Source organism: Nycticebus coucang, chromosome 1, assembly GCF_027406575.1.
Source record: "Nycticebus coucang isolate mNycCou1 chromosome 1, mNycCou1.pri, whole genome shotgun sequence".
NCBI lineage: Eukaryota > Metazoa > Chordata > Mammalia > Primates > Lorisidae > Nycticebus > Nycticebus coucang.
This window is the reverse complement of record NC_069780.1, coordinates 174,023,710-174,312,067: the sequence shown is the minus strand read 5'-3', so window position 1 is coordinate 174,312,067 and position 288,358 is coordinate 174,023,710. Positions and strand designations below refer to the sequence as shown.

The 288,358-nt window shown below is 34.3% G+C and overlaps 1 protein-coding gene and 1 pseudogene across 4 annotated transcripts; one reads left to right on the top strand and one right to left on the bottom strand.

The window, feature by feature from the left end:
* The first annotated feature begins 53,934 nt into the window (after positions 1-53,934).
* On the top strand, positions 53,935-55,103 carry LOC128589807 (homeobox protein NANOG-like; annotated as a pseudogene).
* Positions 55,104-95,188: 40,085 nt separating this feature from the next.
* On the bottom strand, positions 95,189-263,669 carry CDH9 (cadherin 9). 4 transcript variants are annotated; one of them, XM_053596494.1, is made up of 12 exons: positions 263,546-263,658; positions 213,618-213,888; positions 160,125-160,419; positions 151,605-151,724; positions 150,856-151,023; positions 148,021-148,208; positions 146,851-147,104; positions 132,413-132,549; positions 131,826-131,947; positions 127,783-127,900; positions 127,427-127,678; positions 95,189-95,255 (listed from the first exon to the last, which is right to left on the bottom strand). In XM_053596494.1, the coding sequence occupies exons 2-12, from the start codon at positions 213,837-213,839 to the stop codon at positions 95,251-95,253; spliced, it is 1,881 nt and encodes a 626-aa protein (XP_053452469.1). In that variant the 5' UTR covers positions 213,840-213,888; positions 263,546-263,658; the 3' UTR covers positions 95,189-95,250. The 4 variants fall into 4 exon arrangements, with proteins under 4 accessions (XP_053452469.1, XP_053452458.1, XP_053452463.1 ...); XM_053596483.1 differs by lacking the exon at positions 95,189-95,255 and adding an exon at positions 122,283-123,310 and having other exon boundaries at positions 263,546-263,669; XM_053596488.1 differs by lacking the exon at positions 95,189-95,255 and adding an exon at positions 122,312-123,310 and having other exon boundaries at positions 132,413-132,507.
* Between the last annotated feature and the right edge of the window lie 24,689 nt (positions 263,670-288,358).

Genomic DNA, 288,358 nt, shown 5'->3' with positions numbered 1-288,358 from the left:
TGGTGTCTCAAACTAGTATAGCTTATTAGTTTTAGGAGATTTAGAGATCTATAATACATATACAAATATAATTTCTAGATATAAAAATATAAATAGATATAATTATATACAGAGATATAGATGTCAATTGTGATGTATTTTCTGTATGAAAAATTGTCATTTAGTAAATCATAGTTCCAAGTAATGCCTTAGGTAAAAGAACTGGAAATTAAAAGCCAGACTAGTCTGTTTCACACAAAAATATACCCATTTTTTACTATACTAAATCTATTTATATTATAAATACATAACAATCTAATTTTCTATATGCTAGTAAAATATTTTGATTCATAATACATTTAAAAACAAATTCAACTATTAAAGAAAAAGGAATAATAGCAATGACTTATACTATTTTCCATTGGTGATTTGTATGTGTTATCCTGATTTCAATTTTAGGACAATCTTTCAGATAGTCACAATAACCCCCAGTAACTCCCATGTAGGTAACTGAGACACAGATAGTTTCAGTAACTCTTCTAAGGGGAAAAAAAGTGGGAACAAAAGAAGCCAGTCTAACACCCCTGAAGCTTTCTTTGGTATTATGGGTCTCTGCATATGGCCAAACTCCAAACTTGCACAGTAAAGATACAAAGTTTTTGTAGACCAACTATACCAATGAAGCTGTTAAAATGAAAAAAAAAAAAAAATCACACTACTGTAAGCACATTTTATCCCTAGTACAGCAAAACTTACACTATGGACTAAAAGTTGAACCTGCAGATTCATAAACCACTTTCTAGCCTGGTGTTTGTTTGAAAAGGAAAAAAATTGCACTTATCAGAGGACCAAAGGAGAGAACAACATATTGGAATTGGACAGATAAACACCGGGAGCTATAGACCGACACACTCAGCACTCTAATTTTCCCTTCTTATTACCAGGCACAGTGCTTACATGGCTCTTCATTTTTATCTCCATCCCTTCTTCTGCATTGGGAAAACAACACAAATACAATTATCCCCAGTGTCAATTCTACTTTTTAATATGCTAAGAGCTATTTAAACCCTGCATTTGCATTTACAGTTCATTGTAAATCCTTTTTTAAAAAATTCGCTCATCTTCCTTTACACTTGATCTTTTTAAAAGCAGCATAGCTATTTGTCTCCTTTGATTTTTTAAAATTCTGTTTTATAGATACTTCTAATCTGTCAATAATACTAAAAATAATGGCTAATGTTCATCTAGAAGTTCCCTGTACTTGACATTATGCTAAGCAATGCAGCATCTATGCAGCATATGAAGCCCATGAAGTATCACAACATGTTTTATTTCATAGACGGCACCGAGAGATTTAGTAAATTGTCTGAGGCCACCTACAGAACTGGAGAGCTGGTTCAACCCAGACCATGGGAGTAGAATCCATGATTTTTAAGCACTGTGAAAACACCCTAGTGATTTTCTTAGAATATATTGCTTCTTGTAATAATTCACTCACAGATGTCTGTATCTTTGTGGTGAATTCTTTTTCTATCATTTTGTTTGCTCAATTTTGTTGACATTGTTTTCTGCTTACTTTTGTCTGGAGAAAAATATATTTTATCAGAACTTTCTGTTTCTTTACTTATAATTCACCCCAGTTTCTTCTCCTCAGTCTTCTGTATCCAGAACCCAATGTTTTGATAAACAGTAATGAAAGATTTTTTTTGCCTTTATTGATTTCTTTACCTAAAAACTGAATAACTATACTTTCTATTGTTATTAGAAACATTTTTGTTTCAGCCTCCACCTGTGAATTCATTGTTTAACATACCTATCTTCTGGAAAGCAACGCAGTGGCATCAGATATGAAAGAAACAATTTATATATTTGAGTGGCTACGGTATTATCTCAGTATATAAAAATAACAAATAATTTATATTAAAAATATTAAAAAGTCATTTTTACCTTCAACGCAAAATGGTTTCATCTTTAATCTGTGCCCCATTATATTCTGCACATATAAATTCTGATTTAATTCTGTCATCATTATATTCCTTGAGAAAAATAAATATTTCTTATTATGTAAGGAAATTTAGAACATCTTATATAACTCACTATATCGAAATCTCAATAAGTATCTGTGGAATGAATGCGATATTAACATATATTCATCTTTAATTGAATATAAAAAATAAATTTGACTTATTACACTTCATTATTTCTTATTAATGAATTACCTTTATGTGCCTTCTAGTTTAGGAGAAAAAAAAACCTTTACTCTTAAATTTAACAAAAAAGCACCTGAATCTTATTTTTTAAATGTATTTCTAAAGATGATTGAGAGTATATTGAAAGGTTGTAGTAAAAATAGACTTGCAAACAAAAAACACTATTTCACTTTAAATAATTTAATCTTTCTATGGAATAAAAAACCTGTGTTTAAAGTTGCATGTATTAGTGACACTACTCTTACAAAGTGTAAGAGTAGTGTCACTACTAGGTGACAAGAGAAAATATTTAACTAGGTGTGTCAAGAGAAAATATATAAAATGTGTTTAGTTATCTTCATTAGACATCTATTCATGAATCCAAACTTTATTATTTTCACAATAGTTACTAAACACATGTATTGCACCTGGGGCTATTTAGATGCAGGGGACCAGCCCAGAAAGAGCAAATATTCTCATGCTTAATAGCAAACAAATATTAAGAATACAGCTGTTACATATTTATCAATGCCATGATTAATATCCTTTGAAGGTGACTTTTCTGGAATTTATATTTCAAAAATGAAGCTTGTTTCTTTTCAAGTATGCAGAATTTCTATCTTAGATGAGTAAAATAACTTTAAAAATATATATGTATGTATTATATTTTAAACTTCATTGTGACTTTAATTTCCAAAGACTAAATTATTGAAAATAATTTAAAGCAAAACTACTTATACTTTTAATGACTATGATCCCAGAAAATGCCAAGATATTACCTTTATATTCTTAACATGGAGATAATAATGTTAAATGTCTATTATTTTCTAAAACAAAAACACAGGCATGTAAATTTGTTCCAAACTGTGTATTTTGTAAGTGATAATATAGCTTAAATTCAAGAAAAAGCTATTTTTGAGATTGAATGTGAGAATTTTACAAAGCAAATTCAAAGTAGACTAGATTGCACAAGGATGCCAATTGGTTTGAGTAACATGCACTACTGCAACGACAAGTGAATAATTAGAAATGTTTTATAGCAGGCCACTTTTGAAACAACATAACAAAGAAACGAAAAGAAGAACATTTATTTAATTAATAGATTTGAAAGAATGAGAAAAAATTTGACCATAAAGGAACTAATCTCATAAATTCTTAATACTAAGAATAGGGCACATTCAAATTATTTTAATCCTATATAAAGCATTTAAAAATGAAGAATTTTTATGTTAAGCATTTGAGAGTCACATGTGGTTTTAAGGTTTTATTGTGTATCTACAGTAATCCCCTGATTACTGATTATTAACCTTTAGAGAGATGTGGGTCTGTAGTAGTACATGATCTTAATATTGTTTTGAAAGGTTTTAGGAATAGAAAATAATGACCAGTTAGTTCTACTTATTAACAAAAAATATGTTTACCACATATTCGTACCTCCAAATGAACATGGAGTAAATTGGAGAACCAATGAGATTTAACAAAAAGATTGTACCAAATACATTACTCAGACTTGAAATAGATCAGTAAGTCCATTTTGCATGTCAATTTTGTCTTACTACTCTTACGAACAAAATTTGTGATTTATAAAAACCAGGCTTCCTCTATCACTTATCCCTTAAAACTTGGCCCAACCTCAAATGGGAAAACAGCTTTTGCTCATGTTTTTGCCTGACCTACGTTAGACATTTGCAACTAAACAAAGGAACCACCACATAACACCCAGGACCTGGGAAGAGTAAATTGGCTGTTATTGGTAAATCCTTTAGTGCAGTATTAGTTAGTAATTACTTGTATAATATCTGGTGGACTTGAATTTCTACACAGAGAAATTGTAATAGAACGGATTAAAAGGAAGTATTGAATTGATTTACTGACCTTAAGAGATGTAGTTGGGAAGCCTACATTTCTAGCTTCATTTATTTAATTAATCAAAGGTCATACTACAAAGCAGCAACCCTGAACCTTGCTAAAAAGCCCATCACTCCCATCTCCTTAGTGGAAGGATGTAGAGAAATAGAGAGAGAGATTGGATAAAGATGCAATTGCTTCAACTGAGTGGTTGGGTCAAATCTTATCTCTCACACCTCCATCCAAATGAATTTTCCCCCGAGCCCGTTAATACACCTATTCAGTGTTTACAAATCCAACTATCAAACTAAGCACCGGATAATCAGCCAAGTAGGAGTGAGAGTAAGAACAGACATCAGAGTGAGATATCTAGAGCTTTAAGACATGAAAATTGGAAATTATTTTATTTATGACATCTGTGCAAATTCTGGATCAATGAAACTAAAATGGTACATATTTCAAATGGTAGTAGTTTATCATCATGTTTCTACATGTTCAGTTGAAGTGCTGCAACTAAAAACAATACCCAAAGCAATCTGCAGATGCAATGCAATCTCTTCCCAGAGGAAAAAAAAACTGCTAAAGTTCTTATGGAGAAAGAACTTTACCATACGCCTCCTTAACGGCCTTCAATAGCCTTAGCAATCTTGAGTAAAACAAGAAAGCTGGGAGCATTACACTACTGGTTTAAAAATATATTGCCAATTAATATAGTAATGAAAAGAGCAGGGCACTGGTATAAAAACAACCACATTGACCAACAGAATAAGTGAGAGCCTAGAAATAAACCCACACATCTAAGGCCAATTGATTTTCTACACAGGTGCCAAGAACACCGCAGAAAGGACAGTTTAGTCACTAAATGACACTTGGAAAACTAGATATACACATATGGAAGAATGAAAATGGACCATTACCTTGCCCTTTATATAAAAATTCAGTCAAAAGGAACTAAAGACTACATACAAAACATAAAATCACACAATTACTGGAAAAAAAGAGACAAAAGAAAAGCTCCCTGACTTTGATCTGGGCAGTAATTTCTTACATATGACCCTAAAATCAAAGGCAATGAGATAAAAAAAAAATAGATAAATGAATTTACATCAAACTGAAAACATCTTCACAGCAGATGGAACAATTAGTGGCATTAAGAAATGACCCCCATATCAGGAGTATTTGAAAATTATACATCAGGTAAAGGTTTAATATTCATAGTATAGTATATTCATATTCATACTATTCATTGTATACTATGAATATTGTATACTATGAATACATAGTTTGAGTTTGAGTAATAAAACTACTCAGTAATAATAAAATAACAACATTAAACATGGAGTAAGGCCTTGACCAAACATTTCTCAAAAGAAGACATCTAAGTGCACAGCAGATGTGAAAAATCGTCAACATCTGTAAAGTTTAGAAAATGCAAATTAAAACCACAGTAAAATCACCTTACACTTGTTAGATTGGCTGTTATGAAAAGATGAAAAAAAGTGTTGATGAGGGTGTAGGGAAAGGGGGACCTTTTTGCACAGTTGATTGTATTGTGAATAGGTACAAAAAATTTCAGGAAACAATATAGAGGTTCCTCAGAAAACTGAAAATCAAATTGCCGCATGATCCAAAAACTTCTCTTCTATGTTTATCCCAAAAGAATTAAGATCAATATGCCCAAGAGATGTCTACAATCAATGCAGCATTACTGACATTAGGCAAGATATAAAAACAACTTAAATGTTCTTTAATGAATGGATAAATTTTAATAATAAGGTATAGATACACGGTGATGTATTATGAAGCTTTAGAAACAGGAAGTTCTGTCATTGGTGACAATATTGATAAACACAAAGGACATTATGTCAAGTAAAGTAGGTCAGGCTCAGAGAGACAAGTGTCGTGTGATTTCACTTATGTGTGTAATCTAAAAAAGTACAACTCATAGAAGTAAAGAGTAGAATGGTTGTTACCAAGGGCTGGGAAGAGACACAGGAAAAGGGGAGATGTCGGGTAACAGGACATGTTACCACACACATGTCAGGCATTAATAATTATCATCACTTCCGCCTCCTGGAGCCTGGCTGGAGCTCCCCTGGAAGCCTGCATTTCAGACCTGCCGCGCTGCACGCTCTGCCATTAGGAGGCGCCACCACCGGGAGTGGGTGAGGCCACTGCGACACGTTCGTGGGCCTGGGCTCCAGCCCCTGAACAAATGCGAGAACACAGGAATGAGTTCTAGTGTTCTATTGCACAGCGTATTGACTGTAGGTAATAACAATGCATCATATAATTCAAAATAGATAAAAGGACTTTAGATATTGTCACTACAAAAAACAAATGACAAATAGTTGAGGCGATAGAGAAGTTCCTGAGTCTGATTTGATCATTCCCTAATTGCATACATGTATTGAAACATCTCGTTGTGCCCATATATACATACAATTACTATTTGTCAAATAAAAATAAAATCAAACCCACAGAGTAATCAGAAACCACACATCTAGAACGCAAGTGATCACTGTGTAAAGAGCAATGCAGGGGTGCATGATGTACCTCTGTGTGCGCATGTGCTGTCAAGGTGTGTGTGTTTCCGGGTGGTGTTTCTGAGATGCTGTTGTAATTCTAGGATATGCTGCTCAGCTTGTAAAACACACAAATGTTCCCTGCTATGAAACTACATTGTTTAGAGTGTGGGGCCACAAGAGGCTTAGGAGATATTTCCAGAAGCCAGGAATAAGTCTGTCTTCTGGGGTCATCCCTGCCCCTCTTAGATGTGAGCATGGCTCTATAGAAAGTCACATTTTCTAAGCGGTACATGTGACCCAATCTCATGCCACTCTGGACTTGGGGCATGCATTTTAGTTCAGGGCTGTATTACCAGAGATGTGCTGTTCAATTGGCCTGTGTTTCATAATGGTTATTTTCCTAGACATTAGGATAAGTCATGTTTAATTTTAAAATCTTATCTTATTCTAGATAATAAGAAGTTTGATATTCATTTCATACTAGACACTACTAAAGTCAAGTTACTACACTTTGTGTCGCCAAAGCTCAATATTTGCTGCACTCTGAAGGCTTCGGGGCTATTATGCCCCTTCTCCTTTTTAACTCTCTCATCCTTCAATCCTGAGGTTGGAAGAACCGTCCTACAGTGACTTGCCCAATAGGGCTGCACTTTCTTCCATTCTCACCTTAACCCATTTCAATTTCTCTACAGAATTGATTTATTAAACTTCCCTTAAATAACTCAACTAAAACATGAAAAGTTTCAGTAAGATTGGAATAAGTTCTGGTGTTCTATTATACAGCATAACGACTATAGTTAATAATAATGTATTGTGTATTTCAAAAGAGCTAAAAGATTTTAAATGTCACTACAAGAAGAAATAATAGATACGTCACATTTGAGATGAGAAAGAAGCTAGTGAGCCAGATTTGATCATTCTGTGATGTATACACTTGCTATAAGACCTCATTGTACCCATAAATACATACTATTATTGTTTGTAAATAAAAATAAAATAAAACTAAAAGCCCATATAAACATGATAGAGAAAAAGACTAATGGATATAATAATTATTTTCCTCGTGCGTAAAACGCAGGTATCACTTAAAAGTAAAAGCAGAAACAGAAATGTTTTTGTAGGTCTCTGAAATTTTTGAAGGAAGTTAATTATGTTCTAAAGAAAATACTTTACTTCAAATAATTCTGGTATAAACTTAGATGTAAGAGAGAGATACATGCAGACTGACACCTATATTTCGCTCTGTATATACATAGGTAGATAAATGTACATATACATATGTATGTAATTGGTGGGATTTATTGTATTCGACAATCTACAGGTAATTTTTATTTAATTTTATTTATTTATTTATTTTGAAATGTGTTTTTCTTATTGTTGGGGATTCATTGAGGATACAAAGAACCACGTTAACACTGATTGCATTTGTTAAGTAAAGTCCCTCTTATAATTGTGTCTCAGCCCCAAGAGGTGTGTCACACCCCGTGACCTCCTACCACCCTCCCTCCTTCCATTTCCCTGCACCCCCCTTTCTAACAAGCATATGAAAAAGTGCTCATTCTCACTAATTATCAGAGCAATGCCAATCAAAACCACCCTGATATATCACCTACCCCAGTGAGAATGTCCCACATCACAAAATCTCAAAACTGCAGATGGTGGCGTGGATGTAGAGCGAACACTTCTACATTAATGGTGGGATGGCAAATGAATACAGCTGGTTTGGAAGGAATTATGAAGAAGCCTCAAAGGTCTCAAACTAGGCCTCCCATTTGATCTTGCAATATATTACCAGGCATCTACCCAGAAGAAAAAAAATCATTTTCTTATAAGGACATTTGCACTAGACTGTTTATTGCAGCTTAATTTACAAAATCTGTAAAATATGGAAACTCCTAAATGCCCACCAATCCACCAATGGATTAACAAGTTGTGCTATATGTACACGGTGGAATACTATTCAGCTGTTAAAAACTGGAGACTTTCATCTTTTGTATTAAACTGGATGGAAGTGGAAGACATTATTCTTAGTAAAGCATCACAAGAATGGAGAAGCAAGACTCCTCCGTACTCAATTTTGATATGAGAACAATATATGACCTACCACACAGTGGGGGGTGGGGATACATGTAATTTTTAAAGATGAACAAACCATTTTATTTTTTAAAACTCATGTTGCTTTTTCTACAAAAGTCCTATTTCTTATTTTATAAAAGCAATATATCATTTATATCTATTGTAAGAATAATTGTCAATATCTTTAACATGCTTATGAAAATTCTGTGCTAATGACTTTTATTACTAGTTCTAATTTACGCATATGATCGTGGATCAGGTCTGAAAATCCATGCCTTTTTGCTGACACTGTTCTCTCTCTTTCTCCTTGTCTTATCTTTATTTTCCCCTGTATCCTGACTTTCCTCTGCTGTTTCCCCTTTTATGGCTTCTGCTGCAGCTTTTTTGGCTGTGCTGTTGAAGTTTCTCCTCTTCCCTACTGACCTTCCGGCTTTTTCCCTTTCTACTCTCTCCTTCTTTGTCTTTTTCCTTTTTATCTCTTCCCCTTCCTCTTCTCCCTCCTCTCTGCCTGTCCTCTTCACGTCCTCTTTTCTTTTATATATCTTATTTATGTGGTAAATAGTATTGTCTAGAATCCCAGGGTAAATCTTATGTCTTAGAATTCTGTATTACTTCAAATTGTCAGCTTGTCTTTCGAAATGATTAAATGTGGTGAGATTCAGCAAATATTGTTCCAACCTCCTGCTATTTTAAACTAGTTGTCTTGATTATTTCACCCTTTGTTCCTACATCAACATTTATCTTCATGTTCTTGAAGTTGTTCAATTGTCTAGAAATTAGAGAGGGTAATCAAGGATCTGGGATTGAATTCTTATCATCAAAGGTACACAAATTTAAAATTTCAAATAAAAACAGAAAGTCAATCTTCATTATATTTCAGAGAATCAATCTGGATTTTTATCAAAGAAAAAACTAATGTTCACCTCTAGCAAAAATTATTGAAAGCAGTTATGGTAATGGTCTCTTTATATACAGATATTTTCACCTTCTTACCATGACTTAAATACACTGTAAATATGTGTAATTTAGGCAAGTAATAGAATTAAATTTAATATACAGTACATTAGAAGCTATGTTTTAGTATCGGATGGAAAAGTAAATATTTCGTTTCGGAAAATGGCAACTACATAGTGATATTATATGTACGAATGTATGCCGTACATGTATAGGTTCATGTATGTTACTGGTTCTTTTTCTCTGGAAAACATTGCCAGACACTTGTGCAAAACTAGTAGAAGAAATATCAGTCATCGGTGTGAGGGATGAATTTACTCTCTCTCAACCGCTAAAGTCTGTGTTATTCTCTCATATGTCGAAAATGTTCTTTCACCTTAATATTCCTTAATATAAATTTCTTGTAGGTTAAAATAGATTCAAATTGTAAAAATGCATCTCATTCATGCATTAGATTCAAATTCATGCTGTTTCCAGCCTTCTTCCCAGCATGTGTAACTTGTTCAGCACCCACCCAACAACCTTACCGCCTGCCTTTCTCTTTATCCATTTCAGCAGAATTTGGGAAGCTACACCTGTGGGAACAAATCAGCTCATTATAAGTCTTCATAGATAATTTTTTATTGGAACACAGCCACACTCATCTGCTTAGTTTTTGTCTATGTTGATGCTCCAGGGGCAGAGTGAGCAGTTGCCACAGAGACAGTATGGCCCACGTGCATAAAATATTTACTATGTAGCTTTTTACAGGAAAAAAAATGCCAATCCTGGCTTTATATTATGTAAGAAAACCCAAAGCCTGGTGAAATCACAGTCTCTGGCATGTTAACTGGAAGAAACAGAGTTCTGCTGCTTATAATCATCTTTATTTAGATTTGTGAATGCAGACATTAAACAGGACCGTCAGGGCTAGAGAACGTACTACATTTTGGTGAACACTTTGCCAACTGTGATGATTACGTTCTATGTCAACTTCACTGAGACCGGAAGGTGTGGAGTGCTAGATACCTGGCCAACCACTACTCAGAATGTTTCTGCTGAGACTGTGTGTGTGTGTGTGTGTGTGTGTGTGTGTGTGTGTGTGTGTGTGTGTGTGTGTGAGAAAAAGAGAGAGAGATTAACATTTTAATTGGTAGAGCTAGTAAAACTGATTGTTCTCCCTAATGCGAGTATTCCTCATCCAACTCATTAGAGGCCTGAACAGAAGAAAAGGGCATTTTGTGATGGGATCCCTTGTTCTATTCTTGCTAACGCGTTTGAGTTCTCTGTGGTATATGTACACCATGGAATATTATGCAGCCTTAAAGAAAGATGGAGACTTTACCTCTTTCATGTTTACATAGATGGAGCTGGAACATATTCTTCTTAGTAAAGTATCTCAAGAATGGAAGAAAAAGTACCCAATGTACTCAGCCCTACTATGAAACTAATTTAGGGTTTTCACATGAAAGCTATAACCCAGTTACAACCTAAGAATAGGGGGAAGGGGGAAAGGGAGGGGAGGTGGGTAGAGGGAAGGGGATTGGTGGGATTACCCCAGCGGTGCATCTTACAAGGGTATATGTGAAACTTGGTAAATGGTCTGTGAAGCTAGTGAATGATGCCCCATGAATATATCAATGTACACAGCTATGATTTAATAAAAATAAATAAAAAAAGAAAAAAGAAAAGGGTATACTTTCCCCCAATGAGACTTTCCCCCACTAAGACTCCTGCTTAGTGGCCTTGAAGCTGGAACACTGGCTTTGTTCCTGTCTCCAGGCTTGAACTGAAACCTTGGCTCTTCTCAAGTCTTGAGCCCGCTCACATTCTGACAGGAGTTGGCCATCAGCTTTAGCTCTTTTGGGTGTTCAGCTTATTGACTTGCTCTGCAGATACTGGGCCTTGCAGCCTCCACAATCACATGAGTCAATTCTTCATAATAAATCTCTCCCCACCTCTCTGGCTACACACACACGTATACACATACACACACATATATGTATTGGTTTTGCTTTTCTGAAGAATCCTGACTAATTACTATTTACACACTGAAAACGGTACTTCAAAATTTCTCTTCTTGGTTAACTCTTCTGTATTTCTTCATTCTCCGTTGATAATTTTTTTTTGTATGTTTGATTAGAAAACAAACAAGCAAACACCCCTAAGGCCGGGAGCAGTGGCTCAGCCTATAATCCTAACATGCTAAATAAATAAACAAATAAATAAAACCTAAGATATGATCAAAATAGAACATTTCACTTATATCTACCCAACAGCCTGCAACTATGTTGTTATAAATTTATTGCCCAGGGTCAGGGAATGAAGCACAGGTGATAGAAACCCGAGGGAGAGAAAAGAAACCAAAATGGGTGCATTTTAATTAAAACAGGACATTTTATTTAACACTTGTGCTACAGTATTGTCTGCTTTAAAAACCAGATGAAGGCAGTTTCTGTCGGGATTTGCCACTTTGTCAGGTCCTTTTGTGAGGTCGGGCTTCTCCCTCCTCCTTCACCACAAAATGCCCTTCCCAGCATATCACCAGGGTTCAGAAAATTCTGACATCTACTCAAATGTATACTCTAGAAAATAACATCAACTCTTTCTGTGATAGTCCTCTTCATTTTCTAGACCCTAAATGCTTTTAGAGGAGTTATGGAATTTATCATTGTCATGACATGATCTTTTGTATTTTTCCCAGAGAATAACATGCAGTGATCACCTAGCCTTTCTTCCTCCCTGTAACTTCAATGTCTAGAATAGTGTTTAACTCACATAAGCAATCTGATAAATTAAAAATTACATTTTTTTCCCAATTAGGCTACATGTACAGTACACAAAATTCATAACGTTGATATAAATTTTGAAATTTTTTCTTAATATATTGCTATGCAATTAGCATCAGTCACAGAATAAATTGATAGTTTCCTGCCCCACTTATAAGAATCTATTGAAGAAAAATTAAATTAAAAAAATGTAACTAGAATTAACTGTTGAGTATTCTGAAAACATAAGCCAAAAACTGGAGAAGGAAAAATGAGGAAAAAAAAAAATGTGTATAGAGTTGAACAAAATACACAAGATAAATTGTATCTAAGTTGAACAATTTCATTTATAAGCTCATAATTTTAATTTATGGAAATCTTATTCTCTGAAGAAGCTTATTTGATTAAAAGTAATTTGACTTTATAGTAGGGAACAATCATCTGGAGTAATCGCATCTTTAAAAGATAAATTCTTGTATTCGAGCGTGGGTATGCCCCTGTTTGTATCGAAACACACAAATGTGTTAAGATATTTCATTCTTGAGAAAATTATTTTTTTACTTAAGGTATTTATATGCTAATTAAATCCCTAATAATTCTTCCTAAATGTCTGTTGTAGATGAAATAATGCTAATAAATTATGTTTATGCCTTTAAAAACTGAGGACAAAATGTCATCACAATGGGGGGAAACATTTCTGGAAGGATAGGGTAAGAATTTCTAAAAACCTGCTCTTTCACAAAACCAGTAAGAGCACTTGCCAAAAACAGGTCAAAGTCAACATGGTTCAAACTCAAGATTCTTTCAGATTCTTTGCAATAATCCACAGAGCTTTTAACTCAAGGAAAATGGCTAAATCTTGGTGAGAACAGCAAGCTGTGTGACATTTTAACTTGCCCTATTCTAATCTCCTCTCCCCAGCTTTGTAGTGGTCCTTAAAAGAATCCGCAGTAAACATTCAAGTGCAAGTGTTCTTTGGTAAAATGATTTTTTATTTGCCAAGAGGTGGGAGCAACCCAAATGCCAATCAACTGATAAGTAGATTAACAAACAGTGGCATACATGTACCTTGGAGTACTATTCAGCCATAATAAAAGATGGAGACTTTACATCTTTTGTGTTTACCTGGGTAGAGTTGAAACACGCTCTTCTTAGTGAAGTATCTCAAGAATGGGGGGGAAAAGTATCCAATGTACTCACTAGTTATATGAAATCAGTATAGTATAAATAATTACAAGCCCATAAGAAAGAATAAAACTCAGGTATAGTCTAGTGAGGGGGAAGGGAGGAAAGGGAGGCCACTGGTAGGACCTCACCTCATGTGCACAAAATGAGGTGCAGAGCACACCCCTCAGGGAAAGGCTCAGCTGCAACTTGAACTTTAGCTTCGAAATGTAAACGATATAACCTAAACATTTGTACCGTCATATTAATCTGAAATTAAAAAAAAAAAATCACAACTACAGTAACTGTAGAATTCAGCAGCCTGGTCCCAGGCCTCTGTAAGTCCTCCCACTGGAAGAGGAAGACCAGGTGTAGGACTTTGGAGAATCTCCTGCTTGAATGTGTAGCTTAATGTTTTCAACAAATTTGGGAGGGGGTTGTCCATTATCTCTTCCAATAGTCTTTGTGCATCTTACTTCCGCATCCTTCTTGGCGTCCCATTGCGTATCCCTCCCTACCCTCTGCTGTGTTTGACAATATCCTATGTGTCTCAGAGTCTCTATTTACTTTTCTTTAATTTTTTTTCCTGTTTCTTGGACTGGATGTTCTCAGATAAACTATATTTAAGTTTGCTTATTCATTTTTCTGCCAAATAAACCTGCTATTAATCCACTCTAGTGAATTTTCCATTTTGGTGTGCCTTATGCAGAAAGTCAAGAGTTGAAAAACACTGTAAGCCTACTATAGATCATCTCTTATAAATCTAGTTGAAAACGCACCACAAAAATTTTAGCAAACAAAATTTAACAAATCACTTTTGAAACGACAATACATTATAATCAAGTGAAATTTATATCATTAATGCAAGTTTGACTTAATTTTAAAAAGTCAATGTAAAACATTACATTAATAGATAAAGGATAAAACAATGTGATAATTTTATTGGTGCAGAAGTAGCATTTTAAAAATGCACCATCCTTAATCATTAAAACTCTCAACCATTAAATTAATAAAGAGTTGAAAAGCCAACAACAACAACAAAAAAAAAAAAAAACCCACAAAACTATCAACCAAAAAAAAAAAAAGGAAAGAAATTCTTCAGCCTGTCATAGGCAGATCAATTATACAAGAAAAATAAATAAAACACCTAGATTGGAATGAAAGACATAAAAGTATTTAGATCTGACATTTCATTTAACAATAGTTATCACAAGAATTAAAAAATATTTCAGAATTTGTAGAAAATAAACTCGACATACAAAAAAACTTATTTCTATGTACTAGCAATAAACAGTGCATAAATGTAATTAAGAAGGGATCCCCATTTACAATCCTCTGAAAAAAATAAGAAGTAAATTTACCAAAGGAAGCACAAAACTTGCAAACTAAAAGAACAGCACACTATTGAAACATACTTATATTTAACAATATCTAAATAATGGTTATACATTTTTATTTTGTGAATTGAAAGACTTACGTTGTTAAGATGACAGTATTCTAGGAATTGGCCTAAAGATTGAACAATATCTCTACCAAAAGCCAGATGGCTTTATTTTCAGAAATACACATACCAGTTCTAAAATTCATATGGCATGGCACCAAACTCAGAATATTCAGAATAATCTTGATAATAAGGAACAAAATCAAAAGGCTTACTCACACTTTCCAGTTTTAAAATTTACCACAAAATAAAGTGATCAAGACAGCATGGCACTTTGTAAATATAGACACACTCATTGACAGAATCTAATTAAAAGTTCAGAAATAAAATCTAAGAATTTTTTAAGTTAATTGTTATTAGTGACACCAAAATATTTCAACTGGGAAATAATAGCCTTTTCAAAAACTTTTGCTAAAACAATGAGATACCCAAATGCAAAAGACTTGAATTGGATCTCTTTTTTATACCATATACAAAAGGTAACTCAAAATAAATCATAAATATAAATACAGGCTAAAGCTAGAAACATTACGTAAATTTTTTAACTTTGGAGAAAGCCAAGACTTCCTAGATATGGAAAAAAGGCACAAAGGTCAAAGGAAAACATGTATATACATATTGGACATAATAAAAATGAAAAAATTATACTTCAAAGACTATTACTTGAAAATCAATATACTTCTTTAATGTAAAAAATGATTATAAATTATTTATCTGAAAAGGATCTAAAATACAAAATATATAAAAATTCTTATATTTCAGAATTTAAATTCTATATAATATAGCTTAATTTAAAATGGAAAAATAATTTGAGTTGCCATTTTTCTGGAAAAGAAACAGAAATGACCAAAAAGTATACAAAAAGATGCTCAATATTATTAGTCACCAGTAAAATACAAATTGAAACCATGATAAAGTATTAAAACCATTAGAATGACAATAATCAAAATAGACAGAGAAAAATTAGAGTCCCCTGGTTATTCTCTCACTTTAGCCTTCCTAAGTGCTAAGATTACAAGTGTGAACCAGTGCACCCAGCCACCAGTCTATTTTTAATGTTTTTGTCTTAAAATTATATACCACCAGGATATTTTTAATATGTCAAATTCTTTGAATGATCATATTTCTCTTTAAACATTAGTATTTAAGGAGTAATTAGTATTTAAATAGTAAACATGGTATTGTTTAACAACTAATACACATAAAATCAAATAAATTTTGAAGTATTTTAAATAAAATATTAAATATTTACCATCTGTTCTCTTTTTATTTTATTTTCTGTTTCTATAAATCCAAAAGCTTAGTAATTCTGTTCTTATAAATAAGAAACAATCTGTAAGTTATGAGCAAAAACAAAATCACACAAGCTTCTTTTATCTAATTTTAAATGTTCTATTAACTAACAATGGATTCGATGCTCTCTATAAATTTGTAGAAAACAAAAAATTGAAAACTACCTGACTTAAAGTGGACTTCTGCTACAGGCTGAATGTTTGTGTCCTTCTAAATTTTGTATCCTAAGCCCCAAGGTGATGGCATTAGAAGGTGGGGTGTTTGGGAGGTAATTAGGTCCTGAGATAGAACCTGCAGAAATGGGATTAGTGCCCTTCTACAAGATGCCTGAGGGAGCTTGTTAGACATTCCTATGTAAGAACACAGAGGGATGTCAATAGTTTCCAGCTGGAAGAGAGACCCTCCAGAACCTGACCATGCCGACCTAATCTTGGTATAATGTGTTCCGGAATTGTGAGAAATAAATTTGTATGGTTTAAAAGCTGCCTCATTCAGGGTATTTTGTTAAATCAGCCTGTAGAGAATCTTACGGGGTCTTAAGAATTACTTACCATCTCAACACCAATATTAATCTCAAATGACATTTTTTTTTTATTTCACAAAAAATTAGGTTGTGCAGGTGTTTTCTGTTACATGGATAGATTGTATCATGCGAAAGTTGTGGCTTTCAGTATACCCATCATTGGAATAGTGTACACTGTATGTGGTAAGTAGATTTTTATCTCTCATCCCCCTCCCCACCTCCGTCTTTCTTAGTTTTCAATGTCCATTATGCTATTTTGCAGCCATACCTATCCTTCTTTTATCTTCCATTTATAAGTGAGAACATGTAGTATTTGTCTTCCCATTCCTATGATACTTATTATGTTAGGGCAATGTTTTCCAGTTCCTTCCAACTTGCGGCAAAAGACATTATTTCATTCATTTTCATAGTTGAGTAGTACTCAATGTTGTGTGTGTGTCACACATATTCTTTATCCTTTTATCAATTGACGGTCACTTTGATTTATTCTCTATGCTTGTAATTTTAAATCATGCTGTGGTAAACACATTTGGGTACAAGTGTCGTCTTTAGAATATGACTCCTCTTCCTTTGCATAGATACTTAGTAAAAGGATTGTTAGAGCAAATGACAGTATATTTTAGTTCTTTGTGAAATCTTCATACTGTTTTCCATAGTAATTTTGTTCATTTATTCATTCCTGGTAATTGTGTTAAGCATTCTCTTTTCACTGCATATGCACCACATCCATTTTTAATTTTTAATTTTTGTTAACTTTTAGTAATATTCATTCTCACAGGAATAAGGTAGTATCTCATTGTGTTTTTAATTTGTATTACCCCAATGGTTAGTGACGCTGAACATATTTTGACATGTTTTTTGATTATTTGTCTACCTTCATTTAAAAAAAAAATGTCATATTTTTCTCACTTGTTTGATAAAGTTGTTATTGTTTTCTTGCGAATACATTTGACTTTTTTGTAGATTGTGTTTATTAGCCTTTCGTCAGTTGAATAGTTTATGAATATTTTCTTCTGTTCTGTAGGTTGTCCACTTACTCTGTTGGTTATGCCTTTCCTGTGCAGATATTTTTAGTTTAATTAAGACCCATTTATTTATTTGATTGAGGCTATTGCTGTGTTTGGCAGTCCTTTGTTTTGGTTCTTGGTATGTTCTTGGCCAAACAATGACCAAACACACAAAAAAACAAGGCACGAGCAAAACGAAGTTTACTGAGGAAGATCAAGATAGATGTATAGAACAAGAGCAAGGTACATTCACCACATAGGACAAACTGGCCCCTGTCATAACCAAGACCCCCTGGGGTCTTGTTGTATAGTGTCTGGATTGGGCCCTCCATGTGGTTCAATACTCACCATCAAACCACTTTGAAGGACAGCTAATGACATGATAAATAGTCTTAGGTTACTCTGGATCACTTTCTAGATCCTATTGTGCCTGGGCCACCTGGCCTGCCGGATGGGGAATCCCTTTGCACTCTTTTGCAGATTAGTAGGGAATGCTTTCTTCTCCCAGGTGGGGCAGTTGCTAGGAGCAGAGTCTAAGGTGGGGCAGCAACAAGACAGCATTCTGGCCCTGACAAAGTTCTGGTCCTTGTACTCCTTCCCGCCTGGGGCAGTAGCTTGAGGCAGCACCAGGAAGAGAGCCCTCATATGTCTCTCTGAGACCCAGAATCCCTGACTATCTACCTACCACGACTTTACATTAGGAGTCTTAGTCATAGATTCATAAATTCTTTGCCTAGGCCAATATGTTGAAAAGTTTTTCCTATAGGTTGTTTACTGGAATTCTGATGGTTTCAGATCTTAAGTCCTTAATCCATCTTGAATTAATTTTTGTACCCAAAGAACATATAGCTACGACAAACTAACTTTCTACAAAGCAGACAAGATTCCACACTGGGGAAATAACACCCTCTTTAAGGGAAATAGCATCCTCTTTAAGGAAATAACAATACCTCTTTTGGTTAGGTATTCTAAGTTTTTGTTTTTCTTTTGTGTATGTTTGTTTTGTTTCAAACCTAGAACACAGCACAACAAGAAAATGAAAGACTGGTGAGTGTATTTCCTTTTTTATAACAGATACATAGCAATTTTGAAAGGAAAAGTAGAAAAGGAAAAACTGTACCTTCCCAAAAGAACAATCTCATGCCATTTGGGTTAAAGAAAAGAATAAATAGATGAAGATGAAGTTATTAAAATTAACCACACCCAAGTTCCCTTGACCATATTTTGCATAACCCACTTCTCTTGTTTCAAAAGCATTCCTTTAAGAGACCTAAGGAATGGGCTAGTGTGAAAAGCATTCTGTTCACCATGGATAGGGCTACAATTTCCAATATCCCTGGTTGTCTACCCAATTAGACTCATTCTGTACACTCACTAATCTATGTTAATTCTCTGCTTTTCCCCAGACTCTAAGAATTTTGTCATGCAATGTCTCTAACTGATGAGCTGCCATTAGCAATGTCCCTCCATATATCCTCAACTGTCCTGTGAACATTTCCCTTCCTTCTGTCCTGACTGACATTTCACAGGTGCCTGAAGAAAAAATCTTGGAAAGCTTCCCAGTTGGAATGTCTTAATGTTCTCTTATATGTCACTTGTGTTAAAGGCTATATTAAACAGTGACAAATACTTTCTATCTCCTAATCATAGCTTGTGAACAATTTCTAACTATTCTGTTTAAAAGTCCAGCTCTATATAACAATTACTTATATTATATATTTATGTCTACTTGTGCTTTGTTGCTCGCTTCATGGTTTTATATTAGCAGAGCAGCATGTATGTTCTATAGCCCCTGGTACTGGGATAACTATTGTCTCAGTTTAGCATTATCAGGAGCTATGCCAGAGACTTTGCTTAAAGGCAACAAGAGCTATTGGCAGGCCCCACAATTCCAACCTCAAACATGTACTTTCTCAACTAAAATGATAAGCCAATATCTGGCTTTGCCTTTCTGGCTTGGCACAGAAATATGTCAGCTAATGGTCATAAAACTAGCTAAAATCATGGCACTGCAGCTGATGAAGCTGACCTCGCCTTCTGCGTCACTAGCACTGGGTCTGCATTTAGACATCCATCATTTGGTCCAAACTTGGTTTGTCCAAATATGCCTCAAGCCTCTTTTGACCTGAGATGCCAGAGAGATTTGCTTTCTCCTCTTAAGGTTTTTAGATATTTATACTCTGATATGATTTAAAATTCCTGATTACAATCATTCCGCTGTTAGTTTTCCCATCCAGAAGCCTTTCAACACTCAACAGCTCACAGGAAATACTGGCCTATAATTCAATACATTTATCTATCTCTATGCGTATCTATTATCTATCTCTATATACACAGATTAATAACAGAGGCTAGATGAAAGATAGATAGTAGATGTAACAGCAAAGTTTTTAGCTGCTGGAAATGTGGATAAATATTCTGCCTAAAAAGACTGCAGTCCATTGTGAGAGTCTGACATTGAGGCAGTAGTTTAGGTGTGATATGTTCAACCTGCTAATCAGATACCAAAAGTTGTTATGGAAATATATAGCATACAAATTCACTTAGTTCAAAGAATCCAGGGTTTTAAACGTAACTTATAAACTTAGACGTGAAAGATAAGCTAGGGGAAGATAAAGGGTTGGAAAAAAATGATTCTAAGAACCACATACAAAAACTTTCTGAGTTAACAGACAGCACGGTAATTATATGATCTACAAACATTTTTGTACTCTGGGAAAAGCTACTGGAAAATTAGTTTGGGCTATTTTCACGTTAAACACCTAACACAGAGGTCTAAAAATTAAGTTTGCCAACTTATCCTAGGAAAAGTGCTACATATCTCCTTAGTGATGATCATCACCACAGTCATCGTCAGGGTACTCCTTTTGGGAAGCTATGCACCACTTCTAGGGCCCAGTCCACCCTTCAAAGCAATTTTGGAGCTCTTTCCCTTGAATGACCATTGGAGCTGTCATTCTCATATGAAGTCTCACAATAAAGTTCGAGAACTTGCCACTGTGTACTTACATTGGTAGTCCTGTACAAACAACTCCGCAAGATTTTAAACCTTGGTATATCAGTGTCCACAGCTGTGTTCATGTCAGTGTGTGGCTGTGTCCTGCTGAGTGGCTTTCATTATTGTGTTGCATGTTTTTGTGTGCCATACCATGACAGCTCTAATGGTCATTCCAGAAAAACAGTTCCAAAAATTGCTCTAAAGGGTGGACTATGTGCTAGCCTTGTTGCACAGCTTCTCAAGGAGGGGACTTCAAAGGTGACTATAATGATATGCAGCAATGAGGTATGTAGCACTTTTTCTAAGATGAGTTTAAGAACTTAATTATCAGACCTCATGGAGTATATATTTATTTCATAATGTTCTTGAGAAAAAATTAAGTAGATATCAAATTCATGTTGATTTTTATGAATGACCTTCTATCTCCATGCTATTAACATATAATGAATTTTATGTATATCTCATTTTCTTTAATCTTGCTTATGGACAATGGGGGAAAATGTCTCTAATACAAAAATCATAGTTAATAATGAGACCACGTATAGCTCATTTTAATCACTAATAGCTTTTTTATCTCCAAACTATGTACTTTGGAGTTCAGAGGAATTAATATGAATCAATCATAAGACAGCATCAACATACTGGCGACAACTAGAAGCATAAGCTCTAGTGTCTATATTGTTAACTCCATTTGTTTAATCATAACTTTGAAGAATTTTATTCAATTTCTACTTGAAGATGAGCATGTAAGCATAATGTTGAGAGGAGACATTATTATAAAGTTTGAAAATTGCTACAGTTCTAACTCTAGAATAGAAAAGCAGAAAATGTAGTTAGCAAAGGGAAAATTAAACAAAAGAAACTTCTCTTGCAAAACATAGGCAAAATTCAAATGCACAAGTGCAGAGAAATAGTCCTGAGTTATCAGAAACAAGATGAATAGAGAGGAAAAAAGTTCCATCAAAACACATTTTGAAATGATACTACTTTTTTGTAAGAAATTCTACAAAATTGGCAATTAGCAACTCTTGTTTATTGTGCAACTGCAATTCTATTTTAGTCCTGTTTGGAAGAAAGCCCAAAACTGAAATTGCATAGTTAAGAGCCTTTAAAAGAAGAGGAAGATATTTTGATAACCCTGAAAAGCCATATGTTATGATTCAGATGACTGGGTTAAATGGCTTTTTATTTAAAGGGTTTATAGAAACAAAATAAATGTTCCACACAGTAACAGCCAAAGGGCACATAGGGGACATTTGTATTTAAAGAAAGGGCAGTCAGAATTATGGAACTTAATTTATATGTTTTATAATTGTCATTAAATATTTATTAAATTTTTCATATGTACATGTAACATTTGCAAAGACTATAAGAGCACTTTTAAATGAGAATACATTTCTTTTAATTGCCTGAAAGTAATTTATCTAAGGCACAGGATTAGGCTGAATAATGGTCCGTTATGCCTTCTCTTTTTTTTTTTAACCAAAGTTGTTTTTCCAAAATTTAACATCCCTGAAATCTACTAGAGTCAGGAAATAATATTAAAAGGCACAAATTTTTAATGTTTGGCTTGAGGAAAATGTTGTCTAGCTCTTACGGATTCTACAAGTTATGTGTACAACTAACCACATTCATCCCCACCCCATCTTACTCACATCACTTTTATTTTATTTTATTTTATTTTATTTTATTTTATTTTATTTTATTTTATTTTATTGTATTTTTTGCAACAGAGTCTCAAGCCCTGGGTAGAGTGCCGTGATGTTACAGCTCACAGCAACCTCAAACTCTTGGGCTTAAGTGATTCTCTTGCCTCAGCCTCCCAAGTAGCTGGGACTACAGGCGCCCACCACAATCCCCGGTTATTTTGTTGTTGTTGTTGTTGTTGTTTAGCTGGACTGGGCCGGGTTCAAAACTGCCAGAATTGGTGTATGTGGCTGGTGCCCTAACAACCGAGCCACGGGCACCACTGTATCATATTGATTTTAAGTGCTTTTCTCTTATTTAACCAACCAACCAAACAAACAAACAAAATAACCTTGGAATTTCATGTGATGTGCCTAGTATTTTTTAGTTGCACATAGATTTAATTCTCTAAATATCTAGTATAATAACTCAAATGAGAAGAATGCATATTTTGCTGATGACAATGTTATAAAAAAATAACCGTTTATACATTGCTTAAGTTGAAGTGAAAGGAATAAATAGTTTTAAAAGTGACTGCACATGTGTATGTTTAAATGACATTTTTTTTTGTAGAGACAGAGTTTCACTTTACCGCCCTCGGTAGAAGCCCATGACGCCACAGGACTCACAGAAACCTCCAGATTTTGGGCTCAGCAATTCTCCTGCCTCAGCCTCCCAAGCAGCTGGGACTACAGGCACCTGCCACAACAACCGGCTATTTTTTGGTTGAAGTTTGGCAGAGGCCAGGTTTGAACCCACTACCCTCAGTATATAGGGCCGGCGCCCTACTCACTGAACCACAGACATTTTTTGCGGGTATTCATTTGGCTTTGTTTCATGTATGTAAATAGCCACTTATCAAGTTATAGTCATAGCAGTGACTGCCACTTTAACAACATAAATTACATTTTCCTTCTTCTTTAAGTCCCATTTTTATTTCTACTGTTCTCGTTTCTTTATTTTTACAATGTAGAGTTTTAGTTTCAGATTAATAGCAATTTAGGCTTTTAGTTGAAAATCGGGAAAAATGTCAAGGATTTTCAAAAGGAAAAAATTTAAAAATGAAAAGACATCACTAATATTTATCATGGACAAGAAGATAATCAGCGGAAACTTGGGGAGACTTTCTTCAATTTAAAAAAATGAATTTGAACTGACTGAAGTGTACATAACCATGAATTTTGACAAAATGTCCTTGCCAGGACACCAAATCTTAATTAAGATACATGCAAATATCGACATGCAAATCTTTTCTTCTGCCATAAGCTAATTATCACTGCATCTGAGCATAATAATATTCTCAGTTATTAATGTAAAGGTTTTCTGTTTTTGAAATTTTTGTATACCCTAGTCTGAGATTGTCCAAAGTATTGTTTTTACTTCCCATAACCACTCCCCTCTGCCAGTCCTCTTAGACTTTGCCTTAAGCCAAGCATCAGCAAATACTCAGGTAGAAAAAGCAGGTGCAGAAAGTTGAGCTTGACGAACATAAACAAACCACCCTCCTCCCATCTCATTGCTCAAGGTCTAGATGCCCCAGCAGGTCTTACAGACCTTCAAACAGATGATTCTGTTGTTTGTTTCTATTTCAGTGACTTTTGTGGTTCTCATGAGATCAGTTTTTGACTACAAACTTCTTGATAATAGTGGAAATAAAATATCATTAAAATAAAAAATATATTTTTCAAAATTTGGAAAATAATATAAAACATGACATAATCTATATTGGAGATTCCACTCATAAAATTTCTGTCCATGTGTTGCTAACATTTTTATTTATTTTACTATTTAGTTTTTTAAAAATTCAGTATGTTTATTCAATCCTCTCCTCACACCCAGAATACATTGTTTTTCTTTCTTTTTTTTTTTTTTTTTGTAGAGACAGAGTCTTACTTTCTGGCCCTCAGTAGAGTGCCGTGGCCTCACACAGCTCACAGCAACCTCCAACTCCTGGGCTTAAGCAATTCTCTTGCCTCAGCCTCCCCAGTAGCTGGGACTACAGGCACCCGCCACAATGCCTGGCTATTTTTTGGCTGCAGTTTGGCCGGGGCCGGGTTTGAACCCGCCACCCTCGGTATATGGGGCTGGCGCCTTACCGACTGAGCCACAGGCGCCACCCAGAATACATTGTTTTTCAAATTTGTGTTTTGATAGTATTTTTCTTTTTAGTTCAAGAAAGCATAGTTTAATAATAATGATATTTGTACTACTTCATTTGCAAAGTTTTTCTTCTGGGTTTTCTGGTTATCTGTAGTTTATGGGGGCTTTGAATTATTATAGCTGCTTGGCCTTTTTAGTCACCATTATCTTCATTTTCTTTGCCTTTTTAAAATATATGTATCATTTAATCTGTAGGTTAAAATCTGTATCTCTCTATATTGTTATTCTGAGGATAGAAATATTTATCTAGTTAGTATCATTTTTATGAATTTTTGTATTTATTTTAACTTGTGATTTAAATTTTTTATGACTTGCAAGTCTGTTACTTTGTAGACCACATCTAATTTGCAGCATAATTCTTTCTAACATGTTCTAATTTCTGTAATAACTGTATCTCCTGAATTTTCTCTGTGTATGTATGTCATTGATTTTGATTACATTAAACTTTCCTTTGGTATAATTTTTTAAGTTTATCTTCTGCTTATTATTCTTATACCAAATAATATACCCACATATGGAATTTCACAGTCTTCTTCAGTGTTCCTTTGAGAGTTGGAAAAAATTCTCTCAATATTTTTAAACTGCAATAGATGCACATAATCCATACATTCTTTTCTAAAACCATTATGGCGTGTGTGTGTGTGTGTTTGTGCACAATCTGAACACTATGAGATTCATCAATAGTTGGGTAATGTGAAGTCAACCACAATCATTTAATTGTTTTAATATATTAATAAATTAATATATATTTAATATATTATGAAATAACAAAAATATTGTAAATAATCAAATTTCTATTTTGACTTATTTTAACTAGAAAATTCAACATATTTATGGGAGCAATATGGTTACTTAGCCATAAGTCTCATCATAGTTATGTTAGATAGTTCCAAATAGGAATTAAGATAAATTATTACTTAACTAAAGTTTAATTTTAATTAAATTGTATGACTATGCCTTTGATGATTAAAATTTGAAATAATAGGAACTTACATAAAATGAGAAACAGGGATTTAGAAAAATCACATCTCTTTACTACTTGATAGAATTTAAGCCTTTATAGATTCAGTATTTTAGATTACAAGAAATACAAACAGATAGCACATAATTTACCTATAGCCTGGCAACATTATTTTTAACCCGATAAATAAGACCTATTAGTGTTAAAAAATACTAGCTTAGATAAACTGAGTGTCAGTGCACAATAAATGTTTGAGGAAAATAGGGACGATCTTGGAACATCGTTGTGTTAACAGGTTACTCCCATCTCAAATGGCAACTTTACTTCTAGAAATATAAGAATCGATGCAATTTCTCAGATTTAGTGTCTGCTTACTTGCCTCTTTCATTCCCTCCTTTTGAATTCCTTCTTCATTACAGGTATGGATTCCCCTTTCATCCCTGTGACTTCTCACCCAAAGATCTTAGACCACAGACAGGTTTTGAAAACTCGAGACATGTCTTACAAATCTCACAAGTTATTGGTTTTTACACATAATGAAGATGTGTCTTTTATACATTCAACCAGTATGATTCTGTTGGGACTCGAAAACATACCTTATCGATTGTTAAAAAAAAGAAAAAGAAAGATAACAACTGTTTAATTAATTTAATATTCAGAATATAAAATTGAAACAATTCTAAAAAATAATGTAATGTTTTATCTCTTAGAGATAAAGAAACATTGTTTTGTAGAAAATATTAGTTTAAATTAATAGAAAGAACGAAAGGAAGAGGTGAGAGAATGCAAGAAGGAAGTAAAGAAAAAGAAAGAAAATAATATAAAGGGAAGGCAGGTATAAAGAAAGAAGAAAGAGAAAGGGGAAAAGAGATTGTAAAACAGAGAAATCACAACTTAAAATATACTAGTGCATTCAAAAACTTAAGAGTTAGTCTTGATCCTGTATAAAGAAGAAAGAGAAATATATATCTGCATGCAAATGTTATGAAAGATTTTTAACATGTGGGGCGCTGGTGACTCACACCTGTAATCTCAGCACTTGAGAGGCTGAGGTGGGTGGACTGCCCTGAGCTCACATGTTCGAGACCAGCCTGAGCAAGAGTGAAACCCCATCGCAAAAGCTCAGTGGGTAAGACACTGGCCACATGCACTGAACCTGCAAGTTCAAACCAGGTCTCGGCCAGCTAAAACAACAATGACAACTACAACCAAAAAAACGGCCCAGGGTTGTGGCGGGTGCATGTAGTCCCACCTACTCGGGAAGCTGAGGCAGGAGGATCACTTAAGCCCAAGAGTTTGATGTTGCCTTGAACTCTGATGCCAGAGCACTATACTGAGGGCAACAAAGTGAGACTCTGTAGCACTATAGTGAGGGTAGCAGAGACTCTGTCTCAAAAAAAAAAAATACATGTATATATATGTGTGTGTGTATCTATATCTTATTTAATATAAGCTTTGTCAATAAGGATATTCAGGAAAATATTTTATTATGTGTTAAGTGATGCATCAATGTGTTAGTATCATAAGTAAAAGTAATAGAAAGTTATCAAACCAATTGTTTAACACATTTTTAAAAAGTATTAGCATTTTTAATTTTTACTTCATAAGATTTTCATGTAAATTATTCTTTGTCATTTACCAAGTCATATATTATCATGGTGAAATATTTTGTGATTAAACATAAATCTGATATAATCAAAAATTATTTTAAATTAAAGATATATTTCAGGTAGTCTTTCTAAAGTTGTGATAAGCAGTTATCTTCCTAAAGTTTGTTTAAGTTCTTTAGGCATAATCATTTAAAATGTATATAATTGGATTCATTTCTCTATACAGAATGAGAAATAAGATGAAGTTATCAGTAGTTAAAATATGTATTATCAAATGAATTTTATAATATGCCAGAATCATTTAGAATAAGGTAGATTTATTACATACACCACACACTAAATTTAATGTCAGCGAAACATTATACTGATGTATTTATTAGCAAACAGAAATGAGTTGACTTCACATAAAATTCTATTTGAAAATCACTAAGACAGGAAGCAGGTAATGGAAGAGTCAGATATAAATTGTTATTATGGCCCATTTTTAAAATACAGTATAATTTTAAAATAGTATTTTGATTAAAATCAGTGCTTGGAAATAGATTTAATGCAAATCCTTCCATTAATCTAACACATTTATTGTTTCATATTCTATCAATTAGCCTTTAGTTCATAAACGTTGTCCTACCTAAATTATTGTGTTCCAAACCTAACGTCTTAAAATAACAACCATTTATTCAGCTTGTGGTTCTGTGGCTTGTCTATTTGCCTCTGAGAAGTTCTGGGCAGCTGTACTGGGCTTCATGGCGGCTAGGTGCTCAGTTCTTCGTCAGTATCACAATCCTCAAACAACAAGGTATCATCAGTTGATGAATAATGTTTGTTCAAGCTGAATTGCATTATGGTGGAAAGATTCCCAGTATAGCAAGCTATATCCCTGGGCAATCTCAGAGCAGGCATGTGAGGGTACCACTGCAAGATGTAGAAGCAGAGAGAGGAATGACTTGCTGCTCTATTTGCATTCTACCACACATGTGCTCTATATTATTCCAAAGTCCTCTTATGGACCTACTTACCTTCAATTTAAAGAAAAGTGTGCCCTTCTAAGAGGACCACACAGTTTGCTGCCTAAAACTTGACGCGGGTTCAAAACAATCAAAAACTATGTTGGCCACTTATATCCTCCAGTAACAGCAGTCATGTGAAGGGATATAATTATTTTATTTGAATATGAAGTGGGTACGTATTATAGGCAATATTTTAAGGACAACTATGTACTTCTCTTCCAGCTTAAGAAATAAAATATGAAAAATATCAAAGTTCTCTGTCCTGCTGAACACATTTCTCATTCATGAAGAGATATCATTATGCTGATTTTGATGTTTATTATTTATATGCATGTCTTCATAGAGATACATGATGGATACATCTTATCACATCTCTATCTATACAAACATTTCTGTTAATATTAATTGTAAAATATTCTCTGTGTATCCTTATGCATGTCTCCTTTGTCACCAAATTTAATTGTTGTTAGATTTATTTTTGTTGATAGTGTAGTCCTGGTATATTAACAACCCCTGTAGTAATGTCTTTAATTTTATAATCATATTGTACTTTATGTACTTCCCTGTGGGCTGATAATATTATGCAAATGAGTGACTAAACAATGTATATATTTCTAATTTTAAAAGCAAATGAATGATTTATATGGGTTGAATTAATTACATCTACATAACTTACATTCAACCTCTAGCTCTCCAATTGGTTTCTGAAATACCCTCCACTTCCCTGTCTCCATTCTGTTTGCTCTTATGTCTGTCTCCTATTCATACTGTTATAAGTGAAGGAAAGGGGACTAAAAGGGTTATCAAGTTCATGGACTTTACTATGTGTTAGAAAGAAATATCAAATTAAGATCACCTTTTTCTAAAGTGTGCATATATACAAAATCTTTATACTTAGTATTTGTTTAAAGTACTTGGAATATAGCGGTGTACACATACAATAACATGCATACATTTCATATGTTTTTAGTTCTCATATCTGGGAAAGATTACATTCATTTTTTTTAACATGTTGGAACTGTTGTTGTTTAATCACTTGCATTCCAATCTTAAAATAAGCTATAGTGTTAGCCGGGCATTGTGGCGGGCGCCTGTAGTCCCAGCTACTCGGGAGGCTGAGGCAAGAGAATCGCTTCAGCCCAGGAGTTGGAGGTTGCTGTGAGCTGTGTGATGCCATGGCACTCTACCAAGGGTGATAAAGTGAGACTCTGTCTCTACAAAAATAAATAAATAAATAAATAAGCTATAGTGTTTGAAATATCTAATATTCTTGTTAGTAAATTTGTAAATTATTTGTAATTTGTAATTACATTTGTAAATTATTACATTTATCCATTAAATAACTTTTTTTTTTTTTTTTTGCAGTTTTTGGCCAGGGCTGGGCTTGAACCTGCCACCTCCGGCATATGGAGTCGGCACCCTACTCCTTTGAGCCACAGGCGCCGCCTCCATTAAATAACTTTAAAGTTCTGTTTCTCCTTTCTTTCTATAAAACTCATTTATAAATCATTTTATATGTACAATAGAAAAATTAATAATTATTACATATTTTGACCCTTATAAAAACTTGAAGTTTATTTAAGCCAGAAATTATTTTCTAAGAAGGAAATTAAGATTCAGAGCTCTTAAGTTTCCAGTTTCGGTATATCATGGTGCTGGCACGAAAACACCAGTAATTGGATGCCCTAACTTTTTCCCTACCATTTGTATATCTCCCCTAAAACTCATCTATAGACATTACCTAAAACTTTGAAAAAACTACCCAAGTAAAGAAATATGTAAAATTTCTACCACTCACATGTGATTCAGTCTCTTATTTAAGAGTTTTATTAGTTTTCTTTTAAATTCTAAAAATATCTGAGCGCTTGCAGAGAGATATATTTTGGGTTTCTTGCACAATCCATAGCTTTAGTTTTTACATTTGATTTATTGATCATTTACATGGTTGCTTTATGTAATACAATATTTAAAGATTAAAATTTAAAAGAAAAAGGATACCATATTTACATAAAAGGTTGAGAAGAAGAAAGTAGAGAAAAGTGCATTATATCTTCAGGTGTCCCGTTGGAGCGATTCTATTTTTGGACAAGCAGAAATAATTTCTTTTTCACTTCACTAGGATTTTAAACCATTAGATTTTGGGTGGCCATAACTCATTACCCTAATTTCATTTTCCCTAAAAACCATATACATAAGCAAACCTCAAATGTAGATGCTTTCTTGTATATATAAAAAATAATAAAACCAAAACAATCTTTTTTTAGGATGTTTAAAATACTGAAGGAAAGCAATATAGTTGTCTAGTTAACTCAATTCTACTCCTTATCTTTAGTGAGCATTTTCAAACTGTTTCTAAGTTTATGTTTTGCACCTGCATGTAAATCACACTGTTATTCACCTGAATAGCTTCTTTTGGATCATCTCCCAGATTGGAGCCATCTATACACAAAATTGCCTTTTTGGCAGGAGAAGTTCTAAGTGAAGTAAATAGTCTTGATTGGTCGGTACATAAAACCCACAAATGTACAGTTAGGAAAGGAAGAGTCTGTACTGTAATTGTCCAAAAAGCAGGGCTTGGCAGTTATAGAATGAAGTACTTTTATTGGATCTTTCTATATAAGAAGACGACGAGATTGCAGTTTTCATTTAGTAAATGGAATAAATCCAACCCTTGTAATTTCCCATTCACTTGGAGATCTTTGTTGCCAGCTAAGAGAGTGATACGTACTCCGAATCGATTGGTATTACTGGAGCTGAGACCCAACAGGCTTTAGGAGCTACACAAGTGCTTACCGATTCTGTTTTGTATTTATATTTTTGTAAATATGATACAGTTTATTTTTATCTGGGGTAAGTGAGAGTGACTGTAGCAGGCTCCTAATGAAGACCATTCACTTATATTGCATATTGTAGTTAAGAGCAAAGGTTTAAATTGCTTGCATTCAAATATTGCTCAAAGGGTGGAATCAACATATTCAAGGACAACTTATTTGATCTTTACAGGATAAAGATTCTTCAGCCCTTATAAAAAGCATAAATTAAAGGCATGCCTAATAGGGTATGTATGCAGCAAATGAGGCAGTGAAGGAAAATAATAAATGATCTAAAATGGTTGTTTCTACTGCTGATACTGGTAACAGAAGGTTAGTATTCATATTAGTACATGTTTTATAGTCACCCAAATATTTCAAATTTAATGTCATTTTATTATATTGTACTAATCTTTATTTCGTTTTATAGTTAAAGAATTCAAGGACATGTGGAGACCTATACTTGCCAAGTAGAAGCAGCACACCCAACCAAAGACTTTTCCTATTATTTGTGATTTAGTATAATGATAAAAATCTCAGATTCAGCATTTTTTTATTTTTCAAAATAAAAAATTCTTTTATGATTTGTCATGTCTTTGTCTTATCACTATGCACACCAGTTATCCTTCTTTATTATTAATACTGTACTATCATTGTTATTAGTCTAATAGTAGGATTGAACATTTTACTGACTTTATATTATACTTTGTATGGTATAGGTCATATATTATAATATATTTAATCTTATGTATGAAGTTATTTAACTACTCTATTTTCATAAAATTATAATGGAAAGTTCATCTTTATAACTAGCAATATTTACTGTGATTATTTTCCCTTAGAGGACTGGATAAAGGTAAATACTGAATAAATTGCAGGGTCATGTGTGATATTGAAAAGAAAGAGAACTGGCTCGGCGCCTGTGGCTCAAGTGGCTAAGGCACCAGCCACATACACCTGAGCTGGTGGGTTTGAATCCAGCCTGGGCCCGCCAAACAACAATGACGGCTGCAACCAAAAAATAGCCGGCGTTGTGGTGGATGCCTATAGTCCCAGCTACTTGGGAGGCAGAGGCGGGAGAATTGCTTAAGCCTAGGAGTTGGAGGTTGCTGTGAGCTGTGATGTCACAGCACTCTACCCAGGGCGACAGCTTGGGGCTCTGTTTCAAAAAAAAAAAGAAAAGAAAAGAAAAGAAAGAGAACTCTTACAATAAAACACATATAACAACAGTAATACATAAATAATTAACATAATAATAAAATTAGATTTTATCAACCCAGAATATTTATTGGTTTCTGTAACCAGAAGAAATTCAATAGTAGCAGGAAGAAGACATGTTAACAGTAAAAAAATACTTGAAACTAATAATTTGAAAAAAATTTGGCTAAATAGTATTCTTGCCCACAGAAAACTTTGCTTACTAAAAAGTGTTTCTTTTCAATATTTTCCTGATTTAAATATGTATCCGAAATGTTCAATTTAATTACACATTCATTAATTTAATATATATTTGAAGTCACACTGTAAGTCAAACACAGTAAACACACAACTCTTGCCAATAAGAGCTTATACTTTGCTTGAGAAATTATCTGTACTCAATGAAATGTAATATATAAAATTTGATATGTGCACTAAAAAATGCAAATTTATAAAAGAATCAACTTTTATGGACCTATGAAAATGAAACAAATCACTGAAATAGAAATAAATAGTATGCAACTGATAAGAAATAAAAAAAAAAAGAACACTGAAATGCCTCAGAAAACAATGGAGTTGGCTCTGTGTCTGTAGTTTAGCAGCTATGGTGCTGGCCACAGACACTGAGGCTGACGGATTAGAACCCGGCCCCGGCCTGCCAAAAAACAATGACACCTACGACAGAAAAAAAAAAAAAAAAAATAGCAGGGTGTTGTGGCAGGCACCTGTACTCCCAGCTATTTGGGAGGCTGAGGCAAGAAAATCTCTTAAGCCCAAAAGTTTGAGGTTGCTGTAAGCTGAGATGCTACAGCACTCTACAGAGGGTGACACTGTGGGACTCTGTCTCAAAAAAAAGAAAAGAAAAGAAAAGAAAGGAAAGAAACCAACGGAGGGAATATTTCATGAAGGCATACTAAATATTCTCTAACGCCACAAAGGGAAAAGGAAAGATTCTAAATTTCTTTGATATGTCAAGGAGGTGGTAACATGATCGGACAAATCTGAATACAAACTATAGACTCATTAGTGATGGTTGTATAATGCTTGCCTTCAATTGCATCATCAATTAAATATAATAGAAATAACAGCTATGTTATTCAGTTGTTCCAATGAATACATAAAAGAACATATATTGATAGGAGCTTGTCCAAAAATGTATGTTAATTGGAAATTTTAAGACCTTTTACTTCCCTGTTCAATAATTCTCAAAGGATCTTGTCAAAGATTATGGAAGTTAAAATTACAAAAGATGTATAGATTCTGAAGATTTTGAGGTAAGAGAAAGCAATTTCATAGTGAACAGGTATGTGTCCTATTCATCTTTGAAGCCATAAGTGATCAAATAAATACAGTCCATTTTATATATTGTAGTCTTTTTAAGTCCTTCAGCCTTATGTTATAGGAAGGGACAATGAAATGTACAATTAAAACATTGGCTGTGTGCAAAAATAGAGAGGCGTACTGAATTAGCAGACCTCCAAGGAGAAAACATCGCAGCAGAGTCAGAGATTGACTTCCTGAGAAAGGAATGTTTGTACTGACATGTGACGGATGGGAAAGAGTAAACTCCAGAACAGGAGAAGACAGTGTAATTCAGTTACAGGAACAATCACAATATTGGAAGGAAGGATAACGATAAACATAAAAGAATGAGGAAAAAAGGCCAACATGATTGGAATGGAAAAATCAACAGATAAGAGAATGACACAGAGAGAAAAGCAACTGTACTAGTTTACAGATGATTCAGGACAATGTAAGTAACTTTTGATAGGGACTAAATGGTCAGGTTTGTATGTTGGAAAGTGCTCTGCGGATGGTGCCTGTGGTTCAGTGGGTAGGGCGCTGGCCCCATATACTGAGGGTTGTGAATTCAAACCCAGCCCTAGGCAAACTGCAACAAAAAAATAGCTGGGCATTGTGGGGAGCGCCTGTCATCCCAGCTATTGGGGAGTCTGAGGCAAGACGATCACCTAAGCCCAGGAGTTGGAGGTTGCTGTGAGCTGTGATAGTACAGCACTCTTCCAAGGGTGATAAAGTGAGACCCTGTCTCTAAAAAAGAGAGAAAGAAAGAAAGAAAATGCTCTGCAATTTTAAAAGCAGATTAGGCAAAGGGCAGGTGCCACAGAATGAATGGTAGTAGGTCTTTTAGAAATCCAGAGAAATGCTTTAGACAGAAATACTAATGTCTTAAAGTGTTAGGATTGACTGAATTAATGCTGACCAATATTTGCTCTTGATATTTGGGGGGAGTATTACATTTTCTTTTATAAACAGGCTTAGTCCTGTGACAAACTTTCACCCCTTAATTATGAGCAGAAGTGTCACTTAAAAATAGAAGCTACAATGGTCACATAATTTTCTTTTCTCACTGTGGGAAAATCAGCAATGTTCCAGAAAGAGATTGCTCCAACAACCTGTCTTGAATTAGGACAACATAGAGCAGGGCAACCTGAATTTATCACATAGTACATGTAAGGGTTAACCTTTTAAAGCTACTGATATTTTACAATCATTGTTAGCCAGCATAAATTATCCGGACGGACATAGTGGAAACATGGCACATAAAGATAAGTGATCCAATTTGAAGGATATTTCTCATGTAAAATGGATTAACAGCATGATGGATCGGATAATAGCTCTGTGTCAGGCAGAGGTGTGAAACCAAACTCCATCTGGTTTCACAATTGAGAAGCAGATGGATGAGATGATTGAGCTTAGGTAGAGTATCGTGGAAGACATAAATCATTGATCAGGTTTAATTCCACATTTCCATTCCTTGAGACTATTCCAGGCAGTTATCTTTATTATGCCCTCCCATGCCTAAGATGATCCAGGTAAGAAATCCTTTAACATGGCATTCCTTGAATCAGAGAGAATTTTAGACTTGGTAGGGATATATCTGAGTCCAATGAGTGAAAGCACCTTTGACTGTGAAAATGTTCTGGATAAGACCCTCTTTCCAGACCCTATAATAATGATGGAATTAAAGCTAAGGACTTTGCAGTTCCAATATACTGTAAATAGGCCACATCTTGTTGTGGCAAACTTCCTTAAGGTTTGCATATCAGTAAAAGATTTGATTTCTCCTCCCATTTTGGAAGGAGATAGGATATAGAATTCTAGGATATTGAATTCTGGGCTGCAAATCATTTTGTTTAAGTAGATTAAAGATAGATGACAATTATCTTCTGACTTGAAAAGTTTCATTCGAGAAGTCACCCTCAACATCTTGAGTGATGTTTCTTGGTAAATTCACGAGCTGAGTGTCACAAACTGAATGACAATGTTGGGCAAGATATATAATACCTGAAAGATTTCTCTTGAATGTTTTCTCCTGTTAGTACCAATTATAATTAATCACCCTGTGAGTGAGGAAAGAGTTTCTAAATAATTCAAACCTTTACCCAAGTCATTACTAGAGCCTGGTAAAATCCTCGGCAGTGCTCATCAGTGCTCATTTTATTACTTGAAATAAAATGTCTGTCCTTGTACTTTAGATAGAATTTTTCATTATTATTCACTGCTTTTATTTTCACACTTACTATGGGCACTGAAATCTACCCCTAGCTGAGGAGAGCAGCGATAGATATTGATTTTAATATCATACAGCTCAAAAAGATACAGGATCTTTGAAAATCTGGATACACTGTTTCCTGCTTCACTAAGAAGTGTGTACACATTCTTTAATTATACTGTAAATACTCATTGGGGGATGAAACCAACAGATACAACATTTTTATCTATTTTGCTTAAACTCAAGCCACAGTTAAATTATTAACTCAAAGCCTCTTAAAGTGGTTACATATGTGGTTGAGTAGTTTGAAACGAGTGCTGGAATAGACATTTGTGAAGGAGGTAGACAGGCATGTTCTTAGGAGAGTCTAACACATGAATATACCTTTTAAAATACATACATGTTTCTGTTTACCACTGAAAAGTGCTAACGAGTTGAATTTACAAGTGAAATTTCCGATTCAATGTTGAGAGATGTCTCCACTTGAGTATGTCCTGGGTCTCTTATCTTTGCACTCATCTGGGCTGTGTCATTCACTCCTAAACTGAAGGCAATTTATAATTCGAAAAGCAAAGTTTACAAACCTTAGCACAAATGTGTTGATGAGTCAGTTTTTATGTGTTCAAAATGCCTTTACTGATTATTGATAATTTTGCAAATATTCAATTGATGTATTTTACACTTTTATGATACTGTCTAAAATGTCTCTGACCTTATCTTCAACACGATGCTCCCACTTTAAACAGCCTGCCTTTCTTGCCTGCAAGCAGAGAAATCTCTAATTAGTGCAAAAATTACCCTTTAAATATTGCTTCCACTCCAGAAGAATTCTACATGCAAAACTTTCTTTTTGTACTTCAATTGCTTATTAAAACATACATGCTCAGGTAGAGAAAATGGATATGTATTTCAGGATTTTATTGGAAAACCTGCTGAAAAACATTATTTTCCCTGAGTTGGTCTAGGAATTCGCATATTTTCTAAAACACTTAATGACACTTGCACTAGACTGTTTATTGCAGCTCAATTTTCAATCTCCAAAATGTGGAAACAGCCTAAATGCCCACCAACCCAGGAATGGATTAACAAGCTGTGGTATATGTACACCATGGAATACTATTCAGTCGTTAAAAAAAAAATGGAGGGCGGCGCCTTTGGCTCAGTCGGTAAGGCGCCGGCCCCATATACTGAGGGTGGCGGGTTCAAACCCGGCCCCGGCCAAACTGCAACCAAAAAATAGCCAGGCATTGTGGCGGGCGCCTGTAGTCCCAGCTACTCGGGAGGCTGAGGCAAGAGAATCGCTTAAGCCCAGGAGTTGGAGGTTGCTGTGAGCTGTGTGAGGCCATGGCACTCTACCGAGGGCCATAAAGTGAGACTCTGTCTCTACAAAAAAAAAAAAAAAATGGAGACTTTACATCCTTCGTATTAACCTGGATGGAAGTGGAACACATTATTCTTAGTAAAGCATCACAAGAATGGAGAAGCATGTATCCAATCCTTAGTACTCAATTTTAATATGAGGACAATTAAAGACCTAGTACCTTTGGGAGGATGGGGGAAGGAGAGAGCAGAGAAAGAGAGAAAGGGGAAGATGTGGGGAAAGAAAGAGCAGAGAGAGGTAAGGAAGGAGGAGGTGGGGGTCTCGGTGTGTGATGCACCTTTTGGGGACAAGACACAATTGTAAGAGAGACTTATACCTAACAAATGCAATTGGTGTAACCTGGTTTCTTGTACCCTCAATGAATCCCCAACAAAAAAAGGCATACAATTTGAAATAATATACAAACTATTTTCTCTTTTCTCCTTCTTTTCTTTTTCAGTTGTTTCTATGGTATAAAGGAAAAATAAAAATCTCATCACCCTCCCCCCCAAATTAATAAAGCCGAAAGGTGGAACTGAGCCTGAGAACTGAGTCACACAAGCCCTGCCATTGTCTCCTCAGGGAGGCACAGAGTCCTCTCTACAGAAAAGAAAGGGCTTAGAAAATGACTAACAGGATTATTATTATTTTATTTCATTTCATTTTATTTATTAGACAGGTATGAGAGGGAGATAGGAAGCCAGTGTGGCAAGGTGGTCTTATTAGGCAGATAAACCTCAGAATAATGGCCCCAAGAAAATATTTTATTCAAATCATTAACAATGTCAGAATCTCAGCAAACCTGCTGGAGATCAGAGATCAAATAAGCAGGGTTTGGCTGCATTTAACAGAGATTCTTTACAGATGCAAATTCCCCCCCCCCCCTGTCCTCATCTAGGTAACCACAGAGCATTGTTCCTATTTGCCTGTAATCATCTTAAAATATGTCAAAAAATATATTTTGGGGTAAAACATTTCTTATTTCCTCAGCCTTAAAAAAATGCTTCAAGTTATATAGTCCCTATGAAATGAGTACGTGTCAATTATATAACCTTAGGATTGTGGCATAAATAACTCTTTAGGTGTCTATTACAAGTTTTTTTTTCTACAGAATTGAACAAAGGAAGATGTATGATCATTCCTCTGCTTACCTGATAATATCACATTGACTATTTCTTCTACCCTTAAAAATTAGGGTCTACGGAGCTGAGTCTCCCCCGGTAGTGGCCTGGGCTGTTTGCCCTTCTGGGTCAGGACATCTTACCAGTATGTGGGGCAAGAGATGGTCCCAATCTTCCACCTAGGTCCCTGTCTCTTCATTTGCCAAGATACCTCATGGCACAACTGCTTGGTAACCATTGACTGTACACAGCTAGAGATTGGGGCCAGCCTTGATGAAGGGGTCACTCTCTGGTATGGGTCCGAATGGGCTGCTTTGAGGGAGAGTAAGGAGACCTGATAGAACCAGGGATCCCAGGATCAGGCCATGCCCCACATGGGTGTGACATGACAGAGGTAGACACAGAAGTGGTGTCTTAGCTTAACACAGATGGATTTATATACAGGAACAGCCACAGGCTGCATAAAACCTCTGGTCCTAAAAAGGACCCTGTGGTATAAACATAGATCGAGACGTTTTCATTCTGTCACCAACCTGATGCTCTCACTCCACCCAGGCAAGCCAAGGAGTGCACATGTTGATGAGGGGTTAGTGCTGACAGAACCAAAGGGGAGGAAACACTAAGTGTAAGAAGGGAAAGAGGCTGTAAATGCCCCATTATGCCAGACAGTAACATGCATTGACACAGAGTTGTACTTCCCCAAAGTGAAACAAAAAGAAGAACTTGTCTTATTCGGTGAGGGGACACATCCTGAAAACCCATTGTCATACTCCTGCATAGAGCCAAAAATTCAACTGTGCAGTTTGAGACAGGGTGAGGGAGGAGGAGAGGATTTAAGCGTGAGTGCTCTGCCCCAACACTCGCTGGAAAGTGAAAAGACTGGAAGCAAGAGCATCTTCATGGAAAAATTGAGCTGGCGTACCTTGACGGGGTGATGTAAACCGTGGCACCAAAATTTCATGCTGGTGGTCTGTTCTTAGTTTGTGATGTGCTCATGGCTAGAGATTCACCAGACACAACAACAGCAAGGCAAACAAGGAAAGTCAACGAACACAGTAAACATTTGTCACAGGCAGTGAATGAACCATCTCCTGTGGATATAAGCTACTGGAGGCTGGAATTCTAGAGGACTCCAGAAAAGGCCCTGGGCCTTAGCCCACAACCCCCATCAACACACCCACTACTCTGAATGTCCAAGTTGGGGAGGAAGACTCAGAATGTTCAGCAGAGTAGATGAGAAGTTAGTCTGGGACTAGTCTAGCTAAAAATCAGCAGCTTCAAGACAAAATACTAAAAAGAGTAACAATTACCCTCAAGCTGTAGCTATCTAACCTTGGTCTGTGACTTTCCTTCATTAAAACCCTACCATAGTGACCTTTAATCTCCATCGTCTTGAGCCCTGATACCTCTCTTCCTTGAATGAAACTGCCCATTGAATTAAAACATGAGACTGGTACTTTTGTACTTTTTTATTTTGTGTATGTAAGCCCTCCCAAACCCCAATAAAAAGGCCTTGAGAATTTGGCTTAAGGTGACTTCTATCTGCCTGGCAAAGGCTGATACGGTGTCATTTGTCCACATCACAAAAAGGAAACTGTGTGTGAATTTATCGTACCTTCCCTCCCTTTGTCTGCTGGACCCCAGGAGGTCAGGTAAAATCCCTGCGTGGGGAACTCCCAGTCCTCCATGCAGAAGCTCCAGTTGTTACACTCTGTCATAACAGGAGGCCAAAATTATAGTCTGGACTCCTGTTTTTAAATTGCCTAAGGGAGGCCCTCCTCAGGATACATGGCTCAAACATCACCATCAAACCATTTTGATGGACAGTGAGAGTAACATAACCTGTGTCTTAAGGATATCCTGTGAGCCTCTCAGCGCACTTGGGGACAGGGAGCAAATCGCATAGCACATTTAAGCTAAGGACATGACAGTGAGCCTCATGTTACACTAGGTCACCTTCCAGGCCTGTTGCACTTGTGCTGCTTGGCCCATGGACTGGGGGAGTCTTCTGCATTTTTTGCAGTTGGTGCCCTAAGTTCCAACTGGCAGACTGCCAGGGCATTCCTTTCATCCTCAGATCAGGCAATTGCTTGGGGTAGCACCAAGGCAGGCTGTTCAACTTTGTTACTCTCACTATGGACCTAATAGATACATAAGATTTTGATTTTTTTAAGTGAATGAAGCATAACATACAATAAAGGCAAAATCTTAAATGTACAGACAAATGGATATTTTACTTCTCATATCTATTCATTTATATCCAGCGCTCAAAACAAGATATCAAACATTACTTACAGCCCAAGATTTTCTCAGTACCTTCACAGTTATGTTCCAAAGTCATCATATTTCTGAAGACAGGATTTCAGAATTTTGATATTAAAAATCATTGAAAAATATGCTTCTTCATTAGAGAAATAAGAAATAGGCCAATTTTTAAAACATTAATTTATCCAAACTCTGAATATTAATGTAAGACTCGAAAAAATCATAAAAGTTGGAATTTAAGAAAAGTTGATGGATATCAATACAAATTGTGAGTCCATGGCATTTAAGAAATGACCTATTCCTATCCCCCACTCTTTGGTAGCTGAGAAAAGCAGCAGGCTAGCTGCTCTTGAAGAGGATGAATTATTCTGCCCCCCCCAAAAAAAATCACTATTTTCACTTACTCAATATGAAAAGTTTTACTGTTAGTGCTTTTGGAAAAAAAAAAAAAGCCTGGATAAATTATTGAACAGTAAAACTGCCTGAGACAGTGATACCAGTTGGGACAAACAAAATCCTGCCAAAGAAAATTGAACAGAGGATTTGAGAGCTTTGCAGACCTCCAGCATTTTCCTGGGGATCAAAAAAGCAGTACCTGAGCAGAGGTATTACCATTTTCAGGACAAATGTGAAAAGGCAATAACGTCCTACCTCTGACTGAGTTTGAGGCTCTGCACCTGTAGGAAGTGAAGGTTAAGATGGAATTATAAATTCCTGGAAAATTAAAGGCATGTCCCCCCACACACAGAGAGCCATGGAGCAATGCGAGAAAGATTGACTTTCTCAAAGCTTAAGAAAATTCACACCCTGTTTTTAGCTGATCATTAAGCTAATCAGCAAAAACTTCAGACTTTAAGGAATTAGGATAAGAATGTTCCAAAAGAAGTCAACAGCAAAGTTGATAATAGCTATAACCAATGGCAGAAACTATTCCCAGAATGAAAGTTCTAATTTCCAGGGTTGCCCCATGTAGAATTTATAATATTCCATCATCAACGAGAGAAATTCCAAGACCAAAAATGAAACAGGAAATTATGGACTTGCAAAGAAAAAATAACAGCCCGTGTAATATGTTCCTGTGGCAGCTTCATTTTTTGGCTTAGTAGAAAAATAATATAAATCCACCATGATATTTATATTTTATGTACTTAGTAAATCATATTTAAAAAACTAATTGGAAGCAGAATGACAATGTATCACAAAAAGAACATCAATAAAGACATAAAAATAAAATTATTGAAATGTGTCAAAAATTTGAGTTGAAATTCTAATAACATATTTACTATAGAAATGACATATTTACTATAGAAACTCTATACTACATTTGAGGTAACAGAAAAAAGAATTTGTAGTAAGGTCATTTGACATTTTCCAGGGTAAAGAAAAGGAAAAAAAAATTGAAATGAGCATTTCCTCAGAGAATTATAGAACAATATAAAGTACACTGAGACCTGCAGTAATGGAAGTCCCAGAAGAAAAGAAGAGAGAGATAGGGACAGAAAGTACCTTTGAATAAAAAAATAGCTAAAATGTTCCTAAATAAAATAAAATAAAGTAGATCTGCATATTCAATAGCTGCTAAACAAATTCTAGAATGAATTCAAAGAGACCTGTAACTGATTACATCAAATTCAAACTGTTGAAAAAGATAAAGAGTTTGATACAAGCATTCCAAATTGCTTCCATAAATGGAAGCATAATTGCATTCCATAAATTCATTAATGTATACAGCTATCATTTAATAAAAATAAATAATAGAAAAAAAGTCTGGAAAATAGCAAGAAAAAGTGATTCTTTACATTCAAGAGATTGTCAATAAAATTTAATAGCAAACTTCTCATCAGAAACAACAAAGGTTGTAAAATGCATAGGCAACATTCACTGTACTGAAGCAGAATTTCTTTTTTTTTTAATTTTCTCTATACATATACATGTGTTCATTTGGTTTCTACTTTTTGCCTTCACAAAATTAAAAAGGCTTACACTTCAATAACAATAACAATGTTTAAGATAGGGACTAGAAACAAAAATCTCATAAAAAATGAATGAAGATAAATACATTCCGAAAAGAAATCAGATGATTGCTGCAATGAAATATTGAGCAATAATAATAATAATGCCAAAAAGTAACATTCATATTGTCAGATAAAAGTATGTCTATCATAGAATGCTTTGACTGAGGTTCAGTATGAGTCATCAGTTAACTTTTTCTTTTTTTTTAAAGTCTCAAAAAATAGACAACTAATATTTATAAATGAAAATAGAAGATAATTAAAAAAAATGATTATGCCAAATCTTATAGACAACAGAAAAAGAAGAAAAACTTCGAAATCATTCTATTTCATCTGGATATACGTGATATTAAAATTGGAAAAAAATATGTTATTATAAAGGGAAATTACAAACATATTTCACTTATAAATGAGGATACAATATCCTAAACAACATATTAACAAGTTGAATTTAAAATTATTGTTCAAATAATGTACTTTGGTCAAAATTAAATCCAACTCATGTGAGAATTAGAATTAGAATTCTCAGACTTTCAATTAAAACTATTATATGCAACAAAACTATCCATAAAAAGGAACAAGTTAAGTCATTCTTAGGTATAATATAGAACAATACAATAAATTTAAAAGTATTAACATACATCTAAAGAACACTCTTCTCTCTGAGAGCAGAATATACATAAAACATTTTCTAGGATTGGCTATACTTTAAGCTGTAAAAAAAGTCTAAATAATAAAAAGAATTAAAATCTAATCACAGAGCAATTAAAGTAGAAAAAACAGCATAAAGAGAATCTGGGAAGTTCACAAATAAAGAAATTAAAGAATAAGCTTTAAAATAAGCAATGTTTTAAGCAAAAAACACCAAGGTATATTAGAAAATTATTTTATTTCATTTTATTTTATTTTTTTAGGATTGTTTGGATGAGTGATGGTGAAACACCTCCAGTGAAGCTTACTGGTTTTACTTCTTAGGAAGCAATTTTCTACAGAATAGGCCATTTCTAAGCTTTTAAATTTCTTATTTCTGCCTGGGAGACCCTTTCCCATCAACTATGATCATCAGAATAGTGGGTGTATGTTTCTTCGAAATAGAGCTTATTGTCAGGAGATAATTGACTAGTATGTTGGCCTTGAAACTTGATCTTTGCTGTTATGTGATACTTGACACTAGGATTAGCTTCTGTCTTTGTATCTCCTTGCTCATTTTCTTAGGCCACACTTTAATTTTTATTAACTTTTCATCTCCTATATTCAGTATGTGTAGGGGTAGGATGCACATTAGGAGGGGAGACTGTGGCTTGAAGTAGAAGAGAAAGGGCAGGTTTCCTGACACCAGGACTAAGTGCTGGAGATTTTAAAATCAGAGCTTCATTATTGTCTTACCAACAACCCAGCACACTTACAGAACTTTCACTGCAAGTGGTATGTGTTTGAAGAGGCAAATTTTTCTTTTCCTGGTGTGCCATTTAGAACATTAGAATGAGAGACCAGAAGACATACTACATGGGGCAGGTTCTAGTACTTCTCAGGTAAGGACAGCTATCAAGATCCAACATACGCTTGAAGGAGTGATTGGCAGACATGTCAAAACAATTTTTATAGACATGCCTAAGAGGGAGAAACAAATATGTTACTTTGAAATCCACATGGTAATTGGTCTATAATGTAAAACATTAAAATTGATAGTTTTAAAAATACCTGCATTCCACCTGCAACTTCTATGCAATCTGTATTAATGTTGTTAACATCCTATTTTTCATTATTTAATCAATAAATCCTCATTATGCTTTGAATCCCACACTTAGTCCACATTGGAGTGAGAAGTTCTAAGAAATGAAGAGGTGGCTGCAAATTTGCAAAGAAGAAAGTAGAGATTCAGAATCGTATGAAAAGTAGATATTACATTTAGAGAATAGTAAACTGTAACAAATTATACACACATAAAAATACAAATTCAGACCGCAGGGACTGGCTGCAATAATGAGTGAAATAATCTCCCTCTATCTTATTTCTATCCATTCAGGGATTTGTAATTGGAAAGTAATCTTGCCTAAAACATTGTGTCATCCAAGGAAGCTCCAAGAAAATGATCACATCCCAAAATAGCCCACAAAGAGTTAGAACAGTTTAAGCTCACAGACATATACCGGAAAAAAAAAAATCTTACATATATTAAACCTATAAAATATCACATAACATAATATAGCATACGTAACATAAATGTCCTAAGAAAATGTATATATTTGAATTTGTTATATGGACTTTAAAATTATTTTTAAAATGTAAAACATTTCAGGCTTTGATCTAGGAATAATGTAATCCTCTTATATGTGAGGCTTGGTGATATTCATTATATAAGCATCTGAAAAATTTCTGTTTTCAAAAAATTAATTTCTAGCATCTCTGAATGAAAAGACTTTTTGAAACAGAAAATAGAAGGTTGAGAGAGAGAATACATGTGTTTGAAGAGGCTACAACCAATGTATATAATCATGGGAGGACTACTTCATTTCCCCAGCAGCTAGTACAAAAATTTCTTGAACTGTGATCTGGTATTTACTGCAAAAATATTTTGAGGATCTCCACCTCTGGAATCCGATTGCTTATTCAAAGAAAGAAGCAACTTTGAGCAACAAGTGAGATAAAAATGTAGCTTTTGAAGGATTTGCAGGCAGTTTGCCACAGTGCTTCAGGCAGGAGATAATTAAGATATCTAATGCTTATTCTTATTTGAAAGTCATTTTCTGGGGCACGCGAGGCAGACCTTCTTTGCTGAATTCTTTGCTGAAGTCTTATAAAATCATATAGTAAAATCTACACTGCTCACCAAAGTGGTCATGTGGCATTCTTTCCTGAAAAGCTAGAAAAGATTCAGCATTCAACACACAGGTGGATTTTGGATAAATTAGAGAAAGTATATTTGACCAAAAAAACAGAACTTGAGGAAACTGTGTGTGCTATTGCTCTACAAAGAAGTTACACAATTTCTCTGGTGAATGTTCAGTTCTGGTACTGGTAAACTTGTATTGCACTTGTGCGCTACCCTATGCAAGATAAACCTAAGTTAAATACTTTCTTTACTAAAATTCTGAAGTTTAATTTTGCCATATTTGCACCCAAAAATGAAAGAAAAACTCCTTTACATATAATTATTGGTCCTTCCCCACTTGCCCGACTCTCTTTAAATTGGATTCTACCAATAACTTCAAGAGACAAAAGTAAGAATTTTATTTGAAATTTCAAAAAGCAAAAACTGGCGATTAAATTCATTATGTATCTCAGATGGGTTATTACATAATAAAATGACTATTAACAAAAAGTAAATAAATGTTGACTCATTACATATAAAGATAACCAACTTTGCATGGCATTATTTGGTGTACATGGTCTCAAGTACTAATTCTCAATATTTAATGGAAGTTGTCAGGATAAAAGGCCAGCTGAAAAAGATGGTATAGTCACAGTGTGAATGTGAAATATAGAGCGTACATAATTATTTTAAAAGAATATATTCTAAGTATATGTAATAATTATCTGGGATAATTCTTTTTAAACAATGGGAATTCCAAATCATACCCAGAATCTCATATTTAAGTGACCTAGCTATCTATCTATCTATTGCTGACTGTAGCTTATATACTTTTTATTTTCTGCTGTATTTACATTTCTAATAATGATCTGAACATAGATGTAATGTTCTTAGCAAGTACCTATTTTCCATTAATTACAGTCTCATAGTTGTGATCTTACATTTTTTCTTTTTGTCCAGAAGATGCTGCTGCTGTGTCGATGCTGAGACAAGTTTGCCTACTGGCTGGATTCTGCAGTCTCACCGTCACATTCCTGGAGGACTTAAAAGGAAATTGATACATTTGTTTTCTCAATGACTTTGCTTCTCTTTCTACTCTCTGATTACGGAAATCTTTGGGAAAAGATATCATAAAATGTAAAGGGTCTTATAAGAAATCCATTTATGTTATCTGATCCAAGAGAGAAGCAAAAAAAGAAGATTGGATTAAGATGAGATCAGCCAGGGAAGATTTAAGAGAGGAAGGGTAAAGAGGGAAACTGATGTGCATTTGAAAACAGCAACAAAAAACTAAAGAAATCATTTTCACTGAAAAGCCCACATTCAACAATAAAATACACTCTAATAATGCAGAATGGCATGTTTGTGGGAAAAAGAGGAAAGAAAATTAAAATAAAGATTTGATTAGGACCGAGTGCAAACAAATCTTTTCCCTATGGTTGCTTACATATGTTAGGGTATATTAAGCTACAAATATCTTTTTTTTTTTTCAAACGCTGTTCATTTATGTGTCTCATTCTCTGTTTTCTACTATAGATTTAATTAAGTAGAAAAAAGTAGAAAGGAATTATGAAATAGTGTAGCTCTATTATTGCTTTGCAGAAGTCGAAGGGATTTTTACAGTGTATATTTGCTCTGTCTCTTGGCCTCATTGTTCATAAAATTGCTAAGATAATCGCAATGTCTCTAAGCATTGTCCATGTATGTATTTATTGATATAAACGTGCATATTTTATACATACATACACATATATATACAGATCAGTTATTTAGGTAGAGATTTAGTTGTTACATTCAGTGTTTCTGAAGGAAAATATATGCATTTTCATATTTGTATTCCTAAAGATAAGATAGGTGTTTTCAAAAGGAGCATGTGAACACCATGGATTATGAGTATTAAAAATATTTCCCTCCGTAAAAAAGTCATTTGTTTCCAGTGCAATTGAAATCAAAGTTGACCACATGCTCTCCTACCAAAAGAAGTCTCAGCAAATGCCAAATGATAAAATCAGATACATTTTCTTCCTTATCTGTGAATGCAAAAACTAAAATAACCTAATGATAATAAGTTAGCCAAAATAACATAACTTAGGAAGTAGAAGATAATTCAGAAAATTTCATATATAAAATAAGAAATTATACCCAGAAGAATGATAAATTTAGAACTGAACAAAGAGAATACTTATAGAAAGTGCTTGGAAAAGCAAGAAAATGTCTTATATGACATGTCTTGCTATGAACAGCAAGAGCAAAAAATTAAGACGCACATACAAAGAAAGCAAAAAGAAACAATGACAACCAAGTTCAGACATGACATGGATATAGAACAGATATGATATTTAATACTTCCACTTAATGAATTCTTCAGTAGAAAATGTAGACAACCAGCATGAGCAGACAAGTAATCTCAGTAGCCAGATGTAAACCATAAAATAACAAAGAAAATAATAGAAATCATAACAATGTAGGTTGATGAAGAAGGTCATGTTAGCCTCAACACAGTGGATGAAAAATTAATCATCTTAATGGAATAATTAAATTATTTAATAAGGAAATTGAAAGAATAAAACAAAACAGAATAAAGAAATCCAAAATTTTTGGTGTACTCATACTTGTAATTCTTAAAGAAGAAATGTTTGAAGACAAAATGACTGACACTTTTTTTTTAAAGAAACAACAGCAACAAACAATTGTTCTGAGAAGTTCAGGTGTGATTATGCTGGATAATTATCCAAAATACAAATAGACTTGCATACACACACACGCACATGCACACACACACATACCTTTAAGCCTCTTAGAGTCAAAGTGCTGCTGAGTAATACTATGAGTAAATCTTCAAGACAGCCAGAGCAAAAGGCAGTTCACTTTCAGAGAAACAAGGATAACAAATATAGCACTGAACAGCAATAGTGTGAAAAAGACAATAGTGTGAAATCTCTAATGGGCTAAAGAAACAAATGTCTATCATTATCAAATCAATACTTGTGAAAGTATCATTCCAAATCACAAAAATATAAAAGGACTTACTGGGACAAATCCTGACGATTTCTTCATCTATCTGTTGATAACAGAACTAAACCAATATAGTCAGAAACTTGGATCTACATTAAAAACATGAAGAAAATTACTTGTGGAGTGAATGACATTTAATTCTTTAAAACAAAAACAGTAACAATATGCCTATGCACTTAAACACATGTAACAATATGTTTATATACAATTAAAACATACACCAGTTAAAATATGGAATGGGAAATATATTAGACTATAAGGTTCATAAACTACATATGGTAACATAATATTATATTAACATACTCTCTCATTACTCACAAATATTATATTACAAACCCTAGGAATAACTAGGGTTATTCTGTACTGTAAGGATCAAACAAATAAGAAACCTATGTAAATATTATGAAAATAAGATAAAGGAGATAAAATATTCTCAAAACTATAAAATGCCAAATTAAAACCATAGAAGACTGAAAAATTGGAAAAAGACACAAATGGAACAAATGGAATATTGATAGGAAGATGATAGATTTTTATCTATAATCAGTTTAAATGTGAATGATTTAAACACAATTGTTAAAGGCAATTTTGTTAAGCACAAATGTTAAATTGGATAAAGAAAGGCAGAAATATTCCAAAACATTTGTAAAATACAAGGATATACACCAATTAAAAGAAAAACAGATAAAGAAATGTACCATATAAAGACTAACTCTAATGAAAGCTATGCAGGCCATAGTAATTTCAGACAAGACAGATTTCCAAACAAGGTCACTTATAAGAGACAAAGAACGGCATTGAGTAATCATAAAGAAAACAGTTTTCTAAGAAGGTATTACAATGGTGAATGAATGTGTATTTAACAACAGAGTCTCAAAGTATAAGAGAGTAAAACTGGTAGATCTTCTAGGACTGATGCAGACATCCACAGTTACAGTTTAAAAATATCACTCCTCTCTCAGTAATGGACAGATAGGCCAGCAGAAAATAAGCAAAATTTTATATGGTCTGAAAAACTAACTCAACGTAATGATAGTTTAGGACACTCTAACCAATATAACCAGAACAGAATACACATTCCTCTCAAGTGGACATCGATGGTTCATAAAGATAGATAACCATTGAGTCCTTTAAATCAATATTAATACAAATATACAAATTAATATTCTAAAGACTGTACTTTAAAACAAAAGCAAAATTAGGAATCAATAACAAAATAAATCTTTACATCACTAAATATGTAGAAATTAAACATACTTCTAACCAGCACAAAGATACAACAGGAAGTCTCAAAAAATTAAAATTTCATATACTCAATATATACTGATAACAAAAGATGAATACAAGTCACATTTGAGCTTCTTATAATTGCAGGAGTCAAACATGGTGTATTACAATTTAATACAGATTTTTGTTTTTAATATGTGTGTACTTTTTTGGCAAATTCTCTGTGTGTGTTACAAGTAAGTGAAAAATACAAAAATAAAATATCTAAATTTGTGATCTAAAGCAGTACCTTGTGAAAAAAGAATTAAATACTCTTTGCTGTCACCTAAAGAAGCAAGAGGAAAAAAGAGCCAAAAAAAAAAAAAAAAATCTCACCAAGTCAACAAAGAAAGAGAGATAAGACAAAATTATCTTGATTGATAAATGGCCCTCACAGAGGTCCATGTTTTAATATCTGGAATTTTTGAACACAACTTTATATGGGAACAGAGTCTTGGCTGATATGATTAGGTTAGGAGTTTTGTTTCTTTTTTTGTAGAGACAGAGTCTCACTTTATGGCCCTCGGTAGAGTGCCGTGGCATCACACAGCTCACAGCAGCCTCCAACTCCTGGGCTTAAGCGATTCTCCTGCCTCAGCCTCCCGAGTAGCTGGGACTACAGGCGCCCGCCACAACGCCCAGCTATTTTTTTTTTGGTTGCAGTTCAGCCAGGGCTGGGTTTGAACCCGCCACCCTCGGTATATGGGGCCGGCGCCTTACTGACTGAGCCACAGGCGCCACCCTAGGAGTCTTTTTTTTTTTTTTTTTTTTTTTTTGCCGTTTTTGGCCAGGGCTGGATTTGAACCTGCCACCTCCGGCATATGGGGCCAGGGCCCTATCCCTTTGAGCCAAAGGCGCTGCCCCAGGTTAGGAGTCTTGACATGAGAAGTATCCTGGAATATAATGTTGGTCCCTAAATGCAATCTCTGTGACGTTATAACGGGGACATTTGACACAGACTGGAGAGAAACAAACATGGTGACCATGGGAGTGTCAAGAAACAGCGGAGGCATGTGAGTAGCCACCAGAAGGTGGGAGAAGTATGAAATGAATGCTCCTGGAGGAACGCTGCTACACAGATATTAATCTCAAAGATATTAATTTCAAAGTTCTGGCCGCTGGAACCCTAAGAAAATTACTTTTCTGTATTTTTTTTTTTTTAATTGTTGGGGATTCATTGAGGGTACAATAAGCCAGTTACACTGATTGCAATTGTTAGGTAAAGTCCCTCTTGCAATCATGTCTTGCCCCCATAAAGTGTGACACACACTAAGGCCCCACCCCCCTCCCTCCATCCCTCTTTCTGCTTCCCCCCCCATAACCTTAATTGTCATTAATTGTCCTCATATACATCCTTCGTATTAATCTGGATGGAAGTGGAAGACATTATTCTTAGTAAAGCATTACTTTTCTGTTTTTTTATTTTATTTTATTTTTTTTCTTTTGGCCGGGGCTGGGTTTGAACCCGCCACCTCCGGCATATGGGACCGGTGCCCTACTCCTTGAGCCACAGGTGCCACCCAACTTTTGTGTTTTATAAATGACCAAGTTTGTGGTAACTTATGAAAGCAACCAGAGGAAACTCATCCCTTATCACGATCAGAACTAAACAGAGAAGAGGACTATGGCACCCACAGACATTAAGAGAATAAGAAGGCGGTACTGGAAACCACCCACCAATTTGTTTCTCTTATCCTGGGAACTGTCTATAAATTCAATCACTTAGAAGGGTCTTCTAATCAAACTTCATTAGTAAACATAGATAAATATAAAGGTAAAGCTGTAGAAGATACAATGTAGATACAAGATATGTGTAGAACTATATACAACTGATAGTAGGGGCTGAAATCTGGAACAGAAAAAACATTAGTGGAAAAATTATAGGATTGCAATATAATTAATATAATGTTTATTATTAAATAATGGACTAATGTGGACAGTGCCTCTGGCTCAAGGAGTAGGGCGCAGGCCCCATATACCAAAGGTGGTTCAAACCTGCCCCAGCCAAAGACTGCCAAAAAAAAAAAAAAGACTGTAAATAGTGGACTAATTTTTATTTTTTAGTTTAGACAGATATTCCATGGATAAATGATTCTATCCTTAAGGGAAGCTGAGTGAAGGATGTATGGTAGCTTTCTGGATCACCTGATTTTTCTATCAATCTATAGTTATTTCAAAAGGCAGTTTATAAAACCATAAGGGTTGTTTTTTCATTCACAAAGGGTCAGTACATTTACAATGATTTCAACACAAAGGTGGTCAGACTATTTGGAACTACTGTCTGTTTTTGAAAGAGTACCATACAGCTCATCTTTAACTCTTTACAATATGTTGTTGATAAACTTTGGTTTCTATATTTAAATATTGTAAATATTCTATTACTTATAGTTCTTATTTTTATAAAATAAACCACCTTGGTACTAAAAAATACAATAATTGATAATCTATGATATTTTGAATAGTTTATTTCATCCCCCAAACAACATAAGTAGTTTGCATAAGTAATCAAAAATAGTTTGAATCTATTTGGATTTAAATGGAAAGTTAATAAGAATCAGATACAATTATTCTTCTTTGGAATAAATTTAACCTATGTTACTATAAATATTTCCATACAAATATTTATTAAATATGTATTTGTATACATAATTTTCCAATGGAGAAAATTACCTCCATAATTAAGAAGTTCTCCAGTATGCTGTGAGAAAGAAGCATTCATATAGTACTCAGAATTTTCAATTTGATGTAAGTTACAAGTACATCAAACAATACATCAAAGTATTACATGTAATGATTACAGCTCAGTAGCTTGAAAAAGGATAAGGCTATGTGATGACTGTATCTTAGGGATAGTCAAAACATGAATATCATTTTATATCTAAGAACTAATCCACAATACTATAATGCTTTTAGAGTTCCTTCTTAGAGTCTTCTGATAACTCATTTTCAGCCTGTTTTCTGTTCCAGGGAACTTCAAAGCATGGCTTCAAAGATTCTGCTGAATTGTCCCTCTGTTCAAATGGATGAGTTTCTATATTGTCCTTGTCTGGTTGATCTTTGCCATTTTTAGATAATAAAACAACAGAGGAAAGGAAGAAAATAAAGCTAAGTAATATAAAGTCAGAAAGTTAAATAGTCTGTGAGTCATTTATTACCACTGTTCATGTGCTAACGATTATTTCTAAGCTACAATTGCAATTACATTTGATGAAGTGATTTCATAGACTAATGTAAAATGTAATGTTTTTATAATTTTATATGAAAATATTTAAAACTATAATCATAACATGAGTAATGATACCTTATATGAAATATTATCACATTACATCCTTGAAACTCATGTGAAAAATGAAAATAATGTAAACTAGTTGTATTTATCCCCATATTAATCTGAAATTTTAAAAAGGTAGTTAAGCATCCATAGATACATTTTAATGTATATTTTAGTAAAGCTTTTACATACATCATCTCATTGAATCTTTATAATAGTCCAGGGAAGTGAATGGTTTTATTTTACAGAGGAGAAAAGTGACAAAATTATCTGGAGAATAGAAAATTCTATTTTTTTTTTTTTTTGCAAATAAGCATGTCAAGTGTGTGGTTAAGATGCTGTATAATGCCATAAAACTTTTAGTATCTTTTGTATTGATAGTCTTTTATTTTGAAAAATAACTATTCCATTAAAGTATCAGAAATATATGTACATATAGATTTATGAACATATATATGTATGTACATATACGTATACACAAATGAAGTTCAATTTAGAAAACAAATCCTAGAAAATAACACAATAAGAAGAGTATTTTAAAGACATATTTTAAAATTATGATATTAGATAAAAGCTGCATGTTCCTTCTAACATTTAAAAATATAGCTTGGATTGAAATTGTGGTGGTAGAAACAAAGAGTAGATTTCCACTGAGGTTCATATTGTAACAACAAAAAGGAAGAAGGAAAGATATGAAAATTATCTCCTTTTTGTTCTTCTTCTTGTGTGTGTTAGTTGCTAGAAGATCTTGCCATATCATGAAATTGAAACTGAAAACAAAGGAGGTATGACTGAGTTTGGGGAGGAAATAAGGAGAATTTCATATGAAGTATATTCCATTGAGATAGTTAACAGACATTCAATTGAAATATTAAAGAGTCATTTTGAGTTTTGAATAATCTGGAACTCAAAAATTGTATTCTGCAAAAAGCAAATTAAAGGTCATTTAGGATTTTTGCTGGATTGAGCTGGTTGCCTTCTGCTGTTGTGGAGAGGACGCTCTTCCTCCAGGCCCTTGGATCTTTTTCTGTAGATTCTATTTAGGTATTTTAAGTGTTAGCCTTTTTTTTTTTTTTCCTTTTTACAGTTCAGCTCTTGAATTTTTTCCCTTCTTAATAATATGAGTGTGGATCCTGCGTGTCCCCAAAGGCTGCCTTGCCCTGAAGCATCTGATTCTAGGGATTCTTCTTCAATGCCTGTGATTTGTGGGCCTGAAGAAAATTATCCATCCTTGCAAATGTCTTCTACAGAGATGCCCTTCACAGAGACTGCCTCTCCTCTTCCTACTTCTATGGATCTGCTGGCTCAGGACAGCCCTGACTCTTCCACTAGTCCCAAAGTAAAACAGCCCACTTCTGTAGAGAAGAGTATAGTGAAGAAGGAAGGTAAGGTCCAGGTCAAGAAACAGAAGACCAGAACCATGTTCTCTACCACCCAGCTGTGTATACTCAATGACAGATTTCAGAGGCAGAAATACCTCAGCCTCCAACAGATGCAAGAACTTTCCAACATCCTCAACCTCAGCTATAAACAGGTTAAAACCTGGTTCCAGAACTAGCGAATGAAATCTAAGAGATGGCAGAAAAACAACTGGCTAAAGAACACCAACAGTATGACTCAGGCTCAGAAGGCCTCAGCACCCTTGGAATACCCAAGCTTCTACTCTTCCTATCACCAGGCGTGCCTGATGAACACATCCGGAAACCTTCCAGTGTGGAGCAACCAGACCTGGAGCAACCCTAACTGGGGTAACCAAACCTGGAGCAGCCAGTCTTGGAGTAACCATTCCTGGAACAGTCAGACCTGGTGCACCCAAGCCTGGAATAGTCAGGCCTGGAGCAATCCCTTCTTTAACTGTGGGGAGGAGCCTTTACAGTCCTGCCTGCAGGTCCAGCAAAATTTTCTTGCCAGTGATTTGGAAATTGCCTTGGAAGCTGCTGGAGAAAGTCATAATGTAATTCATCAAACCACTAAGTATTTTAGCTCCCCCCAAACCATGGATTCATTCCTAAATTACTCAATGAATATGCAGCCTGAGGATGTGTGAAGATGGGTGTATTACTCAGTCTTAGTGTGAGCAGTGGCTAAATCCTTTCCTCTCAGGGTTTTTCTATTTTATTTTCAGTCTTTTTTTTTTTTTTTTTTTTTGAGACAATTTTACTGTCACCCTGGCTAGGGTGCCATGGTGTTATAGTTAACAGCAACCTCAAACTCTTGGGCTCAAGCAGTCCTTTTACCTCAGCCTCCCAAGTAGCTGGGACTACTAGCGATCACCACGATGCCTGGCGAGTTTTTCTATTTTTAGTAGAGATGGAGTCTTGATTTTGCTCAGGCTTTTCTCAAACTCCTAAGCTCAAGCAATCTACCAATACACCTCAGACTCCCAAAGTGCTAGAATTACAGGGATGCTTGAGCCCCGGTGCCTGGCTAATTTTTTATTTTTTTATTTTGGAGAAACTATTCTGCCTCTGCTCTGGCTCTCAGTGTACCTATTGCAAGACTGGAGTCTAATCAGAGGTTTCAATAACCTTGGCTGCTATGGACAACACGATAGAAGATGTCTCTGGTTGTAGATAAAGTAGTTATAGTAACTAGTTTGGATAGCTTTAGAAAGTAAAAAAATACAAAGATGTGTGAAGGATTATTTCCACTTTCTGGGATTGGGAGGTCTTTTTTTTTTTTTTCTCACAAGTGAATACTTAAAAGGCAAGGATATTTTTTATTTTTATTTCCAATTAATTGTAATTGTCTGTGGTTAGAGTTGAATGCTTCGGGGATGGACAAAACCAAAAGGTAAATTATATAACCATTAGGTCATATCATTTACACATGAAAGGTTAAAGGCAGAGTTGTAGATGTGTCCTACACTCTGGGAATTTGCCATATATCCCATGCGTTGTACCTGTTGGGTAGGAAGCTACTGAATCCTTTCTCCGTCCCTTTTTGAATTTGAGATTTTCTCTTATGTGGGTCTGTGATTCTTAATCTTCTTGTTTCAAATTGGTATTGAGTACATGTGAGGATTGTTTTTCCATTCTTGTGATACTTAGGAAAATGTTCTCCAAATCCATCCAAGTTGTTGAAAAAGGTACAAAATCTCCATCTATTTTTATGGCTGAATAGTATTCCATGGTATACATACACCACAATTTATTAATCCATGTGTTGAAGGGCACATGGATTGTTTTATTTCTGTATCTTTGCTTTGTAAATTATGCTGCTATAAACATTTGAGTACAAATGTCCTTCCTTAGGGTAAAAAGTCTTGGGTAGAAAGCTGGTAGTGGGATTTCAGGTTCAAATGATAGGTTTACTTTTCCTTTTTGGGGGCAAGCATGAAACAAATTTTATTGAGGAAGAGAAAGGTAGATTTATAGAGAGTAAGAGCAAGAAATGTTTGCCATGGACACCGAATTGGCCTCCACTGCCAGGGAAGTGGGCAAAGAGGCCCACTTTTACTTTGAGGAATAGAAGGATTTCCTTATTAAAATCCTCAACTGTCCAGGTGAACTGTTAGCTAGAATGCACTTCATGGATTTCCTCTGCCCCCTTTTGCTCTGTTTTACTACAACCCTTGATTTGTTCATTCTCTACTGTTTTGTAGAAAGATGTGTTGTTTGGCTGCATTGTGTATCAGTAGCTGTTTGCACAGTCTAAGTACAAATAAATAAAATCCATTTTTCCTGTAAAAAAAAAAAAAAAAAGGTCATTTAGAAAGAACGAGTTCTCCAAGGATGAATACAGTAAAAAAAAATATCTTACGACTAAGTCTGGAGCTGTTCCAGGAGCCGACTTTTGAAAGAAGACAACTAGACAACTAGAAGTAATGGAATCTATCAACTTGAGAAGCAGCAGCAGCACGGGAGACTATTGTAGAAACAGAGGAATAATTATGTTGCAAGAATGAGGTCAAATTGAGTAAGGTGTGAGAATGGAAAATGGAGAGACAGAACAGCTATCGATCTAGGAAAGTGAAGATTCCCATGAAATGGCAAAAAGGTTAATTGACTGATTAGAGTTGATTACTTGAGGAAATAAAGCCATGCTTTTGGAAGGGGGAGGGGCACACAATGAGTTGCACACTGGTGGGGCAGGTGAAACAATTGTATTCAATACAATATGGACTGGTCAGGTATGTTCCAGTAATGCAACTTTGTGGATAATCATTAAAAACCTTGAAAATGTAAGCCATTTTTAGTGTTAGGGTATATTGTTTTAAGATGTGAGTTAAAATCCATTTGGATGTGAAAATGGTAATCTCGTAACAAGATAAACGAATGACATAGCAAAAGACATCCTTAGAATGGCCAATAGCTATGGATTCAGACTAAAATAGACTGACCTGAGGCAAGAGAAATAAAATTCCTCCCAGTATAAAAGGACTGAAGAATGAATGAGAGGGCTGTAGGCAAAATTTCAGATGTGGCCTTGCAAAGGTAAATTAAATATATTGAAACAGGTTATATTTTCTTCACAAAGGTATAAGGGAAGGTCATCTGTATTAAGAATGGGAAAAAAGTAGTTGTGTGGGAATTAAGGAAAGCTATAGAGACAAAATAATTATTTCAGAAAGTGACATTCCAAGTAATATAATGATTAGACTACGGTTAGTCTAATCATGGTTAGACTATGGTTAGTCCTGTGAGGTTTGCAACAATAATGCCAAAATATTAATGTTTTAAACACATTTGATTACAAGTAGGTACTATAGATTTATTTAGATATCTCTTCTGTATCATTTCTGGTCACTTGTTAAAGGCACATTAGTATACTAGCTCATCAAATATTTTATAATCCCCCTGTCTTGTCTGGAAGTATTTATTTATTTATTTATTTATTTTATTATTATTTTTTTTTTTTTGTAGAGACAGAGTCTTACTTTATGGCCCTGGGTAGAGTCCCATGGCATCACACAGCTCACAGCAACCTCCAACTCCTGGGCTTAAGCAATTCTCTTGCCTCAGCCTCCCGAGTAGCTGGGACTACAGGCGCCCGCCACAACGCCCGGCTATTTTTTGGTTGCAGTTTGGCAGGGGCTGGGTTTGAACCCGCCACCCTCGGTATATGGGGCCAGCGCCCTACCGACTGAGCCACAGGGGCCGCCCAGAAGTATTTATTTCTAAGGAGTTGAAACACGGCTGTTTCCATACCTTATTAACTTTATACTTTGTTGTCATTGTCATCAGTTATAACAATAATAGCAATATTATTATTATAATAGTAATAAAATGCCAGAATTACATAAAGGATTGTTTACTACAATATATATATTTATATATATAGTATGTTTCCTCAATAAACTTATACTACAAATACATGAAGTAGATACTATAATTATTTTCCAGTCAGAATCATAAATAGTGGCAAAGAGGGTTTAAAAACTTTCTCAAAGTCATAGATAGTAAATGTGGGAAGAACTATGATATGTTGACAATGGATTTATTTTCATAATTTATTTTACTGGACAGGCTGATGTCCTGAGTGTTATGCAAATGTCCATCGGATTTTGTACACAACTGCATGATAAATAAAAATACCCCAAATGGGTAGCATGGTTCACAAACTTAAGGTGCATTAGGTTTTGGTGTCAACTGAAGAATTCTTAAGCAATAGTTTTAATGAAGACACAACACCTAACATTGTGTAAATGAGAAATGTCTTGGAATACACAGGAATGAAAAAAGACAGCTATGGAGATTACAAATGTTAGACTATTTAAGTTTGAAACCCAGCCTTTATGAAGAAAATAAAATAGAAACTGGAGTAAATAATCTGAATAAATTGGTAATACCATGAGTGTGAGGAAAAAATATTAAGAAAGGTATAGTAATAGAATGTTGGATTTAAACAAAGAAAAATGTTACATAGTATGATGTGAAGTACACCAATAAAACTTACTGGCACAGTTTTTACTAAATATTACTGTTTTCCTAATCTACTTATCCTACATATCAGAGTCATAGCTGCAATTAGTATTTATGGGTCCTCTAACTCCATAGTCTCTTAGCTAAAGTAGCTAAATGTATGTTAAATATGCATAAAATTAACTAGAATACATTGAGAAATCATATATTACAACATAGATGGTTAAATATATTTAAATGCTCTTTTAGAATTAAACTCATTTGCATAGATAGCAGATTAGAAATTCAGTGGAGTGTTTCTAACACTAATTTGAATAGTTCATCTCTGCACAATGAGTGATGGACTTGGAAATGAGGGAAGATGGCGTTTTTGTTCTGATAATCATTTCCTTTTTGATCTTATTCTTTTATGATAGGTTCTTCTCCCAGGTTAGTGTCCATTTGAGTAGCTTTTTCCTAGAATAAGAGACTTTATTGCTTACCTAACATAGCTCAATTTATTTTAGTAATTGCCTGAAATTCGAACGGTCTTCAATGATGTGTTTAGTGCAAAACCATTTCTTCCATCACTTTCTACAAACTGGCGCTACTTATCTTTCCTTAACGTAGTTAAGAGAACAAGGCCAGACTGTCTGGGGCTGAATCTAAATAACATTAAGTATTATTTGTGTAATCTTGAATAACTGAATCTTCTGTGAATCTAAAATATTGTTCTTTGTAAGATATTTAAATATTCCTTCAGTAATGTTTAAGTGGGAGAAATATACCTCAATAAAATATGCCTTTAATGTTATTCAATTTTACCCCCTGTTTAAAAAGAAAATGAGGCAGATAATGAATGGAGTTCCCTTTAGGCTGGTTGTAAGTCTTAATGAGCTGATGTTTGTGAAGTGCTTAGAATAGTGCCTAGCATATAACAAACAAGTAAGTAAAATTTTATGGTTATTTGGGGATGATTTCTCTTCATTTCTGTCATGCCCCAGCTCTCAGCTTTAACCTTCTACCCCTTTCTTTGACATAGCTCAATCCTACAGAATGTCTCTTTATTAAGTAAAATTGGAAAAATCTTTACAGAGAGATTGGAAGGCTCTGGGAAATGAAATTAACAACATGGAGGCTCAGTCCAAGCTGAAAGGGGCAATTTGAATTTCCTAGAAATATAGTCTCCGCTGTTTCCCATCAGATAAATAGCCATCATCCTTATGCAGGACGTTTTATATTTTTTTTCATTGTTCCCATATAATTATTTACAAAGCAATGAACTATAAATTAGTTATGGAAGAAAGTTATTTGAAACATAGTTTGCTTAAGAATTTTCCTAGAATTTCAGTTATAACTTAGTAAAGCATCACAAGAATGGAGAAGCATGAATCCTATGTACTCAATTTTGATATGAGGATAATTAATGACAATTAAGGTCATGGGGGGGTAGGAAAAGCAGAGGGAGGGAAGGAGGGAGAGGGGTGGGACCTTGGTGTGTGCCACACCTTCTGAGGGAAGACATGATTGCAAGAGGGACTTTACCTAACAAATGCAATCAGTGTAACCTGGCTTATTGTATCCTCAATGAATCCCCAACAATAAAAAAATAAAAAAAAAAATTCTTAGTTATACCAATACTGACAAAAAGAAGAAAAGTTCCTGGGAACAAATATGTATATGGGTTTAAATTTAATTAAGGAAATGACTAATGGCTACTATTATTTCTTGGCTACTATTATTTCTTCAATTTCGAAGATGTAGAGAAAAAAAGTTACTTTTAAACTTCAGAATCTACTGTGAACTTATAAAATTAACTTTGTGCTTTATCTCTAAAGTTTTACTATCACTACAGATTTGGAAATTTAAATAAAATAAAATATAAGCATATTTCTCAATGTTTAAATTTAAGTATCAGAATAATGTTAATATAAATTTTGTAATGATTAGTTTATTATTTGCTCAAAATATCTAGGCTCACTTTACTAATTAATATGGCTGCTTCAATAATGCTTAGGTATAGGAAATAGCATATGATTGCTTATTTTGCTGCATATAATGTGCGTCTACACATAATGAGCACCCATGTTTTGGGCCCAAACATTCAGGAAAAAAATCTTTTGTTTTATATAATTTTTTAAAATTCAAAATTGTATTTTTTATTTTTAGGTACTTGTTTCTGTAAAAAGAAATTTTGGAATTTTTTTTAACATATTATAGAATAAGAAATTTTATATAACAAATAATTACAAAACAGAAGAACAGATATAAGGTACAAGAAATTTTATGTACTGGTACCTGGTAGTAGTACCCACGTGTATTGAACATTCTTATTTTTCCCTCAATTATTTAGGTAAAAAGGTGCACATTATACAAGGCAAAATATGGTATATGTTTTAAAGATATATTATATACACATATTCAACAAAGGACTATACAAGTCATTTCAAATGGAGCTTTTAAGACATACTCTTTAAAAACTGTGGGCTTAAATAAATGAAGGGTTTCTTATCCTTAGAATATCTATAGCAATTGAGCTGGTTGTCTAAGTTTTCATTTATACGGTGAAATGACAAGATTTAGTATTACTAAGTGAACATTAAGGTCAGGTGTGATTATAATAGAATTTTCCTTTTTTTTTTTTTTTTTTTTGAGACAGTCTCACTTTGTTGCCCTTGATAGAGTGCCTCTGTGGCATCATGCTCACAGCAACCTCAAACTCTCAGGCTCAAGTTATTCTTTTGCCTCACCCTCCTAAGTATGTGGGATTACAGGAGCCTACCATCACACAGGCTGTTTTTTAGAGACAGGGTTTTGCTCTTGTTCAGGCTGGTTTCAAACTCCTGAGCTCAGGCGATACACCTGCCTTGGCCTTCCAGAGTTCTAGGTTTACAGGAGTGAGCCACGACACCTGTAATACACTTTTAGATCTTGTCAGTTTAAAGAAGAAAAAATATTAATTCATATTAAGCAGAAAACAATATTATCTCAAATTTCATAATATGACCAAACTAACTTAAATTAATGTAAAAATACATCATATTTAAAGAAGATGTTTATTTCAGGATTTTAGGATTTGGTTATTTTGAACAAGCCGAAAGTTTGTATATATTGAAGAAAATAAAATGGAGCAGAAACCAACAATGAACTAGTAATGCACATGTCCAAACTCTGAGTGATGCTAATACTCATGTAGATTGTTTTGTTTGTGTGTTTTTAAGCAATACTTAAAATTTGGGTTTGGTGGGGTTTTTGATGTTTATTTTTGTGGAAAAGGTTTTACTACCTTCAGTTAATGTGTCTCTAAGCCTGTATTTCTGAAATGTGTCAAGTGCCTTAGAAAAGTTCTTCCCATACTTTAAGATTCTATTACTCTATCAGGTCATTTTAATGGTAAAGACATTACAACCATATGGCAAAAATATGAGCAAAATTTAATACATGCCATGTTTGTACAGATTTCATTGGTACGCTTTTCTTAAGTAGCTAAATAATACAGTACAATAAGATTAAATTTTAGATTATTTTTGAAATCTTTGATTCTTATAAAAAATCTAGTTGTACACTTATTTTTGGGCAAAAATAAAAGCAAATCCAATATCATGTCAAAATATAGTTTTTCGGTAAAGTTAAAAATTCTGGAATTTATTATCTTTTAAACTCAATTATCCCTTGCCTCAAAGGAGTCAATAACTATTTTCTGGATCTTTCTAATAAGTATCATTGCCACTACTTGATTTCCTTAAGACTGGAATGTTATGCACAGAGGTATATAATTCTAAAGTTTCATTCATCAATCCCTAGAAAGTAGGACATATCTTTTTAAAAAGTGAGCTTATCCTGAAAATGTGATACTGACCACTCTTATCATATTCCATGAAATTGGTAATGTATTAACTCTGACATGAAATGCATTGAGGTTTATTTAAAAGTTTATATTATGTAAAATATTTTGAAAAAGATATTTAAAAGTACATTTTTAACGGCTAAGGTAATAATATGTTTGAAAAGAACATTGGAGACCAGATTTATAGAATGCCACTTTGAATAATATTTCAAATAAAATTATTATTAATATAATATTAATTTTAATATTAATTAAATGAATAACATCAAACAGTTTTTATATTAATAAAATTAATTTTCATGAAATAATGTCTATGAGAATACTTTTATAAATTGCTGCTCATTTCGTGAGTGATATATCCCCATAGGTGAGTGTCTAGCAAGAAAGAAAGAAATACTCAGTATCGATTGGATAAATAAATTACTGAAGGAATCCTAGAAATACATTATTTTACACTATGAAAGCAGATTCTCAGCATAGAGGAGAAATAATCTATTACAGACCTAACCTTGCTCCCTTCCTCCACTACCCTCTACACCTAAAATGGTTTTCTTCTCTTCTATTTATTTCTCTCTTGGCTTAAACCAGTGTTTTCAAAGTACTATATGTGGAAAATGTATTCTTTTAGTACATGAAATAGTTTTTAGTAGAAAAAAGTCATCTTTATCAAACATGTTTTCCCTATTTAGGGCGGATTTTTGAGTGCAACTTTTATATTCTGAGAAATTTGTGCTACAAAGATACATAGATGCAAAAGATATCAGAGGCAACATCGCACGTAACGTGTTTCCCTAACCATAACCACTGCTGGTAGTTTATTGCTTCTTCTTGTGGTGTTTATTCATTTTTTCATTTTCCATTTCTTGGTTTATATTATACTGAAATTATAAATTAATTATAGTGCTCACAAGAATAAAGGAAAATATAAGTTAAATGGGAAATAAAAATAGAAAATAAATACTAACTATGAACAAATTAGTATATGAAAATGTATTTTAACAGGTCATGTATAATTAGTAAAACTGTTCAACGAAATCAGCTATAAGATTCTGTCTGGCAAAAGAAAATTAAATCAAAATCAAGTGCAATACACATAACATGCAGTGGATAAAAATGAATCTGGAGAGGAATCAGATTTCTCTTATGTATCCCATAAAAAAGAGAGGACGATATTAAAAAGATATTAAAAATAGTTCCCATCTTAAGTCACCTATCAGTCTTTTGTGATTCTCAAAATGTAATCTTTTCTCCTAAGAAAAAATAATAAGATATTTGAGGGAGTAATACAGTATAGTGTTGTTTTACAACATGTTATGATTTTCAGGTTCCATTTAATGATATTATTTTACTAGTCTAAGTATTAAATATAACTAAAAGAACTGAATGCTGAATGGTGTTTTTGTGTTTTATTATACTTATTATTATGTCTCAATAAGTTCCACTACTACTAGTTGTATTGAATCTTATTCTGGTGTCATGTATATACAAATGTGTTCTCCAAAGTATCTTAGAGTAATTTGAGGAATGATTTTACCAGCACGATCATAACTTTTCATTCACACAATGTAGCTGTCATATACTGATGTAACCTTTCTATGGGGGAAAAAAAAAATCTGTGAGCTCCTTTTTATTCTAAGTTATAAAATGGAAGCATTAAAAAAAACTCATGATATATTTCCCACATATAATTTCAAATTTTATGGTCAGTGCTCAGCTATATAGAAAACCACATGAAAAAGTAATTGGAAAATGCTTTTCAAATATTTTATTTTAGTTTTTGATTTTCTTTTGATCTTATAGGTTTTTTTTCCAACTCAGAATTTTATTATAATGAAAAACAATACTTACTACCTTTATGTATCAACTAAAAATAGATACTAATTTGGCATTAACAGTAAAAGGCTGATGGCTACAGAAGCAGCTTTCACATCAGGTCTGGATCAGCAGTTGGCATTTTCACTGGGCATCTGCAGCCTCACTACTAGTCAACTCCTGAACAAGATATACCACTGATGGTTAAACCCTGCTGTAGAGTTAGAGCGCTACAGAGACACAATTCCTTTCTCTCAGAAACATTCTGCATGTGTTTCTATTTCCCTGACACTTTCAAATTGGCTTATCCTTACCTCTGCATAAACCATTCCATTTCTGTCTTTTAAGAAATTCCCAAATCGTGAGTTGTAGAAAATTGTCTAACTTTTAATTATCAATGGATTAACCTGAGTTGAAATTAGTCTTCTAATGATTTCCTACAATATTATTCTAAGAAAATCTCTTTAAAAATGACTGGATCATATGATAATGGAATAATAGAGTCTGCTCTTATGTACACATATATACACACATACATACTATCCCTTGGGCAATGGTAGAGTCTCCACCAGAATATGAGCCCATCAATTAGTATATAAGCTCTATCAGACAAATTTTTTTGTCTATTTTGTTTGGTGCTACGTACCCAGTGCCTAGATTAGTGCCTGGCTTTGAGTAGATACAAAATAAATAACAACTAAAGTAAATAATTAAAAACAAAGAAAAATGCTATCAGCTACTTTCAACAATCTAGTTATTGAGGAGTAATAAACATAGAAATAACATAGAAACAATGAATAAACATAGAAACAGTGTGTGGGTTGATATGTGTAAGGTAGTGGAAAGAACACAAACCTTAGAATCCAAAGAGGTAATTTCACATTTATGACATCTAACTAGAATAGCACATGCGTATTCTGTATAGGTAAGGCTTTGAGGTCTGAAATGAAGCAGTGTGAGTCAGAATTGCAATTCTGCCTCTTAATGTCTGAGCAGTCGTGTATAAGGGATTTCATTTTTAGCTTACAATATTTTTCAAGATAAGATAGAGGAGGCAGAAGGTGATGTAAATACTTAACCTCCTTGGCTTAACCTGATGATTAAATGAGGCAATATATTCAAGTGTTTATCATTTATCCTTGATAAATGTTGTTATAAAAATATTTTAACGGTAGATTTTGCGAAACAAAATGTTTTTGAGAAGTAGGTCTTGTGATAACATATATCCATGTACAATAAAGGTATGTAGCTACCTACATGCAAAACATTGTGTGTTTAATCTGTGTTCTCTGTGTTCCCACATAAATATTTCCTGATATTTCTCATTGATATCACTGGTATTGTTACACAGGGACTATCCTTTTGAGGCTAATACTATTAGCATGAGAAAGATTATGGAAGGAAAACAATAAAACAAATAAAAATGTTTAAAATTACGCCGACTACCAAATATTAAAACGAAGCCTGTAATTTATTTTTCTGTTCATTTTTTATATCTAGCAGAAAAAAATTCAACTGAATTAAAGAAGGTAATCCAGATGGATGACTATCTTTTTAGCCCAATATGACCCAGAGATAAAACTCATACCCTTCCCTGACTTCCAAAGGCATCTTATCATACCAGCATAATTTGTTTTCTGTAATTTTCTTCAAGATTTGTGGGGTTACAAGAAGGGTCACATCACACTGTTTACTCAATGCACAAGTTCACTTGAAAAACCTCATGTTACGTGTTTCTTCTCAAAGTTTTTCTTTTTTTCTTTCTTCAAAGGGAATTCCACCTGGATCCTTCAGTTCTATTGAATTTCTCTTTGATTAAGGAGAAAAATTTAGTCTGTTTTCCCAATACCTTCACAGATGAATATTTCAGCACCGACCCAAAGTTTTCAACAGGAGAAGCCTTTCTGTATTTTTGGTGTGTATTTACGTCCTCACTCGGATCTCAGTCTCAAACTCTCTCTCTCACTGTCTCTCTCTGTCTCTTCCCCCAGCACCACTTCTTCCTCCAGACAGAATATATGATTTTAAAAAAAAGATAATCACAACCATTCTTAAATTTCACCTTCCTCAATCTCTTTAACTTAAAAAGAAAACTCTTTTTACATACTCAGTGCTTACAATCAAGTAACTTAAACAGAAAATTAGGTTTATAGGATAAGTTCTTACTAATGATTGCTCTGAAATCATGGGATAGAAAGTATGTCTATAATGTACCTCATTTTTCCTCTCCTCGCATACATTTTTAATTGCCTAATAAATTGAAAATTTTTCATCAAACACAAAAAAATAAAAAGATAAGATCCTTATTATCTAAACTTTGTTCTGAGATATAATATACATGTATATATGTCTATGTATTTATATATGTATATATTTCTATTTATCTATTTCTTAGCTACCTTATAATGATTAGGGTTAAGTTTCAGCACATGTCTATAGAAAATCTATAGCAATAAGTGATGTTCTAAGAAATTGGGACTATAAAGTTAAGTGAAATCTTCCTGAGCTCACAAACTGTGAGAAAACAGACAAATCAAATATGTAATTAAGCACCATACAAACAATAATGTGCAACTAGAGGACTTTGAATTCCATAGCTGTTTTAAAAATTACTATTCCACCTCTCACTATGTGATATTGAGTAACTTTCTTTTCTTTTCTTTCTTCTTCTTATTTTTTTTTTTCTGCAGTTTTTGGCGGGGGCTGGGTTTGAACCCACCACCTCTGGCATATGAGGCTGGCGCCCTACTCTTTTGAGCCACAGGGGCCGCCGTTGAGTAACTTTCTTAAGTAGTCTGTGCTGTAGTTTGCATACCTGTAAAACTAAACTCCTGATAACAGTAGTCTAGTAGGAAGGTTTCAGTTAGTTTAGGGGAAATAAGTTTTGGTCTTTCATTGTATGTTAGGGTGACTATAGATAACAATGCATCAAATATTTCAAAATATCTAGTAGAGATGATTTGGAATGTTCTTTTTTTTTTTTTTGGTTTTTGGCCGGGGCTGGGTTTGAATCCACCACCTCCGGCATATGGGACCAGCGCCCTACTCCTTGAGCCACAGGTGCCGCCCGATTTGGAATGTTCTTATCACAAAGAAATAAGTGTTTGAGGTGATGAATGTGCTAGTTACCCTGATTTGATCATCACACATGTACACATGTACTGAAACATCACACTCTACTCCTAGGTATGTACAATTATGTGTCAAAAAATAAAACTTTAAAAAGGACACAATTCATATAAAATATTTTGATCCCTGCATGATAAATTTTAAGTACAAAAGGTACCTTTGCTCCAATAGTGCTGTGGCAGTGATGATGGTGATAATGATAATGACAAGTAAATGAATAAATGAATTTTCAATGTTTCCTCTCCCCTGAAAACTTTATCTTCCTTCTTTCCTTTGTTCTCAACTGATAACCTTCCCACTTACATTTTGAAAAATCAAAGAAAGAGATGACATTTTATTTTTCAAGATTAAACATAACAGTAATAAATAAATATGCACGTCTGAACTCCTCTTGCACCAAGTTTCCCACTTTTCCTCCTACAAAGAAAGTCAACACCTTTTCCTGTTCAAGACCAGATCCTGATGTGTACTCCGTAAATTCCTTTTTTAAGGAGGAAATTTGCAAATCAGAATCTTCAATGTTCCCCAAACTTTTTTGTGCATATGAATTTCTATGATTCTTGTCAAAATTCAGATTCTGATTTAATAGACCAAGGCTGAGGCTAAAGTTGTATATTTTTAATAATCCTCCAGATGCTGTGGTCATGGCTGGATCAAGAGCCACACTTGCAGCAGCAAGGACTCAGAGAATCTTATGCCCTGAGAGAGTCTTTCCTCTATGGCTTCTCATACAGGGTAGCAAACTATCCTTGAGTAATAGATTAATTATAACTCTAAAGGACACTATTCTAGTCTCTCCTTCATAAAATTACAGTCCTCCATCTAGCTTGCAATGTTTCGCCAACTTCATTTCTAAATATAAAAAGCTGTTTCCTTCCCTGTGCCCTTACCCAGCTCATGATACCAAATGGATACTCTGGGACTAATTTCCTTCTATCTTTAAATATCTGACTACTTTGATGTGTGTGTCAACACTTAGGTGTCACCTATTCTGAGTCCTTTATGAACATCTAAAGATAAGTAATCCCACATGCCTGTTATAGTCTATCTCTAGGAAAGCTACAACATTCTGCTTTCTTCAGTGGTGAACTAGACTCCCGTGCACAGTCTCAAAGTTCCCTTTTTATTGTTCTCTCAGAGACAGTAATTAACCAAAGGAAGCCCTTTAACAATTTGCATTAATGACGAAAACACCGCGAGAGGCGGAGCAAGATGGCAGCCGAGTAACAGCTTCCTTGAATCTGGGCACCGTGAGTCTGGGGATATAGGACTCCAGGCATCTCTGGCTGGTGGGATCTGCCTATCATCACCCCTGAGAGGATACAGGGAGTCAGTGAGAGACTTCTGGACCCCAAGAGGAGGACTAAAACAGTGGAAAACCGGCAAGTGGTCGCGTGTGTTCAATCCGTCTAAACCCGCCCACAACTGTAAGTTCAGTAGCAGCAAGACTGCAAACCAGAAAGGCCTTACCTGTGAACTGTTTTGGTGTCTTTGGACTTGGCACTCAGCTGAACTGCCTTGGGAAGAGCCTGAGTGGGAGTGCGGAGAACTTTGGCCTTTGTCTAGGGCCCCAGTCTGAGCCGCTGAGCCAGACGAAGCTAATAGTGTTTGGCTCTGGGTCACAGGCAGACATTGTGAGCCATCTGCCCCGGCAAGCTCCGCCCTCAAGGTCGCAGAGCTGGAATTGGGTGAAAGCTGATAACCCAGCGACCAAGTAGCCTAAGGGCGGGGTCTGAGCCGCCTTGCAGCCCTAACCCTCGGGGGCAGAGTGAGACCAGTTTTGGCACACAGGGTAAGTGTATAGCCACTTCAGCAGTGATTCCAGCGACAAGCACTTCCCTGAGAAAGCTTCTGCTCAGTAAGTGAACAAGTTCAAAGTAACTTTTAAGTGGGCTGAAGAGAGATTTACGGTATCTACCTGCTGGGATTTGAGAAACTAGCAGACTCCAGTCGTATCAGAACTGTGATTAACATCTCATACCCCAGAAGACCACGTGTTGCCCAGACAATATTCAATAACATATACATACTGCTTTGTTTTTGGTTGTGTGTTTTTTTTTTTTTTGGTTTGGTTGTTGTTTTTTTTTTATTTTGATGTTGTGGATTGTTGTTTTGTTTTTTAAGTTCAACGTTTTCCATACAGATCCTTTTTCTTTCTCAATTTTTCTAGTTTAATTATAATTTCCCATTGCTGCCTATTTCAATAATTAGAACTTCATTTTTGTTAGTGTTTCTACTGCTATTATTTGGTTTTTCCAGCCAATTTTATCCCATAAAGTTTTCTGTTTGCTTGTTTTGGTTTGATTTATAGCATTTTTGTCTTTCCTCTCTACTTGGTGGAGGTGGGGTACTGTGTCTGATCAGGTTAGCAAAGACCTGCTGACCTCAAGGGAACCACCCAACTGGGCACCCCCAGAAGGTGTTTTTTTTTTTAAGGTTGTATCAAAGTACCCGACTGTACACCTATATTGCTCTGTCTCCCTCTTTCTGTGCCTCTCTTCTTTTTGTAAATATTCCTTTTACCCACCCCCTCTCCTATCTCTATTTTTCTTTTTTTTTTTTCTTATCACTCAGTCCTCCTTTCTTTCATCCCTTTTTTGCTCTTAAACCTTCTCACCCTTCTGGTCCTGCACCCCTTAGTCCACAGGCACGAGAACTTAAAGAGCAAGAGGAAGTGAAAGGAAAATTAGGGAAAGGAAACAGATAAAAGAAATCACCCATGAGGAAAAATCAGCAGAAAACTCCAGGCAACATGAAGAACCAGTCCAGAACAACCCCACCAAGGGACCATGAGGTAGCTACTGCAGAGGATTCCACCTATACAGAAATGTTAGGAATGACAGAAAGGGAATTTAGAATACACATGTTGAAAACAATGAAAGAAATGATGGAAACAATGAAGGAAACTGCTAATGAAGTGGAAAATAACCAAAAGGAAATCCAAAAACAGAATCAAATCAGAGATGAGCGATATGAAGAATATAAAAAGGATATAGCAGAGCTGAAGGAAATGAAACAGTCAATCAGGGAACTTAAAGATGCAATGGAAAGTATAAGCAACAGGTCAACAGGTTAGACCATGCAGAAGAAAGAATTTCAGAGGTAGAAGACAAAGTTTTTGAGATAACTCAGATAGTAAAAGAGGCAGAAAAGAAGAGAGAGAAAGCAGAACGTTCACTGTCAGAATTATGGGACTTTATGAAGTGTTCCAACATACGAGTTATAGGAATTCCAGAAGGGGAAGAAGAATGCCCCAGAGGAATGGAAGCCATACTAGAGAATATTATAAAAGAAAATTTCCCAAATATCACCAAAGATTCTGACACACTGCTTTCAGAGGGCTATCGGACCCCAGGTCACCTCAACTCTAACCGAGCTTCTCCAAGACACATTGTGATGAACCTGTCCAAAGTCAAGACAAAAGAAAAGATTCTGCAAGCTGCCAGGAGTAAGCGCCAGTTGACCTACAGGGGCAAATCCATCAGAGTGACCGCAGACTTCTCTAATGAAACTTTTCAAGCAAGAAGACAATGGTCATCTACCTTTAATCTACTTAAACAAAAACAATTTCCAGCCCAGAATTCTGTACCCTGCTAAGCTAAGCTTCAAAATTGATGGAGAAATCAAATCATTTATGGATATACAAACATTGAGGAAATTCGCCACAACAAGACCAGCTCTACAGGAAATACTTCAACCTGTCCTGCACACTGACCACCACAATGGATCAGCAGCAAAGTAAGAATTCAGAAATTAAAGGACAGAACCAAACCTCCACACTGACGCAAAAGATAAAACTAAGCAATGGACTCTCACCAAATAAGACGAATAGAATACTACCACACTTATCAATTATCTCAATAAATGTTAATGGCTTGAATTCCCCACTGAAGAGACATAGATTAGTTGACTGGATTAAAAAACACAAGCCATCCATTTGCTGTCTGCAAGAAAAACACCTGGCTTCAAAAGACAAATTAAAGCTCCGAGTCAAGGGTTGGAAGACAATTTTTCAGGCAAATGGAATTCAGAAGAAAAGAGGAGTTGCAATCTTATTTTCAGATACATGTGGATTTAAAGCAACTAAAGTCAAAAAAGACAAAGATGGTCACTTTATATTGGTCAAGGGAAAACTACAACAAGAAGACATTTCAATTCTAAATATCTATGCACCCAATTTAAATGCTCCCAGATTCTTGAAACAGACCTTACTCAGTCTGAGCAATATGATATCTGATAATACCATAATAACAGGGGACCTTAACACTCCTCTTACAGAGCTGGACAGATCCTCTAAACAGAAATTAAACAAGGATATAAGAGACTTAAATGAGACCATAGAACAACTGTGCTTGATAGACGCATATAGAACACTCCATCCCAAAGATAAAGAATATACATTCTTCTCATCACCCCATGGAACATTCTCCAAAATTGATCATATCCTGGGACACAAAACAAATATCAACAGAATCAAAAGAATTGAAATTTTACCTTGTATCTTCTCAGACCATAAGGCACTAAAGGTGGAACTCAACTCTAACAAAAATGCTCGACCCCACCCAAAGGCATGGAAACTAAACAATCTTCTGTTGAATAACACATGGGTGAAGGAAGAAATAAAACAGGAAATCATTAACTTCCTTGAGCATAACAACAATGAAGACACAAGCTACCAAAACCTGTGAGATACTGCAAAAGCAGTTTTGAGAGGAAAATTCATCGCTTTAGATGCCTGCATTCGAAAAACAGAAAGAGAGAACATCAACAATCTCACAAGAGATCTTATGGAATTGGAAAAAGAAGAACAATCTAAGCCTAAACTCAGTAGAAGAAAAGAAATATCCAAAATCAAATCAGAGATCAATGAAATTGAAAACAAAAGAATCATTCAGAAAATTAACGAAACGAGGAGTTGGTTTTTTGAAAAAATAAATAAAATAGATAAACCATTGGCCAGACTAACGAGGAATAGAAAAGTAAAATCTCTAGTAATCTCAATCAGAAATGATAAAGGGGAAATAACAACTGATCACACAGAGATACAAGAGATCATCTCTGAATACTACCAGAAACTCTATGCCCAGAAATTTGACAATGTGAAAGAAATGGATCAATATTTGGAGTCACACCCTCTCCCTAGACTCAGCCAGGAAGAAATAGAGCTCCTGAACAGACTAATTTCAAGCACTGAGATCAAATAAACAATAAAAAATCTTCCAACCAAAAAATGCCCTGGTCCAGATGGCTTCACTCCAGAATTCTATCAAACCTTCAAGGAAGAGCTTATTCCTGTACTGCAGAAATTATTCCAAAAAATTGAGGAAGAAGAAATCTTCCCCAACACATTCTATGAAGCAAACATCACCCTGATTCCAAAACCAGGAAAAGACCCAAACAAAAAGGAGAATTTCAGACCAATCTCACTCATGAACATAGACGCAAAAATTCTCAACAAAATCCTAGCCAATAGATTACAGCTTATCATCAAAAAAGTCATTCAGCATGATCAAGTAGGCTTCATCCCAGGGATGCAAGGCTCGTTTAACATACGCAAGTCTATAAACGTTATCCACCATATTAACAGAGGCAAAAATAAAGATCACATGATCCTCTCAATAGATGCAGAAAAAGCATTTGATAAAATCCAGCATCCTTTTCTAATTAGAACACTGAAGAGTATAGGCATAGGTGGCACATTTCTAAAACTGATTGAAGCTATCTATGACAAACCCACAGCCAATATTTTACTGAATGGAGTCAAACTGAAAGCTTTTCCTCTTAGAACTGGAACCAGACAAGGTTGTCCTCTGTCACCTTTACTGTTCAACGTAGTGCTGGAAGTTCTAGCCAATACAATTAGGCAAGACAAGGAAATCAAGGGAATCCAAATGGGAGCAGAGGAGGTCAAACTCTCCCTCTTTGCTGACGACATGATCTTATACTTAGAGAACCCCAAAGACTCAACCACAAGACTCCTAGAAGTCATCAAAAAATACAGTAATGTTTCAGGATACAAAATCGATGTCCACAAGTCAGTAGCCTTTGTGTCCACCAATAACAATCAAGATGAGAAGCTAATTAAGGACACAACTCCCTTCACCATAGTCTCAAAGAAAATGAAATACCTTTGAATATACCTAACGAAGGAGGTGAAGGACGTTTATAAAGAAAACTATGAAATCCTCAGAAAGGAAATAGCAGAGGATATTAACAAATTGAAGAACATACCATGCTCATGGATGGGAAGAATCAACATTGTTAAAATGTCTATATTTCCAAAGCAATCTACCTATTCAATGCCATTCCTATCAAAATACCAACATCGTACTTTCAAGATTTGGAAAAAATGATTCTGTGTTTTGTATGGAACCGGAAAAAAACCCGTATAGCTAAGGCAGTTCTCCTTAACAAAAATAAAGCTGGGGGCATCAGCATACCAGATTTTCGTCTGTACTACAAAGCCATAGTGCTCAAGACAGCATGGTACTGGCACAAAAACATAGACATAGACACTTGGAATCAAATTGAAAACCAAGAAATGAAACTAACATTTTACAACCACCTAATCTTTGATAAACCAAACAAGAACATACCTTGGAGGAAAGACTCCCTATTCAATAAATGGTGTTGGGAGAACTGGATGTCTACATGTAAAAGACTGAAACTGGACCCACACCTTTCCCCACTCACAAAAAATGATTCAAGATGGATAAAGGACTTAAACTTAAGGCATGAAACAATAAAAATCCTCAAGGAAAGCATAGGAAAAACACTGGAAGATATTGGCCTGGGGAAAGACTTCATGAAGAAGACTGCCATGGCAATTGCAACAACAACAAAAATAAACAAATGGGACTTCATTAAACTGAAAAGCTTCTGTACAGCTAAGGAGACAATAACCAAAGCAAAGAGACAACCCACACAATGGGAAAGGATATTTGCATATTTTCAATCAGACAAAAGCTTGATAACTAGGATCTATAGAGAACTCAAATTAATCCACATGAAAAAAGCCAACAATCCCTCATATCAATGGGCAAGAGACATGAATAGAACTTTCTCTAAAGACGACAAACGAATGGCTAAGAAACACATGAAAAAATGTTCATCATCTCTATATATTAGAGAAATGCAAATCAAAACAACCCTGAGATATCATCTAACCCCAGTGAGAATGGCCCACATCACAAAATCTCAAAACTGCAGATGCTGGCGTGGATGTGGAGAGAAGGGAACACTTTTACACTGCTGGTGGGACTGCAAACTAGTACAACCTTTCTGGAAGGAAGTATGGAGAAACCTCAAAGCACTCAAGCTAGACCTCCCATTTGATCCTGCAATCCCATTACTGGGCATCTACCCAGAAGGAAAGAAATCCTTTTATCATAAGGACACTTGTACTAGACTGTTTAGTGCAGCTCAATTTACAATCACCAAAATGTGTAAACAGCCTAAATGCCCACCAACCCAGGAATGGATTAACAAGCTGTGGTATATGTATACCATGGAATACTATTCAGCCATTAAAAAAATGGAGACTTTACATCCTTCGTATTAACCTGGATGGACGTGGAAGACATTATTCTTAGTAAAGCATCACAAGAATGGAGAAGCATGAATCCTATGTACTCAATTTTGATATGAGGACAATTAATGACAATTATGGTTATGGGGGGGAACAGAAAGAGGGAAGGAGGGAGGTGGGTGGGGCCTTGGTGTGTGTCACACTTTATGGGAGCAAGACATGATTGCAAGAGGGACTTTACCTAACAATTGCAATCAGTGTAACCTGGCTTATTGTACCCTCAATGAATCCCCAACAATAAAAAAACAAAAAAACAAAAAAACAATTTGCATTAATTTCCTAGCACTGGTTTAGAAATAACTGCAAACATAGTGGCTTAAAACAACACATATTTACTATCAACAGGTTTGATATCAGAAATCTAAAATGAATTGAAAGGGTTCTATAGCCGGGCGTTGTGGCGGGCACCTGTAGTCCCAGCTACTCTGGAGGCTGAGGCAAGAGAATCGCTTAAGCCCGGGAGTTGGAGGTTGCTGTGAGCTGTGTGAGGCCACGGCACTCTACGGAGGGCCATAAAGTGAAACTTTGTCTCTACAAAAAAAAAAAAAAAGAAAGGGTTCTAGAGCCTACTATGTTCACTTAGACAGTTTGTAAAAACTAACATGTGGTTAGATATCCTAAGTGCTATGCACTAGTCATCTATGTTAAAGTATCTGCGTGAGCCAGCGTTATGCTCTAAGCATCCATTTCTGTTGTCATTCTGTGTGAGTGTGAGTGTTTATATAAAGACAGATGAGATTGCGTTTGGCTGGAGGGCAGTGGTGTATGAATAAGAGTGTGAGACAGATATCTCTAGGCTTTCCAGAAATTTATATAAGATATTTCTCTGTAATTTTTTGTTTTGTTTTGAAAACTAAGTTTGTACATCTGCTCTATGTTTTCAAATTATATTCAATGTCATGTTTCCACTTGTTTTTATCAGAGATGATGTGATTTTAGAGCACCTGGAGTAAGTTTAATAGCATCAATGTCAGCATTCACACAAGAAATTAAATCACTCAAAAGTGGTGGGTCCCATAGAGACAGGTTCTGGATAGTGAAGTTAGGCAAGAAGCAGATGTAGATGAAACAACTGTGTGGTAGAAACTTCATGGTGATCATCATTATCAAACTAATCTATAAGGACAAATCATGCCATTAACAGTTGATTTTGTGGAGATTTCAGTTGATATTTAGATAAGCGGGTGAGGTGTATTATTAGGTAAGGCTCTTGAACAGATAGGTGCTTAAACATATGTAGTTAGACATTAAACTTTATTATGAACTTTGTAGTCAGAGTGATAGCTATTTAATAATGATCTTACTTCTATAGCCTGCTACCTTCTAGAACTTACTAGCACCACTCTCAATGTTATCCATTTTGAAGCATAAGGGTTCACGAAACCCTGGATAAAAATGAGGGTATAATGAAACTGACCTTAGTTTGAGGGTCTTAGGTTTTCTAACTAATGCGATTATAGTAAGTGACTAATAAAAAAAAGAAAAAGGAAAAGTATAAATTCTAATTTCATATGTGAATAAAAAAATGAAAGTATACTAATATCTTTCTCCTAAAAAAGATGATCCTGATAATTAATAATATTTCTATAAAGTTCCAATAAAGTCTTCCTCTTTAGCACAGTTAATTTGACATACGTGAAGATACTAGCAAATGAGTGCCAGGTCTTCCAAGCCTTCATTTAGAAGACAGGGAATGCCTAAATAACTTCAAATAAGTGTGATCGATCATCCATTACCTGGCACCTATACAACTTAAAATTATATGAAAAATAAACAAAGCAAGGCAAAATGATTTCCCTAGCATCTGTGAGGTTTTTTATTTTTTTTCAGATTAATTCTTTATGCGGGTAGTTGGATATGCATCATGTATAAGACTGTCTGAAAAAAAAAAAAAAAAAAAAACTCTCCCATGATCATCCCCAAATTAATCTAGATTCTAGAGCCTTTAGTGTGAATGCATTTCAAGTGATGTCTCTTTCCGGTGAGTGATTCAAAGAGAGTAGCATGCAAATTGCAAGGAATCAGAGTACAGAGTCTTCTCTAGTCTTCTTGTACCTTTGAATTCTAATGTTTCTCTTTGTTTTAAATAACAGTTAATTACACGCCACTGTTTTCAAACAGAAGCGAAAGAAGGTTCATTCTTCACTACATTTGAGCTGGACAGAGTATCACAATGTAAAGCAATCCTGACCAGTTTGTGAAATGGTCCTCATGAATTATTTTCACTGTTGAGATATTCTCAAGGGGCTTTTATTTTATCTTCATAAGAAAAAAGGCAAGAGAGAGCCTTTGTTTATAAGAACAAAGATGGTCAGGTGCTTCATAGAAACTAAATGTCTTTCCACCATATTTCTTTAAGAAATATTTATCTTGAATAGGCAGTAATGCCCACTACTTTCTGGTGGGAATTGGGAGTATGGACTCTTCTAAATGGGAAACAACATCGACAACAAAAGACTCTTTCCTTGGAATAGAAAATATAGTTGGATACAAGAAGGGAAAATATTAAATAGGTAAAACTGTGAGGAAGGATAGCTGCCTTCTAGAGATTCAACTGGGAAGGGAAGCATGTGAGAAGCATTTGATGAAATTTTATCTGTGGAATAATTTACATTATTTTAAAAGAATATCTCTTTTAGTACTCAAAATTATTTACAGAGATTTCCAAAAGTAGTGATTATATGAACATTGATAAATAGCAGGTCTAATATTTATCCTACTCCATCCCCTAAATGCACCAGTGATTCACTGGTTTCCAGTAAAGTCTTTCTGTTCCTTATTCTGACATTAATGGGGCTTGTTCTATAATATGTAAAAAAAAATAATAATAATAAAAAAATAAAAACTGAACGTGGTGGTTGGGCAGCACCTGTGGCTCAGTAGGTAAGGCGCCGGCCCCATATACGGACGGTGGCAGGTTCAAACCCGGCCCCGGCCAAACTGCAACCAAAAAATAGCCAGGCGTTGTGGCGGGCGCCTGTAGTCCCAGCTACTCGGGAGGCTGAGGCAAGAGAATCGCTTAAGCCCAGGAGTTGGAGGTTGCTGTGAGCTGTGTGAGGCCACGGCACTCTACCGAGGGCCATAAAGTGAGACTCTGTCTCTACAAAAAAAAAAAAAAAAACTGAACGTGGTGACCCCCTCCACCAGTGATGCCAAACTCAGTTCCAACCATAAGCAAGTTTTTGTTCTCTGTATCACACAGGCTGTAGATATAATGGAATTTATCAGAGTTTTTTTGTGGGTGGAATCAAGAGTTTCCTCATACATGGCGAAAAAGTTTACTTATCCAAACCTGTACCATCTAATATCATCACAAATGGAATATTTTATATTACATTTATTTTTTACAAAACTTTGAGCGATATTTTCTACCAGCAAAGTCAGAATAAGAAGTTGGAGAATCCTATGTGTTAACAGTGTGCTGATATCAGGCCCCAAGGCTCCAGTACATACATTTGTTTTGGTGGATTGGATTAAGAAATGAAACACATTCAATACACAATGTATTGGGGGATCCTTCTGAACCTTCAATCCCAATTTTATTAGAGCATTAACACTAAAGTTGGATTTTATAGAAGATATGTGATTATTTTTCAAGTTACATATTTATCTTTCTATGTTTCCCAGTGACGAGAAAGGCTCTTCATGCCCAGGTATTCACATTCTTATGTAGTCCTGTTTCATATTAAGTAGGACCGATTTACACAATTAGTAGCATATTGTGGAATATCTGCAACCATAAGCAAGTTTTTGTTCTCTGTATCACACAGGCTGTAAATATAAAATCCAAAGCTTTCAAGGTTAGATAATAAAAGAAATTTGGCTCCATTATTTTATTATTAACATCGTGCTCTTGGAGAAGTCTACACATGGAGAGGACATTCCAGAAGCTATGTAGAAAGCTGTCTCTATGGTCAGAAACTGTATTTCCGTTCATAGCCAGGAACAAAGTGCCAGCCATGTGAGTGAGACATCTAGAAAATAGATCTTGTAACCGTAGTTGAGCCTTCAGAAGATTGTAGTGTAGGCTAATCATAACTGTCACTTCACCTGAGTCTCTGAACCAGGTAAAATCCACTCTGATGAACTCTATTTTATGATCTAGAGAAACTATGTATGAAAAAAATACATTTATTATTTTAAGACAATAAATTGTGAGATAGTTTATTAGGCAGCAATAGATAACTAATAGTCCCCTTTCTTTATATTTGTTCTTCTTTCTTCCCTCCTTGCTTATTTTTTTAAAGATTAAACATAATACATTTTCTTACCATTAGTGATATGTATCACAAATGCCCATAGTATTTAATCCACACATTTAAATTCGATGTGGTTACAGAACACTCATATTTCAAAGTCGCCATAAGACAAATCTTCTTTTGCATCATAGTTGAGTTTTCAATTTTAGAAAATTAGATAGATAGATAGATGATAGACAGATGACTGCAAGATAGATAGATGCACTGATTGATTAGATATACATCTACAAATATATAAAAATTGGGCCCCAATAAAAGTAGAAGGTAGCTGAACAAGTGATCTATTGATTACATTAACTGCTATTCTTTTCTTTGTCATAAGCTATGCCTTTTTGATTTGTTATTATGTTTTATAGGCTTAAAAATGTTTATCTTGGGTGGCGCCTGTGGCTCAAGGAGTAGGGCGCCGGTCCCATATGCCAGAGATGGCGGGTTCAAACCTAGCCCTGGCTAAAAAAAAAAAAAAAAAATGTTTATCTTAAAATAGCAATAATAGCAGTATCCAATATATAATTTACAAATTTTTCTTTGACTTTTACATTAAACACTGACATTTTAGTTTTGACAGTTTATTTACAACATTATTAGGATGAGTAAGATTCCCATTACGATAAAATGAATGGAAATATATTAACAAAAAAATTGAAAATGTAATGTTATAAAATACGAACTTGTTTATAACAAGAGATAGAGTAAGTTAAATATCATTGACAAATCGATTCAAAGTGTAGAGATTATTTTACAAAATGAATTCACGCCCCTATTCCAACTCTATAGTGTATTTCTTGTTTGTCTCTTAATTCCTGGGATAGTTTCTAGATTAATGTCACAATATTAATGTGTTAACTATAAGTTTTGCAACTTAGTTATAATAGTTACTATTTCATCTCATGGATGTTTTGTTTAAAAATCCCATGTATTATTTGTTTTTTAATTAATATCTTTATTAATTATTATTATTAATTATAGTACATATCCCTTTTTAGTTACTTTGTAAGTAAAGAATTATCTCTACAATTGGTTATATTTTCATTTGCCTTTTTACAATAAAATAGAAAATTAGCAAGTTAGAACATAGTGAAAAACTTCTAAGTATATAACAAATTTTATAATTAATAGATAACTGTAATTTATCCTTTTAAATGTTTCACAATTTCTCTTATTAATTTTTATTTTTTTTTAAATTTCATTGCATTTTTAGTTACCTTGTATACATATAGTTGTATATATTTATAGGGTACTTATGATGTTCTAATATCAGCATACAATGGGAATTAATTAAATCAGGGTAATTGAGATATCTGTCACTACAGGGATTTATTATTTCTTTGTGGTAGAGACATTCCAATTTCAATCTTTTAGTTATTTTTAAATATACCCTAATATTTAATTATGGTCTGTTTGTTGTGGTATCAAATATTGTTTGTTATATCTAACTATCTAAATACTGTCTATTTTTGCACCCATTAATCATCATACTTGATACCCCATTCCTGGCTATAGCATTGCCCAAGACACAGATATCATTCTATTTGGGTCGGAGAGATGAATAAAGAGTAAACTTGTCTTCGGGCTCTGATAAGATGATTAACCATCCCAGGTTGCTTAGGGCCAAAAGTTATAGCAACACATTGGAGATTTGGTGGTAAAACTGTCAGAATCTTCAGCAGAAAAAGGAGGTTGGCCTTCCTAAGCATTTTTGTGTATGTGTTAACATTACTTCCATAACTTGAGTACATAGATTATTGGTCAATTTGATAGACAAAATAATAACTCTGTAAAGATATCAATCTCCCAATTTCAAAACCATGTGAATAGATAACTATAATATGACTGACAAAAGGACTTTCAGATGAGATTAAGTTAAACATCTTATTGAGAGACTATACTGGATTTTCTGGGGGCAGCAATTGTAATCTTATAAAAGAGATACAGATAGAGTCAGAAAAGCCATTGAGACTATGAAAGTAGAGATTTCAAGATTTCAAGATGAAAGTAGAGATTTGAAGGTGGAAGAAGAAAGATGATCGAAGGAATCAAGATGGTTCCCAAAAGCTGGAAAAGGAACAGCATGTCCCCTAGAGACTCCAGAAGGCAGCAGCCCTGAAGACAAAATGACTTTAGCTGATGGAATTGACTTTGGACTACTGACCTCCAGTGTTGTATGATAATAAATTTGTGCTATTTTAAGCTACAAATGTGTAGTAATTTGAATAGAAGCAATAAGATACTAAATAAAGTCCAATTCACTGTAGTTTATGGTAATTTTTGACAGTTTCTATACTTTTAAAAATCACTGTTTCTGGCTAGACATGGCTGTAATCCTACCTCTCTGGGAGCCCAAGGCAGGAGGCTCCCTTGAGCTCAGGAGTTTGAAGTTGCAGTGAGTTATGATGATGTCACTACACCAGCCAGGGTGACAGAGCAAGACTCTGTCTCAAAATAATAATAATAATAACCCATATTTCTTCATTTTATGTATCTAATTACAAAGATATATTAGCTATCGATTCTGAGTATCTAACCTTGTGTCAAAAATCCTGGTAAGTATTTTCTGCACTCCTTTCCTTCAGTTCAGTCATGGTATCTTGTGTATACATGTGTATTTCCGCTGTTTGTCTTTTTGGAAAACTATCATACTCTATTATCAATATTAACTAAATTTCTTTTAATTACTCATTAATAAGAAAGCAGTATAAAATATGCACACGCTTTGATACATGCACATGATTTCAACCAGAATAACTTTATGATTCACAGAATTTGTATGTGACAATTCTGACCACGATGAAAAACATATTTCATGGAGGTAAAGGAGGGTGACATTTATGTGGTTAGCTCGCAATTCCTAACCTTCCTTTCTTGTTTTCTATCATTTTCAAGCTTTCTGATCAAACCTGTCGGTGACAGATATATTGCTATGTCATCAAGTACATGCAGCACCTTGTGTGTATGAGACTTGTATTTAAACCCTGGTTCTAACACTTATAGCTTGGGCAATTTACTCCACGAATCTAATCATCATTTTCCCCCTATTTATTTGTATATTTGAAATGAACATTTTCACTCCAATAATATAACCTGTGCTTTAGGTGGTTCAATATAATGAAGCATTTACAGGATGTATCTGTGTTTTTAGGAGAAAAATTGCTATTTGGGGAATATAAAATAATTGTTTAATGCCTAATGAGTAATTAGAATTGAAAACAAACAAATAACTGCCAGTAATTCTCTCAATATTTTTATTATCATGGTATTAAAATGAATATAAATGTATGCAACAATATTAGTAATTTTTAAAATACTGCTTGCTAGAATGATGATAGATTAACAATAAAAGATTCTCTCTAAATGTTTATTATTACATAACAAATATTTTTTCATAATGAAATTTCTAGCACTTATCTAATATTATCTAATGGATTTCAAAGTGTGAGATGATGGATAAGATTTGACAGTTGACTAGAATTCCTTCAGGATACAAAAGACTCAACTTAACCTGGGGAGTTTATTCTTCACCACTTTCCAGTGGGGTTCATTATATGACTGAAGTGGTTTTGGCATTATCTAACTTATAATTCCAGACCGTCTTGAAGATAAATTTCCTCTAGTGATTGAGAAATCTTTCTGTACTAATTTAAAGAAAGATTTTTATATCAACATCATACCATCTTCCATAGCCTTAAAAAATTTGTGTTTTCTCAAGTTCCATCCAAAGAAGTTTTTCAACCATTTTTGTGATGTGGTTGAAACAGCTGCCTATATTTAGTTTTGTGAGTCATGTATTTGTCGTGGTTGTTCAAAAGTGTAGCAGAATTCTTTAAAAAATTCAAACAAGGAAAACTAAACTGAAGCATATAATGTAACAAAGCTGTAATTGTGTGTTGTCGTTCTTTTGGAAATCTTGGAGGGATGCATGAGAAATCAGATTCAATTGGGAAATGCATTAACATTAGGACAATTAAGACATTTAGCATTGGCAAGATTACTAAAGAGGGATTTTTAATTTATTTGTTTATGTGTTGATGAAATGTACTAAAACATCTGCCCATATAAACTGTGTGATCATGAACAGAGCTATGAAGTTTTACAACAGGTAGAAAGTAAGTACTAGAAAAAAGATTTTAAAGATTATTTTTCACAACTTTTAGTAATCAATATGAGTAGTAATAGTAGAATGGATGTAATCTATATAGGCATCAAAACCAGATTTAATACATCCTCATATTTGAATCTTCACCATTCTTTTGTAGGTTACAGAAAGCATTATCTTTTTTTCACTCCTCACCATGTTCATAGATGACACACTATAATAAAAAGTAGATTAACATGAGAAAGGCAGAACAAATTTATTTCTCCAAAGTTTGACTTGAGCAAGGCCAGTTCATATTGTTGTTGGCCTCTCTGGGTGATATGACTTCCCTCTGGATACAGTAAAGGCTACCAGTCACAAGACAGTCTTTAGGGAATGAAGGAGGGAGAAGGCCAGAGAATGGACATCCTGTTTCTGTGCTTTTCTCAATTTTCTTCAGTTTAAAATACTCACTACGCCGAGGACATATTTTGGGGTATAGTGTTTTGACCCAATACCTTCCTAAGGTTGTATTTGCATATAGAAGTTTTGGGGAGGGCGGCGCCTGTGGCTCAAGGAGTAGGGCGCCGGTCCCATATGCCAGAGGTGGCGGGTTCAAACTCAGCCCCGGCCAAAAAAAAAAAAAGAAGTTTTGGGGAGTTCTTAGTGTTTATGGAAAGCATTCAGGGTATTCAGTCCTAAATAACTGAAAAAGCATACAATGTTTTCTGCGTTTTAGTGCAATCAATGGGTAACAGAGGGGTCAGGCAGACAGAGCCACAAATCATTGCAATAACTGATTATTTCAAGGCCTTTGGTCAGTTTGGATGCTTTTGACTGAAATGATAGAACATGTCACTAAAAGCTTTTGAATAATACATTTTATTTACTTGTATTACACACCAAGAAATGTATGGATAGAGGATTTCAGGGTTATTACAATCAGTTAATAAGGATAATGTTGGTATTTTTCAAAGTCCGTTTCTCTGTTAAATTACGGTTCTTCCTCTGGTGACTAGGAAGGCTTTCAGATACTAGTACTCCCAAAACAATATCCTATGGTAGGAAAGGCTGATCTCAGCTCTCCATTCTTTCCATCTTTTCACTTATTAGTTTTTAGGAACTTCCAGGACATTCACTTTGAATTAAATCAGCCTGAATCAGTCCTCATGTCCATCTTGGTGCCCTATAAGGGAGGTGAGAAATTTCATAATTGTCCTTTCCAATCTACAGAAGGATGGGGTAGGCACTGCTTCAGGGAAGACTCAGTTGGGAATTGTTAATGTTTAGGTATGTGCTTAACTACTGAGTGCCCAAGGAAAAGACAAGTCTGTTCAAGGTTCTGTCTAGATGCTCACTAACGAGGGCTCACTAACGAGGGCAGACTTTGGCTGGACCTTGGAATTGAAATCAGATATTATAGACAGAATATATAACAAAAGATCAGTTGTATGAATGGTAAAGGGTAGGAAAGGGAAACAATTATGAAAAAATAATAGAAATATAAAAATGATACAGTCTGATTTGTGATAGAATATATCAATTACTTTCAAAAAGGAAAATTAGTAACATGTTAGAAAATATGGACTGTGTATGCATGTGTTAATCTACTCAGCTTTGAGAATTTCTTTCATTGGTTCTTTGGTATTGAACAAATTGTGTGACTCTTGATTTTAATCTAATTTACAAATTAATAATATTAATATTTGAGACTTAAAATGGGATAGCATAAAAATACATACATAGAAAAATTACTGGGTCTTTGAAAGACTCCTGAAAATTTTTTTACTTAATTTCGCATTCTGATATATACTTCATTTCTTTAAAAAATTATTCACTAACAAGGATTCAATCATTTTCAATTCATAATAACTTAGCAATGGCTTACAGTTTAATTTGTTATGAAAAATGTGTTTTTTTTACTCAAATAGAGTTATAAAATTTCATGTAGTATATTTGAAATATAAACTTCTCTGTCTTATATAAATCATTGAATTGGTGATTTACTAAAAATCACTTTCCTCGGTGCACACTGGCCGCATAGGTTAAGTGATATTCAAATGATCGCATATTTTTCATTTAAAAAAGTCAATGGGGGGGATGAAAAAGGAACATGGTTTCGTCACTTGCCACAAAGTTCATGGCTAAAAGACCTGTCATTAAAGACATTAGCACGAGAAAAATCTACAAATTTATTTAATATGATGTTTGTATGACACAGGAGCCTTCAGAAATGTTCTCAAAGAAATCAAAGACACAAGGAATACTGTATATTTTTATGTTTTGTTTTGATGACAAGCAGGCAGCTGTGGGGAGGTGTGATTGGACAAAGAAATATAATCAGGTGGTAATAAACTGGTGAGATTTAGCCAGCCTGTTGAGGTTAATAGGGCATCTCTGTTTCTTGAAGGATAAGGATGTTCCTTTCCTCTGGGTATAGAAAGGTTACCCCTAAAATGAAGTTTTAAGACCTTTTTCAGGAGAGAAGGGTAAAGAGATGAGAGTGACCTCCCTGTTCCTCCGTTTTCTCTAATGCCAGGGTACCATACTGTGGGAGAGTGTGTCCTAAAACCCATCTTTTTAGAAGTAGACTCCTGGAAATTTTTACAATAATGTAAACATATAGCTGTTGGTCTACTATTCTTAACTCAATTTTGATCTGTCTTTGGTGCATATATTTGTACATAGAAAAAGTTTGCTGAGTTAAATGTTGAAAAGCAATTAAAATTTTCAAGTGGTTAATTAGCATGAGATTATTAACCAGCAAAATGACTTCTGTGGTAAACAAAACAATGCAAGCCAATTACAAAACACAAGAAACAAACTTATACAAAAGAACCTATTAAAAAGGGACACTAATTTGTCTTCTACGGGATCAAATGTCAGTGTCATTACCTTTTATTCACATTGAACCATGATGAATCTTTGCAGTCAATTTCCCATAACCCTCAGGATGAGATCTATGTGATGTATGTGATACATGAGCTAAGGTCAAATTTTATTTCATAAATCAACATGATGTTCTTTTCAATGACATTGACAAAGTTTAAAAGTTAAGTGCTTCCTCTTCTAGATTTTGAGGTCAGAACTATATATTTTAGAAACTATCTCTAAATGTTGCTCATTTCCATGTGGTTCTGTATTGATACTTAGATAGAATGATAGGTCCATATTTTACATATAGCTTACAACTAAAGAGCAGTTGTGATAATTGTAAATGGTAGAAAAGGGAAACAATTCTGAAAAAAATAATAAAATACAAAAAGGTACAGTCAGATTTGTGATAGAATTCTATCTTTTTGTATTTTTCAAAAAGGAAAATTAGTAACATGTTAGAAAAACGTAACTAAATGTGTTCATCTACTCAGCTTTGACTATGTCATTTACTGATGTTCCCACAGTAATAAAGATCTTGATTTTATTGCATAATATTTAATCACCAAACAGAATTAAAAACAGAGTCTAAAACATTCACTTCCACACAACACATGGAACACTTGCTTTTAGATTTCTAAATTTTGTACATGATTTACTACCTATCAATGAAAATATCAGACATTTAAAATGATCTGAATTGGTTTAATGAATGATTTAAGGTGCAATTCTTTTTTTTTCCATTCTGTAGGATCAGTTGAATGTTTTCTTTCATATAAATATATAATAAACTGTCATATTTTCATATTATGGTATTTGTCATAACTGTAATTATAAATCAAATTTAAGAATTTATAGCACAGCTGCACCAGAAATTGAGTCAAGCCTTGACAACACTGTTAGGGAAAAATGTGCTTCCAGGGAATTCTGTTTCCTTCTCATTTTTCTCTATTTATAACAATCTCTTTTTCCCTTAGTGAGAGCCTTCATGCTCCCCTCCTCCCCCGTCATAGCATTACCTGCCTTATTTCTGTTTCCGGTGTTCCCTACTTTTCCCTTCTCCTTTAAACCATATCATACTCTTTTATGTTTATTCCCAGGTTTATTTATTTATTTACACTGACTTATGTCTGTTCTTAGTATTCATTTCTATCCCTTACACACATAATTTGACCTTGTGCTTTGACCCCGGAGACATTGTTTTTCAAACTGGTTGATTATAATAATATCTTAATGACAAGCAGCTAACCAGACTTCCTGTAAATTCAAAGCTTTTGATCAACAGTACAGAATTATCTGAAATTCCTTGTCTTTACTTTTGAAATTTAAGATAAAATTTATATTTTATTTTATATTATTATGTTGATTTCATGAAAAAAAATTCTGGCTGACTTAACTGCTATTTGAAATACAAATTTTCTTAAAACCAGACTATTCTCTCACTGATGCATTTATTGTGTTCATTTGTTTCACTAAGATGTATATTCTTACATATTTTATTGCGTATGTTTGCTTATATAGTACAATAATCAATATACAGTACATGCATCAAGTTAGCTTTTTATATCCCAAATTTCTTAATTGGAAATACAATTGACCCTATAGATTTCTAAATACATAACATAGACCAGAACCAGCTATATTACATAATGATCCTTTCCTTTTATTTGCAAGTATAATGATGGCTTTTGAGTTTCTCCTAGTTAATTAGCTCATATGTGGAGGTCAGAGTAAGGGCTAGGTTAATAATACCCTTTTCTGAGAAAAAAAGGATCTACATCTTACAGGTGTTAGCTCTTCTTTACTAATGTGGAGACAGAGAAGCTGAACGATGAAACAGCTTGCCTAACATCGTCTCACGGGGTCACCACTGAATCACAGCGCAGTGATTACATTATTGCTTTTATTTCCCTCATTTTGAATCCCTGCAGTATTCTTCCCTGACACAGCATTCTTAGTCTCAGAAATGAATTCAAGCTCATAGTAATAGGTGACAAGATGTTTTACAAAACATCAACATTTTATCAGCACCCTTCGGTTGTCTAATATGGCTGTATGGCAAGGCTTCAGGAAAAGAGATATGTTTCAAAATGTGACTTCATTGTTTCTTGTCTGGAAGATAAGCACCAACCCAAAAATCTGATTCTGTGTTTAGTGATAATCAATGTTAACTGATTTCATGATGTTACTCTTTCGGGGGGGTGGGGAAATTCTGTGTTTAATTGATTAACTTGTGTTTTATAAATTATAAAACTTGTGTTTTGATATCTGTTTTATCTTATATAGTAAGATTTCTATATAGAAGAATTACAACAGGGTGAAGTAAAAGTTAATTTAAAGGTAATGGGAAACGTCACAACGATTGAAATCAATGGTATGTTTGTGTACAAATAACAGAGAAGATGATTATATAATCCTAACTTAAGAATCAAAAGTAGTTTTTTTGCTTGCAATACCACCTGTATTTTTTCAAGTATATTCCTTTTAAATATAATAATAAAAATATAAATTATCACATTTAAGCAGTCTTCCAAGTATTCTTGCATTGTGTATACTGACATTCTACAATAAATGAGAGGTTTTTCCAACCAGCAAATACGTCCCATAGAAACTTCTAACCATATGAATTATTGTAGCGTTTTGCATTGATAAATTTTAGATTGTACTTCATTTTTCTACTAGCATAAATGTTTAATTTTATCTTTTATTTTTTGGATATAACTAATGATAGTCATAGTAAATAATTAAAATGGATCCATAAAACCATCTATAAATAAATTTTACATTTTTGTCTCGGTCCATCTCAGGCTGCTATAACAAAATACCATAAACTGAGGACATTACAACTAACAGTAATTGTTTCATACAGTTTAGGAGTCTGGGAAGTCCAAGATCAAGTTACTATACCAGTAGAGTCACTGTTTGGTGAGAGTCCAGCTCCTGATTCAGAATACGACCGCTTTTCCTTGTGTACCCACAAGGGGGAACTGGCAAAGAGCTCCCTGAACCTCTTTTACAAGGGAATTAATTCCTTTCATGAGGACTCTGCCCTCATGATTTAATGACTTCACAAAAGTGTCCACCTGCTGATACCATCACCTTGAGGATTCGGATTTCAACATACTAATTTTGAGGAGACACAAACCTTCAGATTATAACCACAATTATACATAAAATGATATATCATTTAGAACTTCATTTACAAACTATTCTCAAGGGAAAAATGATTTGTTTAAAACTTTTATATTTTGTTTTCTTATGTTGCTTCAATTTACTAAATGCACTCAGTTTTAAAATAACTTTAAGTGACTAGAGATGGTGGCTCACTCTTAGCATTACTGGAGATAGAGGCAGGTGGCTCACTAGAGCTCAAAGGTTTGAGACCAGCCTGAGCCAGAGCGAGACCTCGTCTCTAAAAATAGCCAGGTGTTGTTGTGAGTGTCTGTAGTCACAGCTACTCAGGAGGCTGAGGCAAGAGGATGGCATGATCCCGAGAGTTTGAAGTGGCTGGGAGCTATGACGCCATGACAGTCTACCAAGGGCAACAAAGTGAGACTCTGTCTCTAAAAAAAAGTAGAATAAAATAACTTTAAGAAACATGAAAAATAAAGCATCATCAAAGGATAATACACAGTCATGCATCACTTGATGGTGGGAATACAGTCTGAGAAATGCATCTTTAGGTGTTTGAATCATATTGGGAACATCATAGAGTACATTACACTAACCTAAAAGGTAAAGCCTCCTACGTACCTCGCCTATATGCTATGGCCTACTTCTCCTTGGCTGTAAACCTGTACTACATTTACTCTACGACACACTGTAGGCAATTGTAACATAATGGCAGAGACTTGTGTATCTAAACATAGAAAATTACAGTAAAAACATGGTATAAAAGGTGACGATGACACTGCTCTATAGGGCAGATTCACTATGATCTTTAGGACTAGTGTCATATATGTCTTCCATCATTGACCAAAACTTCTTCATGTAACACATGATTGTACGTGAATAACTATTAATCGGTATTAAATAAGTGAACTTTTTATTATTGTTCTTTTGTGTACATATATTCAAAGGTCTTTGAAATTTTTATTGATAGATTTATAGGGGTACAAATGTTTTTGTTGCATGGGCGAGTCATATAGTGGTGAAGTCAGGGGACTCGGTGTATCCATCTTCTACGTAGTGCACATTGTACTGAAGAGGTCATTTTTCATCCCTTCCCTCCTTCTGATCCTCCCCCCTTTTAAGTTTTCAATGCCCATTATGCCCCTTTTTATGTCTTTTATACTTTCATAGTACATTTTCAAATGTTACCCCAAAGACTGGTTTTGAAACTTTAGTTTTACTGGTTTACAAGTGTTGAGGACTTCATAAGTCAGTCTCATGTGAAGTTCATTAGTAAGTGTTAAAAGAAATGCTTTCCCAATGGGGAAAAGGTTGGGTAGTTGGGGCAGCTGGTGTTAATAAAACTATGTTTGGCCCACAAAACTACCAAGCAGCCCCTGTCCAGTATCGTTCAGTTTGTTGTAGAGGAATTACATTTCCTGAAATAAAGAATGTATTCATCCCCAATGATCATAAGTTCATAATTGCCCATTTCTTACCCTCTACTTTGTCAGGCTTAACCTTTAGTCAGGCATCTCTTCTACCTGTAGGTTCCTGAGTTCTTTTTGCCCAAAAGTCTGAGCAAGAGCTAAAAATGTGAACTATGCTTTCCCTTATCAGTTTATCCTGGGAACTGGCTGACTGTAGCAAGACTCTTATCCTTCCAGATCCACTGATGCTTTTCCCAGCTGAGAAACATTTAATTGCCCCTAATATTTATTACCCCTCCTTATCACATAAAACAAAAGCTGTTTTTCACTTGACTTAGGGACTTCCAGAGATTTCTGAGATCAGAGTGTTCCTTCTATCGTTGTACTCATTCTTCTGAATACAGTAGCTTCCTGGCTCTGTACAAATTTATATTTATTTAACATCATCCTTTAGCATGAATTATAATGCCAGCAGAGGAACAGACTTAGGCCAGCTCTTTGTTTTGATGGAGAAATACACGAATTACCAGTTGTGAGCCCTCTGCTGGTGTTATCAGGGCCTCGTCCACTGCACACACTTTCCCAGGGGCTGGGGAGCTAGAGCAGGTGGAGAATCCCTGGGTTCCTTTCTATGTTATCGCTCACAGTAAAAATTGATTTAACAGTGAAAATATGTGGACAGTCTGAGCCACGTCTCTGACATTCCTTTATTCTGGCATCCCCCATAATGCATGGAAAGTTAAAGGTGCCATCTCTACCCACCTAGTGAGCTTTATAAACAGAGGTGCTGGAGAGTAACAAAACACAGACCATACAAAATAGTGTATGCCAAACTTCGAATTATTAATTTGCCAGAAAAGAGTCCGATCACTTAGGAGAGAGTGCAGAGATTTTCTCTGCCTTTGTAGTGTCGGTGCTGGCTATGTCAACAAAACAGAGTTACTTTTGTGTATGATAGACTTCACAGAACATTTTTGATTTGTTTCTGAAAAAAATTGAAAACTCCCTCCTTTGACTGATCATTCTTTTGTCATAACAATGCAAGGGCATTACACTGTGGTTTAGCTCAAAACAAGTTCTAGAATGGTGTAAGGCTCCAACAGTCATATGAACATGTGAAGACTGAAGCAGAGAATTCCTTTGTAAAGGTCAATGACGTGATTCTGAGACACTGGCTTTGACCAGAGTAGAGGAAACATGGGAGGTTGTCAAACAATGGGAAAAGGCATGAGTGTTATGAAACCATTATGTTCATGACGCCTTGAAATACAGGAATTCTGTATTGTTGATTTTCTCTGCTTTCATGAAATCTTAGAAATGTGTCTTTACAGGAAAACAGGCTTGAAAGAAGTCTAACAAACTGGAATTAAGTTCTTAAAGAGTATCTCTAACCCCCCACAGGTTTCTGTCAGCATCTATATTGATTCACTAAAGCTGTCATACCTCAATTGAGTGTCTTAAACAATTATTGTCTCAAAATTCTAGTAACTAGAATTTTGAAATAAGGATGGCGGCAATGTTGGTTCTTTCTGAAGGGTCTGAGTATTGGGGAAATGTAATTAAAAACAAAATCTTCCAACTCAGACAACTGCTCCACAAAGTAGCAAAGAAAGAAAGCTTTGTAGTTCTTAGATAAGCCTGAAGCCAGAAAGAGTGGCTCTCACAAGCAATGTGCTGGGTGCAAAGGCAGAAAGAATCTCATCCTTTCATACAGCCAAGCAGAAAGGACCCCTTACGCACATGTTGTCAAACTGCACAATAACTAATCCTCAAGTAAAAAGACTTGACAACATCCATTGTCACACATATTCTAGATGTACCTGGTAATTGGGGACGGTCAGTGTTGCTTATCATTAATCAGCTTTATCCAGAGGAAAAACAAATTTCTCATATTCTTATGACAGAAAAAGGTTTTGTAACTCAGAAAAAAGCTGCCCATAGAATTTATCCTCACACAGAAAATGGGAGACAGGGGTACTATCTTTGTGAGGTTTACATGTCAAGAAGATGGTTCCCAGTTCCTTCAGAGAGACATTCCCGTGATATATTACAAAAATGGCAAAAGGCTTACTTAATTACTAAGAGAGTTACATAGATTTCAAAGAGACAAAGATGCAATGTAGGATTGCAAATTTTGTAAAGTTAATTATATAAGTAGAGGGAGAGAGGTAAAGAAGACTTTTTCAATAAATTTTCAATAGGGAGAATTAAGTCTTCTGTTTTTAATATTTTTTGCAGCCCCTCTCCGTGGTCGCTCTGTGCTTTCTCAGCTTCTCTCTGTACCCCACGTCCAGCCACTTTCCTCTGGGCCCTCTTCTACTCTGGTCCTGTGAAGACCCGAATGAGCAGGAACAGGACACAAGCAGCAAAAAGAAGGGAACAATAACACCTCCGTGTACAAAGGAGTTGCCACTTCTCACACTTCTGCTCTCCGAAAGGAGAAATGGAAGTTCTTGAACTTCCAACTCATTGTGGTTTTTATGACCCAGTAAAAATGGCTTAATTAGGGATTTAAATTTAGAAATTTGCACCTGATCCTTGGAAAGCTTGTAATACATTTAGTGAAAAGTAGACATTTAGGTGGTTAAACACAAATTAAGAGTCTTAAAGCAATTCTGTCCCCCTGTAGAGGCTTCTGAAAACTATGCTACTTCAAAACCAAGTAGCCAATAGTTAAGGGACTAGTATACTTGTAAATCTCTAAGAAAAAACATGGTGAGTACAAATCTCTTCAGTGTTTGATGAAACAGATACAAGAAAATTCATCTACCCTTTATCAACCGAATACCAAGGATACAGATGTACTTGTAGAGAAACTTTATTGAAATTTGCTATGGATCCCAATCTCTGTGGTGATGACAAGTTTTATTAAAATGACTAATTACATCAAAATGGTACACTAAATAAATTCAATAATATTATTGCAGGTGACACTTGAACAACTTGGAGGTTAGGAGTATTAAACCCACATTCAGTTGAAAAACTCCCTATAATTTTTGACTCCCCCAAAACTTAAATACAGCATACTGTTAGTTGTCTGGAAGCCTTACTGCTGACATAAACAGTTGATTAACACACATTTTATATGACATACGTATTATTTGCTTTATTCTTATAATAAAGCTAGCGAGAGAAAAGAAAATGCCATTGAGGAAATCATAAGAGAAAATATATTTACTATTCAAGAAGTGAACATTGGTTATCACAAAACCATGAAGATGAAAACCTTCATCTTCATTGTATTTACCTTGAGTAAGCTGCGGGGAAACGCAAGAGGAGGGGCTGGTCTTCCTTGGGTGGCAAAAGCAAAAGAAAATCTGTGTAAGGTGACCCATCTGGTTCGAACAGTAGATAGAGGGTACAGAAGGAGGCAGTGGTTTTGTGGAATAATAGTTAGCAGACTGAATTCTTGAATACCGAGTTAAAAAAAAAAAGTCGAATGTTATCTAATTCAAATTGCTCCCCAAATGTAATTTATAAATAAACAAGAAACCTCCAAAATTTTTATATGAAGAATGATTTACTATTCAAAAGATTAGTTACATTTTAATTAATTTCTATGAATGTGGGATTTATTATTAGGCAAAGTATGCCAGAGAGTAATTTTATTCAATTATACCTGCTCTGATTTTGTAACAGGTTAAGTGTCGGGAGACATATCTTCATGTTTGTAAATGTACACATACGTACGTACACATGCATAAACACATAGGATTTTATTTATCTTAATTATGGATGTATAAGTTAATTTCTAAGTTGATCCAATATAGAGAAAGACAAAGCATATTCTAATTTCAAACAGAGGAGGGCTTGCTATTTGATGGCCTTCACTTCCCTGCAGAGAAGTTTCTAAAATGGTTTCTAAGGAAAGATAATGATGCAGAATCCCTGAGCAACTATCTCATCTCGAGAGAGCACAGATTATAGTTTTTAAATGATAATGAGTTTGAATTAAATTTTGGCACAGTAATGAGTTTACATCATTTCGTGCTTTGTCCTTGCTTCAATCATTGTTTTGAAATGGAAGTGTACGACCGCGAACAGTTGATGTTAGCAGAGCAAATAATGGTAATATAGACATCTTTTCTGAGAGATTTTGACAGACTGTGTACCATGGAAACAATCTCTCAGCAACAAAATTGTCCAAATTGGGAAATAATCCCCAGGTATAAACCCTTTTTACATACCCTTTTGTGATCTTCTTTAAGCTATTTTAATTTTTCCCTTAAGAAAACTCTAAGGATAAAAATATAGACTACATTAATATTTTATTCTATTTAATTTAGAAAATCAGACCAGAGAATCATGGCTTTGAATGTTCTGTTAGAAATAATCAAGGGTAGCACATTCATGTTAGGAGGAAAGCAGCACCCTCCATGCCACTCTGCATTGCCCGGGGGCGTAAGGCTTTGGATGGAAGAGCCTCCAGGGAAATAGCATCCTCCCTGTTCTTTGTCAGGGGATATTTCACTTAACCTGTAACAAATACAGAGTATAAATTAAAGACATTATCCATATTATTAGAATGAAGTATATTTTTAGACAGATTTTGTTTTTCAGACAGATGTGATTCTAGAAAATATATTTCCCTTATAAGTCCTTTCCATTAATATTATGTTTAAATTCATATTGATAGGAAGCATAAATAATTTTCAAATTCTATCAAATAACCTTCAAAGGGCATTCATCTAATGTAGAACTATACATTTTTCCTTATAATATAGTGTAGAAAAGAGTTACATATAAAAAACTACTTATCTTGCTGTCAATTTGGGGAAAAACTTGTTTCAAATTATACAAAGAAAAGAAAAAGTTTAAGTAATGATTTATGAACAATCATCTAAAGTGTAAATGTTTCCTCTATAAGTAGATATATCATCCACCTAAATACATTTTATTAGATATGTATTTATTTCACTTTTTTATATAGCATGTACTTTCTTATATGAGCAGCTGCCATCTGTTCAAAGAAAAAAAAATCCAGAATGCTCTTTTAGCGGCGTAATTTTGAACAATTGATTACAGAATTGCCTCTGGCACCTTGCATCTAAAAAAGGAAAAACAAAACGTGCTTTAGTTAATTTAAACTCGGAATGCTTCCGTAAATTTATAATGACTTTGTCTTTGGGAAATTATAATATAGTCTACGGAGCACTATTGCAGCTAATACAGGAATATTTCCGTGTATTTCCATTCAATCATTCTTTCAAAAAAAATTGAATGAAGACATTTTATGAGCTAAGTGTTGAGTGTGCATTATTGAGATGATTGAGCAAAGTTACACAGGGTTCCTAAGTATCTGAAGGTGTCGATCTAATGGAATAAACACTAGTCAGTCAAATAGTCACAAATACACAGATACATGTAAACCTACCATAGCTCTCATGAAACAGTACATGTCACTCTGAAAGGATGCAAGAAGAATAGTTTACCCTTTCAAATAGATCAGGAAATTCTTCCCTGACAACACAACTTTTAGCTTAAAATTGGAAGGGAAAGTGACGTTTAACAAGGTAGAAGGATATGGGAGGGGCAAAGTGAATAGTGTCTCAGGTAAGGGAGAACTCAATGTGTTTTTGAACAAAAGCAGGTCCATTTACAAAAAAAAAAAAAAAAGGACAAAATATAAGGTGTCCAGAGACGATGGAGAGTGTAATGAGAGGGCTGTGGGGGCCAGACCCGCTGTGCCCAGTTAAAGAGTTTGAGAGCAAAAAGAAAGCATTTACCTGACTTTTAAAACTTAATTTTTAAACATATGGAGTAACATAAATAAGGGTTAAACTCTGTACAAAAAACTTTACTGAAAGTAGCATAAATAAAATGATATAAAAAAGTCAAAGTATTTGGAGGAAATTAAAAGGACATGGCTGAACTCCAGGAATGATGTGACTGTATCTTAGAATGAAAAGGTAGTTTTGCATGTGAAAAGAAATAGAAAAATGTAAACGAAACTTAGGTGAAAAATAATTGACAATGGGTGATCCTGGATTGGGTAGTGGGGACTGTAAGAGAAGTGTGATGGTTTGGTTTCTTGTGTAACTGGGTGGAACCAGCTGTCATTTACTAAGATAGAGAATGCCAGAGACAACCGCTTCTTGTTGGTCTTGTTGACCTAATCTGCCTTTGAACCAGGCAGTGATTCAAGTTACTCAGGTTGGCATGGGGGCGCTAGGTCTAGAGCTAAGAAGTCATAGGAACGACTTACATGTGTATAACTCCCATATACTTACAGATTCAAATAACATACCAAAGTAAAGTCCATCATTCAAGACAAGGACTTTTTTGACTGATTTGTTTGATTAGTGAAGACTGTGGCTAAAGTACTAAAAGGCATTTTAATTACTCCGAGTGGATTATTAAAGATATTTTTGCTTGTATCCTAGATTTCTGGGACTGTGGCAATAGTCCAATTTGGAATGTTTCTTAGCATTGGGATGTGGGAATTACCTTATATCTGAAGCTTGTGATGAGAGCTTCAAATGATATTTCTTAATGTAGACTTCATCATTGCATACAGAATCATTTGCTCATTCAATAAGGCGTATTGAAAGAGAATATTATTAGAAAAGCACTGGGCATAGCAGGAGCAAAACTTCTTACTTTCAAGACACTTACAGTCTATGAAAGTGAGATCACTATAAATTTACAGTGTTAGAGAGTATTACAGGAGCATTACAGGACCCAGGATTAAGGGTCACATAGTAATGCACATGACAGGATGGGCAATTCTACTTGGAGTCAAAGGTTAGTCTTAAAAAAGTGAAAAGGAAATTGCTCTTTTCATCAGGTGATATTAATTCTAAGTGCAACTGATGGCAGAGACACATTCTCTTAGAGATTTGTGTCACATCTTCTCCCTTCTCTTAAATCATTTAAAACTTCCTTTTATAGCCTTGTTTCTTTTTCACTAAGAAATAGGGACCATGGGAAGAAAGTTTCTAAAGGCATTTATGAACAAATCTATTGAATTTCTCTGAATTTCATTTTTTATCTTCTTTTCTATCACAATGAATACAGGCTTAGGTTTCTTTGGTAAGGCCAAAATATCCATGTCTACTTTTTAATCCCTTCCCTTTTCAACCATCACTTCAAAAACGGTCCCCTTTTTCTCTTTTCCCCCCGTATATTGTCTATCAAATCATTTGTATCAATGTATATATACTGCCTTTAACATTTCCTAACTTAAAAAATTCTCTACAGACTCTGAACATCAACGACATAACCTTATTGTTTCTTCATGCAGAATAAACTACTTGAATGTTAATTTTCAAACTTTTCACTTCCTTGTCCCTTTCTCCTTGGAGCACACCCCAGTAACAATTCAATTCCCTGGACTCATTGACACAGCTCTGGCCAGGATCATTAATAAACCGTGGATGGCAAATCTAATGGAAAGTTTAAAGACCTTATCTTTCTCAACAATAGGTGGGATTTGACAAAAATGATCATTATCTAATGCAGTCTCTTGGCTTTTAAAAGAATCTATAAATTGATGAGCTTCAATTTACATCCTTCTCCCAGACCTTGTTTCTTATTTCCAGAAAAGTGCTTCCTCAATAATTTTCACTTCAATGTCTAGGAAACACGTCACAGTTAATGTATGAGAAATAAAACTCCTTGTAATTCCCCCTATTAAAACTACATTTTCTGCAGTATACCATAAAGTAGGCATTTCTACTGTTTTACTTGTTCAGATTAAATCTATGGAACAATCCTGAAGCTTCTGTATCTTATGTAATATGAAATACATAAACAACGCTATCAGTTGTTTCATTATTTTTTCCCTTTTCTGACTACCTCTCACTACCTCCATGGCAGCCATTCATGTCCATGACACCAAGTTTGATTCGTTAAATACTTGACACATCAAATCACCCAATTGTGTTCAGGAAAAAAAAAAAAAGAAAAAAAAAACATGGCTAGTTATCATATTTCCTCCAGTAACCAACTATCATTTCTCCATGTTCTTTTGTGAACTGATAGGTTCAATTTTATTCAATGTTTTATGATATCAATGAATAATTTTGAATGCCTATCATGTGCTTGGTACCACATTAAGTCATTTTTATAAACAATAAAGAAAAGATATCGTTGACCAGGGAGAACAATGATCATGCGATTTGTGCACAGAAAAATAAGCGATGTGATTGGTGAGCAGAGCTTTAAAATACAGTTAGCAGAGAAATTCCACATGCTCTTTATTCCAGATTCTGCAGATTTAATCATCAGATAAGCTGTATCTTTGGATAAAGCACCAGCAAGTCAAGGACATCATCAAAATAAATATATTAAATCCTTAGATTCCGAGTAAGTTCTCCAAGAAGTTTTAAAACGCCCTCTGTTATTTTGCTTCTTCAAGAGGTGCAAATCACAAAAGTCTTTAAGCACATTTTTCTGAGAATAAGCCTACATCTTTAATTGTGTTACCATGTATGTGGAACTAGAGCCTTTTGCTTAATTTTTATGAACACATTTACCTAAAAACTGAAAAGAGCACTGTTGAATGCTGGTGGGTGGAGCCCTCCAATGCAGATCTAAGATTATGCTGTACCAACCATTTAAAACTGTATGTGGTGGGCCATAAAAAATTAAAAGCAAACTTTCTCTTGTTCCAGTTCTACTAACCCTATTCTAAGGGCTTCTTTGATAGTCTCAATACCTAAAATTAGGACTTTAGAGTGAGATAATCAGGACTTTCATAGATAACAGAGTCATTTTTCCCCCCCTGAGGGTGTGATTATCATTTTGGCATTTTGTCAAAGAACATTTTTTCAGTTGAAATATATAATGCCCCCACTGTACAATGAGGGGTAAAATAATGATGCCCCCAAAGTGAATTTACAAAGGGAACACACACAGTGCAGGGTCTGTTTTGCATTGATGTTTGTATTACAAGAAGTGAAGTGAAGACAGAAGAAGGGAGATGTATAAATGACAGAAGTAGACTCTTCAAAGAGTCAAAATTTTTAAAAAGTGGGGAAAAAAAGAGCAAAGGATATAGAGAGCTTATAAATTTTCTCAGTCAGTACAACAAAGCTTTAGTGGAATTAATCATTTTCACACATTGAATCATTTCTGAGGAAGGCATTTCAGAGAGAGCCCTTTCAAAGCATACAGAAAATGGGTGAAATCAATAAACGAACAAAAGAACAATTTGAATGAAGATGAATCAGAAAGAAGAAAAAATTTTCTAAAGAGCCATCCTTAAATAAATCATGTTACAAGCTTCCTACTGAATATCCTGACATATGATTACATAGCTACATATTTAGCATATTACCATGATATCTTTAAAAATATGTTTGTGTATAAATGCATGATACATACATATATGTAAAGTGCATATTGAATATACCTTAATGTAAATATAAATTACACTAAATTTTCTGTAATCACATTGTTTATTAGGTAAATCATACAATGCATTTTGATTGGCTTATAACAGGGACGTATGTCAACAGAAATGAAGGAAGCTAAGAAAATCACTGTAAATTTTATTATAGTCTTTGTTGCCCATATTGGTTACAGAATAAACACTTTGTGATGAATAACAACTTAAGCTGGGAGCTTTATTTTTTTCCTTTGCCCCTGACATTGTTGATTAGACAGATTAATGTGTATTTACCTTTTTATTCTGTAAAATGTAAGTTATTATTTTAAACAGTTATATATATGGATGTTACCTAGAAAGACAGATGTGGAATTTTACTATGAACTTGATCCAAGTGTTTGGAACTCAATAATGTTTATAGCATTAACACATCACTTAGTTCTAAGAATTCAAAAGAAAAAAAATTTTTCAGATAATATTATCAAGAGAAATATTAAAAATTCCCACAATTCTCTTCTTGTGGAAAATTGGTTAAAATGTATTATTGGAAACTAGTTTGGGGGCTTCTGTAAAAAGGGTGAATTTAGATGATATTGGAAAGGATGCTATTAAGTTGACCTATGCAGAACTTATGCACACTTTGGGGAGCAATTTTCTTTCAGTTGGACTTGAAGAAATCCTTTATCTTCTTAAATGAGTACATTAGAAAGTTTTACTTCAATAGATAGCCATAAAATTCTGCGAACCTCCAGGGCTCCTAACTTTGGTCCCCATTATCTTCCACTCTGAAACGTAATGGCCAATCATTTCACCAGGAACCTCTGATAAACTCACCACATGGGAAAAGAGTAAATTTTTTTCCAATCAGATCTACAAAAAATATGACTATGGCTTTAGTGGTCAGAACAGAGCATCTCTCTCCTAGGTGTTGGAAAGTAAGCTTGCCCTTGCCATGACCTCTAGATAGTTTTCTTTCCTGCTACAGTGGCCTCACAGCAGAATGAAGTTTGTAGTCATCCACAAAACCATTCAGTGTGATAGTTTTAAGACTTGAGATAATTGTGTTTGATGGTTATATGTCTAGAGAGAGATAAAACGGATGGATATAATCAATCTTTTTATTTAGAGAATGCCATAACAATTGCTAGCACTTGAGAAATATATCACAAAGACTATGCTTTCTTCCGTGACTTGGATGAAATGATAAAAAATCAATGGCATTTAAATGTTGTCAAATAAAAATGTAGTTTTAAATGTCTTTTATGAATCACGGGGCTAAAAAGTAGCATGTGAGTTCACAGCACCAAAATTTAGACTCTATAATATGTTGAAGGAGTGTGAGAATATTTATTGAATATGTACTGACACTTTCTAAATTTGACCACAGAATCTTTATTCACAGTGCATCTTGCAAGATGGATATTCAGTGAAAAATACTTTGAGAAATTCTAGTCAGTTATTTCAAAATTTCTACATTTCCTCCAAATTTTCCACTTCCAGCACTTCTCAGCTAATAACAAATCACACACTCGTTGAGTAGACACTCACTCAAGTTCCTATCAGAAATTCAGCAAATTTACTTGTATTTGTATGTTTGTTTTATTTTTGCCTATCTGAAAAATCTCCAACTATGTCCTGAATTCCCTTGACCCTTCTCTTGTCAGAATTCTCCCCACCTCACTTCTTTTCTATCTCCAGCTTCTCCAGTCTTACTTGTTTTTCCTCATTAATATTTAAATGTACTCTTCTCCTCTACAAAGTTAAAGTTTAAGTTATATAGAAAGGCACTCTGATACAATTGATGCTGCATCCCAAATTGCAGGGTCAGTCCCAAATAGAATGGTCAAAATTGTTGCCATACAAATTCTAACATGAGTCTATGATGCAACGGTCAGATACCTAATTACAGTAAAATAATAAAATTGTCAAAGTGATTTAATAGAGCAAATGTTTTTTTGCAGAAATATTTGGAGTGCTCTATCTAAAGATAACATCATTTTTTTCCTTACGGAAGGAAAGGGATGGAAAACATTATCTAGAGAGAAAGACTTCAGTGGGATGACTGGAGAATTCTGAGAGGTGTCACCTTCTGAGAGGTGTCAAAGTTTAGGAGACACAGTGGTCTGAAGTTTTGCTGGAGAATAGTTATGATTCTGGCGACTAATTCAGCAAATTTTTTCTCTTTCTTCGTAGAACTATATCTACATTACAGTTTCTAATTCCACCTTACAAGGGGCTATGCATTTTCACTTTTATCACCTTTTGAAGATGAACATCAAGTACAATACTTAAATTACCCTAAAAGCTCCCCCAATCAATTCAATTACTCAATCTCTCTCCTTCCCCCTTGCCCTCTCTTCCTCTTTCCCTCCTTCACCTCTTTCTCTTGCCTTCTTCCTATTTATCCATCATTGTTTTCTGTGTTCGTCTCTCTTCTGCCAAATGAAAAAGGTGGTATAATTACAAATTGGAAGGGCTGCGTTGAGCACTTTGTTATATGGAAAACCAACTTCAATACAAGTACACTGAACTTCTGAATAAGTGCAAAATAAACTTTCCTTAGTTTGAAATACAACATTGGGATTTGAAGGATGTTTCCCCTCTATTAATGAAGGATAATTTTGCGTAAGAAATTTGGAGGGTTTAAGAATTATGTGATGCCATAGAAAGATTTTTGATAATTTAGGAAGTAAATTCTTACCCGATAAAGTTTCCAGTGTATGTGTGCATTTGTACATGATGTGGGTCACACTGAAGAGAGAGCCGGACTATTTTATAGTATTATCATTTCAGGTGAAAATTTTCTTATTTCATCTTTCCTCTTGCATTTGTGTGTGTGTGTGTGTGTGTGTGTGTGTGTGTGTGTAATCTGAACCGGGAAATATCAGGCATATCAGCTACTAGGTGAGGGAGGAAGTTTTCAGGAGATATAATAAACTTCATAGCAGGCGACTATGACTTGGGAGGCTAGAGTTACTGGATATTAAAACAAGTTCAGAGTTTTGAAGTTCGCACTACCTGCTGTTTCTGCTCCCAACTTATATTCTGACTTCAATATTCAGGAATTCCAACAAGACAATACCAATAATGCTTAATTTTTATATCTTGTCTCATTTTATTTAATGATTAAAATTTTTATAAACAGTACCCATGATACTTAGGATTAGAAGAAATACCTCTGGTTTTGAAAACATTTGCAACCAAGACCTGACTACAGGAAGCACTGACAGCAATTAAACTCTGCCCTTTTTCTAGCCTGGGAAATTTCCTAAATGATCTCAATCTACTTTGAAATCAGAACTGAATTAATATTATGTAATTTTTATAAATGCAGTGTATATTACAAGAAAAAATACTCTATGAAAAATTCAGCAGGAAAACCAGTTCACATCCTCATATTTGAATTTATAATGCAGGATCCGAGAAGGCAGACTGAGGAAGATGTTTGAAGCCTTGGCTGGATTCCCTGATGGAATTTGCTAATTATGAGGCATTTCAGCTAAATGGCATGAGGATCCCAAGGACTAAATTTGGTAGTTGTTCCAAAATCTAAAATTACTCCTATTTTTGTAAGGCAACTAATAGATAAACTAAATTAAATTTTTTCTTACAAATACATGATTTCCTTGGAACCCTTTTCTAACTAGAAGGCTTGATCTGAATTATTTCATAATCATTTGCAGGGGTGCAGTTATGGTAAAGTTAGTCTGTAGCAGAAAGATCCAACAATAATTCAGTTACTAAAAAAGATAGACATTTCTCTCCCTTTTAAGTACTAATTCCAGGGCAGCATCATACACAACTGGCAGCTTTGTGCTGTATGGTAGTGTCCCTCACATTTTGGGCATCAGCCACTGGTTTCATGGAAGACAATTTTTCCATGAATGGAGGTAGAAGGATGATTGCAGGATGATTGCAGGATGATTCAAGTGCATTACACTAATTGTGCACTTTATTTCTTTTTTTTTTTTTGGTTTTTGGCTGGGGCTGAGTTTGAACCTGCCACCTCCAGCATATGGGACTGGCGCCCTACTCCTTGAGCCACAGGCGCCGCCCATGTGCACTTTATTTCTATTATTATTACATCACAATGCAGACTCAATGGGAGCCCTAAGTTTGTTTTCCCGTAACTAAATGCTCCAGTGCTAGCATCACTGCCTGAGCCCCACTTCAGATCATAAGAAGCACAACCTAGATCCTTCACATGTACAGTTTATGGTAAGCCTCATACTCAAATGAGATCTAACACTTGATGATCTGGGGTGGAATGCAGGTGGTGTTGCAAGTGATGGGGAACAGAGAAAACACAGAGGAAGCTCGCTCCTCACACCTGTTCACCTCCTGACCTGTAGCCTGGTTCCCGAAAGGCCATGCACTCACACTGGTTCACTGCCAGGGGTTGAGGACCATAGCTATATGGACTTCAGCTTCACAATTCTGGTTGACATTTGAGGCCTGTTTATCTTCCCTTTGTAAACTCATATTTTTAACTTTTTCAGGCACTATTTCCAGCTTTACACTCTATCATTTAATGCATCTTTAAGAAGTAGATTTGGGGAATGATTAAACTTGGCAGCTTAGAAGCTAGACTAGCTCTCTGATAAAGTATTTCTGGACTAGAACACAGTGATTACATCTAAAGAATTTGGAGGCAGAATGACTGGGAGAAATCACTATTTCTGCTGGTTTTTAACTGGGACAATTTAAGTAAATTATTTAATCTCTCTGTGCCTGTTTACTCATCTCAACAATAGATGTAATAATGTTAACCTTATAGATAAATTAATCAGCATATTTAAGGAGCATAGAATACTAGCAAAACCACAATAAATACTTAGTAAGTATTGTTATTATCTGCTATAATAATAAGTATCTTTAGATGAGATAAGGAATAAGGTATGTTATCTTCTATCTCTCTTTTTTTCCACTATTTTATTTCCAATGGCTAGAATGTCCGGCATATAATAGGTGCTGAAATATATGTAGAGTTAATACATTTTAAGGTAGTCCACCAAAATATTCTTTCCTTCTATACCGATTTGTTAAGGCAAATAACACTTCAAGTATGATTTTTTGTAATTGGTACAGCATAATGTTAGTGAACTGAAATACTGGTATGAATCTGTCTAAATTTGAATGCTGGCTCTATTACTCCATAAGATTTATATAACATCGCTAAGCCTCACTTATCTGATCCATAAGATAGAATTAATACAAATTCTCTATTTACCTGTTATTTGTACAGTCAGGTAAGATGACAGAACTGAAGTGCTTAGCATGATGCTTCGAAAAATGATAAACGTTGTTGGTCCTTCTGTTATTCCCCTCACTCTTATTATTTACCATCTAAATACGCAGTAAACATGTGGGGTTACTCAATGCTGTAATTACATTAACATTCACTAGGCTTTCTTCATACCCTTGTTGTTTGTCTTTCATTAACTTTTAAAATGCTTGTTTCCTCAGTAGATATGTTTCATACCATTTTATATTCCATCTGCTCTCACTGGTATGTGACTGCAATGAATGCCAACTGGTGATTCATTCCAGTGATTTAGAGAAAGTGTTCTTCCAACGTAAAATCAAGTAAACCATTCTCTTCGTGATCAATTACTCTTGTATTTTTTTAGGAAAAAGAGATATCCACAGGATTGCCATTCAGTAACCTCTGAGAGCCATGGTATCCTCCAAATATCTTCTTCATTTAAATGAGTTATTTTGCTCCTGTGTCCCAGAATAGCAATACTTCTCTTACACACACTGGTTCACTGATCCTGTAAGCACAGTTGCTAAGAACGGTCTTCACGGATTCCTTTTAACTTACTGCACTTTTTTGTTAATTCTTGAAGACAATCCAGTGAACTTCGATTTTATTATCATTATTCCATGATTCTTTGGAGGGAAGGCAATTCGTCTGGAAATATTTCTGTTTCTCATTTAAGTTTATGACTTCAGCATCCTTCAGCATACCTTTTTACTAGGTTGTATAATTCTAATCTTCTCTACTTGTATAGAACAAAGGTATTTATGCCAAATATTTATTAGTCAGATAGCCAACAAATATGCATTTATTGGCCTCTGCTCAGAGTTAAGGATAAGTGAATAAGTAGGACTTGGTTCTCCTGGACTTAATACACTAGGAAGAGAGACGGCTGAATCTGAATAAAAAGGAGATATGCATCTAGTTCATTTAAGGCAAATATTAGAGGGATCTAATGTATTGGATTCAGCTAAATGAAAGGAAATGAGTACATCTCACCCAGGATGTTAATTGGGCTGATTTTTAAACTTCATTAATGTCTTTTACTTGTCAGCCACTGTAATTTAAAAGACAGTCCATTAACAAGAAATAGGAATCATTGATTTTAGACTTATAAGCATCTTCCTTCTCAAATTTTTTAAGAAAAAGTGCCAAGATGACTAAAGTACCAAACCCCACGAAATCATTTAAAGATAAAATTTCATCCAACTTTATTAACTCTCAGATTTTAGGAAATCAATAATCATTATATGTCTGTAGATTTGTTAACAGTGAAAGTTACCTACATTTATGTTAAGGCCTCAAACTCTCAAAATTACCCTTTTTGTTTTCTATATTGTATTTTTTTTTACTCTGGAATAATTTCATAGTTACATTAATTTGACTTTCAGAATGTTTTTCATAGTAAATTTTTATACATGTAGGCTGAATGTGATTACTCAGAATGTTGTTAGTATTAATACAGAAGTTTATAATTCCATCTCAGACATTTAGAATTGAAATGAATTAAATTTCCAAATTTCTCATACAATTTGAAATCATAAAGATTTATACAGATTGATTTTCTGTTAACATTATTCTTCAAAAATAATTTCAAATCATTTTATCTTGAGATTATCTTTTCATTTATCTGTTATGTGGTAATTTTTGATCCCATAATATCATATTCAGATTGCTTTTCTGTCTACCTTCAGTTAGAAAAATGCTTACTGGGATTAAATACTTTGGAAAAAGTTGTTATATAACAAGTCACCCCCAAACTTAGTGGCATAAAACTAAACTGTTTTATTTTTCTCAACTTTCCATGCTTGGGCCTTTGGGCTAGGCACTGGTGGGCATTCCTTCTCATATTGGCCTAGATATTATTTTCTGAGTTTAATCACAGTCATGGAACACTAGCTGGAATAGCTAAATGTCTTTCTTCACATAAGTATGATCTCTTATCCTTCAGGAGCTAGTCAAGCTTGCTAAGGTGGTAAAGGAATGTTTCTTGGGGCAAGGATCCTTTGAGGTATGGGTTCAGAACTTGTACCCATCTCTTCTTCCATGTCTATTGAATTAAATCTAGTCAGTTCGGAGTTAAAGTATGGAGCATTAAATTACAGTTCTCGGTGGGAGGACTTATAGAGAATTAATGTCTGTTTTTTTTTTTTTGTAATCTTCCACAGTCCTAACTCCCAAAGTCAGGAAGGGTTGCTCCAGAAAAATGAATCATCATCATTTTATCATTCATCAAAAAGATGAGAGATATCTTTAAAGAAAAGTACATTCAACTTCTTTTCTCTCCTTGATTGATTGTGGGCTAAGCTCCTGAAAAGTGATTTGCACAAGTACTGTCATCAGAGCAGAACAAAGTGTAATGAGAATTTTTTTTTTTTTTTTTTTTTTAGAAATCTGATATGAGTTTCCTGTGGAAATGATTCCAGAGGCTTTTTTTACTACCATTTAGGTATTTAAAGATTTGATACTGAAATAGCTCACCTAGTTGGGTAAGAAAAGTATGGAATAACAGTGTCTCCCTAGAAAAGATGTAGGTCATCCTCCAACTCTTTGAACCTCCCCCAGTATCCACATTCTCTGTGATTCTTGGATGCCAAAGTAGAGCTATCTTAAAACTTCTACCAACTTTTGTAGTTTTATGTGAAGAATCACAAACACATAAAGAGTTTACCTAAAGTAAAGAGACTAATGATCTCTAGAATATGAAAGAACTTGGATTTCTGAGTAGGAAGACAGTTGGTTAAGTCAGTTAATAGTAGCCCAGCACCATAAGTAACTTAGTGCCTGAGGAAATGATGTTCTCACAGGCACTGTGATGTTTTCATAGGTATATTAGTATACCAGGGGCATCAAAAATTGTATACCCATTTTAAGTGATTTTGTTGGAAATAAAATTAATCATTCCCCCAAAGTGTAAGAATTGCAAGTAAAAAAGATGTATGTAGTGTGTCTAGATACACTTCAACTTTGAAAAGCAATACATAGATAACATCTCTTAAAATCTGTAGGATTTTGGGCGGCGCCTGTGGCTCAGTGAGCAGGTCGCCAGCCCCATATACCGAGGGTGGCGGGTTCAAACCCGGCCCCGGCCAAGCTGCAACAACAAAAAAAATAGCCAGGCGTTGTGGTGTGTGCCTGTAGTCCCAGCTCCTCGGGAGGCTGAGGCAGGAGAATCGCCTAAGCCCAGGAGTTGGAGGTTGCTGTGAGCTGTGTGATGCCATGGCACTCTACCGAGGGCAATAAAGTGAAACTGTCTCTGAAAAAAAAAAAAAAATCTGTAGGATTTTTTTGACACCTTCTGTATATTTTTTTATTCAAAGCATTGTCTTGTGTCATTTAATTTCTTCAGGTGTCCTATTAACAGTTTAATATAGGAAATCGTGATATGAACACCAAAGTTTAGCTGTCCTTGGCTCCTGGGTATATATGTTTATGTCATACTGTGAACTAGGAAGGAACCCAATTCATCTTTGCTTACATAATCTCTAGCGTAGCACCTGATTCTCACTAGATTTGCAAACACATATGGAAGTCAAATCGTTTGAAATACTGTGTCCACATGAAAGACTACAATTTAATATGGGCCAAATGTTAGCGCAATGGCCTTAACAATAATTTTTGTAATACTTGCATTAGTAAATGAGTGCTTATTTTTCACCTGAAACCACCTATTGGAAGCTAATAATATGATTAAAATACATGATCTTGTCCCACTAACATTAACTTGGAAAGATTCTTACATACAGACGCTCCTCAACTTACTATGTGGTTAGATCCTGATTAAACCTAAAGATTAAAATATAGTAAGTTGAAAGCACATTTAATACACTGACATAAACATCACAGATTAGCCTAGCCTACTTTAAACAAGCTCAGAACACTTATATCAGCTTATAGTTGAGCAAAATCATCTGAAAACACCAATACACTCTGCAGTGTAAGATGTTTACCCTCAAGTTCACATGACCGACTGGGAGGCTTTCAGCGGTAACCAAAGTCAGGAGAGGGTTTCACATTCTTTGTACAGAATGCACATTTCTCTCACACCATCATGTAGTTGGAAAATTGTTAAGTTGTATCAATGCAAGTGAGATAATGTCAGATTATGTTTGTGCATACATATATATACATATATATCTCAAATTATGAATTTGAGATATATATCTCACAAATTATGAATTTGAGATATATATATATCAGACATATATATATATATCTCAAATTATGAATTTGATTTCTTTCCTACTGGAAATACTGGAAATGTTATACTTACTCAAAGAAGTGTCTAAGGAGCTTCCCTGGGATTTTGATTTCAGAATTTGTTTTCCCCCATGGAGATGGCAGAGTCACTCGTGTGTGTATATGTATGTACCTATGCGTCTTATTATAAACAGGAAAAGAATTGAATACTTTCCTTTAGCTATGCATATTATTGATGAAACAGCTTTCAAGTGCCCATCTTCATTAGTTTTCATTAATAACATGCATAGCTAAGGAAAAATATTCAATTCTTTTCCTGTTTATAATAAGACAAATGTACATATACATACAGATATATATATAAAATATATATATATAAGATCATGTATATATATATACTATATACAGGGTGGACATAAAGTTACATGCATATAAATTTATATTTATATATATTACACTATATATATTTATATAATTTAAATATAATATCATATACATATATAATTTAAATAAGATAAGCAGAATAAATAGGAGAGGGCAGCATTCTCCCTTACTGTTCAATGTCTCCCTGGCTGCCTATTTTTCCTCCCATCAACATGCATTGTTAGACTTAGTGTTCATAAAGTACATTTCTCTAGAAAGATGATGGATACCATGAGAACTTTCACATGATGTTATTCCCTAAACCACTGTCATCATGAGTCTCTGTGGATTAGAATTTAACTCATTTCTATAATTCATTTTCTTCTATCTGAGACTTAATTTTAAATTAATTTTTTATGAAGTAGTCTATGTTTTCTTATGAATTGAAGAGAAATAGGATGAACTTTTTTCTCTTTTTCCTCTCAGAACAGACTTCTACTTCTAAATACTTAAAAATACAACTACCCTGTGAGATTTGTAACTTTTTTGTGGGGGGGCTTGGGGCTTCCGCTTTTGATTACTTATACTCACTGCTTTTCCTTTTGGACCCTACGGAGAAATCTGTAAAAAGAGCTTTTACAGATTTTTCACTTAATAAAGATAATTTTCACTTCATCTTAAATTTACATCCTTAATCACAATTCACATTTTTGTTTTGCATATACACAAATTGAGGAAAAACAGAACCCTAAAATTGTTAAGTACACAGTTGCTTTTCTTCTGAAATATTATTTTACGTATTGGCTTCTGTTGGCTAGTGGCATGCATCTTTATTCTCAAATGGAGGACAAATATAATATTTACAGAATAAATAGAACATATTTTTAAACTACTGAAAGTAAAAGCAAAGCACGTTAATTAAATCATGTATGAGCTAGCAGCAAACAGTTTAGTTCTATTAGAACGAAAACTGAATTGGAGAAGTTTTGAAAATACCAATTCTTAGACATTCCGATCACTCTCACATTTAACATAGATTTAAATTTAAATATCTTTTAGCATTGTTTTTAAATTATTTTGTATTCGGTGAGCAAAACTAATAGCTATTGTATTGACGTTTTAACGAATTAAAGTTGAGAATGTTTAATAAAATTTCATGATAGTAAGAGAGTAGGTTAATAATGGGAAAATGCAGAATGTGATTTTTTATTATAGCTGGAGGGCTAAGGAATTAATTTTACAGACCATGAAATGGAAATAACTTCCTCACTCTTTTATTAACCAATGCTTAGATCAGTGTAATCGACTTTTTTATTCAGAGCATGTCAGTTTTCATATTTAGTGTCACTCGATCAGCATTTCCATGAGTTCATTAGGTTAACATCATTCAATAAATAACATTCAAGCAAGAACTGTATCTTAATACATGATAATTTCTTGATAAGATGCCTTATTTCATTAATCAAATACATCAACAATTCTGGAACTGAAATAAGTGTGATGGTTGTGTTAGGTACATTTTTTTATAAGATACATGGTTTATTATTATGCCACCATCAAAATAGAAAGTGATCATTCACTAGGAAAATTAGGAGAATATTTAGAATACTGAAAGCTTCTCAAATATAGTTTTCCCACTGAATGATGAATTGTGATTCAAAATACTTTTTCCTATAACAATTAAAATCTCTGTTTTTTCTTTTTTTTTTTTTGAGACAGAGTCTCACTATGTCGCCTTCAGAGGAGTGCTGTGACGTCACAGCTCACAGCAACCTCTAACTCCTGGGCTTAAGGGATTCTCTTGCCTCAGCCTCTCAAGCAGCTGAGACTACAGGCGCCCACCACAATGCCAGGCTACTTTTTGGTTGTAGTTGTCATTGTCGTTTGGCAAGCCCAGGCAGGGTTTGAACCCACCAGCTCCTGTGTATGTGGTTGGTCTCCTAGCTTCTGAGCTACAGGAGCCGAGCCTAAAATTTATTTTATTTTTTTTAGAGACAGAGTTTTACTCCATTGCCCTCCATAGAGTGCCGTGGTGTCACAGATCACAGCAACCTCCAGCTCTTGGGCTTAGGCGATTCTCTTGCCTCAGCCTCAAATTTCTTTTCTTTTTTTTTTTTTTTTAACACATTCTGATAACAAATATGAACCACCCTACACATCTTCAAAATATGTTGTTATATAGACATAAACAGTGACCAGTTATCAATGCCTAGACTTCTAATTAGCATAATATTACAATAGTTTCACCATTGGCAATGTACAGAGCTTCCTATTATTGAAAAGTTGCCTAAGTCCTCTAGTAAATATTTGTATTTTGGCAAATTTAAAGTCATGCAAAAGAAATGGATGGATATATGTATGGGGCAGAGGGAAGGACAGCCCAAATGCCTAAATCTCTGGTTCACCCCTGAGGTTAAATTTAACAGGGCACAACTGGCAAAAACAACGCAAATCAAACAAACAAGAACAACTTTGTATTAAGATGCCAGAAGAAAAAAGTAGTGGTGCTAGTGTCACCACTGTCCATTTCCCTACTCTCTCACCCCCCCGATTGAAGATGCTTTCTGATTCCAGGTTGTTCCCTTTATGATTAATAAAGCTATTGACAGGTATGATGCTCAATATTCTTTCTTGGAATTAGATTTAATAGCTGCTAAGCCACATCTTCATTCGATTGCTCCACAGATAATTCAAAAGTGATCTTTCAAAATCTCAAAGCACTATTTGGAAATACAAAGTGTAGGGTCTCACTTCTGACCTTATTGGTCATAGTGGTTCCTACCTGTCTTCAAAGTGTGAATACAAATTCAGCAATTCTTGCTTGGTTTTCCAGAAGACCACATTTGAAATATATTTTAGCTTTTAGGGAAAAGTAGAGTTAAACCCAGCTCCGCACACATCCCGTGTGGCTTATTTCCAAAAATAAATTTATAATACACAAAATTCTGTGAATTTCCACATCACAGGTTAATTTTTCCATCTAGGGAAAATAACCAATAGAATTCTTCCGTTGTGCTGAATTTTAGTTTAACTATTGTAACTTTCTTTTTTTGTTTCTTTTATTTTTTTTCCCTTTCTTGGACATTGTTGTCCAACATTTAGCTGTTTTTAAACTTTGAAGTGTATTTAGTAATTAATTGGATGTTTTCTTTAAAGTAGAGATTATTGTTGTTAGTTGACCTTGTGCCTTTCAGTGAAAGTCCCCATTGTTCCATCCAGCCTAAACTTCATATAGAGCAATTCAAGAATAACAATAGCTCTGTTTTGTAGGTCTGGTAAAATTTGGCTGTGAATCCATTTGGTCAATCCAGCTGGTCAATTTTTATTGATTATTTTAAAATTCAAAAATATTTTATTACTGCTTCTATCTTGTTGCTCATTACCGGTCCGTTTAAAAGTTGTATTTCTTCCTGATTGAATCTTGGGAGGCTGAGCCTTTTCAGAAATCTGTCTGTTTCCTCTATGTTGTTGAATTTATTTGAACATGGACTTTTGAAATATTCACAGATGATATTTTGTATTTCTTTGGTATCATTTATAATGTCTTTTTTTTTTTTTACTTTTAATTGAGTTTGTGTGCATCCTTTTTCTTCTGTTTCTGGTTAATCTAGGGAACAGTTTATCAACGTTGTTTATCTTTTCAAAGAATCCACTTTGTTTCATTGATGCTTACTATTTTTTGTTTGTTTTTTTAGTTCTATTCTGAACTTAGTTGTTTATTTTCCTCTGCTGGCTTTATTTTTGGGTCGCTCTTCCCTTTCCAGCTTCTCGAGAAGTGACATTAGATTATAAATTTGTGATCTTTCTGTCTTTTTGATGTAGAAATGTAGGGCACAAATTTTTTCCCTTTGAACTGCTTCTGCTGAACCCCATAGATTTGGTAGTTCATGTCTCTTTGTCATTCAGGTATTGATACTTTAGGATTTCCATCTTAATTTCATTATTGACCAAATATAGCTCAGCAGCTAGATGTTTAATTTACATGACTTTGTGCAGAACTCTTTCTCCCGGAGTTGTTTATTGTTTTATTCCACTTTGCTATGAGAAGCTAGGTGGTATGAATTATATTTTTCTGAATTTTTTGAGACACATTTTTTGGCCTAAGAAATGATCTATCTGCTGATGAAAAGAATTTATATTTCGTAGTTTGGGAGTAAAATGGTTTATAAATGTCTGTTAGGCCCATTGTTGTAGAGTTTGTTTAAGGGGCTGTTGTTCCTTTCTTTCTTTCTTTCTTTCTTTCCTTCCTTCCTTCCTTTCTTCCTTTTTTTTCTGTTTGGGTGATCTGTCCAGTTCTGTAAGTGGGGTGTGGAAGTGCCTGGCAATTATGATGCTGCCGTTTCTCTGTTTGCTTAGATCTAGTCACATTGTCTGGATTTAAAACTTTCCTTTTCATTTTACCTATTTGTGACCTTATATAGGTTTCAGGTCTCTGTATTACAAGATGAAGGTAAGATTTATGGCTAACTTAAAGACTTAAGAATTAAATGAAAAAACTAATTGAGTAATATTTGTAAAATAATTAGTAAAATGTAGGACACATACATGTAAGTACTCAGCAAGTGTTAATTTGGCTTCACATATTTTAAGGCATGTTGTTATTCTCATTCTCTATTTACTGACTCCTTATCCTTTTAATACCTAAATTCACATCACACTATAATTAAAATCACAGATATGTTCTACACCAATACTGTACATAATATTTAACAAAGAAAAAGGAATTTTCAGTAATTTCATGATTAGGAAAATACTTAGGAAATATTGTCTGCAAAGTATTATGAATATGGGGATAAAACAACAATGAAAATATTCATTTTTAAACATTTATAAAAGCTCCATGTATATTAATTGCTTTTGGCTTAATCAAATACTATGTTTAGATATTAAAAACTTGGGTGTGGTGGCTCACACCTATAATCCTAGCATTCTGGGGGGCCAGGACAGGTGGATTGCTCAAGCTCAGGAGTTGGAGAACAGCCTGAGCGAGAATGAAACTCCATGTCTACTAAAAATAGAAAAATTAGCCAAGCATTATGGCAGACACCTGTCATCCAAACTACTTGGAAAGCTGAGTCAAGAGAATTGCTTGAGCCCAAGAATTTGAGGTTGCTAAGAGCTATGATGCCAGGGCACTCTGCCCAGGGTGACAGATGAGACTAAAAATAAAAGGATATTTAAAACTTGGCTATAATCTATGTGTTATTGTCACCTGCACAGACAGATGCATTTCCACCCACAGTTTGGTTTGAATGTTGAACTGATGACTGCACACTTACACCAAGAGGACATAAAAATGTTCATCTTTTACATAGCTGATATCTCTGTAGAGAGCATGGCAGGCCTCTCAAGCAGGTTCCAATTGACTATAGAAAAGGGAAGGGCACTGCCAGGGTTTTCCTGGTGGTTAGAGGTGGGCTGGCAAGAGTTTGCTTGTGTGGATAGGTCTACTTAGGTTTGAAATGTCTGCCTGCACTAAAGGAAGGAACAACCTGGGCTTTCTCTAGAAGTGAGAATCAAAGTGAACAGGATGAGGTGAGCCTATTCAAAGTTAAGAGCAGTCTACATCAAAAAATAGACCGAGACTCTTTGTAACACTATGATACTAAATTTCAGTACATTGAGTTTTATCAACCGGAAAGAGTCATTTATAATATTTTATTCAAAGATGTCTTTGATTAGTTTTTACTAGATATAATAATCCTCATTCACCTATTTTTAAAAGATATAACACAATTGTAAAAAAAGTGAAGCTAAAAACTTACCATTTTTTAAAGTTTATAGTATTTCTGAGCCCTAATTACATACCACTTTACATTTTAGCAACTTGTGTTTGTGTTTTATCTATAGAATTGAATTCTAAAATCTTAAGAAAGAAATGAATTGGGCATTGTGGTTTTTTTTTATTTGTTATATAGTTTTACATGTAATAAGCTTTTATATAAACTAGCTTTTATATAGATAGTATTTAATAAGTATAAAATTAATATGAATAATTCAATTAATCATTAACTCATATAAGGCCCTACCACTAAAGTTTTTGTGGTTTTTTTTGGCATAGAATTCTACAAGGGTACATGTGAAACTTACTAAATGTAGAATATAAATGTCTTAGCACAATAACTAAGAAAATGCCAAGAAAGCTATGTTAACTAGTGTGATGAAAATATGTCAAATGGTCTATAAAACCAGTGTATGGTGCCCCATGATCGCATTAATGTACACAGCTATGATTTAATAATAAATAAATTTATAAAAAATTGCAAAAAGGCACCAAATAATTTTCTATGAAAAACATTTTAAAGCTAACACATTACACAACTGAGCCATTCTTAAAAGTTAATATTAATAAGTGGTTATAAAACTGACATGCTTTAATAATTATCATTTTTAATTCAAACAAACATATTATGTGAATACTTCACTTGGTTGGTTTTGGTTGATATCATGTAAAAGCTATTCTATATTATGTTGTAATTGGTTATTAAATAAATATGAACATACTAAATTTCTAATTATTTGAAAAGTATTATACGAATCTTCCAGAATACTATTTATTGAAAGGTAATACTGAAGGAATGTAGTGAAAACAAATACAAAAAAACTTAATATATATCTCCATCTCAAGAATATAATCACCTAAAATATATTTTTCTTATATATATAGGAGGTTATTATTGATTACTATAAATAAGTATTGCATATTAAATTTATAATCATTAAAAATCAAGAATAAGATATTTATAAATAGCATTCATAATATTTTTAAAAACTCTAGCTAAAGTTACATAGTATAGGTTACAAACTCAAGTGCCTAATGCCTGTGAGTAGCAGAAAGGTAATGCAAATTAATAAAACTATTGTTGTAAGTGTCCATAAGAGTGATTTCTGGTGACTAAGAACCTAAATTATATCCTTCATATCAGTGAAACTTCTGAGTACCTAACACTGCCAGAGCAAAAGATCAGTTAATTACCAAGGAATGTTTTTTTCAGTTTAAAAATATATAATAGAATTATAATCGATGTATTAGACAAAAATAAGCAATAACATCATTTAGAGATACGTAGTCCAACTTATTTTATATTTGGTGGGGGGAAAGTAAAAGGAAAACAAAGTGCTTAATATAGGGTATGGGCTTAGGATTCCAGCTCTGAAGGAGTGATTGTAGGAATTCCCAGGTTAACAGTAGAAGGCCCAGCCAGACTTAGAATACAGGACCATGTAGAGAGGGCAACTAGTCTGGGCAGACTGAAGAAGGTTAGAACTGGAGAGACAGACTTCTTAAAGAACATGAAATTGGCTCAGTGGGTAGGGCGCCGGCCCCATATACCGAGAGTGGCAGGTTCAAACCCGGCCCTGGCCAAACTGCAACCAAAAAATAGCCAGGGGTTGTGGCGGGCGTCTGTAGTCCCAGCTACTCCGGAGGCTGAGGCAAGAGAATCGCTTAAGCCCAGAAGTTGGAGGTTGCTGTGAGCTGTGTGAAGCCACGGCACTCTATTGAGGGCCATAAAGTGAGACTCTGTCTCTACAAAAAAAAAAGAAAAAGAATATGAAATTGATTCTATCCCTTTTTTTTTCCTGTCTGAACCTCTAAAAAGAAACCTTAGCCAATCAACATTGAGTTTGGGATATAATTAATAGTAAGGATACATAGAAAATCAAACAAAACAATAGCAGAGAAACCAAAAACTACAGCCTACGTAATTTTAGTTACAAGGAAATCAATATCATGAAAAGACAGCTTCTTCTTTTTGAATATGTATTTTTTTAAAATTATTATACTCGAGATACACTTATCTGTTTAGAAATAATAATATAAAAATGTCTTAAAGAAAACTATTGCAGGCATGTAGGGCAAATTATAAAATTACCTGAGTAGAACATAAACGTAAGAAAAATGTGCTTAACCTCACTAGTAGATTCTACAAAAAAAAAAAAAAGAAAGAAAGAAATCCAGACAGATAGTTTATGATTTTTTTAAATACCACCAGAATATAGAAAGTTTCTACAGGATTTACCAGGTGGGATGAGGCTCCATGTCTCTAGGTTGCTATTTTTCTCATATACATTTGAATAGTTGATGTTTCTATTTTATAGAAATGCTCATCAAATAATATTTATTCTTTGAAAAGTCACATAGTTTTTACTAAAATTTAGAAAGAAATTAAACATGTTAAAGTAAGAAAATATTTTCTTGGAGTTTTCAGTTGATCAGAAGCCATATTTTATTACACAAGTATTCAAAAATAGTGGACTAAAAGCTGCCCAGTGACTGGGCCATTCTAAAGGTAAATAAAACTGCAGAAAAGAAGGCTATTTATTAATATTTTATTCCTTTTTCGGTGGGCTCAGGTTTTGAATCTGACATTTATAATTGGTAGATCCAAAATCCAGTAAAATTTCATTACCATTTTCTTTTACACACTAAGGTCACTCAATAAATTTTTTTTATGTCATGCTTTTATTTCTTTAACTAGAATAATTATTCATTTGGGGGGTAATTCTGAAAAGATCCTTTTAGATGGTGAATGACTTCATGATGAACCAGACTTCAGCAGATTGTTTTTAGATTTAAGAGTCTAGATTATAATCAATATCATGTTGAAGGTGCGTATATTGTTATGAATTTGAATATAATTTTCCGTATTTTGTTCACATTTGCTTATTTTTAAGCTCTTATGTATTAATGATATTTAATCAATTGAATACAATTTTTACACATAAATATTGAGCTATTAATTCACACATTTAGAAAATATTGGCTGCACACCAACAAGGTATGAGGCACCAATCTAGGCAGGTAGAATAACTGAATGAATAAAACAGATGAAAGGTTTTGCCCTGTGGGCTCAAACATTCTAACAAAAGTAGACAAACCAAAAGTTAAGTGATACATACACTGTATATTTTGTTCAGTGGTGATATGTGCTGTGGAAAATATTCATTTTTTAAAATGTGGAAAGCAGAAATTGGTGTGCGGGGTATAATTTTAAATAGATGGTTCAACCTAGTACTCACTAAAAGGTGGCATTTGAAGCAGAACTTAAAAGAATGTAGACAGTTAACTTCGTGGCTATCTGGGGAAAGATCATTCCAAAGAAAGTGGTAAGTTATTCCAATGAGTAAATGCTTAGCAGTTTTGAAAAAAAAAAAAAGCAAGGGACCTAGAAAAATCGAATTGAAATGAGTTAAGTAAATTGATGAGAATAGGATCAAAGAGATACATGAACCTGATCTGATAGGCCTTGGAGGCCTGAGTCTGATAGGTCTTATGAGGAACAGATACTTAATGATATGTTTTAAACAGAGAAATGAGAGGCTCATATTTGCCTATTTTTTTTTTTTGAAAGAAACATTTCCACTCTGTTTTTTGAGTTTAAAATATATGGTAAAAGTCCAGGCTAGTGAGAATAGGCACTTAGAATAACACTGTAATATAGAGTATTGAAATATAGAATACAGCAGGATTATAGCAAGAGATTTGATGAAAAATCATTATATAATATTTAAAATTTGAAGATATAGTCAGTAAAATTTTCTAAAATATTAGTTAGGGAAGATAACAGAATGAGAAGAATGAAGGGTAACCGCAAGGTTAATGACCTGACAATTAGAAGGATAGAGCTGTCATTAACTGATATGGAGCAAGCAGAGAAAAGCTATTGAAGTGAAAATTAATAATTAGAATTTGGACATGTTACTTTTGAAATGTCTTTTCGAGTAGAAATTTGGAATAGTTAGTTGGACACATTTGTGGATCATCAGAAAGACCTGAAATGAGTAGTATAAATTTGAGAATTTTCAATCTATATCTTAGATAGAGATGATATAGTTAATAGATAGTATCGCAGCTATGTGGATGGATAAGGTGACCAAGGACAAGAATTTAAATAGAAAAGAAAAGCAATAGGGCTTGGACCACTCAAAAATATAAGGTTGGCGAAGAAGAAAATGAAACAGTAAAGGAAACTGAGTGATGTAAAAGAATAACCCAAATCACAAAGAGTCTTGGAAGCCAATTGTGATTCTCTCCCCAGGGTGAAAGGAATTATTAACATCACCACTAAGACGAGATGTCGTTACCTTGTTTTTTCTTATTTGTTCGCTTCCCTTGGTTGTTAATACTTTTTTTTTTCCCTCTTTACTAAGTTTGATAGTTAAGTCATTGGAATCTACTCTACATATACCTGAGAGCAGAATTGAATGGAATAATAACTAGGCTGTGTATTAAAATGGAAATAATACAGATAGGTTATTCACGTGGAAAGAAATTCAGATATAAATATAGACATGTATCATTTTGAAAATTATTGAAATTTCTAAATAATACAATAAAATTGTTTTGAATATATTTGACATAATAGACATATAACTGATTTTAATTTAAGTCTATTTTGATTTTTAGTAATCAAAGATAATTCATTTTGTTGGGAACTAAGTACATGTTAAGAATAAAGCATTCTCAAATTTTACCCACCTTACAGTTCATGAAAATCAAGTGATGGAAACTAATATAATTGAGCATATTGTGGGCACTTAGTGAAATAAAAGTATCCACACTCAATATGGCAAATATCATTATGTCTTTTTTTTCTAGAGAAGTTCAGTAATTTATTTAGTTTGTCAGCAAGGAAATAATAAAATCTGATCCATCTGTATCCTAAATACATTTTTTCCAAGATAGAAATTTTGTAAATTATTGGAAAATTATAGGAAGTTTTAATATTATATTGGCCTAGTAATTTCCTTGATTAAATTAGACCCTCTGGCTTGTGGTATATAAATCAAGTTTATAAAAACAATCATATACTTGATAAATACAAAAACTGTTAGCTCTACTCTTCCCATAAAGACTCTAGTCATTTCACAGATGAAGGAAAGGGAGAAGTTTTAATCTAACTTCACTATTTTATTGCCAAAACATGGTAGTCAAATAGCATTTCTAAATAAAGTTTAAACATTTAATATGTCTTATTCTATCTACTATCAATATGACACTCTCATAACAAATATAGTCTACAACTTATAGATAGCTTGGTTTGTTGTGGTGATCTTAGCTGTTTCATGCATGGTAGATTAAGCTGAAACAAGGTATGCAGCCACAATATTTTCCCATCTCTACAAAAATTTCTTCTTTTTTAAACAGCCACTACATGCAGTTACAGGTCTTTCTAGAATTAGTTTACATATTGTTACTTAATTATCTTGTGATTAGAGAATCATTTTCTGATTACTTCAATTCACTCTATAAATCTTCAAGTATTTTTCTGATCTATACTAGAAGAGCTCTAGCAATGGGAGAACTAATTACTTTCTAACCTGAAACTAAAACTTTTCAATCTGAAACTAAAACTAAAAACTCTCCTTGTTTTAGAAACAATCTATTTAAACACCCTGTAGTTTACCAGCTCACATTTTAAGTATATTATCAGGAGTTGAACACTCATTCTATGAATTGTTTCATCATGAAAAAAAATCAGAATTATTTCTCATCATGAAAGCTACACTATTCATAAAAAAAGAGTAGATTTAGAGTTGTTACCTATATAACATTACTCTTAAATAGAGTGGAATAAAAATTTAAATAGAATCCGCAGGCAATCCCATAGTAAAGATTTGCAAAAACCTTAAAGTTTATTATCCATAGACATATATATATACACAAAAATATATAATATGTATAACATATAACATATTATATATAGTATATGTTATATATATGACCCTATTATATATAATATATATGAACTTTAAAGTTTATTACCCACAGATATCTATATGTATATATATATCTTAAAGATTATTATCCACAGACATTTATATTTATCTATCTATATATATATAGAATCGTGTATATATATATATCTTAAAGTTTATTATTCACAGAAACTTTATTATGGGATCACCTGTGGATTCTATTTAAGATTCTATTCTACTCTATTTAAGAGTAATGTTATATAGGTAACAACTCTAAATCTACTCTTCTTTCATGAGTGGTATAGTTTTCAAGATGAGAAATTATATATATATATAATATAATATATAGAGAGATTATATATACACATACATATATGTGTGTGTGTCTGTATTTCAAATGATTCATATATTCTATCAATGGGTAGACATCACTAGATCAATAAACATTTATCCATATTTAAATGATTCAAACAGAAAAATAACCATTTGTACTAAAGCTCTTTTATAGTTTCACTACAGTTTAGTTCCAAATCCCATGCAGTAGGTTCTTAACTGCTTTTTCCCTGAGTAAATCATGTTTTACAAGATGTAAAACATTCCTGTTATAGGTGAGATCAGAACATCCTCTAGGAATTAAATAAAACAAAATTTTTATAAATATCAGTTTATTTCAAAAAATACAAAAATATAAATATACATTTATAAAAATATGAATGAATTAACACAAAGACATTCTTCAACTAAATAAATATGGCAGTAATAGTCATTCCTATTTCATTAAGGATCAATCTTTTCCATATTAATTTACAAAGCAGTTGCACAATTTTTAATTTAATAATAAAGATGACTGAAAGTTAAGAAATCATTTATAAAGTTCTTAATAGCTAATAAAAGGCACAAAAAGCCTTTTAAATATTTTTATTGAGTATTGATTTGATAATACTTTTCTTCCGAGATTCTTAGGCAAAGAGGGTGAACTGGTTATTATTACTTTTATTAATAAAATCTATGTCATTTGTATTCATTCACGAAAAGTTACTGAGTAAGCAAACACTTACTAAGACAACACCTATGTATTGTTCGTAATTGTGATTTTTGAAAAGTTTCCTGCAAAGAAGAGAATACCGGCCACTCATTCGGGTACCATAGACAGTATTTCCTCTGGTATTGATCAAATCACACAATAAACTTAATCTCTGTCACTATCATCACCCCCATACATATCAGCCAGTTTTTTAAAGCGAGGCCCCCAGTCGCTGAGGTAATTATAATCTTGGTTACAATCAGCAGTTAGAGATTCTAAGGAACTGAGCGAATCTGCTATGGAATCGTTCCCTTCGTAGGCGTATGTCGCCAGAGAATCGTAAGGAGGCGCGCTCGGGTCTGCGTCGTTTTCTTTTAATCTTCGATGAATAAAATCTTGTACATCAATATTTTCCCACAGAGGCACAGTCCTCCTTATCTGAAAAATAGTTTCAGGCATAACATCTCGTCTAAGTTTGCTGTCTTCTCTCGCTTCTGGATTCCTTAAGGTGCCAATGTCAAAAGCCTGGGTGTCTTCCTCCCCACCGCCTTCGTCGTTGTAGGTGACAATGTTGTCCCGGACGTCGTCTTTAGAAATTATCAGAGGTTCCTTTTTTCTTTGCCTCTTCAAGGCAGCAAACAGCACGACTAAAACTGTTAATAAAGAATGAGAAGATGGTGGGATTCATGATTCGGGATGAAACTGAATTGTGTGTGAAGTTTGTGTGGTGGGGTGGGAGTCAGACTGATTGAATGAAGCGAGTAACTATGCTGTACACACACAGAGTCCCTCCGCCAATCACTGGATGCACCACATTGATAAAAGAGCAGGTCTAACAGTGTCATTAATTTCCTTTCAAGAAATACCCTCTTACGGGCCTCTAGCATTGAAAAAGTTTCCTTCAATTATTATTATCACATTTAGCCAAATTCAATTAGCTGACGCTTCATATTTTCCAAATATTGGTTTCCAATATAAAAAGGCTAAAGCTCTAATCATTAATGTTTCCAGCGAAATTGAGCCCTTATTGAATATTTCTTCAACACTCAAGGGGATATCTGCATTACTCATATACAAATACATTATACTTATGTGTATACATTAAAAACAGATTCTGTGCGTACACACACATAAATACATATGATGTACTGATTTTATCCATTCTCATATCTTCTATTCCTTTAATGGACTGATTTTGAAAGCTTGCTTAAAATTATGAAATATAACTCTAAAAGCTACAACATAAAATACTCATCTCAAACTCATCTTTAACTTATACTTATCATCTTATAAGACAACTCAGATATTATCTTGTTAATGAGGACTTTCTTAACTTTCACAGATATATTTAAGCTTTTGGACTGAGATATTAACTATTCCTTATTATTTCTTGTACTGTTTTTATTGTTCTATGTGTATTCTAAAAAATTAATTAGGTTCAAACCCAGCCCCGGCCAAAAACTGCAAAAAATAATAATAACAATAAAATTAAATTAAAAAGAAAGAAAGAAAAAAACATTAAAAAATTAAAAATTAAAAAAAGTTATTAGCGAACTTCTCCCTAAATAGTATATTTTCTTATTTTTTATTAGAGTACTGCAATTCAAATTATTATACATATATTTGTTAATAAACCATTTCCTAATAAATTCATGTTACAATTAATAAAATATATTTGTTAAAAAAAGAAGAAAAATGTGGGTTCCAATATATAAATCTTCCATTGAAAAGGGTCAAGTCATTAATTTTGTATGTAATAAATGTAAGCATTAAATCAAGAAAATTTCTCCAAAACACACTTGAACATTACAGGGGAAATATAAAAACAATGTTCCTTTTACTTTAAAGCACTTAAATGTTTGTCAATATTATTCATTTTTTATAGAAAATGAGAAAAATGTTGGCTTAAAAATTTCATATTCCTTTTTTCTCAATTTTTGTATGGAGATTTCACAAAGCAAATTCATTTACATTGAGCTTACACTTCAACATGACCCTTAAGCACCCTGTAACTACACTAACGGCAGGTCCAATGTTATTTTCATATTGGCCAGCACACTTTCCTCCACTTACTAGTTGATAGAAATATTTTTATAAAGATGATTAAAGGCCTCTTCAGTTAACCTCTACAAAATGGACTTTGGGTAATGAGCTATATTCAGGATCATCATGAAGACATTTTTACAAAACTATTCAGTAAAAATGACATTCATAATTTCTTCTACTAAATGATGAACATAAGATTAATTAAGTCCACATCCACAGAAGTTTAGCCACAAATTAGAAAAAAAGGGTTTCTTTACAAATTTAATATTAAATTTATAGTTATCTATTTTTAATAAATAAAATAATAACGCTTGAGTTATTTTAAGCATCCTTTAGCAAATATACGTCTACTAATTCCAAAAAATGGACCTTAGCACAGTTCTAAGTTTTTTCTCTTCTGCTAAGTCAAAATTATCTGATCATTTCCTAGATTGAGGTAATAACTGTGAATACAATTTGGAAAGGTCTATGATAAGAAATGGAAAAAAGTGCAGCCTTATTTTAACTAATCTGCAGCTTCACTTTTCCATTTCTTTCTACTAGGAATATCATTATAAACTACGGTGATAGTGGCGTTATATGTGACTATTAAACTAATGCAAATCACGAGCACTTTACAATGCCTTACGGTCTAACAGATATTGCAAACTACCTTTATGTTTGTACTAGAACATAAAATCCATGATTTAATAATCAAACATTTTGATTTTTGTTTTTGCCTTAATTTGTGTATTGCCTTTTTGGCTTATATATTTCACTTATCCATTTAAATTGTTATTCTGAATAAGTCATAAGCTTCATCAGACTACCAAAGTTATCCTTAGAAAACATAACATTTGAAAAGCCCTGCCCTAATTTTCTGAAGATATAAAGCAAGAACTACATTAACTTGATATGTATTACTAAAGTGAATTTAAAATATTATTGTCCATGCTATGTTGCTATTTTGCTAAGAAGCAAACTCTCTTAATGAAAGGCAATAAATAATTCAAGCCATTACTATAAAGACATAAGAATGTTGTAGTGACTTTGATAATTAAACTTTCTAAATTATTAACAATTTCAACTAAAATAATAAAAAATTGCTCCACATTCAGTAAAAAAATTTGGAAGATGGAAAAGAAGAAATGTGTGCTTTCTATATTACTCAAGGAAGAAAAGTATTCTCAGCGGGAAAGACAACACCTATTAGTATATATTTTAGAGGAAATTGTTATTGAATTTAGTTTGACAATTTCTAAACTTATTTGGGAGGAGCCTTTTGTTTCCTCTGTCATGCATAAATGTCTTTGAGTGTTTTAGTATTACATTAATATAGAACTTTTAAAAACCAAATTGCCATCTATTTATTTTCATGTTCTAAATTAGGAAAGTAGAACTCTCTGAGAAAATAAAACAATATGAAATCCGTAGCACCTACCTAAAAGGGCAAGCCAAATTTTAATCTCCATACGGAAACAAAAAGTACTTTACACAGGAGTTGAACTCAAGCAGCAGGTGGAGGTGAGAACTGCTGATAGTTGTGGTAGTTGTGTGTATGCTCTAAACCTCTCTGAGAAAATGTTTTTCTAAATAGTTGGATCACTTTAACTGAGACAAATGTTTTTCCTTCACTTTCCATCAATCCCCCACCGAAGTCCTGTAAGGATATCTGGCCAAAGGGATTTCATCCAGATAGCTGAAAGGATTTGCAATGAGTGGAAGCCAGCACATATGAGCATTAGAACATAAATTTGGCTAGCTCTCCTGCCCCAAGCATAGCAGTTTGGATGAATATTTGATGGAACCAATCTGTTTTGGAATGTTTTACAGTGGAACAACTTTTTAATTGAATTAAATTGTTGTCCTGTTAGTGCATGCTCAAATAAAACATTTGCTACTGGGAACATAACTTCAGTTACAAAATATTGGAAAGCTACACATGATATGACCATAGTGCCATAAGTGACATTTTAAAAAGTTAATTTTTACATTATAATTTGGTTTATTACCCCTATAGATAATAAGTTTAATAAGTTCTATGGGTAAAACATGTTTCATTTACTGTCACATTTGAGATATATATTACATAGATACATATGTGTGTGTATATATATAATGTAGTATACGTGGTAATGTCATTTGTAAAGTCGTTATTCATATTGAACAGGAGGATTCTGAAATAGAATAACCTGCATTTAAATGCTAACTAAAACACTTTCTAAACGAATGACTTTGGGCAACTTATTTAGCCTTTGGGTAGGAGGGTTTACCTTATGAAGTTAATATAAAGATTCAATCAGTTATTAAATCAAATATACTTAGAACAGTGACCATAACTGGTCCAAGATATAATACTAATGGTGTAGAATATATCACCGAAGTAGCATTCACACCTACCAGGTACAGTGCACACTTAGAACATTAGCCTAATTTGTGCAAAAAAAAAAAAAAAGTATGAAAACAAAACGTGTACCCCTAATGTTCTGAAATACAAAAAAAATATATATATATGTATATATATATGCGTACTGCATTTTTATATCTTTGCTTCTTTATCTCTGGAAAGCTAAGTCTATCCCCACATGCAAAAATTTGAAATTTTTTCCTAACCTAGAGAACCACTTTAATACAAAGTAATAATTTTCCATCGTTAGCTATGGAGAGGAGTGCTGTGCACGATCCCTGGGCACTGAGAGGGAGAATTCAGATAGTCGAAGAGCCTTCTGAGGGGCAGCACTTACCAAGTAGTATGAGGACACAGAGCAGGATGGCGACGAGAGCTCCCGTGCTCAGGCCAGCCGAGAGGATCAAGGCCTCTGCCGTGCAGGACTGCATGTTTCCTTGGTTATCACAGGCACACACCCGGATAGTAAGCGTGCCAGTGCTGCTTTGAATTGGATAATCATTGTCAAAGATTAAAATTGGCAGTAGATAGGTGCTCATTTTGTTGCGACTGTACCCATCCTTTCGAGTCATGATTCCTGCTGTATTATCTGGGGGAAAAACGAAAGTTAAAACAACAACAAAACCCTTCACATTTGTTTTTAATTTTGCATCGTAAGTTCTTATAATTTTTAGTTTTAGAAATGTTCTATACCTTTATTGTCTACAATCGTAAAGTTGGGATTGAGAGGAAATTCCGGCACTTGTTCAAAGAAGAATTTGTGACCTCGGGGAGGATCATCCTTGTCCATGACACTGACAGTCTGAATCAACTGAAACCAAAATTAATTAACTTAAACCAAAAGCAACTCACCGTCTTAAAGATGTGTGTTTTAAATATATCAGTACGGTGGAAGAACCAAAACATGTCAATTTTAGAAAATTATGTCAAGGATTTTTTTATGGTTTTGTCTTAGGCAACTTATTTAAATAATAATGAGAAATCAAGTATTAGTTTTCAGGGCATCTGGGTGCATCACTGCTTTCTGTCCACCCTAAGAAAAATTTAGTGACTCCATCAACTCTACTAGTTTAACTTCGTTATAAGGCACTAGTCTGTTTTATTATTACCTGGTTACCAATCGACTTCCACTGGAAAATAATTTCTCATAAGCAAAGATCATAAGAGGTGAATTTTTAAAAATAATAATGCTTAGCCTAACCACTCCTATACATTAAGAATACTATTAATGCAATTTTGGAAAATTGAATAATTCTTCATGTACTATCAGAAGGAAGATATTTTAAAGCTACAGACACATTACTACAGTTATACTACATATTTTATTCCAATTCATTCCTTTTCTTTTATGGTTTTTGCATAAATAGATGTCCAAAGAAATACTTATAAAGTTTTGTAAAGTCAGTGTTGAAGTTTCAAAATTAGAGCCCTGTTGGCTGAGCTCCGTGTAAGTCAGAAGTGTATCGTAGTGGAAGGTAAAACCTCAAACAACATGTTGGACAGAAAAAATTCCATTGAGCATTTTATAGAGAAAAAAGCACGAAGCTGTCACTGGCCTGCTTGCCGTCTGCGTGATCTGAAATCAGTCATTTAATCACCCTCACGTTTAGCTGTCTCTTCTCTAAAATTAAATGGCAGCACCACTTCCAGGTATCATGGTCCAACATTCTGTAGTGAGTTATTACTGGAATTTCACAGTAGCTTAATTTAGTGTTGTAGTATACAATTGTGAGCTTTCTTTAATCATACTAACCTTCAGATTCACTCGTTGATACCTTGTTCACTTTAATATTATACTTAACAGACTGACATGTAATGATACATTTTGTTATACAGTGCTTCTGATAATTTGTGATGATTAATACATACTTCAAACATTTTTTCTATGGAAAATTAAAGTATAAGAAAAATATATAATAAATTGATATTCTTGTGTGACCTCCTGATCTCCTCCAAATCAAATTTATAGTAATATTTTAAATCATAAAACACAGTCCTTTGATCATGTGACTCTTTGACTTCTTGACATAATAAGGTCTGCTATAAACATAGTTTGTAGGTAGATAAATCAGTATCTTAATATGTATTGCATTTGATTTTCAACTTTGTTAATTTGTATGAGATAACAGAAATATTTTAAAATAATCAAAATTCGTTAATATCTATTATACTTTATCAAATATTAACACATATCAATAATTCACAAACTTAATAAAAGGTAAGCATATAATAGTGAGTAAAGAATATACATAAGCTACTGTACGTCGATGTGGGTCTCCCCCCAAAATATAGTCAAGTCCTGACCCTGTGAATGAGACCACATTTGGAATTAGGTACTTTGCAGAGGTCATCAGTTTAAAATGGCATCATTTGGATTAGGGAGTGTGCTAATTCCACGACTGGAATCCTCATAAGAGGCAAATTCAGACAGAGAAACAGATACGAGAAGAAAGCCATGCAAGGATGGAGGCACAGGTTGGAGTAATTGGTCCATAATCCAAGAAATGCCAAGATTTCCAGCAACCACATGAAGATGGGAAGTGGCAAGGAAAGAGACTCTCCCAGAACTTTCAGAGAGAACATACCCTACTGACACGTTGACTTTAAACTTCTCCAGAACTGCGACGAAAAAAAACATGTGTTTTAAGTCATCTAGTTTGTGGTAATTTGTCCTGGCAGCCTCAGGAAACTGATGCAGGTATTAACATTTAAAGGAACAAAAGCCAAAGAATTATGAAATAAATGTTCAACTTCAGTGAATTTGATAGAATTTGCACTAAAATTATTGCGAGATATTTGCATATTGGCAGACATTGAAAGTCTAGAGTCATCCAAAGAAGTAGGCAATCATATGTATTTGGTGGGAGTGTCATTGAATTGTGCCATATTTTGAGAATTATTTGGTTTGGCAGGATCTACTAGTGTTTATACATAAAGTTTAATTATTTCTACTTTAACAATTATATCAAAGTAAAATAATACACAGTAGGAAACAAACATAATGTATTATAATGCTCATTATAGGACTGCCTGCTAGAAAAACATTTTGTTGATAAATCAAATGTCCGTAAACAGGAGAGTGGTGGAATAAGTTAATTAACATGTAGCCGCTATGAAAATTAAGGATCAAATTAAAAATAGCCATTTACTAGATTAAGATTATCCCCATTGACTGTTGCTAAGTGAAAAAGAAAAATGTGGGTTTTTAAAATCTAAATAATACTCTATGTTGGCAAAAAGAAAAAAATATAAGTTGCATTTTTGTGTAAGTAAGCCAAATTTGGTATGTATCTCTATTTTAGTCAGCTGGGCTGCCATGACAAAATCCCATAGACCGGGTGGCTTAAATGACAGAAGTGCATTTTCTCACAGATCCGGACCATGGAAGGTCAATGCAAGGTGCCAGCACGGTCACCCGGGCTCTCTTTCTGCCTTTCCAATTGCAGCCTTCTCCCTTGAGTACTATCACATGGCGTTTCCTCAGATCATGAACCCGGCAGTTGGGGAAGGGAGGGGTCACATGATCTTTTTACATTAGCCTGACTCTATCAGGGTTCTCCCTTATTGTTTCAATTAACCTTAATTATTTCCAAATACAACCACACTCGGGGACAGATCTGCAGTTTGAGGAGGGCACAAACATTGACTCCACACTCTTCACTGGAATGCAGACTATGTGTTTCCCTCTATTTTCCACAGTGAATAACACATGGTAGAACAATAGATGATTCTTAATATAGGCCTACTTTTTCCTTAAAGAAATATATAAATAACTGATTAAATTATATTTGGTAAAATTTGTGCAGTTGTTGGACAACAGATTTTTGTTAAAGATGAACATATTCTGCACTTGTTTAAAATTAATTTGTATATATTTGAAAAATTACTTTGTAAAGGGACTTGGCAATCCTTACATTTTTAGTAAAAATTTCAATGACATGATAAATTAAAAATCATAAACAAAATATCACTTACATCAAACCAAATTCTCCTAAGATATTAAAAGTGTTAAAATTCATTTGAGGGAAAAATTGGGATTTTATTTATTTTAACATAAAAGAAACTAATTTTGATACTTCATTGAATTTTATTATTTATTTATTTTATTATTTAATAAAATAATAAAATTTATTGAATTTATTCAATGATGTATTTCCACTATTTTAGTGAATATAACTCAGCATCAGCATAATTATGTATCCAGTAAGAGCTTTTTACCTACGTGATATTCATTATATACTTGGTACATAAATTAAAGCATATAATTATACTCACTACATCAATTTTAAAAGTCTTTATAATATCACTGTGAGTTCTTTGGTAAGGGGATTACATAGATGATAAGGAGTAATAAAAATAGTTATACAGAAATTATGCAAATAAAGTGATGCAATGTCATTTGCTTTTGTAAAAATAATTTCTTTTTTGTTTTTTTCTTTTTTTTTTTGTAGAGACGGAGTCTCACTTTATGGCTCTCGGTAGAGTGTCATGGCCTCACACAGCTCACAGCAACCTCCAACTCCTGGGCTTAAGTGATTCTCCTGCCTCAGCCTCCTGAGTAGCTGGGACTACAGGCGCCCGCCACAATGCCCAGCTATTTTTTGGTTGCAGTTCAGCTGGGCCAGGCCTGAACCCGCCACCCTCGGTATATGGGGCCGGCGCCTTACCGACTGAGCCACAGGCGCCACCCAAAATAATTTTTTTTTAAAGAAAAAACTTACAGTAATTTTATTTACCTGCCCAGGTTTCGCATTTTCACAAACAAATGTTTCATAGTACATAGCAAATTCTGGAGCATGGTCATTTATATCTAGAATTCTGATGAAGACAGGAATATGGCTAGTTTGTTTTGGATTATCTGTAAAGAGAACATGGGTAAGGTTTCAGTCTCATTTAGCGAGAAGGAGTGAATCACTTGCCACATTTGTAGCTGAGCATAGATCATTTTTGTAGCATTCTTTTTCTCAACTGGATTACAGATGAATATCCCAGTTCTGCTACACAGTCTAATTAAAAGTACAATAAAATTGAGGAAAGTGTGATTGAGAATGAAGTATTATTTGTACTAGATAATTACTGAAACAATTTGTATGATGTTAAATTTTATTTCTATCATATTATAAGGTGTAAAAGAAAATCATGTTTGAAATGAATAATCATTTGATATTCTTGAGAGAATTTAAAAGTAGATTGATACTCAATAATTTCTCTAAGATCTTGCAAAGCAAACCATCATTCCACTGAAGGAAGAGTCTACTTCATGACACCGTTTTACCTCTTTGGTGAAAGACAGTGTGTTCAGATGAACGTAGCTCCAACTTACTTATTTCTGTGGCTGTTATGGTGATGTTGTGCCAAGGGGAAGATTCCCGGTCAAGGGGCTTCAATGTGAAAATAGAGCCATTTTCTGAGTTGATACTGAAAATACGATCCATATCAGTATGCCGATCAACTGAGTATCTGTCAGAAAAGAGACTCACAAATCTAGGTATTATTTAAGATTATTAATTCTCCTACCATTTTTAAGTCTTGGTCATTTTCCACAATAATATGACAAAGATGTAGAATTCAAAATGCTGATAACTTTCTTGAATTTGTATTTCACAGAATCTATTCTTAAGTAATTTGATATGTTGGGCTGTTGTCATTGTTATTATTCTATGGTTATGTGTATGGAGTCATTATTTATACTACTGAATCCTGTGACAGCTTTTTAGTGAGTTTCTAAGTGATACTTGGTTCATTTGTCCTATCACTTGCCTATTGTCATGCTTGAGACATATTAAACAGCCATATTAAATTTGATAGAATTGATAGCAATTCATACATTCATAAATATGTTTTTAAATAATATAACTGCATCCAAGGAGACCATTATGATTATGAGTGAATATAAAGAAAATTACTGTAAAGTGTACTGCACTTGAAAGGCTTGCTAGTCAAGGAACATGTCACCTGAATTAAGGTCTTCTAGTTTATCCCTCCAATATATTTTGAATAAAAGTGCAATGTCATATTCACTGTGACTTTCTCATTAGGGCTGGATAAGGAAAATATCATCATAAGTAGCTTTGTATTACTCTGTTCGGTAAAGTAATGTCTTCTCTCCCAAGCATGCCCATACCCTAATCCCCAGAACCTGTAATTATGTTATTTTGCATGGCAAAATAGGTTTGGTTAAAAAATCATTACATCAAAATGACAGCTGCACTTGTATTTTTATCTGAGCACTTTTCACAAAAGCAAAGATATGGAATCAACTTAAGTGTTTATCACGGATGAAGAAAATGTAGTATACATATACCATGGGATACTATTTAACTATCCAACTATCAAATGAAATCATGTCTTTTGGAGCAGTATGGATAAAGAACAGGACATTGCCTTAACTGAAATAAAGAGCTGAGAAACATGAAGTCAAATATTGCATGTTCTTACTTATAAGTAGGAGTTAAATAAAATGCATACAAGGTCACGTAGAAGGAAATAATTAGACATTGGAGACTCAGAAGGGTGACATGGTGGGAGGATGAATGGCAGATGTGGGATGAAAAATTACTGTGCACAGTGTATACAGCTGGGCTGATAATCACACTAAAAGCCTAAACTTCACCATTACATACTATATCCACGTAAAAATTACATTTTATCCCCTAAATCTATAAAAAATAAAATAATAATAATAAACATTGAAATGGGAAAACAGCCTTCATTATCTCAAAGTGCTTAATTTAAATATGTGAGCCCTTAAAAGTGAGATGAGAAGGCTGATAAGTGGCTTAGAGAGATGAGATAAAAGAAAAAAAAGAAGAAAATTTGAAGAGTGAGAGTGCAAAGACTTGACCCTCCGTTCTGGCTTTAAAGATGAAGAAAGGCAGCTGCAAGCCAAGGAATGTTGGCAGCCTCTAGAAACTAAGGATGGTCTTTACACTGACAGCCAGCAAAGAAACAGGAACATTCTCTCACCCATTGCAAGGAACTGAACGATGTTCATAATCTGAATGAGCAAAGAAATGATTCTTCTAGAGTCCACGGGGCCAAGGAATATGGCCCTGCCCACACCAACACCTTGACTTTAGCCCAACATGGCTCATACCAAACTTCTGACTAACAGAACTGCAAAAGAATAGATTTGGGTTGCTTCACATCACTGCATTTATGGTATTTTATTATGCACAACAGAAAATCAACACTACAAAGTGAAAATTTTGAAACATGTTAGTTTATATGAAAACACTTCAGTTACATTAGATCATGGTATGCTGTACTAATTAATATTTTTACATCTTTCTGAGATTTCTGTTGCTGAGTCTATAATTGACTATGTAAGAGGGTGAGTACTTCTCAAACATTGACATTCAGATGAATAACATAGTTCTTGTCAAAGACAGAATGTGCTTCAGTAGGTCTGGTATGTGGACTGGGATTTTACATTTTTTAAAAAAACTCTTAAGTAACACCTGTGTTGTAGATCCATAGACAAAACTTTATATAGCAAGGTTTTAACTCTGAGAGAAAGGGGTTAGAATGAGGACATAAAAAGGGCCACCAGTGAAGGACAGCTGACAGACTAATTAGCATCTGCTCTAGTGCACATTTTTCTAAGTATCTCATTAAAGGTACTGAACAAACGAGCTTTATTTTGAGCTGATGAAGCGAAAAATTACAGTTCACATTATAAATGTATGATATATTCACTACTTGGCATCGGCTTTGACCAAAAAAAGTAGTATATATGTAGGTTTCTGCATATTGTTAAGCATTGGCAATTTTTTAATTATGGAATGAAAATATATAGAATCTAAGTTTCATCTGTTTTTGGACTATTTTAATAAAGAGTATATGATTATATGATTTGGTCTATTATTATAGGAATTATTCTTAACTGAGATCTATTAAGGAAAGTCAGATCTTGAAAGTAATTTTAACAATTTCATATAGTACACTAGGTGGTTTGCTGATTTATTTTCCGCTAAACTTTGTAAAAAAACTATTTCCAAATCATAGACAGTGCTTCAAAGAGATTATTTGACCTTGTGAAAAAATGTATTGGGTTTATATCTCAAAAGTGGAAATGCTAAAAAAATATTATAAATATAATTGGTTTCAAGATCTTTTCTGTACCTCATTCCCGATACACGGAACCAACTCAGTCACTTCCTTGTTGTCCTTCAGGAGAGTTGCACAATGGACAATAGAGCTACAAGAAAATGATAGTATGTCCTTATTTTTTCAATAATTGTTATTGAAATTTTCTTACATGGTGATACAAAAAGCACTTGGAAGATTGAGAAAGAGTTCTTTGGCAAATAATCATGGCCAAGAGTAGCATACTTCTGGGATGGGAAATCCTAAGGCAATAAAGGATAATTAAGGTGCTAGATTTAAAAATAAACATATAATATTTAAAATACAATATTTACATTTCCAGAAACAAATGTTACGTTGGATTTTAGCCCATAAATCATTGTCAGACAATTATCAGATTTATAACATAACTGTTAACGTAGTCAAATTGAGGATGCCAGTTATATTAATGTTTCTCTTTAGCACAATTGCTAATTGATCTAAATTAAATTTAGTACTCTTGCTGAAACAAAAATATATTGTGTTTCCTTTTTATAAATGTAAAGCCTCCTACAATATAGTTCCTAATGTGAGCTGTATGTACATCTGGGTACAAATTGCTGTACAAAGTGTGTGAGAAAAAGGCAAAGTAAATAATTGGAAATAATTTTTAAATTTTTATTTTCCTTTAATACACCAAATTCTGTTTATGATTAAGGACAAACTTAAAACACAAAGAAAGTGAAGTAAAAGACTGCAACCACCTCTATGTGTTGAATAGAAGTCAATTCACAATATTCACCTGTAAATATTTCTCTTCATTGTTGGAAAGGTCAATGGTTAACCATTATATGCTCTACCTGAATAGACCTCAGATTTCTTCCTACTGCTTGCATTGAAGATCAAAGAAGAAAATAAAATTTCCTTCTGTGTGCGTTGCTACTTGCCCTAGATTTTAGCCTGGGGATTTCTATGACACGAATAGCTCACAATTCCCACATTGTAAAAGTCAAGCTTTGACTGTCTTGTAGCTTATTTAGGGTCAAATAGACCTGAGTTTCTCACTGCCCTTTTCTTAAGTACAACCTTGAGAGGCACTGTTTTTCATGTTAAGAACTCATGAAGGAGAATCACGGACAATTTAGAAACAGCTCACTTTACTGTTCACATTGCAAACTTCTATGTCAATATGCAGAAAATTTCTCAGTGCAAATGATGTCTCACAATTTATCAAAGCCCAGAGATAATTTTCTTTTATTCAGCAACCAAAATTCTATTTTCAACACAGAATAGGAATATTTTGATTTACCTATTAATAATAAATACCTTGGATTACAGCAAATGACCAGAAAGAGCCTGATAAACACAACACAGAACAAAACTGTCTTTATGTCCCAGCAGATGGCCTAGTTCAACAATATTTTATTGATCTCTCTACATTGAATGTTCAACAACAAGTTTAAAAAGGCCAGAGGCATAATTTGTGTGTGTGTGTGTGTAATACCTTCCATAGAGACAGGATCCAATCATAAAGGCAGCAAATAACACAGGAAAAAGAGTACAAGAGAACTGAGCCCATAGAAGCTAATCTCTGATTTTTGATTTCTTTATTTTTCACTTTTATGTTTTATTACTGAAAATCAAACTAATATTAGATTCCTGTATTTTTGTATAGCACAAAAATTATAAGCTAAATAACACACTAAAGGCCAGGTGAGGTGGCACAATCCTGTAATCCCAGCCCTCTGGGTGGTCAAGCAGTGGATTGCTTGAGCCCAAGAATTTGAGGTTGCTGTGAGCTATGATGACGCCATAGCACTCTACCTTAGCTGACAGAGTGAGACTCTGTCCCAAAAGAAAAAACAAACAAACAAAAAAACCCCAAAATATAAATAAATAACACACTAGAACTAATCAGTAATATGCAGAAATATAGCATAATAGCACTCTTTTTCCTTTCCTTTATTGTAAGTATTTTTTCAACTGACTAAATCAGCCTGGTTAGGACATGCACTTACTCTTTTCTTTGAAACTACTGTTTTTCAGAAATTGTTTCTTCTGCTGTTATGAATTATAATACCTTTAGTCCCCCTCAGAAAGTGAATATTGTCTGTATAATGAAATTATTTGAAAGAAAAATTTCAATGTTTTCATTGATTAGTGATACTATTACAAGGTTATTATAATTTTTACCTTCTGCAGTAAAATCAAGAACATTTCAGAGAAACACCTAAATACTGACATATTTGAATGCACTTATGCATTTGTTCGAGTTCTTGTTGGAATCATGTACATATTATTGAGGCATATCTAAATCTCTAGCCAACAAGTTTGTTTCATTACTTTTCAATGCGACAGAAATAGGAGCAATTTCTTCTAAATCATTGAACTTTATGTGAAAAATAAAACATGTATGAAACCAGGTGACATGTTCTTTCAGAACTTGTAAAGTTATCATCAACCCTGTAACTTTGGAGATCCGTGATTACTAATGAGGTGAAGCAGGGAGCTGACAAACAGCCGCTAATTGTAACCATAATCACATTTGGCTACTGGCAGATGTATTTCAGAAAATAGGTTTGATGAACAGATTTACTGGTGCATGAGAATTAGTTCTCAGTCATTCTCTGGAAACATGTTTCTCCATGATGCTTATCACAGCATATTTCTGCTCTGGGGATCCGTCATCTATCTAAATTTGATCAGAGCAAACAAAAGAGCATCATGATACAATGTTGCAATGTGATCAAATTATTTCTGTTTTTTCATCACACTATAACTGGTTATCTAAAACCTTTTCATTTGAATACTTTTTATATGCTAACAGAAATCATTTTATATGCTATATTGTCAAGTATGGTCTTATAAGTTGGCAGAATTGGTGATAAAATATAAAGAATATAATTTGATATTAATTTTTTTCTCCCAGTAGTTCCCTTCTCCTTATCATAATTCTTGATGATTTTATAGGTGATACTACAATTTATTGTTTTTTCTCACAATACCCGAGTACCCTAAACAAGGCAAATATTTCTGGGAGAGTTTTGAACTGAAAAATTTTCAGTCACTTTTAAACTCTATGAAGCAAGGTTGTAAATGAAACTATCAGTCTTTAACTCAGAAATTTTACTTTTTTGAAACTGTATCCTCTGGAAATGATCAGATACAGAGCAAAAAAAGTAGTTAAAATGACAGTGAATATCATGTAGCGATGTCTAATTTGCTTCAAAACTTTCTGTGTCATCAATACTTTCTAAAACAAATTACTACAATTATACAAGCAGGGACATTTTGAAAATATTTAATTTTCTCTTTGGGCAAAGATATAAAGCAGGCTCTAGATTTATCATACTACCCTAAACAATAAACAAAATACACAATTTTTTTTTTTTTTTTTTTTTTTTTAGACAGTGTCTCACTTTATCACCCTGGGTAGGGTGCTGTGGTGTCACAGCTCACAGCAACTTCCAACTCCTGGGTTTAGGCTTTTCTCTTGCCTCAGCCTCCCGAGTAGCTGGGACTACAGGCGCCCGCCACAATGCACAGCTATTTTTTTGTTGCAGTTTGGCTGGGGCTGGGTTTGAACCCACCATCACAATTTTTCAGTACTGGACATAAGAAAACAAAGTTAGAACTCCAGAAGAGAAACGGGGAAATGAGAGAATCTCTGAAAGTGTCCCAGGGTTCCATCTAGGGAGATTTCTACAGTGTAGGAAGTGGAAACAAAGATGGCCGATCTCCCTGGGCTGAGGAGATGGTACCGACAGTTCAGGGAGACCATGTGGCTGTAGTTTGTGAGGAAGCAATGCAGATAAAGTTTCCCAGGCAGGAAACTACAGACATTTGAAGAGAATCTGACTCAACTCTTTAGCGGAGTATGTATGAGCAAATGAAAAGCAACAGATAACAAGAAATCACAGAGGTAACCAATCACAAAGATTACCAGAGACTAAAAGTAAGAGCTTGGAATAGTTGTAGAATGTTTTGAAATTGAGGATAATTCTAGCCCTCATCAGATAGAGTGAAAGACCCCATAATTTGAAGGACTTCAGCAGACCACTCAGAAAAGTTCTTGCTTGATTAATGGAACAAAATTAGCCCTAGACTAAGATCTCCTAATATAACAGAAAAACAAGATCCATACAGAATGAAGCTGTTTGAAACAACATATTCACATATCAGAAGGAAGTTACCCTGATTTGGTTATTACACATCATATACCTGTATCAAAACATATATGGCTCATAAATATATACAACTATTATATAACAATAATAATTAAAAATAGAAAAAGAAAGTGAAAATAACTTAAAAAAAATAAAACTAGTCTGGTCAGGTGCACATGCCTATAGTGCCAACTATTTGGGAGGCTAAGGTAGGAGGATTGCCTGAGCCCAGGAGTTCAAGGACGCAGTGAACTATGATGGAGCTGCTGCACTCTATACCAGGCAACCAAGAAAAACCCTATCTCAAAAATAAATGAGTACACAAATAAATGAATATAAAATCCAAATGAGTAAAATAAAAGCTCAAACATATTCATAAAAATGTAAAGCTATTCCATTTTAAACATGATCAAAGTCACAATGTCTGTAACCGAATAAAAATTAGTCATGCAAAGAGGCAGGAAAATGAGAATGCAAAGAAAGAATTTTTAAAACAATCCATAAACTACACAGTTCCTAGAGTTAGCTGACAATGATATGTAATCAGTTAACTTAATTATTATCTATCTGTTTTATAAGACGGAGCATGTTAGGCACAGGTATAAAGCATGTATGTACACAGACAATATACACAGATCGTCTTAATCTCTAAAAAAGTTATAAAGTGTAAGGTGGAAACATACTTTTAAAGAAATTAAAGCAGATTAGATATTGCAGAATAAAAATAAATGAACCTGAAAATGAAGGTGAAAGTGATCAATTCAAAAATGCTAAAGGGGAAACAGAAAAAAAAAATAACAAGGTACCACCAAATCATGTTACCACTTTTGGGGACCGAGTATAATAATACTTAATTTCCCTGAAGAACCAGAATGTAAGGAAAAGCATATTGAAGAGACAGTGAGCAACGTTTTCCTGTGTTTGAGAAAAGATACAAACTCACGGATCTAGGAAGCTCAGTGAACTTCAAAAAGAAATGAAGTATACTGTACATGGCAAAGCACATCATAATCAAATTGCTTAAAATCTGTGATAAAATTAGAAGCATTCTAAAGAACAAATATTCAACTACATGCAGACAAAAAAAAAATAAGTACAGGGTGAAATCTTTTCTGTACTGATGAAAAATGATCTAAATTTTATACCCAGAAAAAATAAAAATAAGCAATAACAAATAGGACAAAAAGTGAAGGCCAATGAAATAAAACGTAAGGTATTAATCCAAAGATGGCAGAAAATAAGAGCAAACTATGGGTAGGTTGGGAAATATGAAAACAAGGAGCAAGATGATTAATTTAACAGTATCAGTACTCACATTAAAAAGAAATGGTCTAAACACTTTCATGAAAAGTTACAGAATGTTAAATGGTTATAAGGAAAGACACATCTGTATGTCTCCTACATGAATCAAAACTTAAACATAATATCAGACTATTGTGAAACTTATCTAAAGCTGCACTTAAAGGAAAATTTTTATTTATTTTTTATAACTATAACACACATAGAGAAAAAGAGCGTGTTATATATTTTACTGAATTCTATGCACTAGCATCCTCATTATATCAAATTAAGACACAGACATTATAGAAAAACGAAAGCATATTTCTCATAATAAGAATATGTTTGTATGCAAGTGTGAGTTGTTATAAATTGGTTTCACAGTAGTACTGAGTACACTGGATACTTTTTTTCCATTCCTGAGATACTTTGCTAAGAAGAATATTTTCCAACTCCATCCAGGTAAACATAAAGGAGGCAAAGTCTCCATTTTTTTTTTACTGCTGCGTAAGTTGGTTCTATCATGTGTAGAACAAAAATGTCCTAATGCTATAAATGAGATGAAAGCTGTGCTGATTAGTATGATGTAAGTACTCCAATTTGTACAAATAATCAACACACTGAAATGGGCATAAATGTATTTATGGTCTATGTACAAAAGACTTAATAAAAAAATAAAATTATAAAAAACAAAAAGAATATGTTTTATAAATATAGATACAAAAGTGACTAGGTGTCATTTTTTTCCCAAAAATACAGAACTATACATTGTTTCAAAAATAGATAAAAACAATTTAAAATTTAGAAAACCATACAGTTATTTCAATAGACACAAAAATCCTAATTGCAAAATACAAATTTTGTTCTTGATAACAATGGTCAAAACACAGAGATTAGAAGAAAATTTCTTTAATTTCACAAAGGCTAAAAAAGATTTTTTTTAAATAAAAACCTACAAATACTGTGTATCATATGTTCAAAGGCTAATAACCCCAAAAACAAAGAGAAAAGCAAAATTTTTTTCTTTTACCATTTCTTTTAAACATTGCTCTGGAGGTTCTTGCCAGCAATATAAAGCAATAAAAATAAATCTATGGAATTCATACTAAAAAGGAATAAAAAAATCTGTCTATATTCTAAAAATGAATTATCTTTGTAAAAAGTAACATGGAATCTATTAAATAGTCTATTAGAACTAACCAGTGAATTTAGCAAAGTTGTAGGATATAAAATTAATATAAAGAATACTTGAATGTATAAATACAAATCAAAATCAGAAATTAAAATTAAAACAATGTAAGTATAACATTAATATATATATATGTATAAAATCTTAAGGTAATTCTGAAAAATGATATTTTGACCTATACACATAAAACAACAAAGTACAATGTGTTACTGAAAAAAAAAATCCCAAACTGAGATACATTTTGCAGGTTGATATATTCAATGTCTTTATGATGCTGATTCTGCATTCATATATTTACACACTCAATACAATCCCAATAAAAATCCCAGGGGAAAACTTTGTAGAAATTGCCACATGAAAACAAAAGGGGTTTAGAAAAACAAACAACTTTAAAATAAGAAAAAGTAAAATTAGAGGACAAACACTACTTGATTTCCTGACTTTTTATAAAGTTACACAAAATGCAGTATTTTTGCAAATAGAGACAAACAGATAATTGGAATAGAAGTGAGAGTCCAAAGTTAAACTAATTTTCAACAAATTAGCATAAATAACTCAAGGGAGAAAAGACAGTCTTTGTAACAAAGCATTCTGAAAACTTTGGATATCAATATGCAAAAAAGAAAAGAAATGTGATTCAGACTTTACACCATACTAAGATAAATGACTTAACACGAATCATAGATTTTTAATATGACTTATAAGTATATGATTACCTTAATTAGGTACCAAAGGTTCAATATATTCAAAAAGTTGCTATGTTTTCTTTAATTATAATTAAAACTTTCTTTCTGAAAGTCATGTTTGATAAAGGACTGTATCCTTTCTATCTATACAAGTGTAGTAATAAGTGAACATTATATATATATATATAGAAGTTTAATAATAAGTAAATAAGTATCCATTGTATAGATACAAGTTTAATTGTAAGTAAACAAACCTGTAAAATACAGGTAAATATGTGACTAGATAATGCATCAAAGAGCATATATGGATGTTATATAAACACAGGAAAAATGTTTAATGTCATCAGCCATAAGAGAAATAAAATTTAAAGCCTGAGCAACATAATATCTGATACTATTGCATGCTAATTATACTGACTAAAAGTGAAAACAAGGACATACCGTGTGTTGGTGAAGACGGGGAGTAAATAAAATCCTCATACAAACTTCGTGAGAATAGAAAACGGGCCCCTACTTTGGAAAATCTGTAAATTTCTTTTTTTTTTTTCATTTGAAACAAATGTGAGGGAACAAATTTTTAGATTAATTTCTTAAATATTAAACCTATGTGGGCCATAAGGCCAGGTAATACTTCTAAGTATTCACTCAAGAGAAGTGAAAGCCTTTAGTGACACAAATACTTATGCACACAAATACAGAAGGTGCCCCAAGAATGTGTACACATTTTAAGAAAGGGAAAAAATGTATTAAAATTTTATATACTGATTTACTCTACATACTGATAACATTCGTTATCTTTTCTATTACATATTGTAACCCTGATAAATGCAGAAGTCAAACATGGCCTTATTATTACAGAAAGCAGAAACCTATGGTTAGGGAGTTGAATTCTGGACTGGGACGAAGATCTTGCTAAGGACCACAGAAACTTGAGAGGTAAGTGACATGTGTCTTATCTTGATTGTGGTGATTTTTTAACAGAGATATCAATATTCCAAAGTTTATCAACTAATACATCTTAAATATTGATAGCATAGTGTAAGTAAATTATAATTCAACAATGCTGTTAAAAAGAAGAAAAGAAATAAAACCACAGTTTCATAAGATAACATGTCCAGAGTGTTAGTTTGTGAAATCTCGGATGGTTGTCTTGAAAAAAAATTAGACCAAAGTTTAAGGAACAAAAACTATGTTTTGTTTCTTGCATAATTTTTTTACTTTAGGGCGATGCTTAGTACCACTGGGATCAGCCGAACTTGTCTACAAATGGTGAACATTATATTATCTATATTTAATAACTGAGTCACAGAGAAATCAGTATATTTGCTAACACTGGATTTATAATCAGACAGCTAATAGTTTCAACTCCCAGTCTGCAAATTTCTGTGCCGGATCCTTGGGAAAGTCACATCAACTCTTTGTATTTCGGTTAATTGTTTATAAAATGTGGGGTGATCATAATTATATCTGCCTTATAAATTGTCATGAGATTTAAAGAAGCTAATAAATATGAAGTTCTTTAAGGCAGGTTCCCATGTAGAGTAAGAGCTCAATAAAAGACAACTATTATTTTATGGAAGAGGGACTAGACAAAATAGATGGTCTAACTGTCATAAAAGTGATGCCACAATTTGACTATAGAACATATATTTTGTTGCTTATTATAGTACTGAATGATAAGATGAAAACATTTGTGTGGAAAGGAGTGCTAAAGAACTCACAAAATTTGATGAGACCCCTGATCTGAATAAATGAGTACATATCCTTGGCAATGCAGAAGAGCCATTGTGCCTCTTGTAAGGTGACCCACATTCTTTGACTTTCTATTATGCAAATATGCTAGATGTATGAGGAAAGAATACAAGGCTTATATTGAGATGTTTTCGCATTCAGATTCAGTGGTCCAGCAATAATAGGTTCATCATCTTTAGAAGCCCATATAGCCTATGGCTAGGAGGAGTGAGAGTTATGAGTAACACGCTAGGTCAATAATGGAACGCCTTGATGAAAAGGGCATGGGGAGGAATTTAGCTCTCTTAACAAGCATGAGAGATCTCGAGAGATGAGAGTATTGGTGAATTGGCAGTCTCTACCCCTGTGGTGGTAAGAGCCAAGGGATTGTGTATGTAAGAGCCTGGAGGAGAAGGCAGTGGGAGTGAGCTCGTTCTATCACCAACCTGCTTGCTCTGACTCTCATGTCTCTCTGCTGAAGATAACTAAACCCTGCTACAGACTGTCAAGATCTATTCTAAGACTGCTTTATCCTCAAAGACTATCACTCTCTTTCTCTCTTCTTTCTGCTAAAGTAAATAGCCTTCAGGCACCTAAGACCAATCATTCCTGAGCGAGATAACAGCATAGCGGTGGTCCTTGTCTGGAACCTAGATAAGCCAGCTGGAGACCTGGCCAGTCCCAGGGCCTGACAAGTGGTGGCAGTGGTGGGCTGTGACATTTGTCATCTGAAAGAGTTGATATATTGATACTGTCTGCAACTTTCTACTAGTGTATGACTATCATTTAAAAAATTTACAATCACTCACTTTTTAAAAATGAATATATGATTTCTAGCACAAACACCTGGAGAAAACCACAGCAAGGAGAATGGAAGGCACAGCCAACATGGATGATGCTGGAAATCTGACAAAACCCACCAAGAACAGACACTGACCATTTGTAGCCACTGCTATGAGTAATCCCTTATCTTTTAAAAAAAAAATAGATGGGTATTTATTTCCACCTCAGCATTACAAATAAACATACAAGTAACATAATTTACACTTTTTTCCCCAATAAATCTACATGAAAGAGACACCATAACCTTCCTTGCTAGTATACCATTTCAATAAAATGTAGATCCACATTGTTGGGGATATGAGCATGCTACTATGTGCACGGTCATCCTTGGCCATTAGAAAGCTACTTCATTTTATTTCAAGAGTTTTGATTTAAACAATATGGACATGTTAAATTAAATATTTAATGTATATTGATAAAAATTTTGTCCAGGTAATGTAATCCTTATACAAACAAGAAAGCATGTTTGAAAAATAATGTTGGGCAATATACAAAATAGATAAGTTGATAGCCATCTTTTTTTTTTTTTGGCCAGGGCTGGGTTTGAACCCACCGCCTCTGGTATATGGAACCAGTGCCCTACACCTTTCAGCCACAGGCACCGCCCACCATCATTTATTTTTTTAAAAGGGATGTTATGTGAGTCATATTCTAACAAACCTAAATCTAACCAAACTTGCAAATTAATATAAACTCTGGTTTTTAAGTAGAGATTTGATTTTGTGGACTGTTTTGTAATTAAAAATATTACTGTCTTCCATAATGTATTAATCCACCAATAAATTACATCATCCTTAGAATACATTTAGTGCAACATAGGTTTGCAAAATAACACATTTTGATAGACCTAAAGTGAAAATTAAATAATAACATGTTTACTCTTGTGGTTGTTAATTTTCTGTGTGTGAAGGATGATGTGAATAAATTTTACCATTTACTTTTCTTAATTAAACAACTCTATTATAAGTAGAGTTTGGGGTATTTTATTATCCCTACATCCTACTGTACTATCTACCTCTTCATGAAGCCTGCTCTCTCCTCCTGTGCATGTTCACCTCTCTCACTCAACCCCCTCATTCATCTATGCATGGCATGACCACATTTATATTCTACCTAGAACAATTTATAAGAATCATTTCACATTCTGCCGTATTTGAGAACTTTAAAGGTGAAAACTATTGAAATTTTGGAAAGGAATTATACTATACTAATTGTTAATACCTGAACCTTCTTTATTGACTTAAATATTATCTCTTTCATATACTCTATGCTGTTATGAGAATATAATTGACGTCTTGTTTCTCCAAAATTTTGGTATAAAGTAGGCCCTAGTGACAATTTTGACATTTCTAGAAAAATAGATTTTTTCACAATTTATTCATTTATATTCTTTTTATTTGAACTCTGATTTAACCAAGAGGGAGGATGGGACAAGAATTGCATCTCAGTAAATAGATTAAAACGCTGACTCTACAGCTAACCTGCTTGGTTTTCGAACCCAGATTTGCCATTTAAATAACGTGCCGAATAGTGGGTTAATATGCAAATGCTCAGTGCCTCAGTCTTGTCGCCAGAAAGAGGTTATTACAATATCTACCTTGTCGTCTGGAAAGACTCTAGGGACATAATATACCCAGAGCATTTCAAAGACCTCCTAGCTAAGAGTTGTGTTCTGGATGTCTTCGGTGTTATTACTGTGCTTGATTATATGTTGTGAAACATTATTATTTTCCCACATAGCTTTTAAGTAGTGATAAGATTATTATATTTTTGCAAACATAAATTTTCTCAAAGTACTTACTTTATTAAATTGTTCCTGGCATCTGGATCATATGCTGTCACCTGGCCAATGATGCTCCCCTCTTTTACATCCTCATCTACTTCAATCAAATAAGAAATTTTACTGAACACAGGAGGCTCATCTATGTCTTCCACAGATATTTTGACCACAGCTGTGTCTTTGAATGGTCCCAGGTGTGAGAATCGGGGGTCAGGGTGAGTGTTACTTGCATCCACTCTTAAAGTATACAGCATTTTGTGTTCAAAATCTAAATTCTGAAGTTAAAAAAAATAAGAACAATTAAAAATTTTAGAAGACTTAACAATGAAAGAAAATTTCAAAAGTGAATAACGAGTTCTCTTAACATACCAACAGTTCTGGTTAAATAAGTTTCCTAATTATTGCTTCATAGCTATATCAAATAAATTAACCAATATTTGACTTATACTTATTTATGGAAGGTTAATGAAGAATAATGGTACAGATATTAAGAATTATTCTTACTTAATAATGTCCTTAACATTTTTAATAACAAATGAAATATAACTAATCAATAAATTATTGATTATACATAATTATAACTAATCAATAAATTATTGATTATACATAATTATTACTAAAATTTTTCATGGTAAAGTTAGAGAAAATAGAACAAAATAGAGGTACAAAATGAAAATCATTTTCATTAATTTGAGCAGAATATGAGAAAACAGTGAATTCAAAACAAGAGAAAATACATTGAGCTGGCTTTGTGTGTAAATTTTCAGAATGTTCATCCTCATGCATGAAAAATAAAAACACCCAATTTAAACATGTGGAAATTTCAGGTTTTATTTATTTAAATTGATGAATATACTTACAGTGAAAACTGTATGAAATAACATTGACAGTGGCATAACTATTTTTCCTATTAAGAAATACAAAAGTACCTCTGAGTTGATCTAATTTTAGTTTAATTACTGTCTACTATTAGCACAAGCAATTACAGTGCTCTGCTGCCTTACGTACTTTAAGTGCCAATGCTAGGGATGCTTAACTTACATTTGAAGTGATCACAATTATTCCCACTTATATGAAAGATAGTATATAGAAAAGAAGAAAGATAGATCCCAGGCCTTTTTTCTCTTCACTGAAAAGCAAAAATAAACCATAAAGCACACAAAGAAAAAAATGAAAACAGCAAAAATAAACCTGTTTGACAGTTATAATCCCTTCCTGTGTATCCTTGTCAGTGATGACATCGAACACGTCTGCACCGTCTCCCTCGGTGACACGATACTCCAGCTCAGCGTTTTCCCCCAAGTCAGGGTCATTGGCTTTTATCCTTCCAAGATGAGTTCCAGGAGGGGCAGACTCAGGAGAATTAAATTGATACGTACCTGTAAATTAAATGAATTGCTTCAACATTTCATCTTTAGATAAAATTCTTTTGTTTCCTCTTTTTTACCTAAATAAATTAAATTTTAGTTGGGAGGGTTTTTCATCTTACTAAATTGTAAGCTGTCAAAAATTATAGATTAAGTTGGAAAAATAATGTACAAGGACAAAACACTCTCATTTTGTAAATGAGAAATATAAGTCATGGAAATACTAAGTAACTGTTTCAAGGTTATTTAGATAATGGATGGATTAGAATCCAGAACTCTTGACTTAGAAGGAAAGGCAAACTACTTATTTACTGGTTATCTGGGGCTTTCAAAATTGTTATCATCTCCTCATTTTTACATATATCCAGTTGTTTTTTAAAGTATTTAAAAAATTCTATATCCTGGCACATGAATAGTAATTTCACACACAACGATGTCTGTGTTTTGCTCTTTGGGTTTAATTTTAGTATCTTTGAGTGGGGTATGGAGTATTCTGTTTTCTGCAGGCCCAGCCAATCATGATATCGCATTCAACTGATCCTGAAAACATTTTTGACTATCCGAAGGACAACAGTGGAAAAATACCAAAAAATGTTCTGAGTGTCAGAAATGCTTTTTATCATTTACCATGTGCTATGTTAGGTCAAAGGCCCTCTGTGCCAATTTATTCAACCCATACACTCGTCCTGTAAGTATCAATTTAGGTGTATCATCTTCGGAGGTGGGCATCAAGGAAGTCTTGGAAAAAGGAGAATGCAAAAATCTTCCTGACTTAGAAGTCTAGTCTCTTTCCAGTTTGTGGTTAAGAATATAAGCTTATAAATCCAACTGTGTGGATTTGAATTGTTTGTGGTTAAGAATATAAGCTTATAAATCCAACTGCATGGATTTGAATTCTCATCACTGGGAAGTTAATTAAATTCTCTAAATTTGGAAAGTAAAGGTGATAGCAATAGTAAAGAGCTCATAGGTTTGTTATATGGACTACATGTGATTGTGTATGTAATACATTTAGCCCAAGATCTAGTCTTCTGCATTTTACTATTATTAGTATAGCTCCAAATATTTTATTAAGATAATAATAGATCATAGTATTACAGAGTGGCAAGCCACTGAAAATTCACCAAATAATACTCTTTCAGATTTTGCTTAATGACTCAGAATGTAAAGTTTAGGTTTATGTTATGTAGACTTTTTATTCATAATCTCAGAAATCTTGATTGTTTAATATTCATCGTATGGATAAGTCCACAAATTAAAGTTGAATCAAATATCCTAAATTTCTTTGGCCTGGAAAAATATTTCCTTGTATTAAAATCAATGATATGAATTTAAATTTGAGCCTTCAACCAAATATCTGAAGATGGGGTCCTTTATACATTGATTCACTACAGAATAAAAAAAAATGGCAAAAAATTGGAATCTATTTTTGTGGGAACTCGTGGAATGCAAAGCATTTATGGTTTCAAATATATTGCAAAATGGTGACAACTGAGAGACTATAACTGCTTTAATTTTTATAACTTGATACCATGGGAATACTAATCTTTAATGTGTCTAAAATGTCATCACAACCAAGTTAAATGGGCCACTAAGAAAATACAAATATGATGCCAAATAAACCACTTTGCAATGATTTTAATATAGTATCTTAGTTCAGAGATTTTGAAAGAGCAACAGGTCTATGTATTATTTATTTATTTATTTGTTTAGAGCCAGAGTCTCACTCTGTTGCCCTGGATAGAGTGCTGTGGTGTCATCACAGCTCACAGCAACCTCAGACTCCTGGGCTCTTGCCTCAGCCTCCCAAGTAGCTGGGACTAGCAGTGGTTCTTAACCTTCCTAATGTCTCCTAATGCCGCGACCCTTTAATACAGTTCCTCAAGTTGTGGTGACCCCCAACCATAAAATTATTTTCGTTGCTACTTCATAACTGTAATTTTGCTAGTGCTATGAATTGTAAGGTAAATATCTGATATGTGGGATGTATTTTCATTGTTACAAAGGGGTCGCAATGCACAGGTTGAGAACCACTGGTTTAGAGGCATGTGTTACTACTCCCAGCTAGTTTTCTCTATTTTTAGTAGAGAAGGCATCTCATTCTTGCTCAGACTGGTCTTAAACTTCTAAATTCAAGCAATCCACCTGCCTCAACCTCCCAGAGGACTAGGATTTGCAGGGATGAGCCACCACCCCTGGCCTCAACAAGTCTCTGTTTTAGAATCAATTAAATGAGACATTATGATCCTTATGTATAAACAAGAGAGCTAAGGCAAAATAAGATGCAGGCACAGGATTTGAATCCAGCATGCCAGACATGAGACACCGCCTTCCTAACTATGGACAAGAGAGGAAGGAAACATTGAGATGATCATAGTGTATGTTAGGAAAGAAAGCAATTCTTCAAAAAGTAGAAAAGGATAATTAAAGTTGCTAAAGAACCTCAGGCCCTTGTATTCTACCACAATCCACTCAAAAAATGATACAAACAATTATGATCATTTTCAATTTGTAGGAAATTGTGTGTGTGTGTCTGTAAGAAGGGGTTATGGCTTTGCCTTTATGAACAAAACAGTAGTGAAACCACTAGTACAATTATTAGACTCTGTAACTAATGTATTTGAGATACATTTGAACACATCACTGAAAACTTTCTTACTCTGGGGGAAGCGAGGAGGGTTGTTGTTGACGTCTGTCAGAGTGATGTTCACTGTGGTTGTCCCAGAGAGGCCTCCCATCTGGCCACCCATGTCTTTGGCCTGTATAACCACCTGGTACTGCTCTCTGTTTTCTCTGCTCATGTCTGGTAATGCAGTTTTTATTATGCCTGTTGGAAAAAGTCAAAATACATTTTGCTATTAAGTGACTGAGTTTTAACATTAATCTATGCCAGATCCATTTTACAGAAATTAATTATAACAAGTGAAGAAAATGCCACTGTACTTGAATATATCTGTCAATCAACAACCATTTTAACATAATTTATGGAAGAGAAAGAATTTTACTGTGGGCTATTGTTTCCAAAATGGGTTTTGCTAAATCATTGTATTTATTCTTTTGTAAAAAAATACCAGTCAAAAATATTTAGCCAAATAAACTTACTTAATTTTGATGATCATCAGAGTCTTTAGATATTGGGTATTTCCTATACTACATTATGGACTGAATCTCTGTGAAATTTTGAATCTGGTGACTTAAACCAATTGAATAATGATCTAAAGAGCAAAGGATTCAAATAAGCTATCTCAGTAACACAAATTCTGGTTTTGTGTCCACTGGTAAACTGGAGGGATCAAGTAGAAATGTAATACTGAATGAGTAGGTTTTCAAATAAAGAAACATCTTTAAATTAATTTCCATTAAAATGTATAATACAATGAGTAGTAGGCCAAATTTAAATGTTGTTACCTGATTCTGGGTCCACTGAAAAATATGGCTGTCCTTGCAATATGCTGTACACCACTTTGGCACTATTTCCGTAGTTGGCGTCATCTGCATCTGTTGCGGTCACTTGGATAACAGATGTACCTACGTAAAGGTCCCCCCAACACACAAACACTTAGATTCTTGCAAATTTGAAACAATCTTTCTGAAAACATTGCTGATAGTGTGGTGTGTTAGACTATGGTATATGTTTGAAGAAATTTGTTTAAATGATGCTGATTCAAAAAAATAATCATCTTTCTCCTTTATTCTTTTTTAAAAAATGTAAATATTCCTTGCTCTTATTGTTTTAGTTTTCTAAGGAAAAGTATTGAATAAACAAATATATTTTAAAACAAAGATGGGTAATGAGATTAATAATATGTTAGCTGATTAGAAATATTTAGAAGGACGAGCATTTTAAACTCAATATAATGCATACAAAAATTTCAATTTATTGCTAACTGGAAACCAGCATTTTAAAGATATACCTGACATTGATAATCCCACTAGACCCTTTTAGTCTAGTAAATTTGAGTAGATATTATAAATAGAAGGAAAAACAGAGACCATATTTTTATTAATAAACAAATAAAAATGGCATAAAATATACCTGCAAGATATTTGCTGTTCACAAGTTATATCTAATTATAAAGGGTCTTGGCCTTCTTTAAAATATAGATAGCATAGTTAGATATTACTTTTCCTATTGTTATTCTGTGTCATCCTGATTATTTGCCACATATTTCTAAATCAGTTTATATTTTCCAAAAGAAGATAAAAAAGTATATAATTATTTGTCACAAGCAGTACTGCAATTTAGAATTACCATCTATTTAATTTTATAATATAAAATTTAAATTACTTTAACTTTTTACAAGTCATTATAATTTAAAAGATAAAAGTATTTTAAATGAGCAAATGGAATAAGCATAAAGAAATATATTGTCTTTGTTATTTTTTACTGAATCACTATAAAGATTCAAAGCATGGCTCTAAAATAACACTCATTTGAACACTACTGTTTTCCTTCAGGAAAAATGAGTTTATAGGAGATTATACAGTATATTATACAAAATTTTTCAAAAGTTTTATTCTGCCTCCTACACATTTTTTAAATACACAGTCTTATGCTGTTGCTGGGCTTAAGTGCAATCATCAAAGCCCACTACAAACTCAAAGTCCTGGGCGCAAGCGGTCCTCCTGCCACTGAGTAGCTGGACCTATAGGTGAGTGCCACCACAACACACACGGCTAATTTTTCTTTATTTGTTTTTTTTTTTTTTGGTGAAGATGAAGTCTCACTATGTAGCTCAGGCTGGTCATGAATTCCTTGCCTCAACTAGTCTTCCACCTCATTTTACATATATTTTAAATTTGTTGAGAACAAATCAAATTACATATTGGCCCTGTCGCCTATTTTAATAAACAAAACACACTATATATTCATTAACTTGTCTAATCGAGTTAATGTTTCTCAAATCATGCGTATATACTTTTGCAAACTCTAAAAATTAATATATTGTATTAAAGATTAATACCAACAACTCATTTTTCATCAATGTATGTGTCTGAATAATAAAACATCTATTAGTACAGCATTTTTTTGTGTTTTCTCAAAATTAATTAGCTTAGGAATGAGAACTTGAGTTCTTTCTCTTGAGGCCTCTGTTTCTCCAGCTCTAATGGAATTAACATGTCCTGTGAGTGAACGGAACCACTACATGTTCATTCAATTTATCCCAACTGTAAGCTTTTATCATTTAAGGCTTATCTACCTATTTGCTCACTAGACCAAAGCAAAAGTGATAAAAGTGATTTTCTCCACCATAATACCCTGAATTTCTATAAAGAGGTTTTCTTATTTATGTTTAGTTTTTGTGTAATTCTATAAGAATACATGTTAGAATGAGAATCTTTTCACAATTGAGGATTATCGCAGTATGAATTATTAAGCATTACCAATATGCTGAAAATACAAGTAGTTAATTTTTGGAAGTTTTTTGGGTTGAAAGTTCCATGTTTCTTTTAACATTAGTATAATTTTAAGCTTTTTCTTTTTGAGACAGAGTCTCACCTTGTCACCCTGGGTACAGTGCCATGGTGTCATAGCTCACAGCAACCTCAAACTTTTGGGCTCAAGTGATACTCTTGCCTCAGCCTCCAGAGTAGCTAGGACTACAGGCACAGGGACTAAAATGCCAGGCTTGTTTTTTTTATTTTTAGTAGACAGGAAGTATGGGTCTTACCCAGGTTGGTCTCAAACTCCTGAGCTCAGAAAAATCTGTCAGCCTTACCCTCTCAGAGTGCTAGGATTACAGGAGTGGGCCATCGTGCCCAGCTTTCTACACGAACACAAGTAAAAACAATCTTTGGGGGCGGTGCCTGTGGCTTAAAGGAGTTAGGGCTCTAGCCCCATATGCCAGAGGTGGTGGGTTCAAACCCAGCCCCGGCCAAAACAAACAAACAAACAAACAAACAAAATCTTCGGTACCTTTTTGACATTTTTAAATATTATTATTATAAAATTTGAGTTTTAATCATTCACTCTATATTGTGGGTATGTTATGTAAAAATCTGGACCTAAAGTAAAAATAAAGTTAATCTAAAGAATAGAAATCAACTCTGTGATGTAACTAAAAAGCTAAAATCACCAATATAAAACACTTGTTCCACCTCTTGGAATCATCGTAATCATTAGGGATGCCTTCAACCACTGGCAAACACTGATAACATATCATTGATATATTATTCATAATAGCAAAGTGAAAAAAGAAACAGTGCGTTGAATTGTGGGGAATAATGAGTGCTTTCCTCCCACACCCAGAAATGTAATGCCACATGGTTAACACAACTTAATAATAGCATCAGATTGAAAATAGTTACTTTATATGATTTATATCAATGTTAACTATTTATAAGACATAAAAAGATGTATATTTTGATTTTTACATCCCTCTGAATTTTCCAAAATATTTGTAACTTTTATTTATTCTCTAATGTTTTAAAATAAATATTTCACTTTCATATTAAATAAAGATAAAACTATGTTAAGCAAACTATACAAAGTCTGAAGGACATTACATCTCACATCAAGGGTTGTGCATGATGCTGACATTAATTATAGATCATAATTTTAAATGAATTTTGCATACAACATGCCTTTAAATGAAAAATATGTTAAAGAATCAAAAAAATTTGCTCTAATCCTTAACTCATTGATCTCATAAATATACTAATAATAATATTTGGAAAAAATATCCAAGTCCTAAAAGGAAATTAGAATATAGAAATATACTATGTATTTTGGATAAGCCATATTTGAAATATTTAAAATGTCAAATGCAAATTATCCAAGCACATAGTTTTCATACTTATCTATCTATCTGTCCTCTATTTGTCTAGGTAGGTAAATGATAGATAGATAGATAATACAATAGAATATTTTGTACAAAGATTACTTAGGCATCATATATTTTACTAATTTAAAACTTTTCTTTTGCTAAACACACAATTGAGAAAACAAATGCTGCTTTTACACTTCTTTAATAAATAGCAACTCTTTTTTTTTTTTTTTGTAGAGACAGAGTTTCACTCTATCACCCTTGGTAGAGTGCAGTGGCATCACAGCTCACAGCAACCTCCAACTCCTGGGTTTAGGCGATTCTCTTGCCTCAGCCTCCCAAGTAGCTGGGACTACAGGCGCCCACCACAACACCCGGCTATTGCTGTTGTTGTTGTTATTGTTTGCAGTTTGGCTGGGGCCAGGTTTGAACCCACCACCCTCTGTATATGGGGCTGGAAATACGGGGCTGGTGCCCTATCCACTGAGCCACAGGTGCCACCCATAAATAGCAACTCTTTGTCACAGTAATATTGTAAAGTATATAGTACAGCCTATTATAATAACACTTAACACGGTTTCTTTCATATATGCATATATATTATTTGATTATATGAGAATATGTGAGATAATGATGAAGCCAATACGGAGGAAACAAAGAGAATCACTCTACGAGTTAGGGGAAGTCAGACCTTCCTTTTGAGTCCTGTAGAAAAGAGATTAACTTGATTTTTAACTCAGCTAAGTGTGAGAAATAGGTGCTGGAAGTCATAGAAAGTATGGTGCCCCATGATCGCATTAATGTACACAGCTATGATTTAATAATAAAAAAAAGCCAAAAAATGAATAAATAAATAAATAAATAAATAAAAATAAGATTGCTCTCCATACTTGTCCGTGAATTGTCTTGTGGTTTTGACAGAAATAACCTTTGCTTCTGTCTTAAGGTTATGACATCCATTAACGTGAGGGGCAGAGGTAGACGGCTCCCCAGGACCCTTGCAATAAACGTTTGTGCTGAAAGTTTTCAGACAGTGAAGAGGAATCCACAGAGGCCCATAAATTAGATAGTCAGGAAATGAAAAATTGAAATCATCCTTTGTTAGATGTAACAAAGATGTAACATTTTCTTGTTTTTCTTTTCTTTTGGTGAGATATAAACTCTTCAAGGGCAGAAAACATGTCTGGTTCTGTTCAGCATTTCGCCCATAAAACCTAACATACTATGTCTCACAGAATCATAATGAAAACTACCAACCATAAATTGTAGAAGGTAGACCGGACCGAGATCTCAGTATGTGACGGTATTATTACTTTTGGCACATAGAAGTTACTAATGATTATGAACCCGGTGGGTGACAGAGCTGAAATTAGACCTAGCCAGTGTGGCTGAAGAATTTCTATTCTAAACGTTTTACCAAATGGCCTACCTGTCCTGTACTAAGGACATGATCCCCTATTGAATCTATCCTTAGTGAAACTCTCAGAAAAGTCCCCATTAAGATGTGAAGAATTTATTGATGGAGTTATGTGTGTGACTGCGAAAAACCCTGGAGACATTTCTGGCTGAGGTGTTAGAATACAGGGAGGAGAAATTATTTTTTGAAAGGAAGTTAGGAAAATACCTAGTCATTGAGAAAGTATAGATCCAAAATCACCAAATTTACATAGCATGGATTCACTTCACTGAAGATCAGTGCATTTAAAATACAGAAAACTGGTAGAAAGTTGTTAAGCAATAATAAGATTACAAACACTAAAAAGGATAAAAAAAGTAGAGACCTGCTAATGATATTTTAATCAAAATGTATCCCATTTTCATGTTTATATATCTTAGTCTAAAATCCAGATTGAATGTTCTGAGTAGAAAATGTGAATGAATTTCAAGTTTTATGAGTTTATTAAGTTAATTGAAGTCATTTCAATTTAACTAAAAATCATGGGTACGAAAAAGAAAAAAATAGTTTTGGCACAGAGAAACATGGAAAGGGAAAGAACAAGGTGGTGAGAGAGAAAAAAGAAATATTGTAAGAAATAAAAATGAATGCAAAGAAAGAAAAGATTCAAGGAGGTCCTCCGAGGATAGCATCGTAAGAAAGACTAGAATAATAATAAACTTTGTTTTATTCCATTAGACTTCATTTCCTCTTAAAGCTAATACAGTTTTTCAACTCTTCAACTTAAATGAAAGTCTCTAATATCATAATGAATATAATATCAGAATTAAATTGTGTGCTACTTCCTTTATAGATGAATTCTTTATTGATTTATTGAACACTTAAAGCAATGTTACTATATGAGTTACACATGGTGTGACAAAGTTCCTGAATATCATCCTCTCATTTTTCCCTGTAAAGTGGTTTATTTGTATAAGTAAAAGCAAAGAAAATCACACCTGCAATAATTAAAATAAGTTAAACCTTTATTTTTTGTTAAATGGGAGAGTTACAATAAAAGAACAAAACCATTTCAAGATATAAAATACATCTACTTTTTATTTAAATATCATATATATGTTAATGTTATCTAAAATCGTACTGTAAAATTCAGGGTTTCCCCCCCTTATAGTCTTATTTGCATTTAATTTGACTGAGGAGACATTTTAATTAAAATAACAAATAAGAAAAATGCTACTTTGAAGGTATTAAAATTCAATAAATTAGAAAATTTTCAAACTATAGTTAGCATAACAAGAATCACTATTTAACAGTAGAGAAGAAGAATAAGACAGTAAAAATTTTCAGCCATCTCTTCACCTAATAACCTATTTTTTTTTTCTTTTTAAAACTAGTATTAAGCTGACTCTAAGTTGTTTTGGCCAACTCTGATTCAACTAAGTTTAGTATCTTTTACATATGAATATTATATGTATAATGTGTAAAAATTTACATAGAAATAAACATAATCAAGGACAAAGTTTATGAGCAGACCAAGGAGAAAATACTTAATGCACTGATGTATTAGTAATAAATAATAATAATTGTTTTCTATAAGGAGGATCAAGTTTTATCTGTATTTAATTGTACTAAAAGCTACCAGAGCCATCCAGTGTCCAAGTATCTACTTTTCTCACTTTTGTGGAAATTTTAGACATGGAGCAAATATAATTGACAGTGGTTCAAATTCTCATTTTTGGAACCTACACTAATCATAAGTTGTGTTACCTACAATCAAAGCTTACATAAATGAAATTTAGATTGCCGTACAGAAAGAGTTTTTGGACAAGATTCTCACAAGCCCTCTTCCTTGCAAAACTTTCATATTGTGTATTTTTATGAGTAATAGGTTAAGGGTTTAAAAAAATAATATATAAAAGTTCATTCCTGGCATTGCTACATATTAAATATTATTAGAATCTAGATTGTTCTAGTAATTAATTTGAGAAACAATACATTTGAGCGAAGTAGAGAAAAGAGAAACAGGAATACACGGTGGGAGATAATTGTCCATTAAAGATCACAGAATAATTTAGAAAAAATTAGGTTACTTGACTTTAAATATCAATATATTTCCCTATATAAAAATATTTTGGTCTTCAAAATGAGATACTGATTTGAAAACTTTTAAGATGTACTCAGGTATTTCTGTCATCTTAATTATGCTGTTTACATCTAGATATGTCAAATCTTGACGACGGAGGATAAATGAAAGGTTTTGTATTGTCAGGTGTCAAAATATCTGGCAAAATAACATACATACAAGAAAAATAATAATGTTTTACAAGAGCAACAGGATATTAAACAGAAAACCAAATTACTAAAAATAATCATTTATGAGAAGTTGATAAGGAGAGTGTAATATTAAATGTAGCTTCATCTCAAATATAATAATCCCAGGAAGAGGCCGTGGTGTTTGTCTAAATTAGCCCACTGGTAGATCTATAGAGACCTATGTAGACCTATCCAGCACTTCCATGAAGCTGTACTAGGCTAATAGCACTTATTAAAAATACTTTAAAAACTATATCCACTCTGTTTCATTCCAGGACTTTATGATTTCACAGGACTCCTGTGTAACGTGGTAAGTCCCTTTTATATTATTGTTGTGAATTATCTGCGGGGGCAATATATCTGCACTTTTCTCAGACAGATAAAATTTCATCTGAGGTTAAAAAAAAAAAATAACATCTTTATAAACTCTTGATTCTTCTTGCCAGACAGGACACATGGTTAAGAGACCTTTTACATAAAATTTCCAATAAAGGTGGGTGTAAGTTTGTTTCTCTCTGTACAAAAATTAGTTTAGACTGACACATATTAGTTATCATAGTGTCTACATTTTGTACTTAAGAATGATTATTGAAATGATCGTCAACTAAATTACATCAAATTTGGAAACTGTTGGCCTTTTTAGATATTATAGTTCATTTATCTTAGTTTCTTGGAAATGTTTTAGGATTTGAGTCTGCTCTTAATATCTTACCAAATCTAAAACTTCTATATGCACAGAGTTAAAGATAGTCACCGATAAAGCTAAAAAGTCTGCATAAGAAGTAGCATTTAAATTGTGGTCCACATTAAAAAGTGAAATAATTATTTTCTCTCTGCACGTTAAGCCTATGTTCAGTGATTAAATGTGCATAAAAATAACATAAAAAAGACTTGAAATCTTGTCATGATGCTACTAGGTTATTTGATTTTAATTCAGTTACTTAATCTTTCTGAATCCTAGGCTCCTAATTAACAGAATGGAGATTTAAAGATCTATTTTTCATGTCTACCACATTAAGTTGTTTTAATGATCAAATGAGACAATACTTCAGAAGAAATTTGCCAAATGTAAGCATTAGCTGTTATTATTCCAAATAATGCATGCAAAAGAGACAAACGCGGCTGATATGATTTATTATCCCCTTCATTTCAGGCAAAGATCTATTCTACGTGACTGCGATTTGAAGGCCAATTGAGCAGAGTTGAAGGTATTGATCGAAATTTAATGGAATAACTATTTTCAGTAATAACCCTGGATGTAAGTTACAACCTAAGAGAAGACATTAGGATATACAAAAGGAAAATAATTAGAAGAGATAGATTACAGTAAATAGTAGTTTTCAGCTATAGTTCTTATCTTGAAAAAGCACATATCAAACCCATATGTCTATCATAATTACCTTAGAAAACAAAGAAATACAAATTACTTTGCACGGATTAGCGTATACCTACCAACTCCAGACATCTCAGGAACACTGGCAGTGTATAGGTCTTTTGCGAATTTTGGCTCATTGTCATTGATATCATGGATTTTAATGATAAATTCAGACTCTGGTTCCACCTGCCGCCCGGTCTTTCTGTCTATAGCCTTGGCACGAAGAACATACAGGGATTTCTCTTCTCTGTCTAACTTCTTTGCAGCATGAATGTCTCCCGTATTTTCATCTATAACGAATAGATTGCCAGCCCCGTCTCCTGTTAATATGTATTTTAAATTTCCATCTCCTTTATCTTGGTCTGTGTGTAGCTTTAGAGAGGTAGAAAAGAAGAATTCTGTAAATATAGGTGTAATTATTACAGAAAATAAATAATCTTGGCCCTATCAGTTTGTCTCCACATTGCATTACTGCAACAATAATCTTTATGTCTACCTTAATTTTCAATAGAGGAAAACTAAGTATTTAAGTTGCATTTTTACCCAAAATTTTAAACAATTGTATGTAGTCATAATAAAGACCTAAATTTAAAATAATCCTAAAATCCATATGTCTCTGTCAAAGCATAGTGTTTCAAAGATATTAATGAATAGAGAGTGGTTACCAAGATTTAAACCTCTAGTATATTTTCTCAAAAAACATAAAAATGGCCAAGAAACATCTGAGAAAAATGCTCAATATCGCAAATTAAAACCAAAATGAGATACCATCTTCTTCTGGTCAGATTGGCTGTTATTAAAAAGTCAGAAAGCAGAGATGTCGCCAAGGATGTGGAGAAAAGGGGCCACTTAGACCCTGTTGGTAGGAATTTAAGTTAGTAGAACCTCTGTGGAAAAAAGTGTGAAGATTTTTCAAAGAACTGAAAATCGATCCAGCAATCCCACTATTGGGTATCTATTGAAAGGAAAATAAATCATAACACACACACACACACACACACACACACACACACTCTTACCATGGAGTCCTATTCAGCCATAAACAAAGAATGCAATTCTGTATTTTGGAACTGGAGGCAGTTATCCGATGTGGGCTAAGTCAGGAACAGAAAATGATCTCCTAAGTAGGACATAAACTGTGGGTGTGCATGGCCATATAGAAAATAATATGTACTGGAGACTCCAAGAGCTGGGACGGTAGAGGGATATGTGAGATAAAAAATGGCTTAGGGATCCAGTGTACACTATCCGGGTGATGGGTACACTAAAAGCCCCAGCTTCACCACCACCCGTATATCCAGAACAAAACCGCACCTATAATCCATGTCAAAATTTAAAAAAATCCTTAACATATTAAATGTTATTTTAAACCAAAGCAATTTGTAAGGAATTTGTGAACTTATTTTGATAATAAGTTTAGGATGCATATCTTAAATTTTAATTGATTTTATTCTTCTAAACTACAGTAATTCTGTCTTATCTTGGGGAGTATATTCCAAGACCCCCAGTGGATACACGGACACCATATATGGTGTCTTGATATATATATATATATATATATATATATATATATAGAGAGAGAGAGAGAGAGAGAGAGAGAGATATCTCCAGACAGTGCCAAACCATCCAAACATATTCTATGTATTATCTTATAGCAATGTGATAATTTTTAATTTATAAATTAAGCACAATAAAAGATTAGTAACAATAGCCTATAATAAAATAATCAAAACAAAATATTGTAATAAATGTTATGCAAGTATAGTGTTTTGCTCTCTCAAAATACCTTATTATTATATACCATAGGTAACTGAAACTAGGGATAAGCGGCAATTACTGTTTAACGCTATTTGTAGAAGCTCAGCGTCTGTAGTCAGAGAGACAAGTAAGAAAAAGTAGAGAATTTTATTCTCATAGATTAAAATATGACCTTGGGAGAAAACTTTTCAACTATAATGTTTTTATATTTGGAAAATGATATATTGATAGATATTTTAATATCAAGTGATATAAAACACATAGTTTTCCTGGTAGCCATACAAATATATCCTAAGACAACACTTAAAATATTTTCATAAATTATTTTTGATATATATTCACTTGTAAAAATAACTTCTTAAATGTAGAAGAATAATCACTGAGTATTTAAAATAAACAGTGTCATTGCAGAAATTATGAATTGGAAAAAATTCTAAAATTTTTACATTACTCTGAAACTACTCCTTTTTTGAATTTTAATTGACAATGATAGTGTATGTTATAAAATTATAGGTATAATAGGTATTTCTCTATGTTTTACATTGCAAAAACATTAAATCAAACTGACCAACAAAACCATTACCTCATGGTAAATAACATTTGGAGCATGGATGGAGATGGGAGATGTTGAGCAAGGTGCAAAACTTCATTTATGCGGAGGAATAAGCTTTAGTGATCTATTGCACTGCAAGGTAACTATAAGAAATGATAATGCACTGCCTATTTTAAAACTACCAAAAGAGTAGATGTAAATGAAAACGTAGTCCTGAAGAGCCTATCCTTGCTCAGCAGCCTTACATCATATACTTCACAATACCCGTTGCATGTAGCCCTCACGTATTTCGTTAGCATCCTCCATCTCTGAATTTTAGACTATTCAAATGCTGTTTTCTATGGAAGCTAAAATTAGAAACACGAGTGTCATATTTTACTTCTCCTTTGCAAGTAAGTTCAACCTCATAAAAATGATCATATACAGACGTTTTAAAGCTGATCTAGGTGTAAATTCACCTGTCCATTTCCACATCTATGGCTGATGCTACCCTGGCTTTCCCCTCCAACAAGCCTTGTCTGGACAACTGCAGCAATCTCCTAGCCCTGCTGCCTTTACTCTCCCTCTATTTCAAACATTTTTCCAAAATTCCATAAGTAAGGTGATTTCCTACATTGCAAATCTGGTCCTGTTACCACTCAGCTCAAAAATATTCAACAAGACACAGCGTTTATGAACTATTATGAATTTGTCATATAAACCAAAATTAGCCTAATGTATATCTCAGTGTTTGGGGGGACCCACTGTTTTGTGTTTGAATTTGCCTCTTCTGTTAAAAGAGGACATTACTTTTTTAAAAGAATCTTTACCATTATTATTATGGCAATTGCTTGCGAAAACATAAATTTACTTATATAGACTCGATAATCTGGCTGGCGACCAGATGCATTGCTGCTTTTTTCCCCTTGCTATGCATTCTATACATACCAATAACTTCGTTTTGCCTTGATTACTTGTTATTCTTTGTCTCAGAAGATCTGTCCCAGCTTCCACATCTGTTTGCATCTGTTTTTCTTTCCTTTTAACATCCTTCTCACCTCTTTTGAAATTTCCGCTGACTATGTATTTGTCATACGTGTTCATCTAATTTTAAAATTTCTACCTTAGGGATACCTTTCCTGACTCACTAGATCAGGATAAATGCCCTTGCTTTGTAATCACGTAGCACACCTCACTCCAGTAATGATAATCACCACATTTGGTGTAATTGTTTACCATGCCCCTAAACTGTAAAATACATAAAGAAAGACTGATATTTTTCTTCTAAATCATTCAGCATACATTTCTTAAAGATCAAATGCTTCCTCTTTTTCTAATAGTACCTTTTCACATAAATGTAGTAAGGTTATATATGATTGTTTATTAAAAAAAATCAGATCAGGGCGGCGCCTGTGGCTCAGTCGGTAGGGCGCCGGCCCCATATACCGAGGGTGGTGGGTTCAAACCCGGCCCCGGCCAAACTGCAACCAAAAAATAGCCGGGCGTTGTGGCGGGCGCCTGTAGTCCCAGCTACTCGGGAGGCTGAGGCAAGAGAATCGCTTAAGCCCAGGAGTTGGAGGTTGCTGTGAGCTGTGTGAGGCCACAGCACTCTACAGAGGGCCATAAATTGAGACTCTGTTTCTACAAAAAAAAAAAAAAAAAAACAGATCATTAATAAAACTTGCTGTTTCAACTTAAATTACATTTTAGAAATCTCCATGTGTCAATAATATTTTAATGACTACATTATTCTAACACTTATTCTAAGTGTTATTCTAACACTTTTTAAAAACTCTTTAAAGGGCAGCACCTGTGGCTCAGTGAGCGGGGCGCGGGCCCCATATACCGAGGGTGGCGGGTTCAAACCCAGCCCCGGCCAAACTGCAACAACAACAACAAAAAAATAGCCGGGCGTTGTGGCGGGTGCCTGTAGTCCCAGCTACTCGGGAGGCTGAGGCAGGAGAATTGCCTAAGCCCAGGAGTTGGAGGTTGCTGTGAGCTGTGTGATGCTACAGCACTCTACAGAGGGCAATAAAGTGAAACTCTGTCTCTACAAAAAAAAAAAAAAAAAAAAAAAAACTCTTTAAAAAATAACATTTTTGTCTATGTATCTTTGCATTGTTGGTCTTTTTATTGTAAGAGGAGTGCAAGAAATATACCTATACTTTTAATGAAAGGAAACAATTAGCAAAGGATGAAAAGGATAAATGGACAGATAGAGAATTGTGTACATATTAGCAGCTTTATGAATAAGGAAAATATTGTGGAAAAATGCATATTCACCATTAATGATTTGAATAGCTAATTAAGCATAACAAAATTATTGGTAGTGATTAAAATTATGATCTACAAATATTGTGGGATGTAAATCATTGATTTAACTGTACACTTATATTTTAGACATTCATGTAAAAATGAATTTTTATTTATCTCCTTATATTATTATTTCATAAACATACTAACAACAGATACATGTATTGATAGAAGTTATTAATTTTTTAAAAAGGGTATTTATTATAAGTTATAAATATTTTATACATTTTAGAGATAAATTTGCACTAGTTTTTCAAAACATGAGAAAAACAATAAAAGGGGTCAGAATTAATATGTGAAATAAACTGTAAATTATATCCTTATAGCTTATATTATACTACTCTCTCACTAAAGCACTCATAAAAGAAAAATGATTGTCAATATTGCCATATATATATATATATATATATATATATGTATCTCTCCAAGACAATGGAAAAATAAAAGTGATACTACAATTTACTGAAAATTGTGGCCTAGTAAGTACTGGGGTTACCAAGACTTTATATGTATATATCAGGGACCCTTTTGAATGTGAATTATTGAGAAATTATTAATAATCAGCTGAAATAAATAAAGAGAATAAGTTTGACCTCCATAGTAGTTATTTCAATGGAAATTTTGCACATGTTGGTTTTAATTATTCTATATTCCTCCCTATTATTTTCCCATGTGTTTAATACAATTATAATAATATTCATTTTTTTAATCTTATTTAACACTTTATTATGATATATTAAAGTATGCAGAGAAGTGAACCTGTGCTTCTCACACTAAGGTAGGTATGATTCTATATCTCACTTAGATTAATAGTCAAATACCTATGTAAAAATTTCACTTTTCAAACATTGTGTCTCCATTCAAAATATTTAATAGAAGTCAGAGAAATAGACAAATACGGTAGTTATCATAGTCACTATACTTTTTTTTTTTTTTGAGACAGAGTCTCACTTTGTCACCCTCGTTAGAGAGTCTTGATGTCATAGCTCACAGCAACCTCTAACTCATGGGCTCAAGCGATTTTCTTGCCCCAGCATCCCAAGTACCTGGGACTACAGGCACTTGCCACAATGCCAGCAGTTTTCAGAGGTGGGATCTCGCTTTGGCTCAGGCTAGTCTTGAACCTGTGAGCTCAGGCAATCCATCTGTCTCAGCCTCCCAGAGTGCAGGGATAATAAGCATGAGCCACCATGCCCAGCTGTCACTATACTTTTTTCTGAACATTTTTATAATCAATTTGAAAATTTCAATGAAAACTGAACACTAAAATATGCTACATGAATTAAAGGTGTTGTCAAAGAGAAATTAAAAGATGTATGGAATTACAGGATATTCAAAAATCAGGATATTATCTGAAATATTTGATTTTTGTTACTAAGTAAAATATTTTCCAGAAAAGGGTAGTATTACTTTACGTGTTCAAATATTAGCATCACGATAATTTAGATTTATTGTTCTATACACACCTGCCCTAATTCAAGCCACATTATTTAGTACTAAACTATATATATGCATATATACATGTATATATACATATCTGATAATTACATAGTATCACTCACATACATTAAATGAAAGTCTTTTCATCAACAATTTCATTTTCAAATTGAAAGATCCCAGTGCCTATTTTCTGTTGCAATGTAGTGAAAATAAACAAACAACAACAATGAAATAAAAACATAGTACTATATTAAAATATTTGAAATATTAGATTACTGTGCTGTGTACACCATTAATTTTGGATGCATTTAAAATGATAGTAATTAATAGAAAAATCTATTCTACAACAACCTAAATACAAATAAGAATCTTACAGATGAATCCAATGTTCAGAATTTTTCTATAGGATCAGTGAAACAAAATGAAGTAGATATTGTATTGCTATTATCTATCATTAAATAAAACCCACATTAAATCCCTTAAGTAATTCACTTGGACATATATAATTCTTTTTCAAGTCTCAGTGAATGATCTAGTCTTCCCTGTCTATGTCAAACTTGAATAAACATATAGGAAAGCACGATGAACCTTAGATTACTTTGTTTTTTTTTAATTTATTGTTGGGAATTCATTGAGGGTACAAGAAACCAGGTTATGCTGATTGCATTTGTTAGGTAAAGTCCTTCTTACAATTATGTCTTGCCTCCAGATTACTTTTTTTTTTTTTTTTGAGACAGAATCTCTCTATGTCACCCTCAGTAGAGTGCCATGGTGTCACACCTCACAGCAACCTCAAACTCTTGGGCTTAAGTGATTCTCTTGCCTCAGCCTCCGAAGTAGCTGGGACTACAGGAGCCCACCACAACACCTGGCTATTTTTTTGTTGTAGTTGTCGTTGTTGTTTGGCAGGCCCAGGCTGGGCTCAAACCTGCCAGCATAGATGTATGTGGCTGGCGTCCTAGCCGCTGAGCTACAGGTGTCGAGCCTTTTAGATTACTTTCTTTTGAAATGCTATTATTTTCCAATAGTATCATTATAGTATACCTTGTTATAAATATTTTTGTTTTCAGAAATTAGAAAAATTAAACATGGCTAAATCCATGCAAAATAATCAAAAAACTTAAAATACATCCCTGATGATGATTATTATTATTATTTTTTTTTTTTGTCAACTTGGCTAGATCCAGTGATACTCAGATATTTGGTAAAATATTATTGTGGGAGTGTCCACAAGGGTATTTCTGAATGAGGTGAACATTTGAATCAGTTGACTAAGTAAAGCAAATTGCCATTGCCCTCAGCAACATGGGCATGCCTCGTCCAATTCTTTGAAGCTACAATACTCTCACAGGATTTTGGAGAAAAACCCTTGGTATTCTTCCCAGACAACTACTTTTTTTTTTTCTTGACAGTTACTGGTCTATTATTGGGACTTAAAGACTGAACATTTTAAAATGGGATGTCAATGTACTATGTACCTGGAGCTTCTAATCATATAATGAGTATTACGTGACCCACCATGCCATAAACTTGAGCAGACACAGCAGCATTTTTTCAGCCAATCGAGGCTGTGTGTAGGAGATGTGGCCTGAATGGTCCCTGAAGGCACAAGTTGTATGAAGAAGTGACAATAAATCTATGGTCCACACTCCTGCTACACAGCCTCTTTCTCCCAGAGTGCAGCTGTGGCCTCATGGGGCAGACCCTATAATCAGTTCACTGGAAAAGAAGGTTCAGGCCCATTTTACAGATCGTTCTAGACAATATGCACTCACAAACTGAGAGTGGACAGCTACAGCATTGTAGCCCTTTCTGTGACATCTGGCTCTGCAGAGGCCACCCATTCCTGAGCATACACATAAGAAACAAACATTTTCATGTTGTTTTCCTGTTTAAAGGGATTTTTCCAGATACTTTCCCCACATTTTCTTGTTGCCAATTGTCCGATTGTGTTTTTTTTTTTTAAACAACATGAAAATATTTATTTCTTATGTGTATGCTCAGGAATGGGGGACCTCCTCAGAGGTGGATGTTACTAATCAAAAGGCCAGGATGAAGTTTTATATGGATTCTACTCAGTCTCTTTCCCAAACCACCTCTGCCTTTACCCAATGGGCTCATGAAGAAAGTGGCCATGGTGCCAAAGGTTATGCTCAAGCTCTTTTCATTCACCAAGGCCAATAAGGAACAGACAGTGCTAAAGGCCCATTCTGCCAGCAGCTGAAAACAATATGCATTCCCTAATACGACCCCATCCCCAAGGTGATCAGTCAGCTACTGGTGCCAGGTTGAGTGCAATGGATGGTTTCTGTGATGGAAGGGACAATGTTTCATCCTTAATCGGAATAGGTAATTACCATGGATACAGATTTTATTTTTCTGAATGCAATGCTTCATCCAAAATTACCATCTCTAACTTACAGAATTCAGCATCTTATAGCATCCCACAGAACACTGTTTTTGACCAAGCAGCTCAGTTCACAGCAAAAGAATTACAGAAATTGGCCCATGTCCATGAAATTCACTGATACTACCATATTCCTTAACATCTTAAAGCAGCCGGTTTGAAAGAATGATGACGGGCCTGTTGAAGACTCAGTTAAGTCACCAGCTCATTGTCAGTATCTTGCAGGGCTACAGCAAGGATTCTTAGAAGGATATTATGCTTTGAATTCATGTCCAATATACAATGCAGTTTTTCCAAAGCCAAGATTCTTGAGTTCAGGAATCAAAGCCTGGAAATGAGAGTGAAGAATTCATTGTTACCCACTAGAACAGTTTTTGCTTCATGTTCTCATCACCGTTGCTCTGATGGCCTGGAGTTTCAAAGAGAGTAAGGCTTTTACCAGGAGACACAGCAAAGATTTCATTAAACTAGAAGTTAAGAATGGTGGCCAGACACCTTGGAGTCTATGTCATCTGGATGAAGAATAGGCAAAGAAGAGAGGGACAGTGCTGGCTGGGGTCATTGAGCCCTGCTTCCAAGGGGAACTGAGCTGCTATGTCACACTGGAGATAAGGAGGGGTATGCCTGGAGCCTCGGAGTCCCTTCAGGACCTCTCTTCATATTCCCATTCCCCATATGTAAGGTCAACAGAAAATCACAAAATCACAACAACCCAGTCCTGATGATACTACGAATGATTCAAATCCTTCAGGAATGAAAGTCTGGGTCTTTCCACTAGGTGAAGAAACATGACCTGTTAAGGTCTTTCCTGAATACAAGGAAAATATGAAATAGGTCATAGAAAAAAGTAGCTATAAATATTAACTATGACCTCATGACCAGTTATGGAAACAAGAACCTAATTGTCATCAGTATTTCCTCCTTATTTTGTTACAAATACATGTGTATATTTTAAATATCTTTGTTTTCTTTGCTCTCTTTTTCCCATATCATGTAACATGAGATATATTGACTTTATATCATAATATTATTATTAATTTTACATCATTGTGTGTAAGTTATAAGATATTGAGGAAAAAAGTAAATATTACTCAGGTAGTTAATGCTTCTTTGGGGGAAGGAATCTATGTGTTTTCAATTGAATGCAGGATAGTTGTGTCACGTTGGGAAGAATCATAACCTTAGTAGTTTTATTTTTGAACCTGTGTATAATTTAAGGAGATGTATATGATGCAGAATTGACAAGGGGTAAATTCGTGATGGTTAGTTTTGTGTGTCAGCTTTACTGGGTTGTGGAGTTTCCAGCTATGTAGTTAAACATTATTCTAGATGTGACTGTGAGAGTGTTTCTAGAAGAGGAACATTTGAATTGGTAGACGTAGCAAAGTGGAGTAGTTTTACCCACCCCAGTGGGGTAGTTTTCCTTCAATACTTTGAAGGCTTGACTATAAAATCAAAAGCAGAGAAGGGAGAATGTGCTCTCTCCGTTTGCCTGTCTGTAAGCTGACACAGCATTCTTACCCTGCCTTCAGAATCAGACTCAGACCCAATCTGGAACTCATTCCATTCACTCTCCTGCTTTTCTGGTTTTCTGATTCAGACAGAAACTATACCACTAGCTCCTCTGAACCTCTTCCTGGCCTACTTCATGACTGAGACTTCCCAGCCTCCATAATCACGTCAGCCAATTCCTTATAATAAATGTAAATAAATTGTCCATTTCTCTGGAAAACTCAGGCTACAGTAATATCTGAATTCAAAATAGAAAATTTAAAAAAAAAAAGCAAATTCAGCCCTAATCTATTTTTCTTTATAAATTTGAAGGCGTTTTTGTTGTTGTTGTCTGCTTGTTTTATCATTTCTTTATAATGTTATTGAGATCTAACTGATGTCCAATAAGAAACTGTACATTTAATGTATTCTCAGTAGGCCTGCGATATACACAGATGATTGGTTGCAGGACCCTTGTGCACACACTTGAGTCTTGCTGTCAGGAAGTCTTGCTGAGGAACCTGAATATTTGAAGGCAGCTCTCAGTATACACAGGTTTCACATCCCAAACTACACTAAAAGAAAAAAAAAAAAAAAAAACCCTGCATATAAGTAGATACACATGGTTCAAACTCATGTTGTTCAAGGCTGGACTGTTACTTGGTAAGTTTGACAGACGCCTACAGAAATAATAGATATATTTAATCACTACATTGTGGTGATGTTGCCATAGTGGTTTTATTTTTTGCTTAAGGTCTTATTTATCGCAAAAGTATGGCGAACTGCCCAACCCTTATTATCAACAATCTTCACATTTTCTTAATTTTCTAACATCTTGCTCAATTTTTAACAAGCCAAAACCATTCAAGAAATGCTGATAACTGCTAAATGTATTACTATAATACAGTATTCCTTATATTTTCATAATGTAAAATAAATTTCTGAAGCTTTTTTATGACTAGTATGCTGTATTTCAGCCTTCAAGGTACATTTTTTTCCCTGTTAATTTCAGATAAAGCAACCACATTTTTTAATTGAATAATATTAAATATTAGCTTCATTGAACAACGTATTAGTACTTAGATTTGTGGTAAATAAAAACTAAATACAATATAAATACTATAAAAAAATTTACCATAAAACTATTTGGTTTGGGCTAAGATGCATAAGCTGGACTCAAGCTCTCACAGTAAACAAACCTGGAAAAAATATGTGACTAGAGGCTTGGTGCCTATAGCTCAGCGGCTAGGGCACCAGCCACATACACCAGAGCTGGCGGGTTCAATCCCAGCCTGGGTCTGTCAAACAACAATGACAACTGCAACCAAAAAATAGCCAGGTGTTCTGGTGGGTGCCTATAGTTCCAGCTACTTGAGAGGCTGAGGCAAGAGAATCTCTTAAGCCCACGAGTTTGAGGTTTTTGTGAGCTGTGACACCACAGCACTCTACCAAGGTGACATAATGAGATTCTGTCTCAAAAAAAAAAAGAAATGTGAATCAGCAGTTTTAGAAATTGGATAGCAGAAAAAAAGCAACGCAAGAAGACAAATGAGCAGGCTAGCATTTGTCTCGGGAAGCATTTTATTGCAGAATAGTGAAGCATGTGCAGAGACGGGAAATCCTACCGGCAGAGCAAAGGAAGACCCGTGCTCAGAGTTGCTACTGTGACGTCAATGTGCTGAACAAGGTACAAAGAGGAAAGAACCACTAACAAGCTCAAACAAGGTACCTGCCTGAGAGTTCTGCTAAAATTTATGCTGGAATCGTAAACTATGCATGAACAGGATGCCTAAGATAGAACGTTTATGGGGATCAAAAATTTTAACAGAATTTCAGAGGTTGGAAAACACAGAAAGAGGTTAAGTTTTTAAGTACGAAATTTCTGACTTCCTAAAATACTAAGTTTGTTAGTCCACTGGCATTTCGTGTTGGTACTACTTGTTTTATTTTTATTATGAAGGTACATCCTCATTCTGTCTGATGCATGTTTTGTTTTGTGATTCTCTTCCAAATTTATTTTCAGAGATATTTTTATAAAACCGTGGATAGGTCAAAAAAGGTGCCATTTTGAAAATGAGTTCTGCAATGGAACCAAGGAAGTGTGCAGAAAATATCAATAAAGTATTTGGGAAGAATGTGACTAAGGAATATATATGTCAATAGTTTGAGAAGTTCTGTGCCAGTTATTTTAATGTTGAAAAAGAGCCATATGGGTGACCTGAGACCAAATAGATAGTGATAAGCTGAACACAATAGTGGAAGCAAATCCATTTCAATGTCTGGTGCAAGGTTTGATGTTACTAGTGCAACAGCAGGCGCATTGGGCCGTTTAAAACAAATCAACAAGGTAAAGAAGCTGGATAGATGGGTTCCATGGGAATTAAACAAGTATCAGAAAATAAATCTTGATGCTTGCCTTTTTTACTGTACTAACATACAGACGAATCATTTCTACACTGCATTGTTATGTGTGATGAAAAATGTATCCTTTTTGATAATTGCAAGCATCTGACACAACAGTTAGGTAAAGAGGCATATATATTATGTATTACTTCTGCTAAGATAGAAGATATATGCAATGCCTCAGCCAAAATTACCATCCCTCATTTATTTAACGCCTGATAGTATCCTCGAGAGAGATTTCTATGAACTACTTCTGCTGAGATATAAGATATATGCCTTATATCTTATATATGTAGGTAACACAGACTTTGGAATTAACAGATGTACATGTAATTGAAGAAACAAATAATATGCATGAGCTTGCAGTTAACAAAATGTCTAGTACGGCACAGTGGAAATGAATGGTACAGCAGAAAGGTTTCTTTCTTTTTTTTTTTTTTTTTTTTTGTTAATCAACACCAGTGACCACGTTCTAAGTTAATGAAGACCACCAATTCACATATCAAACTTCAGTGAATTTGAATCAAGATCATTTCAAAGATTTGTAAGCATACTAGTCAAATTGGTAAAAAATAAAGGTTTAGATAAAATCTTTCATGATTAGTTCCTTAATTATTTAGAATTGATATTAATTTACCAATATTTGAATACTGCCTTTTTTTTTCTTACAAATTGGTCCTTACTTTGATACTATGGTGAAATAAAAGTATCTGAGTAATAGACACACAATAAGGAAAAAATATGACAAGAACGAAATGCATGAAAACAAATATAACCAGACCACATCAGAAATAATAGAAGCCAGACATATAAAACTAGTCTTCAAAAATCGAGAAATAAAGTTTTTTAAAAATAAATCTAATAGACAAAAGGAACACTTTGAAAAAAAAATACTTTAACCTCATGATATGAAAAGAAGGAAATATTTCTAATATCGGACCTATTTTATGTTAACAATAAAAGAAAATAAAAACACTATTTAAAATTTTAACAAAATCAAAACCAACTCATCAGAAGACAATGAATTTTGATGTTCTTTTATTAAGGACACACATGTGAAGAATTGTTCTGACTTCTTGGAGAGCCAACCTTTTTATCATTTTATAATGTTCTCAATTATCTGTGATAATTTACCTCGTTTTCATGTTCACTATATCTAAAATATATAGAAATAATGCTTTATTTTGATTAGATTTATATTGGGATTGCTTTCTCCATCTCTTAATTTACATTTTGCTTTAAATTTGAAGTGAGTTTATTATATAAATAAGAGGTATTCATATCATGTTTGACTTTGTAATTACAGGAGGTGCTCAAACATGGTTTTATTAATCTTTTGTGATTGGTATGTATTGAGTGTTACAACTTTAATGTAGTTTTTAACCTTTCTTATGGGTATACATTTTTTGGCAACCTGTGTATATAGTGGAGTCTGTATCACTGTCATTTGCATAGTAAAATTATTCACATGTAAAACTATTGTAATTAACAAATGGAAGAACATATCATGCTCATGGCTGAAAAAGAATCAACATTGTTAAAAAGTCTATATTTCCCAAAGCAATCTACAGATTCAGTGCCATTCCTTTTAAAATAGCAACAATGTACTTTCAAGACTTGGATAAAATAATTCTTCAGTTTGTATGGAACCAGAAAAAAAACCTATATAGCTAAGGCAATTCTTAGTAATAAAAACAAAGCCAGGGGCATCAGTATACCAGACTTTAGGTTGCACTACAAGGCCTTAGTGATCAAAACAGCATGGTACTGGCACAAAATAGAGACATAGACATTTGGAATGATAGAAAACCAGGAAAAGAAACTAACATCTTACAGCCACCTAATCTTCGATAAACCAAACAAGAACAGACACTGGGGGAAAGAATCCCTATTCAAAGAATGGTGCTGGGAGAACTGGATATCCACATTCTCCACTCGTAAAAATTGATTCAAGATGGATAAAAGACCTAAATTTAAGGCATGAAATGATAAAAATCCTCAAAATAAGCATATGAAAAACACTGGAAGATATCAACCTGGGGAAAGAAGACTTTCTTGAAGAAGATTTCTATAGCAATTGCAACAACAAAAATAAACAAATGGGACTTAATTAAACTGAAAAGCTTCTGTACACTTAAGGAGACAACAACCAAAGCAAATTAACCTACACAATGGGAAAGGATATTTGCATATTTTGAATCAAACAAAAGCTTGATAACTAGGATCTATAGAGAACTCAAATTAATCCACATGAAAAAAAGCCAACAATTCCATATATCAATGGGCAAGAAACATGAATAAAACCTTCTCTAAAGAAGAGAGACGAATGGCTAACAAACATATGAAAAAATGCTCATCATCCCTAATTATTAGAGAAATGCAAAATAAAATCACCCTGAGATATCATCTAACCCTAGCGAGAATGGCCCACATCACAAAATCTCAAAACTGCAGATGCTGGCGCGGATGTAGAGAGAAAGGAACACTTTTACACTGCTGGTGGGACTGCAAACTAATACAGCCTTTTTGGAAGGATGTATGGAGAATCCTCAAAGAACTCAAGCTGGACTTCCCATTTGATCCTGCTATTTCTTTACTGGGCATCTACCTAGAAAGAAAAACATCTTTTTAACACAAGGACACTTACACTAGCCTGTTTATCACAGCTCAAATTACAATCACCAAAATATGAAAACAACCTAAATGCCCACCAACACAGGAATGGATTAACAAGCTATGATATATGTATAACATGGAATGCTATTCAGCCATTAAAAAAGATGGGGACTTTACAGCCTTTGTATTAACCTGGAGGGAAGTGGAACACATTATTCTTAGTAAAGCATCACATGAATGGAGAAGCATGAATCCTACGTACTCAATTTTGATATAAGGACAATTAATGACCTAGTACACTACACAGTGGGCGGTGGGGAAAGGGGAGAGCAGAGAGAGAGAAAGAAAGAGGGAGGGGAGTGAGGGAAATGAAGAGCAGAGAGAGGGAAGGAGGGAAGAAGTTGGGAGAAGGGAAGAGCAGAGAGAGGTAAGGATGGAGGGGGTTGGGGGTCTCGGTGTGTTACACACCTTTTGGGGGAAAGACACAAAAATTAAGAGGGACTTTACCTAACAATTGCAATCAGTGTAACCTGGTTTCTTGTACCCTCAATGAATCCCCAACAATAAAAAATAAATTAATTAATAAATATTATTGTTTTATTGGATTAGCATCTACATATTTGTATTTGTTTTCTATTAATTGCCCTGGTCCTTTATTTCTTTCTTTTGTTTGGTTTTCAATTTTTTCCTGCCTTATCTGGCTATAATTATTTCCTATGTCTCTATTTTATTTTTTTTACTACTGTTAGCAAATCAATTAAAATACCTTTATATAGATTTTTTTTTCTTTCTTTCCTTTTTTCTTTTTTAAAGACAGAGTCTCACTTTCTCATCCTTGGTAGAGTGCTATGGCATCACAGCTCGCAGAAACCTCCAGCTCTTGGGCTTAGGTGATTCTCTTGCTGCAGCCTCCAGAGTAGCTGGGACCACAGGTGCCCGCCACAACGCCCAGCTATTTGTTGCAGTTTGGCTGGGGCCAGGTTTGAACCCACCACCCTCAGTATATGGGGCCGGCACCTTACTCACTGAGCCACAGACACTGCCCATATATATATCTTTAATAGTTGTTTAAAGTTATGTGGATAATATGTATAAGTTATATAGATGTATAAATTGTACATATGTTTATAAATGAATGTTAAATTTATATGTATTATTTATATTTACATTTGTATTTATTTCATAAATGTAAATAGTAAATATATATAATTATATATATATAAATTAAATGAATTATTTTAACAAAAAAAGATACCTAAAATGCATAACAAAAAGTTCTACTTTAGGAAGCTACAAAAGAAGAGAAAAGTAAATCCAATGTAAATATAAGTTCAAAATAATGATAAAATTTAAAGCCAAAAAGAAACTGATACGCAGGGAGAAAGGCAGCCACTTGCAAGCCAAGGAAAGAGGCTAGAGAATAAAATCAGCCTTACTGGCCTCTTGACTGTGGACTTCAGCATCCATAACCATGAAAAATACATTTCTGTTATTTAAGTAAAAACAGAAAAAAAGAAAAAAGGAAAAGAAATCAATGACATTGAAACAGGAGTTCAATAAAATCTGTCAATATAACTAACAGCTGGAAATACAAATAAAATTGATAAAACTCTAGCCGGACCACCTTAAGGAAAAATGGGAGAAAACCCACATGGAATTACTTTTTTTTTTTTTTCTTTTTTTAATGAGACAGAGTCTCACTATGTCGCCCTCAGTAGAGTGTTGTGGCATCACAGCTCACAGCAACCTGAAACTCTTGGGCTCAAGTGATTCTCTTGCCTCAGCCTTCCAGTAGCTGGACTACAGACGCTTGCCATAATGCCTGGCTATTTTTTCTTTTGTCTTTGTGATTGTTGTCATTGTTGTGTAGCAGACCCTGACGGGTTCAAACCTACCAGCCTCAGTGCATGTGACCAGGGCCCTAACTACTAAGCTATGGGCGCTGAGCCTGGAATTACTTTTGATGCCATGAACATTGAAAGGATTATAAAGGGATACTATAAACAATTTTATGTCCTCCAATTTTATATCTTGGGTTAAATGGACAACTATCTTTAAAAAGTCACCATGTAACAAACATACACCAAGAGAAATAGTTGAAGGTCTACATTAAAGAAAATTAATCAAATATTGATACATTTTCAAAAGAGAAATCACCAGGCCTAAATTTTTTATATGGTAAATTCTCTCAAAGGTTTAAGGAAATATTGCTACTCATTTTTATTTATTTATTTATTTGTTTGTTTGTTTTTGAGACAGAGTCTCACTTTGTTGCCCTTGGTAGAGTGTGGAGGCATCATAGCTGCTACCAATTTTTTAAAATCTGTTCCTGAAAAGAGAAAACTAACATTATAGGAAAATAAAATGAAGGTACTCTAAAAAAAGAACTCTCAGGAACATAGATACAAAAATCCTCAATTAAATTAGCAAATACAATCTAACCATGTATAGAAGAAAGTGTGATTCACTTTATGCATAAAAGGCTAGTAGAACATTCAAAAGTGAATTAATTAATCAGTCATATCAGCCGACCAAAATATCATATGATCATACCAAAAGATTCATAAAAAAATACACAATTTACCATACCTATTAATGATAGGAAGTGAGTAATAGCATGCTAAGAACATGTATGAAATCCTCTCTAGCTAGTAGCACAGGAGTTGTGAGAACCTAAGTGCTTTCCCCCTAAGAATGGGAACAAAGCAAGGATGTCCTCTGTTACCTTTCCTATTTCAATGTTTTACTGAGTGTCCTAGCTAGTACAATAACAAAAGAAAGGGAAATAGGTACACAGACTGTGAGGAAGAAATGCACTTGCCTTTCTCCACGTACGAGAAAGGCATATGATCATTTTGTTGAAAACCTCAAAGAATCAAAACAACAAATTCCTGATTTATTAAGTGAAAATTGTGAACTAAAAGGTTAATGTGTGTGTACAAGAGCCAGGTATTTCCATGCAGCAATCAGCTAGCAGAATGTTTAATTAAAAATACAGCACTATTTACATGAGCACCAAAAAGCAAAATACTTATAGATTTAACAAAATATGTACAAAATCTTTGTAAGTAAAACTATAAACCTCTTCACAAAATAAGTCAAGGAACTTAATAAATGGAGATACATTGCATGTTCATGAAGTAAAATAATTCATAATAGCCAACCAAATATTGAAGAACAAAATGTTATCCATGGTAAAGCTTACTACAAAAACACGGTAATGGAGACAGTGTGGTATTCATGAATTAACGGACCAATAGATCAATGGAACAGAATAAAGTTTCCAGAAATAGGCCCAAACAAACATAGTCAATTAAATTTTCACAAAGGAAAAATGATCATTTTTTTCAACAAATGGTTCTAGACAATGGGACAATGGCAAACTAACATACCGAGATAGCACACCACAAATGTTAGTGAAGAATTAGAGAAGTAGGGATACTTATTCACTAATGGTAAAATGCTTTAGCAAAAGATAGAAACCACTTGGGTCAATAGTTTGTGAGTTTCTTACAAAGCTGAACAGTTTTAGCACATGGTCTATAAAAGATATTCCCTGGTTGAAGGACTTCTACAGGAACGTTTATAGCAACTTCATTCGTAATTGCCAAAGCAGAAAGTAACCAAGATGTCCTTCAATTAAGAGAATTGATAAACACATTGGGGTATAGTCCTACAAAGGAAAATTATTCAGCAATAAAAAATGAAGTATCATCCACAAAAAGACATGGAAAGCCTTTAAATTTATATTACTACAACAAAAAATCTAGTAAGAAGAATATTAAACATTGTATAATTCTGGTTATATGATGTCCAGGAAAGGCAAAACTATAGAATAAAGACAATGTTCAGCGATTTTCTGGAGTTTGAGTGGAATTAGGGAGAGATGAATAGATGGATCACATGGGAGGGTCAGGGAGTGATGATATCCAGAAAACATCATATGTCCAGGATGCCACATAAAAAAATTAAATACAAGGACAAGTTTATAATGTTATTGAAAGGAAATACTTAATATTGTAAATGTGCTGTTTCTTCCAAAATGAATTCCTTAAATAAAATGTAATATATCTAAATCATTGTTTAAACTGAATAAATCCATTTAAAGTTCATCTGCAATATCAAATTAGCAGTTGTCATCTGGAAAATGTCAAAAATTAAAGCAGAAAAGACAATCTGGTGATTTATAATACATGTATCAACTAATATTATTTATATAAATGAACTCTTATGAGCAAAAACACACTAATTGAAAACTGGATTTGGAATGAAATTAAAATTCACAAAAGTAAAATATAAATAATACATTAAAAAACTAATTATAGGGCGGCCCCTGTGGCTCAGTGAGTAGGGCACCGGCCCCATATGCTGAGGGTGTTGGGTTCAAACCCCGCCCCGGCCAGACTGCAACAAAAAAATAGCTGGGCGTTGTGGCGGGCACCTGTAGTCCCAGCTGCTCGGGAGGCTGAGGCAAGAGAATCGCGTAAGCCCAAGAGTTAGAGGTTGCTGTGAGCCCTGTGACGCCACGGCACTCTACCTGAGGGCGGTACAGTGAGACTCTGTCTCTACAAAAAAAAAAAAAAAAAAAACTAGTTATAATTGGTTATAAAAAGGTTAGTAGGTATATATATTTTTTACTTCCAAATTTACAGCAACAAAAGCATTTTAACAGTTAATGTTGAAGCAGGCACAGAAATACAACCCCCCGAGGAATGTGTGTATTTAAAAAAATTGCAGAAAGCAAATGTCCATCTTCCTTCAAAAAACTAAATATACATACTTTTGTAGCACAGTTATCCCAATGCAGAATTATTTTTCTCCTAAGAAAATTTAACAAAAACCACATACTTATTAGTATGTCTATAAAGCAACCAAGTCATAATCTATGTTTTATTAAATAATAAAAACAATATACCACAATGAATTAGGCATGCCCAATTTTCCCTACCATTCAATTAAGAAGATAAAATTATAACTAATTTAGAAAAAAAGATATACAGAATAGTTTTGTGACAGATTACTAATTATAAGATGGAAGGCATAATTCTGTTATATGAGATGAATGAATTAATACCTACATTTAAGAATAGAAATGAAAGTGATTTTGGTGTGTATCCCAAAAGTTTGTTTTCAGTATGCCTGAAATAATAGGTAATAATTAATGATATTGCTTTTTTCCCCTAAAGATGAAGAAAAACAATAGGAAAAAGAAAATCTTGAGCTTTTCTAGAGCATTTTAAGTGGCTTCAGCTTCCTTGAAAAGATTCCTAGGAGCCTGTACTAGTATTTAAAATGGAGTCACCTATTTAAAATAATAGAAGATTGATTGAAAGTGCACATTATGAAAAACTAGTCATTTGAAGAGAATTGCAAGGCCAGAAGACTCACAGTTATTAAAGCTGTCATTAGAATATGCTATCAACATGTTATAAAAGTGATGACATTTTATATATGGTTTTCAGGATCTGGCCCAGCCATAAATGTCTCTTTTATTAATGAAATATCAAATAGCCTCCCACTAGCTATCCTAAAATAATTGCTATGTCAGTGACAAAAACCTACCTTCAGACACTAAAATGGAGCAGAGGCATCATCTTCATGTCTTAAATCACAAGGGATCCAAAATAAGACAATGTGTTGTAGTGGAATAGATTTTTCGAAATTCAAGGCACAGTCAAACCGGTAAAAACAACATAGAATATTACTGTAGAAATTAACTTGATTTAAAAAATACCAGGGCACCTTGCCTGCTTAGAAAAGCTAATCCAGAAACAGGAGAGAGAGGTCGTGTTTTCTACCTCCCACAGTGCACCACTGAAAATAAACAGAGCTTATCCAGAGCTTATTGAGGCAGGTGTAATAGATAGGATTTTCACAGAACTCGATTTGTGCTTAGCACAGAGTATGTGTTCAATAAATAATCATTGAATGAAAAAATGAAGGAGGGTCTACCATTAAACCATCTATGCACGCAAACATAGCTTCTTATACTAGTCACATTCAGATAGCCTCCAATAACTCAGGATTGTTCAGTTTTAAAGCAGGATTAATGTCACATCATTGCATTGCCAGGGAAGGATGCCTGCTAGATATAAATAATGATGAATAACCAGCCCACCTGATTCTGGAAGTACGTTGCTGTTCCATGAGCTGAATGCAAATTGACTCTGATGTTTCTACACTGGCATATATTTGTTATGTTATCAAGAGCTATTTACTCAACCAGAAAGTTACATAGGTAGTAACTTCCAGGCTCTTAGAAAGCATGAAGAAATTTCTGCTGCTTTCCTTTCCTTTTATGGGATGTCAGCGTCAGCAAAGTCGGGGTCCCATCTCAGGAACTCTCTGCCTCGGCACACCATACCTATGTCTCTACACAACTCCTCCCTATCACTGTGTCTCATAGAAACATACTATTACATGTCACAATTAAGGATGGAAGGGAAGGTCCTCTTCTCAGCTGCTCTGAAACTCCCAAAGTTTTCGAAGGGTTCAGTGTCCTGAGGACAGGTTCCAAGGTGAAAGTTGACGGAAAAGTGCCTGCCACAGAAACCACTAGTTTATCTACAGATATTACAGAAAGCTTGTAACTGTGTTTTTGAGTAGTGATCAGTGGATATGAGGAAAGGAAAAAATAGGTCTGAATGATTACGTGTTCTAGGAACGATTTTATGACATGCACATGCTATGTTGGTGTATTTTTTGATGTTTACAACAAAACTTCCAACTGAGTAAATTATTAATAAAATTAATGTATTTCTCATAGAGGCTTGGAATCCAAGGTCAATGGGGCATACCTGATGAGAGCTTTTTTGCTAGTGAATACTCTGTACAGAGTCCTGAGGTGGTACAAGGCACCACATGGGGAGGGGTTGAGCATGATAAAGTGATAGTTCAGGTCTCTATCCTCTTCTTACTAAGCCACCTGTTCTCTTCCTGTGATAACCCATGAAAACATTAACTCAACCCATGAATAGATTAATCCATTTGTAATGCCAGAGTTCTCATGTCTCCTTTCACCTCTTTAACCTCTCCCCCACCTCTCAGTATTGCCGAACCAAGGATTAAGTTTCAACATAAGTTTTGGAGGGACAAACACTAACATTTGTGCATGACAGTTATCTTCGATATGGGCCATGACAATCTATGCTTATTTGGGTCAAGTTCTTGAGTTATTTGATCAAGACAAATTGATATGCTCAAGCAAATGATTTATTGTGTACAATTTAAAGTTCTAAAGTTTCCTGATGGGTCAGTTTGATTATAATATATAGAGTTCTGTAGACTGACAGACTATAACCAGTTTAATTAATTACACAGTCCACCCAGCTATATGACTAGTAAAGATAGGGATGACATCTTTGAGGCCTTTAAAAAGTAACTCTAAAAAGTTACTCTAAAACCAAGTACTTTGCATGTATCATGATGTTTTATAATCCGACCAATTTTTTGACTTTTTTTTGTTTGTTTAGTTTTAAGCAATTTTAAAGTAAAGGATGACACCTTCATAGCTGAAAGTCCCTGCTACAGGTAAAAACTATGGAAGGTAATCAAAAATATAACTTTAGAGGTCACATGAATTAATCATCCTGATATGTGGGACAAGACGAGAGAAACAAGAGTCCTATGTAGCAGGATGAAGCTACCTTTTTGCCAATACCAGCATCAACATGTGCCCATATACTGTCCAGAAACATAAAGAAACAAACAGAAGACAAAAATAAAAAAAAAACAACAAAAAATGATGCTTCAATTGTCCTTAGAGATATATACCAAGGATCGATCACTGGTGTATGCAGGTGGCTCAGAAATTTCATGAGGCCGGTCAGGGAAGAATGGCCTGGAGGAAAGAGAATCAGTCATAATTACACTGGAAAAATATGGCAAAGGGTGAAGGCTGGTTGAAAACAAAGACTTGAATTGAGGTTGTGGACCTAGAGAAGTAGCTGTGAAGGCTGCAGCATGTGCTGTTGAAACTGAGAGGTGGAGATGGACAGGGTAATGGAAGACGCTGGGAGATGGGTGTACCATGTACAAAATGCAGTCTCTAAAACATTTGTCGCTAAGAGACAATTAAATTTTATTCAAGTGACAATTGAGTTGTACTAATTACCTTCCAGTGTTTAAGTTTTAAATGAGATAATGCTTAGACCATCTCTGCTCAATTTCTAACACGAAACATGTGATCAGTAAATTAGAATGTGATTACGTCTTCTATTTAATTAAATTCTACTTATTAAATTTATTATACTCCCAGCTGCTTGGGAGGCTGAGACAAGAGAATTGCTTAAGCCCAGGAGTTGGAGGTTGCTGTGAGCTGTGTGAGGCCACGGCACTCTACCGAGGGCCATAAAGTGAAACTCTGTCTCTACAAAAAAAAACAAAAACAAAAACGAATAAATGTATTATACTATGTCTAATTGCTCTGATTTACAACAATTCTCTTTGTATCATTTCCACCAGCTTTGCTGGCCTTTGTTATTCACCATTATTTTTATTACATATTATGGTACATTTCTCCTTGATCACTAATTCATGCTTTTGCTTTTGCTTTTTTTCCTCTTTAAAAGTTACTCTTTCCTTCATCAAATATAATCACATTTTAAAATTCCTTAGATGACTGCTTTATCTATGATTTTCCATTTCCTGTATCATATTTTCTTTTTATAGCTCTCTTTTGTTTCACTTGTATCCTTTGTTCTTTTCTAGAGAAACTCTTCTGAGAACTATAGAATGACTTTCTCACATTTCTTGTGTCTACAAAGATCAGACTATTTGCTTTTCTTTTGAAAACACTGTATGCTAGAATATTCATAAATTTCAATATTTTATTTCTGATTTGATGAGAAACTTATCTCATGTAACATCTGCTTTCCCTACTTAACTATAGTAACTATTAAAATACGATTTACTATAATAAAACTAAAGTGATAATAGCAGTAGAACTAAAAACTGGAATATACTACTAGTAGATGAGCTAGCCCCTGAAAGCACTCCCCTATTTTGCACCCTGGTTCTTTGCAGCATTGCTATCTTATGTCTTACACAGAAAATCTGAGAAATAAAATTGTTTGTGTTTAATCCTCATTGTCTTTTTAGCCAATATAGTGAAACTTTGTAGAGTTCTCCCTCATCATCTGTCTTTAACTAGAAGTCCCATCTGTTATTTCTTTCCTTCTTTTCTTTCTCTCACCTGAACCGATTGTATGGATAAGATATGATCCCTGCTGAGGGATGGGGAGCCAAATGTGGTTTTAAGTATGTTCTCAGAAGCTTCAATTCAGTATTTTGTGTTTTTATGAAATGACAATTTCTTAACCCTTATGAAAAAAAAAAGGTTTATTTATTGATAGACATTCCACTACTTATTTTTTTAATTGCTTATTGATTACACCTTTTTACCTTACCTGATAACTGGTACTAATTATAGTATTTGGTTCCTTTTGTTATGAGTCACTTTATTTCTAATAGCATTCATAATTGTCCCAATATAGCTTAAGAACTTAATACCAACAGGAGCCAGGTAAATCTTCACTGGGATAAATTCTTAAATAGAAGGTGGTAGGGAATGTCAAGAGGGAACTCTCAAATAGCAAATTGCGACTAAAGAGAATTTAGTGGTTGTGTAATGTTACCTAATGCATAGCTGGGATAGATGGTACTATGTCTGAAGGGGGGAACGCGGCCAGCATTCTTTTCTCAGAGGTATTTCACTACACCTGCCATTCAACCAGATTTAATGGGCTCCTTTGAATTCCTAGTCCCCTTTGGGGGAAAACCTTAAGCAATGAGAATTCTGATACTTAAGCAATATATCACTTTGAAGCTTAAGGAAATGATCATAGTGAGAGATTTGTTTTCCCTGCCTCCCATTTAGACACTCTTCCAGACCCTGCAATCACATTTCTGTTCATAGAAAGAAATATAAATGTGAATGAAACTCTGTGCAGGAATAACCACTGAAATATTTACAGAAGGTGATGACTTACACCCCACAAAGCTCTTACGATCTAACTGTTCGGTGATATTAGAAATATATGTGACGTACACAGAAATCAATTACGGCTACTCAGCAGAGACCTCTTGAATTTTCAATCGCAAAGTTTCCTTAAAGAAGCTTTTTTGTTATATCGTATGAAAAAGGTAATTTTTAATACTTGTCAAAAACACTCTCATGATCAGATAACTCTAAAGCCAGAAAATAGATCCTGTCATAGCTAATGAAAAAGGGTCCCTGGAGTAAAGAAAGAGTAGTACAATGAAGCTCATTTATGAAGAAATAATATATTAAAAAGCATGTGGCAAGGGAGAAAGAGGTTCAGGAGGAGCCCACCCCATACGCATAACCTACCTGCCAGCAATTTGTTTCTCTGACCAAAAGCCGAAAGAAGAGTTTCCCCGAGAGCCCCAGCCCCGTGTGGCGCAAGCCCTCTGATTTGTTCCTGGCTGAGACAGTGCCGGCTGCCTGGTTCACTCCTGGGTGGGAGGTTGCCGTGCTGTTTGTCAATCAGCAGAAATATTCCTCACAGACAATATAACTGAGATTGAAGAAGGCAAAAGCTACCTATTTATCAGCAGAAATGACATTTGGTCTCTGCAGTCAGGTAAGTGTTTGGATATTTCATAAATTCTTTGGCTAGAGACTTATTCTTGCATCAGACAAATTTTAAAACTTTATGTGATTTATCCTATTTTTTTTTTTTTTTGCAGATGCCAAACAACAAGAACTAGAACAGATGACAACTCAGAAAGGAAATAGACTTAAAGTCAGTCAAACTAAAGCTATTTGGTTTCTTGAAATAAAAGGACGTATTTTCCTAGCATCAAACAAAATATCTAATGAATCCAGAAACTCTCCCAATATTAAGAAATGAGGAATTTCTGAGAAATGTCTGTGGTAAAAATTCCCCAAGGACCAGGACAGCACATAGCACGTATGACCTGACCTTTACTAACCCTATCAGTTATAAATACGCATTATCTGGCGCTGACACTGATTCTTGGTCAGTTTTGCTAATAATGTAACAGCCGTAACTCCAGAGGATGCATTTAAAGGTATAGAAGAGCACATTTGTATCAATGTAGCCTACAAAAGTATATTTCTTCTATTCAACTTATACATGTTTTTATTATCAATGTTCAGAAAGAATCAAGGAAACATACATATTATGAACATGGGTATTTATTACTCTCAGAGAAGTGCTTTATTTTATGGGTGATAGAAACACTTGCTATTAACAATGGATGACTGAAAATATTTTCTAGATAACCTTGTATCCTCATATGAATCTGAAATGATAAAAAAATTGAAGTCCTAAGTTCCAGTGTGAGAGAAAAGAAGTTCTAATCTTCACCAGAATAGTTTCTTAGCATCTAAAAGTAGGAATTAATACGGGACTTGGTGGAGCTGAGGGGCAGACCTGCCACCTCTGCCTTGGCCCTTTTGGTGCAGTGGCAGCCGGCAGAGGAATCAGCAGGCTGGAGGGTAGGCAGAGAGGCCGCACAGGAGGCTTCAGTAGCTAGAGGGGCTGGACAACTGCTGGGGAAACACCAGCATCTTACGTCTCTCTCCCCTGGCATTTACCGCTGAACAGGGAACTTCCCAGTTCCAATGCTTATGTCAATTTCATGTAAGTTTCCTGGTCCTCAATTCCAGTCCATTCATTAATACATTCATTCACCTTGCCCCAGGGCAAAGGACTGTATCCATTTATTAACCCATTCATTCACCTTTCCCCAGCGGAAGGGACTGTGTTCATTCATTAACCCATTCATTCACCTTGCCCCAGCAGAAGGGACTGTATCCATTCATTACTTACCAAGTCCTGGCCCCATGTAACTACAAGGAACCCATGCGACTATACATACCCCTGAACAAAGAGCCCAGAGAGAGAGCTTTTTTCTCCCCAACCTGAGTTGTCTCTGCCAGGAGCTTTGGTGTTTCTGTATTCTTTTCTGTAAATAAATCCTGTCTTACCACTGATCTGTGGTCCATGGATTCATTCTTCAAATCACTGAGACCAAGAACCTACTAAAGACGAAATTCTGGCATCAGAATGATGGTGTGGAATGAATACAATTAAACAATACATAGTATTTTATCTTTCCACCATTTTTTGCTGTTCTTCTTTTATCCAGTGGTGCCAGACACATTCTGAGATTTTATGTACCCAAGAATGTCTAATACCTAATTTTGATGTCAGTGAATTTACTAGTACACATATCCGCAGATATTTAAAAATTAGTTATAAATTTGACCTTTCAGGTTAAGTAGGGCTACCAATAAATGCAGCTCTATTACCCAGCAACAGGGCTTGTTTCCTCATCGGCTTAGAGAGGCAGGTGGTGCTGAGAAAGCAGGGTAAGCTGCTCTTATTACCAGGTCTGTGGGAGAACGATAGACCTGCTGAGCTTCAACACCACCTTAGGTGGAAGGAAGTATTATAAGGAGAAATGGGAGATAGAACAAATGCAAAAGATGCTCCTGAAAGGATGAATATTCCAAAGAGGGCTACAATTATGCATTTTCCAAATCAGTGTGTCAGGAAAAGTCCAAATACTCTGAGTGATCCCTCTCAGATGTGATGATAACCAGGTGCTGGGACAAACCTCAGGACTTGTATCCCCACAGAAGTAATATAGGTATAAAACGCCTGCTTCTTACACGACAGCAATGTATGTGGTGACTTGATCACCTACGGCCCCATTATTCAAATGTTCTTTGAGTTTTAGTTAGGAGCTTACCTGAGATTCTGAATGGGATTGAAGTAACATTGCTAAAAGGTTTTCAGCATAAGGCAAGAGTCTTGTTAACTCAAATACGGACACAACAAGCTACTTCTTTTCTAGGAGACTGTCAATGGACGGAAATTGTTCTTAAGAGAAAACAAGGCTCTAATTATACAAATTAATTTTATAATAGCTTTAGCTGAGGTATCAACAATGGTTGGAGATGGAATATTCATTACAAAGAAAGCTTATGAGAGATCATAATCACTGATGTCTTTAAAGGTCCGTGACTGTGTGACTCTCTGGTATTCAGTTGTTTGAACATTGTATCAAATTTAGATAATAGCATGACATCACAATGGAGTGTGAATTTATCATCATTTTCTAATGGTCTAAATATCATAGAAAAAAGAAGTCTGTCCACCCTGTGGTGCAACTCACTGAGTGAGGTTGAACAGATAGAGCCGCAAAGCAGTTCTATCTCTACTGGGAATAAATTGACTAATAACATAGTGACACTGGGAGCCAGTGATTCGAAATTATTTCCCCAGTAACTGGGAATTTACTATGTCCACAAAATAAAATGTCATCTGGAATTCACAGAATAATGTCCTTTGATTACATCTCGGTCATTGGAAATGTACCATACATGGGGAAATACCACATTGAATCTTCTGTCACCGCTAAGTGATTAGCAAAGGGTTTTAAAAATTATTTACAGAATCAAATTAAAACCAGATTTATGTAAATTATTATTCTGCAACAGAAGATAACATTGTATGCTCTGAATTAAAGTCACCACCTGATAAATCTCTCTGGAAACACTTTGTCCAGAAAGAGAAATGAAGTTGGCCTTACTAAAACTACACATACTATTAATGCTTATATCAATACACAGAAAAAAAATCAAATGACTATGATTGATAGACAAAAGAGAGTAATTTCATTGACGAAGTAATATTAAAATAACTCGGAGGGGATACTATGCTTAACAAGTTTGAAAAGGAAATTCTTGTTTAAAATTGCATGAGTCAAATCCAATGTATTGTTATGATGTTAGTAAGATTAATTTTAGCAGAAGAAACAGCACACGGTATAAGAGATAAATGAGAATTTATCTCAAAATTACATAGTTTGAAGACATTGACTGAGAGGAACGGTTAGACTAGAAAGTTAGAAAGTTGTTCTATAGCACATTCCCTTTACATGAATAAGAGGTGTCCCTGGGAATAAAAGAAAGGCCTTGTAAACATGCTATGAACAGACGTCCTAAAAACAAACTGAGGGTATTTGGTAGGAGGAGAATATTTCACTTCAAGATGCTTAATGCACCATCCTCACTTTTGGTAATTGAATCAAGAATAAATGGTTAATTCAGCGTGCTTCTGGATAAACATCATAGAACCTACGTGAATATGAAACGGAGGTGTTTCTTAACCCAGATACAGTTTAGAAAGCTGATGACCATCTTTCTTAGGTCCTTTGTGTGCTGGAGAGTGCACACCTGGGGACCTGGGGCAATGCATGGTATATTACGGGTTTCTACCTCTTCAGATTCTTCTCTGGATTGTATATCCTAGAATTTATTAACTGAGATTGATATAAAGTATTGGGATCTGACAATTCCCAATAATTTGTCTTAGCTCATGTGAGAAAGAAATTTATCATTCTTTTATCAGAGACCCCCTAATGCTTTTCCCAGATATCTCTCTTTCCTTGAGTCAAATAGGCCCATAAAAGTTTTGTCATTACCACCTATCTATGGTTGTGATATTTCCCCCCTTGACAACTCAAGTTGAAATTTAATATCCAATATGGCAGCATTGAGAGGAGGGACCCATAAAGAAATAATTTCATAAGGGATCTTCCCTCATAATGAATTATTCCGGTCATGAATTAATGGATTAACAGATTAATAGATAAATGAGTTATAATGGGAGGGATACTGGCTTTATGAGGAAGATTTGAGGAAGCACACTCAGCCCCCTTCACTACTTCATGCCCTTCGTCACCTCAGGACTCTTCAAAAAGCCCCCACCAACAGCAGAGCTCTCCCTAGACACAGGTGCTCCACACTGGACTTCTCAGGGTACACGATTATACAAAATAAATGCCTTTTTTTTTCATAAAGTACCCAGTTTCAGGTATTATGTTATAAGCAACAGAAAATAGACTAACACAACATAGGTGCGGTAAGAAAAACAAAACAGAAAAACAAACAAACATAAAATCAATTATCCCAAGAATCTGCTGTCCTAAAAATAATTCTTATTGAATGAAACTGAAATGCCTCTATTTCTTTGAGAATACACAGCTTAAGGAAGAAACAGTCAAACTCAATGGCAAAACAGTTTAAAATCAATAAAGGTAATTAAATAAATATGTAATCAGGAAACTTGTGGTATAATTGATATTCTATACGGTATCAGTATAAAGCACATTGCCCACTGTGGATTCTTCACAGTGAATTCAGTGCATTCTCAATGTTTACAGAAGTTTTTATAATTCTGCAACAGTTCCATTTTTCATTGTAAAGCATTAAAGTTTATACTTAGTAATACTCTAACACTCCTGTTAAGAAAACCTAATGAGGCAATGATTTGACATTTACAGGAAAACTGTATAATTCCTATTCAATTTTTAGTTAGTGAATTTTTAAATGTCAGTTTTAGTCTTTTAAATAGTTTTTCTATTGCTTTCCAAAAAGTACTTTTTAAAAAACGTAACAAAATTTATGCACTTGTACAGTTGTACCCACAATTCCTTTTACCCTAGTCATCACCACGGATACAACATTAATGAATCTGTAACTATACAAAAAGAAAGATCCTTATCCCCAGCTTCTAGTTATACTTTCTCCCTAAGTAGTTTACTGAGACAAAGGGCTTTACATATCAATTATACGTAGTGACTCTTGCAGTCACATGTGGATCCTAATCTTTCCCGTGATTTTTTTTTTAAATCTGATATTTCAATGCCTATCTTACAACCCCACCAATGTGTTAAATAAACCATTTAAAATATTATGGCACATATATTGGGGGTGGTGGGTTCAAGCCCAGCCCTGGCCAAAACTGAAAAAAAAAATTTTTGCCCCTGCACCACTTATCTCCATACCTTTTGTTTTCTATCACATTCCATTGTCAGAAATGAAACTACTCTTTGGTGATAGGGCATATGGAAATCACATCCTCTCTTTCCCTTGCCCTTTCATTTTATCCATCAATAACCCCCAAGTCCTAATACATAGCAACCACCATTGTTGACCTTCTGAATTACTTCAGTGGCACCCTAATGAGTCTCTCTGAGACTCCTTCCCCTTTAGAATCTGTGTTCCTCACAACAACCATATTGATCCTTTTCAAACTAAAAATCAGTTCTTAGGTTCACTTGCTTAAATATACCCATGTGTTTCACTAAGCGTAGTGAAACACACACACAAATACAAACACCCAGAAAAATCAATAAAACCAATGTTGACCATGGCTTAAGAACCTATGTGAGCTTGACTCTTTCCACCTCTTCAAATTATCTGTTCCTTATTTCCCATCTCACTCGCCATATACAGAATGCCTTTCCTTTTTCACCATGAATCTCACTGTAATTTGGCACATATTCTCCAGTTTAGAGTGACAGATTGATTACCTAATGTTAGAAACTTCTTATGGACAGGTATTCAAAGGAAGATTTTTCTGATCCCTCATCATTGTTCTTCATTCCTTTTATGAATATATAAATTCTAATTAACAATAGTAAGTACTTCCTATGTCTTCCTTCATTGTGATTAATATTAATTTTACAGTAATTGCCTCAAACTATAATTCTGGAAATTTTCAAGCATTTTAAATTTTGTCAATGTTCCTTTTTTCCCATTCTTGAAAAAGAAAACTATCACTACTTTTTAGATTTTAAGAACTCCCTACTGTGTTAAAGATAATGGTTAAAATTACAATCTAAAAAAAATTAAATTGGGTGGTGCCTGTGGCTCAAGGAATAGGGCACTGGCCCCGTATACTGGAGGTGGCAGGTTCAAGCCTGGCCCCAGCCAAAACTGCAAATAAATAAATAAATAAATTTCAATAATTTTGACAAAATTTCATGAGACCAAATGCTAAGTGTATTATATATGTCATCATAAAATTCAGTGTAAGTAATTTATAAATGGATTGTTTGAGTATCATCATAACAAGCTGTTACTCATTATAAATTAAAACAAAAAAATCACTATTCAAAATTTCTGAACTATTTTGTGCCTTTTTGAACTGTTGGATGCTTTTCTCTTTATAAACATCAGACCCTGCTATCTAAAATTTTTTCTCTCTTCTTCCTTTTTCATTGTTGGTTGTATTTCAAGTCTCAAATTAGATATTACAATGATGAGAAGCCCGTCTTTATAAAGTAATTTGTTTCCTATTGTTGCAGCAACAACTACTAAAACCAGAGTGTCCCAAAGCAACACAAATGGAGTAGTTCACAGTTCTTTAGGAATGATGAGCCTAATTTTTCTAAAATCAAATTATCAGCAGCATTCCACACAGCATGATACTGTGTGGATGAACCTCAGAAACATTTTGCTAATTGAAAGAATCTTAAAACAAAATGTATGATTTTGCTTGTAAGTCACTACATGTATGATACTTTTAATATGAAATATTCAGAGTAAGCGCAACATCATGACAGAAAACAGATTAATGACTGCCCAGGGCTGAGAGCAAAGAGGATTAAGGAGTGACTACTTAATACGTGTAAGGAAGTTTTGGTTTTTAAATGATGAAAACATTTTGGAACTATTTAACATTGGAAATGTACTAAATTCTACTAAATTGTACATTTCAAAATAGTTAATTTTATGTTAGTCAAACACCAAAGATAGTTATGAAACACAACTCTTTTATCCTCTCTCATTTTATTTTATTTATCTTCTCTTTTTGTAAAATTTCCCAATACTACAAAAAGAAAAGACTTCCTAAATATTTCAAGGGAGAAAAATAAGAAAATCACCTGCCCAGAAATGTGCAAAATCTGAACAGTAGACTTCTCATCAATGATTTTGGACAATAAAAGATACAGGAGTGATCATATTGTTCACATTCTAAGGACAAATTATTTGAAACTTGAATTTCATATTCTGAAAAAGTGCAAATTATATGACAATAAAATTAAGACACTTCATAAATGTGCATAAAATGTCTACCTTCCCTACACCATTTCTAAAACAGCAACTGACATTAGACATTATATTAACCTTTCCAGTTATTAATATGCTAGAGGCTTTCCCACACTGATGATAGCCTTTGTACCTTTTTGTCAGAAAGCAAAAACAATCAGTTATTCTAATAAAAATTGTAAATATTATTTGGTGTGCTTTTCTGTTTCAGAATCCCATACAAACATATGAAATAATTCATTATAAAAATAAGTTATATAAAAGTTTTCAGTATACAAGTAACACTCTCCAAATTTTGAAAATCTGGGCAGCCTTAGGTTTTTATTTCCATGTGCAAATGTATTTTATTAGTAGTAATAATAATTTAAAACACAAATTACTTTAGAAAACTACTGAACAATTGCTGAAAAATGTAAAAAAAAACCCCAGAAAGGTGAATGAATGTGCATTTGACCGCCAGATGAGTACGTTTTGCTAAGATAACGTGATTTCAACTGATAGAGGGTAGTTTTCTTCCTTGCCTCCTACTCTTACTTTTCCTTCTTTGAAAGTCAATTGCCAACTCCTCTGACCAATACTGATCAACATTAATTTGCAGCGATTAATTTAATTTACTTATTTATTTTTAATTAATGTATAAAATTGTATATATTTATGGCATACAACATGCAATTTTGATATATGAATACTTTGTGTAATCTCAAAACCAATCCAATTAGCAAATGTATTATTTCATATAATTTTTTGTGGTGAGAGCACTTAAAATCTACTTTCCTGGCAATTTTTAAGTATACAACATATTGTTATATCAACTACAGTCAATATATTGTGTAACAGATCTCTTAAACTTATTCCCTATCTAACTGAAATTTGTATTCTTTGACCAACATCTTCCCAACCACCCCTCAATGTTATTGATTTTTAAAAAATATACTATAGCTCCAATTACAAATTGAGTGTCAGCTGGTATCTTTTTACTTCTTAAACCACTACATAGAACAGTATAACCTTTTTAATGTCTTATTTAATTGCAAATCCCTCTCCATTAGCTAAACAATCATTCAGGATGCCTATGATCCACCACTTTTATTCCTCTTCTCCTGCTTATTTTCCAGGTCATTCCAGATATTACAATATTTTAAAGAAAAAATCCACATAATTGTCATTGAAAAGAATCAACAAACCAACCTACCTACCTACTATCAAATCCATATACATTTTTATTATATTTTGTGAGATTATATTTATAAAATGAAAGCCCTAACATGGGGTCACTTTGACAACTAGACATAAACTTCTATCATTATCTTGAAGTCTGTTTGGTACCAAACAGGTAGGTTTTCCTTTTTTTTTTTAGACGGAGTTTTACTATGTTGCCCTCAATAGAGTACTGCACTGTCACAGCTCACAGCAACCTCTAACTCTTGGGCTTAAGTGATTCTCGTGTCTCAGCCTCTCAAGAAGCTGGGACTACAGGCACCCGCCACAATGGCAGCTATTTTTTGTTGCAGTTGCCACTGCTGTTTTACCTAGCTGGGGTCAGGTTCGAACCCGTCATCCTGAGTATATGGGGCCGGCGCCCTATCCACTGAGCCACAGGTGCTGCCCACACATGGGTTTTCTTATTATCACTGACCCTTCACCACAAAAAGGATAGCCTTTTTTCACCAGTAGTTTTCTTCCTTCCTTTCTTCCTTCCTTCCTTCCTTCCTTCCTTCCTTCCTTCCTTCCTTCCTTCCTTCCTTCCTTCCTTCCTTCCTTCCTTTCTTTCCATTCTCTCTCTCTCTCTCTTTCTTTGACAGAGTCTCACTTTATTGCCCTCAATAGAGTGCTTAGGCATCAAAGCTCACAGCAACCTCCAACTCCTGGGCTTAGGTGATTCTGTTGCCTCAGTGTCCCAAGTACAGGCATCTACCACAACATCTGGCTATTTTTTGTTACAGTTTGACTGGGGTTGGGCTCTAACCCGCCACCCTTGGCATATGAGGCCAGAGCTCTACCCACTGAGCCACTGTTTTTTTTTTCTTTTTTTTAATTAATATTAAATCATAGCTGTGTACATTAATGCGATCATCTTCAGTTGTGCTGCCCTCCCACAGAATAAAAATACCTTTCTCATTTTAACTGCATTTTGTTTATTTAGAGCCTGGTTATCTCCTCAAGATGTAAGTCAAGCTAACTTATCTAAGTTTTTTCCTAATGATTTCTTTCTAAAAAGAACCTTACTGACACCCAAGTCCATGTATTTTCATGCAGAAAATTTTATTCTCTTAGAACATGTTAAGTGACACAATGATTTCATGAGAAGCTAAAAGAAAGAAACAGACTACTATTATTTTCAAAACAATTACGAAGATGCAGAAAAATACTTGGCTGTAATTGATTGGAACTACTAAATCACCCTTGTTCTGGTCACTTACAACTACTGGTAATAATACCCCCTCAATCTAGAGCATTTAGACCTTAATCTTTTTAGGAAAAGAGCTTGGTTTGCCTAGAGGAAAATGTAAAAGAACTATAGGAAAGAATCATAGTAAAATCATGTACACTTCTTGGAGAATCATAGTAAAATAATGTACAGTTCTTAGATAAAGTTTTTGACCCTGGAAGGTGCTCTCCTCAGCTAGTTCAAAGTTGAATCTGGATGAGTCAACTATGCCTTAGACTTTCAAAACGTACAGTGAAAATAAGGCTAAGCATAAAAGCATTAAATTCCAAATACTGCCTTTCCTGGTCTATGATGATAGCAGCTGCTCACTGTGGATGTTTTAGCACAGCCAGAACACTTCTTTCTAACTTATTAAAAAGTTGTAAAGTCAGCTCCAAATAAATAAATGAATAAATAGCCACCATTAACTTTCTCCCCAAAGCGTCTGATATAGAAAAACTGGGGAGTTTTTACTTTATTATCTCAATTTTTTTTCTAAAATAACGAGTACAAATGAAAATTGTTCTTTGTCTCTTATCCTATGAACATTAGTGCACATTGCCAATAATGTCTTTGTCATTCTTTGAAAAATGATACAACGATGCAATGGACATTGTGCAGTGACTCTCAGATTAGGAAACATGATGAATGATACTTGAATCACAAAATAAGGAAGTGGAAAATATATCTTTAATGAAAACTTAAAGAGGAATATAAGCAACACTGATTTGGAGTTTGAAAAATCTTTCTGAATAAATACAACTGTTATCTTAGCAAAGATTATCACTCTTTCTCACTAACCTGAAGAGCTTTTACCAAATTATATGCAAATTCCCTGGCAGAATTAACACCATCTTTCATAAAATAAAAAATCAAATAGGAGCGTTCATGCTAAATGTAATCCATAAATTATTAAGGGAATTTTCGTAAGCTCCGATAAAACTATCTTATTATTTAATACCTTACTGGTTTGTTCAAGAAAAGACTCTTATTATCACAAACTTGTATTTAATATAAAGCAAGTCTCTATGATAATTAACGTGTACATTATAGAATGTGGGAAAATAGAAATATTTTTCAACTAAATTTTCACTAAATATGGATTTCTAAGAGCATTACAAGGAAACATTTGTTTCTACATGCTAAGAATATTTAGTCCACGGATTTATGATGTGTTCTTTCTCAGTCAAAATCACCTTGCTATCAAAAGTATAAAATAGAAAAAACTATATCCTATGTTATTTTCTCAGGCCATCTATCTTTTTTTCCAGAAAAATTAAAAATCTTTTTATTGAATGAAAGAATTTTGTTTTCATAAATCTATATGCTCTTCTGTATTACTTTATATTAAGGCAACTTTAAAATAAAAGCAATTAAAACTTTAATTACTTTAACATAAAGCAAAGCAATTTTCGTAAAAAATTATTAGGACAAAATTCCAAACACAATGCCTTTGGTAAAAACTTCTAACTACTAACTTTTATTCTTAATGCTTTACAGGGACAGGCTCTGAAGAGATTCATCAATTGAAAGACTTTCAGAAAATTCTTTACCTGTGATATTCCCTTTTGACAGATAATTGTACACTCTTCTATCAAAACATGAAATCTCTCTTAAACAAAACATTCAGTTATCACTAATACTAACTTTTAAATAGGTCAAATCTGTAAAATAATTTTCTGTTCTATCCTTAAGAGAAAATGTCTCCCTTTAACGGGTCGTGGTGCATTTATGAGCTTCATGAATAAGAATAATAATGGATCCCTGGAAATTACATTAATTATTTTAGCCCATTTCTTTGAACAGTTCTGGGCTTTTCCTGGGAAAGGTGGAAAATGAAATAACAGCAAGAACAAGAGTACTAGATTAATTTGGTTCATTTCCTTCCCAAGTTCTGCGTAAAACTGATTTGCAAACATTGCAATGACAGAACACAGACAACAACAAAATCAAACAATTTAAATGAATTCAGTGACAATAGAAAATAAAGCAGACGCTTAATATCAGAAGCATTTAGAACATTGAAGAACTGCATAAATCTTTTTGGTGGGCTTATATCTTATGCTGTTTTTCACAATAGAGATTGATGCTGCTGCTGTAAGCCTATATTTTTTAATCAACCTGAACTTCCTTTCAGAATGTAGTACGCATTTCCCCAGCTCACTAGTGTGGCTTTCTTCAGAGAAGACAAAAGCACTCATCTCACCCAAAGTCCCACTCCTCCTCTGGGCAGTGGCTGATGGATTTTAAATGTAAAGGCCTTGGCTCCTTGGCTCAGCTGTGGGACCTGTGTGGAGTGATTCTAGCCCAAAGCTCCCCTGCCTTGAATTCTCACAGTTCACTTTCTCTGTTTTATGTTGAATCCCTACCCACCTCATGGTTCTTCTTTTAGGAGGACATTAATAAATCTTTCTCTGCCTCAACATCTGGTTTCCTAGGAGCAATCTAAAATGTGACCCATATTCAGGTCATTCTTCCTAATGCACATCACCCAATTTCTTGAAATTGTTTATCCAAAGAATAAAGTGTTTTATTTTCATTACTTTGATAAAAAACTACCACTTATTTTTCCTTTTCTTTATCCCTACAAGAAATTGAGAGTCTCTTCTAGATTCCTTCAATATTTCTTCTAACACTTCCTAGAGATTTCTTCATGATTTGTTTCCTATAGTGACAGTAAAATGTTGTTTCAGAATTAATAAATTCAGGATTTCTCTCGGCCAAACCTATCTGTCCCTCACTGTTCAGCCCTTTAGTCCTCCGCTGTTGAGTTCCCTTTTCTCTCTGGGTTCCTCTCTCATCTTATGCTCTGTATTCTTTCCTCGTCTCTTCTTACCCTAAACTTGTTGCTCTGATAATTTAATTTCCACAAGTATCATCAAAGACCTTATTTATTTATTTATTTAGAGATAGAGTTTCACTTTGTTGCCCTGGGTAGAGTGCCATGGCGTCATCACAGCAACCTCAAGCTCTTGGGTTCAAGAGTTCCTTTTGCCTCAGCCTCCAGAGTAGCTGAGACACTGGCCTCTGACAACGCTCACCTTTTTTCTACTTTTAGTAGAGATGTGGTCTCCCTCTTGCTTGTGCTGTTCTCCCAGCTCCTGAGCTCAAGGGAACCCCTGCCTTGGCCTCCCAGAGTGCTAGTAATGCAGGCATGAAACACCAGCCCACCCCGAAGACCATATTTATCTCAGTCCCTAACACTTAGTCTGCTTATGAGTTTTAAGACCAGGCATCTGTTGGACTTCTGCCCAGACTACCCTTCTGGAAATGAAAATTATACCTGGGCAAATTTTAAGTGATTTTAAATTAATACCACTAAAAATGTATTTAATTACTCTAATTATGCATTCATCAGAAAGAATATTTATGTATGTATTTATGTACTAAGTATCAAAATGCATCCTAGTTACTTTCCTGGGCCCTGGGAATATAGCAGTGAACCACACAAATGAAAACACCTGCCAAACGCACTTACATGCTGGTGGTAAGAAGCAGTGAGAGGTACTCACACTATTCTACTTTAAATTACACTCCCCCCAGTAAACCTTTATTTTTTTTTATTTCTTATAATCTTCCTTTTGCCTGTTCATTTAATAAAAATTATAGATCCTAGTGTATGCTAGCAACTCTGTAACACATTGTATTGGCAAAGATAACACAAAAATTAATTTTATTCAATACACATCTTAGTGAGATGCCAAACATCCAAAGAAAATATATAATAAAGGGCATTACTCACATAAATATAGAAATACATTCAGGGAGGAGAGGAAACCCGGGAGAGATTTCAGGGTAAGTTGTCTGTCATCTTTGAGAATGCATGAAGTAAATTTTGAAAGAATGAATAGGTCGTGTATTAAATGGACAACAATCAAATAGAGGGAGATTGCTCGTAATACTGAAAATAAACAAACCATTTATGAAACCTTAAGAATCATGGTAGTATCTTAAGATAGTAAACATTTCAGTATGATTGGGGGTTTAACCCTTGGCCGCAGAAGTTTCTAGAACTCAAAGCAGATGGGACCACATCTGCATAGGTTATAATGACACGCCAAGTGCACAGACGTGTTAGTAGTTTTCCTTACTATAAAAGCAATAGGTAGGGTGGCGCCTGTGTCTCAAGGAGTAGGGTGCCAGTCCCATATGCCGGAAGTGGCGGGTTCAAACCCAGCCCCGGCCAAAAACCACAAAAAAAAAAAAAAAAAAAAAAAAAAAAAGCAATAGGTAAAGAAAGAGTTAAGACACCAAGAGAACAAAAACGGGTTCGTGTTAATTGGCAAGAAAAAGATGATGATCAGTTCATTTTTTCCAAAAATCTTCATGATCAATTAAAGCATGGAATTACCCAAAGTCCATTTAAGGAGGTTTTGAAAAGAATTAGCTTTTTTCTACATTCGTAAATATACTCCTGCTTTCAATGCCATGTGACTCTGATTCTTGAAAACATTCTTTGTGAAACTGAGATGTTCTAGAGAATTGCTTAGCACTAACAGGTCACCAACCCATAGTTGTATGCTTATTTGAACTTGTACGGACCCTTAAAAATTTCATAATCTTCTTTGCATGATATCTTTGTTCACTATTTCTATGGACTCTCTTTTTCTTGTTGTATTGCTAATCGAGATCAAGAATCTGAGATTTTTATTTTCCTTGTCTCTAGTGATTGGTTGCTTGAAAATTAAATTGGTAATCATTTTATTCTCACTATTTCCTAATGAGAAAACCAATTTTAAAGTCTTGAAAATTTCTAATGACGCTTTTCGAATGTTTAAGTTAGAATGAAGTTGAAAGTTATAATAAAGTTAAAAGTATAGACGGGACATTGATAAGTATGATAAAGTTCAACTACTTTAAAATATGTAAAATTTTGAATTATAATATTTGATATGTATCTGAGGTTTTTTTTCCTTTTTAGGAAAAAGTCACCACATTAAATATTCATTCCTTTTATCTTTATATAGTTTAAATTGTAGTTATTGATCTTAAAGTTTTTCTGGACAATTTTTTTTTGAAGTAGCTATGTGAAGAAATAGCCATGAAGTACATTATTTTGTAGTGAAGAATCATTTGAATAGGTGTAGTATAGTTTTTTTTCTGACAATTAACCTAACCTGCGAAGTATAAACAACCTCACTGTATCGGTGTATGAACATATAGATGATATATGTGGTTCCATTTCCAAATTTCACTCCAATATTCATTTCAATATAGTGTTGTTTAGAAACTCATGATCAAGCTGCATTGTTCAGGGTACATCACACTCACCAAGATTGTTAGCCTTAGATGAGCATAGAAAATTACTAGGTTGTTGCTACAACTTCAAAGAAGTGTGATAAAATAATTGTGTGCTTCCTGAAATTTATGCAATAGTAATCACAATTGTCATTTCTCTGCCTTCGCTGAATTCTTTCCATAGATTTACATCACACTGTATTTCATTCATTTTTTTTAAAAAAATAATTTTGCAAAATTGATCTTTTCCTGTATAAATAAAGAAGGTGATTTTTCTCATAAATCTTGCAAGTCCTATAGTGATTCAAATGTCTAATATAAATACAGTAAGAATAGTCTTGAGATGTTCAAATATGATTCAAACTGAATACCAACATACACTTTATTTTCTCTAATTTCTCTGATCCATGGAGGTAAAAAGAAATGTTAGCAGTAATGACATTCGAAATGCCTCTGACATAGAAGAGGTCATTCTTATCACAATTCACACATTTCAGCTACCTTTTGTCCTATGAAAGTTCCTTTTGACATAAATGCAAACTCTGCTTCTTTTCAGCTTTATGCAAAGCTAAAAAGGGAACCTCTATTTCTAGCCTTGACCAGAAATTCAAAAAGAGAATGTGGACTTTATGATTTCAGCGTTATTCACCATGAAAACGGTTCAGATAAAACACACATTACCAGGAGTGAAATGCCGTGAGAGAAAATTAGGATTCATTCAATGGTCATATTATATCTCATAGAATACAAACTAAGGTTGTAGCCTCAAATGCATAATTTTCAACAGGCAATTTTACAACAGTAATGTATTTTCGCTCTCACTATTTCATTCTAACTTTTAGAAATACCAGCTCAGTAGGACCTGCTGTATGTGATGTTATCCACTACACTCTCAATGTACAATACATTAAATTTACGAACTACCATCAAAAAGAAGAGAGTATAAATAATTAAACATGCATGTAAAAAATGTGTTGTAAAATCAACTTTATAGCTGGAATGTACTTTGACTATAAAATTTGCTTTAGGATATTTGCTTGTGAAGTTCAATCACTTTACAATGAAATTTGTTCCTATTGCCCTAACAAATATGGGTGTACATGTGTGAACACAGCCTGCCCTGTGTTAAGAGCCTGGAAATGTAAAGGGATTGAACTTTATTTCTTTTCACAGCCTGCATACAAGGGCACTTAAAGACACACACACACGCATAAACACATACATAGCTGTGTGATAAACATATAAAAACACTATAAAATATATAGTAACGAAGCATAGCAAAAACAGCAACTACTCCCTGGCAAGTTGGGAAAATGGCTCATAAAAAGTGACATCAAATGAAGACCGTTTAAATCTAAATAGAATAAAATGGAAGATACAAATAAACTTTCACAGTGTAATGATTAAATGATAAATTAAATATGATGTCATTATGCTATGATTGTTAAAGTTTTTTTTGTTTTTAGTGCCAATTTTAACATATTGGAGCATTGTACCTAAGCAAGAACAAGTAAAATGTTTGAAGGGGATTGTGATACACAACTTAGAAAAAAAATACTCTGGAAAGAGTATAAGAAGCTAATTTGAAAAGGAAAGAAGAAATCAGAGTTAATGGTACCAATTACGAACCTTGTATAAGAAAGCTCACTGGGGACGCTGAGAAATTGGCTGCTCATGGCAGCTTCAGACATAGAACCGTACTTAGAAGTTTGGTAGATAAATCAATAGAACCAGATCAATTGCGGAAAAGGGAAAAGAGGATACATAAATAATAAATTCATAAATTTGTTTTCCTGGACTCTTCTTTCCGTACACAGGCATTGAGCCTTTGATACATGTGGGGACCGGCTCCAGGATTTTCTGCACATACCAAAATCCACACCTACTCAGGTCCTGTAGTAACCCTTGTGGAACCCACCTGTTTGAACAGGCACTTCCTATGTGCATGCATTTTGCCCCCCAAGAACATTGTTTTTTCTACCTGTGCTTGGTTGAAAAAAATCCACATGTAACTGGATCAGCACAGCTCAAATTTGTGTTTGGATACATTTTAAGGGCCATGTGAGGCAAAATACTAAAATAATTCTTATCAGGACTTGAAACATATGGCCAAACACTGAAAAACATAGTTTGGTTCTGTGCTTTAGTTGAAAGTTGCAGGTGAGAGGAAAAAGCTCAGGGGTGAGAATGACAAGCCCTATCCTGGGATTGGTCACTGTAGAAAGGGAATCATAAACTCAGATTCTGTCCGATTTAGAATGAATGCCTAATCACTGGGAGTCAGTGAATCTTTAAAATTGATTACGGGGGCTTAAAAATTGATATTGAATGTTCTCTCTTTATTAGGTTTCTATTATGAATTAATTAATATAGTTAATGGTTTAAGAAATTCTAAATCGTAAGCAATAACGATCTATTTAGCTGGTGGAAGGCCCTGCTAGGTATGATTATCTGAATAGATCATTTTCTTTTCACATTAGCTGGCAATTCCCTTTTTTTGTATCCTTTTTATTTTGTATTCATTTACAAAAGATGTTCCTCAAAGATTAGCAGTGCGAACCATAACTATATAACTAACTGATGTACAGTTGAGACTAAATGTATGGTTATCACAAACAGATAATTATGGAAAAATATTCCTCAACTTTGAATTCTCCAATGACTAAATCTTTTTAAGTGATTCCAACAAGAAGAAATTTCCCTGATTTGAGAGTCTGTCAGTCTCCCCTAATACATCTTACGGAGCATGTGCTAATGAATATTCTTTGAATACATTTATTTTCTTTATGTGTTATTACCTCTTTTTTTTGTTTGTTTTAATGTGATGAGCAGATTTAAGGGTTCAAAACAGTGTTTTCAATGCACTTTTATATTTCAAAATGTATTGGAAAACCAAAAACCCTGTTGGTATTAATATTTGGATTGCTTACTATGGATCATTTTTAACTAAGTATCTTACACAACATATTTACAAGTGAATTTCCCTCTCTGCTCCGTTTGTTAAAAATATATATCCATGTTAAGAAAAGCCCATCTTTTAGTGAATAAAATAATGATTTTGTACTAATGAAGATAGGTAAGTACATAGATATGATAGGCATTTGTTATTTTTCTGTTTGTAGCATCCCAGCAAGGCAGTTAAATAGTTTGGGAAGATATCTGCCTGTTTGTGCTTAGATCTGATCTCTGGCACTTAATCAGTGCCCTGATTATAACTGTGATAAACAACCTCACAGTTCTGTGCTGTGAGGCGGGATGGAAATCAATATTGAATTGAGTGCTAATACATGTCACATACTGAACTTAATGGGGGTGAGGGAATCTATATTTTCAAGAATATACTGATCTGAATGAATAGAGTGGGAGTATCATTTATAAAACACAGCAAACAAAATGGTGATGAGTGAGTGTTACCTTATTTTACTTTTCCCAAATTTGTTAAGGTTTATAAATGACAAATTTAAAATGGGTATATATAAGTTTCACAGTGTGGACCACAGTGTAACCTCAAACTCATGTATTCAAGGGATCCTCCTGCTTTAGCCTCCTGAGCAGTGAGATTACAGGCACACGCCACCACACTAAGCCTTTTCAATTAAAAAAAATATTTTTTGTAGAGACAAGGTCTCCCTAGGTTGCCCAAGTTGGTCTCTAATTCCTGCCTCAAGAGATCCTCCTAACTCAGCCTTCTAAATAATTAAGAGTACTGGCTCATGTGTCTACACCAAGCCTTTAAAAATAATATTTTGTAGAGACAAAGGTCTCTATGTTACTAAGGGTGGTCTCTAACTCCTGGCTTCAAGGGACCATCCTGCCTCAGCCCCCCAAAATACTAGGATGACAGGTATGAGCCACCACCCATGGACAATGTGAAATTTTATATACCCAGATGATATTAAGTGATTATATTATGTTTCTGTTGTAATAACACAAAAGTTCTACTCTTTCAGGAATTTTATGTATAAAATGTATTACTATCAACTATAAGTATTATCCTGCATATTTGATACCTAGAAATAATTCATCCTACAACTAAAAGTTTGGATCCTTCAGCCAACATTTCCCATTACCCCAATCCCTCAGCCCTATATCCCTTACATACATAATAAAGAGACAGGGTAGAAAGTTCGAAAGATTACGGGCTGCATAGTAGCACTTGACATCTGTCCTTACTCTCTTGCTGATGTGCTGATGAATTGCCCGGTAACAAGGGAAACTAATAATTGATCTCACAGGCACTTGAGATGTTGTGACAGGAAGGGGGCGTGACTCTAAAATTGACTTGCCAGTCAAGACAAGAAGTAAATAGGAAACCTTTGTCGTGTTTGAAGGTCTAAATTCTTTACCAGGAAGAATGCAGTAAGCCATTATGTGTGTTAAAATGCTGCGGTTCCTCAAAAGATGAAAAAGTTTATCCTTTAAGAGTGACATGTCAGAGAAAAGAAATGCCTTCCATTACCACCTATGATATAAAGCACTCTAAAATTTCTACCTAATGTATTGAAACATGAACCAGAAAAAACAAGTATACCTTTGTGAAAATAAATGAGTTTATTTGGACTTAAAAAATTAAAAAAAAAAAGATTAAAATTGTACAATGTAACAAACGTTAGTGGTGCAAGAAACCTGCATATTCCCTCTGCCTCGCTGCTTAAAAACAATCCGGTATTGAGGGCTTTGTTTGTTGTTCGTTTGTTTGGGTGTTCAGGTTTTTATTTTTACAAAGTAGTTGTATCGGATGAATAAAACTACTGAAGATAATTAAGAAAGCCTGACCCCAACAAGCAAACGGATAGACAAAAATTGGCTGACACTGACACCCACTGCAGGAGGAGGCACTCTGAAAGCAGTTCCTTGATTTCAGCTTTGCATGGCCTGTGTCCTCCCTGGGCTTTCCCCTTTAGGGTACTTTCCATTATGGGGAAGAATGAAGCTGAAATGAGGTATTTTTATGCTAAGGAGACACAGGTTAAAGCGTGGGTCTAAAAGAATGGTAAGAAGTAGGAAGGCACAAACTTAGGGAGGAGCCACAAAGAGTACAGCCCTCAAGTCCTTAAGGTCTCTAAGGATATAGCGATGTCTAGACTTTTAACACCGCAGAACTCCAAGCAACTTAGCAGAAAAGGTTGGCAAGAAAGCTGAGGAACTGGACGGAGATTTCAGCCCCAGGAAACCAAAATTAGACTGAATCCTTACCAAGTTCATGTGGGTTTGCAAGTGCTGCTAACTGGTCACCTGGGTACCATCGTTCTAAAGTGTATGATGCCCCATAATCATATCATTGTATACAGTTATGATTTAATAAAAAAATTAAAAAAAAAAGTGTCTATTCAGTCTTTTTGATCATTTCTATACTTTTTTCTTTACATGTTTCTTATTGACTTACGTCGTTTATATGCATAACATATTTCATCATAACTATTTTTTCATTTATGTATTAAAATTGTTTTCTCCCTTTTGCACGCATCTTTTCTGTTTATACCCCTATATGAATGTTTCAGCTGCTGTAGTATGATAACAAGAAATAGTTTAATATAGTCATAGTGTTATTATAAAGTTAAAGAAAGTCATAGTGTTATTATAAAGTTAAAGAAATTTAATGATATAATTTTATTTAATATTAAATAACAGTGTATCTTCATATATGCCAATTGTCCCAATAATGTTATTGGGTTCAATCCAAGATCAAATGTTTGCTTAAATAGCATGTCATTTTAGCCTTTAATCTTGAACAGTTCCTCAGACTAGAAGAAATTTCACAAGCTAGTCATAAAAACACTACTGTGATTTTAAACAGAGGACTATGGTCAATAACTTACATGATCAGATTGAAAATAAAACTGTAACATTTCAATAATTAAGGCAGTTTGGTATTGACATCAAATATAATTGCCATTTTAGTTATCAATAATAATAAACTCTTTAAAAATTATATATATGCAAGTTACCAGTTCAGATCACACGTATTTGTTTAAATAAATTTCTGTCTTCAAAAAAATTATATATATACATATATATGTGCACTACATAACATCCAGTAACAAAAACTAAAAGATTATATGCAAATACTGGAATAAAGTGAGTTCCAGATTAAAGCCCTTGACAGTATACCCTATTTCACTTGCCATACAAAAACAGAGTTCATACAGCAGTCTTTTTAAATTGAAGAGTTATAGTTGAAAACTTAGAGCAACAATAAATATTTTCTAATACTTTTAACATTAAAAGTGTTTTCACACTTGTAGTTAAGTGGTTAGGGTGCCAGCCACAAACACTGGGACTGGTGGGTTCAAACCCGGCCCGGGCCTGCTAAACAACAATGACAACTCCAACAAAAAAATAGCCGGGCTTTATAGTGGACGCCTGTAGTCCCAGCTACTTGGGAGGCTGAGGCAAGAGAATTGCTTAAGCCCAAGAGTTTGAGGTTGCTGTGAGCTGTAACATCACTGCACTCTACTAAGGGTGACATAGTGAGACTCTGTCTCAATAGAAAAAATAAATAAATAAAATAAATAAATAATAAAAATGGTTTCACAATCACTTATATTCCAGCAAAATAATAAAGCTCACTTAAATTGTAAATGCAAGTGTGTCTAGGAGAAGTTATAAACCCTTAGTTTTATCCTTTAATTCTTAATACTGGTTTATAAAAATCTCAGTTAAAAATACAGAGATTGTATTGGAGTGAAAGTGACTCTAAAGTATGTGATGTTTAAGGGAGGGGAGGAAATTTGGAGGGGCTTTGTTATATTAGAACCCTCAAATATGTTGGCAATACAAGAAAGGAATTGGAAGAAAAACAAAGACAAACCACATCTTTTGAGAAAAGCTGGCTTTGGTGTATCACGTGTTAGGAAAAAGAAATGTATTTCTATCAAATTTTCTCTGCTTATTCTATTCTGTGTGACATTAATTACTCAGAATAAAGACTAAAAAAAGTCAATAAATAATATTGAGATGGGATATGGACAAGGGGATCAGATCCACCCTGGGAAGAGGTCTGCGGACATGCTGTACAAAACGTCAGGTTTGTTCTAGAAGAAGAAATGTTTCTACGCTGACTAGAATTTAGGCTAAAAAATCATGGGCACACAGAACATGGGCTAAAATATGAAAGAATATTGAAAACTTTGAATTCTACATAAGTAGATTTGGATTTTCTTTCTCTTTCTTTCTTTCTTTCTTTCTTTCTTTCTTTCTTTCTTTCTTTCTTTCTTTCTTTCTTTCTTTCTTTCTTTCTTTTTCATTTTTTTGTTGTTTTTGGGTTTTTTTGCACACTCTCACTTTGTTGCCCTCAGTAGAGTACCATGGCATCAAAGCTCACAGCAATCTCAAACTCACGGGCTTAAGTGATTCTCTTGCCTCAGCCTCCCGAGTAGCTGGGAGTACAGGTGCCTGCCACAATGTCCAGCTGTTTTTGTTGCAGTTGTCATTGTTGTTTAGCAGGCCCCAGCCAGGTTCAAACTTGCCAGCCTCAGTGTATGTGGCTTGCGCCATAACCACTGTGCTACAGGTGCCAAGCCAGATTTGGATTATTTTTCCACGGGTGATTCTGTTTGTGCTAGGCTTTGAGAAGCATTGTGTAAACTGTTTTTGAGAATTAAAAAAAAAAAAAAAGTACATAAAGTAAAAAAAAAAATCTAAAAAAGACTAGTTTAGTGCAGTGGTCCGGTGAAGGGGCCGTATAGTATTGTTAGTGTGGTTCTGTCAGTAAAAACTAAAAGTTGGAGCTTTATTGTAAAAGTAGGTTGCTATAAAACTCCATGTGCAACAGGTCTGTATAAACTGTCCTGAAAGTCTAGCATATTACTGAACGTTTTCTCACATATTCTGAGTTTTAAATAACCAGCCCTATAAAGAGAATTGTGGAATACAATGTAGTCATAAATCTGAAGCTGCTGCTATATGAATGCATGATAATGACATTTTAAAACCTTCATAAAGATATTTTATTTACATTCTGAAAAACACTGTAATCTACTATAAAAATCATCAAACATCTTCCAGTAAATTCGGTCCTATATTTCAGGCTCTAATTTCCCTTCTGCCTATAATTCATGCACATCAAACTGCCATATCCAAAAGCCTAATAGAAAATTACCTATCCAAGCCCATATATATAGATATATATTTATCTATTTATTTTAGAGATATACCAACATTTACTGCATACATCAGTGTGTGTAATTGTGAAAGACATCACCCTACATTTTAATACTCAATCAAATATGAACAGTCACTTCTGGTACCTGAGTTTCCCATTGTTTTAGGTAACACTGAAACCAATTCTAACTAAGAAGACAGCTTGATAAAATGTTAAAAATCCCCTTCCACATTAGATTCTATGATTATACTCAGATGATTAGGATTTCAGCTGTAGAATAACAAAAGTTTTGCATTAAAATTATGAAAACTTCAGGGCTAACTCTGTAATAAAAATACTTTATCGTTTTCTGATTTGACTACTCATAGATAGTCCATTGGTATAATGGTCCCTTGCCCTGCTTTAAAGTAAATGATAAACAACCATCTTTGAATTAAAATGTAGTGGTCAATTAAATTGATATTAAAAATATTTTTTCCTACAAAACTAATAAACGCTATGTCAGCTGTGTTGGAAATCAGGTATTTCCTCATGGAATAAATGTAGGTCAAAAGTCAGATGATAAAATCAAATAGTTAAATTCTACTCAATTTTCAACAATAATATGCATATATTAGTTGAATATCATCTATGAATACCAGAATTCTTAAGAACCTTGATATAATATGTAAAAATATCAAGTATGTATAATGATTCTGTAACAGAGTAAATAGTGGGAGCATTTGCTGTGCTTGTCGCTAAATTTATTTTAATTCTTCTGTTGAGCATATTCGTATTCTGCCTAAGTAATTCAGTCACGTAAGTCTGTTCTAATTACAGAGAAGCTAGATGGCAATTGTTATGACTTTGCAATCCTCTTTAGTAAGAACAAAATTTTTTCCTTATACATTAAACAGAGCTGGTAAATCTCTGATAGTTTCCATCAAAAGTGACCAACCAAACTTCAAATTGCATTATCATGAAAAATAAAAACTTGCTCTTACTTCCAATGTTGCCAACTTTTCTCTCCTATAGTGAAAAAGTCTGAATAGTATAGAGAAATATTCTACAGCATTTCCTTACAAAAATGTAATCTTGATCATTTCTTGTTTTTCTCCTCCATCCGGACAATAAAAAGCAAACATCATTTCAGATTTGTGCTCCTCACGTAACTAATTTGTACACGAGCTTTTAACAGATTGTTCATATCCTTTTAACAGATTGTATGTAAGAACAATTCAACCTGGAATTTCAGGCTGTTCAGAGTGAAGGTCTAACTTTATGCTTTTAGCCTAGCCTTTTTTTTGTTTGTTGTGCTATGTGCAATCCATAAGCACATTTGTATTAAATTTTTACTGGCTTGCCCTGCTCATAGTGGCAGGCCCTTCCAAAATCCTAGGAAATAGCAGAAATTTTGAATTAAATAAATTATGATAGCAATTTAATTTAATACAACAAGAATCTGAGGGTTGGAAAGCTTAAACAAATTCTAAGTTCTATTTAGTTCCTGAATGGCACAATCAAGGCTAAATCTCTTAAGTTGCATGTCTCCGTGTGCATATATTTTGCTGCCACTATTTTCTTTATTTTATCAAGATCAAACTTTAGGTTTTACCAGCAAGGATTCTAAGTCCTTCCAACTTAGTGAAAGTTTATAACACCTATAAATGAATATGGTTCTCATTGTTTTCTCTGATACTTAGCTTATATAAGACTAAAAACAAACGGTGAAATTTCTTCCCATTGGAAGCTCCCTGCTCCATCCCAATCATGGGGCACAGTGAGTATGACAGTCCTTTTCTTTACAAGAGACACTGCTAATTCAATGGATGCTTAAAGACTAGGTTTGGGTACATCCAGGGGAAAGAAGTTTCATTGTATCAAAAGACAATCAGTGTGTTGTTCAAGAAGGTAAATCTTTAACAGAATTTATATGTTTGACCAAGTTCAGGGATAAAAGTTTGTCTAGCCTCTGTGTATGCAAATTAATAACGATGTCAACTGCGAAGAAAAGCAGGTTAGGAGAGAGTACGTATAACCTAGTACAGGCGGAGAAGTGGTGAAAAAGCTGATTTTTGACCTGCTTGATATTAATTCCAATATCGCCAACATTTCTCTCTTATATTGAGGGAGAGATGTGGTAATAGCATATCTTAAATAAGGTCCTATAACAAAACAGAGATTTTTGCCAACGTTTTTCTCCTATAATGAAGTGGGGATAACAAAATACAGAAAACTTTGTGGTTTTTTTTTTAAAGTAGTTCATGTGTTTTATTTTGTTGCAATTTTACTTTTATATACATATTACTTTACATGGAGCACATCAAAATACTTGGCAGATAGTTTTCAGATAGTTTTGGTCTGATTATACTCATCTACCAAAACATCCGATTATTATAACGAATTTTCCATTTTGGGTTCATGATCTGCTTGCTAAGAATAGGAAGGCACAAAAGAATTGAACTCCTTAGCTTGGTAATGGATATCCTCTTTATAAGACAAATAAAAAAAAGATTTTATGAAAAGTAATTAAATAAAACTTGTGCACATACGTTTATCAATGATTTATGACAGATTAGTGAATTTAAAATATGTAATATATGTATACCAAGGAGTACTACTTAACCATAAAAAATGGTGAGCTAGTACCTTTTACAAAGACCTGGATGGAAGTGGAGACCATTCTTCTAAGTGAAGTTTCACAGGTAAAGAAAAAGAAACATCACAATCACATATACACACTATCAAACCGGAACTCCGGATAGTGTAAACCGGAAATGTTATAGTGTATCACACCCATACACACATTTGGTAGTAAAACTCAACAGAAAGCAAGCAAATGAGAGGGGCCGAAAAGGGAGAAGTAAGTTCACACCTAACAGGGAAGATGATCAATATCCAGGTGAGGGGAACACGTACAACTTTGATTCAAACTGTACAAAAGCAAAATGTAATCAAAACATTTCTACCCCCCATAATATTCTGAAATAAAAAAACAAACAAGATTTTATAAAATGATTTAAAGTATAAGAAATATTTTTAAATGTCAGTGCAAGAATGGTGATACATTTAGAAATTAATCTATGAATTTTCAACTTACAGGACAAAAAAGTATTTTTGTTTTTAGCTAAAAAGAAATGCTTGTAGAACTTACGGCCTTAAGATTATGAGTGTTCTTTTGGATCTGTGACTATTTTTCTCTATCTGTGAATCTTCCAAGATAAAATCGTTTCTGTTAGGCCTTGTGACCCCAATTTGTCCTTGGTACACCACCTTAGAAGCAGAATCGTAGGGAATTGCACATCCTTAGATGTTACATCCTTAAACATTTGCCAGCTTAACTTGAATTTCAAAAAGTTAGTTACTAAATATAATGGGAAAATGATGTTATATGAGGGATGCTGGAGGACACCACATGATTAACCTGAAAAGAAATAATGGGGAAAAAGAATCAGCAAAGGAGCTGGATGGGGCAAAATGAGCAGGACCTATGCAACCAGACAAGGGAGAGTTCCAAAGAAGAGGATGTCACAGGCTTCTGATAAAGGAGGCTGCGTGTGATCGGTGCCCACACAGTTTAGGTCAGGACTCCAGCAATCTCACGGAGCTAATCTGCTTCTGGTTTCAATTTAAAGACACAACTTCTATGCTGTCGAGTACTTGACCATCTTTTAGTTTTGGCTCTCTTCTAATTTATTTGCGTGGTGTTACTGATGAATCAGACAATAGTCAGACAATTACAGTCACTTGAAGTAATCATGTGCTAAGAACCAGGAAAAATCAATGTCTCCTCTGTGGACAATGGTAGGATTTAAGATTTTTTTATTCTCAGAATTTGAAAGTACCTAGCATAGGGTGTAAATTGAGGATAATTACAGTGAAAAAAAATCTATCGTTGTGAGTATAGAGTAGCAGGAGTGAGATTGGTGTGGAGAGAATAAACACAGAGAAAATTATGAACGTTGACAAGATCATGCTGCTGTTAAAGAAAGAGAAAGGTGATGAGGTAAAGGAAGGGAAGAAAGTCTCTAGACACTAAAAAATATGGGGGGGGGGAGCAATGAAATGGTTTACTCCCAATTAAGCACAAGAAGAGAGTTACACATTTTGTACACCACACACTCATTTGCTCCTGATTGCTAGCGATCAGCCACTGGTGTTACTTCTGCTGACATAAGAATTTCATCTTCCTAAAGGAAGTGGCATCTTTCCATTGACTTTTCTTCTTCCTCCTACTATGAACACCCTAGTCTGAATTACAGGCAAGAAGTAGTTCAACATGGCTGATATTAAGAAATAGAACCATCTAGAAGTACTTTATTTCTTATGCACAGCATACTATTCTTAATTATGATGAAATATTCATCAATATATACCAATATATTTCAGCAATTCTTTTAGCAAATAATCATTAAATTTTACTTTGCCTCATATAACATGCTCAATTGTTTGCCCATGACTTTCAATTAAATTTAAATGAAAAGTGTTTTAAATACAAACCCATTCAATTGTACCATATGTAGCTGATTAATGGTGAATCAAGCTCCTGTATAATTTGTCTTGTTTTGATGCTTGTTACACATATTAATTTACATTTAGTACCTGGATACATCACAATCCTCACCCTACCCCATTGAAAGCAATTGCAATATCATGTGTCCTAAACGTCTTAATCAGCCAAATATTTCCGAATAATTATTAGTGATGTGGAACAATGTTGTAAAAAATAAGTATTACTTTTATCTTTTATAAAATTTTTATATAAATTTTTCTCATATAAAATTTCTCACTATGGGGAAAAGGCCAAGGAAAGGGAAGGGGGGGAGGTTTTGGTGGAGGGAGGGTAATGGGTGGGGCCACATCTATGGTGCATCTTAGAATGGGTACAGGCGATTGCACTAATGTACACAGCTATGATTTAACAATAAAAAAAAGAAAAGAAAAAAATAAAATAAAATTTCTTACCTTGCCTACATATTGTGTGTCTGTACCTGTGTACTCTTCCAACAAGAAGAACTGATTCCACATCCAGCCTCGCTTGGTGCGATGTAGAATTTTACCACCATCTTTTGTCAGACCCACTACCTTTTCGCTTGGCAAATGACTGTTAGCTTTCTCTTGTAGTGGGAGGGTGTCAACCAAATGGAACATGTAAGTCCAGATGAATAATAGTAGGTAAGTCCTCATTCTCTGTGGCTTCCTCAAGATGTAGGATTCAATTTATTGTCTCTTTCTCCTGAAGAGTAGAGGGAGAAAAAATGGCTCTATTAGCTTATGTTGCACATTTGCTAAACCTCAAAAACTTATTCCATATATTATTTCGATTTTACAAATAACACATGTATGCTATATTACATTCTTTTCATATCAGTAGATTACGAAAAACTCATCTATCACATAGATATCTAGAGTGACATACATAACCCAAGTAATCTAAACAATTTAGCAGCTAATTGTAACATAACTGTATTATGATCAGATAAATGTGAATATATCTCTAATTTAGAAAACTAAATATTTTGAAAAAATAAGCTCAAAAATATGTCAGTTGCCACATTAAATATTCAAAATCCCTTAGGAATAATAAAAGTAAAATGTGCATTAATACATAGGTATATGTAAGAATTTTATACTTTTAAAGATTACTATCTTCTCTCTGTAATCTACCACTTTTCACAAGATACTTCATGTCTTCTGCCTCTTCCTTCTTTTCTTCATTCTTCTCCCCTCTTTCTCCTTTTATAATAGGTTTAAATGTTGCCTTAAGGAAAATTAAATGGTATCAAATATATTTAGAGTTGTGTCTTATAATACTTACCATACTTAGCATGTTGATTCTTTATAATTCATAACAAAAATAATTAAAACATTAAAAAATCTATTTCCTAAAATACTATGAAAACAAGTATACAAAACTGATATTATAAAATTAAGTATAGCATTTTATCTGTGGGATAAACAATGTCTTTTTGTTGAGATAGTAAGTTGATTCTTCCTGATTTAAAACTACAGTTCATTTAGTATTTCAAAATTAGTTTTGTTATCAAGTTGGTTTTACTTTTATTTTGTAATCCAATGAATTTTTTTGCCTGCCTTACTTTTAGGTTGTTTTCTTTTGCTTAATCACCACCATCATCTCTCATATTCTTTTTTTTTTTTTTTTTTTTTTTTGGTAGAGACAGAGTCTCACTTTACCACCTTCAGTAGAGTGCCATGATGCCACAGGACTCACAGCAACCTCCAGCTCTTGGGCTTCCGCGATTCTCCTGCCTCATTTTTTGGTTGCAGTTCAGCCTGGACTGGGTTTGAACCCGCCACCCTCGGTATATGGGGCTGGCGCCCTACTCACTGAGCCACAGATATTCTAAATGAAGTGTGGAAAGGAAAAAAATGAAATGAACAAAGAAGCAGCGGGTCATAACCTAATTATGAAAACTAGAATTAGAGCTTGAGTTCTACATTCTCATTCACACCATCATGTCTCTATCTCAGCTCTTTCTCTGTCTCTGTGTCTGCCTCTGTCTTCTCTCTCATTGTTTTTTCTCTTGCTCTACACCTGTTCAACTTGATAAAATATGTGAGTGATACTATCTAATAAATTCAAATTTGACATCTTCAATTCCAGAAAGCAAATGGATAGTGTTTTCTAACTTGAGTTTGAAAAAACCTGGGATGGACTTTGGCCAGATACCCAATGCTGGACCAAATATCTATGGCTGTTGTCCAGGGGCTGAGAAGGTGTAAAGGTTGCAGATTGTCTTTATTCTTTACTACCTGTGAGTCTTTTGGATATTTATCCACAGCACCATGGGTCTCAACTACTCCATCTATACAAGAAAATAAATTAGTACCTGACTCAAAAAGTAGTATTCTTGACTATATTTTGAACTTCTATCAAAAAAGTAATAATATATATATTACAATGGCTTACATTATTTTTAAAATAGCATATACCTATGCCAAAAAATGAGGCATGCGGACATTAAGTCACTTGACAAAGTTCACATAGGTAAAAGTTGTTAGAATGAAGTTTCAGATCCACAGCCTTAAATAATATTTTACATAATATAGTCTGTGTACAACAGCTGGCATAGGGCTAGTAGGCAGTACGACGTGTTAGTGTTACTGTCATGATTATCATTAGCACCAGCCATGGTCATTTCCACCATAGCCACAGAGATATGTGTCAACACAGCCATGAAGAGAGAATGTTGACTGGCAGGTAATGCTCTAGATGTTTGCTGTGGTCTAGAACTGTTGGTTCTGTCCAGCACATATACGGTTCCTAATTCCTATGCCCATTACTAAACGCATTGCTCCTATAAGTATAATACATATATAGTTACAAATGCACACACTCAGAATGACAGAAATCCAAAATCACATTATTTTCTTGGTCTCGCGTCTCAGGTGATGGTGATTATCATTGATGTGGCTATTCATACGCATATAAACAATGGGATAATTGGTTAATGTAAACACAGCCAATGCAAAACTCTGAAAAGAAAAATCAGAAATCTACAATATCAAATACTGCTTATAAAACATGAAAGGGAAAAGTACCAGCTAGGGGCCATTGGCCCGGAACTTGCCCCTGTTTGGTAGATCAGTGGTGGTGCAGTGGAAAATGAATGGCCAGAGAATCTCAAGGTCATGTCCACCCTCTACAGATAATAAAATACGGTAAATTCCTTAGTCCCTCACATTGGTAACCTTGCTTTCTTCCCACCGGGAGAATATCTTTGGCATTCCCTTTGATAACCTTTGAAAAAGAACATTGAAGAGTATTCTTTATTTTCTGAGGTTTATTCGAACTATGATGCCTATGTTGTGTAGAATGCGGGCCTTTGAGCAAACAAAATAAAAATAAAACTGTATTAGATGGAGAAAGAGAAATAGGCAGGGGCCAAGATCCCATAGGCTTTTATAAAGTGCAGAAAGGAATTCATGTTCATTTTCAGTGCAAAGGAAGACAGTTGGAAGATTTTAACATGGCATGTTTAGAAAAGATTAATTTGGCAATGACTGGAAAATAGACTAGAGGGTAGAAAAGGGATTTGGTCATGAGACTTTGGTTAGAGTTTATTGCACTGGTCCAGTAAGAGATAATGATGGCTTAGACAGAAGTGATTTGAACTAGCCCCTGACACTCCATCCAGATTTCCCTGTGATTATTTAATATGCCACAAACTAGGTGTAACAAACAGTTTCTGTATTCTTTGCTTTCAATGGTCTGCACCTGCAGTGATCTCTGAACAATTTCCCTTGGATACTGAAGCCACTTTGTCCACATGCATGGAAACCTAACAAGCTTCAAGTTTACAAACATCTCCCGTGGAATCTCAAAGCCAATGTGGGACTATGAAAACTCACACATTATTTAAATTCAGAACTCCTCTACAGAATTGCGCTTAAGCTTCTTTTCCCTGTCCCACCACTCCACTTTATCCCTCACTTCTTTACCAGGAACAAATTTACTAAGCAATAAATTTCATGCAAATCCTTGCCTAAGAGTTTGCTTTGGATGAACCAGAACTAAGAAATAGATAAAATCCAAATATTTAGATATTCAGAACAGTAGATACTACATCTCGAGTTTTGGTTACAGAAGGTGAAGGAAAAATGAAAATAAATTACAATTTCAAGATTATTTCTTTATTTGGTAAGTGATTGAGCCATGTATAACCATTTATATCAAGGAAAGGGCAAATATTTGGAAAAAGTTTTTTTTTTTTTTTTTTCTTAATCATGGCTAAAATAAGTTATTCATGAGCTGCTGCTGAGGCAGGGAACTGACAGGCACTGCTTTGGGTATGGTGCGGCCTTGGGCATTGTTGCAGCACTGCCTTTATGAGTCACACAGTGTCAAAACAAAGTTTATGATTCCCCTGATCTAAACAAGACAGAAGCAGGGCAAGTTCCTACTTGTTAGAATCAAGACCATGAAGAAACACTGCCCCTACCCTGAATGACCCTAAATAGAAAGATGACAAGAACCAGAGGGCTGGTTCTCTGCTATGCCTGGCTAGTCCTCCTTTTTTTGAGAACCTTCTGGTTCTCCTCTGCTCTAGATGGTTCTTTTCTTCATGGAGAACCAGCCTCTACTCTGTCTCTGGAATAGACTTTCCAATTTTCTATTGTTTCTAAATAAATCTCGCTTTCACATTATTCTGTTGGCTCACATCTGAATTCTTTCTTGCAGGAAGGTAAGGACTCTCTTGGACTTCAAGTGGCTCCCAGTCTCAGGAATTACTTTCTTGCATCACGAGCATTAACATGATTTTGGCATAATTAATATAGGGAGCAAAGTGATTCACTGCCTTAGTGATTTTATATAATTTCACTTGAATATGCAATAAACACACATATAAATAGCAACTCTTTTATTGCTATTCTACCTAATTCGTTATATCATTACTTTGAGAAAACTAATGCACAGCTTAAATAATTTCCTAAACTTCTGTAAGTAGAAACAGAAAAGCTATGAATTAAAAACAGGTACTTCCCTAGTATTGAACTCTCCTGCTTCAGAAATAGCCCACTAATATCTAGAATACAACAATCAACATTATTATATTACTTACTTATTGTGTTCTAGGCATTATAATGGGTCTTTGTTGAAAGCATTTCTTTAAAACTCACAGGAGTATTAAAAAATGTACAACTATATTAGACAGAAGAGGCAGTTGAGGTTTTTCTCTTTTTAGACAGGGTCTTGCCTTGTAGCCCTTGGTAGAGTGCTGTGGCATCACAGTTCGTAGCAACCTCAAACTCTTGGGCTTAAGTGATTCTCTTGCCTCATTCTCCCGAGTAGCTGGGATGACAGACGCCCACCACAATGCCTGCTATTTTAGAGATGATGTCTGGCTCTGGCTCAGGTTGGTCTCAAACCGTGAGCTCAGGCAATCCACCTGCCTTGGCCTCCCAAGTGCTGGGATTACAGGCGTGAGACAACATGCCAGGCCCAAGGTTTTGTTTCTTGAAATAACCTGCTAATTACAGGATGCAAAAAAACAACAGGAATTTTGTGGGTAAGGGTGGAAGGCAGGATTCGAATCCTCTCTGGCTATTATAAATTTTCCTGATATTCACAGTGCTGCTAAGTTGTTAGTGCCTTCATGTTTGTGTTTCCCCAAAGTGTATGGATGAAATCCAACTTTCAAAGTCATACATCATGACCAAGTTGGTTTTATCCCAGGGTCTCAAGGCTGGTTCAATATACGTAAATCTACAAATGTAATCCAGCACATAAACAAATTAAAAAACCAAGACCATATGATTCTCTCAATCGATGCAGAAAAAGCTTTTGATAATATCCAGCATCCCTTCATGATCAGAACACTTAAGAAAATTGGTATAGAAGGGACATTTCTTAAACTGATAGAGGCCATCTACAGCAAACCCACAGCCAATATCGTATTCAATGGAGTTAAACTGAAATCATTTCCACTCAGATCAGGAACCAGACAAGGCTGCCCATTGTTTCCACTGCTCTTTAACATTGTAATGGAAGTTTTAGCCATCGCAATTAGGGAAGAAAAGGCGATCAAGGATATCCATATAGGGTCAGAAGAGATAAAACTTTCACTCTTCGCAGATGATATGATTGTATATCTGGAAAACACCAGGGATTGTACTACAAAACTCTTAGAAGTGATAAAGGAATACAGCAGCGGCTCAGGTTACAAAATCAACATTCATAAATCAGTAGTCTTTATATATACCAATAATAGTCAAGCTGAAAAAAACAGTTAAGGACTCTATTCCATCCACAGTAGAGCCAAAGAAGATGAAATATTTGGGAGTTTATCTAACAGAGAACGTGAAAGATCTCTATAAAGAGAACTATGAAACTCTAAGAAAAGAAATAGCTGAAAATGTTAACAAATGGAAAAACATACCATGTTCATGGCTGGGAAGAACGAACATTGTTAAAATGCAATATACAATTTTAATGCAATCCCTATTAAAGCTCCACTGTCATACTTGAAAGATCTTGAAAAAATAATACTTCATTTTATATGGAATCAGAAAAAAACCTCAAATAGCCAAGACATTACTCAGAAATAAAAACAAAGCAGGAGATAAAATGAGATAATAATCATGCTACCAGACCTCAGACTATACTATAAATCAATAGTGTTCAAAACAGCATGGTACTAGCACAAAAACAGAGAAGTAGATGTCTGGAACAGAATAGAGAACCAAGAGATGAATCCAACTACTTTTCGTTATTTGATCTTTGACAAGCCAATTCAAAACATTCAGTGGGGTAAAGATTCCCTATTTAACAAATGGTGCTGGGTGAACTGGCTGGCAACCTGTAGAAGACTGAAAGTGGACCCACACCTTTCACCATTAACTAAGATAGACTCTCACTGGATTAAAGATTTAAACTTAAGACATGAAACTATGAAAATACTGGAAGAGAGTGCAGGGAAAACCCTTGAAGAAATCAGTCTGGGCGAGTATATTATGAGGAGGACCCCCTGGGCAATTGAAGCAGCTTCAAAAATACACTACTAGGACCTTGATCAAACTAAAAAGCTTCTGCAGAGCCAAGAACACAGTAAGTAAAGCAAGCAAACAGCCCTCAGAATGGGAGAAGATATTTGCAGGTTATGTCTCTGACAAAGGTTTAATAACCAGAATCCACAGAGAATTCAAACGTATAAGCAAAAAAAAGAACAAGTGATCCCATCGCAGGCTGGGCCAGGGACTTGAAGAGAAACTTCTCTGAAGAAGACAGGCAGGCGGCCTACAGACATATGAAAAAATGCTCGTCATCTTTAATCATCAGAGAAATGCAAATCAAAACTACTTTGAGATACCATCTAACTCCAGTAAGATTAGCCCATATCGCAAAATCCCAAGACCAGAGATGTTGGCATGGATGTGGAGAAAACGGAACACTTCTACACTGGTGGTGGGAATGCAAATTAATACATTCCTTTTGGAAAGATGTTTGGAGAACACTTAGAGATCTAAAAATATATTTGCCATTCAATCCTATAATTCCTCTACTAGATATATACCCAGAAGTACAAAAGTCACATTGTAACAAAGATATTTGTACCAGAATGTTTATTGCAGCCCAATTCATAATTGCTAAGTCATGGAAAAAGCCCAAGTGCCCATTGATCCATGAATGGATTAATAAATTGTGGTACATGTACACCATGGAATATTATGCAGCCTTAAAGAAAGATGGAGACTTTACCTCTTTCATGTTTACATGGATGGAGCTGGAACACATTCTTCTTAGTAAAGTAGCTCAGGAATGGAAGAAAAAGTATCCAATGTACTCAGCCCTACTAAGAAACTAATTTATGGCTTTCACATGAAAGCTATAACCCAGTTATAACCTAAAAATAGGGGGAAGGGGGAGAGAGAGGGACGGGAGGGGAGAAGATGAGCAGAGGTAGGGTGATTGGTGGGATTACACCTGCGGTGCATCTTACAAGGGTACATGTGAAACTTACTAAATGTAGAATATAAATGTCTTAACACAATAACTAAGAAAATGCCAGGAAGGCTATGTTAACCAGTGTGATGAAAATGTGTCAAACGGTCTATAAAACCAGCGTATGGTGCCCCATGATCTTATTAATGAACACAGCTATGATTTAATAATAATAATAAAAAAAAGTCATAATTTTAGGAAAGGCCGTCTTAGGAAGTGATTAGGTTATCGGGGTGGAGCCCTCATGAATGGTGTTAGTACCCTTAAAAGGATGCCTGAGAGAACTCTTTTGCCTTTATGTCATGTAAGGACACAGCAAAATCATGGCCAACTATGACTTGGGAAGCTGGCCTTCACCAGACACTGAATCTGCCAGTAATTTGATATTAGAATGGATGGGTTCCAGAACTATTGTATACCAGCAACCTAGTCTATTGCAATTTTATGGCAGCAGAAACTGAGAGAAAATTGGTACCAGAATTGAGTTGCTGCTATAAGAAATACCTAAAAGTGTGGAAGTGGCTGTTGAAATAAGTGGCTTATTGTTAAGAAATCCGTACTGTAGTGAAATATTTTGTAAATCATTGCATCTCACATAAAAGTTATTGAAAGTCGGTATTTAAAATGTGCTTGTAATATTAATTGGTTAATTGATCAAGGCTTAATATAAATAATCTCTAATTTGAGCCTGGGATCACATATGACATTGATGTAAACAAACTGGTAGAGAAATGAAAATATTGACCTAGTTGAAAACATACCTTTTGAAAGAATTTAAGTGGTTTTTCTTTTTTTCTAATAAAAGGAAAAATATTTTCAGCAGTAAAAATGTAACAGTCATAAAAATTTGCATAACATGAGATTATGAGTGAACTCCATGTATTTGTGTAAATTATGGAATGTTTGTTTAGTCTTTATAGCCTTCTGATGAAATCTCTCATTTATTTTCCTGTATTTTTATATTTCTCACATCTAGGGAATATTAGTGCAACTCCTGTGGCCAATTTAACACCTGTATATTCTTCTTCTTTTGGACATACACGCACAGTTTAAAAGGTTTTCTGTTGCATTTGATTTTAACATTTTCCAGGATATCTCAGGAGATTTATTAAAAAGTCTTCATATTATTTATTCAATAACAAAAAGCCAACTAAATTCTTATGCTTAATAATCTTTATCAGCCTTAAACTCTCTACATTTTAATCACATTTTTGTGACTAAATAATCACAAAATAAATACATAAGATGCATTATGAAGTACAACATGTTAAACTTAGTTTAACTTTGATTTTGTAATCAGGGAATTTATTTGAATGTTAACTTTGAAAACTGAAAATTATGTTACTATTATTCCCTTCTTCCTTAATTATATTTCAATTGCATTTCAGAAAAATGTCTGTTAGCAATTTATGAATAAAGAAAAAGTCTACATTACTGTAACTAAGTAGAATGTTCATCATATATATAAAGTAGAGTGTATATATATTTATCCTTATCTTTACACAAATACACTTGGAGAAGTTTTAACTCGGGCATTGAATTTTAATAATTTCAATCTTATTTTTCAGGCATAGTTTCTCTGATGAAATGTATATATCTGTAGTGAGGCAAGTGTATGTAATTAATTTTAGTCTCATCATTACCATTTTTTGGTATTTTTTTTTCCTCTCTGTCTCCTGAACTATAGCGCGGTAGTGGCGTCATCACATCAAATTGCTGGGCTAAACTGATTCTCCTGCCTCAGCCTTCCAAGGAGCAAGGAATAATTTTTTTCTTCTATTTTCATAGAGATAGGGTCTCAGTCTTGTTCAGACTGGTCTCAAATCTTGATCTGAAGCAATCCTCCCACCACAGTTTCCCAGAGTGCTAACAGTACAGGTGTGAGCCACTACACCATGCCTCATTATGTTAATACTGTTTTTAATCAACAACACGTTTCCACATTTATTAACTTACTAAACTTCATAAAACAAAACAAACAAAACTTTGGTAATGATTATATAATTTAAAGGCTCCAAATTGTATTTCTGAGTCATGGAGGTAGGATAACACAAACCAATTCTCATCACCCAGAAATTTGTGGTTTTGGTAAAAGTCATAAATATGCTGTTTGATTTCTTTATTCCTGTGTTCTTTCCAACACAGGAATGATATTTGTTCCTTATATAACTGGGAAAGACAATTCTGACAACTAGGTAGGGAAATAAATATACAAAGAATACGTTCTATAAATCTGAATGTTCACCAAGTGATGGATCTTATAAAATCTAGGAATTTTTGAAGGATTTCTACATAATCTATTTTTCATAGAAATATATAATTATGTATGATTACACATGTATTTACACATATAATATTGCAATAGTTTGCTTCATTTACTTAATATATATTCATATGTATTTATGTATATATTTAAAATTTCTAAAATCATTGATTTGTTTCAAGAACTCTATGCCTCAATTCTGTCAAGTTGTAATTTGAGAATCTGTATTTATTCAAATAAATAGCATAACATTAGTTCAAGCAAAACATAATTATATGTTTTGACAATCCAGCCACCTTTATATAAATAATTCTTAACGGCAATCACCACCAGACTTTCAGCTTTAAAAATTTAGCTTTAAGTCTTCCCTTTAAAGTTAGCTATATAAACTATATCAGAAGAGAAGATCTTGAATCAGGTTTTCCCAATAATCCATCAAAATAACAGTCATAACATTTTATAGTATTTAATACAATGATACATTGAGAATATATGGAATGAAAGGCATACAAAAAATCCACTGTCAGAATCTGAAAAAATAACTATTGTTTACAAGGACAGTGGATCTAGATCAAGAAAATAATGACTGATGACTTTCTATGATATATATGCATTTTACGTATAAAACCATAACTACTTTAAATTTAAAAGAAACAGGAAAACAATTTTCCCTCAGTATAGGCCCCTGGATGGGGATATAGGATGTTGAAAATTGTATATGGTTTTCTGTGGCAAGACTGCCCCTTTTAGAAGTGGCCTAGATACTGATTCTATTACATCTATTAAATTTATATATCCCTATAATATAACTGTTTAAGTATAAAAGGAGAAAATTGATAGGGATATTAAATTGGATATATTTCAATTTGGAGATGACTTACGAGTAAATCATTTTAATCAATGTTGAAGATGAAAAAATAACTGTTAGAATGCCGTCTATAGCAATGATGTGTTTATGAATGTTGGCTAACAATGTATTAGTGGGAGGGCAAGTAGGGTTTGTTAGTATCACCAACAAATTGTGACATTTTTAATTAATATGTTCTTAAACACCAGAAATTAGACAAAAAGTTTTGAAAGTAGGTGTGCCAAAAGATGTAACAGGCACCATGAAGTTGGACTATAATATAACCACGGGCAAATCACACCCAGCCTATCAAACTAAGCATGTGTGTTAACTCTTTATGAAGGAATAAACATCATGGTTTCTATGCTCAACGGACAGAGGTATGTGACCAGAAAGAAAATCAGACAAATAGAGTGTTTTAAAAGAGAAGGCGATGGAATTTTCCAGTTTTAGTACATCCTACCATCTAAGTGATCATCCCCTTATACACATTAGGGGAGGGGAAACATATAACATATTATGTGGAATAAGTCGATATTATTAATATGTAAAGATATTCTTTAAAACCAGTAACAAAATAAGATGTATATCTGCAAGTCTTTAAAAAACACAAATTATAAATGTATATATATGCATTTATTCTCTAAATTGAATTGATAAAAAATGTGCATATACAAAGATTATCCTTCATGCTAAGGATGTGCTAATAAATTAAACAGAGTCTCTTACTTTGTAGAGATAGAGGCAGAAGACAAACTATAAATAAATTCAAAGCCATTTGTTGCTAAGTAGTATGAATAAAGCTAATATCCAAACTTAACATAGTGTTATAGTAGTCATGACTGCATAGTGTTGGTGAACAACTAGACATATAAGTTGACTGAACAGAATAAAGTCCAGAATTAGATCTATATGAATATAGTCAACTGATCTTTGACAAAATAGCAAAAGCAATTCAAAGAAGAAAGGATAGTCTTCTTAGAAAATGATGCTGGAACAACTGAACATCCACATGCAAAAAAAAAAAAAAAAAAAAGAACATAAATACAGCCTTTACACTTTTCACATGAGTTAACTCAAAATGGATCCTGAATGTAAATGTAAAATAAAAAAACCACAAAATTTCTTGAAGAAAACACACTACACTACCTTGGTGACTTTGGATTTGGCAATGAGTTTTAGATACAAGTCAAACACATAATTCATAAAAGAAAAGGTGATGAAATGGACTTCATTAAAATTAAAACTTCTTCCCTATGACAAATGATTGAGAGAATGGAAAGTCAAGGCAATACTGGAGGAAAATGTTTGAAACAAATATATATAATAAAGGACTATGATCTAAAATATACAAAGACTATTTAAACCTCAATAATAAGAATGCAAAAAACACCCCCAAATTAAACACCAACAAAAGGTCTGGAAAAAACATAACCAAAGAAGATATACATATAAAGACACACACACACACACACACACGTGTAATAAGCTTACAAAAATACTCAAAATTGGCTTGGTACCTGTACCTCAGCGACTAGGGTGCCAGCCACATACCCTGGAGCTGGTGGGTTCAAATCCAGCCCGGGTCTGCTAAACAACGACAACTGCAACCAAAAAATAGCCAGGCATTGTAGCAGGTGCCTGTAGTCCCAGCTACTTGGGAGGCTGAGGCAAGAGACTCAATGAACCCAAGAATTTGAGGCTGCTGTGAGTTTTGATGCTACGGCACTCTACCAAGGGCCACATATTGAGACTCTGTCTCAACAACAACAATAACAAATACTCAAAATCATTCGCAATTAGTGAATTCCAAATTAAAACAATAAGCTACTCTACAACTATCAGTATGGCTAAAATCCAGAAATTGTGAATTTCAAATATTGCCATATGTTTGGAGCAAAGGTAATTCTGTTTCATTACTGATAGAATTCCAAAAGGTACAACCCCCTCTGGAAAGATATTTGGAAGTTTTATTATCAAGCTAAACATGAGAATCACACTCCTAAGTACATACTCAATCACTTGAAAAACATGTCCATACAAAAACCCATACTTCAATACATATAGAACCTTTATTTGTAATCTTCAAAAAAATGGGGAAAACTATAAGATGCTCTTTCATAGGTGAAAAATAGGCAAATTGTGGCATATTCACATAATTGAACATAACTCAGTAAAAAAAAATGAGGAAATTTAACTTCAACATGTTAAATGAGAGAATATAGCTCTAAAAGCTATCTACCAAATGATTCCAATTATAGAACATTCTGAAATAGGCAAAACAGTAAAAGACCAGCAATTGCCAATGGTTTGGGCGGAAGACAGGAGAGATGAACATGTGAGGTGTAGGAAACGTTTTGGGGAGTGAAACTACTCAGTGGAGTACTGCAGTGGTAGATCCATGACGTTACGCAGCAGCAAAACCCGTACCCCTTAAAATAAAGGTTTATAGAGAGAGAATGTTAATGCATGCGGATGGCAGTAAAAATTGTTTATCAAGTACAGGCTGAAAGGATGGAATCCTCAAAGAACAGAGACTGTAGTGAGTCAATCTAATTGTATTTCAAATGTGTGAAATGACCTCAAGAAGAGAGTGGGAGGAAAAGGGGCTGACTTATGTAACTTTGGAATTACAAAATTACATGGAAAAAAAAAAACGTGCACATACGTATTGTTGTTTTTCACAAAGCTCAGGGTTGACAATTCTTATGCTGCTGTATTTTATACTGGAATTTAACAATTTAGTAAATTGATGGTGGATGTTAAGAGTCAATTTTCTTACACTTTTTGTAAGAATTTACAGAGAAGCAAGAGGAAAAGGTTAGCATGATCCATGTGATAATTACGATTTAGAGACAAAAATATAAATTCATGTACTTTAATAATATAGATATAGGGAACTACACTTCAAAATATTTATAAATATGTGTACATAAGCACACAAATTAGTATACACAGATAGTATTGCCCCCTTGTATTAATGAACTCACTTATAATCCAGATCTTGGTTTCTAAAGCCATTTTCCCATAAAAAGAATCATAGCCTCTGGAGAAATGTCTGATTATAAGATTAGAGCAGGAAATATATAAGATGAGCCTAGCATATCTTGCAGTGACAGAAATCATAGTAGTGCTTTTTCTTTCTTTCTTTCTTTCTTTCTTTCTTTCTTTCTTTCTTTCTTTCTTTCTTTCTTTCTTTCTTTCTTTCTTTCTTTCTTTTTCTTTTGTTGTTGTTGTTGTTGTTGTTGTTGTTGTTGGAGTTTTTGGCCAGGGCTGGGTTTGAATCCGTCACCTCCGATATATGGGGCCAGAGCCCCATTCCTTGAGCCCCAGATGCCGCCCAGAGTGCTTATTCTTAAAACTCTCTCCATCTTTCTACAAAACAAAGGCATTACATGGATGGGGCTATGTGAAAGAGACACATGATCTATGTGTTTATGATTTAATAAAAAATAAAAAAATAAAAGAGACACAGGATGAAAGATTTGGCCCAATGGCCCAAATCTGGGATACACTGAGCAACAGAATGTATAGAGAAGCACTGTATTATAATCCAAATAGTAAAATAAAAGTGATTTCCCTTTTAAAGTAGTAAAATAAGTTAAGTATCCCTCATCCAAAATGCTTGAGACTAGAAGTGTTTCAAATTTGGGGTTTTTTCACATGGGTGAATATTTGAATTGTTCTTGCCATTTAAGCATCCAAATCTGAAAATCCCAAATCCGAAATGCTCCAATGAACATATCCTTTGAGTTTTATCTCAGTAATCAAAAAAAAAAAATTGTGAATTTTAGACAATTTTATATTTTAAATTTTCAGATTTTAGATACTCAACGTGTACCTTTAAATTCATACTGATACAAATAAATCATTGAATCAATAGATAATTGAGGGAAATACGATATTCTCTCCACAAGGTGAAAGAGCATAAACTCCTACTTTCTAAGTGTGGGATGTGCCTCGTAAGTTCCTTCCATAAGTGGTAGTATGGAAATGGGGAGAAAGAAGGAACTTTCTATTGTAGAAAACTGACAAACACCATCCCAGCCAGGCAATCAAGGCTAATATCAGCGACATGCAAACAAGTATAGTAAGTACCAGTTATGATACATTGAAAATAGTACACTGCCTCTGTGGTCTTCTTCCCATAGTTCTGTTCTAATGAGAGGAAGACAACAAATAAATTCCAATAGCCTGGCGTCCTATAAAACACCTGATCAATACACCTTAAAACTGTTGAGGTCACTGAAGATCAGAAAAGTCAGAAAAGTCTTTGTCAAATGAATTTTAAGAACTAAGGACTAATAAATGAAATGTGGTATCACTAATGAAACCATAGAAAATACAAAAATAATGCAAACTAAGTACATCTGAATAAGCTTCGGAGTTCATTCAATAAAACACATCATTATTGACTCATAAATTGTAAAAATGTACTATACTAATATAAGATGTGAATCACAGGCAAAAAGGTGTAAAGGGTTTATTGGAGTATTATGTACTAACACATCAATTTTTTCGTAAATCTAAAAATTATTCTTAAAAATTAAATAAAAAAGTTAAATGAAGGCAGAATAAATTATGGGGGAGGAGTAGTGTTAATTTTGATCTTGTGTTCAAAGAGGGTGACTATGTCATGTTGACATTTGAACAGAAAGCAGAGGCAGATAGGAAGTGAGCCACGAAGATCTCACTGGGAACAGCTTTCCAGGGAAAGGGATCAGCAAAATGTTGGGGAAGAAAGGTTGTTTAGGGCTGAATATGGATAGGAGAAAAACATACAATGAACAAAGGAAGGTTTATAGACCATGAAATCAAAGAGCCAGCAGGCTTCCCTACTCTCCAGAGTGTAAATTATTCCAACCTTCACAGCATCTAAATCATGTGCTGGTTTGTGGCAGAGGAGGACTAAGACATAACTAAATGTTAAAGGGTTAACTCTGCCTGCTACATGAAAATGAGACTTTACAAGATATGAAAAAAGGCAGAGAAAATGATGAAAAGACAATTAAAATATCTTGGTTAAAAAAAGAAAAATCATGGAGATTAAATTAATAGAAATGGGGGAGTTAGGAATGAATCCAAGCCTGTGGCTGGAACAACATATTAGAGCTGTCATCTACTAATGAGAGACACAGGAGGAGTTCAGGCTGTGTGTGGGAAGAGAGAGTCAATGTTTTAATTTTGAGCATGTTAAGATCAATATGTCCTATTTAACAGCCAGCTGGAGATAATAACTGAAATATCCATTTAATATCCAAGTGAAGGCAATCAAACAAATGGGCAGGCACTTGGATAATTGATCCTAGAATTTATAGGAGTGGTCAGGACTGGACTTAGAATACTGAGATCCATCAGTATATTCATAGTTATTAGAGATATAACAGGGGTAGAAATTATGCATTAAAAACAATAATACAATTTTAATTTCAATGAACGCCAAGAAAATGAAAATTTTTAAATTAAAGTTGGAGGTCACAAAATTTGTTATTTGACAAACATTTCCACTAAAATGTTGAAAAAAACAATGACAAGCAAAGGCAACATTTCATGCTGTTAGACAAGTAATAGGATAGACATAGTTCTTGGTAAGGAGAAACCATAATAATTCTTTGAATTTATTAACAATTGGAATAAAATACTTAAAATTTTCCTTGAAGCGGGCGGCGCCTGTGGCTCAGTGAGTAGGGCGCCGGCCCCATATACTGAGGGTGGCGGGTTCAAACCCAGCCCCGGCCAAACTGCAACAAAAAAAAGGCCAGGTGTTGTGGCGGGTGCCTGTAGTCCCAGCTGCTTGGGAGGCTGAGGCAAGAGAATCGAGTAAGCCCAAGAGTTAGAGGTTGCTGTGAGCCGTGTGACGCCACGACACTCTACCCACGGGCGGTACAGTGAGACCCTGTCTCTACAAAAAAAAAAAAAAAATTTCCTTGAAGTAATTAAAATAAGATCTTAAAATTGTTTGACAAAGTAACTGAAATTCTAGAAATATGTTTAAGAAATTAGTAATTTGGGGTGGCGCCTGTGGCTCAGAGGAGTAGGGCGCTGGCCCCATATACCAGAGGTGATGGGTTCAAACCCAGCCCCGGCCAAAAACTGCAAAAAAAAAAAAAATTAGTAATTTGAAAGACATTTATAAGAAATTTTGTGCACCCCTTCAGACCCATTGTCAGGTCTTCTTCACGCGTGTGGTTTTTCTATCACCAAATATATATTATGTCTCTACTGTTTTTCTGGCATTTCTCTAGGACAACTCTTTGAGGAGTTTACATTCCAAGAACGTCGTCTACATACATAACTTTTGTGTTTGTGACACGTCCCTGAAAAGAATCCTGCCAATAAAAGTCATTGATTGAATAATATTGAAGCAACTGAGAGAAACATGGGAAAAACGTCAATGGATATGCCAAGTTTTTAAGGCATGAAGAAATCTATAAATGAATTTTTTTAGCCCAGGGTTTCATATCAGTTTTCAGTATCAGAAATAAATATCAGAGTTTGTCTAGTGAAAGTTAATGAGTGTCTTATGGAAACCAGCCTACACTAAGTACTTTAATATAAGAAAAAACAATAGTATTTTTAGAAGTTTGTATTTAACTGTATTAGATTTTATAGAGGCTTCCTCCTTGAGTTAGTTGGGGAAAGCAACATGTTTGACCAAACTATTGGCCAGGTTATTTTTTTGTTGGTAAGGGGTAAATGAGAGTGGGCAGGTGGATGGGGAAATGTATATGGCAATATTATGGCGATAAAGGGAAATTAAATAGACATAAAGGGGCCGATTATAAAACATATGCAAATATTTATAATAATTTTCACAGTAGAGATATGACATGCAATACAGGTTAAGAATTTTAAAGAAAAATTTCTACTTCTGCTTTAATGAAATTTTTGTCAGTCTGGTGACAGAATAATATTTCAAAATACAAATTAGAATGTATAATATCTATTACATAAAAACTTTTTTATTAATATATGGCAATGACAATACTAAAAATGGTTATAAAATAATATATGTGGCTCTTAATTAATGCAATAAATAGCAAGATACAGCAGCATATCTGATCATTGCCAAAATTTCAAACATGTAATAAAGATACGAGGTAGGTGCTGTGATATTTATTTTCAACTGATGGTAAAGTCATGATACTTCTTAAACTGTTGTTGAGTGACACCCATGTTTATAATTAAGATGTGTAACAAATTTTGATTAGGGATTAGAACAAATATTGATGCAATGTTTTTCGGTATAAATTTATGTATTCCATTCTTAGAATAAGTTTCAGAATCAAAGGGAACTTGCATTTGGAAAATTACGTAATTTTACACAGAAAGAGAAGCAGAACAGAAGAATGTAATGAACTATAAGCCTGGAGTGAGGAGATATATGTCACACTCTTAATAATTTTACATGACTTTATTAACTAGGTCTTATTTTCATTATATCTAGCATGGGAATTATACGCTTATAAGCTGAAAAAAATGACCAAATTAAACCATGGTTATAAAAAGAACCTGAAATACAGTAGATTCATAATATATAATAATGGTCTTTTTTTTTCAAAGTAAAACTATTGATTATGTCATGATAAAATTATATTCTATTAATAGGCAATAAAACCATGTGCATTTACCTAGGAAACCATAAATGAAGTTGAAAGGGTCATTATAAACCATTACATTTTCCATGTTAAAGACATAGCATGTACTTCATAGTTGATAGTAAGCGTTAATATGATCACGTAAGAGATTCTGTAGTGCTCCCTGCAGATCCTGTTTACCAAGTCAGCCCTCAAACTCGAAGCTGTAGACTTTTATAGCTCAATGTCTGTAATACCATTTCAAACAATTGTTCGTTCCACCTTTGCAAAATTTGGGAAAGAATAACTTTGCAACTGGCTTTCAATCTTATAACACCTCCACACAGAATTGACACACATGAATTCCACTGACTTTTCTTCGACCAAATCAAAAGTTACGTTGTCTAACTTCAAAGGCATTTGTGAGGTTACCAATTCCTGAGAAATTAGAAATAGTTGGTAAAATAATGTTATGATCATGAGTGATTCACCCCCTGGTTACCAAATGTGAGGCAGATTCTTCCTCCTGGAGAAAATTCAAGAAATGCAACTCACAAGTCACATCTGAGATTGTCATCAAGTTAAGGCTGAGGGTTTGATAGTCCATACGTTACCAATATGTTTCAGGTGGAGGGAGTCAGAAGATGAGGAGGGGTGATAACAAGAAGTCCAGCAGGTCTAGAGAAAACGTCTCATGACCAAGACACCTGTGAATTAAAAGGCATCCTAGCTGCTCCTCCCCACGTGGTGCAATCAACACAGATGAAACAGAAAGATAAGCACAATAAATGCTTGTCTTCTACCAGGAAAAGAAAGGGAAACACATGGGTCCAATGTAATTTTGAGATCCTGTTGCGGGCTCTTTTGTACTGGGAGTAGAGAATTGACTGAACCCTCCAAATCTTTTTCTTTCTGAAAAAGTGTTTTCATATCCACTTTCCTGTGTGGCCCTTCATTATCTGGAATACCTTCTTTTCCATTAACCTCATGGGCCTCCACTAAGGAGGCAGTGGATAGTACTTTCCCTGAGATTGTGCAGACTTCTCCACTGTACTCTCAGCTGTACAAATTCATGGCACCAGGATCATTTCCACCTCAATGAGACCCAGATATGTTTTTTATTTTTTTTTTTCTTTTTCTGGGCTGATGGTTTCTTTGTCAGGACAATTCTCTCAAATGCCATCCATACTGATTTTACTCCAGTCAGCATCATTTGTCAGGAGACATGCCACAGAGACAGGATTATTTTAAAGATGCTTCTTAAATTTTCTATATTTGTTTGTTTCCTTACTTCAGCTCCTTAAGTCTTGCTGTGACTACTTAAATTATGAGTGCCTTGAGCTTACTGAGCTTTACTGGATGAGGCACAGCTTTAACATGAGGCATTTTGTCCAATTAAAGGGATTTATGGGGAATGAACCTTTAGAATGGTTCTTAATCTTACTTACATAATCATTCAGAATTTTAAAAATAGGTGTCACTGTCATTCTCTTGATTTAGTCTTGCTGAAAGACTTTCAATCGTCTGTTTTTACACTTAAGCATTCTTTCTTAAAAAAAAGTCCCAGCTACTCAGGAGGCTGAGGCAAGAGAATCGCTTAAGCCCAGGAGTTGGAGGTTGCTGTGAGCTGTGTTAGGCCATGGTACTCTACCGAGGGCCATAAAGTGAAACTCTGTCTCTACAAAAAAAAAAAAAAAAAAAGAAAAGAAACCTATCCTGGGTGGCACCTGTGGCTCAAAGGACTAGGGCACTGGTCCCATATACTGGAGGTGGCAGGTTCAAACCCAGCCCTGGCCAGAAACTGCAACAAAACAAAACAAACAAACAAAAACAAACAAACAAAAAAGAAACCTATCCCCTTAACAATTTTTCGTTAAGTATACTGTATACTGTTATTAACTGTAAGTACAATGTTATAGAACAGATACCTAGTACTTTTTCTCCTTTTGTAACTGAAACTTTATACTCACTGGACATTTCTACCCATTTCCCCCTCCTATCAGGCAAGACTAATTACCAATATACTTTCTGCTTTTTATAAGCTTGGCTACGCTAGATAACTCAAGTAAGTGGAATCATGCTGTATTTGTCACTATGGCAATTAAAATTAGCCAGTGATACACAAAGGCTTATCCTTATTTCTATCTTTATCAAGGAATTTCAGAAAAAGTTGCCTCTTTCACAGTCTTTCTTGCACACCCCACCTCCATTTCTTTAAATTCTTACCAGCAATCTGGCAAAGGCTCCATAAATTTAACCCTTTCTTGAAAATACAGTACATTAAAAACACAGACATGGGACACATACATCATAGTAGGATTCTGTTTTCCCACATTTTCCCCTAGGACTACTAGTTCATTAAGTTGGGGATCTGCTTTCCAAGTTATCAGAAGCAACAGTTTTACCAAATTTACAGTACTTCCTGGCAGAAAATGGACCCCAGTCTTCTGGGCCTCTCATAAGGCTTTTTTCACTGCTCACTCAGTGCTGCTGTTGTTTTTAATTTCTTTTAAGATAGTATATCACTTCTGGAAAGTATTCCCATGCCAGTTGGCCTGGGCTGAGTTATGCTGTGGAAATAGATGATTCTCAAAATTTCAGTGGCTTTAAAAGCAAATATATATTCTTATTTAAGTTATAAATGATCAGTGTAGTTTGCCTGAAAGACTATGACAAACTTCACCATTAAGAGTACAAGACATGATTGCAAGAGGGACTTTACCTAACAATTGCAATCAGTGTAACCTGGCTTATTGTACCCTCAATGAATCCCCAACAATAAAAAAAAAAAAAAAAGAGTACAAGGCAAGAGAAGTTCCACTACCATATTCCCATGATTGATAACAAAACAAGAGGGCCTCATGGCCTGTCAGCCCCCCCACACTCACATTTCAAAAGACAGAGAATCCCCCGGGCTCAGAGGTGGGGGATAAGTTCAATCAGTCTTATAACATGTGTGGGTGAGAGAAAGACCGAAATATTTTGTCAACAGTTCTGAAGATTTCTTCACTAGAATATGAAAGTGTTCGTGACAGGTTTCATTGTGTTCCCTTTTCAAAAGATAAAAAAAAAAAAATGTAATTTTTTTTAAAACCACAAACCCTAGCACCTGTGAATGTGACTTTATTTGTAAATAGGGTAAGATACAATCAAGTTAACATGAGGTCTGCAGGAATTAGGGTGACCCCTAAACACATAATTTACTTGTGTCTTTTAAAGAAGGGAAGAGACATAGAAACAAACCCAGAAGGAATATGACCTTGGAAACAAACACGGAATGTGACCTTGCAAAGAAGGAGGCAGATAAGATTATTCCACAAGCCAAACGGCCAGAGGCCTGAAGAAACAGGAAACCTTCACTGCAGTCTCTGGAGTGAGTTTAGCATTCCCAACATCTCAATTTCACGTTTAAGACTCCAAAGGTTGGAGAGAATATATTCCTGCTTTTTTAAGCTACCCAGTTTGTTATACTCAGTTGTGGCAGCCAGAAGGTACTACTCACGGTGATAGTCAAATGTTAATATATATGACTTATAATATCTCCCTGACTTTGTCAGGTAAACTAATAAAAATTCTTTCATGTTTCAGCAGGATCGAGTCTATCACACTAAGAGCAGAGATTTGAGGTCGATACCTTTTAAGACCTACTTAGAAATACTTGGAAATGATCTAGAAAGGTCTGCTACTTACTCGTTGTATTACTTTTGACAGTACACTAATCTTTCTCTGCCTCTATTTCTTAATTTTCCCCAAATTTGCAAAATGGGATTAGTTATAATAATGATAAAACATAATATTGCTGTTAATTATCTTAAAAGGTTTAGGAAAGTGCTCAATTGAATTTCTTATGGCTGGCGTTCATTTCCACACTATGATTTTAAAATAAAATAGGAATTTTTCTGGACAAAGTCATCCCCAGTATCCATAAGGAATTGGTTCCAGGCCACACCTGGATACCCAAATTTGTAGATGCTTATATCTTTTAGACAGGTGGACATGAAGTTCGTGTGTGAATTTCCCTTTCATTCAGACTGCTGTATGAAAACATTAGCAAAATTCCATGTATGTTCCTGAGCTGTGCTGACAGAGTAATTCTATCCAAAAAGGAACACAGATGTTTTGGCATTAATGCCAACTTAAATATTATTATAGCAATCACCATGGCAATACTTCTCCAGTATAACATGTGTCTAGTGTACCATTTGGCAACTTCATAATGAGTGTACAGATTATGTAATTGTACCAGCCAAATGAAACCAGACCCCAGAACCAAACAAGAAACAATCAATAAACTGTCCTTAGATCGCAGGATTTTAAAAATATTTTCACAGTTAGTGAAAATACATTAGCATGTTTCCCTTTGCCAGTCACCTATGAGAATACAGTACAGCTCCATAGAATATGTCCTTACTATCTTGATGGTGAATATCAATATTAAAAATCAAGTATTGAACTTGGAAAGCTCATCTGAACGTGAACAAACTCCCATATGATGTATGAACCATTATTATTAAAACCTCCGGGAGGGTGAAAGAAAAAAGGAGACGATATAAAAATAGTCATTTATTACTGTTATAATTAGCATTTGTCAAGTGTGGGCCAGGCACTGTTTTAAATGCCTCACAGTCTGTGGTAGTCATTTGTTTGCTGAAAAAAATTAATTTGGGAAGCCTTTACACTGAGGCAGTGCCAGCACCCTGGGTCCTGACATGAGCAAACCCTGAGCCGTGTAAACAGTCATATCCTGGGAAAACGAAAACACCAACTAACCTTTAACTAAGAGCTAAGTTACTGTTCCACTGGCGCCAATCACATATTTTCTTTGTCTGATTTCCACCAACACCTTATAAAACTTTCTCCCTCATTCCCCCTTGGTGGAGCCCAACTCCATGAGGTTTAGTGCTCCCTGTCTGCTCAAGTAGACTTTTTCCAAATGTTGTTGTGCCTAAGTTTATCTTTGAACAAGCTGTATTCACCAAAGACCCCATGTTTCCGTCTTCCAGAACATAGCATTGCACTCCCTTAGCTTCTGAAGGTTTCCTGTGACTGTTTGGCCATTGAATTTTGAGTGGATGTGGTACGTTATTTCTAGGAAGAGGATTTATGAGCTGCTCCATGATTTTTGCCACTGTTTATATTTCCTTTGACATGCAAAACAGCAAGACTTCCCAGCTTAGGTTCTCAAATTGAAGACAGCAGGGCTTCACCTCGCCATCCCTACCAGCAGACTTGTGAGGAAGATATTCTGTGAGAGAAAACCACGCTTTCTATTTGTTTGTTTTAAGCTCACTGATGTGACAAGGCTGTGTATTACCACAACTGTTGTCCCTTACTACTGACACGTATCTTACATTACATGTCTCAAAATCCTTTTGATGATGGGGCTATTATTCTCATTTTATAAACACACAGTAAATGACATTGCACAGCACTCAAATATCTTGAGATCACACATCTATTAGATGGCAAAGAAGACAAAAATCAGCTCTGAGAACTATTTGCTACCAGGTCTGGCAATGCAGACAGAAAGCTCCGGTTCCTCCTGCTGAACACACTCGGCTTAACAGAATATCGTCATCAGCTGAGCTCACTCAACGGCTACGCTTGAACAAGATAAGCCAGGGTACTGGGAACTTCAAATACGATTAAATACCTTTCTGTCTTATTATTGTGTCTTTATTGATGACAGCATCAAATTTTATTTTTCTAGATTACTAAATAGAAATTAATGTGTATCTACAGAACTGCTTCTATATTCTGAAAGTACATAATCAAGTACTGATCTTTGCTATTTTTAGCACCCCTGAAATGCCTCCAAAGTATTCACAAGCCCTGTAATAAACCTATTCTAACCTCCTCTGAAAAAATTTCCCAATGTTCCCAAGACGGCGTACCGTAGACCTTGCCGTAGGAATATAATTGACCAGACTGTGTTGACTACAGGTGCGCTCCTGGCCTTCTTTGCAGTGGAGCCTTTCTCCGTGGTAGCTGAGATTTACCCTCAGGGAGTATGTCTCTAGCACTCACAGTGTGACTACTATGGTATGATCCAAATAAGTAGTTTGAGTTTAGAGAATTAATAAGATGATTATAGTAGGTGATTTCCTTTCTAAGCTTTATATATGATACACCCTTTTTACTGAACAAATCAAGGAATCTGATGAAAATATGATGTTGATGACAGATTAGCCCTTGTGTGATTTATTAGGGGACTTTTATACCACGTATACCCCAAACGCATACATTACATATAATATGTGTAAATATACATACCAGATATAAACATGGACAAAGATGGATATACATATATGCATTTATAAGGAAAACTTTCAAGGAATAAATCATGCAGAGGGCAGAACTGATTACAGATACTGCTATAGACTGGGATTATCATTGGTTCATCCAAGGACCTTCTCTTGTTTCACTATTTTATTTTTATCCTTATGTGCTACTCTCAGTCCATCAATTCCCTCAAGGGTTTTTCAATAAATAAGAACCTGTGAATTCAAAGTGTATTACAATAAAAGTCAATTATCCTTATCACATCCCCAAAGGTTAACGTAGAATTATGATCTGGTTTCATAGGAGGAATAATGGGCCAAGAGTTAAAGTTTCTCAATGTGTTCAGTTGTGCTTTTTAAAACGAGGAGGCAATGGAACACGTAACTGCAATGAAATTTCACAATTTGACCATGTTATCTTTCATTTCACACATATTGCATGTAATTGGATTCCTTTTCTAAAGCACTGTTAAGTTAAAAATGCTTCAATTTTAATTAGAATTACTGAACCACCAGGAAGATTAATGGAAGACTGCAACATCTGTCATATAGACCCACTGAATTCTAAAGGGAGGGTATTATTTTTCCTTCAAATAATCATGCTTTCACTACTGATTTTTGTTAGGACTTTTTTGTGTGTTTTTAGAAGGAGAATTTTTTTTTTTTAGAGACTGAGTCTCACTTTGTCGCCCCCGGTAGAGTGCCATGACGTGACAGCTCACAGCAACCTCCAGCTCCTGGGCTTAGGCAATTCTCTTGCTGCAGCCTCCCGAGTAGCTGGAATTACCAGCACCTGCCACAACACCCAGCTATTTTTTTGTTGCAGTTTGGCCAGGGCTGGGTTCAAACCCACCAGCCTCGGTATATGGAACCGGCGCCCTACTCACTGAGCCACAGGCGCCACCCTAGAAGAGGAAATTTTAAAAATAAATATGCATCAGTGCCAATTTCTATAATGGGCCTTATTGAAATACCTTAATCTCTTATCTTGGAGATATATGTGTGTATATAGATATATATAATTTTTTTTTTTTTGGCAGTTTTGGCAGGGGCTGGGTTTGAACCCACAGCCTCCAGCATATGGAGCCAGTGCCCTACGCCTTTGAGCCACAGGCGCTGCCCTATCTTGAATATTTTTCTGTAGGAAACTCACTTAACTCTGCCACTTAATAAGAGCAGTTTACTTCTTATATTTTCTGTATGTATTTACCAAAGCATCGTTTGTTTGGTGCCTTAAAGCATCATTGACATTAGAAATATGAGATACTAAAAGGAAATATATTTATCATAAACAAAAAAGCATTTTAAATGTTTGCATTTCAGCTGCCTATTACTAAATATAAATTCCATAATATATGCTTCAGTTTCTAAAACATTACTAGTGATTCCCAGAATTATTTAATGCATGTTTCTATTGCATAATATTATAATCATGTACTCTGCCTAATACTTGACACAAAAGCTTTTTCAAATGAAAGTCACTACTTTTCACAGCTGTCTTTTCCAATAGAATTCTGCTTATTAAGTATGTAAGGGTTGCCTGTGTCAACAGTGCTCCTCGGAACATTCACTGTGCCATTATCTCCTGAAAAGACCTCAATGCAAAATCATTTCCAGCTAGTGTTCTGTCATTCTAATGTAATAAGTCATCAACAGTATCATCACAACCAATGTAGGTAAACAGAGGAACTGCATAGGAAAAGACAAAGTAAAAGTGTACTGACATCTTTATAATTTGTATCAGTGAAATTATCTAATCTTTAGCATTTCTATATGCTTTGGTATGAAGAATCCCAAGTTTTGAACACCCTGTTTTCTCCTTAATTGTAACTGCCCTCACTGATGAATATTGTAATATCCCAATAGATCTTTAACAGCATGTGAGTACCCATTATAAATGAACTTTACCTTAGATTCTCCAGAAAACTGATATAATGCCCAACATGGGTTTTGGACACACACTCAGAAGTCATTTCCACCACACAGTGATAGAATCATCAGACTCTTCTTGGTTGGGTAGAGACAGCAAGGCAATTGTTGCTTGATGAAAAATGTATTACTTATCATAACATGCCACAGTGTGAACACAGTAATTATAGAATTTATGTACAAGAAGTTTAAACATTGTACATATTAAAACGTGTCATCAATTCAGAAAGGCAACTGATTTTGCCAAGATGCTTAACAATTCCCAAAGTATCTACCTCTTGACAATGAACATTGAGGGTTTAGGTATTTGTAAACTTTGAGTTTTACAAATGTTGCACTTCAGAATCTGAGATTTGGTTCTATCCGTTTCCGAAGGGAGTTCAGCGTGATTGGGTGCATAATTTTCTCATAAGTAGCTGTTTTAAATTTAAAGTAATTCAAGACCAATGCAGAAATTATCCATAAAATAAAATTCTATCTTAAACCACTTAAATTTAAAAATGTTTTTAAGACTCAAAAACATGGGACATATATTTTTTATTTATGAAATCTTATGGAGAATGAGAAAAATATTAAAGAGGCAGATAGACAGTTTCAAAGACCACCTGTTTCTTATTCAAGAAAAGAAAGACCTATTTGTATTCAATGAATATTACATCTTAATATTTTTCTGAAGTTTTATATTCATATCACTTGGAGTTCTGGGATACAGAATGTTATCAGTTTCTGTCATTTTTAAATTCTCTCCCTGTCTCCTCTTATTATCAATAAGCTTCAAGTTTAATAACTGTAGAAATTCCTCATTCAAACTGCCCCTATTTTCCTTCTATTCTTCCTCACTCTGTTTTTCATAGATTTCTGTCACACATACATTAAAGTACTGATCAAAAATTACTATGTCTTCTTGTATTGCCTTTATCGTAAGACAGACATACTTTTCTGGTATATTTCTTTGAAGCTCACATATAAACGTATAACAAAAACTATTATGGACCCTTTATTTAGAAGAAGAAATTGAGTCTCAGAAAGATCAAGTTACTTCTTTATGACAAGATTGGATTGGAATATCAAAGCAGATAATCTCTTTCTAGAGCATATGCTTGTAACCTTGAATCAATATTGCCTAACTTAGGCTCTAGGGCTACCACCCAGATCAAGTTTAAATGCTCTGTTCCTTTATCACAGTTCCATTATCAAATATCATACTACCTTGTCTCCTTCCTTCCTTCCTTCCTTCCTTCCTTCCTTCCTTCCTTCCTTCCTTCCTTCCTTCCTTCCTTCCTTCCTTCCTTCCTTCCTTCCTTCCTTCCTTCCTTCCTTCCTTCCTTCCTTCCTTCCTTCCTTCCTTCCTTCCTTCCTTCCTTCCTTCCTTCCTTCCTTCCTTCCTTCCTTCCTTCCTTTCTTTCTTTCTTTCTTTCTTTCTTTCTTTCTTTCTTACAGATTCTCACTTTGGTACCCAAGGTAGAGTGCCATAGGGTCATAGCTCACAGAAAACTCAAACTCTTGGGTTCAAGTGATTCTCCTGCCTCAGCCTCTCAAGTAACTAACGTCCAGTTATTTTTGGATTTGGGGTCTTGCACTTGTCCAGGCTGGTCTCCAACTCCTGAAGCTCAAGCAATCCACCCTCCTAGGCCTCCCAGAGTGCTAGGATTACAGGCAGGAGCCACCACACCAGGCTTCATTCTACCTTTTCAAATCTCAGATCTCACTCTTTCTAACACTCATCCTTTCTCATGAAGGTGTGTGTGAATATGTGTCTATACGTGTGCATGTGTTTGTACACCAGAGACAGAGAGAGAGATAACTGTATTCAATGAATATTACATCTTAATATTTTTCTGAAGTTTTATGTTCATATCACTTGGAGTTCTGGGATACAGAATGTTATCAGTTTCTGTCGTTTTTTAATTCTCTCCCTGTCTCCTCTTATTATCAATAAGCTTCAAGTTTAATAACTGTAGAAATTCCTCACTCTGTTTTTCATAGATTTCTGTCACACATACGTTAAAGTACTGATCCAAAATTACTACGTCTTCTTGTATTGCCTTTATCATAAGGCAAGGTGACTGAGAAATTCAGTTTATTATAAGACAAGGTGACTGAGAAACTCAGTCTTATTTCTGTTATTCTAATACCAAAAATACCCTTTTGTTTTTCTTTAATTATTTAAGTCAGTGGTCTCCAACTACAAAATTGTCCCCAAGGAGCCTTGGAAAATTTGTTGAAAGGAATTACTTTTCTGCTTTTACCACGCTGTCTCCACCAATCCTGTTTGTGCAGCAGGCATGGGGATACTAAATGCTCTGCCAAGTTCAGGGCAGTCCCAAATGTTAATGTGTATTTCATATCCCACGATTATGTAGATTAAAAAAAAAACTTGATCACAGCATAACTGAGCCTATGACCTAGAATGATCTTCTTCTTCTTTTTTAATTTAACATTTTAACACAGTTACATTTATTTTGTAATCAAGGTTGGCATCGAATGTACTGGATTTTCCAACAAACTTGCAAATCAAAGGAGAATCAAAGCTTACTTTGTGTAGAAAGTTACCAACAACAAAGCATTTTAGAAAGCCAAATCTCTGAAGATAAGCCCTCCCAGCACTACTGGGTCTGTCCACATTTGCATTTCTACTGGCCTAATTCACACGCAGGTTCTTTAATGTATATCCTATTGTAGTCATGATGGAACGTGTATTTTAGTATAACTTCTCTTCTTTATTGTCTCATTGACATTACCCTTGAGAAATTATATTGACAATTTTGTGATTTTTTTTTGTATGTGAAAGTAACATTACCTTAGATTTCAATTTTCAGACTAGTAAAGACAGTCATTGGTTCTGATAAGGCTGAGAGAAACAAATCATAATTTTTATTCATTTTCAAGAAGAAACCATTTAAGACCTATGGTCTTTCTCTGGAAATTATTTGGATTTATTTCTATGTAACAAATAAAGTATTTCATTAACTTTGGTAATCCCCCCAAAGGAAAGCCAATCAAAGTAATTTAGACTCGTTTTTATTTATGGAAAGAGCTGAAGAAATTTGGCTTTCACATGTATTTGTGGAACTCATTCTCTCAGACATTGTCATCTTCACTTAAATGCATACATTTACGCATACGAAATTAAATATTTTTATATCTATAAAAAATTCAGAGAGAACAAAAACACAAAGTATTTATGACCTATAGTTAATTATTGACAAAATATTATATTATTAACAAAATCAATATCATTAGTTTTTAAGCTCTGCAATTAGTAGGTTCAATCTGTCTTTATGGAAAGCTCTTCCAATTCTATGAGAGCCTGTTAAATGTTATAAACACACATTAAATGATGTAATGAAAGTTAATATTTAATTATAAATTAATTATTTTAAAATTTTATTTCCAGAATAAATGTTAAGCAAATAAATTTAATTTCAAAAGGCAAATAAAAATATACTTATTCATTTATACGTCCATGTATTTTAAAATATCTTAACACCTATTTACTTCTAAAAAGCAATAATCTCATCAATTGTATATTTACAGAAGTGACATTTACTGCTTCCAAATATTAAACATTTTAATAGTATAGTTAATTACTGCAAAAAAACATAAAACCTTGTAACCATATATGATTATGACAAGTTGCTTTTTAGGATAGTGGATTATTTTAAGTGTTAGTATTAAATCAATGTGTGATATTATTACGTATAACATGCACATAAATTTTTATAATGTATATTTTTAACGTGTGTATCTCTGTGTCCACATAGCTAGATCCAAGAGAAGTGAACTAGTTTCTTGTAATGTGCACCTTGATGTATTACTTCTATGTCATTACTGAAATAACTAGGAACATAAGAACATTTAGAATAAGAATTAAACAAATATATAATATCTTTTTTCAATACTTTTTAAAACTCTTTTTGGTCGTTAAGTGTTTTACTAATAACTAGTACATAGTTTATGGGATAATTGAGCTCAAAATTTTTATTTAGAGAAATAGTATTTAAAGATCCTCACGGAATTAAGTGTTGAATGGCTGAGTGCTCAACTAGTAAAACTATTTCCAGATGCAGATTTGTCTTATAATCGTTTGAAAGCTGATTGAAATGATTATTTTTACACAGCTGAAAATAAAACAAACATGGATTCAAATATTTTAAAATACCAGTAGAAATGAAGGCATATTAGGGCAGCTTCTCCTGTTTTCTCACTATAACATGAGCCATCCAAAAGAGGGAGCTAAAGTATTGTGCTAAGCAGCTCGGTTTTATGGCCGAGGTTTGGGAGCAGTTTCACACATGAATTGCGTTCAGTGTTTAGATGCTGCTTCAACTGGGTTTGATGTTGACTTATTAATGTTGATGTATTAATGGATAGTACTTAACCTACCATCCTAAAATTATATATTTCCCCCAAAGTAAAGTCTTTCTTTTCACTATCAGAAAATTATAAACAAATTAGAAAAGTTGGCAGGAACATAATTAAAATTCATTTTTAATGTTGAGGTTTATAAAGCATGAGGAGGAATAGTATAACCCTCAGGTATCTAGAAACACATGAATTTTTTTCCTTGTACTTATCTGTTTATTCATATATATGAATAAATAAATAAAAGTTGTTTTTAATGCACATAAATACCCTTAAAAGTAGACTATGATGCATATTTAAAACACAGAACAAGAATATATAGAATTTTATGTAACTATAGTAATATCCTTGGCAAAGAGATCCTGTATGCTAATTATATGTGGTTTATCCAACATTGCTCCTACCTATGATCTCCATAGAGTAGGGCAACATACCATTATAAATAAAAGTTCATAGCCCAGGAAAAACAGAATCTGTACTACCATACTGCAAAATGGTATTTTACAATGGAATTGATTTAATTAGTGAATAGATTAATTTCCTTCTTCTGAAAGAAAGAAACCTCTAATTCCGGAAGGAAATCACAAAGAAAGGAGATAATTTACCTATAAATAATTAATTTTCATGTAAATAGACTGTGAAAACAAAATGCTTGTCTATTTTTTGATACTTAAAAAAAAAAACAAGAAGTTAACTGATGACTCCATACTGACCCTCAGAGTCAAAGCATTCTATAATAGACACACTCTTATTTGACAATGTGAATGTTGCTTTCTTTGCATTACTATTATTATTATTATTGCTCAATATTTCGATGAAGCAATTGTCTGATTCCTTTCTGAAGGTATTTATGTTCCTTCGTTCTTTACAAGGTTTTTGTTTCTAATCCTTATCTTAAACATTGTTATTGTTATTAAATTTTAAGTCTTTTTAATTTTGTGAAGGCAAAAAAAATGGAAACCTAATTAACATATGTATATGTAAAAATAAAAATAAAAAAATGCTTAATGGACTATCAGACATTTGTATTGTTATGTTTCCTCCAGATATTACACTGAAACACAGGGTGCTGCTCTTTTGTGATCTGGGGGAGCTTATCATATATAGTCTGGTTTTCTTATTGCTCCCAGAACATTATAGATAAAACATGGCTAGGCATAGTAATTTCTTCTGGGTTTAATTGATGACTCTAGTACCTAAGTACCTAAGAAAGCCTTTTTTTTTTTTTAATTTTTCAGACATAAACCAATAAAACATAAAGTGTCCCACAAGTCACCATACATATGGAAAATGAGACATTGTAACTGAATGTATCTTTATTTAAAAAATATTCATGCAAAATTTTACAATATATTTAGATATATTGTCTACATGTTGGCCACCTTCTTCTACTCATGTTTGAAATCTTCCCTGTCACTCCTGGCAAACACATTCCAAGATATCCGTTGTTAGGTGAGTTTGGTAATTTTTTTCTTATGTATGACAACTTTGGGGGAATCCCTGAAATAACAAAGAGTAAAATTAAGAAGAGATGCCAATATATGGTCTCTCTAAGAAATGACTGACCCTGTATATCTTTTTGGAAACAATCTAGTCTTTTGCAATTTGAGGGGTTTTGTTAAGGTATTCGGGTGACATTCGCATTATGTATTCTTTGAATTAATTCAATATGTATCATTAAAATTGTCTTACTAATATATTATCATTTTTGCACAGAACTAATTGGTCATATTAATTAATGTATCCCTATCACGCAACCCTGTGATGTAATCTAAAAATAATTTGTGTATGCAATAGTGTAGAAATAGCACAATTTTATAGCAGTGGAAACATACATAATGAGTTCAATTAAATGAGTTGAGTATACTAATTGAATTAGCTATACCACAAAAAACGATTTACCTTTGTTTCAGGTGGGTGATAGTGGAATTTGTTACCAGATTATGACACATGTGGATATACTGACAGAATACTTGAAGCAGGGTGATACTGCTGATAGGTTAAATGCATACATTTCTAAATATGTATGACAATAATGAAGTTACAATTTATTTTCTTTGTATACAAAGAAATTCTCACATTAATGTAGAGAAGTTTAGGACATACAGACATGGATGGAACAGACTCAGCAGATCAAGTGCTATACTGGTGACCAGAACAGAAGAATCCACATTTCACAAATGGCCTTCCATGGGAGTTTGAGCATGAGATGTAGACTTTTGGACACTTTCAAGTATTTCATTTTCATTTCTTTTCCTATGAGAGCTTGTTAGAAAAATGTTTGAAAGTTTAATATAACCACTGTCAAGCGAAGATTCAAATCTCTTTGAAACTGAAAGAGCACTTACATGTCTTCTAGCCTCTCCGCCATTTTTGAAATACATAAATTGAGCCTCAGAGTGGTAAATGAGGAGAAGCCTCCTCTTTCTCATCTTTTTACTCCCATCCATTGCTCTCCCTGCTGCACTGTGATGTGCTGAAAACCCACCATGTACAATTTAGGAAACAATCAGCTAACTCCACGTTAGTTCTGGAGACAACACAAAATGTTGGCGTAAGTCATTTCTTTCTTCTCTACGGGGAGGTTCAGTCCGTTAATCCCATTCTTAGTAAGATTATGAAAACAGCTCAGCTCTACCACAGTGTTGAATTAAATGACAGCCCCCTTTACAAATTTTTTTTTTTTTACCTTTTGTTGTTCATCTTTATATAATGCCACATTTTACATGTAAGATTATTCATTTTACATGAATAATATATGATTTATTAAATATAAAGATTTCATCTATAAGGCATTCTTAATTACATGGTCTACTCCAGAAGACATGGATTATACTTCGGCTTTTCCTATTCCAAGATCACTTTAAGCAATTTCTCAGGATAGTGGTATCATTTCCTGTAAAGTCAGTCAATTAAATGAAAGGTCAGTTAGGTTTCTTCTTGCTGTAATAATCCCTGACTATATTGAATCACTCTTTACTTAATTTAAAAATCTTTCCCCCAACAGAGAAATCACCTTTAATAGGATTAACTTTTTTTATTTAAAAATAGCATGTGATATCATTAGAAACCCTTATAACCTGCCCTATTTTTATTAATGATGAAAATTTGATGAATATTTCCTAAGTGCCATTCTTTCATATATTAAAATATATATTAATATTTTATTCCTTAGGAGAGGCTTTTTGTGTTCTATGCCTGTTGAAAGTGATTGCTTACATAAGATCACTTATGTAATTTTTAACATACTTCCAATTTTTTCAATAGGTTTTCACTGCTACCCCCACACTGCATTTATGATTGATTATATAATATTTCTAAAACCTGCTGTTGATTTTTTATGAGAAAACATTTTATCTAATAAAATAAAATCCTATCATAGGTTCAGAGCATTTTACCCATTAATTATTCAGAGATATAATTATTTTTCATTTTCTACTTTCTTTTCTTTCTAAGCAAGAAAAACTCCCAAAACATGTATAGAAAATTATTACTACTTTTTCTGGAATAAAGTAGCAATATTTTCTGACAATAGTACTAAAAACTCATAGTTTGAATACGTTGTGAACATAATAAGACTTAGCAATATTAATATTTATTTTGTGCCTTCTCCAATAAGCATTTTGAGCCATGTATTACCATAATCATTGACGACAACCCTAAAATTTATAAATATCTACTTTTTTACATGAGAAAACTGAGATTTGAGAAGATAAAATAAATTAACTGAGACCATTCTGGAGACAAGAGATGGGGCTCATGTTTCTGACTCAGGTCCTGAGCACTTAATCATTGCAGTTAATATTTCATAAGCCATAGTTGTTTCCTTCTCTGTAACTCAAAGGAAGGGCTAACAGATTGGGGTTTGGAAGGGAGATGTAGAAAGTTAAAAGTTAGCATCAGATCAAAAGTGATAAATGCCATATCATTAGAAATATGACATATTGATCCGATTGATGATCAAGCAAAGCAGAATTTACTTAAAGACTAATTTGGCAAAACATAATTCATTCAAAACACCAACAATCTGTTTTCTTTTTGCAAATACATAGTGAATTTTTGTAATATAATACTAAAATTCAAATTGGGCATTATTTTTACTTTTATAACATTTTAGCTAAACTATATGCTCTGCTGTGTGAGATGAGAGGCATACTATCTACACGCTACTTGGGAGAATATTATTAATATCACTGGTTGTTTTGCGCAAGTGGTATAGACCTACTGATGTGCAGGGAGTGCTGTGCTGACAGGTATTTTTAAAGAAGTGTGTCTAATCAATCTATCATGAAGTCAAGGTCAATTTTTAGAAAATACACTGCATATAAGGGGATACAATAAAAAACAGCAGGGATCATCACCTAATTCAGATATGGTTAGGAAAACAGTTGTATTAGAAACTACACTTGTATAACAACCAAAGAACTGCCTCAGGCCCTGAAACAAAGAAACATGAGTGAAGGCAGAATGGGGACTGAAGACCCCACTCTTGGCAAGGGAAAACACCCCCAGAAAAAGAGGCAAATAAATACGTAGGCTAAGTGAGGTGCAACAAAGGAAAGCCAGCTAGTTTACCTTTAAACCATCTGCTGCTAAATTTTTTATCTGAGTAACTTTCCTGCTTTTCCTAGAAGCCTGGCCTATAGGGGATACAGCTTGCAATCATCCCTACCGGGGCTGTGAACACTCTGAAGGAATAATGGCCACAGAAGAAGCTGTGTGCAAGGCCTAGCCAGAAACATTAACTAGGCCGCCTCCTGCCTAGTCAACAGCCAAAGCAAATATCCTTTGTGGAGATTTGTGTTAAAGCTGTGGCAGAGACCAAGGGAACAGCTCGAGTCCCGAAACCTGGGTGAGAGGGCTTATACCCCTTATCACAGAGGAAGATGCCTCTGTGGTGGTGATGAGAGGAATATTCCTCTCTCCCACTGATTCTTCAGATGAGATCGACAGCAGTGGCATTTTACTCTGCAGTGAACTAACAGGTATTAACACCCCCGTCCCCTAGGAATCTGCGTCTGTGACCATAGACTTCCACACAAGTCTCAGGTTCCAGATTTCTCAAGACTGTTCAGACCCTTAAAGTCAATGATTATAGAAACAATAGAAGCTGAGAAGCTTCCTCAGAGAAACTGCACGCATCTTTGTTCCCTTCCTCAGTTTACTGTGTGGGCTAATGAGCAAATGGTCTTCAATATAAGCTGAGTGGAACTGGCACTCTGGGCCATGGTCAGAGCCCCATATATAGGCAGTGGTTCCCTGTGCCCCCACCTTTGGAAATTGTATTCTGTGTGTCTTGTCTCTTGTCTCTTTTTTTCTCATCATTTCTAACCTTACATTTCTTCAGTTGATGGCGGCCAGATCCACTGGTCTTAAAGGACCCCACCCCTGGGGTGAGACCCAGGCAAATGAATTATATTAATATGATTATTTTAGAATTTTTGACTGTAAATTTCAAAGCATGAGTCAACAAAAAGTGAAAAGAAGCCAGAGAAGTGCCAAAAAAATAAAGAAAATAGTCATGACATACTAGAAAAAGTGCAAACTCCAAGACAGAAGATGCTTGAAAGTAGAGAATAATTACTACAACATTAGGTTCCTTCTCTTAGAAACTACACTAGAAGTATGAAAAATATGTTCAAGATAAAAATCACACAGATAGGAATGAGTTAACAACATTTGGTGACAATTAAGAGAATCCAAGAACAATAGGGTTGTGGTTTCTAGTGCCTCCAAGAAGCACAGAACCTCTCTCACCATTCAGGCTAATGGAGGCTCAATTCTCTTGTGAGATTCTATTTTTTGGAGAGTTGTAAGATTGACTATCTTTCATTATTATACATAAATATATAGAAATAGGCAGAGATGTGTACAGGTATGTATGTTCTTATAATGTATCTCACTTCTGATCTTAGTTTGAGTGAGTGTTTTACTTGCAACCAAGAGAAACTAGAGAACTAAATTTTTGGACATTCATAGTTAATATTTTAATATTCCATAGTAGCCATTTGAAGTTTCTGCCACTAGATAAGTGGTAATATTTAATAACAATATAACTTTATATACATAAAAAGATAAAGATCATATCATATTGGACATCTTACTTAATGAAGTAAGAAAAACTACAACAAACCTACTAATATAGGTTTTTGTTGAAAAAAACACAGCTATGAGAAATGGGAAATGTCTGGTTTATACTTTTAATATATGTTTACAAGTATTGCAATAAGCGTAATTCAACACTGTGGGATTTATAAATTAAATTAATTACTATTAGAATTATAAAATTGACAAGTTTTACTAACATACCAGCTGGAACTTACTGATTCTTCTATCCAAGATAATGTGTGTCATAATATTTCACTCTCTTCATTTAGACGGAATTCAAACGTGACCTTCTTAAAGAAATATCCCTCAACATCTTCATTCAGTTTCACCCACCCCTTTATTCTCCACTGCACTACCTATTTGCATGCAGCATTTATCAAAACCTCTAAGTATTTTATTTATTATACTAATAATTCCTTTATAAAATATCTTCTTGAGATTAAAAACTTTGCATGATGCTTGCAGCACCTAGAAAAATTCTTGATGCATACTGAAGTTGAATAGATTTTTGGTGCTAATACATAATTATAGAACAAATTTGGTAAGTAATATAAATTAAAATATTTTATATATCTCATAAATATTAATTATATTTTGTAAATCTTAAGGATAAGCTATCAAATTATTAAAATTCACCACAAACATAATATTCAGTTTAATTTTAGTGAATGTTGTAAGTATGCAATAATTATTACCATTTTTTGTATGAAATTATATTTTTCAAAAGACAGTAAATCCTTACTCAAATAAACCATCTTTTTTATAAACTCTACTTATTTTAAGGTCAGGAATGTCACCTACTTAATAATTATTAATATAGGGCGGCGCCTGTGGCTCAAGGAGTAGGGCGCCGGTCCCATATGCCAGAGGTGGTGGGTTCAAACCCAGCCCCGGCCAAAAATCACACAAAAAAATAATAATAATAATTATTAATATAATTCAAGGAATAAAAGGGTGAAATCATAAAAATGATAAAAAAGAAAAATTAAATGCCAGGCATTAAAATGTGTGACAATATGAGATACTGTGAAATTTTATTAACATTGATTTAAAAGACTATCATAACTTGCTCACATCTCCAAGATGCATGAGTAATATACTCATTTAACTCCAGCTAATAAACTTTATAGTGTTCTATGTATGATATTAAATATTCTATATTAATTTAAAAGTTTATACCATCTTGAAACACAAATTGCTCAAAAGATAAAATATTCCCACTATATGCAATCCCAGCTTAAGGAACCATGTGGTATATGACTATTCTCATTAATAATGTTGAAACTGACTTCTGGGCTTACCTTATCTAACTTCGTAACAATCAAATTATTCATTAAATTAATCTTCAAAGGCCCTAAATACTTTACACCCAGATATAATGAAGCTGAACAATAAAATTCCTAATAATAACATTAGTTAATAGATATAATAGAAACCATTAATTGTATCTCGTCAGACTACCTTATAATATACAAGGTCAGACAACTAAGCTTATAAATGCATCCTAGAAAAAGTGCTACATACTTCATTTCTAAATATCACTACGGTCACCTTTGAGGTACTCGCCTGGGAAAGCTGTGCCCAACGAGCCCCTAGTTCATCCTTGAAGCAATTTTAGAATTCTTACACTGAAATGGCCATCAGAGCTTTCCTCATAAAAGATGGGACAATTAATTTCACTAACTCATCCTAGAAAAAGTGCTGCATAATTCATTTCTGAAAATCACTATGGTCACTCTCAAAGTATTGCCCGTGGTGACTCTAGTGATATTCAGCAATGAGGTATGAAGCACTTTTTTTAAGAAGAGTTTACAAACTTAATTTCTCCTACTTACTGCTAATAATTTACTTTCATACAGGATGTTCCTGGAGCCCCAAGGCATTAAGACTTACTCAAACTCATTCACTCATATATGTAATATATGACATATATTCATCTTGTTTAAATGCATAGGATGTCTAACTCCAGGACCCTCCCTACCCCATCACCTACCTAATCTTATTTCCTATCTAAAATTTTTGTTTATTGCATGTTCTATATGCAACTATCGGCTTCCACAAGTAAAGATAACCTCTGAACAAAACAGAACAAGCTAATGTAGGAGCTGGGAAGAGACTGTGGGTCTACTGATGTCATCAGCTTAGTTCACGTTTGCTCTTATCCTGACAAATCGTGCTGTAGAGCATAAATATTTTGATTTACAGACTGTTAAACACTTCATACATTTTTGGAGGGACATGAAACCTCTCTCTGAGTAACATGAAAGCTACAGATTTTGTTTTGGTAAACTCACATTAAATCATAAATACAATATTTGTATAAAAAGTTCACAATTGTTCAGGCCATTTAAAACCTATCCTTTAGACATTTTAAGGCCATGGTCCTCAAATGTTCTGTGGCCAAAGAATCTGATATTTCTTAGTAAAAATAAAGATTCCAGGCCCTGTTTCCTGAATTTAGTATATATCATAAAGTTTGACATACTATTTAATGTGATAGCTACTGTTATGATGTGGTAGTAGTAAGGAATGATATTTCAATAATAGGAAATAATATAAAAAGGGGCATGGAGTTGAGCAAAAATAAGCCTTTTCCGTAAAACATGGTTTCTATTTTGACTAGAGAAATTTTAAAAGTGAATTTGGAGATGATTAAATGCCTCCAGTATTTCTTCAACAAATACTATGTTCCAAGTACATTTCTAGGTAATAGGTTGTAGATGAAAATGAAACACTGTATTTTTAAGATGAAAATATACCAGAAAAAATAAAATATAGAAGAGAACAAATTATCAAAAACTTGAATTCAAGGCTGACGAGTATGGATTTATTTCTGGATATGATGGGATATTAATAGGGATAAGAGAGAGAAGATTATTTGGACAGATCCTTAAGATAGAAATTTATATTTTGTAAAATATATCTGTAGTTAAAGGAATTGTGGTTCAGTTGGACAATTTAAAGATCATTAAAATAAGGTAGAAATATTGAGTTTCTCCTAATTTTAGAAGAATGGTCCAAGGATTAAACAGAAAAAAAAGACCAGTGTAAGATATGAAAAAATATTATTTCTCAGAATTTGACAAGATCCTATTTTAAAAGAGATAATTACAAATCATAAAGACACTTTTTCATATATCTTTTAGAGTCAGTGAGTAGTAATAATAGCTCCCCCTAGAACTGGTTTGAGAAGCTGATTTTTAGAAAAAGTTATAGTTATACTCCTTGTTTTCTTTATTTCACGTTAAGTATCTTGATTTCAATGCTAGGAACAATATCAAATGAGCATTCACTTCACACAGTAACTAGAGAGGTAGGATGATCTATAAAAAATGTTACCCATGACACTGAAGCAGTGTGAGATTTCAGTTTTACTGAAGAGAAAACTAATACAGGTGGCTCCCGTAGCTCAGACAGCAGGGAGCCAGCCATATACACCTAGGGTGGCAGGTTCAAATCCAGCCCAGGCCTGCTAAGCAACAATAACAACTACAACCAAAAAAATAGCCGGGGGTTGTAGTGCGTGCCTATAGTCCAAGCTATTTGGGAGGCTGAGGCAAGAGAATCACTTAAGCCCGAGAGTTTGAGGTTGCTGTGAGCGTGATTCCACAGCACTCTACCCAGGATAACGGCCTGAGACTCTGTCTCAAAAAAAAAAAATAAATAAATAAATAAAATAAAGAGAGAGAGAGAGAGAACTAATACAGACTGGACACAATTAATTTTATTTGAATAAATTTAATGCCATTAGATAACGGTGGAATAAAGATTAGATCCAAGCTATATAGGCGAAATGAAAGAGAGAGAGAGAGAAATTTACAAGTAGATATTTTCTCACCATGGCAAGGGAGGAATCACTAATCAAAGTTGTTTGAAAACAGAGGTCTCCACGTGAAGGTAATTGCCCCAGAGAGCGGGTGGTGCAGCTTCACCACAGCATACGGTAAGTGTTAAGTAAGAAGTAAATTTAAAAAAAAAAGAACATGAAATAATCAACTAATGGATGGATGAATTATTACAAATAATCTAAAGATATGTTTCATGATTTTGAGTCTAAAAGGAAGGAAAATGGAGGGCCTCTACAGAATTCTGAATGGACTTCCCCACACACCTGCACACAGTTAGCACAGCACATGGCAGTGGTGGCATTATGGAAAGCGTTGCATCGCCTACTTCTGCAAGCTATAAGATGGGCTTGCCTTTCTAACACATGGTCATGGGACATGAGACTTTTTGTTGTTGCTGTTGTTGTTTTGTTTTTGAAAGAGTCTCTCTCTGAAACCAGGGATAGAACTCCATGATTACTCAGTCTAGCTGACAGCAACCTCAAAGTCCCGGGCTCAAGCAATCCTCCAGCCTCAGCCTCCTGAGTAGCAGAGACTCATGGTACCCACCACAACACCCAGCTAATATTTCTATTTTTAGTAGAGACAGGGTCTCACTCTTGCTCAGGCTGGTCTTCATCTCCTGAGCTCAAGAGATGCTCCTGCCATGGCCTCCTAGAGTGCTAGGATTACAGGCATGAGCTGCGAGACAAACTTCTTAATGTGAAAAGTTAGTTGCATCAGTTATTGGGCTCCTGAGGAGAAGCAGTCAATATAAAAACATTTTCCCAATTTCCATCTTCCCTCACCCAACCCCTCAATCATCAGTTTTTATTAACAATTCTCCAAAATTTCCATGCAGCTATACGATGTCCCTGCAGGCCTGCATTCCTGTACTTACAGACGTACACACAACTCTGTCACTAGAAGTCCTACTTGCTTTGTTTATCTTCCTTCATTAATTGTGAACTTGGCAATACTAAATTCCCTGTAAAGCCCACTGTAAGTCAGGAAGTAAAAATCAGGAGACAGGTGGAGCAGAAGAGAGGAGATTCTATTCATTTATTTTTTGTTTGTTTGCATTTTTTGGCTGGGGTCGGGTTTGAACCTGCCACCTCCAGTACATGGGGCCGGCGCCCTATTCCTTTGAGCCACAGGCATCTCCCTGAGAGGAGATTCTAAATCTCGTCATAAAATATATTGGCAAACTCTTAAGATGTGGGGTTAAGAGTTGGGTTAACTCCACATCTTAAGAGTTTCTCATCTTGGAAAAGCCACTTTCTACTACAATTAACTGTATTATCTCAGAAGGGAAGCTACGTTAACAAGGATAGGCACTTGTGGTTATAGTCTATCTCCCAGGGGGAGGAGGAGTGGGGTGGAGAAGAATGAACCAGGTTGAAGAAACAAAGCAGCAAAAGAAGCAGCAACGCGAAAACTGCCACAAAGGTCAGAAAACGCAAGTTCTCAAAAGCAAAGCGAGGAATAAGTCAGGACAGTACACTGCACAAAAAAGACCAACCTGCTGGGTACTTTCTATGAATCGCCATAGGTTTGAGTTCAGTTTGTTAGAAAGTAGCAAACAACCTACAACTTCAAAAAACTCTATTTTGGCCACCAAATGATTTAGAATAAAAGCATAAGAAAAAGGATACAAGAAGATACCTTACCTTACAGATTATATTCACAGGTAAATGCGTGGAATGCATCCAGCACAACATGCACGTAGCTTATTAAAAATAGTAACTCTGGGGGCACCCGTAGCTCAGTGGGTAGGGCACCAGCCACATACACCCAGGCTGGTGGGTTCGAACCTGGCCTGGGCCAGCTAAACAACGACGACAACTGAAACAACAAAAAAATAGCCAGGCGTTGTGATGGGCACCTGTAGTCCCAACTACTTGGGAGGCTGAGGCAAGAGAATCCCTTGAGCCCAAGAGTTTGAAATTGCTGTGAGCTGTTACGCCACAGCACTCTACTCAGGGCAACAGCTGGAGACTCTGTCTCAATAAATAAATAAATAAATAAAAATAAAAACAGTAACTCATCAGTTCGTCACATATTCATATGCAATGATATGCTTAGTATATGATTTGATATATCTTATTAATATATATGTCATTGACAACATTTTAATCACATGCTAAATTCTAAAAATACATTCTGCAACCCTAATTTCTATGCTTTCTTTCTATATTCTAAAATTCATTGAAAATCTGCTCTTTGCAAGTTGATTAGATTAATACTTTAAAATTTTTCTGGCGATGAAGCTAATTAAAGATCATTTTTCATACAAGTCTGTTTAAGTCAAAAATTGAGAAAGGAAAATAAATAAAACTTCAAGTAATTACATTGGAACAAATGATACACAACTGGAATTTTAATGATGTTATGTATCACTGATAGTTTATAAAATATCTCTCGTGTTGAAAGCCACTGTGTTGTACGAACATGTATAGAATATTATAATGATCAAATAATTTCTTTTCAAAATGTCCAATAAAATTCATCTTTCATAATTTAAAGTAGTTCGGGATACATTTCTCCAAAACTATAAACTGGATAGAATTTGTAATCTGGGATAAAATTTCCTCGCATTCTTTTCACACAGGTTGGTAAGCTAAATATTCTTATATTTTAAAGAGCACAATGTAGTCATTGAAATATGATGTAAAACCTAGGTAAGTGGCATTTTACTATGAAATCATATTTCATTACTCCCTGAATATGTTTAAAGATCAATTAAAATGAGAGTCTTCAATAAATGCAATTTACTCTTAGGTATGACAGTAAAGACTCCTCATGTCCATGGTGATCCCAGAGTCAATGCTTTACCTGTAAACCAACAAACTTGTATGCAGCAAGTTTGGGCAGAAGTGGAAGGTGCACACGGATCATTATTGAGTGTGAACTGTTGTGTGACTCCTCTCCTAAGTCCGCCGTGGGTCCTCACTGCTCTCCTCTTCCCTCATTTTTCCGTTCGGTGTCTGCTATAAGTTTCAATATTCATTTCTTAGCTGTAAATACTTATAAACTAAGAGTACCTTCTGGATATTTGCTTATTTCAAGCTTTATCCGAACAATTTCCTCTGAATTTTCTAAAATCATAAGATTTCCAAAGTTTGTTTAGCTACTGAAAAACAAGTTTAACACAGTCAACAATCCAAACTTATGAGCTCAAAACACATCACACACATTCCATATTCATCCATCTAAACAGAGATAAATGTATAGATGTAGAGAGATACTATTGATAAAAACTCTCCATTGTCATGTATTCAACAAACACTTTTTCTAAAGGTCAGTTTACTGTTAATATTAACTCTTTATATTTTAATAAAACAACCCATTTTAAACTGGTCAAAGATAATTTTCTTTATCACAGATGAATATAATATTCTTCATTATTATCAAGATTCTGATTTCTAAACAAAACAAAAAAGGATGAAAATGATTTGTATAACATAAGCATACTCATTATTATGATGGTATGTTTATTATTTAGTCCTTGGAAACTATGTGTTGTGAGAAATATATATTTAAATTTTATTTAACGCTCTTATGTTCAAAAAAGAGCTGAACTGAAGCCATATTTCAACTGTCACATCATCTAAACTGGCAAGATTTAGGAAAGGCAAAACTATTCTCTCTCTTCAAATACTTAATCCTATTTCAAAACCTTGTCTATATGTGAATAGTTGTTTTTATCACCGATTGATAAGTTATAACATTATTCTTGAAGAATTAGAAATAATGCAAATATTTATTCTTCACTGTTTATCAAGTACTGTATATATCTTATTAGCTAAAAGGCAATCCTATATAATCTTAGAATCATAATTTTAATGTAACGCACATTTGCAATCAAGAAAATTGTTTACTTACCTAGTAATACAATATATATTAAGTGCTTATTGACCCTCCCCTAGGGAAAGTAGCAAAATAAATAATTTACAATTCCATGATGTAGTTAATGTGTTTTGTATTAAATACAACACGTGAAATTATAAAGATTTTATTTTCTAGTGAGAATTATCTTTTTTTAATCTAAACATGGTTGAGGTAGCTTTTTGAATCCTGCTTGATATATTTCCCCACCATAAGAATAAAGAGATTATATTTTTAAGAAGTGTCCAATAGTTATGAACATTGAATTGAAAACAATTGTTTCTATGTACATTTGAAACAATGAATGTTTAATTATTCTTAATACAAAATGATCCAAATCAAACATAGCACAAGGAGTATAAATGACTTTAACTGGTTTCTAAAATAAAGTAGTTCTAATGCTATTTTATCATATATCATCTATAATGGCAACAAGACTATTTTCAGTGTCCTTTGTAAGTGTTATACCTCTGTAATAATTAAAGATTATAATGAATTTACACATTGAAATAATTGTGCTATTCTTTTCTATTTTTCCGTATGTATTTTTGGAATACACACACCTACAGATGTAGCTACAGATACACAGAAATATAAATTGAGATACACAAAAATATGCAAATGTAAAGATGATATAAAGATACAGACAGAGAGATGTTCCTCTGTAATTTGAACTGTTAAGTTTTCTCAGATGTTTCATCTGTTGCTCAGTTGTCATTGAATTAAAAGAGAAGATATTTGAATTTCCCATGTATTCTTTATGGTGTAAAGTATTTATGACAAAAGGATGTGTATACTTTACAAAATGTTTAGGCATTTACATATAAAATTAGTATCATAAACTGCTTTGGTAGAAAAAAATAAATAATAAAGTATTTGCTTGATTGGGGGAAAATTCCCTTAGAGAACATTTAGGATGGGTATCCAAGTTTTATAAAAGCACTGTATTTTATGTTATATATTTTTTATTATGTCTTTTGACCAGGGAGTGAAGTATTAGTATCCATTTGTTTAGACTACACGTCATTATACCCAGTGTTTACGCCGGCATCCTGTAAATATTGTTTCTTGTTTTGTGAATTTCCTAAGTGCCTGTTTCACTAAATATGAGGGAAAAGCCCATTATGCATTGGGTATTCTATTAAGAATACACAAACTGTGGCAAACATTGTATATCCAATATAAATTAAGTCATATATGTCTGTTTCTTTCAACGTATTTGTGAACATATTAAAACATATGCTCTAAATTTAATTAATAACTATTAGTTACTGATATTCTTATTGTAAGCTGAATTAGTGTTTAGAGTAAAAAAATAAAATGAAGTCATCCATACTCTTCAGAACTACAGCAGCAATCTCAAAATCTGGTCTGAGGGCCAGGCTTTCAGGCCATATTTATGTAACATTCATGTGCTGTGGTGTTTTGCTGATTTCATAGATAGACCAAGAATTATCTTGTGCATTTTGAGAAATAGAAGATATAAGAACACTTATTCCTCCTGCAGTTGATTTATAATTCGCTAAATTAATGGAATAAAAAAGATAAAAACTTTGAATATCACTTTAAGAAAATATTCAGCTCTCTTCCTTTTCCCCACCTCTTGCTAAAAACTAATAAAATAAATATATAAAGTGGCACACATACATTTAAACTAGCAACAACACCACCTCATGATGTTTCCATTTTCCCTTCACTGCGCATAATATCCATTACCATGACTTTAATGTCTGGGCAGGTGTTTCTTGGTAGTGCTAATGTAGAATCCTTTGGTTGGGCTCCAGAGACTCTGCTTTCATTCAGGCACTTTGCATTTGTAATGTGGCTATAAGACCGTGACTTACTAGAGCAACATTTAGGGCATCTTAGGTGTGCTTTGGAAATGTATAAAAGTGCTATAAAGATACCCTCCTCACTGTGCATGCCTTACAATATTTTAATAATGAGGATAATGGTGGTTCCACACAGGAAATTGAATCCTAACAGGAAAAACTTTTTCAGAATATTTAAAACAGTCCACAACTCATTGTTTTCAACTTGATCGATATCTATCTACCTAGCCCTCTGTACTCCTGTTCTGATTTTCATGACTTAATATGATATATTTTGGTGTAATATAATTTTAATATATCACTTGATAGTCTGGTGTATGTAAACTAACATTCTAAGCTTTATCTCTCTCCTGTGTAAAATCAGAGTTGCAAGTAGTTAAAACTCCTTTTCTAAAGTTCTATGATTTAATGTAAACACCTAAAGAAGATAATGAAATACATGTTGAGAAAGTTATTTGGGATAAGTTTGAAGACAATTCAGACACTTTCAGACAATTCAGGTCTGAAAACAAATATGTAAGAAACAAAGAAATTCCTTTATGGTAAAGCATATCTTTTGTTCTACAATAAAAATGATCATATCAATAAATTTAGCATCGGGTAAAACTGAGCAAAGCTTATTTTAAACCTATGTCCTTTTGGTCCCATTCATTATGCTTTCTTCTTCCTTAAGAAAACTTAAGTTAAAGTAGATCATTTACGAAGAAAAATACTCAAGGAACTAAATAGAGTTTTTATTAGAAAATAACTCACTATGAGCCAAAATTACTCTACAATTAATAATGCTATCGATTGTGTGTGTGTGTGTGTGTGCATGCATCTGAAATGAGAAGTATTACTTTGGATATTTTTTCTATCACAAAATTTTCACATGTAATCTTATTTCTCCATTATATTTAAATGTGTTTTTAGTTAACAAAATAGGTCTTAAAGTATATAGCAAACTAGGGATAAGTTACATCGAGGCATCTTTATTAATGCTAAATAATGATCCATCTAGTTTGTTCACTTTCATAGAGAGTAAGTTACAACCAATGTTTATTCATGGCTCGTCTCATGTATTCTTTAAATTAACTTTTACCTTAATTTATACGTTCTTATATATAATATAATATGCATTACTTACATATTTTATGTTATAGATTTTAAAGCATTCTCTAAAGCATTCTTATGCACCCATACCCTATAGAAGTATTGTAGAAAGGACTATCTGCATTAGATCAAGGTTGACGCCTAAAGAGAGATAAGCCAGTAGAAAAATAAATCTCTAATTATTATATTCATAAAATCCCATTGGTGAATGTGCCATGGCAGGGGCACTGCACTGGCTAAGCTTTGCGTGCAGAGGGAGTACAGGAAAATATCAAATGAAACCTCTTCATGCAAGGTGACATTCAGAAGAGCTTCTGAACCAACATAAATTTATCATCCTAGCAACACAAGATTTAAGAAAGTAATTTGAAAATCAACTATGACATTGTGATCTTAATACACACAGTGGCACAAGACATTTTTATGTCAATTATGCAATGAATGTAATCATGGTGGCATAACTATGTAAACCATATCAAATATTTTTAGAGCTCTCATATAGTGCAGTGACAAAATAACAGTTTTCAGTCCTAGAAAATAATGTTATCTTATGTAGCTATTTCTTTATTACTACTACCAAATACGTTTGACTTAAACTTAGTGAATTACTCTAAAACTAATGCTACTGTCTGCTTTCTCTAAAACATGCTTATATTCATTATTGCCAGAAATAGATCTGCTCAGAACATGTGCTTGTCTGACATTTTCTGTAATTTTCAAAACACATAAATAGAGAGATCATCATATTTCCACGTGTCAGTATATTATCTATTAAGTACAGGTAATTATTTACTTATTCTTCATTCGGAAAAACTTTAGTGGAATCCCTAATATGTTTTATGACAAGATTACAAATGCATATTACTTGTGTCCTGCCCAAGTTATTTGATGCCATATGCTAAAATAGCATGTTATTTCGTTTTCTTTATCTTTGCAAAGATCTACCATTCAAACCTGAATTAACCGGTTACACAGTTACAGAAAGGCATTCCATCCTTGCCATACTTGACATAGCATTGTTTAGGCAATGAACTAGTGCCTGAATCTGACAACAGGCTTAATCCTCTACTAAATGAAGGAGATTTCTACAAAGTTAAGAGCATTTTAATGATCAATTTCGTTCTTAATCAGCTGTGGCTGGAGATGGGTAACTCTTCTAATTTCATAGATAAAGCAAAAGGAGCCAAATGAAGATTCTCTCCTGTCGTGCAAAAGTTATAATGTCACAAAATCAATCATTCCCCAAGCTATATAGATTTCAGAAACCTTATGGAAAAAATATTTACTAGTAATCTCAGTTATCTTCAGCATAAACATCAAATGATATAACACATGTCCAGAAATAGCAAACACCAGTTTCTCCTTGAATATATAGTTCATTATATCGTCATCAAAAAGTTGATGATGCAAAGAAATGTAAACTTATCCCCTACAGTGGATAACTTTCCTGTTATTGCACCTTTGTTTTTTCAAACAGAGTCTGAGCATTTCACCCTGCTAACAGGATCTACCTGGAAATACTATAGAATTTTTGTGATCGTTATAGTTAAAATTTAAGCTTTTTTTGAGACCGTTGTGCTTGCAAAAATTTGATTGATGTGCATGGCTATATTGAGCATGAAATCAAAACAAAACAAAACAATGCTCTATCAAAGCAATGCATTGTACATATCACTGCAAAGAAAAATATGCCAATATTTGCTTCGTAACACTCTCTCTTTCCTGTGGTTTTCTTCACAACCTTAAGATTAAGTGTATTTAGATAACATTTGCCTACGATACTAGAAAGCAGTTTATAGCCAACAGACATACACGTTCTGAGTGCTGACCAGAGTGAGAACCACAGGCATGGAAAGGAATCTCCCCTCCCAGGTAAAGTGGTCACTTTAACCCACATCCAATTCCCTTCAATAAGTAAGTGTGTTATTTTTACTATTCATATTTGTTTTCTTTTCAATATTGACAATAAAGAAAACACTTTTTATTAAATTATGCATAAAGGTATCTTCATTTTTAACAGTTCTGACTCCAATTATTTACAAAAAGTTATGAAAAAAAAACAGAGTCAATTTCCAATTAATACAATAATAGTATGGCTGAATACACTAACATACAAGTAATTCATGAAGTTTTTTATTTTTATGACAATATTACATACTGGACTTCGAGGACTATAAAAAGAACTTGGCTAGGTATCAGGTTTTTGAAAAGTAAAATTAAGAAACAAATGTTGCAAGTTTTGTCACTGAGTATTTAAATATTTTATTCCAATACTGCAAAATGTACTCCTGCATGCTTCCAAATGTTGAGAGAGAGAGTGAGCAAGATATGGCAACTAGGAGAAAAGCAATATTTGTACAACTTCATTATAAGAAAGCAAAAATGGAACAGCTCATATTGTCAAGCAAAGTAAACAACACTTACCTTGCTTAGCAATGGAACTGAGCTTAGCTCTGCTCAGCACTGACAATCCCCTCGCTGCTTCTGTCTCGGTCCTTCTCTTTTCTTTTTATAGTATCTTCACAGCTGAATCTTTATGCATCTCAGTGTAGCTCTCTCTTCCAGCATCACTTTTAACTCAGACAGGCAGGAAGCTGAAGCCCAAGGATCTCTCTATCTGATTGGTTTCCATTCAGCGTTTCTGATAAATAAGAGACGTCCCTCAAATAGGAAGATACTGCCGCTGATGGCGCTGCAGGGCTCCCGGGTTGGGGTGGAGGGAGTGAAGACCTCTTTGGGCACAGTGATTTGCAAGCAAATGAAATGGGAAGACAGACAGGAGGGCTTTGTCAAAGACCCCTCATAAGAGAAAACAACCCCGTGCTTTTAGCCTCTGTTAATCAGCTCTGTTTAATCTGTTTGCAATGGGGAGAAAAAGGTCACAGCATGTCTGAAACCAGTAAATCATCTGTAGAAAATTTGTATCACATGGAGAGTGCTGCTGCTGAAAAGGAATTTGGTGGATAGCCCCTGCAGAATTCACTATTACCTATTTCAATTCCGTGTCCAAATGCCAAGTGCAAGAAAAGGGAGAGGAAGCATCCAGATTGGATCGGCCATTGATAATGGTGAATTTTTACCTGTATCTCTGTAAATTTATAATCTAAAATAATCCTTGAAAAACACCACATTTTAGAGCACTTAATAAGCAATATCTTGACATGTTCCTTTTCAGCAAAGAGAATAGCTTGAAGTATAACTTCAAATTTCTAGAACTCTTTGCTTTTTACTTAATAATGCAATTGAGGAATTTTCACCTTCCCTGGAAATATCCAAAAATAACCCCCAAATAATAGTGGCCACATCACAAAAACTAAACCAGCCACCTGTTAGAATCCTTGTATACTGAACAACTTTTAGATAGGGTAAACCAAAGCAGAATCAAAGCCAACGTCAAAGCGAAGTCTCTTCAGTACTTCTGGAAATGGCACAATAAGGAAGGTATTGATTAGCAGATAAAGCCTTCCGAAAAGAAGTCCTAGTAATAGTTGTATGAAATGCACGGTGGGAACATGGCTCATTTTATAACGGCTCGTTAAGTCACAGCAAGTAAATAGCTTAAGTGCCCCAAAATATCAATATCCTATTTGATGCTTCAAAGAAAAACTGACAATAGAAAAAAATATGCCACTTATTTTTTTTCTTTCCATTGGTGAAGTTATCCATGAAGGGTAGATAATAAAGGCTCCTATCTGAGGCTTGGGCATTACAGTAATTCATTTCTGAAAAGAGAAAACACATGCTTAGAAAACAGGACTTTACATATCCCCAAATAAAATGTGCTAGCTCTAAAGGGTGATGATTGAACATGAGGCGAATGGTTTTAATCCTTATAGGTGTGAAATGTAGGAAGTGGACAAAGGGGGTGAACTTTATTTTGTTCACCTTTTAAATAAGGAAAGAGAAGGAAGAAATAAAGCTCCATGAATATTTCCAGGGCTAGATAGAGTCCAGTGGTTAAGACAGCTTAGTGAATTCCTCATGGAGGCTAAGAGTGTTTTCTTGAGGCAAAGACACTTAATTTAAAATTCACAGGTGCCTTTGGACCTATTTCTTCTGGGTCTACTTGTTCCTTTAAATAAAACTACATACTATAGAAGCCTCTTTATTAATAGAGATAAAGCAATGCTGCAAAGTAGAAAAAAGGAACCAAACAAATATTTTATCATAGTTTAAGGTAAATATTCATGAATAAAAGCTTTAAATCCCTAATGTTGCATACATTTTATTTCCCACTGAAACCCAACTGTAGAGAAAGGCTGTTTTGTGTGAAATCCACAATCCATCAGAGCTTTCCGCAAGCTGATTTGAAGTTATTTTTACTACTTCTGGAAAAGGAAGAAAAAGTGTTGCCATACGAAAAATAGCTACTATCTCAGGAGTCTTTCGTCTTTCTCTTGTTTGGTTTGGTACCAGCATTTGAAAAGAGAGGACTTAAACATTGGAATTATTGAAAAATTTGTTATACATGTATCGTGTTTAGCTATGTAAGTTTTCAAACATAGTGCCATTCTAAGTAGCCAGTTTGTACAAAAATATTAATCATCATCATTATTTCTCATAGTAGGAGTACACTTCTCTTTGTATTTAGACATCAACATTCATTACAAGTAAATGTAAATACAGCACTATTATTTTTTAAGATTAGTTTGAATAAACGTTTTCTTCATTTTTGGTACTTTAATGTTGCAGTCCCCCAAGCCCTGGGCCACAGACCAGGACTGTGGGACCTGGTAGGAAGGAGGCCTCCTAGCAGAAGGTACGCTCTGGAGTGCCAGCAGGTGAAGCTCTGACTGCATTTACAACTGCCCCCCATCACTCGCAGAGTCACCTGACCTCTCCTCCTGTCAGAGAAACAGCCGCTTTGGACATTCATAGAAACCCAAATCCTATGATGAACTGTGCATGGGAAGGATCTAGACAGCCCACTCTTTATGAGAATCTAATGCCCGGTGATCTGAAGTGGAGACGCAGTGCACTTGAATCAACCTGAAACTGTGAGACTAATCCCTGCCGACCCCTCACCCCTCTGGCGGTGGAAACATCATCTTCCATAAATCCAGTCATGGTGCCAAGAAGGTTAGGGATACTGCTTTAAAGTATTACCTATTGCCAAAAACATATTTTATGGATTTTTTTTTCCTTTCTTCTTATTCGAATATAGTGCATTTACATACTTGGGTACTCCATCTATTTAATGCTATTCAACAAACTGATGTATTTTTGCCACACAGAAAACTCCATCTAAAAGAATTATTATAAACAACCTATTGCATAATAATAATTTTGAAGTAGACACAATGCTAGCTTCTTTTGTACTGAAAAAAAAATTAAAAGAATGAGCTAATGATTCAAAGGAGTAGGGCGCCGGCCCCATATGCCGGAGGTGGTGGGTTCAAACCCAGCCCCAGCAAAAAAAAATAAATAAATAAAAAATGGGCTATGATTAAAATAAACTTTATAGGCTTGGCACCTGTAGCTCAAGCGACTAAGGCACCGGCCACATACACCTAAGCTGGCGAGTTCAAATCCAGCCCAGGCCTGCTAAACAACAATGGCAGCTGCAACCAAAAAATAGCCAGGCATTGTGGTGGGCGCCTGTAGTCCCAGCTACTTGGGAGGTGGAGGCAGGAGAATCACTTGAGCCCAGGAGTTGAAGGTTGCTATGAGCTATGATGCCACAGCACTCTACCCAGGGCAACAGCTTGAGGCTCTGTCTCATAATAAATAAATAAATAAACTTTATACTCAAATGAGTGTTTAAGCCCATAGTTGGTCCTACAATATTCAGTTAAGCCCATAAAGATGTGAGTATTGTATGGGAAAAACCTTCTGACAGAATCTTCGTATGCTATGACACAGTTTATGGGACTCCCTAGAATCTAAGAGCACCATCTGCTCCTGGTAAGCACCATTCACCACTTCACAGCTAGAATTGAAATGCTTGGCACAGCAACTTATACATGTCACTATCATGGCTCTCCTCATCCAGAACTCAACACCAAGGGCGTGCTCCTACAACCTAAAGATTAAACTACAATTAGGAACTATGGAAAAATTATAAATTTCCTTATTTTCTCTAACAAATCATTGGCATTAGTCCCATCATTGTTCACATCCCTACTTCTATGAGGCCCTCTATGGAGTTTAAGTTTCTCCAGGCATCTGTCATAATGTGATTCTTGTTACTATTTGACTCGGGGTAGACCCAGATTTCATCTGAATACCCTCAGACCAATATGCCCACTGGTAGGTATCAACCTAACATCATGAAATTCTTTGTGTCTTTGGATTTTTCTTTGAGCATTCTCTTTAATGCCCTGCCCAAACTCAAGTGGGCTGCTGTTTTAAGATTCTTTTTCATTTGAGGTTCCTCACATGAGAGATTATCATCCTCTCACGGCCATGTACAACAAGGCGTGTGGTTGGGGTAGGCAATCAGAATTTCTTCACTCTTTCCTTCTTGTCTGCCATCAGCTTGTATCTTACTTAACTCTCTCTGTCAAAATTATTTAAAAAACCAAGTGATACTCCTAATGCATTAAAACTGAAAACCTAAGTTAGTAGCTTATTATTTTCATGATATTTAATTGTATTATTTTGCTTTGTAATCACTACTGTCATCATTCTTAAAAAATTTAGCAGCCGCTTAGATTACCCACACACTACACTGATCCCCTCTTTGTCTTGACATTTCAATTCTTAATGGTCACTTTTTCTTCTCTACTCCAGCTGCAATCCAGTGGTTATAGTATCGAGAATAGAAAAATCCTTTTCTTTTTCTTCTGAACACTCTTGATGGCCTTACTCCAACCTAAGATGGACTAACAATGATTGACTCAGTAGAACTAAGATGGATTATTGGAAAACGCTATTAGATTTCTACCTGCATGTTATGACTGGTAAAAATGAATTTCTGTAGTGGACAAAGTCAGAGAGAAGAGTGTTTCTTTCATTGACTTGGCCTTAGTTCAACTACCAAGGTCAAAGGATTTGGTGACCACTGCCTTCTCCCAGGGTGGGAATTCCCTTCCAGAGCATTAACTAGTGTACCTAACCCAAGCACCTCTTTCTGTGAGATGCAGAAAGTGAAGGGATTAAAAGTATTATGATGATTTTCTCCTATAATAGGTTTTTTTCTGCATAAATTTTGCTTTGTGTCTATGGTGCATGTTACTGTTATACTTGTTCTTTTTTTTTTTCAATTGTTCTTATTGTATTTAATATCCAGGACTTTTAATTAGCAAAAACTCCACAACTTCCAAGATGGCTTTTCAAAAATCGTAATTTTGCTACTGTGACCTCTACAGTTAAGTTGCTCTCTCTGTTATTACCCCATTTTAGGGCTGCCATTGAGCCCACCTATTTTTTAATCATGTCACCCTTCTGAGATCTTGCTTCTTTGCTCACTTGTGTTTCTCCCAAAGTTTATTATAAAAATCACTCCCTTGGACACTCTCTTGTTCTATTCTCCCTCTGGGACTGCACACACTGCCTCCAGTGAGGAATATATATATATATATATTTTTTTTTTTTTTTGAGAACGGTGAGAAAAGATAATAAAAAGGGCTTTATAACATGTCTGTGAAAATAAAATAGGAAACAGGGACAAAATCTGGAATCCTTTGGATCTTGGTACACGGAGTCATCCATAAACCAAATAATGCAGCAGCAACAGGATTTTGAAATTGGAGTGACTGTTTTCAGTTGCTCTTTCTTCTTCATAGTTCAGAGAGCTCTGACATATTCCAGGCTTAATCTTGAAGTTGAAAGTCCAGAACCCCCCTCCGCACCCCCAGCATCCTTGAAGTCTATCCATATAAACCATGCAAAACATAAAAGGTCTATAAAAGTGAACTAATTTATTTTTTTTAATTCTGCATTTAGTTATGCTTATCTCCTACACACTACTACCACACTGTTACTATCACTGTGCCTACCTCTACTGCCACCATCACTAATAATAAGAATTCCACTCATTATAATAGAAAGGAGTTTAGTGTATTATCTACTTGCATTAATGTCACCAAGCATTATATAAATGTTATTTCTTAAAAAAAAAAAAATCTAAAAGGTAGATTTTGTTCTTTCCTTGACATAGTATAAGGAAATTGATGGTCAACTAGCTTATTTGTCAAAACCCACTCACTTAGGCAGTTGATATAGTCAACAGCAGAAACCGCCAGTTCCATTTAAGTCCAATGTCAGCTCTCTTTACCACTACACTGTAAAACCTCCTTCAATTGCCTCATGGGCAACAAAGTGAATCACAATTAAACTAGTGGTGCCCAAGGACAGATGAAATACTGTGTATTGCATAGAAAGAATTCTCATCCTCAAAATATCTACCATATAGGATATCTAAAAAGTGTGTCTTTGTTAAAAATAGTTTTTAAATCTAACATAGAATATAGAAAGTTTTAGCAAACAAATCAGAAGAACAAACAAATTTATAAAAAAATTGCCAAAATGATCTAGAAAAATATGTCAAATTATAAATGGCTTGGAATCATTCATAAATAAATATTTAAAAGATATTTTTATAGGTTCATGAGAAACTTTTTGAAAATAATTAGAAATATTATTCTAGATCATGTTAGTCAGATAAGTATTCTAAAAATAATATGTTATAACAAATATTCCTACATTAAAGAAATATATATTGTAAAACCTTTTTATAAGTTTTTATAGAAGTTTACTTACAACTTTTTAATATGTTTTATTAATTTTTGTATTCTCTAAGCACCCGACAAAGTAGTTCACCAGTACAGTGCATACCATTTGCATGAAATAAATTTCCAACATGATGGAAAATTGAAAACAATTATTTCCTACGTTGAACAGTTTGATGAGAATATTTCAGATTGTATATGAAACCCGCACATTGTACCCCTTGATTGCACTAATGTACACAGCTATGATTTAACAATAAAAAAATAAAAAAACTAAAAAATAATTGATATAGATTTGTCATAATCTTATACATGAGTATTGTATACTTATCCTACGAGTCATAAAACAGAGAAGTGAATCAAAAAAAAAGTAAACCTCCTGAATACTTACCAAGAAAAGGTATTTTCTCTTACCATAATTTTAACATGCAACAAAAATCATTCACATTTAGTTTAAATAAAGGAGATCCTACTGATTGCTATTTTATCAAGGATGCTTTAATTTTTTTTTTTTTAATTTTAGTACTACATATTTTTTCTCTTTTATTTTCTGCAACTCCTGCCCTCCTCTTTCTACAGCCTTTCTCTCCTAATGCAGGGCCTGACATTATGGCCTTCTGATTTTACGCACACTGCATAAAAAGATAAAAAGCCTCTCTATTTTTCCAAATAATCTAATGATCTATCTGCTATTTATATGCTTTACATTTTAATTGAAAATAAGCATATTTCATTATTTTCTTTGTATCTTAATTTTTAAAAGCAATAAAATGACAAACTCCTCAAGTCAACTATTGCCTTTAAATGTTGCTAAATATCCTATTCTGTTTAGTGTTCGGGGGTATTTTCTCTTCTCAGATATGACTTTTTCATTTAAAAAGTACCCAATCATTACTATGTGACAATTTAGATACTTTTGTTTTAAATTTTAGATATTTTCATTTTAAATTTTTATGGAGACCATGCAACAATATGATATTTGGGGAAATATTCTAATAGATACTTAACATTATATGTTATAGGCTATATTTCATATTTCTCTGAGGATTTCCCTCTGTATTTTTTTTTCTGTTTGATGATTGAGATATCTTATTGTTACTTTAATTTCCCTGCCTAAGAACGTATTATTGGCCTTTTCGGTCAAGTATTTAGTCTTAAGCTTTAATTAAATATCACTTTTTTATATAGTAAATCCTCATAATGCTGGAATACATTTCTGGATTATATTCTGTTTGTGATGAATGAATAAACTGAATTTCAAAATTAGTATCACACTAGTTAGTAATCGGACCCACTCTTAGGCTATTCAGACAATTTCAAGCCGGAGAAGTCGGGGCCAGATCCCTTGTTATGACATCAGAGCTCCCAGATCAGCTTTGACATGTGTAGCCTCCATGTAATAAGCCTGGGTATATTACTTACATGGAAGACAGCATTGTGATCACTAGACATTTCTGTTTTACTTTGTTAGGTGGCACAGATTTTAGGTTTGTGAACCAAAGAAATTTTTAACAACCAAGTACAGACTGCTAATGGTGGTCTGTAAATGAATGGGATACATTGCTGCATTGACCAGCATCTGTGCTATCAGGATGTTTACAAGGAGCTTGGACTGGACCACCTTCTGTCTGTCCTAGGGATGTCCCCTAGTAATGGAAAATAAATGCTCCACAAATCTTTTCTTATAAAAATACTTTGTTGCTGTAACAATACTGCCTTTGTACTACGTTTTACTAGTGGGCATGTCCAGTCGCCCTCTGGTACTTTGCATCATTTTCTTGGAATGTCACAGACTTAACTCCTTTCTCTGTGAAATGCTCCAGCTAGGAAATATGTGAACGACTACGGGTTCCACTCTCTTCTGAATGAGCCAGCCTGTCCCTCTTCATGTTACGTGGTCTGGGACAGAAGGATTCACCACCTACCATTGTGTTCCATAAAGCCTAAAATCATCTTTGCTCGTGATGCTTATACCAGGATTATTATCTATATCACAATCTAACCTTCGAGCAGACTAGTAATTTCCCATCACTGTGCATTATTTCCTTGAATCAAATCCAGTTAATGAGAACTGGCTTCATAACTTCTCATTTAAATGTCTTTCTATTTTGACTTTTTGTGATGGAAGTCAGTAGAGCCCTCTGGTCCACCTTCCTGGGGCCTCTAAGACCACCGTCTCCTTCTCGCGCATTCTTATCCCAGAGGATTACCTTCCTATCTCTAAACCTTCTGCTATGATAACATGCCAAGTGTTTGCTGTCTGCTTACTTGAATTCTCCTGTGCTCATGGTATATTGGGAGAGATGCCCCAAAGAATAATGACTAAATAAATGATGGTTAGAAGAACGAGCAGTTTTTTTCCAGCTAAAGAAATGAGGAGAATAAAAAGCAGGAAGTGTACTTCATATCTGTTTTTTTAATCTGTTTTTAAAACATTTCATACATAAAAGGCTATGTAAAATACACACAGTTTAAAGAATAATCTCATAATGAGAATGTGTGTATCCAAATTAAGATTATAGGGTTACCATCGTAAACCTCTTTCATGCTTCACCCACATTATATACCCTCTCCCCTTCCCAGAGAGTTGCAGGATGTCGGGACGATGGCCTGGCTCTCATCAGCCTTCTAATTGAACATTCAGGATTTGGCTTTCTTGGCAAAACCCTTTCTCATCTGCCTTCAAACTTACAAAATTGTTACTTTTTTCACCTTTCTCCTTTTGTGGATTGTTGCATAAAAGAGCATCTCTGTTCAATGTTTAGATTGATCCAGGTTTTATGTACAGCTGTCACTTCATCAATGAACTGGAAGAACAAGAGCCATAATGACAAATGGCATCTGCTTCACCAACCTTGAAAAGAAAACTATAAATTGACAGATTTTGATATTGAAAAGTTTGGTATTAACAATTTAAATTTTGAAAACACATATTCTTAAAGATTATTGTGATTAATGGTGTCTCAAAGCTTCAAAAGAGGAGCCTGCTTCTGCAAATAGCCGAAATTATAGAGAAGCGAGAAAAGCTAAATTAGTTTCCCAGTAAGTAAGTTAACACATATCTCTGTGTGTGTAACATTCTGGTTTGGTCAACAGAGATTGCTGATAGGTTTGTTCATGAGAAGCCATCCACACCTTTGAGGTCAAAGCCATCCACACCTTTGAGGTCATTGTCTTGCTAAGCTTTCTGCTAAAGATCTACTTTTTTCCTTCTAAATTTTTTTTTTTTTTCACAGTTTTGGCCAGGCCAGCCTTGAACCCACCATCCCTGGTATATGGGGCCAGAGCCCTACTCCTTGAGCCACAGGTGCTGTCCATCCTTCCAAGTTTTTTAAGGGAAAATGTAATTAATGTTATTACCAGTCCTTTATTTCTTCTTTTTGAATTTTTAAGTTTATAATATTGTTTTATTTGCGTTTAATTAACCCTCGCCTATTTTTCTAGTGTATTATACTATGTATGCAATATATAAAGATGTATTATAATTATAATAAATATTTTGTAAATCATAAAAAATAATAATTGTGTATACCATAAAAAGTTACACACACACACACAAACATAATCTTAGGTGCATAGCCCAAAAACAAGCAAAAATCTAAAGCTCTGAGTTAAACACTGACGAGAACATCGTCTCCATAGCAAGCAGAGTGATAGAGTCACTGTAACTCCAAGAACACAGTACTTTGCTAGAAGCACTGAAACAACAAAGTAGAAAGATTTTTTTCTTTTAAAATTTTAAGTCTCAAAAGGGATATTTTACATCCTGCAGACTAAATTTGACCTTAAAGCTTTTTTTTTTCCCCCTCAACGCAACTAGAACAGACTTTGACTCTTATTTATCCTCTGTAAACCTAGTATATTAGCATACATCTCAGACTAGAACAGCAAAGTCAGTGGTTCTCAGTCCTTGTCATCCAGGAGATTCAGCAGAGCCTAGGATGCTCTTCCAGAGATTCTGGTGGAACTGTTCGAGGGTAAAACCCAGACTGACAATTTCAGTAGTCCCCTGATTATTTCATCATATTTATAGGTCAAATAACAACCACAAGATCAGCAATTAATCTAATAGATTTATAATTTCAGCCCCTGGCTATGTTTAGGAGAGGGTGAGAGGCTAAGTAGGAAGCATGCAGTCCTGGTGATTTCAATGCCAATCCAAAGATGCAGTGCTGGTGGGAAAAACAGTTGTTCACACTTTCCTGAATGTCCCGGGGTTCTTTGTCAATTTTACACCTCCATGCACTCACGTGTACTTTCTGCCAGAAAAATTATGCTTTCTGTAATTTGTTTTTATCTTTCACGACAATGGAAATGTCTCCTTCTCCAGGAAGGAGTCCATTATTCTCCACATAATGTTTTCCCACTCCTCCTTGGGTAGCTCTACTGGGCACTCATTTCAACTTCCTCTTTGTGCTTTTTGTTGGTGACAGGTCTTTGTCCCTCCATCAGACTGTAAATTCCTCAGAGATTGTAGTCTTCAACAACTTATATGTTGTAGCATAGTGTGTATTATCTGTTTGGCATTCAGTATGGATCAGAAAGGGGGCTCCCTATTTTTTAAATTACTCAGTTGATTAACACATAAGGTTTCATTTATTTTCCTAAAGCAAGAACTATACTTACATTTTTAAATGTAAAATATGGCTAACTTATACAGAAGGATAAATTAAAAGGCAAAGCTAGAGTTACAACTATCATAAACACATCTTAAAAGAAAATGTAATATTCATCAACAACTTGGTTTCATAGTTTTAGCTATTTTGTAAGAAGTTTAATCACCTAATACCTACAAGTTAATTTCAGCTCTTCAAATTAAGAAAAAAAACCATGCAGACAGAAGAATTAGATTGTACTCATGTTTGTGTTTTGTTTTAAGTATAACTGGTGTTATCTTTTAACAATAAAAATTTATCACTTTTTTTTGAAACCCCACTATAATGTTACTACAGTAGTGATGTCCTGATTTTAACCCATTAGATTTCCACAATGTATACAAAAGGGTGCATGAATTTTCTCACCCTACAGGTAAGAAAACTCAAGCCCAGATATGGTCAAATATAACCTCAAATCTCACAGCGTGCGGTGCACAGATGCTAGGAAGCCAAGGTCTATTCTACTCTGACACCTTTGTAATTTCTAGCATGCTTTATACCAGAGCAGCAGATTGCATCTTCTGGGCACACATGTCTGAGTTTTCTTTTGTAGTTTACTTTCAGGGGAATGACGCCACATGCTAGCTGTGGGGATACTGTCAAGCTCTGCACTAACTCACAGACCTCAGTTTTCACACAACAGAGGAAGAAGTAATACTGTTTTTACAGGATTTTTTGAGGACTAATTGAGGTAATGGTGGTGTTGTAGAGAAGTTTTAAATGACTGGCATCAAATTTGACATGTTTGCTTTTAAAATACACAGAAATTTGAGCACAAGGACAGGCAGCAGTATACCTTGAAAATTCTTCCAGTTCTCTTGTCCTGTATATACCATTCTGTATGACACCGGCTATACCTCCAGTTTGGGTCCTGAGCCAAGGCTAGCCTTTGGTTTCATTATGTCATTCACAGTTGATATCACCAATGTTAGATTTTTTTTTCTTCCATTGTGGGATTCCAGACAAACTCTGATAGGTAATATAGACTAAGGTTGCTTTTGAAATATGAACTCTGTTATGCAAAATGTGCTGAGGGCAAAATGATTGGGACAATCACTGTATTCAACATAGAGAATAGAGTTGGTCAACAACAACCAAAGGAGACAACAGAAAGCCAAAGGAGGAAGCTTAAATTGTATTTACTAAAACTGCAATGTGCAATGTGAGAGCACATCTCCTGTCTTATGGAGGAGTAACTAAGTCTCAGTAATAAATGGTCAAATGGTCGTGGTATATCACCAGTGTTACACTGGCACTTTAAATAACACATATTCCTTTTTTTTTTTTTTTGCAGTTTTTGGCCGGAGCTGGGTTTGAACTGACCACTTCTGGCTCCCTACTCCTTTGAGCCACAGGTGCCGCCCAATAACACATATTCTTAAACTATGGTCATGAGTCTGCCTATATTCCTGCCTATGACATGATTCTGCCTGCTGTGTTAGGCTTCATATAAAATTCATTATATATTTAATGTGTGCATATTAAAAAAACGGTTTATCCTTTTTTTTAATTCTATGAATGCTTATGTTTTAATTGGAATGCTTAATCTTTTAATGTAATTGCTAATATAGTTGATTTCAAATCTACCATATTGTTTTTTGTGTTCTATGTGTTATTTGCACATTTATTCTTTTTTCCTGGTATCTTTTTCCCCCTTTTTTCTTTTTCTTCATCATTATTATTATTATTATTATTTTGAGACATCATCACCTTCTCTTGCCCCAGGTAGAGTACAGGGATGGTGCCATTATAGCTAACTTCAACTTAAAACTCCTATCTGAACCTCCAAAGTAGCTGGGACTACAGGTGCACTGCATAACACCTAGATTTTTCTATATTTAGTTTAGACGGGATTTTTCTCTTGCTCACTGTGGTCTCTAATTCCTGAGCTCAAGTTATCTTGCAGCCTTGGCCTCTCAGAGTGCTAGTATGATAGGCATGTGCCACTGTGCCTCGCCTGTTCGTTTCTTTTCAATTAAATATTTTTATTATTTTACTTTCTCTCTTTGATTAGAATTTATGTTTATATCTATTTTTGCTTTATATCTACTGGTAATCTCAGAAGTTGAAAATGTAGTCTTAATGTAATAGAGACAGTAGTATATATTTCTATATCAGAGATAACTAATTAATATTATACCAGTAAAAATAAGGCAAAAATAATTTTAATGAATTATCTTAATTTTATACACCTGCTTTACTTGCAATTTCTGTCACGTATTCTAATTTTACATATGTTGAAAAATAAGATATTCTCTTTAATATTTCTTCAATAATAAATAGAATTTTACATTTTATAATATATTCATCTATTTCAATACTATTTATTCCTTCTTAGATTTTTCTACCTTCATCTGAGATATAGCATTTTTTGTAATGGAGGTATACTTGAAAACATATTCTCTTAAGTTTCATGTATGTGAGGCTATTATTATTTCATCTTTATTTTATTTTATTTTATTTTTTTCTTGAGACAGAATTTTACTTTGTTGCCCTCCCTCTCCCGTAGAGTGCTGTAGCATCACGGCTCACAGCAACCTCAAACTCTTGGGCTCAAGAGATTCCCTTGTCTGAGTCTCCTAAGTAGCTGTGACTACAGGTGCCAGCCAGAATGCTTGGCTATTTTTAGAGAGGAGGTCTTGCTCTGGCTCAGGCTGGTCTGGAACTCCTGAGCTCAGGCAATCCACCTGCCTGCGTGCTAGGATTACAAGTATGAGCCACCAAGCCCAGACTGTTTCACCTTTATTTTGAAGGATGCTTTTGCTGATATTGGATTCCTAGTTAACAATTCTATTTTCTTTCAACATTTTAAAGATAGCATTTCTTTGTCTTCTGTTGAAAAAAATCAAAAATTATGTTTTTGACCTGGCGCAGGGCCTCACGCCTGTAATCCCAGCACTCTCAGCTGAAGTGGGTGGGTTGCCTGAGCTTAGGAGAAGAACAGCCTGAGCTAGAGTGAGATCCCGCCTCTGAAAATACTGGGGCTGGGGTGTGGTGGTGGTGTGGCCGCGCCTGTGATCCCAGCTACTGGGGAAGCTGACGTAAGAGAATCACTTGTGCCCAGGAGTCTGAGGTTGCTGTAAGCTACGACACCAGGGCACCCCCACTCTACCAGGGCAACAAAGTAAGACTGTCTTAAAATGAAAAAATAAATAAATTATTTTCCTTATTTATCTTAAAAATATTTTTTACTTTTATCTGGTTAATTTTTCCTTGAATATGTATAATTAAGGACACTTCAGAAATTTTTATACAAATACTAGAAACTCCTCACATGTAGTTTCCATTTTTCTGGTCCCTTGCTGATAGGTAGATAGCAAGGGACCTCCAAGACTCTCCTAGGAAAGTGGGTGCCTTGCCTTGATGTTGCCTTGAGCAATTGCGCTACCTAGGAAGAAGGACAAGGGCAGACCCAGTTCTGGTGTTTTCCCCACCTTAATCCTGCTCCAAGCAACGGCCATGTCTAGGGGAAGGAAAACCCATGCTAATCTGCAAAAGAATGCAGAGAATCTCCCTGCCAACAGACTAGGTAGCTCAGGCACAATATGATTTAGAAAGTGACCTAGAGTAACCCAGTGGTAATTACCATGACATTAACTATCCATTGATGTGGTTCTGTGATGAGATCTGAACCCCACAAAAAAAGGCCCCAAATCCAAACAGTATGAAACAAGACCCCAGACCACACCCAGTGCCTTTTTGTTACAATGAGGGGTCCATTCATCATCTATGGTGAATGTTACCTTGCCCCATAAACCTGTATCTTGCTCTTGCTCTATAGACCTGTCTTTCTCTTTCTCAATTAACTTTATTTCATACTTGCCTTGCTTTGAGTTGGGTCTGGTCATTCTTTGGCCAACAGTGTACCAATAACCAAGAATACTGACACTGTGGACATGATCGGACACTATCTCCAAAACCAATATGGCTTCCTTGGTTTCCATTCTCTGTTTCATTCGTACAACATTATAACCATTTCTTACTTGCACTCCATTTCCTACGCACCTTTGGAAAACACCCTCAGGAAAAAAAGTAGAGATAAATGTGAAAGCTCACCTTTTTATTCTTTTCTACTATCTATCTCTGTTCAGATTTAATAGCTATTTATTTTAAGAGGAATAATCAGTAGCAGCTACTTTATCATCATAATAAGTAGAATGGTCTTATTAGTCCTTTAAATTAAAATAAAAATTAAGTTGTACTGGTGATACCGGAATTTCGGTCTTCAGAAGGTCCTTGGTCTCAGGGATTTGAACAATGAACCCACAGACCACAGATCAGTGGTAATATGGGACTTTTATTAGAAGTTAGAACGGAATACAGAAGCAGTAAAAATCACCAGAGCTTCTGGAAGGGGGAAAGAACTGAAGAACTCACTCGGGAGTCTCCACATAAGTTCCTTAATCTAGGGGTCTTAAGTCTCGAAGATTACACATGGCTGGCAGTTGGTAGATGGAAAAACATCTTTTCAAAGTTAATGAGTGCGTAAGAAATGAATGAATGAAGTTCCTCCTTCTCTAGGGGGAGGTTATCAGGTCCTTTACAGTCTTTGTCCCTGAGAAGGGATTACAGTGTGTGCTCCTACCTAAGGTGGAACCACCCAAAAAACCATCACAGGCTGCTTGGTTTATGATCTTATCAGAACCCAGCGGGTGTGAAGAAGGCAGTCTGCTTGTGCTTGGAAATGAGGGTCTGACCTCTGAGCTCACCTGGACCTAGAGAATGGGGCTCCCCTTCTAGCCCTGAGTGGTGGAATCCTGTATCACTGGTGGGATAGTTTAATTATTATTTGTATTTTTATGTCTATTTCTTTAAGCACAGAGTTCTGATACAATTATCACTACTTAGTTTAGAAATGCACAATATTTCCCTTTCATATAACCATTAGAGAAGGTTACTAAATTTAATAAATATCAACAAAATGATAATCTGTGCATGGAAATTTGTTGAAAGTAGAATTTTTAAAAATATTTAAGAGCATGATCTAAGCAAATTTATAATTTTTAATTCTTGATTCAAATTAGAACACACTGGTGGTGGCACCAGAATTTCAGGTTCTTGGTCTCAGCGATGGGAAGAATGAATTGGCGGACCACAGGATGATCAGTGCTAAGTGAGGATTTATTTACAGAAATAAAACTTACAACAATTATAAAAACCAAACCTCCTGGCAGAGAGAACCCAGGAGGGGAACAAGCTCTCCTGCTCCCTCTTCGAGGTCTGTTCTTGGGCTCTCTGCTCAGGGGTTTACATAGTAGCAGGGGGGTTGTTCTTCTAGGGTGTGAATCCTGTCAGCTACAGCCAGCTGTCAAATGAACTCTCAGGCCTTGGAAACTGACAGGAAATCCACCAGTCAGAAGTGCACGTGGAGGAGACAGCACTCGCCAGCATCTCCCCCGCAGGTGTCCGGCCCTTGCAGCAAGCTGGCTCCTGTTCCTCTGTCCCCAGGAGCATCAACACCTGCAGGGCTAAGGCAGCAGGTCATGGTGCTGCCTTGTCCTGCATCAATGGGACATTAACAAAATGCCAATGCACAAAGATAGTCAATTCATATGGCAAGGAGCCTAAGAGCATTGCACACCAGTGAAAAATAAACTTTCCAATTGAGTCTTTGCACATACAAAAATAGATGTATAAAGATAGATTAAAAACATGTATATTTATCTTATCACTTTCTAATGTGTAATTCTTCAATCCTCTAAATAACTTATAGGCAAAAGTCAAGTGTACATTTTAAGGTAGTACATAACCACAAAATTTTGAATTATCAAAAAATGCCTATACAAATTGTCAACCTTATCTAAGACCAACTTTTAATAATGATTCAAGAAATACATCAATTCTGCCCTTCTGCTGAGAGTGGACTGAATTAGTCAGATGTGGCTTCTTAGGTTTTTGTATTTTCTTTCAAACTAAGGATGTGTTTTTATCTTGAGGTAAAAAAATAAATTCTATAATATATGTGGACCATTGTTCTTAGAAGAAGTCATTTAGTTTGATTTCTTTGTGTCTGAACACTACTAAACATGTAGAATAGGAAAAGTTTTCATGACTATTTTTTATAATTCAACCTGCTGAAAAATTCCTGTATTTATAAATTCTATATTTATTTAAAATAAGCAAACTAAAATCCCACATACATTCTTCTAAAATGTATCTTTCACTTCTCGGGAATCTCTAGAAATATAAACTGCTTGTTTAGAAGGTGCTCTGCTAGAGAAATATTGGTGCCTCAACTAAATTAACCTCAAAGAGAACAGGAAACTTACAAGTGTGTTACTATTTTCTTTTTTCTTCAGAAATAACAGTTTGAATATTTGTCCCCTTGCCCACACCTTATGTTGAAATTTGATTCATAACATTGAGGTGAACCCCAATGTTGAAGGTGTGAGGATCATGGGGGCAGATCTCTCATAAGCAAATAATTGCCCTCTCTCAGGGGCAACAAGTGAGCTCTTGCTTTATTTGTCCCTGGTAGAGCTCTTAAAAAAGAGCCTAGCACCTCCCCTCCCTTGCTTCCTCTCTTGCCCTGTGATCTCTGAACTCACCAGCCCCGCTTTGCCTGAGGCCTTCACCAAATGTCCATGCAGTTGCCATCTCTGTTTCTTGTATAGTCTGGAGGACCAGAAGTCAAATAAGCCTCTTTTCTTTATAAATTACTCAGTCTTCATTATTTCTTGGCAACACAAAACAGACTCAGCCAGCTTATTTGACTCCTGTGGTATAAACTCTTATTTCTTACACACATGCTTGAACCTGAGCCATGCACTCTTATTTTCAGGTACCTAAATTTGTCAGATTTTTTTGCATCCATATGTTGCTCTCTCTGCTTAGAAAATGTTCTATTCATTTTAATCTCCCTCTCCCTTCCCATTCCACCTTTCAACTCCATCTACCTGAGGAGAATAGTCCACCTTCATGCCTTAACTCAAATAGCACTTTATCTTTAACTCTTTCTCCTACCTGCTCAACCAAAATTAATTAATTCTTCCTTTATCCTCCCATAAACTCTTGAACATAGTTCTATATTAGGGTTTTATGTTGCATATATTATGTACTAAAGACTACGTAAACTTAAGGCAGAACATCATTATTCTATTGTTTATATTTTTATATTCCCTACCATTATGGCTAGATGGAGAAGAGTAATTAATATTTTTTAGTAAAAAGGAAATGATTTTATGAATAAAAGTGAATCAATACATTTGATTTACTAAGCAATATTTGAAGATGTCATATAATATTTAGTGCTTTAGATGAAGTATCTATGATTATTCGACCCACCACCATATGTAAATTTAAATATAAGTTTCAAAACAAACAAGCAGAAAACAGGAACAATTGAGGTTGAGAAACTTCCCATAATAGTAAGCTTGATTTTCTATTCTTGAATCCATATTCCAAGACTCTATAGTACACATAGGGAAAAAAATGGTTTTCTAAGACTGTAGAATACATATTTTAAATATTACCAAAACTGACAAAAAGTCTCCATTTGTAAGGAAATTTTGGCAAAATTCTATTTTTTTTAAATTATGAAGATGACATTTAAGGCAATAGGAAATAAAATAAAAGCTTTACTTCTGGATAAGTTGAGTAGAATCATCAGCTAGTTTGAGTGTAATCACTTACATACTCAAAAACATATACTTTTATTAAATGTACGTTACTGATGTCGTGAAATAGAATTCATAACATCAAGGAACAATGTGACACTCTTTAAAAGTAAATAATGCATTCAAAATATCTCAGAATTAGTAGACGCATGTATGAAATAGCCTTGTATTATTCTATACAGTAAACAGGCACTAATTTAAATGTCACAACTAAAAACTTATAAAATTTTAAACTATATAAGCAAAGGTGTTATAAATCTTTACATACAAGGACACATGATTTTAATTCAAATTATTACTAAAAGTCTAGTGTGTGAAGGATTTATGTATATGTATGTAGATGCATTAATCTGTTTGAGTAGCAATTTATGCCATCAGTGTGAAATACTTCTTTTGTTATTCACTAATTTAAAAGTAGAAAAGTCACTGCGACAATGTATTCAATTATGAACTGTACCATGAGACAAATTTAAGCAGAATTTCATATCCCCTATTGATCCACCATGAAAGTGGAATAAGTTTCCTCACTGATATTGTATTTTACAATAGAATTAAGTTTTATAGTTCAAATAGGTTTTATCATTCATATAGTTATTAAGTGAAATCTGTTTCTGATTTCAACACCCTAAGACTTTTTTCCAGCCATTATATAATATCACTGATTAAGTAGAAGCAGCAGAAATACATTGTATAAATGGTTATATAAATTTGAATTACCAAATACACCAAGACTAAGCTTTTCCTTAAACTGAGCTTTTAAGTGTTTGACATAGTTTCACATTTTTTGTGCACCTGTGTCATATTCTCTCTCTCCTCTCCCCATTTTTAACTCTCTTCTCCACTTGAAACAATTTCTATTATTGACAAGTAGTTACTAATCATAAAATCATTATATTGGCAGCTTAATATCAATGTGCAAAGTTGTTATTAAGGTCATTTTTAGTCCAACGTTTGAACTAAGGTGCAAAATGTCACAAGATGAGATTACACAATTAACTACTGGTATAATAAGAAAAATAAAACTAAATTTCTTGCCTTCTCTATACCTTACTGGAAAGTCGTAGACTAAATAGAACCCTCCAGAAGTGGCTTGTAGAAATATATGCAGAGAGAAATAAAGAAAATCCTGTGAAAACTGGTAGACATAAAAAGAAGAAGTATTAGTCCCTAAGATAAAAACATATTTGTGTATCTGTATATTTGTGGACATTTTAGCTGACATGCAAACAGGGAAGACATTCCTCCTATATTAGATTAAATTACTCTTTTCTAAAATTATGTCTGATCATTCAGACAGAGAATTTATAGATGAGACTATTTGTTCTTGGCACTAATTAATTTATTGTGGTGTTTCTAAGAGAATATTGGTTTGACTTTCCCAGAACCAAATCTTAAGAGGTCATCTTAGGTAGAAGAGTTAGGGTAAGATGCAAGAAAGGAATGCTGGGCGGAGCCTGTGGCTTAGTGAGTAGGGCGCCACCCATATGCCGAGGGTGGTGCATTCCAACCTGGCCCCGGCCAAACTGCAACAAAAAATAGCAGGGCATTGTGGTGGGCCCCTATAGTCCCAGCTACTCAGAAGGCTGAGGCAAGAGAACCACCTAAGCCCAAGAAGCTGGAGGTTGCCGTAAGCTGTGACGCCACAGCACTCTACCGAGGGCGACAAAGTGAGATTCTGTCTCTAAAAAAAAGAAGAAAGAAGAAAGGAAAGCTACCTTTAGAGGGCTGTTATCAGTGGAATGATCATTCTGAGTACTTGGAGCCTAATCGCACTGAGAAAATCCAGAAGCCAGAATAAAACACATGCTTAGTAATTATCCTGCTCCTGCTCAAAGGGTGAGTGAGTGTGAAGTATGTGTGTCTCTTTATCTTTCTTCATATTTGGTTGAGGTCTGCTCCTGAGGGATAGGTCTCAATTTTACTCCATTTACTGTGTGTTGAATGTATACTAAAGTGTGCTCAGAGCAAGCAGTCAGGCTAGCAGTGGGACGCTGTGGATGCGCTATGAATGTGTGACAATGTAGAGTAAACTTGGTCACCAGGCAGAAGTGAATACCTTACGTGCCTTGTTTTGAAGAAAATACAACCTATAAAATCTCCAATGTTTCTATGCTTGCAGTGGACTGAGGTATCCCTGCACTATGAAGGCCGTGCTATAACTGGAATTTCCTACCACCAAGAAAGAATTACCATGTTTAGGACAGTCTGTGTATTTTTAATGCAGCTATACACTATTTGGCATGTTAATAGGCCCCATTTACCAAGTACTCTACATGGTTACTAGAGTTTTAGTGAAGACCAGAAAAAAGGACTCTGTAACAATTCCAAGCCTTACAAAGAAAGGTCTGAATGTGTCACTGTTTAGTTCTAACCTATGAACAGCAGAGAACAAAACCGATTTGCCATATTCTAACACTCTCCAAGGGGACCGTAATGATGACATTAGTCTTCTCCATCATACAGAAGCCACTGACGTCTCCTCACTAGAATAGATACTTTTTGGGATATATATGTATTTTCTTTTCTAGTTCAATATTTCTCAAAAGCACCATCAGTCAGATTAACATAGTATTTTTTATCATCATATTTTCCTCATAACATCAATTTTGACCAAGAAACTCATATTAGAGGAAATAAATAGTGAGCTTAAGCTCAAATAATTAATTAAGTATTTTATATAACCCTTTCTCCAAAGCAGCTTTCCTATGTTAGGCTCAGTTATGGCACTAGCTGAGAGGGGATAGCTGTTATTGCTATTGCTGAAAGGCTGTTCTGTGATATAGCTTGTGATGTTTTTTTGTTTTGTTTTGTTTTGTTTTGTTTTCAACTTGCAACCAATACAAAGTGCTTTTCCCCCCAATGCCAGTATGTGAGAATATATGAGAACAGATGTGTGGAAATGGAAATGATTTTTTTCTCTGTTACTCCTGATTACAGGCATATACTAGAAAATAACAATCATAATATTTTCGTGTTCATATCTGGGATCTTCTGAATTAGAGAACTCTTACAAGGTTTCACTAAACTAGAAGCTACCTGACTGTTTTAAACAACTCTTGCTACTGAAACTACAGACATAGAAGAAAATTACTATACTGAGTGAGTATATATCATGATTATCAGGGAGAAAAAGAATAGTTATAATACAATGAGAACAAGAAGGGATAAGTTTGCAAACTAGGAGATTATCTGGGTCACCCCCTTATTTTCCTATGTCCACAGATAAATATTAAGAAAAACGTAGTCATTAAAAACAGGCAGGATTGTTAATAGTAAAGTCCCTTAACATACAAAGTTTCAGGTTCTCTCTTTAGGTAAGAAATCACAACAAAGAAACAAGTACCATGCAATGATATAAAAGTATTATAAATACAAGAAAGACCACATTGTCAATTACAGAGTTGAAGATGGTGGTTGCTAAGCACATCTTCTTTTTCATTTTGTTATTCATAGATTTTATATAGGCAAGGATGTAAGCAATGGTCCCTTTATACATTAGTCTTAAATTAATATAGTTGCTATTGTTTATTCATAAACTTTTAACACATTTTTAAGTTATAGTTTATCTAAGAATGATTGTGACTGAGTTACCAAGTGTGTGATGATCAATCAAAAATTTATGAAATTGACTAAGGTACTTAATGTCTCCATTTTTTTAGGGAAATTGTGATTACATCTTTACTTGCGCAAGGAATAGTTTCAAGTTTGGAAGAGTAACTGTGTGTGTGTGTGTGCGTGTGTGCATGTGCGCATGCTTTATTCTGAAATTAAATGTGGTTCATAGGGCTGGATATGAATCCTGAGCTGACAAAATATTGAATTTTGCTATATCTTTTTGCAATGTGGCATCACTATGGCATTCCTCTGTGATACATCATCTGTACCTCCTAAGACTTTCCAGGAACTGCCTTTCCAGAATTCCCTTTTCTATATGATTCAGTTTTCTATATGATTCCAGAATTCCTTTTTCTATATGATTTGGCAATGAGAGGTACTCTAATGAAATCTGGACGGAAAAAGGAAAGGAAAAGATTATTCTCTAGAAACATTTGCAGCCAAAAACAAGTGTGGACACAATTTACAGAGACCTCCCAGTTGAGCTCCTGAGAAGCATCCATTTGGGAATTCAGGCTGATATTTGATGGTGTCTTCCTTGCTCTACAATAATAGCTTTTCTGAACTTGGTGATTGTTTTTCTGACCTTAGTTTCCCTACTATTTCCAACAGTGCTGTAAACCCTAGACCTTGTGTTATCTTTCGAAACTGGGATACCTTTAACGGTTGTTTCCTTGACCAAATGTTGACTTTCACACCTGGACTGTAGAAATACACACCATTTTACTCTGTCCATTTTCTGAAAGATTCATTTAAGTTCTTTTAAATGGCATTCACTTGTCTGTATCTATGTAAAGTAGTACAGTATCTTTAATTACTTTTCCTCTCACTTTCAATTGACACCTATATCCGTATCCTTGTCTGATTACGTTTTAATCTCACAGCCCATCAGGAATCAATGAACAAGAATGAGAGTTTCAGATTCAGTATCACGCTACATGTGTGAATTTTCAAATACTATGTTAATCTTCCATGTGTTACTTCAATAATGTACCTCACTAGACAAAGATGTATGTACAGCAAATATTACTACTGCTGTAAAAATAAAGATTTTTATCCCACTATAAATTGGTATTTTGTTTTTTTTTATTTAATGAAGATATATTTTATGTTAGAAAGTGAGCTTCAATTTGAAGATACAAAAGTTAATCAGACCTCTCTTGTCCCCAAAGAGATCACATTTTACTGGTGGAGAAATAGCAAGCAAATGAAAGGGAAAAGCATTCGACATTTATGCAATAAAAGGACATTAGACATGTGCTACTTTAATGGGCTAGGCTGGATGTTCTCTAGTCCAGGAATAAAATGTTGCAAATAATCTTTCTTTCAGGGTGATTTAGATAATCCTATAATCTTCTGTATAAGAGTATGAGATTAGAAGACAATAATTCCTGCATATTAATATTAGCAACTCAAATAAATTTGCATATGCTTATATGCTCTTCCCTCTGTTAAGTGTGTTCTCCACCTTTTAGTAAGACTACTGCAGAATCTTCAAGACTGATATCTCTTTGTCAAGTTCCACCATCACCTCTGCAGTTATCAACCAAATAACACACTAATCTTTTAGCAAAAAACATCAAATAAGATAATTTACCTGACCCAAATGATTTTCTCTTTGTCCATGCCATATAAAGTAAAATTAAATTCCTCACCTGAACCTATAGAGACTGTGTAATCTACCTGTTTCCTCTGTTTCTAATTCTTATGTAGTATTTTCTGCTCATACTAGTTATTTTCAGTTTCTAGAACACAACACGCCCTTTTCCCATGTCACGGCTATGCACTGGTGAGCTTTAGTGTTTTTTTTTTTTCTTTTTTCCATATGGCTAAAATGCTCTTTCCCTCAATCTAGATATGCCTGGTTTATCCAATCCTTTAGTTCTCAAATTGAATATAACCATCAAAGAAATAACGTTCTAATCGCTGAAGCAAACAGCTTCACTCATCAATTCTTGAAACCTTTACTCTTTAAATAGTAGCTTGCATGTTTTCTTGCTAGTTGTTCTTATTATCTCTAATTGCTCTAGCATAGAAGAGATATGGTTGCTCAGTCCTATTGTCTGCCACAAAGTAGGTATTCAAAAATATGCTGGATGGATAAACAAATACATGAAAAATCCCAAGGTACAGAATGTGTAACAATACAATCAAATGAAATATACCTCCCTGCATATGCATAGCATGTGGGACACACGGAAGTGCCCCACTAAGATCTCCTTTCAAGAAGAGACCATCCTTTATGTGTGAATGCAATCACATGATAATCTCCAGCTGCACTCCCCTTGGCATTATCTGGAGCATTTGAGCCAAGGCTATACTGTCAACAGTCCACTCTAAAAAATGACTTAGAATGGTGGGCTTCTGGCAGAAGGTAATTTCTACCCAGTGTCATTCTGCTCTAATGGGCAATATTTGCATTGGAGCTCTATTTTGAAATGGCTAAAACTATCTTGGAGCTATGCTCCACGCATAGGCTTTTCCTACATAAACATCATTCTTCTCCCCTTTTATAGGTAACAGACTGCAGCACAGCCAGAGAGCTTTTCCTGTTTATAAATGCCCTTCCCACTTTGCCTGGAACAGGTTTCATTCACCATTCGTAACTTGCACATCCTACTTTATTTTGGATTGTGGTTCCTCTAGGAACACAGAGGTCATGGCAGAAGCATTCTGAGA

Bases quoted from the DNA above. Each gene is read 5' to 3' on its own strand.
- CDH9 (XM_053596483.1), bottom strand. From the start codon at position 213,839: ATGAGGACTTACCTACTATTATTCATCTGGACTTACATGTTCCATTTG. The intron at 147,105-148,020 runs GTTTATTTTTGC...TTTTAACTTCAG, and splicing joins GGATTATAACTGTCAAACAG to AATTTAGATTTTGAACACAA. The intron at 132,550-146,850 runs GTAAGTACTTTG...CTTTTCTGACAG, and splicing joins GCCAGGAACAATTTAATAAA to ATACTCAGTTGATCGGCATA.